The sequence below is a fragment of the Amblyomma americanum genome, chromosome 4 (assembly GCF_052857255.1).
Source record: "Amblyomma americanum isolate KBUSLIRL-KWMA chromosome 4, ASM5285725v1, whole genome shotgun sequence".
In the NCBI taxonomy this organism is placed as follows: domain Eukaryota; kingdom Metazoa; phylum Arthropoda; class Arachnida; order Ixodida; family Ixodidae; genus Amblyomma; species Amblyomma americanum.
Genome location: NC_135500.1, coordinates 210470750 through 210759107, shown reverse-complemented (window position 1 = coordinate 210759107; position 288358 = coordinate 210470750). Strand labels below are relative to the sequence as shown.

Sequence of the window (288358 nt, the reverse complement as noted above, 5' to 3'; positions counted from 1 at the left end):
GACAAACACCTGGTGAAGGAGGGGGAGAGTTCAGTGGAGAAGTGTCCCCCTTTTCATTTCGATGCCACGCTCACTGATTGGCGTCCACAAAGCTGACAGCGGTCTCGGAAATAACGAGGACAGATGGCGTTTGTTAAAGGAGTCGCAGCGTAGCGGTGCGACGATCAGTTACCCGGAATGCTTTGTGATTGGAAAAGCAGCTTAGTTAATTTTTGAGAAAGCGTAAATAAGAAAAACGAGGTTAAAGATTGTCGGGCCAGCGTATTACGAGTATGTGCATATCGATAACTATAATTGCGTTTGCCTACTGGTAACCAACTAATTATATACAGAAAATTCCAGAACTTGTAAGGGACAGGAACGCAGGGCGGCACCAAAGTGGCAGTGTTCTCAGCGCCAGTGGAATTATTTGCCGTCTCCGTTGAAATTATTGCGACTGAAGGAAACTGCAAAGTCGCGAAAAAAAATTGAAAATGCCAACCCAATTAAATAAATTGCTTTCCAGCTATGACAGCGGCGTCGAATAAGACCCGCTTGTTAAATAAGCGGCGACACGCTTCTGAATTAAGCTCCTGCTGTGTCTGTCACACACGTGGAAAAATGAAGCAGAGTAATGCTCTGCGGAGGATGGTGCTGTTAACTTCTGAATGCTGGAACCTAGAAATATATTACCGGTTCCATTCAGAATGCAGCCTACAGCTACCCAAAAAATAACAGCAAGCATACTAAACTGTGAGCCAGATTATGGCCCGGTGGTGCAGACGCAACACAACTTGTTATAAAGACGTGGTGCGAAGTGCGTGCTCAGAAGGTGCCGGTCATGCACGTTGACAAGCCCGCATAATGCCTGCGTACAGATGCGCCATGCGTTTTTTTTTTCTTTGGTGCAATTATCGCATCTTGTTGACAAAACAGATACTCGCTGTGGTGGAGCCAGCGTTCACTAATGAGTGATCCGACGATTTTAACTTTGCTTAGCTGACGCACTAAGTCTAATCTGTGCTTTGACAGCAGTCAGTCGCCTGATCGGTTTCCCCGGATTACTTTCTTTTACCTGCATGAACGCAATTAATTATACGACACGGCTTACAGAAATCACAAACGTCTATTCGGTTAACAAGGATGACCTCGACAAATGCTGCTTCCGCAGGCCCTGACCCTAGGGCACTAAACTGTCGTCGAGCTCGGTGTCTAAAGTGTTCGGCTTTGACTTCTACCCGGCCTACTTAGAGAAAGCAATATCGGGGGAAAAAAGCAAGTATTGTATGTCGGAAACAACTTTTATTTCCGTTGCTCGGCAAGGTGTTCGCTATTTTTTCTAAATCAAATGACCACGCGCAGTCGGCGAAGGAAAGAATAAAAGAAAGGGAAAAGATGCAAGAAACCAATCGCGAACGAATTATGAAAACTGAAATAACGGCACTCACCAACCGCAGATGACGCCTAAGGGCCGATGCTCTCCCAGAAGACCGGTAGTTTCACCGGCCCGCCACACAGTCTGTCTCCCGGCGTCCACACCGAAAATCCAGTGCAGAAAGGTTGTTCCGATTACCACACACACTCACTCAACGCATAGTCGCCGCTGTCGGTGGTCCCAGCAAGCCCGAGGAGGAGAAATACGGGCTGGAGTGTCAGCACTCGAGCTACTCGGCGCAGCGCCGGCGGCCTCAGTCCGGCCCGTCAGCGGGCTACAGGAGCGGCGAGCTTCAAAGGAGCCGACTGCGACGCACGCTCCACGTCCGCGTACCCGGCAAGTGCCAGCCGACTTCGGCAATGACCGCTCCGCACAACGCGTACGAGCGCTTCGGGAAAGCCGCCACTCCTCCTAGCGGCCTGGCGATGATGTCACACACGCCAAGTCAGCCGCGTCGGTACTTCTAGGGACACCTGGCGGCGGTCCGCTCAACTGTGCGCGCGGCGCTCGGCGCCGCGCAGTGAGCTCGCGCCGAAAAAAGATTCTAATTAATAATAAACATTCATTCATTCATTCGTCTGAGGCGTCTATATCGAACGACTTCAATTTCTCTTTATGCGCCCGATTTAAGGTGACTCTTCGCGAGCAAATAAAAATTGCGTAAAAAACTTCATAATCTTACCAAATTATAGTTTCGCAGAATGCCTATCACGAGACACGACCTAGAGGGAAAGCCTCAATTGATCCAATATCCCAATTTCACGATAACCTCGCGCTTGTTCGTCGAGAGTGGCAATCACTTGTGATCAATGCTTTTCCTTGAGGGTGCAAAGAAATAAACGAGAGACAAAGAGGAAATCGCTGTCTCGCGTTCGAAAACAGCCCGCGCCAGCTACAGAGGAGCGATAGACGGTGGAAAGAATTTAAAATTAATGACTTCGGTGATGAAGACCTTTTTGGACAACGGGTGAACGACAAATGTAGAAGCGTAATTTTTCACGTTCCGCAACAGAGGTTAGCATGACCCAGGTACTGACAAATTGTCATGCTTCTTCGCAGAAGACAAGCTAGAAATGTTCGCTCTGTTCTATTTGGTTTTTCATGCTCGCAAATTTCATTAGCCATCTGATAGCTTAAAAGCCAATAATATGCACAGGCGGAGAGCGAGAACAGTTAGGTCGCCTGTTTTCACGCATTGTCTCCTCTGAGGAGTTAACTGCGTCTGATGCTCTCAGTTTGTTCGTATCAACTCTAAACAGTTTTTCATCCTAAAGATATTCAAATTCGCCAGATTAAATTGATCTGGGTTCCTGCACACTCCTTTCATACAGGAAATGAAATGGCTCATGAAAAAGCTCGAGGTCTCATTAACCGGACCATGAGCTCTCATCCCTGGGAGATAGCTGAGGAGCGCATGACTACATACCAGGAGATTACAAACTATTACAAAGAACAGAGATTAATATACGCGGCCCCGCATAAATCACTACATAAACAGAAACAGGTTGTTTGGAGGCAACTTCCAACAGGCACATTCCCTAGTCCACACAACTTTAAACCACAGTGCCCCATGTGTAAGGATCCAAAAGGGAACCTTGCACATATGATGTACGGATGCCTCAGGCTTAGGCCTAGGTCATAATGGCATATTAGCACCAAAGAACAGTGGGAGACTGCGGTAACCAGCTCGGAACCCGAAGTTCAGAGGCTGGTTGTGGATTGAGCACTGGAGGTCGCCTGCAGGCACGAAGCCGCGGCCATCGCCTGAAGCCTGAACCCAACACCGCATCCACGGCGGTGACAACGCAACCTTTTTGGTTCAATAAAGTTTTCAATGAAAAAAAATTCATCCTTGCAGGAGTAACGATGAGCGTTAGCATCCGGAGACGACGTTTGTTCCGCGAAAAGTGCAATTGAGGGACGAGGCAGCCCGGTACAGATTTCACGGACTACGATGTTAAGCCCCCGGCAGGTAGTTAAGTAACGTTCTGGGTTTTTTGCGCAAAAGACACGACACAAAAGAAACGAGGTAGACAGGACAAGCGCTTACTAACAACTCAGGTGTTTATTGATGGAACATTTGCTTAAATACAGCAGCTGCTCTTATCAAACAAGAAGAGGGAAAGAAGAGCCTTCGCATACATATATATCAGATCAGCACAGATCTAACTCGTTTCTTTTGTGTCGTGTCTTTTGCGCAAAAAACCCAGAATGCTTAGGCACCAACTAGCCTGCAAAAACATACTCGCAAGTTAAGTAACGAATGGAGGGACGAACATCACCCTTTTTAGTCCTCGCCCTCTTGCTCTGTTGCGCTGTAAGTCAACAATTTTTCCAGCACGTTGGCGGCTTAAGAAATTGCGCGCTTTTGTAATCGAAGTCCACGAGAGTACTGAACAGGTAAAAAACAAATGTATTGTGATTGCTGATGAACAAGAGCACTCTCATCCGCCTCGCATGCGGGAGGTGCGGGGTTCGATTCCCACAGCCGCCCGGTACCCACCGGCGGTGCGGTGGGTACACGCTTTCCCCTGGCCTGGTGCTCGGCTTCTTTAAGGTGAAATGCTTGGAAAATGGGTTTTCATCCCACCTTGAAAAGAAGAACAATACCTTGCGTCATGGCGCTCTTTGGCCCCAGGTGCCCTTGTGCCATAAACATTCAAAATCATGATCAAGAGCATCGTCGCTTTCCGTACTGCCGCGAAGACTGTGCTGCTTCAAGCAAGGCTTGTGACGTCGGAGCGATCAGTGACTGAGAATGTGGTGATACGTATACGACGGTTTTCGAAAAGTTTATGGGGATGAGTTGCGTGGTACGCGTAAATGAGTTATGAAATTTCATTTCGCTGATGTAACCATATGGTAAAAGCCGTCAATAGATACGGATGATTTCCATTTTACCTCCGCCGATTAAGCATTACTTGACAGAGCAAATGTAAATTCGGTGCCGAAGCAGAAGGCTCCGACTATTACATTAAAGACTTGTGTCTTAACGAAAACCGAAAGACCAGGAATAACAGCAAATCTTGCAAAGTCCATAGAAAGGAGAAAACCAGAATAATAAAAGAACAAAAGGTAATTTAAATGTTGAAGGACATGGTGAAAAGTATTCCGGACAGACCATACGACTAAAAGCATACCTGCTTTGACCCTCGAAGTCCCTCAAGTGGCCGAAAGGCAGGGGGCTAGCATTCTTCCAGGGGGACAACACAGCCAACCAGCATCATCCATGTAGCACAGCTCACTTGGCAGACATCTATCAGACAGCACATATAAGATTAGCATTCTACAAGTCAAGAGAACATCGAGAGATACCACATACTGGTACATATTGGTTGCGGAAAACCAGCAAATGAGCACAACCGAGGAAGAACCGACGACACGTGTTGTGAACTGAGTCAATGTCTCTGTATAGCATTCCTCAACCACTCTGTCCTTACATCAACCAAGATGTTCTACGACAGGGGCCACTTTCTTCACCTGTCCAGATTGCTCACCTTCCAGAGAGACAGGCAGCTGGCTCAGTTGCCCAGCTTTTCTCAGGGTCGCTGGCTACCAGAGAAGGAAGCCTGTTTCCTGTAAATCTCCCTAAAAGTCATCTTCATCCCTTCCCATCAGCGTGCGCTTCGCCCCTCTACCCCGTCATATGGCCCCTGGTATGATTAATGGGCGCAGGGAAGCGCATGCGCTTCCCTGCGCATTTCTCTGCAGGACCCACCATAACGCTCCCTTATGCGCACGGGCCACACACACCGATGCGACCATCTCGGACACTTGCTCGGCGGCATATGTGATTTTCACACCTTGGCAGCCAGAACCTTCCTTGCCCATTATTCCTGCCAAGATCTCCTTCCCTGAGCTTATTCGGACTTACTATACCTGGTAGAAATGCTGAAAATTTCATATCGACACGTACCACGCCTCCTGCACATCTCAACAGTGCCCAAGCTCATATGCTTCGTACAGATTTCAAACATGCATTCTCATTCCATTTTCGTCTTCGTCCTGACGCCTCCTGTCCCAACGCCAATCTAGAGCACTGCCTTTGTCCTTGTTCTGTTACCCCGTCTGATCAATTACTACAGCCCCTTCTCTTCATCCGCGTCTTGGAGTGATTGACTATCGTCGGCGCAGCTGGAAAAATATCTTGCATTGGTCATCCAGACGCAAGATACGATGAACGCTTAATCTACGTTTTTAATAAAGTGTCTCTCTCTCTCTCTGAAGCAAGACTCGATTATAATCAGCAAAACGACATCTAAGCAGGACCAAGCTGTATCTAGCCAGTCAACTCACAATCAAGACAACCAAGTTTGACGAATTTGTGGAGCAGCAGAGAAGACAGTCGAGCAAGAGCCCGCACTTACAGTAAACAGGGCTAAAGAAATATGATTTTAGAGTATAAACAGCACTCTGAGACTGTTAACTAGGGCCTATACCTTCCGTCTAGTAAATTTAGCACCGGCAGAAGACATCCTTCTCATCAACGAGCACTTCGAGGGATCGCAGCGGTTGCCTAACGGCCCGAGCATCCGCTTTGCATGCTGTAGGAGCGGGGTTCGATCCCCAGTGCTGTCAGGTATCCACCGATGATACAGTGAGTACTTCCCCTGACGTGGTGTTCAGCTTATTGGGCTTATTAGAGTGAAATGCTTGGAAATAGGTCTCAGCTCCTTGAGTAAACGAATATACTGTTGCCGTGGCGCTGTTTGGTAAAAGCTGTCCTTGACCCGTCTAAACCCATCATCATCATCATCATCATAACCAAAGAGGAGGAACAAGAAGGAAGGAAAAAAAATTGGTGGGGTCTTAACATCATTAAACCGACGAGCGAAGGCATGTGTTTAGTCTGGTTGGCTCATGGTTTTACTTTACTGGGTCGTCAGCATATCTGGCGGCGACATTATACGTAGGTTAGGCTCTGATCGAGGTTAAGCTGATCTGATCTGTTCGCACCACTCCAACAGAGGCTAACAGCAACAACATCAACGCGAGGCGTGATCTGTTGCGGCGATAGCGTATTGCTCTCGTGCAGTGGCCAGCGAAGCTGACCTGTTCGCGCCGACGAGGGCTCGATGTCCAGTCGCGGGCAATATTTTTTTCATTTGTGCACCCTCAAGTTCATGCAAGCCACAAGACTCTTGGTAGGGTTCGACCCCGTTAAGTAGTGCTTTCGTGCTAAAGAAAAAAAATCATTAGACGCCACCGGGCTGGCCCCCACCATATTCTGGGCCATTATGATGGTAGCCTAACTCTACCTCCCTTTCCTACATTTCCTTTACCAATCTCTCTATCCTTTTCATCTCTACCAACATTTATTCAGTTCTCTTTTTCGGATACTATGTCCATTTCTTTTCTTTTTAATTACATTTTATACATCACCCGCGGCGCATTAGCGGGTGCGGACGAGGTCTACGTCTACTGAGCTCACCCTCATGCATATGGTTTTATACTGCCTGGCATCGAAGCGGTGCCCTGAAAAGGCAAACGGCCGGTCGTTGTCGAGGCAGCGTGCACTAGACACTGCCCGGCGCAGTATGGCCGTGCTCGGCGAGAGAATGTGGTTTGGTAAGGAAAGGAAATTCGACTGGTGAACGTAACTGTTCACCGAGTTAATGCTCGGCGAAAAAGACATGACCATAGTATACCCCCGGCGGTGGCAAGGTAAGAAGACCACGCCGAAGCGGCGCTTGGAGGCATCGAGTGAACGTTGCCACAGTCACGGCAGCGCTGGCTGCGAAGCACTGTGCGTCAATACACACGTGGCTCGACCACATCTTTTTGCGCCAAGAACGCCGTCACAAGCGCGTCTTCTTAGTTTTAAAGCTTATCAAAGCCTGCTACGGAAACCTACAACAGAACAGCCACATCTTGCACGAATGATAGCAGTACGTTCGATAAATCACGACTGGGCTACACTTACCGCTGCCGTGCTTCATATATAACCCGCGTATTCGGTAGTTTGAATCGGATTTAGAGGTGCTTGTCTAATCGCGCCTTTCACTTATCTCAACCAAACGGTCTCCTTTTATTCCTTCCGTCTCATTCTCCTTTCCTTCGCTCCATTTACATCTTTATATTATTTGTTCGTTGAGGTAATACAGAGCTCTTGCCATTGAAACACGACAAAAGGAAAGAACATGTCCTCTTGAGTAAGGCCTGGCCTCAGAGGGTGCCCATGGGTGCAGGTTGGTCAACAGTGGCGCGTCAGCCCTTGCTCCCCACAAGAACAAAACAAAAACTACAGCTACATTGCTCTCAACGTTGCACTATAACTAGATGTATTATCGGCGTAAAAGTGCACATGCAGGACACGCGAGCGGCCAGCAACGCGTATATAGCTTTGTTATCGGCCGGTGGTTGCAATTAAGCCGCACTGCGGAGGTGAAAGTTGCTCTTGGTATCTCTAATGTGTGCTAGTGAAATCAGCTTAACATTGACACAGTTTGCACCTATGCGCCAAGATCGGCGGTAGCGAGTCCTGGGGATTTTTGTCCCCGATAGTAGATAAGAAAACATAATGACATTCCTACAGAGAGTATGTTTTTCCGGTCATAATCTTGTCTTATCTCGGGATTTCCTTGATTGCAACAATCCACTTTTCCCACTAATTTTCCTATATTTACCTCCGTTCCATTTTCACGGCCACCATGCCCTCGCTCTCTGTGAGATGCAACCCCCGCTTCCATTCTAGCCGCCGCGGTGGCTGAGTGGTTATGGCGCTCGGCTGCCGGCCCGAAATGCGCGGGTGCGATCCCGGCTGCGGCGGTCGAATTTCGATGAAGGCGAAATTCTAGAGGCCCGTGTACTCTGCGATGTCTGTGCACACTAAAGAACCCCAGGTGGTCGAAATTCCCGGAGCCCTTCACTACGGCGTCTCTCATAGCCTGAGTCGCTTTGGGACGTTAAACCCCCATAAACCATAAACCATAAAACCGCTTCCATTGTACGCCACCTCCCTTTCGCTTACGCCATTTCGCCCAAAAAGTCGGCCTTTTCGGATCATTTCTGGTTTCCCACAGCTACATGTATAATGTCTCCTTCTTTCTGGGTCACTTTAATGCTCGTGTTTCTGTGTACGAACACCTATGTTAACATTTCAAGATCATCTTCAGTCTTTTTTTTTTTGTTGGCCCGTGCATTACATATATAATGTAAATAAACACGTTTTTGTTTTGACAAAAAAAAAACGAACATATAATGGTGGTGAAGTAGGCAGCCCGCCCTGCTGCCAATGAAAAATCGCTTTGGGTGTAGAAGTGAATGCAAGCATGCAACTATGAGAGAATTCTTTATGACCGAATTTATTCTATTCTTGCAATCCGCTATCCGTCTGACTGGTTCCAACGACCGCGAGGACCTGTGACAGTAGGAGTTCTAAAAGACTCAGAATGAACTGGAATTCGAATGAAATTATGACGTGATTCGCTCTTTCACGTTTTTAATGTGCCCGTTCGTCATGTGCGCGCAGTAACTTTTCTTAACACCACCACGTATTTAGATTTCGATCACCTCCATATTGCATAAATGGAGGGTGGGTACAGCTAAGAACTGCGCTGACATGGCCCTGCAAGCGTTGGGACACAGTGTGGAAGTGTCCTTTTCTCATGCTGTCCGAATTCTTAGTACCAGAGAGGTTCGGCAATGACTCTTAGCGGCTCTTCATCTCGTCAACGTGCTAATGTCGGCGTAGAAGCGACGTAGAAGCGAAGTCTTTTTTGCGAAAGATGTTGAAGGCGCTGGGGAGCGCACAGGTACTGATAGCCAGAAGCGTTGCAGCTTGCCACTCACTGTTCGGCCGCCTTGCGATGAAAGTTTCAGGCCAAATGAGGCGAATATTCGTCGTGTCGCGAGGAAGATAGCGCTGCTTTGAAGCGATGCGGTTGCACGTACATGCTACCGGATTACGCAGTTCTATAGCACGCTGGAAACATGCATATACACGAAGGAACTTAATTCGGAGCACCGGATGTGGATTACGGTGGACCCTACGTGACACAAGGCCCAAGTTGCATAGCCGCTTACTGATTTCATTGAACTTGGATTCGTTAAACCAGAAGCTGGAAGTGAGTGGTCGAAAATGCTTTATTACGAGATTAAATCACTTGGCCTATCGTGGCCAATTATTCGGAGTGCTGGCTACGATTTTCAGGAAGCATTATAGCGCATACAACAAATGCTGGAGAGAGGATGGACAGGGGACAGCGCCTATCCAGTGTCCATCCTCGCTACCATGTTTGTTTGTTGTACGTGCTATAATGCTTCCTGATAACGTATACACAATCCAGCCCGTCTACAGGTTTTTTTTTTAAATCAGCTGGCTACGAAACTGTCAAATCAGGTTGTTCCTTGTCCTTATCTCACTCTTCTTCTCATCCCGATTTAAATGAACTATCATCAATAACTGAATACGAAATTTATTTGCACCTATTTACAAGAGCTCCTCCGGGGTGCGGCCTCTCTGCGGCATCCGTTTTATCTCTTGTCTACTCGCACCACGTGCGTTACTAAGTCTTCTGCCCCAGAGCTCTCCTCGACTAATGGGCCCTTAGTCGCTGTGCGTTGTTCTTAGTTCCTTTGCCCATTGCTTCCCTTGGGAATTAGGCTACAGGGAGGCTTCGGCGTTTAGAAAGTGCCACCCGCTGCTCTAGCATCCGCTGCTCTCCGAATAGCGGCCGGATCGGGTGTCGCATCGTTTAAGGGCCGGCGGGGTTTGTTGTCGCCAGGGTTGGCACTGGTGTTTCCTTTCAGCCTGCGCCAGCATGCCGACCATCCACCATGCAGTGCATGGACTTCTGCGGCACGTCGCGTCTTGCACAGCACGGGCCGAGAGCACACTCACGGTTCGGTGACGCGGAGTTGACCCACTGAGCACCCATGGCAGGTATGTTGCGATGAAAAACGACCCGGGAGCCTCCTATAAGTGCGCATTTTAAGCACCTCGGCGTGCCCTTAAAAGTGTTCGCTATAACACTGCAGGAACACACATACATGAATGAAATTGCATTGTAAGGCAGTTTCCTGCGCTGCGGGCGCGGACCGCTACCTCTGGGGATAAATATATGATAGCAGGAATGTATTTCAGTCGTTGGGAACCTTAATAAGTAAGTAGATTTAATACTCGTTGGCTGCGCGAGGCAGAGTTTCTCTTGCGACGCCTTCACATGCGGAGGAAGGGAGAGCGTGAAAGGGTTTGCTCTTTCTCACTCACACTCCAACAAGGAAGCAAAAAACATACAAAATTCGGCCAAAGTGTCCTGGCCTGTTATCCCGAAGCGGAAAGAAGTGCCGGCGTTCGTTAGCCACACGCCGCTGGCGCGGAAAGAAAGGGTGAAGAGAAACACCTTTCTTTCTTCCCTCTTGCAAGTGCAGTCAAATTGGACAGGAGACTGCTACCTTCTCCCAACAGAGACACAAAATGGGCGGTAGACCTGGTCTGGTCTTGTACAGTCTTCTTCCACGCAGCGCCACATTGTTCGTGCAGCGAGTGGAACATTGTACACAGGATTGCAGGAGTTTGTTCGGAGGATACGGCAAAGACTACCTTCCTCAGCGCAGGAAGCTCTGTGACTTCGTGCGGCGTCGGTTCTCTTGTACCGGAGGCCGACAAGACTGGAACCTCAATAGGCGCATTCTTTTCGCGGGGCTGCAGTTGTGAAGATCACAGTCGACTTGTTTTGTGTCTTGAGCCGTCAACTTGTTTGGCGATGCCATGTTGTTTAGGCCGCAGACTTGGTCACTGCATCTCAGGGAACATGCACACAAGAAGAAGTTGTTTAAAATGTTTTGCACAAACACACGGGAAACGTGCATGCTCTTGTTGCAAGTTAGCAGAGGCTATATCTAAGCTCAAAGCGCCCATAGGCGGAGTCCTCTAAGCTTTTGTAGGCTTTCACACACCCTAATGTATTTGTCCCCAAAAATAAATGCTCCATAGCTAGTCAGGAGGCAAGAAAACAAACGTACGAACTCTGCTGGTCACAAAAATTAAATAATTAATAATTAATTAGTTCATTCAAACAATTGAATTCTTGCCATAAAGACTTCCGCATTGCAGAACAAGTCCAGCTTTGTTGGAAAATAATTTTGGTTAATGGTGTACTGCGAGGTACTGCTGTGGAAATATTGAAGGCAGTGGTCCGTCTTACTGATGCGTAGCAAAATCGTTCTTTGGAAGATTTTTTTTTCATTACTCGCATTGTGTAGTTAAGACTGATACAGAAAACGAAGGGGGGACGTTTCTGAAGATAGCAGTAACGTTTATAGCAAGAAAAAGCAAGCCTCATGAGGATAGATTTACTGATATATTGATTGTTGCAGTGAAATCTTACAATATAGTTAAAGAAACGTGTTCATAAACTTTTTCGTGTAAAAAAAATGCTTTTGTCCAGAATTGCTGGGTATGTGAGTGCTGCGTCCTTCTTTTTGCAGCATGCCGTTTCTTACAGCGAAAATGTCCTTATCTCCTCACCTATTTAAAAGATAACCAGCAACCATAAGCAATGGTGTGTTGTATTTCGTACTTCGATTGTTTGAATGGAAGGACTTCAAGGACGCATTCTTTTGTAAACCGCCTTATAACTGACAAAGCTGCAAGCTTTACAGTAACAACCCCTCATATTGCGGCACTGCGGATATAACGAAGTCTTTTCCTACTGGTAACTACTGTTTTGTGTAAATAAAATGGGCAGCTGATTCCTTGAAATGAAGCTGTGAGAGGGGAAACGCCACTTATGAAGTGTGCTTACGAGATCAGCCCGCTGGCCATCTGGCGCATGCAGCAAGCACGCTCTCTCCAGGGCACCAAAATGCACTTATGGGGATGGGCTGCGGAAACGTGCAATATAAGAAATCCAGGAAATTTAAAAAAGCTGAAAATTTGGCGGTTTATTTTCTCACGAAGTTGTAGCGCACTGAACATGGAGGATCATCGCGAGGATCGTCCAAGCCTCCATACCCCCCCCCCCCCCCCCCCCCCAATCATTCGATGCGAGAGTAGATTCCGTCATGAAACTCTACGCTCACTCACACGCACCTGAAATGTAAGGTTCTGGTTGGTGTGCACATTTTTTTACTCTTTTCGAATTATACGCATGGATGAGAATGCGGAGCTCATTTATTATGTTGTATGGATTGTAGTACCTGATCCTCAGTGTAAAATGATTTAAAACGATGATTGTTATTCTCTTCGCAGCGCACTGTACTGTATCTGTGAAGTCGCTGTAGCCGAAATGGCTCCGTGGGCTAGTCCAGCTGTGCTGACAGCTATTTGCCACTGGTCAGCAGGTTCACTCATGAACACACTCATTTCATCTTACTCGGATTAACGATGTGAGCGTGAGTGACTCCCTGAAAGTGGGAGTGGACATGAGAACAAGCGTAATAACTGAGCCTTTGGACATGTGAGTGAATATGAGTGAACGCGAGCCTCTGCGAGTGGAAGTGGTTGTCAATGTGAGTCCAACTTTCTCGAGAAAAATTTGCGAAAATTTAAAAATTGTGAGATACTCTTATTGAAGGTAAAGGTCCATTCTTCTGATAGGTACCAAAAAAAAAAATCTTTCTTTCAAAGTGTTTCCATCGATCGCATCAAACTTAAAGTTAAGACTGCCATAGAAAACTAAAGGGGAACGCTTTTGCACGATAGCAAAACTGTTAATAGAAAAAAAATGAAAGACAGCCGTCGAGTGATCTGCGGATATCTTGATTGTTATAGTGAAATCTTGCATTATATGAAAAAATTGCGACCATAAATGGTTTCCTGCTCAAAAACACTTTTGTCCAGAATTGCTGGCTATGAGTTGGCGGTTGAGAAAAATAACCGCGAGTGATCGTTCGAGAATGTGCTCTGACGACGCCTGTAAGCTTCCTGCGAGCACACATTTCTCGGCAACGGAAAACAATTCACGCGAGTCGCGCCATAAACTCAGAAGTTGCGCGAACGCGGCCGATCCAGTCGCGCGTGCAGACCGTTTCCCGCCGTCACCAAAGCGACAGTGACAATTCGCCCGTAACGTAACGCGTTATGAAGCGAAACAAACCAAACCGCGAGCACAAGGCGTGGTCAGCAGCCCACCACGGCCGCGTCGCTGGGCGTCGCTCGCTCTATGTACGTGGAGGGGGGTCATGCAGTGCGAAGAAGCTATCCGGCAGGCGCGAACGACTCGGAAGGCGTCGACGCGGGAGCGCAGAGAATCATCACAGAGCGAGCGGCTCCGTCCCGCGGCGGCGGCCGCTCCCCCGTAATTGAAACCCTCAAGCCTCGTGGCGTTTAATTTCGGGAGCTGAATATACCGCAGCGCCGTTTCATTACAATTGCCTAATACATCGAGCATTCCATTATAATTCCATCTTCTCCGTCGGCCCGCCACCCTCCGTATCCTCCTCTCCCCGCACCTCCTCTTTCCGCATCGCCCGCCGCTTCTTCGCGGCGCAAAATGACTTCTTGAGCCTCTCCGAAGCCGCTCGGAAGACGAGGCCGCTGCTCTTGCTCCCGCTGCCCGGCGGCTGCGGCGCGGAAGCGATGAGAAATTTTTTTAAAAGAAAAGAGGAAACAACGAAGGGGAGAGAGGGAAAGAAACAGTGAAGGAATGAAAGGAAAAAAGAAAGCGGAGCGAATTACACTGCGAGGAACATCGCGTCATTTGTGGCGCCGGATCTTTTAAACGCCGAGAACAACAGGGGAATATGAGGAAGGGATACACGAAAGCAGGGGTGGCGCGAAGGAGAAGGGCGAGGCCGGTTTGAGAAGAGGTTTGCAAGAGTTTAACACTGTGGCGCTGGTGTAGAAAGGCGGTGCACATAGAAAAATGAAAGGGGGGGAGGGGGAGAGAAGAAAAGAGGCCAAAAGAATGTAAAACAAGTGCAAAAAAGAACGTCTTCCATGGGGAGGGGGAGGTGCGAGAGAGGAGGTGTATACGGGAGGAGGGACAGAGATATGAAAACCGACGGTGAGAGCCCGAAACACACAGCACGCTCGAAGAAGGAGCGCGGATAAGCGAAAGGCAGAACCGAGGAGGCACTCGCGCCAGTTCGCATAATGGAAACTGGTCGAGCGTGTACGTGTGTGGGTGCTCACCGCTATACTGTTGCTGCCTCTGCGGAGGCGGCCCGCAGCTATTGCTTTGCTGCGTCTGTGCTCGCGCGCCAGGGAGGACCGAAAATTACACCCAGGCGTTATCCGACCACGGTGCCGCTATATTTCTCTTTCATGCTCCAGGCTCGTAATTCCTTTTCTTGTTACGGCCATCTCAACGAACACGCACGCGCGCGCGCGCGCTCCTGTGTCCGCTCCGAAGGCGTCAAAAGGAATAATCAACCAAGAATGTTAGAGAGAAAGGGGGGGGTTCTTTTTTTTTTGTTCCTTTTATGGGGAATGGATGAGAAGCGAGATGAGCACGTTGCGAACAGATCCCCTCCTCCCGATCCCTGCTATACGGTGGCTGCCGCGGCGACCGCATCTGAAAATTACTCTGGATTCCCGTGGGACAGTAATTGCATAAAGCCGAATTTGCGCTTTTATTTGCGCCCCACTGCCTGGAGTCGCCGCCAGGCGTCTCTAGCAGCGAGCTCGCGCAATCAGCCTCCCAGGTCGGCAGCGAGCGCGCCCTCTAGCGGTATATACACGCACTGCTTTTTATACACGAGAGTGAGCCACGGTACCGAAAATTGGTCGCGGCGCTAGGCCTAGCCGCAGCATAGAACGGGAGCCTTCGCTTTGTGTGTTCTCGAGCTTCTTTTAGAGACCCGGTTATCAGCTGAGTGCGCTTCTTCTAGCCTTCTAGTGCGCACACGTCGTAATGGGCGGAACTTTAATACAGACAGTCGCTGGTGTTTGCTACACGTATGACGCTGTACATTTAATCCAGAAAGGCATTCTAAGGCTTGCACCCAGGCATTTCATGCGCTTACGTGCAGTGATGCATGCGTACGGAGTGTACAAGTCGAGGTATAGCGTACGCTGCACACACTGCCGCGGCACAAATAGGACTAGGTTGTCGATGTTATCCAGATGATACGTTAAGTATAGGAAGATGAAGAAGAGAACGGAGATATTCGGACAGAAAGGTTGAAACATCCTTGATATAAAAGGCCTGGTCTTTATGGGCAATGCGGACGTGTATTTCTGCATCAGTTGCCCCCAGTGTGTTGCATATGTATATCCCAGTGCGTTTTTTCTCCTAGTAATTTTTTCTAGTATTACTTCACTGTTGTTCTACACACTCCTACACATGTTCTGAGCAGCGTTTTTGCTGCTATTTCTCAGCCTTAGCATTACTTGAAATATTTTGTACGTCAACCACACAGCGCTCAGGGATGAACAGTTACATTTAGATTGGTTTTCATACCATGCTAATATTTGTTCCATCCATGTCATTTCTTGCCTGGGGCATTTCGTGTACCTTACAGCTTAAACGTCGATCTGGCTTCTTTAAATGCTACCCCAGCAGATGTCGATACCGGTAGCGCGAGCGGACGCGGATTGGTCTTCAAGAAGTGGCATCAGTTTTACATCGGAGATGATGACGCGGCGAGTCAATAATCTATTCCGTCCCAATATCTATCCTGTACCGGAGGTGCCGCACCCATTCCATGCAGCGCGCATCCATTGCGTCTCGGCTTTCCAGCGCTCCCATTGGTTTCCATCTGCTGTTCCACTCATGACTTGTCTTAGCACTAATGAGGTTTCGATTTCTCGTATTGCAATCTCTCGAAAGAAAAGGAATGGGGGCCTCGCGAACTGACGAGAGAACGAAGTCTTCAGCATGTGTCTGCAGTTCCGTGCAGTGTTTGATGGCAACGGATCCCATTCACGCGCCCTGCGGGGCCGCAAGCGTACAGATTTCCTGTAGATACATGTTATCTATACCAACGTGACGTAACTGATAGTTCGCAGAGCCTGTGATATCGCGGCCCAGTTTAGCTTTTGCGCTGGTGAGCTCATTATTTTAGCTTAATTGGCAGCACGTCCGTGTAAATTTCACTGGCGGATTGTACACAGTGTTTGGAGCTTAACGGGATAATTATTTTTCTTAATGCTTTGAGTGACTTAATACAAGAAAGCATGCCTGATCTCTGCCTACACAGTTCCTTCATGTAATTCAGCCTTCACCTGTCAAAGCGAACGCGTTTTAATTTTTAGCCGGCGCTGTACACGAAGGTTCCCAATGCCAGTGCGGACGAGAAACAAAAATGAATAAGAAGTAATACTTGTGCGCGCCCCCGACAGTGACTCCAACAGATTCCTAAGCCCTCAGTGCGGGCTTGGATACGTAGAGTTTCTACGGATCCACCACCAAGCCCTTTCCATCGCACCATAAGGAATCGTGATGCTGGACAGCAAGGTCGTACAGGGTAATACAATGTTCGAATGATCACTCCTGTCTAGGATGAGCCGCAGCCACCGTGTGCTAAGCTCCCGCCTCCACTGCACGGCACTACGTAAGCAGGGCACGAGCCCGAAGCAAGCAAGAACCAGGCGAACGCCAAGTGCGAAGGGGAAATTGCCGAGCTCTGGCGGGCGTTCGGATGTCAAGCAACGCCGCGCAAGCCCCCCTCCCCCCCCTTCGGTCCTCTAGCGGCAACGAAACGAGCTCGGCGGGCGAGTGATTTCGGGCCCTTTCACGTCCTCCTCCTCTTACACTCTGTCTTTCCTCTCTCCACCTCCGGCACTTCTGCTTTCTCGTTAATTTCCTCGCGACTTTGAAGCAATTTCCGGGCGAGTAATTAAAACCGCGATCTCTTCTTTTATCCATTCTTCCTTCGCTCCCCGATCCGTCTCTGCCTCATTTTTCTCCCTTCTTTCTCTTCCCCTTTTAGTCTCATTCTTCTGTTGCTACTCTGCTGCCTGCATATGGCGCAGCTTCCAGATTCCGATTTTTTGTTCTTGCCTCGTTGTTTCAGACCTATTGTCTAGGTCAATTTAGTTCTCGGTTCTTCACTGCCCCCTCCGACTTCTTCCGTACGAGTATGTAACTTCATTTCACGCCATCTAAATCGCGTCCGTGAGACCTAAAGCCGTCTCAAGCCGAAAATTGAGAAGCAAAGTGGCCGGCGGAGCTCATTTGAAACAGACCCGTGGGATCAGGCGAGGTGGGCAGGAGGGCTGAACGGCAATGTGTGCATGGAGGGGCGATTCTGGATATGAAAGACCATTTACAAGAAATTGCCTGGATTTGGGGATACAAGCCCTCCCTGCCTTAGTTTTTCTCAATGACATTCCCGTTCGTTTTGCAAGAAGGCTATTTTAGGACTGTTCTGGTATTGTGTCGTCTGATAAGAAAAGCTTGTAGCCTGATCTATGAAGAGTCACCGCATCAGTATCAACATTATAAGAAAAGAATAAACTGTCAAAATTGTTTAGCCCTGCTTGCCATCGCATTACAATACCGAGGGCCGTAAGACACAGATCCTTTGATGTCTGCATTGCTGCCTCAGAGCAGATGTAAGTGTGACATTCCTTGTGTGCTACGAGGTACATTCCTTGTGTGTGCTACGAGGTCCACGTTCGACGGCGCGGCGTAGACGGAGACCCAGATGACAGGCATCATCAATTACCCAGCCATGCTCGTTGAGAGTGACAACCAGAACGAAGGGGTTTAAGCCCAACCGGACCCAACCGGACCCGCCGCCGCCGCCGCGGGGAAACAGGCTTTATCCTCCCCAATTTGCGTGGCCGTTCCAGGTGCGGCCCTCCCGGGCACATTCCAGGACAAGGGAAGACGGAGACCCAGATGACAGGCATCATCAATTACCCAGCCATGCTCGTTGAGAGTGACGACCAGAACGAAGGGGTTTAAGCCCAACCGGACCCAACCGGACCCGCCGCCGCCGCCGCGGGGAAACAGGCTTTATCCTCCCCAATTTGCGTGCCGTTCCAGGTGCGGCCCCTCCCGGGCACATTCCAGGACAAGGGAACTGTCAGCGGGCCAGAGCGCGCCGTACCACAGCCGACGCTATGCGCTACCGCGAAGACAACATTCTTTCCCTCGGACTCAACACGTGAGGGGGGCGAGACAATAAGTGCGGTGGTATGTTTGTGCGCCCAAGTGAAAGCCCTAGCCCCCCCTCCTTCCCCTCCGGCGTGGGCGTCCTCACCCTAGGGAGTGTGGTGAAGAGGATATAAAAATCGAGAAGCAGTACGGAAGAGACGCTCAGGACGACATCGTTCGCCAAGAGGGCCTTCAGCGCCGAATAGGGTGCCTCGATGTGCGCCCGCTCTCCGTTTAGGGTGAGGACAACCGCGTCGTCTGCTAGCGCGGCAGCCATTTTCTTGCATCCGAGGGTCGCGAGGCGCGCGTTTGCTGCGTGACGCGCCTAGATAGAGATGGCCCCACTTGCAGTGGGAGCTTGAATTGGACATTACCTTTGGTAATCAATCCTTTTCTAGTTTGGATGAAGAGTAAGAGTGAAGATTCGTTGATGCTTTCGCTACTTCGAGACGATTAGCGAAATTATGGCGGGTATCTGTGCTTTGGTTGGGCAACTGCTCGCCGTCGTTGTCATACCTGCGCCGTGAACTTGCTGTCATTGCGCTTGTGCGTGGATATAGCGGAAAGAAAGTGAAGTACGCCAAATGAACAGCTGCATATTCAAGTACGAACGCATGGCATGCTTACGTCCATTTGCAGTATTATCCAATGGTGGCAAACTGTGTCATGCATACACTATGCAATTAAAACATAAAGACAGGCCCACGCAAGAACGATTATTTAATACCTTAAAGCACAGATACAATATCTACAAAATAATTACGAACGACGATTCACTGCAAGTATAACGCAGCTTATGATTCTTGCGCTTAAGTTTCTCTCACGCTTATGTGCATGCGCGCGAAAAGTTCACACTCATTGCAGCGTCTTTAAGGAAGCCTGACACCAGCACAAGTTTTGCTTCCGTGACCACCAGCACGTGTGGCTGGGTAGTGACGTAAATGGATGCGTAGCCGCAGTCGTGTGTAGGTGGCTATCAGCATTTTGCTTATTGCTTCCTTGTGATTTGCGCATGTGTTCAGGCACGGGCGGTCTACCTTCGTAAAGTATTTTGTGAGAGATTTCAGCGGGGACTTCATCGTGTGTTTTTTGTTCTTACACCATGCGACAGCGCCTGTGAAGTATTCCTCATAGTTCTTGAGAGTGCGGATCACTTCACTGCTCAGATAAATCAAGTTCCGTCCATCACTCACATACTCCTTGAGAACTGTGAAAGCGACATATTCATTGCTTACAGTTCCGATGAGGGCATCCTTGCACTGCGAGCAAGATACGGACATTAAGATGCTTTTCAGTATGAAGCCTCCAAGGTAATATAAAATGGAACATTCCGTTGACGTCAGCTCTTCAATGAACAAAATCTCAGAGTCGTCTATTTCTTCAGGCAAATTTTCTGAGCACTGCTTCTTTGCTTGAGAAAGGAGGTCGACGAGGTACTCTGGATGATCAAGCTCATAGCTTGTTGTTCGCGGTGTATGCAGAAACTGGCTCACACTCAAAAGCCTCATATCGCAATTTAAATCATACGCCGTCGGCACCGGCTTCATTAGGCGTACAACCGAAAAAAAGACTTTCGAGGCAGTCTTGAAGCAGCCTGCTTGTTAAGAAAAACTCGTAGCGTTCACTGCCCAGGAAAACTTCTTGGAGGCGAAGAACAACTGTCGTGGAAATAAGCAGGCCAGCTTGGGATGGTTTCCATTGAGAGGTGGCGCCCATGTTCATCCCTTGTATTGTTTCTGCTGCCAGGCGCAAGGTTTTCAGAGCAGAGTAATATTTCTCCATGTTTCGGTGGCTTAAAGCTAAAGTGGGATGGCGTGATGACATGAGGGCATACCACTTTGATAACAGATCCAAGAACAACGCTGTTGTTTCGGCAGATGGGTCAAGCAGGCCTTCTTTCACCAAATAGCCGGTGCAGCTTCTCTGAACAATTGAAGAGCTACTCCAACCTTCATTTTTGTAAAGTGGCCGGAGCTGAAATGACTCTCCGATAGGACAGGGGCTACTTTAAGTTCCCTCTCTGCGTCATAGTCCACCACTGCCTGGACATGCTCCAGTTTCACGTTAGGTGATGAAAGGTTGTTTTCGAGCACGATGGCATCGCTCAGTGCAAAGACTTTGGAGCTTAAAAGTTGCCCTCGTAGGTTTTTAAACACATGTGCTGCATCAGCAGTGAAAAAAAGCTCTTTACCGTCCAAACGTGTATGCGGTATTGAGCACACTGTGGTAGAATTTCTGTGGCTCGAAAATCCTAATTCTCGCCACATTGCTCGATTCGCTGATCCCATGTCACATGTGACAGCACGGACTCTGAGGGAGATCTGGCCACAGCGGTGGACGATGTCGAGTACATAGTCTTTGAGCAGGGCACCTTCCACGTGATTGCCAGTGAATTCATAGCCGATGACCTGCTTCCACTGCTGATTGATTCCTCCCAACACGAATACCAAAGCGTGATTGGCGGGCTCATCAGGCTTCGAAGGAAGTGTTATACTTCCAAGGAGGGCATCTTCACCTCGGTACAGTTCAAACGCTGTAGCAATTTCCATCTCGTCTAGAAACAGCACGCAGTCTTTTTCCACGTTTTCTATAGTTTCAGCCTTACACTTCATGACGTCAAAAACTTTTTGAAGAATTCCTGGAAGGAACTTCAGTCCCTAGATCCTCTGTGCTAACGTTTTGCTGGACGAAAGAGGGCAACCCAACTTCCTCAATGTCTCATATCCGGTCGTTCCGCAAGCAAACTTAATTTGCAACCCTTGCTTAACCATCTCCGCAGACCACATGTGACCCTGGGTGCTATTTTTAGAAATAGCGTAAATTTGGCCTGCATTCAAGAACCGTGTATTTTTTGCGAAATTATCACCCTTGCTTTCATGCTTTTGAACTTGCTTTTTGAGCTTTTGGATTGTGTTCTTAGCAATTGTGTGATGTTCTTGAAGCGTGGCGTATTTTCTTTCCATGTCTAACAACTGCTTTTTCAACTCAGCAGAATCCGTTTGTGTCTCACTAGCTGTGGGTGTTTCGTCTGTCGAGCTTGGACTTCCGACGTTCAAAGATTCTACATCTGAGCTGTTGACTTGGAGGTTGACCGATGACGTATCCTGTGATACCATGTGAGTTGACTCGGCGAGGAAATCTGCCTCTGATGCGGTGTAGAATCCTTCAGCGGGGTTGTTCACCTCCTTATTGACGGATGTGGGCACAGGCTGCGTTCTGTCTCTAGGTGATTTTCGCTTCCTTGGAGCAACTGGAAGCAGAAAGATGTACAAACCAATGATCAAACTGAGCGTTAAGCAACGGGAAAATGCAGTATTCACGGAATATGGAAAATCAAGACAAAGAGCAAAGCGAAAACAAGGCGTGACCAGCGTCTCGGCATTTTTTTTAGTTTTTAGTTTTCCACACGACAAAATATAAGGGTTGGGGCCAAAAGGTGCACATAGGTACTTTACTTGTTCTCCTCTCCCTGAATTATTTTGTGTCGCCTTGATTAATTACATTTGTATTAAATAAAGAAGGCGACCGAGTCTGTCTTTTCAAGTGGAAATGGGTTAAGTGGGTGTTTGAGATGAAGGTTGTTGCGTGAGCCGATCGACAGTAGAATTGAATAAGTGGAAGGTTTCTTCTCCATAAGAACTTGAGAAGCAGAATGGATACATACATACATGAGCACATAACGTGTTAAAGGCGAAATAAGTCACCCATGCCGGGCCAGCGGCTCAAATGCCATTCAAATGTTTCCGAGCGACCACCACTTTGTTAGCAACGAATGTATGCACTTATACAGAATCAGGCAGTGAATCGAATGGGAAACACCTACCCTTGAATGGGAAAACCGTTTGTACTGCATTCGGCTTCAGCTTCTTCCATCCATCTACCCGGTTTTGTTCAAAACAGGATTCTTCAAAGTGAGCCTGGACCAAAAAAAAATGTGTTGCTAATTTAAATGCTTTATTCCCCGGCAAATAAGATTAAATTACGATAAATAAAGAAAATCAAACAAACGCACATCATCACTCATATAGGCTCATATCCGCACACATGCACAAAATAGAGATTACTTCACACTCATTTTTTTTTGTTTTCATTTCCATGAGCTCCTTCCGTGACATATGATAAACTAGAATAAATGTCTTGAATAACATAGTGCGAACAAAAGTATAAAAGATCTGAATTTGATGCAACGCGGAGAAACACAAGCTTAACCCGTCGTATGCTTTTTTGCACTCCGGGATTCACTTTTCGCACTGCTATATGCGCCTGTCAAATTAAGCGGGCAGCGATGGCTTTTTGTGAAGGAAGCGTGATGCACTGCTGTTCAAGCTTCGTGGCCGAGAAAGATCGTAATACTTTTGCAAGGCTGGGCCTTATTTCGTGATGCGAAGTGAAATGAACGGAGGCGTAAATGCGCCGGAGGTTCCATATCGCCCCAAGCTCTAATTAAGAGACTACGTCCGTTTGCAGCGATCAAATATCAAAAGGCTGAAAAAGCATGATATGGAGCCTCCGACAGGAACACAGAATCGCACGTCTGGTTATCAGAAAGAGTCACACAGACAAGCTGACATAAGCCCCAAAATAAATTCAGCCCTGCAGAGAAGTCCGGTACTTACGCTGCATATGCAGGAGTAGTTCGTCGGCTGCCACTTGTCCCGCTTCACTTTCACAGTTCATAGAAGAAGTCGTTTTTGGTCTCCAGGAAACGAAAACATCCTCCAGCCATTTTTAGCGCTGTTAGTGCCCTGGGGAACGCAGCACCCAGGCATTCTGCAAAGAGACTGTATGAAGAATGCCGCTTTCCGTGTCTAGCGTGGGAGTCAGCGGGACGGCGGGAGCGGAATGCAAGAAAATGGCGGCGGCGCCTCCCGAGAACCGGTTTTGGCGGCGACGACCCCTTCAAAGAGTGGCACCACCCTCAGCGGAGAGCGGGCAAGCATCGAGGCACCCTAGCGCCGAAGCCCGACGGCGTGCCGCTTCTGCCAGCAACCGCTCGAGCCCAACTCCGGAGCCACTCCATCGCCCCCATGAAGTCGTCGGCACGTAAGCTCGGACGCCCCAGCCTCTGATGTATAATCTTAATCATGTGTAATTATTGAATATACCTGTTTGTTTAAACTGAGCCATACGGTGTCTCTTTGCCTCTCCGTCCCGTGTGGACCTGCGCATTATGGGGGTCATCACATAAGCATTGTGCCCTAAAATGTCAGTCATACTCCTGTGTGAACGAAATTGGGTTTAAACGGTAAGCACTCTTCGCAAGCGCTGATTGTGAAGACTAGCGCATATGGGGCTCAACAAATGAGCGCAACTCGCCGTGTTTTACAGCACTACGCAGCAGCTAATGCTAAGGTTCCTGGGCAAAGCGTCTCTGTCATCGTCGTCGTAATAGTGCCAAAAAGCGTTCACTACTCGTGCCTTGCGCCTCGCGCTATCTTTGGAAAAACGAAATAGAACAAAGGTTCTCGGGAAAGGCATGCTGATGTCCGTAGTCATTTCGCGTCTGTGCGCCGAGCATCACCGTGGAGTGAGGGGCAGAGATCCCGCCCCTTAAGGGCATCCAGAACGGGCTGCATATTTCTGCTCAAAATCATTCTCACATGCCAGCTAGTGCTAACTTTTTTCATTGCCAGTTGTGTAAGCGCCATTCAGTTTTTGTTACATTCAGAAGAAGTAAGAAGAAACACTTCAGCGCCTGTGTTGTCTGTATTCCCCGTGGTCTCCACGGTGGTGTCTTTCAGCGCTCAGAACATGTACGGCCAGTACGAACGAGCCCAAATTTGAGTTTTACTGAAACACTTCGATGCCTGCGATCATCAGGTGGCAAGGCGAAAACTAAGTTTGAGATATTAAGATACGAAGTCAGGGCCGCTGACTTTGTATCGTTAGTAGATGACCTCGAGCTCTTGCATAATTGGAAATCGAGCTTGTCTTTTAGGGCTCTCTGCCAGGGAGTCCAGAAAGACAAGCTCAATTCCGAAAACAAAATAATAAACAAATGATAAGAGCCCCTGCTTTCTGGGCCCGTTTTAATAAAGAAAAAAAGGCCGCCACCGTCTGAAAGGCGTTGAAGTAACGAGCGTTTGCTTTATTGCGTAAAACGAAAGTCTTTCCGCATCCAGGGATTTGATGGCCAATTTTCAAGGCCATCATCGTGGATTCGAGAAACCGAAACTATGCCGCCATTTCCTCCCCTGACGTCATACTCACATAGTTCTACCTCTATCCACCATATTGGACCGTGACGTCATCGCTGGCACACGGAATGTGGTTGTTTCTACAATGCTATTGTAGATGGCGCTATAAGTCTCAATGCGAGATGTGCTGTTTTCTAGTTGCGGCCACAGATGGCGCTGTGATCTCAAGGTGGTAGCAGACCCCACGAAATCTCGAAACGTGATGAGTAAGAGCTGACGCTCTTAAAATGAGTACCCTCTATAATACAACAGGATCTACCCGGAAATATATAACACGAACGCGTGCATGGTCTGCAAGACAGACGTAGCCACATTTAAACACATACTCTGGGAGTGCAAGGCACAACCAACCGGTTTTAATCCCGAGAAACCCTCTCGTCGAGATGATCCGCCGCTCTGCGCAGCTGCAGCCTGAACGAACAACTCTCGGCCGTCCACCAGGCCCTCGTGGCGGTGAAGAGACAAGATCTCGACGTCCTCACGTGGGAGACCTAGGCCTGGTTGCGCTAAACCCTGCCGAGCACTCAATAAAGTTATTACTCGCTCTATCGCTAATTACTGCACCGCGTGCCGCGTAATATCTTTCACCTTGCTCATTTCAGAGGGGTTTTTGCTTTGATTTTCAGGAGATTTTACGGAGCGAATGTCACCGCCGGCATAGCGAGAGTCTACTCTCGAAACTTGAACTCAAATGGCACCGAGAATTTGGTCGCAATGTAAGCGCAGTTCAAATTAGCGGCAGATTTCTTGATGCACTTTAGTTTTACGGGACGAAAAAAGTCATCTCGAAATAACCGGAAGTACGAATTAAGCGAGTTCGAAATATAAGGATGATGAATTTTTATGGCGCAAGGGCATCTGAGGCCTAAGCGCGCCATGAAATAAGGTTTTTTTTTCTTCTAATTATGGTAGGGTAAAAAACCCATTTCACAAGCATTTCACCCTAAAGAAGCCGAGCACCAGGCAGGGTAAAGTTTGTGCCCATTGTATGCCTGGTGGGTACCCGGCGGTACTGGGGATCGAACCCCGCACCTCCCGCATGCGAGGTATATAGATGTTCAAACGGCTGGGCCACCGCTGCGGTGGCCTTGTCGTAACGAAGACCTGAATGGCGTCACAAGTTCCTGATCACGCGATGACTTTCTTTGGGGTGAAAGTCTTTGTTTTGTGGTTCAGAGCGGAGGTTCTTGGTGGTTTTCGATAGCGTAGCTAACCTCACGGCAATATTTATGCGCAACACGAGCAATAAAGTGCAGACAGCTACAGTGATGTTGAAACCAATTATCAACCCGTACGCCTACTTTATGGAACGAACGTCGCAAAACACAAACCTTCACGTACGGATATCGGTGTGAAAGAAATGACACTCCATCAGTGTATCGGATTTGTGACTGCTGGTAGCGATCACAATACATGAAGAGCACATTTATTGGCGTGTGCATATCGAACCACTGCTACTTTCTATAGAACCCAAGAAAACCATTGTATGATTTGCAGCAACAACGACTCAAGAGGCTATGCGCAATTAGTTGCACAGCACCACGGCTACAAATATATACATCACAATACGACTGGCACACTATTAGAGGTAGTTTGTCGCGTTTTCCTGACGACGGGTGACCTTGTAGCCAACTAGATTAGCGATACAGCAGCTCCAAAACGAAAGGGAAATATGCGGTTTCTATTGAGTACATTAATTAGATTTAGTGAGCAGCGTACGGTGTAGATGAGAGCTGGAACTCTTAATTGCGATTTGCAATACTCCATATTTGGTGAGCCTCATCCTGCCTCCCACTGCTGGTTTCCATCAAGTTGGTTTCGTGGCCTTACCTTAGCGCAACAGACCACCTCATAACGTGCAGCGCTTAAAATAAAGTGACTCTTTGATATTTCATAGAAGAGACACGTTAATGAAATTAGAATACCAACATTCTTTCAGCTAACTATTTCGTGCCGTTTACGAGTCATTGAAATGCGCGAAGTAGTTATTTACGTTTCATCTTTTTCAAACACCACAAAAAGCCATCGTGCGGGTGTTTTATGAGATGAACGTGGTCCCGGATAACTGCCACCTTTCTAGTTCTAATGCGTCTATGTTCAAATAAGGCATTTGTCAGGTTTGTATGCAAGGTTTGCATGGGGACTATCCCACCATGTTTTTCCGACGATTAGTCAGTTCACAGTAGATTTCTAAGAAGTTTTGGGGACTTTTCTGTCCCCCAGCTTTCCGCATCCTTGGCAGTGGCGGCGTGAAGAAAAATATAAGGGCATGAAAGAAGACAGGGGCTTCGCTTCCGGTATGAATACGCATTATGTCATGCCTCCCCATTACCTGACCAACGACGAGACGAGACCCTGAATTTAGTTTGGTTGAATTCAATAAACTGTAATGCAGTCAATTTTCACGCAGGAAAAGGAAAGAAAACTGGGAAGCTTCTTGCACTCTAGGAGAGTTAACTGCTGAGATAGTTGGCTTTCAGAGATATTACCGGGATTTTCAGCACAACAAAGACACACAAAAAACAGGACAACACGGGCGCCTACTATACAACTGTTCAATCAGGTGAAAACCGCTGACATATAGCCCTCCTTGCTGAAGCAAACGTGTACAAGGCAACAAGAAAACCAGCACCAATCTTATCAAATAAGGCGTTTAGACATTTTGCAGAGTACATCACCATGGATAAGTAAACCTACTAAAGGCAAGTCGAACTTCAATAAATTTTGAACCAAATTGTCGTGGCATGCGTCGATTTTTTTTTACGCAACTGTTCTAGCAGCTGAATCTATACTGCAATAATATTGACTTCTAAAAGCCCCGCAAGCCGTTTTGTTCACAGCAAATTCTTGACACCAGGAAAGTTACTGTACAAGCCTTCTTAAGTTCTGCTTGTGCCAGAACAGGCGCTTCGACTTAATCTGCCAGTGCAGAGGATTCTGCAATTGAGTTTGCTGGACTGTTGTCACCGAACAGCCATACTTCGCGTTCGCGGAAACCACACACAAAAACCCCTGATAATCAATTCAATGAAAAGTGAACATTTTGCCTTGAAAGAGACGCAGTTTGCAAACATTACACTGAAATTTGGTGGCTTCATTTTTAAAATGAGAATTGCGAGTAGATCCTTGGAAGTAAGGCTAAACAGTGCAATGTATATTCTCTCATAGTAAGTGAGAATTTCGTAAAGCAGTCGTTTATTCTGAACGCATTGACCACCTTTCTCGTCAGCGAGATATCTCGACCTAGGGCGCATACGTTGAGAGGCGATGGAGATTACCAAGAAATAAAGGCGCGGCAAATGTCTCTCTCGGGGTTTAAGTCATGGACAGCTCAAGCAGGCAGGCAAAACGAATCGCGGCTGCTGCCACACATCTGCTCGTTTTAAGATTTATATTTGAAGTGTCTTCATATCATGCGCACTCAGATTTTACGTGGTCATATATCCGTATCAGCTCGCGGAGCACGTTCATACATATGCCGCGACTTATGTGCAACGCGATTTACAGCAAGTTTCCGTTTCCGTAGTAGTCCTAAAGTGATGTCAGAAGTTGTGGGAGGCTACATTACAATGCATTAGACGACACGACCACAGGAGCGTGGCGATTGGGTTTGGGTCACCGATACGCTTCGCCTAAAAAGGCGAGTAACTTCGGCGGCTCTTGTGTGCCGAAGCGAGCTCGGCCCCAGCCTCCGCGCAACGTCAGGGTGACGGAGGCTGTGCGCGCAAGAGCCGACCCGCGTCCTGGAGCCACTGGGCCACGGCGTCGCCGCAACTGGCGAAGACGACAACAACCAGGAAGAAAGCGCGCGGGCAATTTCGGCACCGTTATTATGGGCCCGTATACGACGACGATGAGAAGGAGAAGGGGGGGGGGGGGGGGGGCTCTTCGCATTCTCCCATCTCCGCATTACGCGTTCTCGCACCTCTAGTGGAGAGGAGGACGCGGGGCCATCGATATCAGCGGCCCGCGCACTCTTGATACTCCGCCAGCCACGGGCCCTTACAGCGCCGTCGACCCCGAGCCCTCGTATAAGCGAGCGTGTAGATACTGCCGCGATGGCAAGGGGGCGGAGAGGGGAGGGGGGGCGAAGTGTAGCAGCGGGGATATTAATTTAACATCTCGACCCTAAGTGACAGAACAATGCGGGCCTGTTTCGGGAGGATGGCGGGGGGGGAGGTGCGCGAGCCTTTCCCTTTTCTCGTGGCAATCACCGCGGGCTGTCAGGCGCAGATGGCGGAACTGTCCATCAGCCCGGACAACAAAGTGCGATCCCCACGCTACACGGGGCGGCACACAGAGTCTGCTACGTCCGCTGCTGGACCGATACGAGATACGAGAGTGTGAAATTGAGGTGGGGGGATAGGGAGTGGTGGACTCTGAGAAAAGTAGCGGGAGGGATTACTTGCTTAGGTTGAATTTCTGTTTTTGCTGTTTTTTTTTTCATGCAGAGAGAGAGAGAGTCGGAGGGCTGCTGTAATCGAGCATGTGAGCATGTACAAGGGTTAAATGCTGAATAGGAATCAAATTTAGGCAATTATTTACGAAAAATTGGTATTTAGGGAAAGGAAACGGCGCAGTATCTGTCTCACATATCGGCGGACACTTGAACCGCGCGTAAGGGCAGGGATAAAGGAGGGAGTGAAAGAAGAAAGGAAGAAAAAGGTACCGTAGTGGAGGGCCCCGGGGATAATTTCGACCACCTCCACCTGGGGATCTTTAACGTGCACTGACATCGCACAGCACAGGGCGCCTTGGCGTTTCGCCTCCATCGGAGCGCAGCCGCCGCGGTCGGGTTCGAACCCGGGAACACCGGATCAGGCTCCGGATACCCTGCAGCGTGAGTATACGCCAGGTGCTCAAAAATTCTAGAGCTCTTCACTGCGGCGTCCTTCATAGACTGAGTCGCTTCGGGACGTTAAACCCCCATAAACTAAACCAAACTTGAATCGATTGCGTTTTTGTGATGTATTGACTGATACAGACACAAACTCTTTTATTTAGCAGAGGTTTTTATATAGCTGTTCTTATGCCAAGGCCTCTCCTGGCGTTGCCTTTGAAGAAACATGGTTGCCCTTTGTCTTATATAGTAGTCAACAGATCTGTCTGGGATACGTGATTTCCTACGAACCAGCAAAATTAGTTTTGACTCCGTTTACAGTCCCTGCAATAGCAAAGTGGCGATCAGCGTTTGTTGCTTTCATTCTTTGTTTCTACACCACAGCTTATCTTTAGCTTATTCTTGTTTTCTTGTTTCTAACATCTGCAGCGGGTGCATGGCGACTTACAATGGCACAGCATCGCGCACAAGTTTTTTTAACCTACCGACGAATAACTTATAAGCTACGCATGGTATGTTTTACCTGCACTTATAACCCTCACTGTTTGCACTATTTTTCCGTCCCTCGAACCCTACCCATCAGTCCATATAGACTGTTCCTTTCCTTTCTTCATGACCTAACCTCCATGTTACTAACACTCCCCTTCCTGTCCGTAGGACTTCATTTTTTTTTGTTTCTACAGCTCCCATCACTCATTAGCATCTAATTTTCACGAATATGTATTTTTCTCTCCACTTGGCGAAAATTCAGCCATTTTATAATCTGTTGCCTTCAACTGAGCTCTCATTAACTAATTGCCTTCGACGCTAGAGGTTCGCAAGTCCGCGGAAGTTATGGGGTGAGACACTCCTGTGCTTATCTTATACCCTACAAGCCAATTACTAAACGTTTAAATGAATTCTTGTCTTTCTGCCAATAACTATACTGACTCGAAATAGGGAACCACCATTCTTAAGGTGGACACTAGACAACTATTATACCTACTTTATGGGCGACTTTCTTCAAGAAACTCGACTGCATTCCTTCTATTTACTTTATATCCTGCATCATCAATGGCACACGCACTGAATAAAAGAGAAGTAAGTCATATTATAATCGGTCTTAAATGAAAGGGAACGTTTTTTTTTTTCTTCATAAGGTTCGGGATGAGTTATATCGCAAGAAGGGCAACAATGTTATTGACTGAAATTACGACTTTACACTTTGTGACGCTCTGGGCACCAGTACTTTTATGCCGTCCACTCTCATTGATGTTTTTGTGTATGAAACTGAAAAATTGGCAATATGAGTCAACGAGGGCCGTTCCCGATTATAACGGCGATGTTTAATTCTGTGAAGATTAAAGAGCCTGTCATGACGGAAGTAGTTTTCAGAGAGCCTTCTTTAATGACTTCGAAAACGCAGGAGCGGAGAAATGAAAAAAAAAAGAAAAGCGCTTTTAGTTTCACCGTGATACGAAGAAATTGCTTCTTGGAATCATTTCCGAAATTGAAGTAGCCCTTAAAGGACGATGGAAGCGTTTTTATTGGTGCTCCCGTGATCAAAAACGAATTACTTGGCCTCTTGCGCCCCGCAGTGGAGCGCTTTTGAATGGCCCCGTGTGTGCATTTCGTTCTGACCCGCTAAGCGTTTGCTTTCTTTTATTTTGCCCAATTTTTCGTAAGGCGTCATAAAGCTTTTGTCGTAAATCTCCAATCTCTGGCATTTCGTTATCTTTTAAATTGGTTTGTAATCACTTTTTCCCGCCTTGCCTCTCCCCCTTTCTGCAGGCCCATACGTCCTCCATCTACAGATATGTACGCGCTTTTGCAATCCTAGTACTTGATGCCATATATATATATATATATATATATATATATATATATATATGTTGAAAGAATCGCTCTCGAAGTGCCCGTTCTTCGCTTATCTTCCTTACAATTTCTCACTCCGAGCGAGCACCAAGAATCTCTGCTCATCGGAACTGAAACGACTGAGTCCCGGATGAGGACAGAGGCAGACGTATTGAGATGGAGAAGAGAGAAGCGGAGAGAAAGGGAAACTTGGAGGAATATTGAAAGCGCCGAAAATGGGGAACACACTAAGAGCGAAGCAATGTTTTTCTATCATCCGATATATTCACACGTGTACTGGCAAGATCTCGCTTCGTATCTCTCCTCTTTGCCTTCTCCCTCGCTCTACCTTATTTCATTTCCTCGGGCTGGTATCTACACTTCTTTATCTATTTCTCTCGCTCCTTCTCGTTCCTCTATGTTCCTGTCATCAATCTTTTTTTTTATTGTTTAATTTTTCTCATTTCCGTCCCTCCTACGCTTCTCGCTTTGTTTTCGCACGGGTCCATTCTCGGAGACGTATTCGTCGAACAGGGGAGCAGCAGCAGCCGAGAGGAGCCGTTTTTCATTCGGCTCCGTACTGCACGAGCTCGCTCGCTCGCAGGCGTAGCGCAGTGCGGGCGGAGGGGGAAGCGCGCGTATTGTCGTCTGGCCGTGGACGTAATCAGGGCCTCGAAATTGGAATGCGAGAATCGGGGGACCAAAATCGGCATCGATCCACGACATTCATTAAAGACGAGTCGAAAAGGGAACAGCTGCTGCCGCTACGACGACGATTTCAAGCTCGCTCCGTTCGTGGGCGCTGCCGGAGAAGAACTGAGACGGAGAAGCAGAAAGAAGGGAATTGAAGTGTTGAAGATGAAGTGATTGGTAAAAGGCAGTCGAGGAAGCCTCCCCTCTGTCCGCTAAGAGTGGCTGCAGAAAGAAATTATACTCCGAAATTATACTCCGGACATTCGCGTTTCGTTCTATTTTTCTTTGTATGTTCGCTTCTGTTTTCATTGCCTTCGCAGTTGGCTACAGGGATAAAGCGGACGATTCTTGTCGGCAACGAAGCGAGCGGAGATCGAGGAATGGGCTTACCATTCGTTTTGATTTTCGGAGCGCTCGAAGCAGTTGCGCTCAGGCGAGTAATGAACCAAATTCACGCTTTGTTAGGCGCCGTCCGTTAACGACCGAGTTTGTTTGGAAGATTACAAAGTGAGGCGCGATGGCGCGCTGTTTTCTTTGTCTTTGTCTCCTCAATGTTTCGATCGAGTTAAAGCTTTTGCTTCGCAGGAAACTTAACTGGCTGCTCCTCGGTTCCCGACTGAACTCTTGTTTCGCACTGCAGTTTAAACACTGCAAGCACACGAGAATCTTTCAGCCGCAAATAAAGTAAATCATCATAATCATCATCATCAGCCTGACTACGCCCACTGCAGGGCGAATGCCTCTACCATGTCTCTCCACTTAACTATGTCCTGCGCCATCTGCGGCCACCGTATACCAGTCAACTTCTTAATCTCATGCGCGCCCACCTAACCTTCTACCGCACCCCGCTACGCTTGCCCTCTCTTGAAATTTACTCCGTTACCCTTAAGGACCTGCGGTTATCTTGCCTTCGCATTACCTGCCCTGCACCAGTCCATTTCTTCCCCTTGATTTCGACTAGGATGAAATAAAGTAAATGTTATAAAATAAATGGTGCGCGCATAAATATGAGGGAAACCGGTTATCCACTAAAGATATACAACGAGGCACCCTGTGAACAAAAAAAAAACTTCAATTAAGACGACGTCGATGCGATCAAATAACAACGACTCCCTATTCTGACTCAGCACGTTTCTTCCATTTTTCTGCGTTGCCTGCCGCGGACTTTCATAATCCAAGCCGCTGCGCGCATTAATGACGACAGGTATAGTTGACCAAATTTTTGCATTCCGTCACGCATTACCGGCTCACTCAACAGAGCACGCCTCCGCTGGCGCAGCAAGAACGAATTCCCGGAGAAGCCCTACGCGCGCACGCTCTGAAGACCGCGAAGATTGCGCTCTAAGCATGCGAGCACGCCCAGATGCCGAACAGCCTTGCACGCTAGTGGGGCACTGCCCGGCGACGCTGCCTGTGGCGAAAAACTAGTTGATACGCAAACGCACTGGTGCGCTGCATGCATCGTGATTTTGTTTTGATGACACGAGCCGCTGGCTCGAGCACGCATTTTCAGCGATGCGTCTGCACGCCGTGCCTTATAACGGCCAATAAGGTACACGTGTTCCGAAGAATGCAAGCAAATGCAAAGCAATTAACGGATAGTGTGCGCGCATCGAAGGCGGAACCAACTAACGAATGTTTAGCAGGTTCGGTTTCCGCCGATTCAAGCGAGCGAGTGATGACAACAAGGAAGGGAATTCGAAGGAGACGACACTGTGCACAAGAACTCTTCTCTCTCGTGTTTATTTTTTCTTTTATCTGTGTGGAATGGTTGACGGTATGCTAAACGAACCATGTGGAGGTCCTATTGCAGAATTTCGGAGAACCTGCTGTCCTTCAGCATTGTGTGTAGTTTCCTGATTTCTTAAGCTGGCCAGTCTATCGCACGCCGAAACGCGTTATATTACTTTTTAGGCACAGCAGCCTTAAATGGCGAGGAGGATGCCTAAAGTCAGAGAGTGAGGTCGTCGATTAAGGTTCAGGTTAAGGGAGGCACAGAGTATTGATCAGACTCACCCAGAAGCGAAGACGAAGGCTTGTGAAGTGAGCGCGTCTGTTCACAAGCTTGTGGCACCCGGCTGAACCATTTCGCACATATTGTTGAACACAGCGACAAGATAGCATTGTAGACGTTTTTAGAATGTTGACAGCCTTCACTGAATCGTGCGCGCCGTAGACCCATAGTAGTACTTATGTCCTACAGGTGTGAGTGCCTTAAACTACAGAATGCGCTGAACTCGCGGAAGCGATTTGTCCTGTCGAGGAAAAAATGTTGCGCTTCTGTCTGAACAACGCAGTGACCTTGAGGGATTCACTGCCTCAGTCGTTGGAGCTGGATGATCCCTATGCCATCTTGATTGCGGTGACGGATGAATAACGTCCCGGAGGCTGTGGTTGGGGCAAATTTTTCATAGAAGTAAACAGAAACAACTTCGATTGAAGCAATATGCTTCATTCGCACCTATAGTGTGGCCCAGCTCATTCCGTAGTTCTCCGTTCTTTCTTCACAGACCTGCTCCTTACCAGTTCGCCCCTATGGCAGCCTGTACATTGTCAACTTGAAATAAATCTTGGCATCCCCGTTGTGAAGATTTATTAATGTTAGATTTGGACAACGATCTCCTTGGTTACATGTGTGTGCCGAGGCACCACAAGAAACAAAAGTTCTGGTATGGTAGGTGTCGCAGTAAAAAATATCAGTGGCACATTAAGTGCATTGTGTGTGTGAGAACCGCTGAGCAGTAGCAACTCAGAGAGCTATAATCCTATCACGATACGGTGTCACACACTGAAATCGTCTAAGAAACGCCTCTTACGCAAGTTTAATACCCTTCTAGCCACAACCACATAACCGACTGCGTTATCAGGGAAATCAAGTCCATGGTGTCAGAAAGCTTAGTTCGTGTCCAGTCGGTAAATGCCCACGGCGACTTATTATCACTGCTGCTAATTAAAAGAGCACCACGTATTGAAAAGCAATGGCTGCTGCCAGGTTTTCAAAGGTATCTTTAGGGCACTTTGCGGTCAAGCTTAGAAGAAGGCAAAGGAAATCACTGGTGGCTAGCTAATGTTGCCCGGGCTTCCACACAAGCGAACACACCGGTCGGCGTGTTCGCTACACGAATGCTCGGCAGCACAGCCACATTTCTTCGCTAGAACTTCGTTGTCGGGGTCGGGAACTGGATCCATTTCAAGGCTGATGAAAACAAAGCGAAGGTTGATAAAATATGCCAGAAATGGCCGGCCGGTGGTATGCCTTTCATTTCGGCTGTTGCTAGCTAGACCGCACCCGCTACCGGCATTCACGGAGTCCTCGTTTACGTCAGTTTTCAGTGATTACGTCACCAGAGTACAGAGTTTGAATTAGAGTGGCGGGAAAAACTTTTAACGCGACCGCTTTAAAAGTCCCGCTACCCAGAAAATCCGGCGTCGACGCTGTCGGCGTTATGGGCGAAAAATAGTGTGGTGTATAGGGTCGCCTAGCTTGCCTGCCACCCGTCGGAGAAGCAACCTGGGTGGGCCACCTAGATCACGTGACCTTGTGGCTTCATCACAAATCGCCCACCGGATTGTGAGAAAGCTGACCACCGTGGCAGGTGGCTGTTAAATTATTAATGGATCGCGAGAGGCTGCTCGGGAAGAGAAACTCAAGCCCCACCGGTGGCAGCACCTGTTATCGCAGGGCAGTAGCGCAACCCTTAACCGCTGAAGCATTGAGGAAGGAGTGTAGCGAGCACTCCCAGGGTCCTATGAATATAAAGTTGAGAATGACCATTTCCGCATATATGGTCACTAACTCATTAACGCTATCGCACCATATGCTTAAGGCGGAGCTAAGTGTCCCCACCAAATTTTCAACTTCGAATCCAAATCTCTCTCAGTAATAACGGTGTCTTTTGCTTCTGTAAAGCGAGAACAAAGCCCCGAAATGCCTAACTATAGAATTTTGCTGACAATAACAATTAGAGTCGCCCGCAGTGTCCCTTTAAGTCATATTATATGCGACCTCAGAATGAATCTTCGGTCAGTGACCATACCAAAAACGTTTGTTGACGTTCCGGGTTCCGAAGCGTCAACTATAGAGTTTTTGACATGGCAACAGACTGTACATTCATTCTACCCGACCAGACGGCATTCCGTCGCACCCTGGACTAACTGCTATCGTGTACTATTATTTGCTTGTCTACTACTATATATTCTATGTTTAAATATTCTGTGTATACTCTTCGCCACAACTGTTTTTATGTTCGGATCAGATCTGTTCCCACTTCTCGAATATCTCATTTTCCATGCATGCTTACTACGGTACGACTACACTTTTATACTGAATTTTAAATTATTATTATTATGCGGCTATGTCTGTATTTTCATGTCTGCTGTATATAACCGCCATTTATGCTTTGGCCATGTTTAATTTGGCTGCTTTGTTATTGATGCGCTGCCACCAAGACCGATAGGTTCTTGCATAGCGCTCGAATAAAGATTGATTGATTGATTGGTTGATTGATTGATTGAGTATCGTTTTCTGGAATTTGACGATTATGTTCTTCTCTGCTGTTGCACATATTTGCATTGGTTATATGACGCTACTGTTACCTGCGCGATAGATGCCTCCTCTAAGTAGAACTCTACAGACGGGGAAATGGAACGTCGGAGAGCACAAAAAATCAACAAAATCCTGTTCATAAAGGAGAATATCGGAAAAGTCTTAGTGAAATTATAACATTTCATAAAAATAGCAATTCCCTACTTCTGAAGAAAAGAAGAAAGAGCTTCGCGAGGTAATGCATTATTTGTTGCACTAATTTCGCCCAAAAAAACTTACTTGAGATAGTTATAGCGTAGCCCCAACTTTTCCCTTGAGCCCCTTTATTTCTTCATACAGAGATGGATAAAAAAAAAGTGGTAAAGGGTGCGATATTGGCACAGTCCGAGCGGTAACTGTTTATAAGTTTCTGCGATATGATAAAAGAAAATTTGTCCCACCATTCTTTAAATATTCTCAGTGATGAACGAATCTTAAATATGCTGAACGGTGCGCTTAGAGACAACGCTAGCAACCACCTCTTTTCAACACAGCCTGCTCCTAGAAGGCAAAGATAGGGTTTCAAGAAGGACGAAGAAAAGGAGAAGGCAGTCATCTCTCATCCCGCAGCGCCTGGCCGCCATTCTTCACATATACACGGGCTTTAAGAGAGGCTCGCCTTATTACACTCGCTCCAACCAAGCTCGCCGAGGCGGCAAAAATTTTCTGGCAGCCCTCAGCTCCGCCCCATGGGCTGCACGTGCGCATTAATATGACGCCGCAGCCACCTCTGTGCATGGATTCTACGTCCCCTGGTAGTGAAGGGCTGCGTTTTGCCTCTTCCAATTTTCGAGCCCCTCACCGGTTTATTCCTCTCAACTCTTTGCTGTCTTTCCGCCGGCGTTCTTTGGAGACCTCTTCAGTGGCTCCTATATAGCATCGCTCTCTGCCAACCCTTATATACATACATGTACCGCGCGCGAAAAGCCAGCGAGCGAAAGCAGAGAAGGGGGTCTCGGCGCACTGCTTGTTGGGCCGTTCTTCCTCACGCAGCGTTATCTCCCTGGCGCGCGTAATTTTCCGCCGCCACTGCCGGCGGCGGCTACGGACGCGTGGCGTGCTGGAGCCACACACGCACACCACTACTCTCTCGCGCGCGCTGGCGCCGCAGCGCTGCTATTAAGGGAATTGCTTTGCGCGTCGCCGACCCATCGGGGTGAGAGCCCAGAGACCCCCCCTCCGCAGGTTTTAATGAGGCCGCCTCATTGCGTACCCGATGCTGCTCTTTCGGCTTTGGGGCGCTATTGCATCCGTCCTTCTTTTACCTCTTCGACTTTTTTCCCCCCTTTTCTGTCTCTCTTGGTGTGGGTTCGCAGCGCCACCGTGTATATACGCTCGCGAGGTAGCCTGCGAAGCTGCCTCTTGGAGCGAGCCGCGTATATGGCGACGCGTGCTGCAGCCGCTGCTGTTAGACGCCGCTCTGTTGGGTAATGCGAGATGAGTTTTGCGCGCATTTGGCGTCACCGGGAGAACGGTGCTGGAGTGTGGCACAGATTATACGGGCTCCCACCGTCGTCGATGGAAGCATGCTAGGGTTTTGGTCCGCGCTCCGTGACTAGCGTTTTCTGGGCCTTTTTTAGGTTGCAATTTTGCTTCTGCTGAAAAGCACTGTCTATAGCCCATTTGTGTGTGTGTGTGTGAGAGAGAGAGAGTGAGAGAGAGGGGGGGAGAGAAAGGTGCACAGGTGTGTTAAAGCACAGGAATGCGCAATGCTCTTTGGTCTGGAGATTGGGACGTGTGCATTTTATTGGCATCCCCTTTATTCGGTTGGTGGCTGTAGCGACCTTGGATTTTTTTTTCGTGTGAAATTAGTTCCATCCTGTTTTTATGTGGCATAGTAAACATGACAAAATTCTTTTGAATAACTATTGTCCTTCCCGACTAGTCATGGCGTCTAGAAGAGTGAAGTGCTCAATTTTTTGTCGCGTGTTTTCTGTTTTGTAATAATGCGTAACATATTAGTATGTTTAGTATGTATGGATCACCACCTGATATTCACCCTACGACAATAATAATAATAATAATAATAATAATAATAATAATAATAATAATAATAATAATAATAATAATAATAATAATAATAATAATAATAATTTACAAGGGAATTTCTTCTCTCGCCTGTTTCGCTTTCGGCTTCAATAGCCGAGTTTTGGGTACGAGGTCAATGAGGAGTGCACATCATAAGCGAAATGAAAAAAAACTGCGATATAATTGCTGCTTAATCGTTTTAATTCCCTGCAACCCTTAAGCAACCCTGCCTGAAAAGCCAGAATTACAAGGAACGAAGAAGCAGCGATTATTTTGCAGACTGCTGATGCATCACGTCACCTCTTCCCACCTTTGACGCCATAGCTGTCGTTCTGCTGTTGAAACGTAAACCGAAACAGTTGACAGAATAAATTCGACTTTACACGACGTGCGAATGCCAAGTATGGTCACTACCAGGAATGCGGGTCGAGCACTTCTTGTTCCTTTTGCTGCCACCACGTGGCGCATGGCTTTAACGTTAAAAATAACGCACTGATGTCATCAGTGACGTAAGAAAGAGAATGACTGAGTGCCTCCCATTGAAGCACTATAGGCCGCTAGGCTCATCTGCTTTGCCTGGGCGCTGTCCCCATTTCTTGGCAACGGACCTCGTATATATCACTGTGAAGAAGAAAAGATGGAGCCAAAATATGGGTGGCTAAACTCCTTTATCTTATGCTAGGCTATTTCTGTGACAGTTCTACCGTTCTGGGCTAATTCTGATCTTAGTTATTGCGTGCTTTGTCTAACTTTCATTCCTATTCTGTTTTTTGTCATTCTAAACCATTTCTTCCTTACTAAGCTGTGTATGTGATTTAGATTTCGATCATCGTTTATACAAATTTTCCCATTCTGCTTTTGCGCCACCAGTGCTCTAGTCTTACAACATTACAGCAGTGGCTTCATTCCTTATTTCCAATGGCGCCGTAGATAACCAGATAACAGAGACATCGGGGTGGGGGGGCTTCACCTTAGGCCTAGCGCGCGCGCCTAAAGCTGCAGACAAAGGTGATGCTTTCCATAACCAACAAGCTGGAAATGCGGACAATCGATGAAAGCAGAAAAGTGCGTAGAAGATAACGGCTTTATAAGCAATGAGGTAGTGGGGTCCCGTACTTACGTTATTATTGGGCAAAGCACATCGCTTTAAAGTTTGTAAACACTGGTCGATTTGGTCTTCGTTTTTATCATAAGAGAAGCACAATGTTTACATTTCCCCTGTTTTCTTCTTTTCTCATTTTAGTTGGTTTTATTTTGATCGATATATGGACACTGCTTCAAGTAGCATTGGTCTTGTGTGTGCTGGCGTGGCTTCAATACAAATGTACACATTTCTTCATTAAGATCACATTAAATAATTATTGGGTATCATCATCAAGTGAAGCATATGAGCCGGGTAGAACTTACGAATGCCGGAAACGTTTCTTACGATTCAAAAAATCAAAATTTCTATTAGTGCGCCTGTGATTAAATGCACACCGTGTCCCTCCCGAATCCCAGGTCTAAATAGAATGACACCACGCGCTATGGAACCAGGCGCAGAAAAATCAATCTTTTGGGTATATGCTTGTTCAGGTTTCTATTTCTTATTTTGTCGATCACCGCTGCAGACATTCAATTAGCCGCATGAAGATAAAGGTCTTTCTCTACATTACATGCTGTGGGGTTTTAATAGGGGAAATAGCTAGTTTCTCCCCGCTTAATCGCGGCTGGCACTGTTCAAATCACCCGGACTCCACCCCGTGATCGCGTACGCTACCGAGCGCACGCCGACCACGGCTGGCCTTGCTCTGCGCGAACAAAAGAACGACACACTGGCTGACACAAACAAGGCATTTATTGCTACAACAACAATAACGCCAGCTAGCAACAAAATACGCTAATGAATCGAGGTCGTCCGACTCACCAGCAATGTTAAGAGCGAATCTTTGTCTACGCTAGGGCAGGGGATACCGCAAGGCCGGACGGGACGAGATACAGGAGCATGCCTCCCCGCCACTTCCTCGCCCCGCTGGCGAGAGCGGAGCTGCGCGAAACGTCCCTGGCGCCGACGATCCCAGCCGAAGAGAGTGATGCTGTAAGCTACGTCCCGCGCGCGCGCGCGTAAGCAGTCTCTGTTGCGCCCTCCCTTGTTACGGTAACTAACCAGGGAATGCGCCCCTCCCTCGAGGCGATGCTGTGCTGCAGGGCGCATTGCGGAAACGCCTATAAAGGAAACTGCAGGGCAGGCCCCCACATTCCCCCAACCTTAAATACACCTACGCGCCTGAAAGTACATGCTATGGAGGAGTCTCCTGGTCTTCATGCACTTGAGGCAGGTCTTTCAGCGGAGGTCACGCCGAAAGCGTCCACGCAGACTCCCGCGGTGTTCCGAAGGCGGCGTGTATGGGTCCGCTGGGACGACTCGCATGGCACGTGGATTACTGTGTCCTCAGGCCCGCGAAGAGAAGGCTGGTTGCCAGGGAAACAGCAGCCGGAGGTGACTGCTGACTGGCCTCGCTACAGCTGCCCCGAATGGATGCGGCGAACAGGATACAGGCCGCTTCATCGCAGCAGGCGGCAGCGAGACGATGTGCCCAGGACAGCAAGCCTGGGTGGCTCCACCGGATCTGCAAAATTGCCGAAACGCTGTCGGCGTGCATTTAACGTAGGTCATGGGAGGGGAAACGGCATTCGCAAGGGCCTCGTGGCACAAGGCCTAACTCGCTAGCTGGACGGCTGTGCAAACGCAGTTCGAGTGAACAAAACCCTTCCTTGAGTTGAACGATACTGCTCAGTTCGTGCGAGTTTAAAAATTAAAAAGAAAACCAAGTGGGCAGCACGGTGTGCCCCTCCCAACACCACGGTCCGGTGGTCGTGCCTCTTCTGGCGTGGTGCCGGCAGCTCCCAAAAGCATTAGGCCTGACTACCACTGATAACGACCATGAACGAAACACACACCCGAGACGGGTTACGTACGCGCAGCCGCGAGGAGACATCAGCTCTGGTGACTGGTGTTATCATAACCGCCCATCCGCAGGAGCGCAATAGCCGGATCTTTATCAAAAAATCGTCTACCATTTTTCGAAAGTCTGTCAGACGTGGCGTGAAAGCGGCAGCTCCACACCTATAAATGGCTCGCTCTGAACTCATAGCAGCCCCCCATGTCGGTGGAGCAGGAGCATCGGGAAAGCACGTGCATTTACTTGATCCGCTCATCGTCACGTGCTCCGACGTGCACTGTGATACCGTAAGTTCTCCTCCATCATGACGCCCGTGACGTCATTGTATGTCTCCTCTTTCTCAATTACAGCCCAAATGAACCACGCTCCTATATTTCTTTTTGTTTTCGCCGCTCATCTTCACTCTTCTCTCACTACGACTCCCCAATTGCCGCCGATACCAGCAAGGAGCAAAGAGAACACGCACTCCGAGGCAGCGCGCACTTGGCCGCGGCACCACCGCGGGCACAGCGTGGCTAACGAACGGAAGTCGGCCGCGACACACCGCCAGGGGAAGCAAAGAAAGAGCTCTCGATTGCGGCGCCTCGTTTTCTCCGTTTCAATATTTCTGCCCGTTTTTCTTTCCTTCGTTAGCCCTCGTCCCCGACGCTGCTCCCCCTCCCCCCCCCCTCTCTCTCGTTCCGCCGCTTGAATCACGGTCCCAACGACGGCGACGAAGAGAATGAGGAGGTCTGCCCGAGTGGCACAAGTGCGACGGGCAGCCGCCGCTGTCTTGTTTGCTCCACCCCGCCTCGCCCTCCAGCTCGGGGGCCACGTGTTATCTTGCTCATTAAGGGAGCCCTGACAGAGCGCCCAATTAAGCGACCGCGCACTCGCGCCCTAACTGGACCCCCTGCGGCGTCGCCGGGGCTCTACTGGCGGGACGACCCAGCGACGGCGGGATAAGCACGGGAGCCGCTGGGAGACTCCTCGACGGCGGCAACGAACGAGGAGAGAGAGCTTCAACGTGCTTCTTAGCCCTGCCGTATGGGCGAGTGAGGCTCGCTGCTTTGAATGCGAGTTAGAGTACGCAGCGACGCCACTGTTCCTTGCGAGTGGTTGAATGTGCACGTGTACGTAAAGGCAGCGTTGAGCGATGGATCTGCGAGCGTCAGTACCGGCACCGGGGAAGGAAAAACGTAATCCATGCATGCCGAGAGTAACATGAAGAAGGTTTGGTTTATGGTTTGGTTTATGGGGGTTTAACGTCCCAAAGCGACTCATGCTATGAGGGACGCCGTAGTGGAGGGCTCCGGAAATTTCGACCACCCGGGATTCTTTAACGAGCGCTGACATCGCAAAGTACACAGGCCTCTAGAATTTCGCCTCCATCGATTTAAATAACGCCGCAGCGGCCGGAATTGAACCCGTGTCTTTCGGGTCAGCAGCCGAGCGCCATAACCGCTGAGCCATCGCGGTGGCTGTTAACATGAGGATGGGACGAGCTGCAATAATCGCCCCCATAAAAAGAAAATACGAAGGGTTTCGACTAAGGTTGAACCGTGTTAGACGTGCGAAAACACGGTTTGGCTTGGTTGTGCAAATTGCGAGGCAGAGCCTTCAGAATCTCGCCAGTGTCCACCAGAAAGCTGACGATCGGTCCTTTTATCCCGAATTGTCCGTGGCTCAAGTGCAGCAATAAACGTGTCTGCATGAAGGGTATACGGAGGGAGAGCGTGCGTTCTGCCTCGTCAATTAGCGGAGGCAGATCGGGAGGCATCGGCGGATACTTGCAGCCCTTGCTCACGCTATACGGCGGTATCTTCTGTTTACGTAGCGGAGCTTCACACGCTTTACACGCCTTCAAGTTGGGTATACGTCTATCTCGAGGAAAGTAAGCAGCATTGTCGGATGCATGGCTTCACTTACCGTCTCTGCAGGCCTTTGATATGCCACAATCGGTTGCATACGTGGCTCGTCTGGCCGAACGGATTTTGCATAAACCCTCAATAAAACTTGGCGGTCGTGGAAATGGCTGGCCAAACGCATTTCAGAGTTTACCTGGCGCTCATTCAGTTCGTGCATTCAAGCGTGCACCATTGGATTCGTTCAGCGAATCGAATAGGATCACGCTCCATTCGTTATTCGAAAATTTCATACAGTGGCACACCCCTAGTAAAATATGTAAAAAATGCAATTCACTCCTTACCACATAGCATAATTTTCTCGACATAAGTATTCACCAACGACAGGAAAGAAAGTATTGCTGATTAGAATTACAACGTGCACTATCTGGAATCCATAGTCGCAGCAAATCAATCTACAAGGCAATTTGTCGAGTGGTTTTCTTTTGCAGTGTACATGGACGTATCGTTTTGAGTTTGTCGGGGAAAATCGATCTGTAGGTGGCATCTAACTGGAGGTGACATAAGAGAAAAATTATTAGGTAATAAAAGATGGCTTGTGGTTAAGGAGCGTTTAACGTCCCAAAGCGACTCAGGCTATGAGGGACGACGTAGTGGAGGTCTCTGGATAATTTCGACCACCTGGGGTTCTTTAACGTGCACTCACGTCGCACTGTACACGGGCCTTTAGAATCTCGCCTCCATCGAAATTCGACCACCGCGGCCGGGATCGAACCCACGTCTTTCGGATCAGTAGCCGAGCGCCACCTGAGCCACCGCGGCGGAGTTAGTAAAATGTATTTATGTAATTCTGCTGCAGCATCTGTGGCCGAATAATCGTTAAGCTGCGTCGTGAGAAAGGTATTTACTTTCGCATCAGAAATGATACAGCATGCAGTTATGGGCAATTTCGCCACTATATATATACTTTCGTAATTTCAGCAGCAGTACATGAATTCTGCCTAGTGGAACGATTTCGCCTACTTTATCGTGGTCAGAAGATTAGGCTACCTTACTCATTAGTCACTCCTCCTAATTTAAGCGGTGATGGGGTTCTAGCGCGCTTTATGGAGGAAGCGGGAGTAAGAGATTCGCTCCTATACTACTCAGTAAGAAGGACGAATACTATGATATCCTGTGGGTAGGAAGAATAAAAAGGAAAAAAGGCAAGATATGCGAAGGTAGAAAGTAACTCTAAAGGAAGAAAGAAAGAGAGAAAGGAAAAAATTAAGGAAGGAAGGAAGGAAGGAAGGAAGGAAGGAAGGAAGGAAGGAAGGAAGGAAGGAAGGAAGGAAGGAAGGAAGGAAGGAAGGAAGGAAGGAAAGAAATAAAGAAAGAAAGGAAGAAAGAAAGAAAGAAAGAAATAATGAAACTGTTCCTGAAGTAGCAACTACTAAAGACCAAAAAGAACTGTATAAAATAATAATAATAATAATTGGTTTTTGGGGGAGAAAGGAAATGGCGCAGTATCTGTCTCATATATCGTTGGACACCTGAACCGCGCCGTAAGGGAAGGGATAAAAGAGGGAGTGAAAGAAGAAAGGAAGAGAGAGGTGCCGTAGTGGAGGGCTCCGGAATAATTTCGACCACCTGGGGATCTTTAACGTGCACTGACATCGCACAGCACACAGGCGCCTTAGCGTTTTTCCTCCATAAAAACGCAGCCGCCGCGGTCGGGTTCGAACCCGGGAACTCCGGATCAGTAGTCGAGCGCCCTAACCACTGAGCCACCGCGGCGAGAAAGACGTATTCAAAGGAATCCAAAAGAAATTGGACTGCTCAAAAAATCAAATGCAGGTACATGGTCATTTAATAAAAACAACGAAGGCGATCAACGACAATGAAAAACTTCCACCGGAACAACAGGGTGCATTTGAGTTTGTGTGTATTCTTGCTGGAAAGTCCGCAGTGTCATTTTATCGTTTCATGAGAGAATCAGACGACGCGCCGGAGAGAGTGTTATGTATAAAACCTGATGACCTGAAAAAAAAAGTCGCGCCAACATAGCCATGCGTGCAATTTAACTCACGAGGAACGGCTTCTTCCTTCCCGGTAAGCATAAACTTGTCTTGTAATCACTTATATAATGTCCCGTGATCGTGCTGTGCTCGCGCTTTTATTTCATAGGCACGGCGCCTTTGACAACTTAACTTGCACTCGAGCTTCCGATATTATCTAAAGCTCTGTTGCGTTGCTTTAAATGACACTCACCCTCAACGAGTAATCCATGAGGCTAATATTTCAGAGCACTCGAGCGGCTGACGGCGTCAGAACGGTGGTATATGCAAAACAGGGCCGACGTAACTCTGGACAAGAAGCCAATGAGGCGATTATAGCGGCACCCGTAAACAGTCCATCACAAGGTGATGATGCCGGGCTTTATCTTTGTACTGTTCTCTCGACTTCGACCTCCCGCTCCCCGCTTACTTCGCTTTGAATCCACTCTTGTTTGGAACCTGCTAGCGAGGTTTCAGTCTGCCCAGTCATCATGTTCCGATAACCCCTGCCCTTTTCGAGCTCACCGGGCACACAAGACGCCACATACACAGCAATCCTGGACAAAAACCTATTTGAGCGGGAAACCGTTTATGAACGCAGTTTTTTCATATAACGTAAGATTTCACGATAACAATCAATATATCCGCTGATCACCCGACGGCAGTCTTGTATTTTTTTTTTCTGTTCACGTTTTTGCTATCGTCAGAAGCGTCCCCCATTGGCTTTCTATGGCAGTCTTAACTGTTCGATGCGATCGCTGTAAACGCTATAAAAGAAAAATTTTGCTGCATATTAGAATAATTGACCATTACTTTCAATGTTTTCATAACAATGTCTTACAATTTTCTAATTTTCAAAATTTTTGCCCGAGAAAGCTTGACTTGTGTCGGCAATCGGACCCAGGCGGCGATTCGGTCTGCGAAGGCAGACGTGTAAAACACTGCGAGTGCAAAACGACTCTTGCATACGTTCCCCTCGATAAAAAGTCGTTTTTCTTCTTTCGCTGTGTCGTGCGTGGAACTGACATTTTGAAGAAACTATATGACAACCGCTTGTGCCGCAGAATATCGTGTGATTCAATGCCGACGCTGCTTGGCAGCCACAGAAGGCGTCAAAGCGTGGTTTCGGAATTGGATTGCGGAAATGTGGCTTTACGGCAGGCGCAGCCAGTTTACCCTTGCTCTTACCGCCGTTTAATGCTGTTCTAAGTCAACCGTAGCCGGCTGCAGAGAAACGGCCCGTTTCATCAACCAAGTGGTTGAGAAATATCGATCATTTATCGATGTGGAGTCAGTTTGGTGAAAACCGCAAAGCGACTTGCCTGTCGCACCAACTAGCCTGCAAAAACGTTCTAGCAGTAAATAAATCCTACACGCAGGCGTCTTCACCTTTCAGAACGGCCACTAGCGCATGCGCACAGGCATTCTGCCCCGTCGGCCTCTCTCAAAAGGGTTATTTCATCTTGACAGAGTTCAGGTGCGACCCACGCTGCAATCCGAACGTTTCCGCGTACAGGCCGACAATTTTGACCTGGTGACAGGTGTGGTTCTTCTGTTCGAGTGAGAGGGGGTGACTGGCCGCCATGGTCCGCTTGTCTTCGACAATGCACAACTATTCCGTACCACAACCGAAGCACGGCACCAAGTTAAAGTGCCTCCGCGGACCTGGAATATCACCTTTGTGTTATGCAGTGTTACCGGACGCGTAACGTTTTCCGTAGTCGCGAATGGGCTGGTGTGAGCTGCGTACTGCTTTTGATAGAGCCTGTCTTTATTTGTGAGCTTCTCACGCATTTCTGTGCGGCCTCTTTTATCTATAAGGCTTCAAATATTTCCATGCCTTCTTTCCTGTTTATCCTTGCTATATACTACCGTTTCTTTCTATTCTGGTATGCATCCTGGTTTGTAAGGGCACCGCTTACAATATTCAGCCAGGTAGCCTTCTATCAGGCGCGTCAAACTTTTTAGGAGGAGGGGCACAAAGTAATTTTTTTTATCGGGTGCGGTGCTGCGGAGGGAAAAGAACACCCAACAAGAGCACGTCAAAATAAGAGAGAGAGAGAGAGAGAGAGAGAGAGAGAGAGAGAGAGAGAGAGAGAGGGAGGGTTGAATTGGGGTGCCCTTGCCCCTCTCCCCATTTCAATACGTGCTTGCTCTGAGCCACTGGGAGAAGTCGTGTGTGTGAGAGAGAAATAGGTATATCGTGCGTGCGTGCGTGCGGGAATGGCGTTTATTAAGGAACCAAATGAACCACTTTGACGATGTTCAGCCTTAGGGTTCCAGGAGATTCATATTTTCAACCTGATGTTCGAAGAGAGTGCACCTATCGGCGCAGACCTTTGACCTTCAAACTTATGCGTTGAAAAACGAAGTTGCTGGGCTAGCGGAGGTGATTGCTTTGAACATATCACGATCAACTTAGTTGCACAGAAGGCTAAGCTATAGTGTTCAAACTAGGCATAAGTCTTTTGCCGAGTTCCTTCTAGTTCATCTGCTGTTCGCCGCAGAGCTGTGTGGTGCGGTGATTACGCTTGTGCGTACTGAGGTAAACGAAGTGATGGTTCCTAACTTGGATCTTTTTCGACAAGCCTGTCTTCAAAGCTTTCATTACAGACTAAAATTTTTGTTCAAGTAAACCAAGCTTAGTTTGAAGCTAGGTACCCGAAACACTACGCTTAGTCCCAAGCTGCACTAGAACACGTTTCACGCGGGCTACTGCTGTGGACCTTTTGAATCGAGGTTCTTAACCCCGGCTGTTTTTAGCCTCGCTACTTTTGTCCTGCTTGTGCTTGGTGGTCCCGATTACTCCCAACTCGAGAATTGTTCTAACGAGTTACGGATTATCAGACCTGGGAATTACGATTCGTACTAACTTCTCTGCCAGTCTTTGTGAATAAACGTTCGCATCAACTTCACCCGCGGTAACAGCAACACCAAATATCTTCTTTTCAGTTGCAGTGCATATCAAAGCGCAAAACGCGGCCTTTTTGCTAGGAGGGATGCCATCCGATACCCTGTCGGCTCATGTTGCGTTCTCGTGGGCCGCAGAACGGGAGCCCCAGAAAAGGCAACAGAAACACAGCGGACAGCGCCGAAGCCAATCAACGAAGGCGCTCGACTGAGGCGGCAGCACCGCTTGACGAGCTTCAGGCCGGAAATGTGGCCGCACGCACACACGCGCGCGAGCACCAGCTCTCGCCCTGCTGCAAAGGTATATTCGTTTCGCAGGACGATTCCAGCGCCGACAACCACCGCGCGTATCACGGTCCCACGCGCGCGTGGGGCGGCGGCGTTCTCCCTGTTCTTAATTACTCAGCCGGGGCTGCAGCACGTGCCGGCGTAACGACGAATTGTGCCAACAATCAGCAAGCAAGCCGGGGAATGCGAACCAGCCGGGCGGCACAATCAGGGCAAATACGGGCAAATGAAGCCAGCCGCCCTCAGACCCCCCCTCCCTCCCTCTTCGTCGTCCAACGCGGCGCCGGCCGCCGCTGCGGTGCGCGCATTCCCGGGAGTACTACCGCGAACGGTCCAACGAGGAGGGGAGAGCGCGAGGTGCCGGAGGAGGAGGGCGGGCGCGGTCCAACGCCGAGGCTGTCACTCAATCAGATGCCGGCGAACAACGCAAGGACGGCGAGAGGACCGCGTCGACTCCCTTCGTTAAGCGCGCCGCTTTGCGTGGACACGTCGGTGGCGACGCTAAGCGGCCCGGCCGTTGCCACTAGGCGGACTCGCCGGGTGGTTGCGCGCCGGAGCCGGGGGGCCGCGCTCGCCCCTCTAACGAACTCATTGAGCGTGTCAATCCGCGCGTAAGGAATCCGCTTCGCTCCTTCCTCCTGGGCGGCGGCGGTTCCGTTCTTGCCACCGCGCGGGCGCGCACTCGGGGAGGCCTTGATTTTGCACTCCGGCGGAACACGGTTCGGGACCATTCTCTCCCTAGCTGGAGCTGATCGCCGTCACTGCTGCTCTTGCTGAGGCGCCGTTCTCTCCTCCTCGGCTGTGTGCCCCCGCAGCGGGTGTCGCCTCTGCCCCTCCTCTACGCCCTTTCCGTTCCCAAATCACCCTCACTCATTTCCTCTCCCCAGGCGAGAAGGTGCGGCGGCCCCTCTAGTTCGTTTGCTCATCCCCCCTTGCTAACGAACGTGAATGGTCGTTCGCAGTATTTCCGGCCAAATGTTGGACTCACTCAACGTGGCGGCGCCGCCGGTTTTCCCACATGGAAGGGGAGGGCCGTAAAAGCGTTGTGCGCGGCGCTGTAATATACTTGACGAGCCACCACGGCTTGTCAGTCAGCGGGGCTACGCGGGTCGGCCGCCCGAGAGGAAACGGACCGTGCGCACGGGGAGGGGTTTTGTCGGAGCGAAATGGGCCCTCTTACCTAGCGGAGCCCACTGCATCGGCACAGATGTAGTCGTATATTATGTTTCCCATCAATCTTTATGGGAGAGACGCTAACTACAGATGGTGTAGCATGTGGGGTTTAATGTCCCGGAGATGGATGTAGCCTATGGGCAACGCCGTAGTGGCTGGTTCAGGATTAATTTCCATCACTTTGGGTTCCATAATGTACGCTGACATTGCACAGCAAAGGGCGTTTTTCCATTTTACCTCTATCGAAATGCGGTCGCTGCGGTCGAGATTCGATCGCACGACCTTGTTCGCATCAGCCGAACGCTAAAGCCCCTGCGTTACTACGCTGGGTCACAACAGATGGAGTATCCAGAGCAAGCAAAAGTGCTACACGCGCTAAGTTGCGTTCTCAGAACGATGGACGACACAGGCTACAGAACAACCATACTTCAGGCAGCACAGTGTGTCGCAGGCCTAGCTGGACTGATTGTAGTTGCCGAGGAGCCATTAAACACTTCCTTTAAATTATTTGACAGCAAGCAGTTAAAAAAAAAACGTATTGCAAGTCCGACTCGGCAGATTTCGGTGTTGAATTTTGAGTTACCGTAACTATACACGCGCTTCCTGCGCTGCAGCTTTTTGTGTTGTCGTCGATCCAGAGGTAACCTTCCGGAACAATTTCCCTGCCACAGAGGCGTAGATGCGTGTGTCCTCGCCGAGAGAACAACTTCAAATTTCGAAGAACTTTTACGCGCAAGCCGCATTCGACATACTGGGAACCCTGACGGCATCCCCACTGGGAACCAGAGAGCGCCGAAACTCCGCTGCATTTTTCGAGATAGGAGCTAAGAAGGCACCGGAACGCAGCATTCGGGAGAAAATGTCATTTCTTTTCCCAAGGCCGGATTCATATCGAGATTGCCTCTTCACTCGGATGAAAGCAGAGCGAATTTCCCACAAAAATACAAATGAAAGAAACACCACCCCCTCGACGTCGACAGCCGGCGCTCTTAATGGGATTCAAATGAAAGCAAAATGCTGTTCTGCTGCCAACTACACCGGCGGCATTAACAGGAGAGGCTGGTTCCGTCTTGCCCCCCTAATGTCCTGCCGCATCGCTCTTAGGCAGCAGCAGCAGCATCACGCCGTCGTCCCAAATGAGCGGCCCACTTTCTTTTGCGCTGCTCGGCGGCTGTCTCCCGCTGTGTGTGTGATTCGACTCGGGCGGACGCCGCTCTGTGTCTGGGCGCGCGACTTTCAGCCGCTTCGGTCGAGTGCGAATGCATGTTAGCAAGACACAGGTTGACGCGAGACGCGGGCTGGAGAGAAAGACTAGAAAAAGAGAGGGGGTAAAATACCGAAGAACGTCGCGCTCTCTTCGCCAAATGCAGCATTCATGTTCGCGCATTTCCAGCACTTAAGAGCTACTTTTAATGTCAGCCCACTCTCCGTTCTTCACGTTTTTACCACGCAGCTTGGCTATTTCGTGTCTGTTTTTATCTTCTCTTCGAATACATCTGTGCGTGCTTGCGTGTGTGTGAGTGTGGACATGCTCCTGCTTGCGTGCGTATGTGCGCTAGTGTGTGCTTTGACTGCAGGCACTTTTTCCTCCTGATGACAGCTTCTCCTTATCAGCTTCAGTGTGCGTGTGTGTGAGGGAATCGAGAGGTACGTAATGCTATCATGTTATGTCCATCTCCTTTCACGATGTCATTTCATCTATGGACGTTTTTGTTGCACACTTCACTGCAGCTTTTCTACACTTCAGAACATTTCAGTTCATAACCTTTCACCCCCTCGTCAAACAGGATTACGTGTAGGGGTAGGATGCACAGAAACTTGAGAAATAATAAAGAAAGATTATTTTTAAGAGCGCTGTAGATTATAAAATAAATTTAATAGTGAAAAACACGATATGCGATCGAGAAACGATGAGGGCATGTATTATAACACCAGCGATTTTTCAGAGTAGGTTGTCCGAGTCCCTCCGAAACAAGAATAAAGCGGAAAAATTAGTTGTGCGGTCACCTACCTGGTCGCGATGCTGCCAATGGTTTGTGATGAAGAGAGACGCGGAGCCGGGGGGGGGGGGGTGATGGGGGGGGGTGATGGGGGGGGGGGGTCGCGAACACAAGGTTCCACTCGCAGCTCGCAGGGGAAAGACTGCTTAATTACTATTTTTCCAAACCTGATGGGTCATCTGCAAACGAATGAAACACACCTTTCTGGCGGGATGCGGGCAGAATACAGGAAAATGATGAGAAACATTTACGTAGATTGTTCCATTGTTAACGTAGTAACCTCGTTGGAAACGATTTGGGTGTGCTGCCATGCTTCATCCCCTCGCGTACTCATCGGTATATGCTATCGACCGCCTGATACGGACAGTTCCTTCATAACGCTCTTTCATGACACGCTCGATTCGCTAATCTCATCTTACCCACGCACTCCCATTTTGCTTTTCGGCGATTTCAACTTTCCGTCCATAGATTGGAATGATATGTCCCGCACCCTAACAAGAAGTCAGGCATCTAGTGAATTCTTAAACTCATGCCTAACTATCGGCCTGTCTCAAATTGTTTCTGAGCCCACCCGCACGACTGACCATACATCAAACATTCTTGACCTTATTTTAACTACTCACCCTGACGAATTCAGTGCTCCTTCGTACATTACGGGCCTTAGTGACCACGTTTTACTTCGCACTACCTTTTCTACCACTGTTAACAAAAGTCTTAAATCCAAAAAAGTACTAACGCTATACGACAGTGGAGACTACAATAGCATGAATCGTGACCTTCTTGTTTTCCATAATCATTTTGCTTCTACCTACCACTTACGTTCTGCTGAGTCGAACTGGTCTCTCTTCAAGTCAGAAATACTGCGTTTGATTTGACTTTACATCCCCACCATCAGCATAACAGAGCGAAAACGTTCTCCATGGTTTAACGTTACACTAAAGCGTTTAAATAATAAGAAAAAGCGCCTTTTCCGTTCTGCCAAGTTATCTAACACCAAATGTGCCTGGAACAAATACCACGCCACTGCCCAAGCAATATTCCGATCTCGCTACCCAAACTAGACTCCGGTTTTTTTTCCACTACCCTCCCTGATATGTTACAAAGCAACCCTAGGCGCTTCTGGAAAACAATCATCCCCGACGTTGATAATACTATTTCTCTCATTGACAGCACTGGTTCACCAGTCGGCGTATCCGACGTACCCCATGTCTTGAACCATGCATTCTCTTCAGTTTTTACTAATGAAACAACTCGTGATGTCCCTGATCCCGCGCCTTTGCCGCATCCACCAATGGATGGCATCACCTTCAACGCACATGGTATTGTTAATATTATCGACTCGCTAAAATTTTTCAGCTTCCTGCGGTATCGATGGAATTAATTCCAAAGTCTTAAAGAATACTAAACATGTTTGCAGTCTTATTCTTTCCCTCATTTTTCAACAGTCGCTTGGTACAGGCTCCGTTCCACATGACTGGCGAATTGGGAAGGTGATTCCAGTTTTTAAGAAAGGTGACAGATCATCCCCAGGTAATTATCGACCCATTTCGCTTACCAGTGTATGCTCTAAGATCATGGAACACGTCATTTACTCTAATGTTGCCACATTTATAACATCGGTCACCTTTTTTCATCCAAACCAACACGGATTCCGGAAAGACCACTCATGTGAAACCCAATTAGCTTTGTTCCTGCATGACATTCATTCCTGCCTTGACCGCAATATCTCAACTGATGCGCTATTTCTAGATTTCGAGAAAGCTTTAGATAATGTGCCCTATTCCCGCCTTTTACTTAAAGTGTCCTTGTTAAACATTCATCCTAGTGTCTTGAACTGGATTCGAAGCTTTTTAGCTCACCGCATGCAATTTGTTTCCGCTAATGGCTTCTCATCATCTTACTCACACGTTCTTTCAGAAGTACCCCAAGGCACAGTTCTTGGCCCCTTGCTATTTCTGATATACATTAACGATTTGCCTTCCACAGTAACATCTAGCATCCGCATTTTCGCGGATGATTGCGTACTCTGCCGCCCCATAACTAACGCCGAGGATGCTTACATCCTCCAAAATGACCTGTATAACATACAGCAGTGGTGCACTACGTGGCTAATGTCCCTAAATACTACAAAGACTGTGAAAATTTATTTTCACCGCCGCCGAAATTATACTCCGCCTACTTATAAAATTAACAGTACTGCCATTATTTCCGCTAACTCTTTTAAGTATCTTGGTATTAACCTCGCTAGTGACTTATCATGGTCTTGCCACATTAACCACATAATAAACTCATCTAATCGAGCAATTGGGTATCTCCGGCGTAAACTGCGCATGACACTTTCTCCCTTAAAATTACTAGCTTATAAAACATTTGTGCGACCGAAACTTGAATACGCTTGCGCAATATTTGACCCCCATCAGTCTAACCTTACCTCAGCCCTTGAATCTGTTCAGAATCGGGCCACTCGCTTTATCCTTTCAAACTACTCGCGATACTCTAGCATATCCGCCTTGAAGTTCAAACTAAAACTTCCTTCTCTCGCTTCCCGTCGCCGAATTTCACGTCTCTGCCTTTATCACAGGTTTTTCCATTGTCCACCCTGTGACAGCAAGCTCATTCTACCAGTACGTCGAACACCCCGCACAGGCCATTCAAACCGCGTCATCCCGCATCGTGCCCGCACTACTACTTTTCAGAAATCAATTTTTGTCCACACAGCTCGCGACTGGAATGACCTTCCCTCCGACTTAGCACTAATCCCTGATCCAGCCCATTTCAAGACTGCCATCTAGGAAGCCATGTCATCGTCTTGATTCCCATGTAACATTCATTGTTAACCGCTGTTCTTGCGCCCACTCCTCATGTAATATCCCGTCAGGGGCCCTTGAGGTTCAAATAAATAAAAAAAAACAAATAAACGTAGGATCAAGGCTTGCATGATTGTCAATCCTTGGAAGCAAACAGTCCCCTTTTTGATTCTGCTTTTCTATGCCGAAGATTCTTGTGCTCTTTTTTTCTTCTTATTTGGCGGGCAGGACAGCGTTGCTGCAATTCGCTCGTCGAAGTATATAACGCCAGCGGTGTCCTGCAGATAACCGTCAGGAATTCAGAATTTGGTGTAGTCGCTGCGCGGAAACGCTGGCTAAGTGTATGGGGTCGGAGTCGCTGTTTGTATGCTTTTGGGTGATACTATATGTTTGGATGATTTGTTATGCTTAGTAAAAAAAAAAAAAACTCTTTCACCAATCGATGCTGAGCTGTATACCTCCGTATTTATTGCCGCGTCTTGTTCGTCAGTACAGTGACAGCTTCTAGCAGTTTTTCACTATTTATTTATTGTATAAAATTATAACAGCAAGAGCGAAGTGTCATGCTGATTGACAAGGGAGGACAGCTGGGCAAGTCGCTAATCTATGACTCAAGGGTGGTATTGTTATCTAGGAAATAAATTAGTCGGAATTTAGTGCGTGTGTTTCGGTTCTCCGTACTACCTGTTTTTTTTTTTTGCGCTACACTCTTATGTCATGCTAATCACCTGAATTATGAAGCTCCTGAGCTTAGTGCATTTAGGCCTAAAGCAGAAGCTAGTTATAAACAGTAGGGAGCGCCTGAGCAGACACTGCTTATTTCTTTTTAGTGCACCAGCGCTAAGGCTTCCAGTCTCGAAAGAAAAAAAAAACAGTCGCCTGTTTGTCTGAAGCTAGCAAGACCTGCAGAAATCAAATAAACAAACATGGTCGCGACTGCCCCGCGACTGGGATTCGAACCCTCTGCGGAGCGCACAGGTCATCTTCGCTGGCCACTGCACGAGAGCACTATGCTATCGCCTTCTTTTCTTTTTTTTCAACGTGATATTTATTAGTGATGCAATGTGTTATGTACATGAACTATGTAGGAACATTAAGAAAGCAGCGACAAATCGTCACGATGCATTACACGACACACCTGAACCAATAAAAAAAACTGCAGTGAAGAGCACGGCACTAAGGATGAGGGCCACTCTGGTTCGAAGTCGGTCTGGGCATAAAATTCCTTTCGATGAACTAAGTGGTCTTTTATCACGCGTGTTTTCTAGAGGCTTGCGTGTAATCCAGTTAAAAGAACATGTTTAAGGGTTTATCAACAAATGGCAGTGCACTGGGATATCGTATAGATTGCGGTGTCAAATTAAGCCTTTTTTGTAGCGATAGCTGCATTACGCTAGCATTTCGAGCCTTCAGCGTGGCCACCCCGTGGCCACCGCGGCATCGCCGTGGCTGGTCACGTAGTTGGTCACCTGGGGCGGAGCAGCTGCCGGCGGCGCGGCGCGCTGGCGAAACCGAGAAGGGAGGGGGGGGGGGGGGGGTTGGAGAGGGGGGGGGGAGAGTGAATCCACGTCCAGAGACGAAGGTGAAGGAACGCCCAGTAAACGGAGCGGCGAAAGACTGACTGCAATTCGACTCAGCGAGTTCCACTCGGCCAGCTGTAGCTATCGCGTCACTCCAGGTTTAACCAGAGCTAAACCACAGCCATTTTTTTTTTCAATCTCCGTTCCATAATACCCCAGAAGAGTGTATCATCTATGCAATTTATGAAACAATGCTCCATCGCTTTGGGAGCGTCACAAAGGCGGCAATTTGTGATAGATACAAAAATACCCTTCTTCTCTAACCGGTTTTAACAGGTAATGTCTCGGTGTGTAGCTTAAAGAAAAATGTCTTTGTAGACAACGAGAGGGGAATTTTGCGCACTCTTCTGAGTACGTCATGTCCAGGTAAGCGAAAATAGAAAGAGCGGCGCATGACCCGATGAAAGAGCATACAAACTAAATTAAGTCCTTGTACATCCGTTTCATCGACACTGAAAACAGGAACTCAGGGGAAAAACTAACAAGTAGGAAAAGAACAGCAAAATACACGTCGTGCATTAATCCCAACAAACATGGACGATCAGAAATATTAAAAGACACACTGAGGCTCGGTAAAACATGAACTAAATTGACGCAAGAATGCACGCGCTACTGGGTGTGTAGTGTTCTGGAAAAACATAAAACGTGAAACTATTTTCCGGACATAGAGGTGCACTAAACCAAGGCCGCCAGCGCTTACAGCCCGAAAAAGGCTCTTCATTGATTCAAAAGACGATTCCCACATAAAAGTAGCGAAAACTCTGTAAAAACGTTTCGTATAAATTTTTATGCAATGAATAATTTAGAGCACGTAATACATTTTAGTGGCGAGAAACAGATTACATGCGGGCGCCCTGCCAAAAGTCGAGAGACCATGGGAGACAAAAGTCTGAGCATAGCGCTGAAGAGTTGGTACACCCTTTTTCCAGTGATGTGCACTGTGTTTAGAGGCACTCAAGGCGACGCCAAGGTACCTGGGTGGCCTGTGTGTCCACTGCATACCAGCATATTCAGCAGGTGTCGATTCTCCCATCACAGACCAGAGACCGCAACTCTTAGAACGATTAATCCGAGCTTCTGAAGCTGAACCGAGTCGATTAGTCGAAGAACTAAGTCGACTTGCAACAGTGTTAACTGTTCATGAGCGTCACTGGAATGCTGCAACACCGTGCGCGCTACATATAGATTAGACTGTATTCAACCGTCCCCTCAAGCCACATGTCTGATGAAGTAGACATTGCAAGCTGCAGCCGATCTGAGAGGAATTTAGGGAAAATCTTATAATCAACATTAGAAAGCGTAATAGGTCTGCAGCCATCTATGAATCGTAGTTTTTCGTTATCGTCAGTTTTTGGGATTAATATGACATTTAGTAAATGACTGTGTCAAAAATCCTACATCAGTACTGGTCTCAAAAATTTCGAGTAGGACAGAGGATGAAACAGATTTAAATGTATTGCAAAATTCCTCTGAGAGGCCACTGTGCCACTGCTCCGGTTGCGGTATCATTGACTCACCACGATGTAGCAGTGTGGCACATTTTGCGTAGTTGTGTACGAGGAATTGGAATAGAATCGTGATTGGAGTAGATTAGGGAGGAAACGGCAACAGACTCAAAATCGGAATAGAACCGTGTGCCGGTAAGCTAAAATACAAAGAGCGGCACATGGGCCGATGAAAGAACATGTAAATTAAAATAAGTCATGTGTTTTTTTCTTCTTCTTCTTGAACACATATTTTGTGATTGTGCTATTGGTTTTTTGCATGTTTACTCACCTCCCTGTAATATGAAAAAGTGTCCATGTGTGGCTGTGCTATGTTTTGTTGGTGTTTTCTTTTATTTCTTGTGATCGTGTAGTTTTTCACCTTGAAGTGCTTTTTCGTGATTGCTTGTGTTGCCCTGATTTCGGCCTTCATTGCTGCTGCCAGAATGTCCGTGAGCAGCTGTCAATGAGCAGCTTTTACTCCGGGCTCCCTGTCATCATGTACAGCATGATGGTCGAATAAATATATTATTAACAGGAAAAGAATCAGAAGTGGACAGACTGACGAGTGAAAGACGAGTGCTATCGCATTTCGCGTCAATCCAATTGGTCGTTCCTTATGTTTTTTTTTTCGTGTTTAATGCGCAAGTCCAGTGGTTTCAATAGTTCAGACGTACAATGTTAACTTCTTTTTTTCCAACGCTAACTACTCTTTTCTGCATCCCGCCAGCTCTGTCGTTGCCTCCCGCAAGGCAGTAGCCCGAACTTATTGCGTCTCCCCCCGCCCTGACACAACGCGACACTGACCGTGGCTGTTACATTTCCTCCGAGTCACCTTCCCTCTCAGCAAGGCTTCCGCGTGAGTCGGAAGCGGTGACATCTTAATTACTCGGTGACACCGTGAAGGGGCTCTCGGATGATGCTCGTCCCGGCCAGTGCGTGTAAACAGGCGCTGACTGCTAATAACGACGCTCCAAGATGAAGGGAACGGAGGAGGGGTGGTCGAGGAGGGTACAAACAAGAACTGTCCTGTGCTCTCCCTGCCACTCAAGGCCTCTTCAGTAGCGAGAGAGGAAAACTGGGTCGGAAGAGGCGCCCGCGTGTCCCGGCAGCGTGTCGCAAGAAGAGAAAACGGTATACGACCGTAATATCGGGACACAGCGCGTTCACGTGACACGCGACAGCAAAGAGAGGAGCGTGTGAGGAGGTATGGAGGTCTGTCACACATTGCACGCGGCTACCGATATTTCTTCCCAGAAAAGCAACAGCAGAGCGACCAATGCCGCGAAAGCGAAATACCACCTTTCCCAAAGCCAGCGACGTGCCCAGTATTAACACCCGCGGAGAAGGGGAGGTTGCAACCCCTGCTAGCGCCACGAGGCGCGGGCCTTGGGAGCCCACTAAACTCGGTTTTTAATATCGTCCGTCGTCGCTGGTAGCGCCAGCAGGAGAGGCAGCACGAGGCGATGCGCGCCAGACGGGCGAAAAACCAACTCGGGTCGAGAAGAGGCGCGAGAAAGGCTTCAGTGCCGCTCGCCGCTACGGCGGCGTCCGCGTCGCGCGCTCAGCCGCCAAAGCCAGCTAAATTGGGGGCGGGGGGGCTGCCTTTTGTTGGAGCCGGTGGCTCACTCGCACCGACGAGGGAGAACGGAGGCAGGGATTGCGGACGAGATTGAGCGAGAAAAAAAAAGGAAGTGGGCTGGAAGGGCGCGACACGCGCAAATAAAAAGGGCCGCCCTCCGAACGCGTGGAGGGATGCGGAAGAGTACTGGCCCTCTCTCGCGGCGTCAGGCGGCTTGGGCCACGAAGGGTGAGGCGGCGAGGCGGAGAGCTGCTCGTTAAAAGCAACTCGAAGAGGTGGCTCCGCAATTCTGCTTGTTAGTGCCAATCTCCTGGTCGGTCGCCCTCGTCGCTCCTGGTCCAATTAGAGGCGGCTGCTGCTCCCCATGCATCCCGGCTACTCTTTCCACACAGCTCGAAGGCGAGACCGACGGCTGCGTCTTGTTAGTGCGGAGAAGACTAGGGACATCTGGCGGGGTCTTCTTGCGCAAGAGCGTTTTGCAGAGCGCTCTTTCCTCTCGCGCAGCGCTGTGACCGCTTTAAACCCCCTCCAGGTGGCTTGCTGCTGGCCTCGGCGATGGCTGGCCGCAGTGGCCGCCGCATTCAGTTCCCCCAATGGCGGCACTGCTGGTTGCTGGCGTACGCAGAAATAACTCGTGGCCGCGGCTTCTTCCTCCTGGCCTTCGATCCGCAGCGTCGCTTTTAGAGTTCGTTAGTGGCACGCATTGCCGCCAGACATATGCGAGTCCGCCGCAAGAATCACTAGAGCGGCATGGAAGCCTCTGTAGTTATGTTTCTAACCGTCATCTCTTAGTTTTTGACAATTTGTGAGATTGCTGTGGATTTTGATCTCATCTGTTGGTCTGGTTGTCGTTTTTTTTTCCTCTGAGGCTATAACGGTTCGCGTTGGTTTCAGCTTCGTAAGCTCAATATACGAGCAGCACTGGGGATATATTAGAGACATATATGGCCATTTCTATAAGGAGCGCAGCCAACAAAATCGGCTTTGAAGGCAGCGCAGCAAAATACTTCACATGCTGATGGCCATTACTATCAGTAAATGGCAAACCGAAGTATAGTTGCGAACATGCTGCTCTCTATAAGGCAAACACTAGGGTAAGGCACGTATCCAAGGGCCCTCTCTCTCTCTCTCTCTCTCTCTCTCACACACACACACACACACACACACACACACACACACACACACACACACACACACACACACACACACACACACACACACACACACACACACACACACACACACACACACGCACACGCACGCGCACGCACGCACGCACGCACACACAGCAAGAGGAAATTACCATGGGCCCCTGACTAAAAAAGTTCCTGGCAGTGCGTGCCTGACTTGGGTTGATGGCGTCTGTTCACTTTAGCTCTGTCACGCTAGGACAATATTCTGCTGTGCGAGTATCCTCAGCCTGTATAATGCATCATTTTTTTCACCCATTTTTTCTGCATATGATGGAGTTGAGCACATTCTGTCACAGTTGTCCGTTTGGTATATCATATCGAATTTCGAAAGCGGAGGAAAGCGCAAAAAAAAAAAATGCTTGTTCTCTTCACGTCTCTGCTCTCTTTTCTTCACCTGCGCTTTTAACATTTGGTGTGATGACATCTGTTCATCGTTCCATGTAAGACTGGGGCAGTAGAATAATAATTCTATATTTTACATCAAAATTTATCTGCATATTTTGTTCCAGTCATATTGCAGGTAACATTAAATGGTCTAGGCTGTCGGCAGCAGCATTGCAACGCCACTTCAGCCCAGGACCAAAAGCGAGAAGGTATAGTACTGGAAGCCTGTGTGGTAATGGTTCTTAGCGGCATCTCTACTTTTTGCTTGCCCTTTCTGGTCGCTCTAGTTTTCGTCCTCCTCTCTTGCCTTGGTTTCTGATGCCAGTGCCACACAGTCCATTATTCTCGGGCTTCCTGCCGTACTGCCTGTCTGTACACGGAAGCATAAGAAATGTCACTATCTGAACTCTCCAAAGTGTTCTAGCCCAAGCACTCTGGACGTGCTTGGGCTTGTCTTAATGTGTTTCTATGGCGGCAGCCGTTATCAACACCCGATAACATACCAACCACTATACCTACATTACAGTTGGAACCCTGGGAGCACGCCTCATTCGGATTCCTCGTAATCATCTTGCCAACCTTCCTGCTACTTGGCGACGTAAAGCGTTTTCTGCAGTCAGCGAGGCTCATCGCCGACATCTGTCATAAGTTTCCACCCGCCGCAATACCCTTACGATGCCTGCACCAACTCTGCGTGCTTCTTTCTGTACCCGGAATCAAGAAGGAAGGAGATTTGTCGTCGTCACCATTAAAACCGGTCAAGCGTAGAAGAGGGGTCTCGAACACGCCGTCGCAACGCCTTACTGTGAGGCCCGCTGGCCTTTATTGCGAAGGCCCAGTGCCAGTGCCATCGAATGTTTCTCTTCCACCGGTACAGTGCTTCTTTATTGCTGACAATATAGCTTCAAACCAGCCGATTGCTCACCGCGGTTATACATTCGTTGTGTGGAAATCGAAGGGTAGTAAACCATGATATTCGCAATACCGTGAGCTCTAGGTCACAGTTTCACACTCGCGCTATGTCCGAGGCGGCAGAAGAACTGGCGCGGTCATAGGCGGCACGATGAAATGCGTTGTCCCGTAACGCCTGTGTGAGGGTGCCAGGCATCCTTTGATTCGCTACCTGTTTTTCATTGCTTCTGCAGGTAGGCTGCCATTGTGTTCATTCGGCGCACCGAGAGCCGGACACAGAAGAGGCAACTAACGACGGAATGGGATCTGCTGTGGGTAAGGGCAAATTGCATCCGGCGCCATGCCCCAGCGCTTCAACATGGCAGTCGGGAAAGTCTATGAGGGTCGACTGTTATTCTCTATTCGGTGAATAACTAAACTTGTGACCATCTAAGCATGCCAGAGCGCATTCGTAGTGCTCGGAGGAGCCTTTTCTTTTGTTTTTTGCCAAGAAATATGTTTACTTTTATTTTTTCCTCCTTTCCGGCCACTAGCCCGTCGAACACAAAAGCATGTGGATGTGTCCTGCAAGGAAGGGTGAGATTGAAACCCTCCACTCTAGAATATCCGCATGACAGCCACGGACATTAACTGTACGTCCGCACAAAGGGCTCGGTGAGCTTCAATTCATTGGTCTATGTGGTTATCCCCATAAGGTGGACTGCAATCAAGTTAAAAAATCTCAGCATACTTCTTCAATGGGAGCTCAACTTCCTGCTCCTCGTTCCGCCGTTGAGCAAATTAATCAAGAATGCCCTCGGCAGTAAAATATTTTCTCTGAATCAACAGCGGCCCATCAAACATGGAAGCTACTCTTTCGCGAACTACTGGTCACAGAAATGCGAAAGCTGCATCATTGTGCCATTAGCAAAGGACGGGATGTATATAATCCACCAATTAAACCAAGACTGCGCCATCGTAGGGAATCAGCTTGCGGACTACTTCATCTGATCTGCCCCCGACACACCATGAACGCTTAGGCGGGATATCACACTCGCCTCACGTAATTCAGGCCAATTTTCGAATTCATGTCTGCATTTTCTTGACTCTGACCTGCACCTTCGACTTTCACCCTCCCTACCCCGACGAGACGCTATTTTTGCTGCGTGTCTTGTGGATTGGCTGGAATCACAAACCAATCCTACCGGTATGGCGGAGAGTTATGTAGGATGCCCTAACTGCAAGTGTGAGGGGACGATAGAGCACGTTATTTGCGCGTGCCCTGACGTAATAAAATCGCTGTGTCGCGGTTTTGGTTGTCTTGACCGTAGCCCTCTGACGAAGATGAAGATTTTCGGACGGTGTCCATGGTGATCCTCGGCTCTGACGGCCTGCCACTCACGGTTTCGTTTCCTGAAGACGTCGCATCTACGCAGTGGTCTATGACTGCGCCATAAGCAAGGTGCTTACTTCATCGCTCCACTTCACATACAACTCACCTCTTTTTTCTCCCTGTCCTTTATACTTGTATCCTCCTTCGTTTATCTCAGTGTACGGTATCTGTATACCTTATCCTGGTTAACCTGATATCCCTTCCTTCTCGCCATCTTCCACTTCCTCTTTGCAGGATTGGAGTAGAGAGAGAGAGAGAGAGAGAGATAAAGACAAACGGAACGGCAGGGAAGTTAACTATAGACAGCGCCCGGTGTGCTACCCCATACGGGGTAAGGAGAACGGAGAGAGAGATAGAAAGGGGAGAGAACAAAGCGAGATGTTCACTTTTTCACATGTCTGTTGGCCATTACTTGCAGGGTACACAGGGCACACACTGATAGTCCACAACCTTGCACTCAGTCCTGAGTCCTTCAAGAACTTGAAGGACTCAGTCCTGAGTCCTTCAAGAACTTGAAAAGTGCCTTCAAAGCTGTCCTTTGCGATGAAGGCTTACTCCAATCACCCAGAATCTTGGCTTCACTAAGGGGCCGAGTATCTAAGCGGCGGAGTGTTGCAGCCAGGAGTGCACGCTCACGCTGAAACCGAGGGCAGTTACAAATAAGGTGTTCTATAGTTTCGTCGCACCCACAGATCTCACACGCAGCAGAGTCTGCCATTGAGATTGCGATTAAGTGGGAGTAGGCATTTGTGAACGCCACTCCCAGCCACAGGCAACACAACAGCGTAGCATCGCAGCGGGAGAAGCAGGACGGAGGACTGAGTTGGAGGAAGGGGTCTAGGGGTTCAGACGGCATGTGGAGTTGCAGGAGAAGGCCATTACGCTAAATTCTCTCTTCGGCCAAGTATTCGCAGATGTCTTGCTGCGTCGGCTCTTGCCAACGGTATCTGGATAATGTTGTCGCTGCCGTGAGCCGCTCGAGCTGCAGCCTCAGCTGCGTTGTTTCCAACAATGCCAGAGTGTCCCGGTATCCACTGGAAGACGATGTCATGACCCTCTTCCTGCGCTTGGTGTTGGAGATGTCTTAATTCAGCTACGAGTTGATCGTGATGGCCATTTCGTAAAGCAGAATTAGGACACTGTAGGGCTGCTTTTGAGACGCAGAACACAGCCTAATGTGGGGTGTTTGTGCACCGATGTACTGCACAGCCGCACGAAGAGCGGCCAATTCTGACCCAGTGGAGGTTGTCCGATGCGAAGTTTGCTGTGTAATACTGGTCTGTCTCGCAGGAATGACCACGGCGTAGGTTGAACTTGTACCTGAGACCGAACCATCTGTATACACATGATTGCGGTCACTATATGCGGCGTGGAGTAGGTAGAGTGTGAACTGTGTAATGGCCGGTGTCGATAGGTTCGATTTTTTTCGTTATTCCCGGAATTGTAATGCGCACGCATGGCTCCCGCAGACACCACAGTGCAGAGGAAGGCCGTGCTGCCGCGATGAACTGTGATGGGATGGACGACTGGTGGGCTGCTATAAATTTTGAAAACGCTGCGTGTGGTCTTTGATCCGCCACTGACACAAGGTGGGGCTGGGGAATCCTTGTTAGATGCCGTATGTGGACCCGCCCGGTGTCAAGGGTTATACACGTCGAGAGTGGGTAGTCCTGGGCGATTGCAGTGGTAGCAACTGTTGATGCGCTGCGAGGGAGACCCAGGCATGTGCGAAGTGCCTGACCTTGTATAGTTTGGAGGGCACGCAAATTCGTCTTGCATGTGCTTGAAAGCACTGGTGCACTATACCGCAAAAATCCCAAGAAGAGTGCTCTGTAGAGTTGCAGCATTGATAGAATCGACAAGCTCCATGATTTGCCGCCAAGAAATCTGAGCAAGTGTGTGATAGAGAGTAGCTTTCTCTTTACAAAGCTGCAATGTGGGCTCCATGATAATTCCGATCTATAACAATTCCTAAAAAACAATGAGATGCACGATAGACAATGGCATGGCTGTCAATAGTTAGCGGATAACGAGTCATACTTTTGCACGTAAATGCCACTATAGCGCACTTTTCGGCTGACACGCTCAGACCTTGCTCTCGGAGGAAGTTATGGTGGCCGCCCTCTGAAGTCTTGCTCGCACCTGGAGACGCGTCACAGAGGAGGCCCAGATGCAGATGTCATCGGCATACATAAAGATATGGGCGGTATTAGGTAGGTACTCCGGGAATCTTATAAATGTTAGATTAAACAAAGTAGGACTGAGCACTCCGCCCTGGGGCACGCCCCGGTAAGTGTAATGCACGGGTGCGGAGCCATCTTCACACATAATAAAAAATGTTTTTTGAGTCTCTAAAATTACAAGTGCACTGGTCACGGTTCCAGATTAGTATTCATGTACAATATTCATTCGAACCTCATTATAACGAAACGGTTTATAACGAAATGAGGAATGATCATTTCCCTTGGAATCTCGGCCAACACGCGCTATAACGAAGTTATGGCTATAACGAAGTAATCGCCGGCCCGCTTCAACTTCTTTATAACCAGGTTAAACCGTAAATGAGTATAAGCTAACAAACATATTATGCTCCAAGCCATCTGAGCCGGCGGATCACCCGTATTCAATGAAATTTGTCGTTATTGACTTGAACTAATAAAGTCTTGAATGGCGGCCTCATTTTTGAGACTCGGCGCGCGGAGGGATTGTAATTCAGCGTAGATGCATTTTTCTACGGCTGCCAACCAACTTTTCTTTGACGCTGCAGAGAAGAGCAGAAGAGTGCTAGCACCTGTTAAGTACCGTACATTCATCTCTATCTTTCCCACATAAAGGCAAAAGGAAAGCGAAAGAACATTGCTGTAACGACAGCCCTCTACAACGTCAGTTCGTCTCAGGAGCGCAAAATTCAGTATGTTCTTCCCATCATACTGAGATGTACCGGGGCGAAATACTAGTGTCGAGGATAAGGGAGACAAACGGCTTTCTCGAAAGCACTCTCACAGGGACGTACATCGTAATGCGCAAGCTTGTCTGGACGGAACGCATAGGAATTTATCCTTACATTTATTGTACGCACATCTATTTTTTTTTTTTGCTCCCGTTACCTGCAATTTTGTTTTCTTCCCCTTTTTAAGCTAGGAGAGAGACACTGAAAAAAAAAAGAAAACAGAAAAAGGTCATTTCCCCACCATCAAACTCTCCCTGCTATAACACCGCATCGCTGCCTCTGAGTCGAAAGGATCAATGCATCTCTGCCAGTGAGAAGAAACTATTTGAAGGACGCAATATTGCACCTGCGGAGATGGCAATCATTTTTGCGACGCAGGTGATTGAAATTTTTTTCCCGTCTTCATTTTTTTTTTTTGACAGAGGCAAACATCGAATGCTGTCGGGTGTTAACGTCAAGGTCGTTGTAGAAAACTACTACAAGACACTGTCCGCTCTGAGGCGTAGATTTCTGCATGCGGCGTAAGAAAATATGCTTTAGTGTATTTTTGTTTATTGTTTTAGTTGGGACAATACGCGTTCGCAGAAATTATTTTTGTCGAGTACGAAACACTTTGCAGTTCCGTCCCAGTTATTGGCTCCGTGTGGAATGTTTGATAATGTAGCTTTATTTTGCAGAAGAGGAGCTGTTCTAAATTTCAAGCGACGTGAGTGATTATATGTATGGCATAACGAGAGTTCCCGGGTTCGAACCCGACCGCGGCGGCTGCGTTTTTATGGAGGAAAAACGCTAAGGTGCCCGTGTGCTGTGCGATGTCAGTGCACGTTAAAGATCCCCAGGTGGTCGAAATTATTCCGGAGCCCTCCACTACGGCACCTATTTCTTCCTTTCATGTTTCACTCCCTCCCTTATCTCTTCCCATACGGCGCGGTTCAGGTGTCCAACGATATATGAGACAGATACTGCGCCATTTCTTTTCCCCCCAAAACAATTATTATTATTATTAACGAGCACTTCATTTATTTAAGTTTCCCGATACTGTGCACTAGTATCCTCTCCCTAGCAGGAGTGGTTTATATGAATATAGCGCACAAGCATATTTTCCTGCACTTGTTTGCTCAACAGCTAAACGAGGACCTAGTTTCTGGCAGTCTTTATGCTATAGGTAGCTGCCGCCCACACCACCCTATCGCCTACCACGTGACACATGGTAATACTGAACGCTTTATGTCGGCCGCTATGGACGAGAGTGACGTTGGTGAATACCCTCAAGTGTAAGCATGTCTAACATTCTGGGACAAAAATTTGAAAATTAGAAAATGGTAAGATACTGTTATGTATATATAGAAAGTAATGGTCCATTCTTCTGATATATAGCAAAATCTTTCTTTTAAAGTGTTTCCGTCAATCGCATCGAGCAGTTAAGACTGCCGTAGAAAACCAATGCGGAACGCTTTTAACGATAGCAAAAACGATAGAAAAAAATGCAGTTATGTTGTCGGGTGATCTTCGGATATATTTATTGTTATAGCGAAATCTTACACTATATGAAAAAATTGCGTTCATAAATGGTTTCCCGCTCAAAAATGCTTTTGTCCAGAAGTGTTGGGTATGACACACAACAATACCTCCAAAGTAAAACAATTGGACAGCCGCGGCCGCGGAGGCCGTGGGTTTGGATCCCACTGTTGGCACATGGTTAATATTTCTTGTACTTTCTGATCAGTTATCTTTTATAGCCATAAATAATTACATTGCTAATTTCCTATTGATCGACACCGCTAACTAAAAAATGGTTTCCTTGGTTTCATGGCTGTTGGCTTCCTTAATACGTGTTGCAATAACGGCACTAATCGTAATGTCAGGTCTGAGTACAGATAGATTTACCCACATATAGGTGGTGGTAAGTGGTACCTGAGGTCTAACATCGTGCAGCGGCACATGGGTTCTGACGGAAACCCGGCTGGGGAGCTCCCGATTATTTATAACCACTAGGCCACCACTGCGGTCCCCTAATTAAAAGTTAGTGGACCACGGTATTGAGGAAAAAAAAACTTGCAAACGTTAAGCTAATTACCGTTAGCTGTAACAATGCTATAGCATAAAGACCTCGTTGTGAGCTGCCACACACCGCCACACATATGCAGAAAGGAACTTTCCTTCCTCAATTTGCCACCTGCCAGGTCGCAGGTCGCAGCTGGCTCTTCATTCTACGAACTTTGGCAGGTGACAGGGTTCTTCCAATGGCAGCCAACTTTCGGTCACTCCTTCATCTCGCCTTCAAGAAGAGAAAGGTATTTCACTCTCTCTACTTTCCCACCTGCCAACCCTGGCCATATCTGCCTGGTCGAAAATCGCTCTCTCGTGTACCAACTTTGGCAGGTGACAAAGTGTGACACAGGCGGTGGGTGCGGGCACATGAGGCTCTTAAGCAGTCGCATAAAAATTGATATTCATCAACATGTTCCCTTGCACCTTGGAATAAATGAAGTGCGCATATTTTTGAATTTCATTAGAGACACTGAGGGCCCCTTCAATGATGTTTTCCTTGCAATCAGAACCTATTCTATGGTTCCTTATCGTTGTGTTTATCTTCGTATGGCAGCAAAAGAAACACTGATTGCAAATAAAATTGCATTCTGGTTACCCCCCCCCCCCCCCCCCCCCCCCCCCAGCTTTCTATTTCTCGATTAAACACATCATGCGAAGAGCAGTTAAGACTCCGTGATCGCATTTTTGAAGTGAACGGTGACGTTTGCCTGCCTCAGGAGAGCAAAAAGAGAGACCAACACGTGGTAAGAAGATATAGAAAGATATGACTATAAAGAATAGGTTGATTTGAACGGCACCCAACATGTACTATTTAGTTTCACACACCACAAAGTTTATTGTGGCCTTGCTTTTGCTGCGACATTTACGTTGTCATGAGCTTCGCAAGAGCAGTAAGGTCATCCCTTGCTATCTCTAGAAATAAAAAACAGGAACCATTGCGAGATAGAAAAAAAAAGAAGAACGAGAGGCTAAGCCGGGCTGCAGCGGTGAACCGAAGAGTCGGAGGGGCAGCGGGACAAAAATAGAAGTAAAATAATTCGCCGGTAACGATGACGTATACGTGTATAGGCACGGGGAAAAAGAAAGAAGGAAAGAAAGAAACAACAAACAAAACGGGGAGACAGGACTTGGAGGCTCGTCTCGTTAGGGGCAACCATAGGTGGCACCAATAGCGCCTTGTTAGTGCCAATCTTCCGCAGCCATCCAATTATAGTCCACAAGGCCTGCCGCAAGGGCCGAGAGAGGGGCAGCTCGGGAGGGTTGGGAAGACGCGAAAAATAGGGGAGGAATATACAAAAAGAGAGGAAAAAGTGATATGTCCGGAGGAAAGAACGGGTTTGAGGACAGAAAGTGCAAGAATAAAAAATGCATCGAAAAACCGGTGCTGCGGCCAGAGGCAGCAAAAGAGCAGCAAAAGGACGCCGGCGCGGCGTGGGAGCCAGAGGCGGCTTATGGTCCCCGCTGTGGAAGTCGGGGGGAGAAGGGGGTTGCGCCGTTGGCGGCGGCGGCCGGGCGGGAAGTATCGAAGCGCTAACGAACAGAGGAGCTGGGTCCATCTGGCGCCGAGGCGTCGGAAACCGAGCCCGTGGACCTCCAAACGAGGCCCTTATGGAACTTTCTCGAGAGCATTATAATTGGGACGCGAATTCCAGTTGTTCGCTTCGTTTGCCGCAACAGCTCCTTTCTCACGTTCCTTCCCCCTTTAACCGATGTCTTGTTCTTTTTTTTTTTCTGCGCCACTTTTTGACTCCTTTTACGTGTTGGTATCTTCTATCGCTATCCCAACGGCAGTTCAGCTGGAGCCGTTTCTTTCTTGAAAACGCCGGTTTCTTGGGCGTGCTCTCCTCAGCCTCCTACGTTTGCGTTCGTGCGTGTGACGCAGTGGAACGCTCTGAAGAGTAAAGCGGCTTCAAGTCGACGCTGACAACAGCGCCCCTTTCTAAGGTTTGGTTTGTGTGTCTCTGTATTTCTCTTTTTGTATGCTTACCTCCGGTTCGATAATAGGCATCGTGATCACTTCTGCCTGAGCAAACGACTGTACTATGTGAAAGAGAGTGTAGTGAAATCCGACCAATTGGAGAACGCGCCGCTAAGCAGCGTTAAGCGTGAAACGTTTTAACGTATTTCAGTTGTAAATTTATGAACACGGGCTTTAAGACTTTAATTTGAGCTAGTTGATTGTAGCATGGCATGGTTTACGCAAAAAGCGTACTGGCGCTAAAAGACTGAGACAACACACAAACAAGACAGGACTGGTGCCAACTCCCAACTAAGTTTATTCATGAAAAAAACTACTTCTCGAAACCAGGTTTCGAAAACACTAAATTCATTACAAGGTCTAAAGACAGATTAGAGCGTGAAATCATCGAAGCTTATTACATCAAGCAGAGGGGTCATATCTCCATAAGCAAGCCATCTGTCTCGCTGTCGGAAGAAGAGATTAGTTTTCTCGGTGGTTCATTATCAGCGTTATAATCATTGCTTGGTCCTTTTGGCATGCGTGCCTTTGTTATGTCACCGCTTGTATATGTTTTGCTTTTATTTTTGCCTGCTCGTGTGGTTATAAAGTGGTTTTTTCCATGAATAAACTTAGTTGGAAGTTGGCGCCAGTCCTGTCTTGTGTGTGTGTTGTCTCCATCTTTTAGCGCCAGTACGCTTTTTGCGTAAACCATGACGTGCTTCAAACCATGCTTTTCACTATTTTTTAAAGTTTTCTTTTCCAGCTAAAGCATATGACCTTTCAAAACATGCGCTTCCGATAATGTCGGCATGGCGCAGCTTCCTAGTTGTTTGTGCTATAGCTACTTCTAAAACGTCAAAACATTGCGCAGCGCCAAGCCAGAAGTTGTCTCCTAAGGACACGTGAAAGCCTTGCAATTATCCGTACATTATTTTCTTTCATTGAAGAAAAACATTCGCTAGGATAGCACACTTTTCCATAGGAACGCCGATGTGATATTTCGATGTGTTCTTCAGCAGGCAGAGGGAATGCTAGGTATATTGTTTCTATGTTCTTTTAATTTGTGCTGTTGATCATGCGAAATTAGCAGTGTAATAATTTTATGGCTGAAATATAAATAGAAACTAGAAGAAAAAAACTACCACATGATGTCAGTAAGAAGTAAACGCGCGACATTATCTTTCAGCCATAAAATGATTACATTGCGAATTTCCATTTATCAGTGCCACCAGTTTAAAAAGAATACAATATGAAAACGTTCTCCGTTGTTTTCCTTAGCTTCGGTGACTGTTGGCTTTTTTAGCACTTTGAAGACCTTGTCATCTTAAGGTAAGCCGTACGGGCTCAGCTATACCGAGGGAAAAGCAAACCAAGCTGCCGAGATACTTTTGGCAAAAATGGCACGTGAGCCTTCCGTATAGTGCACTTTGCATAATATTCTTACACTAATCACCACAGCGCTGCTTGCACGCAGATAAATATATTAACGTGTGAAGGCAAACGTAACTCTTATACAAGCCTAGGTTTCTTTCACCAATGCATTATCGCAGCATTAACCTTTGCATTCCAAGAAAAAGCAAAACAAAATGTGCACGAGCGGTTCATCTGATCGACACCCCTCAGGCTATACAAGCAGTTCCTTCGATGCACATACCTGTAACGCATGGCAGTAAAAAAAGCTTGAATTTTGCCAAATACGTGGCGTGTATATCCGCGTCCATTACAGACACCAATTACTTTAAAGGCACAGACAACGCCGTTTATCCATTGGCTCTCCTCCATCTGCTGTCGAAGGGGAAGCAAGGAACGGCTGTACACTTCCGTGATGCACGCGCTGTGTGGCAGTGCCTCCGCCTGCGGCTTGAACCATACCCCTGTGGACATTTGCTGCTGTTTTGTGGAATGTACAAGGCACTTTGCCACGCCCATCAATACCGGTTCTATTCTGGCGTACCATATCTCATTCCTTCGACTTTACCTGGTACTCCGCGTGCGAGACACTCAGTGCCTCACCACACATCACAGCTTGTGGCCTAGAATGAACACAGATTTTCAGTAGTGGACCTGCTCATGCGTGCCATGCCAAAATATCAAAGTGGTTCGCCATACCAAGGCTTTCTTTCACACCCTTCTTCCGCCTATCTGTCGCTTTCGTCACTTGGACTCGGTCAGACCGCTCCCTTTTTTCACGACTACATAGATCTCCTTGCGATGTCCAGAGCTTAACAGGTCGGCCCGATGCAACCATCCCGGACATCAATGCAAAGGCAGCTCAAGAGCATTTGTTTTCAGCTTAGATTACAGTTTCGGTCTCCCTGACATCACGGCAATGCAGTGCAGACGGCAAGTGCAATACATCTAATTTAATTCCCTAAAGCCTGCTGTACCAAGGCTTACCACCCATGTCCCAGTGGCATGGGAAAGAGGACACATCGCTACCTTGAAGCTTCCCTCAGTACACTTGGAATGTACGGTAGTAGAGCTTGTTTCGGTGCCCCATTTGCGTCTGCCTGGAGAGCGTTTGCCGCACGGCTTCACCACCTGAGCTATAGACACCATTGCCTGCAGCGGCTCCAGGACTGAATCCGCGATCACCTTTCAGCCTCGCCTCGGCCGTCTTCGTGCAGCCTTCACATGCATATGCGACGGACGTTCCTCTCTGCGAGACAATGTAAAGACACCTCTGATGCCAGCCTGCAACGAATCTTTCCTCGTCCAGACTCAAAACGGGAAAGTGAGCGACCATCCTACTGAACTGCAGCAAGGAGATCGAAAGCCTGCACCACATCAAACCATCCAACCCTGAGACGCCGCCGTGGGATTTGCCTGAGAAATGAGCATCGCTTTGGACAACTTTCCTCCCGCCAGAACATCTACACTACCTTGTCACTCCGTTTTGTCACATCGACGTGCTGTCTAAGCAAGACACTCAATGATGCGGTCAGCGACGCGATCAGATAAGTCGGAGCAGCTTTCATGACCGTTGCCATAGCGCCGACGGTGAAGACGAGACAAATTACATACATTTGGCAGATGGCCTCTCTTGCTTCGGTGAGTTGGCACGAAAAAAATGGACACAGAGTTGTCAATAAAAAACATACAGAAATGTCTCCGTTCTTTAAATACACTTCAAAACACTCGTACTAGTCGTGCTTTTGTCGTTTTTATCCCTCGCTGTTCTTTCCTATAGTGCACTTATGCCTTTCGTCGAGGCCGAGAGAATGGCAACAGATGCACCAGACCGCTTATCCCCTAGGCTACTTTCCGGCCATCATAGCCGTGGTGCGTTGCTCGGGACCAGTGGTGAGCTCAAGAACGGTGCGCTGTCATTGATGAGAAGATCATCACGTGATCTCGGAGTGGTGACTCCAATTTTCCATTACAACGAACATATTACAACTACTTCTACCACTGGAACTACCACTTCTATTAGCACTTTTTCTACTACTTCTTCTACCAATACTGATATATTACTACTACTACAACCACTGAGAACCTTGCAAACCATACCTTGTACAGCCATTCACCGCAAATTCGGATAATTCGGATACTCATAACGGTATCTGGTGTGGTGAAGCGAAGGTGACCTGCGGGTCGTCCGGTATTACTGCACATGCCGCGCATGCTGCAGGTAGCGATGGGATGCCTGTCGATGCTGTCATCCAGTTGTCGCTAACAGTATTACGCCGGAAAAAGAATAAAGGCACCAGTGACACACTAAGCTTTATGTACAGGTTTAATAAGAAACACTCGTATACCTAGTATACAACCTTCGGTGCAATGTCTCATGTTTTTTTTTTTACCTCGAGCAACAACACATATGAGAAGACAGCATTTTGTTTCGGCTAAACATGCTCGCAAAAAGAAAAAAAAAGTCATCGACAAAGAGTGAACGAGCATACGTTACAGCTGCAGTTGGCGGACTACATCTACATTTCCTTAAGGCTTCTAGCAAAAGAAGGAAGAGTCAAACACGAGAGAACACAGCCGCGGAATGATGTCTTCCATTCGTCAGCGAGCGGTCGCCGCCGAGCTTCCAGTCCTCCATTGGGCTTCTGTGTGTACCAAGGCCAAAGGCAAAGCAAACAAGGCAACACGTTGCCTTCGCTCTCAAGGAACACTCCGGCAGTATTTGTATCCAACGCAGTTGCTTGAAAGAACGTGCCCGTAGAAGAATGCACATTTGAACTCCGAATAACGAAAGCATTTGGACACAAGAAGCTGTTTTGTGAAACATTACCGCTACTAAATTGGGCCACTTTTTTTTTGCCATTCTGGCTGAGGTTTCACATATGCTTGCCAACAGTACTCTGATGTCAAATTGAATCAAAACTTCAAGGCCACCATGAAAAGCACACCAAACCCGTCAGTAAAAGTAGAGACCGTAATAGCTGACGCCTTCGTCCTGGATCAAGCATTCTGTTACGGAAACCGTATATGTTTCATTACTTTTATGTCTCGCGTCCCAGAATGTAGATAAACTCATTATAAAATAATTTTGTGAGATCATAACACCTAGGTGACCAGCGTAAATTTTATTTTTACACTTCTCTTCATTAAACATACTTTATTTTGGTATTGAAGCTTTTTCATGTCTCATCTTGCTGTTGATTACAAATAACACATTCACCTCGCCAGTCTTCTTATCAACGCCTACTAAGTTCTCCGAACATGTGTGTAAATGTGAGCGTTCTTGGCGTTATATAGTGCAATAAGCAATAATTTTATTGCTTCTTAAAAGAAGCAATAAAATTATTTTAGCTGGTGACACCGGATACTTTCATTAAATCGTCATTTTTTTTTCATTTCAGTTCGCCAGTAATCACAAACATTAGAGAACTGAATGCTTCAACATGGCGACCTTTCCTTTGTGACAAGAGTAGACAAAAAAGCTGCGTAGGCTTTAAACATGAGCGTAAATCATCCAAGAACTCAAACCTAATGAACACCATACGCAGATACCTTGTATTCATTAATTTTTTTTAGAACCACTGTTTTTGAATAACGTTGACATATTTTAATCCCTAAAAATTTCCTTGTGAATCCAACCTTGGTAGTACAATCCTTAAAGGTTGGCTCGTTGAAGTGCAAATCTGGTTAATAGAATACCTTGGTTGTTAAATGACAGTTTTGAATTTTTACATGCTTAAATAAAGAATAGTAACCTACATTATCCTGCATTAAGTTTGATCTCCTTTCTGCATAAAAGCTGACTGGGAGAGCTGACACTCTGAAAGATTGTAGAGGATTCCAGGGATTTATGTTTCTCCAGTATAACACAGGGTTATTGTATTGATAAAGAGTAAGTTTTTACTCGAGTAGCTGCGAAATTATTGGCCAGGTAACAGCCAGGTTACTAATGCCGCTAAATTCGGTTTTCAAAATCAAGTTTAGCTATGAAAGCTAATTGGGGAATTCCGGGCAACTGCGTCGCCGACCGTCGTTAGTATTGAACAAACTTTTATACAGGGTGAGCTATTCATGCTGAAGATATTGCACACACTGACTCACACTATTGTATGAAATGGCAAAACATAACACTGTTCACCAAACTGCACTTTCGCAAAGATCAAAAATGCGTCCAGAAAACCTAACTTTCATACTTGCAGGATTTTTCCCACCATCGGTTAAGCAGGAACAAAACAACGACAACAAATGCAAAACTTCTCTGCCTTTCCTCAGAAGGCCCCTTTGCATCACAATAATCAAACCCAGCTTTCTAAGCTTTGTACACAAGTATGTACACAGGCGTATGTATGTATATACACAGAAACAATTCAAATGAGTGTTCTTTCAAGTATACGTTAGCAGCAGCGGTTGATGTTCAGTGTGGGTGCTACTCCTTTTTTCCTTCCACGTGTTTACAAGCGGCTTTTAAGCTATCCGAAACGTCTGTACTACTCAGTCGGCCTCCTTCTGTATTCATGCCTCTTTCACATGCATGGGAAGAAGAGCTGTTTAAAATAAACGTTGGCCCGAACTCACTTCAGGCTGTGTTGTTTCACTCGACGCATCCACTTCACAATTATTACACCACTCAACGACCACACAGATTCAAGCATAAACCTTAAGACAGAACTCTTAAGAGAAAAAAGCGCTTGACTCAATTCTAAGCACGCGAATGTACAAGGCCAGAATTTTTTGTTTCTTATTTGAGACAATGTTTCTCATTAAGGTCAAACGTAAGCGACAAACGAAACCCTGCGCTTAATCCTCCGAATGTTCCGAGTCTGATTCTCTAGGATATGTGTTTCATGTGTTTGGTTCTGAAACCTCTGCTGAAGGCTCAGTGCGCCGCCATAGTGGAGATTTAGAGACGATCACTCAACACAGTTGCACTTGAGGTGATCGTTTTTAGTGGACATCCGAGATGCCAACGGTAGGAATCGCAGAGGCCAAAATAATCAAGAGTTGCGCAGAGATCACCACTGGCATGTCTTGACCGTCTGAGTTCAGTGTTCGTTATATTTTCGTGTTTCTAACCTTATCTGTTTCAAGTCAACTGCTGCCTTAATGAACTCAGCAAGCGAACCTTACAACTTTCCAAAATTGTTGGTATTATTCTGCGGCAAATAAATATTGACAGAACGGCGCAGACGACAGAAAGGCGGGAGCGTTTCCGACGTCTGTGCTATCCCGTTCTTATCTATATACCGCGAAAAATTCCTCCAATTCTAGCTTTCAGCTGCCATTGCGCCGAACGCAAATCCGTTCTAGGTTGTAGGATTCCTTAAAAGCATATTTTCGATTACAGGGAACGCATGGGCTCCTGAAGAACTATAGACCGCACAACTGCAGCAAAATAAAAGCAGCAAGCGCACGTCTGATGTAGTGCCGTCGTACATCACTCTGGACATTTTTCTTTCCGACGTCAATATCGCGAATACAGCTGAGAGGCTTTAAAAAGCACGGAGAAGCATTCCAAGCCACAGAGATAGTATTTATGCTGCATGGTTCAACCGCGTGAAGGACACACTTTGAACTCACGCTACCATGAGGGCGAACGTTAAAGATGTTTGAAACGCTCACGACGTCTAAGGGGAAGAGGGGCATTCATTTTTGTAGTGACGAAGTTTCAACCACAAGTTCACAATATACTTTTTTGTTTCGTAACACTTACTGAGCGCAGACACATGAAATACTTTTGCTTCCCGTACTGTTGCAAAGCGCCGTTCCAGACGTCTGGTACATCGCATCAGACATAAGCAGCCAACAGCCAACGCAATTTTGCAGATATTTAGCGAAGCATAGCTTTTATATGCAATACGAAACAAGCGGGATTGGCGGCATGCAAATAAAACGACCTTAAACAAGCTCCGAAGAAACTTGTATCTGGTGCTTCCATTAAGATGCTGCAGCGCTTCCAAAGTTATGCATAGCTTGCAAGCATTCAGGAAGTTCTGGCAGCTCCTAGTATTATCGCGCCTATGACGAAGAGAAAGAAAACAAGTTTCAGCACTGGCCTAAGCATCTCCATCTTTTCTTTCAAGTGCTAAGGGCATTTCTTTTGAGTAAATGGGACATTACCTGCATTTATTTCAACGAAAGACGCTAGCAATATTTCTACGCGGTCAAGGACACATGTATACTGTACGGCATCCAGGCGTCCCATTCACACTTCTATAACATGTTCCACTCAGTCGATTACAGTCCGCGTTCTGTTAAAAAAGAAGTGTTAGACGCATTCGGCACATTATATTCGATGACCTCGTTAAGTACAACTAGAGCGTTGCTTACAGCCTCGTCGACATCACGTGTCCCTTGAAGGAGCCCAAGGTTTACACCAGATTTTTAGTTCGGTCACTAAAGACGGCTAGTCCAAAATATATACTTTTCGGTATGTGAATGTCCTAAGCGGGAGACAATGTTTGAACACTGACATAGGGTCAGCGCTTGGTTGGAGCTGTCGTCTCGGAAAACTGTTTTCAGCCACGCATGCAAGGAGAAACAACCATTGCTTCCTTCTCTTTGTCTGCAGCAGTGAACACGTGTCGTTTTCCAGCCACCTCTGGCCCATAGGGGTAACAAAAATAAACGCCTGTGTGGTGGCACCGAGCTTTCCTCAAACCGAGTAACGCCGTGTCATTCGTGACCCTTGCAACAGAACGACAAAACATCGACAGCAGCAGTACTGCTTGCCATTCGGCTAACTCATTAGGCTGAGCCATTTGATTTGAAACCTTTCACGGGCCGATTACAAACTCTCGCTAATCAGCACAAGAAAAAGTAATCGGTCAAAAGCGAATAAAAAGCGAGTCCACGGTTGGTTGGGGACACGTACGGTATACAGACCAGACGCACGACCGACACCACGAAGCGGCGGCGTTTCATCGTCGCGTCGACGACCTCTGTGAGGAGGCGTCGTTGTTGAAAGCTCGCACTTGTTAGCCGCCTCTACGACGGCGGCGTCGGTCAGTCTGCCAGCAACGACTTTGTTTGTGCGGACAACGCGGCGAGCGACGTCGTCGGGCCCCTCCTCAGCAAGCGACTGTCCGAGCGTGCGGACAGGGTCAGACTTTGTCCCTGGAGCCCTTGAGGTCGTAGCTGAGCCGGCGGCCGTTGGCGATGGATGTGCCGTCCATGACCGCGCGGCGGTGGCACGCCGCGGCGGCCACCGCGGCCGCCGCCTTGGCTTCCCGCTCGAAGATGTCGCACGCGGCGTCCTGGTCGGACTTGCAGCGGGCCATGGGCTGTCCGCTGGTGCTGAGCACGTGCGCCAGGTCGTCGGCCACCTGGGTGGGCGACAGCGACTCGGAGCCGCACGAGGAACTGTCGCTCAGCTCAGAGGTGGGCGGCCGGCGGCTGAAGCGGGGCGAGTGGCTGCCCGGCCGCCGGCCCAGGATCTGCGCCTGGATGTGCTCGCAGATGCGCTTGAACCTCCGGATTGGACCTGCACGGCGCGAGGCTCGTATAAAAAAAAGTGGTGTTTTGCCGCTGACCAATCCCCTAGGCTTGCCTTTGAAAAAGAAAAGCAGCCAGCGCACTCGGACACTACACCTGTGTTCAACTACTACGTCAAGATTTACTTTGAGAAGCCGCTGCTGTAAACTGAGGTAGCTCCCCTTATACCGCATTGGTTTTTACGGTGATCGGTACATTTCGTTTAACTGCTTAGCTCTTTCCTTGATCCATATGTGTAAAGACAGATACGTTGGTGATAAGTGTTCTATAGGTACCTTCGTCGTAGTTGTTAGGTGACAAAAATAAAACTAAACTGTACAGTCATCTAAATGAAGCAAAGAGGGTGTAAAGATTTTTACATACTTAAAATAACGATTTGAGATAAAAGCCACTTCAGCAAACTAATAAAAAAAGGCGTGCCACTCACTGAAGAGGCATTAAACGATAGAATGAATTTCAGCAAACAGAAGACACAAACAAGCATATATTATATTACAGTGTCTATTCAGTTGGGCGCTATAACCTCCGTCTTCCTGTAATAAGAGAGTAATCACTCGTCCGGATCCACCCAAGTTCAGTTATATGGCTACAAAGAAGAACTAAGGCTTTCATACAAGGACTGTAGTTAAAAAAAATTCCATCTGGCCCGGGGATCGAACGCAGGACCACTGCCTATTCAGGGCGGTCGATTTGCAAACTAAGAAAACCAGGATGATCAGCAATTAGGTTGTAGGGCGAGACCGAATTGATCAACAACTTGAAGTGGGAATGGTGTTAGTCCAATTTTCGGAGGATGTTCAATATGGAGTGGGCTTTGCAGAAGGGAGTAGAATTACTCATTATCATCCACCCAAGTGTAGCACAATGGCAACAAAGGAAAACAATACAGCTTTCACAGAAGTTTCGTAGTTGAAGAAAAATTCATCCTAATCCGGGGATTGCTCCGCTATTACAATCTGCCCCGACTCCTAAGCCACGTACCCTCAGTATCAGCAAAGCATTATCAGACCAAACGCCCGACGCATTCTCACATCAGGATACACGTTTACCCAATAGATAATCTTTACTTGGGTTCCTTGGCATCTCTCGATCCCCTGTAATCAGCGCGTTCATGCCTTGGCCCCAGTACATACTATCCCTACGAGCCCCGAAAGATCGGACACCCAAATCAAGGCTGGCAAACTTGGTGGCTCTACTAATATAAACCACCAAATCACCATACATTACAAAAACAGCCGCTTCACCCTCCCACCATCTCACCGTACGCTGGATGGATGGAAGATAGGAGCGTCTCCTTTGAAACGGTGTGGTGGCAGTTGCCACCCTGATCGTTTTTTTCTCCACATTTCTTTGCAGTGTAATAAATGGGTCTATAAAATCGCCATTTTCGTTAAATACAATTTTTACTATCACACTTCTAACCTTATGTCACCGCTCTGATTTTGAGCCATCACTCTTCTAATCACTTTTTGCTAACTACCACCGCAGATTCATTTACAAGACCATTGTTATCTCTAAACCCTAGGGCCTCAGGGAGAGTGACTATGCCTGCATAGACATCTGGATGAATACCAATACATTCAAGCATGAGATGTTCAATTGTTTCTACAGATTTCCCACACACTGCACGTGTGTCATCATCATGGTAAAATTTCTTTTGTGGCTTTGCGTTTTAAGTCACCCTGATCTAGCTTCAAAGAGTAGGTCACTGCCTCTGGAGTCATCATAGAACGATTCTTTACTGATCTTCTTTTTCTAATTTCAACATAGTTCTACAGTCTGCTTCTTTTCCATTGAATTAATCCAGTTTTTACCTTCTGCGTTTTTTACCTGCCCTTTAAAGCTCTTTATTTCTCCGTCCTTGAGTCCTGCATACTTACTGATTAGTTTCCTAGGCCTTTTTCACTACTTTGAGTCAACGCTCTAAGTATTTAAACACCTCACATGCCCACCTGTAATCTCCCTATTTCCTCAGGCGTTCTGCCCAGCCCTTGTATCCAGCCCATATACATAGCAGTTCTTCGTTTGTGGTTTTGCCGTGGGCGCCTAGTGCTAATCCTCCAATAACCCTGAATTCAGAATACAGTGCGGTTCGGCAGCAATTGCAGACAAACTGTTACATATCACCCTGCCTCGTTCATCGCTACCACCTTATCTTAATCCTCCCACTCTGCTCAACATGTGGGGGGCCTCCTGCCCATGACAGTATCCCCGATGCCCAGCTGATCCCCCTCCTCATGGGAGGCCGCTCTGCGAGTTTCTCAACTAGCTGGCCAAACATGGCTAGTGGACAAAGCTCTCCGTGAAGCCCGTGCCCGAAGTCTCTTGGACAAGTAGGAGCCCAACCATCTTGAAAATAAAGTTGATACCACCGCCACCGCCGACGCTATACAATTATACTCCACCTTGGGGGAATCCCCCTAAACTGTGGATCCCTTGGACTGTCCGTTTTCTGGCGCTAAAATAATTCGAAATATATTTCTTATACAACCGAAGAAGCGCTAAAGTTGCATTATGATGCTGACACTGGCGCCACTGTGGTGTTACTGACATAATGATCGATCCCATGACTATTAGCCAATCCAGTGCTGGACGCATTAATAACCTTATTCCCTTTTTTGTGCCGCCGCCGCGGTAGCTGAGTGGTTATGGCGCTCGGCTGCTGGCCCGAAGGACGCGGGTTCAATCCTGGCCGCGGCGGTTGAATTTCGATGACGGCGAAATTCTAGAGGCCCGTGTACTGTGCGATGTTAGTGCCCGTTTAAGAATCCCAGGTGGTCGAAATTTCCGGAGCCCTTCACTACGGCGTCTTTCATAGCCTGAGTCACTTTGGGACGTTAAACTCTCATAAACCAAACCAAACCCTTTTTTGCGCCACCCTCTGTACCGCTATTTCTGCAAACTTCCTCATTACACATCACCGTGGCTCCAGATGTTATGTGAGTCAGTGTTACTGATACCATACTTTTGATATTTCTTGCATGTGGCAAGGAAGAACCGGCATCTTCATTGCATGTACACAGAAGTATTTAGAGAAAATAAATATTCAGCAGCATTTCGGCAGAAAATTTCACATTTGATGCGGACGTGTAGGAGAAAACGATCATTAGTAAAAACACTAGCGTACTATTAGCGTGGTTAGGCCAAATGCGAATTAGGTGCGCTAGCAATTCGGTTTTCACTTCGGTTTCGATTCGAGGCTCGGGTTTCAAGGTCAAGCAGGCTTCAGACAAAGATCGTTGAAATCGGACTTGTACCTCTGCCGCACGGCATTCCTCGAAGGCCTTTCCAGCAAAGGCACCTTTTTTCATCAAAGGAGCGAAAGCTTAAAGGAGCGAAAGCTTAAAGGAGCAGCGACGCTGCTACTCGGTGCACCCCAAAGGTGGAACAGCCGTTGAGGCTTAACACCCTCTGCTGTGCTCGAGCCGGCTGAAGCGAGTGTTTTAAAATTAAAGTGGGAAATTTTGTTCATTCGTTGACCTCCGACAATTTTTTAATTCTTTTGCTTTCTTAAAATAACTGCAGCATCTACCCTCATAAGCAGTAGCAGACTTTGTGTATTGCCTTGGCCACCAAGGGCACTCGGTGTCGCTGCAACACTTTCACTGCCATGAAATCTGGGCATAAAATATAAACACCCGTACAAAAAGTAAAGCCAGACACACCTTTCGTATTTTAAAGATATTTTAGAGCATTGTTGGCTACATCCATTTGTTTCATTGCTTTTGCTTTCTGACGTTGGATGGCACTGCCATCGCATGTTCTCGAAGTCCGCGCCTTTGGGCTCTAAAGGTATCGGACGGGCGCCCTCGCCTCCAAGGCCCTTAGCGACAAAGGCGCAACATTTGTGCCGTGTAGCTGCACTCCTTACGCCTTTGGAACTGATTCTCAAAGGCCTTTGCGGTGCTCATGTGACGGGGGTATTAATCTCCGCCTTAAGGGTATGACGCAATAGTATTAATGGGTAGATGCCCATATATGCTGAATTGGTCATTCTCTACTTTTCATTTAGAGATCTGTGGGAGTCCTCATATCACTCCTGGCGCAGTGGTGCAGCAGCTAAGCGATACGCCACTCCCCTGAGATGGTAGGTGCTGCCACCGGTGAGGCTTGTGAGTCCCGGGCATCTCTTCTCGAATAACCTCTCGCGAATATTATTAACTGAGCCGATACCTGCTACAGTGGGCGGCTGTTCATCTTGAATGGGCCAGACAAACCGACAACACTGAAATCGGCAAGTGAACGCCGTAGTGCTAGCGCACTCTAACTGACTCGAGGTATGAGGTGACGAGGTGTAAGGGTATGTGTCTTCTGGGAAGGCGCCAGGATCATACCGGTGAGGATTGTATCGTACCCGATATGAGAGTGAAGCTGATGCAGTACACAGATGGCTTGCTGTCGTGCGAAGCTCCGCCGTTGGGGCTTCCGTCTCCCACGATGCTGATGTCGACGTGGAATCGGACGTTCCTCTGGAACATGGTGGTGCTCCCCGGCCTCTTGTACTCCACCCGGAAGGACATCGGCGACACCACGCTGTGGCTTAGGTCAGCAATCTGCCGTCATGGGCGGAAATACGCAAGCAGACCGTAAGCGATATTGACCACCCACAGATGCCGGGATGTTCCCATTATGTGAATATTCCCTCTTAAAAGAAATTTCACAGGTAAAATGGGGCGAAAAGGGAAAATTTAGAGAGTTTGAGGGAATTTTTAAGGACCGAAACACTCTCTCGTTTTCCGAATTGACGGAGTTTTGGGGAATTTGTGGTCTAATTGAGGGAATTTTCGATTACTCCATGAAACACCACGGTACACATTGCACTTGTTCACAGATTAGAAAGGTGTGTACACCTAGTTTGCAATGCTCTATTTTTACAAACAACAAAGAGGAAACAGAAAGACAAGGATAGGGCAAAGTTGTCTTTGTTGATGCTCTTTATTTTTTGTGATCATTTTTTGTAGCGGAAAATGCGCACTGAAGACTAATTCCGCTGTGTGTTGTGGCTGCACCAGCATCCCTTGCTCAGAATAATACGAGTTTTTAACTGAGCTCTGGGTTTATGAAGCCAGAGCTCTATGCAAGCCTCCGCCTCGCCTTAAGACATGAGAGGTATACGAGTTCACTTCAATTGTAGCCAAAGTGCAAATTATTTACTCGCTGTCGCTTTCAGAGACGGTAGCAAACTCAATTAAATATTGGTGACGAGAATGAGAAATTCAATGCTGCAATAGCCATGCGGTTGACATTGCACGCCTGTGCAAGAGGCATTCGTCTTTGGTTTGTCTCACGATGATAGTTTGTGCGGCTCCTTGTATTTGTTAGCAGTTACTGCGTCTACAGTACTTCCAATCTTTGAAACTGCATTCTCAGATGATGAAATTGAGAGCTGCCACTCCGAATAATCCAGACTGTAATCATCTGAAAGCAATGGTATATTGGAAGATATTGTGCTTTAAAAAGCGGATTCCAACTGCAACCTGTTGCACGAGGTGTCGCTATTGAATTAAGCAGGAAGGAAAATCTATCACTTCTCTCCAATTAGGCGAAAGGTCTAGGAGATTTTTGAGTAATTACAAGTATCCTATGGCGTGGTGATGAGCTTTCAACTCGCATGAAATTCTTGGGCTTTTTAACTCAATATTACATGCACTCGAGGAGAGTTCTGTGCCACAAGGCCTTTGCTTCGGAATGTTTAGTCACCGGCTTTATATTTTAAATGACTTGATGCACCCATTAAAACGTTTATGTGACATATTACTCTTATTGGAGAATGTAGGTACGACCTCGCTTCAACGACTGTCAGTTGAATTCGTGTGGCGGTAAAAATGCCTTCAGAAATTCTTCATCGAAGTGACAACACAAGACACAATGAACAGGGGTCGGAGATGGGGAGGTGAGGGAGGGGGGGGGGGCTGGGGTCTCAGCCCTCTATCCACCAACGTTTCGTAAAGCCCTCTTGTCGAAAGGTTGGCTGGCAGACTAAGGCTCCCTTTGTTCATTTTGCTTGGTGTTGTCAAGAATCCAATCTTCCTGCCTTCATTCTGCCGTTGATGAAAACGAAGTAAGCGTAATGCCTGCGCGCTTACTTTTGGCTCTGACAGCGAACAACAATATCTTGGCGATGTTGATAAAAACAGAACATACACCTGTGCCGACAAGATTTTTTCCGCCAATTTGACAGTGAGTTAACTGCTTCTTTACGTGAATCTCTTTTGAAGTTGTACCTCGCTGAAGAGCACATTACAATTTTTTCTCATTTTCAGCACAGCAAAACATCTCGCATGAAACGGTCATCACAATAATGTCGTTTAAGAGAAGTAGTAATCTGTTTTTATGTGAGATTTAAGCACAAAACAACGCTCTCATGCACGCTTTGCTAGAGCAGGCTTTATGCCAATTGGTTTTGTTTATTGTCGCTGTGTAGTGTACTGCAGTTAATATGTCGTTGCGATTGTTCCTTTCCTCATCGCCTCGACTGCCGCGTTGAATTTCAAGATGTCTACGAGCAAAAATACGATATTTTACTTTTTACCGGAATGAAAGTGGCAACGTTCTCGGAATGTTTCAGGCGTTAAAATGTGAATAGAATGGAGCACCCATTTATTCGCTCTGCATTTCAATTGAGTCGGACTAACCTTAAACGTTAAATATTTACTTTGCATTTTCTACCTTTAGAGCATTTAAAACCTGAGTGGCGTTCAGAAGAAAGCAAATCCATGTTCAAAAGATGACATAAAGTTCATTCATATTTTGTTTAGTTTTATTTTACCTCTGTGAGACGGCTAACGGAGTCACTTTATTTTTGGATTTGTAACTCTGCTTTCTTTCTTTGTCGCAGAAGACACCAGTGAAAACACGAAAGTAAGCAACGACGGTGATTACGATGATTATTGCTTTCAAAATAGTTATTATGATACTTTCAATAGGATTAGTTTTTTTTTTTCACTTAATTTAGCTTGTCTCCGATCCTAACCTGAATCCAGTTAATGCGCTAAAGGAAAAGGAAGCAGTATACATACATATTCCCATTTCAACAGAAAAAATGCAACGCAGACTAATTGTTTCATTAAAAAAAAACGGAAGTTTCGGCATCTATACGGAGCCTTGTTCACGTATGTAAGCCGAAAAGTCCGTCTTCTTTTGACCTAAACTATGGTCGGCGTCGCCTTTATTCTGTAAAATTAACTTACTACTCGATAATTCAAGATTTCGTCAAATCTTAGATTTCATTTATCTTTTTAATGTTATAACCGGTGCTAACATTAAGATAATCGAATTTAGCTTACTTGGAAGATCAAAACGTAAGCAGATTTGGGAGAAAATTGCACATTGCCCTGCTGCAGTTATTTACCACCACTTATTCACTACCACAAAAACCCGTTAACACCTTAACAGAAGCTTGCAAGCTAAGTCCGTCTTAGTCAGATCTTAAGGGGAATCCCCTAATGTGGAGTAGATTTGTAATAAGGAAGTAATTACCCAATACTCATTGTAGCCGTGTGGCTGCGCTTGGGTGGATGCCAATGAGTAGCCTAACTACGCCCTTATTATAAGCCTGTTTTGTGTGCAGCTTGTTGAAGCAGCCTGCCACTTAATGGTGCCTAGTATTTACGACTACGAAACGTATTACGCATGATTCGCTAATATTCGACCAGAATAACATGCGTTTCGAGCTCTTGACTTGAGCAGTTATTTCAGTAACTCAGTAAGAGGTGGCCCAGCTCGGGGGTATAAGTGAGCATTCACAAACAGGTAGCCTTCAAATCCCCAAAAGAGGTACGAGTACACTTTTCTCAATTGTAATTGATAAGTATCTATTGTTGTGATAAATCTTGCAGCAGGTCTGTGTTTTCTGATGCCTTCTACTACTCAGTGTTTGTAATTAATGTTAGTGCACTCTGCCACCAATGTCTGCTGCCGCTTTGTAAATGGCTCCAGGCCCCAGTCAAGTTGTAGGCAGCAGCTTTTAGCCCTGGAGACCGTCCAGTTTCCTGGTGAATAAAGAATTAAATTGAATTGAATTTCTAGCAAATATCCTGCTGCATTAAAAACTGGTGCATGATTTGCCAGTTATGCTATGATCCATGTCTAAAGCCACGCTTACTTGAGCGGGTGCGTAACTATTTGCGGAAGAGTGTCCCTGGATAACCTACTTTGTATGCTTGGAAAGAATCAAGGACGCGATTTGTGCCGCGTGCCTTACCGACAGGAAGGCGTGGATGAGGTCAGCCTTGACAGAACTCAAAGGACGGTCCTTGACGAGTATCACGTGGCTCTCTTCCCTCTCGTTGGCCATCAGTCCTCCGAACCAGGACCGCTTCGATAGGCTAGAAGAGGAATCAGTATCAATACCATGTGAAGAGAGAAAGAAATGCGACGAGGAATTCAATGCAACGTTACTGTCATAAATTAAAAGACACAGTATCAATGAACACTCTTCGTTTAACCCTGCCTACTTCTTCTCGGCATCGGTTCGGGTTGAGCACTGTCATTTTTCTGAGGGTCATCTTTTAAAGGCTACACTACGAGTTTGCATAAAAAATAAAATCTTAGCACCATATTACGCAATGTACACCATAGTAGCGGTAACAGAAAAGACAGCAACCCTTACGATGCTATTACATGTATTTCAGCGGATTACATTTTTGGAAAACTGCTATTTATTCTGCGCAAGACACAAAAACCAGACCCCCCCCCCCCCCAATTGGGGATTATATTTTGCTAATAAACTGTTTTCTCCGCGTCTTTTTTCTTGATGAACATATTTTGCTGTTCAATACCTTTTCTCGTATGCCGTGCTAGTGAGTAAAGCACGTTGCGGTCTCGCTAACCGCTTTAAAATAACAAATTCCTGCAGTACTCCGATACAAGACCCTGACAATTATCTGACGAAACAATCCATGGCAAAAACATCGGACAAATACTCTCCCGTTTTTAAAAAGTCCCCTTAATGGAGTGACAATATTTTTGGAACATAGACCAGTAAAGCATGGGGAATCCGAGCTCAGCGTCTGCGCTTTACTTTCTACCTTACCATTGAGTCCAGATCTAGTTAAGTTAAGCAGTATTGCTTAAAAGGAGAGGGCGGTGGAAGTGCGTGACTTATGTCTTAAGGAATGCTTAGCCATTCTTTCTGAAGAACTGTATATAACTGGGGCTATTACACACCCTTTGTTGGTACAAAGAAATAGTGTGTACTATTGATAAAGAGTTAGTATGTACTAACAGAGTGTTTACAGATTCGAAGGCCATTAATTTAGCTTGTGCATGCACACACTACATAGCCTTCTTCACCTTCTCTTGTGCTGTTTCGAGTCTACTGCCATTTACTGCGCCTCCTTTGTGTCAGTGGTATATATGTGTTACTGGATGCCAGATATTACATTGGCTGGCCTTCTTGCACAGAAAGACAGTAGGTTTAAACGTATGTAAATAAAAACTGAGGTAAAAGCACACCACTACGCTGACACATGGATAGCGGAAAACCGCGTGCATCACACGTAATATGCCTGGTCTGTCCATGTTCTTTATTGCTGTACGTTGGTATATCGGGCTTAACGGGCTTAACCACTTGGGCTTCTTTAACATGCGCTGACGTGTTCTTCTCACCACGCTACATGAGCCGAGCAGAGAGAGAAACACGCAGTGCCTAACGGCACGAGGGAAGACGTTCGAGGCAGCGCCCATTGAAAATGAACTGCCTTGAACGGTATATTCACAAATTTTTGGTCACAGTACACTGCGGCCCCTTGTCTGACATGAAAGACACACTGAGGACAGCCTCAATTTTTGTTCTCAGTAAAATTTTATTGTATGGCACTTTCGCCTAATGTTGATGTTCGTTCGGTTAAAAACCTTCCTATTGCTCCATTGAAACTCGTGACAGCAGGACCGAAAAGGACTCCGTGGTAACCATTTGGAATTGAATGGGGGTGTAACCTAGCCTCTGAGATTCGCGTTGAAAATGACCGACTATTACGGTACTCCCTAATGCGAAATTGGAACTCAGATTGATTTTGCGATAAACTGAGACAGAAAACTTGGACGAGGCTTAAGCTACCCTTAAGAATAGAATGGGAAGCATTGCCGCTTTGCGGCACAAGGCGTCCTAACTACCGCAATAAACGAACGTCCCCTCGGGCTGTTGTAGAACGGCGCGCTGCAACCCTTGCCCGGTTGCGGCGTCCTCTCCAGCGTACAGTTCTCCCAGCGTGAACGTGTTGCTGCGTGCTTGTCTCATCGTTTCGAGGAAAGCTGAAGCCACAAAGGACGCGTATTCGTTTGGAGCGGGCCACTGGACAAATGGCCTGTGCATTCAGAGTAGCGCGTGCCCGTTTCCATGGTAAACGGCGTGGACCCCACAAACGGCCGCCATAGATGCCCATGTAAGTGGTGGCTAACCGTTCGATTGCAGAATAATGGCTGGCTCAACTTGCGAGTAGCAGCTTTGTAACAGATCTCACGCCACGCATCTGCGCAACAACTAAGGAACCGACAATCTTTGCATAAGCAATCGCCTCCCTTGGTCAAGACAGTGCATAGTTTTTCACAAGGTCTCGATTGTGTGCCGCCTGAAATGAAGGGGTTGCCGGGGTATCTGCGCGCTAACAAATCCACCGTTGCTGTTTTTGCACAGGTGGTTGCGGTGAATATTCCAAACACGAAGGCTATCTGTAAACGCGTCTATAGGAAGTCATTACGCAACGGCCGGTGCAAATTGAGAGCGACCCCTCTCGCCTCTCCTTGCCGTATTCTCCTTCTCCAGTTTCCTCCTTACGCTTCCGCCCTTCTCTCTTCCACCACTACCCCGTCCTCCACCTATTAATTCTCACCTTCCTTTCGTTTTCACCCTGCTTTCATCCTTCGCCGTGCTCTTTGCTTTGCTTTAACTCTGCCGCTTACGCCGGCAACGACGACGACACGCAAGCCAGGGACAGGTGACTAAGAACTGCGCTCTGAAACTCTTGACGCGCCGCAGTTCTTTGCCTGCGAAAACGACCGATGGTGGCGACACCTGTATTTAATTTCTTATACCGTTATACAGCTTATAAAAGCTCCTCTTTCATGAATGCAGTGTCTTTGTCAATATAACACTGTCATCTAGTAATGCAGGCAAATTTCAGTTTCTCCTCAGTGTCCCTTTAAGCGTACTGTAAGCACTTATTATCCGCAGGTGTCGTCTTTGCCATAAGTAGCCATGCAAGGGGGTTAGTTTCTTGGCTGTGTAGTGAAGCACCCACTGTGGCACCCCAAAGGATAAAAATATGTGTGTGGTAAGGAGAACCATTGTCCTCACCTTTAGAGACCTGTTGGTTTTTAAACATGCCCTATTGCTCCACTCCACGGTTGAGAAGCAAACTCCGCTGCCTGGCGACTTTTCGCAAAGACGGTACGTGTCACCTGCCCGCAGGTAATGGTAAGAGTGAAACTTACTCTGGTGAGGAATCCGGGGTCAGGCTGACTTCGTCTGAAGCTGAAGGAACTGCAAACGAGAAACGAGTGCCAGAGTCAATAACTTGCGCTCAGTCTAAATAACGTGTTGCCACCTTAAATCATTACTACATTGCAAGTAAAGAAACGAAGAAACGCGGGTAGTTCGCATATATGAATAAGTTGCTGGCGTGGTCCAGTGATTACAGCGAGAACCAAAATCAGTGTGTATGCTGAATTTACTATGTTAATGCAACCTTAGACAAGGTGGCCACCATCTTACGGTGAAAAGGACAAATGTAATTCGTATTTAGCGGTGGGTTGGTATTCGTAGAATATCGTTGTCTTGAGTGCACAGTGTAAGCAGCAACGAAAATTGAGTGCTTTCGGCGCTTACGGTATAGCAGACGGACCTCTCTTAGCTTCTGTGGCAAATTACTGCGTTGTCTTACACTTTTTAAGCGTGCTTTCGGTTGGTGTCGCACAATAAGATCAGAGTATATTTACCAAATGAAACTTTAAGAAACGCATCTGTACCAAAAGTAAGAGCCAGTAATTTCGGCGACCACAACGAGAAATGTATTGTTGCTTTTTCTGAGACTTTGGAGAAATTTGTCGGTATCTATTTCGCCTGAATACCTCGTGAGTACATTCTGATTTATATATCGCTCTTTACGAATTTTGCTATGTATTTCCAAAATTATCGTTGCCTCTTTACACTTGCCTCCTTATCACGTCTTGGACGCAATCACTTAATGACTAAATAGAATAACTTACTTGTGAAAATAGCACATTTATCATTATAGGCGGCGATAACAACCCAATTTTGCATTTGTTACAAATGTCACAACAACCATGTAAGAGCCGTAAGATACCGAAGTAACAATAAGATAAAAAACCTAAAACAAGATGCCAGACATATTAACGAGAAGCCGATAACATGTGATTGAAGTGAAAAAAGCAAAAATATAATTTACAAGAATAAAAATAAAAGAACCCAGATAACTGTACACAATATTACAAACAGAACGTTGCAATTCAGTTTGCGCCAATTCTGCTCCAGAAAGTTCACCAAACTGACCGATAATGCGGCGAGCTTCTCTTATCACCATTGGGTGCCACCGTATCATTTTTGTTCAGTCGCTCTGCTGAGTTCTCCGTAGTCGCATACAACTCAAGAACGAAACTGCACATGCCCTTCAAAGGATGCCCTCCAGCCTATGGCGTCGAGCGATTCTCATGACGTCGTGGTAACTGCTATAGTGCAACATCGCAGGGAGTGGCAGATAAAAGGGGATATTAGCCAAGGCCTAATCATATTAACCACGGCGTCATGAAAACCGACGCCATCGGCTGGGGGGCCTCGTTTGAGGGATATCTGCCGCTTCGTTCTTAAATTGTATCCGCCTAGATCGTTCGCTGATGATCATGCTCGAACACACCTGGTTCTGCATTGTTCAGGAATTTTCGCGCCGATGAGTGCAGGTGACCTGGAAAGATTTTTATCGTGTTTGAATAAAACGCGGCGTAGCGGTACGGCGAATCTGATCTCGGCGACTGTCCTGTACATCCAGATTTGTCACTGCCGCCGAGCTCTTTTTATTCACTGTGGGCACAGATCCGCCTAATGAGCAGTTTCCTACAAAAGCCTACATCTTCCCTCCTGCCTGTCTGTTTGCCGACAGCGCTACGACAGGTCCTGGTGGTGCTGGACAACTGGCCATTGCTACGGAAGCCCACCACTCCTGTTGTTCGTGGAGATGCCAGTATCTAAGAGCCTGAGACGCAAGGGTCTCCTTTGAGATTTTGGTCTGCTATCAGAAGAGACACGCAAACAATTGAAGCTTCCAAACTGACCATGGCCCTGCCTAATGGAACAGCGTCGGTGACCCTATAGTGCCTCTAGCCACTTACACTGCTTCCTGTTTACAACGGCACCCCGTACGGTCAGTCCCGAGAATTGCATAAAAAATTTGGCTCAGTGGAAGTGTTCAAAACCTGAGACGACGTTACGTTGCTGCACATGTTCCTCACGCAAAAGGGCCATGCATGTACGAGGTGCAAGAGTCACGAAGCTTCTGTTGCGACATGGCGCTCCGGCGAAGCATCCGGCGAAGTGCAGAAAGCTCTTGCTGCCATAGAAATTCCGTTGTCCTATCAACTTCGAGGGAAAGTTTCCGCCAACGGATGCTTCCGCCAAGGAAACCGCATCACGGAAACACTGTCCACATCGTCGGTGATGTCCAACTACCGTATTATGTGCGACAGGTGCTCAGCTGCGGACCCAAGTTCGCCGTGGAGCCAAAGAAGACAGCCGCGGAACGTTTGGCCATGGTGAGGAAAGTGTCAAGTCTTGCTCCTGGCTCGGAGAGTGGGAGATGCCTTTCGGAGGGTGTAGACGTTGTCTCTCGTTGTAAAGTCCAGTGTCATAGATTGCCCATCCAGATAACTGTCTCTTATTTGCGGGATAATTCTGTAGCGCTTCTAACCAGCGACAATGAAGGAGGCTTTGTGGTGCTGTCGGAGGTCACGTATAAAGCGAAAGCAGAGGAAGCGGTGTTCTCGGTGTTCGATAGAAGAAATGAGGTACGTCTGGAGCGTATAAAAAGTGCGGCAAAAGGTTATGCAGCTCCATGAATTTGGATAAGCTTGTTAAGTCCATAGACAAGGCAGAAAAGGTCGGCTTGGAACTTTTCTTCGCTGCAAAAACTCATAAAGTGGACTGCGCTCTGAGGGTAATTATTTCTGAGAGAAGTCGCTTGCAAGGTTTCTGTGACGACCCTTTCAAAGGTGAAGAACTCTGACGAGGTGATCCGATTTCTTAAGGAAAGGCCCAAGGCGAAACTGTCGGCTTTCTCAGTCGATATTGAAGACCTTTATTATTGTATTCCACAGGACAATCTATTGATAAGTGTCAGGAACTGCATTGACAGACACGGAGTGATTTCGTTTCAAAACAGTTGTGGTTTGTCCATAGATAACTTTCTGGAATTCCTTTCAACTTACCTCAAGCCTACATTCGCAGTTTGGGAAGGGAACATCGTCACTCAAAAAAAAAAACAAACGGAATATGCATAAGCTCCTGCGTTGCTCCTGTTTTGAGCGACATTTTTCTATCGGAGTGGGACCGAGAGTTGGAACGCAGAAGTGAAGGTTCCAGTGCTGCAGGCATTTTCAGATATGTTGATGATTTTCTAATTTTTCCAAAGCACAAGACATGTCAGATCAGGCTAACATGTTCAGTATCATGCCTATGTTTCCGAATGACTTCATCCACTAATCCTGACGTATGAAGTGGCTGTAAACAAATTCATCAAATTTCTTGATCTAGGCATTTATTTTTCTCCTGACGATGTGTGTTGTTGGGCTTATGAACCGCGATGAAACAAGCCTGTCCTTCCTTTTGGTTCAACCCACTAAAAGCTAGTGAAACGGGCAATTGTAAAGTCTTGCTTTTGCAGTGCTCTCACGAAATCATGTGAGCATCGACTGGATTCTGCGTTCTTTAGCCAGGTGACCCGGTTGAGCGGCTCTGGCTACCCATGTGCACTCTTGTTATCGGTTGCCGAGAATATGCTCAAAGAAAGCAGGGAAGTAGTACTAGACATCGGCGGGGCTGACACTAATTGGAGGAAAAATGTGGCGGTACTACCTTACATGCACACCATCGCGCATCAGCTCAAGAAAATAGGGCAAAGAGCAGGCGTGCATGTGGTGTTTTCCGCACCAGAGAAGCTGCCGAAACTGTGCAAGAAGGTAAATTCCACCGTTAGTGGGAGCGATTCCTGCACTGTTAGGCACAGGCAACCATTTGCAGAGTGCGCGAAAGACGTAGTCTACTCTATACCTTTGCCCTGTGGCCGAGCCTACATTGGCCAAACTGGCAGATGTCTCAACGAGAGGCTCATGGAACACAGCAATAGTGTCATCGGGGCATCCCGTCATCTAGGCATACACTGCCGTGATTGCCAACAGTGTAAGGAACATGGTCCCTTTTTGGGAAGAACAACAGTCCTTCATAAGTATGTCAGCAAAACTGGTGAGATTGCAGAAAAAGATTACTGTGTCAGCACCCCTTCGGTGTTGTTAAGTGATAAGGAACGTCGTGTGTTAGGAATTTCCAACTAGGGTATTATGTTTTTTTGTTCTTGTTTGCATCCTGACTTTTAGGTTTTAGCTTTATGTTTTCTTTCTTGTACCTATGATGATGCGTTTCCCTTGCGGTTTGGCGCTGCTGCCAGTCTAACATGACTTTCCTTTTCGTTGCGGAGCATGCCCGCCGTACTCTATATGTATTCGCTGCGCGCAGAAATAAACGTTGTTGAAGTGGGCGCATTGTTGTGTCTCCCCTCGTGTCCGTGTCCATCTTTGCGCTGTGAATGTAAGCATGAAGTACCAACTCGTCCACCAACTGATTTTAAGCAAGATTGGAATATAGAGTCAATACGATATGGAAAAATATGTGAAAATCTATATCCTGCCTGTACGCAGCCCATAAGTATTCAACATAATTTCTATACGATTTCCATAGTGTACATGATGTCATATGGAGTCCGAAAGTTTTTATACGTGCTTCCATATAGCCCACACCGACTCCATATGCTCCATACTGACTCCATAAAATTTCTTATGGAAACAAATGGAATTTTGGAAACTTTCTTATGAAATTATGGAACTCGTCATATGGAAACTTTCAGTAGGAATTGTAATGCTACGCAGCTTAAATGTACACTGCCTTCTATAAGTTACTGTTTAGCTTTCACTTGCCTATTTTTCGAACAAGCTCGTGTGCGTCTCACTCTCTTTCACAGCAATGAGCCCTAATGCGAATGACGCTACAGTTGGCGCCAGCACTAAAACGATCAGTTCTGTCAGAGGCACTGTGTCCAAAAATTGTGTCTATCTGAGACAACGGCATATATTCGACAGCTTTCAGTAGTTGTCGTTCGTTCTCGTAGACGCGCTTTTCTGAGTGAATTTAGCAAGATGCTTAGAAGTCGTTGAGGCTAAAGTATTCTCCTTCATCCAGCCATTCCTAAAACATTCACTTGATTCTTTATTCTCTACTTGGTTGTAGTACATTTGCAAATACAACAACGGGACGGATAACGAAAAGATGGTTTCTCATTCGCTAAGTTCGAAGCCACAGTGATTTAGCTTTAGGCGCTCTAATCTTTTCACGATTTCAGGATTTTGATAAAAGATTTGCTTAAATCATAATTCCACGCGACTTCCAACTGACCCTAAAAGTGTCTTCATCCTCAATTCTTATGTCAGTACGTTTTTATAAGCAGTTTGATTTCAGACATCAACTATTCTGCGAGACCGTCACTCACTCGACGAACAACGCAATTTTCTCACACAGTTCTTTACCACGGCTTCCGCAAGAAGAAGCATTAAAAAGCTCATACAAACAGACTACAGCTTACAACAAGCCATATAACGGCGATTAACAGGCTCTGAAATTCAAGCTCTTTCTTCAATGACTACAGTGGGCAGTTCTCCTTTACTCCGTTAAAAACTAAAAAAAAGTTTCCGGGCACTTCCCTCATACGTCAAGAGACTATAACAGTTGTACCGTTCCGCTCCCCGCACGAGCGCACATACTCCCTGGCACGCTAGGACTCCGTGTCTGAACAGCATTACGCTTAGGAAACAGGCAGACTCGAGGGTTTACAGTTGCGATGAACGACGGTCGCAATGTTCGCCCTGAAGAAGGTGCCTTTATGTGCAATCATTGCGATAAAGGCAAGTAACATATACTGATGCCTCCTTTTAGAGCCGGTTGTTCTCTGGGGACACCAAAGTTAAATTCAAAAGCGTTAAAGCAATCTTCCCTTAAATGCTTGTTGTTCCTGCTGTTCTTGAGATTTTAGGGCAAAAATAATGTGCTGCATCTGGCGACGCGATAGGCTTCTGCACCTTACCGTCGCCATCACCTGTTGATCGAACGTTGCGGGTAGTAATACCAGATGCCTTGCACTGCGAACACTTCTGAAAATTGTCCTAGTATTCGTAACTATGCACATTATTGTAATGTTTATCCGCGTTGGGACCATAATCAGGGGCCCAACTACGTCTGGGATGTAGTTCTCCCGTGTCCCTGAAATTAACCCTGGCCTGTGCCGGCTGCGGCCACCTTAACTGCACAAACTTCCTAATTTCATCCGCCCAACTGACTCGCTTCCACCCGTATGTTATCGCGCAAAAATGGTCTGCGCGAAAACAAGTGATTTGACATGAGACATTGTGACAATGTGTGTTTTGATGTATTGTGTTGTGTTTTGTTGCGATGTGATGCGATGCAATGCGGTGCGATGCGATGCGATGAGCTGTGCTGTGCTGGGCTCCGCTGCGATGCGATGTGATGTGTGCGTCGTGATGAGATGCGGTACGATACGATACAATGCGATGCAATGTGATGTAAAGTGACGTGATATGATGTGCTTCGCTTTGCTTTTCTTTTCCTTGCTTTGCTTTGCTGTGCTGTGATGTGATGATTATGTGTCGTGATGTGATGCGATGCAATGTGTGCTGCTTCTGGCGATGCGATGGGCTTCTGCCCCTTACCGTCGCCATCACCTGTTGATCGAACGTTGCGGGTAGTAATACCAGGTGGCTTGCACTGCGAACACATCTGAAAATTGTCCTAGTATTCGCAACTCCGCACATTATTGTAGTCATTATCCGCGTTGCGACCATCGTCAGGGGCCCAACTACGTGATGTGATGTGGTGTGATAAGACATAATTTGATGCGATGTGATGTGACAATCTGACTGCTGAGAAGATCCAAGGGCAACAACGTGTGTTTTCAGCCCTTTGTCATTTTGTCAGTATACTGCGTGGATACCCACCTTGCAGTTTTCTCCTGTGGAAGCGCGGACTGCCGAGGAAGCTGTTCTTGATGGTGTGCAGGCGGGACCGCCAGTACGGCTGCCCGAGGGACGGCGAGCCGGGCGGCGTGTTGAGCGGGCTCTCGTCCGGTGTGGTGGCGCCTCGCGGTGAGGGTCGCGGGGAGCTGAGCGGCGACACGGCCGGACTCGGAATGCCGCTGCCCGGGTGCAGGCAGCCCGACCCGCTGCCTCGACGCATGCTGTGAGGTGAGGAGACATCATGCGAGGACAGCCACGGGACAGACGTCGTTCATCGCCATAGGTCGAAAACAGATGGCGAAAAAATGAAAGGTCTCGCGGTTGCCCTATAGCTGAAGATGTTTCAACTCCGTGAGCACTTTTCACTTATCCAGAAGAATCAATATACTACTTCATCTAGAACGACATCAGCGAAACTTCCATGCACACTCTCGCCACTCTTCCTAACCGTAGTGCAATTCACTACGGCAAGCACTTTTGGTAGCCGGCTGTTGCACTGCGGGTTAAAAGCATGGCGAACCAATCTGGAAAAAAAACAATCTTAAGGGATCCCGTGCTTCTAACCGATGTCATGATGGTAGTTATCGGTAGTATTACTGCAACGTTTGTTTAGATCAGGGTGTTACGGAAATACCGAAATGTTCTCTTTAAGCAGCTTTCAACGCTTTAAGGCACTAAGTCGTTGATTTTTTCTCTCCTTTTGTGCAAGCACTCTTGGGCGTGCACGATAGTGCTGTAGAGGGCTAGCACAACCGACTGTTGGTGCTTTACACCCTCCACCCCTACTTTCACTAGAGAGTTATAGCAGATCGAAAACCCTTTTCTGCCATGGTACACGATAAGCGCCTGAAGCCATCAGGGAGCGAAAATTGGCACTTTTGTATTTGCGGACTGAGTATATGCTCTTAGAGCGTGTAACGCGTCGTAACCTTTGCAGGGAAGATGTAATTATGATACACGGAAAGCGAATGCGCGTCGATGGGATCTGCTGAAATGAAAATAAGAAAGCGTACCACGTAGCCCTAACGTTCCTTGCTATTAGGAGCTAACTTGAGATGAATGGAAGGCAGGAGGTCTGCCCACGCGCAAGAAAATCGGCGGAGAGTGCACAGACAACCCTTGTGTGGCCTCGCTAGTCCACGCATCAAGTCAAGAGCAAATTTTGTGATAACAGAGTAATATGACGTTTTTTTTTCTCCTCAAGAATAAGTCAATTGAATGAGGAAAATTGTAATCGTACGTATTTCAGTAATCAGTGGCGCTGCTGACCTTGTCGTGTTTAGTAAGTCCTATATGCATGATGCAAAGCAGGCACATATGCTGAGGGGTGTTATACAAAGGAAGCGGCAAGGAAAACTCAGGGATAAATAAAGCAACAGAACACTGTAGAAGTGTTGGAGCGCGCTTTATAGATTTGGAATGTAGCCTGCGTGCGTCAGTTCCAACCTTTCAAAGCAGTTGCTGGAATAAAAACCAACGGTCTTCGATTTCATCAGTTCTTCCTAAGCGTATACATTACGTATTGAACTATTATGAAATTTAGCAACTATAGCTAAAGAGCTGGACTTAATAGTGAATTGCGGACAGTGTTCCAAGAAATTACTTGTTCCCAATAGCGGAAGATGAAGCCTTTTTTTCTTGTATGTGTATGATGTAGGGAAAGTTTTCAAATCGACGAAATTAATATGCTTAGAAGAATCAGTAAGAATGGAAGGAAATACTAATTTAGTCATTTATGTTTTTCTCACTGATGTAAAAGCAATACAGAGGATGACGATAGCATATTTCGAGCTTTACAACCCCTAGTGATCCCTGCCGCTAAACAGAAAGGAACAACGTCGCCTTGAAAAATTACGTAGGAGTTTACAGCTGTCACAAGTTGTATTAAATGCAGTACCGGAGCAGGAGTGTGAGTGATGCAAGTCACTAAATCTGACTCCCGGGCTGTTTCGCATGAATGCATGTAAAAATGGCGTAGAAAGACGGGGAAAGACCTCTTCGTGTATGTGCATGTTCATCTTGGCTCTACATTTATGCAGTCACTATGGCGTTAAAACAACAAGCAGCTATTATTTAAAGTGCGCGTTCTCTTCGCAATCGCAAAAAAAAATGGCACTTTTTTTTCTGAAAAATAAACGGAGAAGCTGGAGACGACTCTACAGTTTTCATTTTAGAAAAAAATAAATATTGTATTGCGTGTATAAAAAGATATCCCGGCAACCGACGACGCTACGGACGCTCGGCGGCACAATGAAGCTTCATTAGTAAACGCCACCACGGCAGGTGTCGAACACAAATTGGCTTCTCGGGGCTCAGCGTCCTGCTTGTCAGCCGTTAGAGTTTGTCAACAGTGCGGTGCGTGCAGCCGAAGACACCTGGCTGCCAATTTCGTCGTGACGAGGTTCTTCACCCGTCACCGGCCATGCGCCGCTGTGGGGTCGTGTCGCCAACCGGTTTCTCGATGTCGCTCGCGCTGATTCGCGTTGCTCCTGTACGTAACGCACTGACAGGGCGATGATGTATGGGAGTCATTGTGTGTGTCGTATGCTTATACAGTGTCCTACTCTCAGAGATCGATGTTCCTACCGCGTCGCTTATCTGCTACACGTAAATGTAGTGTGGATACATCCTGCCATACCCGGGGATCCAGATCGCCTCGTATTTGTGCTTTGTGGAACCGCAGGAACCTCGTCGAGTTCATCTGGCAGTGTCAAGGTCATGGATATGCTTATTCGCCAAAGTCGTACTGGCAATGAATAGAACTCTTCGGTTGACACGAGTGTTCACGCCGAGTTTCTTGTAACTGACGCGATGCCATACGCGTCTCCTTGCGCTGGGCTCAATATCTGGGATAAACAAAAACTACTGTGGCACTTTTGAAGACTAGATAAGACGATTAATTTGAGGATGCTTTGCCGCCAAGAGGGGTCTTCATTGCCTCATAAAACAATAGAGTCAGCGTTACGCGAGTTATTAACTATTGTTTCACATTACACCACGTCAACTAAGGTAACGCATAGAACCAATTAGCTGAGAGTAACGCTATCTACAAGAAAAAAAAAATAAAACGCAGAGATTCAAGAACCGATGTCAACTTGGTGCTAAATGGGATGTGTGTTCTCTCTTCTGTTTCAACACGCTCCAGTTATGTTCTCTAATGTTAAAGATGCTTACCCGTACGGATACCGCCGTGGCGTAATCGGTGATCCATCGCTCAGCATGTCGAAGGAATACCTACACGTAAAAACGAAGCAAATGTGTATCAGACATTCGTCCTAAATTTTCTGCCTCAATTCATGATAGGTACATTTTCATTTTTATCCCAAGAAAGTGGAAATGTGCAGCCGATACCCGTTACATATTTAACCTTACCTAGTGAGTCCCATTGTCACTGTGTTGTTTGCTTTGCGAGTTCCATTGAAAACGTGTATGTAGTGCACGCAGCTGTTAGTCATCGTGGTATAGGGTGTGGAAAGGGGGAGGAGGTTAATTCAGGCATCTGCAACCCCAAAGATGAAGCTCGCTGGCAGGCGCTGTTTGCAAAACACGCATCAACATGACGTCTTTATCATGGATATGCTGAGCACAAGAGAAACCTCTCTGTTCTCCTTCGCGAGAGAATGCAGTGAGGGAAACGCAAAGGCTCGAAAACATAAACCTTTGGGGTTTGCAAGGCACAACAAGTGCGATCGGGGTGACACCTATGAGTTAATAAAGCAGTAGTAAATGTTGATATACACCGAAAGGAACACCACTCTGCGAACATGACAAAACGCCTTACGTACTAGGCATGTAAATTTACTAAGTGTATGATCGGTGACTACGCTCCTCGGTGAAAGTTGAATTGGTGAATGCTGATTGCGGTAGGAATATGAAAGTGGGAAACCCGGAATGCATGACGACACACTCAACAGCGCGTCGCAGTCAAGCACGCTGTGTTTCCCTAATGGAAGCTTTCCTTAAGTGTACACGCTGGATATCAATGTAAACCTAATGTCATTCAGCAGAAACATTTTGCAGGGTCATCCTTCATAAATAATGCAATAGCACTCACCGCGGTCCCGACCTTCCGTTCACTTGGCACGTGTCCACTCTCTTGCGGGGAGGATCAGCTGTCGCAGACAAAGTGTTAGAGCAAGTGTTGGTACGTACACAAGAACTAATTTTTCTCAGTGTTCTTAAATAACAAATCTTTCTAACGCTCAAGCTCCCATGTCAAAGAACTTTGGTTCATAAAGTGGTTCATCACATAGTCTGTATCAGAAAGAAGTGCTAGGAATATTTTGGTACAATAACACCTGGATCTACATCTGCGCTTTCCCTGCCCTTTAAATTTCAATAGGGCATGATATATACTCGAAAGATAAATAAGCGGGAAAGGTCAGAAAAACAAGGCTGAAACAGTGCATGCACTCCGACAGGGTGACATGACTGGAACATTTTGAATTATCATTAAAACTTAGTCTCGAGACAAACATGCCGATATCACGGCATTGTAATGTTAGATAACGTTTATATAATATGAAAGCGACAACTTCTTGTTCGTTCATTTCGCTAGTCTCCAATAGGACGTGATCTACTATCGCATGTCACTCTTGGCGGCAAGCATCTGGTGACAATGTCAATTGTTCGTGAGGCTTAGTTGAGGAAAAGGTGAAATGCACTGGCCAAAACCGCAATTTCACACGAAAGCAACACACCAGCCTCGGCTTTTACAAACCAGCTTCAGGTATAAAAGGACATTGTAACTGGCAGCAAAATATGTCTGCATAAAAATGATGGACGACTTATTATAAAAATGCTGGAACTAATTATTTAGTGAAATATTATTTACTGCATTCGTTGTTAGGCACACAAACCAACTCATTTGTGACAATAAGGATGCTAAATTCGACTGAAACAATGAAAGTACTTCTAGATGCAGCACATTCTCAGAAAAAGGTGTGATTTCGCTGTGTACACAGTTGTGTACAAAGCGTCTGAAATTGTCAAGACACGAAGTTGCTTCGTGCAGCTGTGCAAGCCGCTTAGCTTTCCAGATCTCGCCCATAGTCACATGTTATTTCTTTCACTCTGGCACCAGAACCTCTTATCAAGAGGGGAAGCGCAAAGACTGATGCCATCAAGTACAGCGTGACGAGATAACTCACTGCCAGTCAATAAGAGATTTCAAGCCCGCTCAAAAACAGCGACTAACATGTAGGAAGCGAACAAAGTGTGAAACGCGGAATGTTCTGAATAAGCTGCACACTATCACTCTCCACCACAATTAGTATTTTTCTCCTGGAGACCTCTTTTTGTGCAACTAAATGTTGGTGTGCTTCCTCAAACTCTATAAGCAAGAGCTTCTATTAAAGAGGCAAGTTTATTATTTATCTGCCATTGCTGACAAGCTTAGTGATCAACATTCATCATTTTTTAGCTGAGAAGCAAACAGGCCCTGATAACGACTTAAAACCACGATGCCATATTCCTGTGAGATTCAGCAGCAGCTCTGTAACCATGCGGGAAAACATGCTTAACTCGCCATGCGAAAGAAGAAACAACAAAGGAACGATGGAAGGAAGTATAAGGACAGAAGTAAGAAGTAAATGAAAGAGAATGAAAAAAGGATTAATGAAATGAAATAAGCAATAAAGAAATCCAGTAAAGAAAGAAAAATCATCGAAACAAGGACACGCAGCTGCTGTAACCCTGTTTCAGGAACAGTTGATCTTATGTATTTTTCTAACACTGGCCCAATTACTTTACCATATGCTCTGCGCTAAGCAAGAAATGGTCAGTAACAATTGATTAATTATTTTCTCCTACGAGAGCTGGTTGAGTTTAGCGCTAGCAAAGTAAAAAATTGGCCGACGACTTACGTCGATTCTCCTTACCCGATTCAGACCGGTTGCGTATGATAATCTCGGTCTCGTCTTCGTATGACGGTTTTCTCCGTTTGCGATCAAGGAGTAAAAAGTAGATTACTTTCTCCGTGTTATGCCTGAAAAAGAAGAAGATAGGAAAGAAAATTATGGACATTTGTTGCCAAGCCTCTGGCAGGAAAAATAAACGGCGTTGCCTTAAAGTAACCCTCTGGCGCGACCACTTTATTCACCTAAACAATGTAATTGCGTATTTATTTTAAGCACGACCATGTCGGCCGTAGACGTCCTCCGTCTGTGCCAAGCAGGTTGCAGTCATAGCCGACGGCAGAAGTTCGCTAATAAGAGAAGGACTAACGTTATACTGCTATCAGATGGGCACTTTCGATAGTGATCGAGACGATCGGGATTGAACTCAATGCAGTTCCAGCGTTGCTACACGGCCAATTCAATCGCGATCGAGGCCGATCCCACTCGTCTCCAATCCGGTTCCTGAAGCGCGGTCAAGGGCTGCTACCCTTGCCCTCAAGAAACATTCAAATGCAAAACAAAAGTAAAACGGGCAGAAAGATGTTTTGTAACCGTTATGGCCTTATAAAATAATTTTTTGTTATTTATGCAGTGCGGCTTGATGTCCAAAATCGTGTTCGCACTTTGAACGCCACCGACCTGTCTGGGCGGTAAACAAATGTAGCACCCACATGCTCGGGGCATGGTATGGTATTTGGCGTGAGTTTGTGTGGCAACCTCCTGTAAAGCTGCGTCATAGGCACGGGATTTATTACCAGAAACGTTTTTGTTTGCTTTTCATTTATATAAATCTATTTGTTTGCCACCATTTATGCAACCACGTGTCGTTTAGCTGGCCAACTCGCCTATCGGCATCGAGCAGGAAAGTGTTGCAGCGTTGCATGTGGTGTGCGCGCGGAACTACAATCGGGATCGTGCTCGATCGGGATCGGAAGTGACCGTGTGACGACAGTTTTAAATACGCTTTCGAAGCCTTTGTGCAAGTTTGTACCACTGACAAACTGGTTTTCTAACGTTATTAAAATCTTTTAACCTCTCTGCAGAGTTTTAAGCGGCCGGGTTGTTCATAATATATCAAAAACAAATACGAAATGTAACCGGCAAGAATATAGGCCGGGGTCCAGAAGTAGCACACTAGGTGTACTAAAGCCTCCAACTTTCAAGGCTACTTAGCTCACGTCACCAGCGCCCACTCCGGCGACCAGAGAAAGTTCCACATACAGTATCGCAGTAAAGGCGCACATGGTGGCCCGTAGAAGATTAGGAGATAAGCTGGAAGAAGATCCTTGTGACCAACCCTCACGTGTATGATGCATATCGGCTGACGTTAAATCAGAAGACTCGTGGTGAGAATCGCGGCAGCCGAAACGATTCAGGGCTCCGCGACTGCCGTCAGTTCCGGATGCATTCGTCCCATCAGAAAATGTTCTCGTTTTAAGCCTCTCGTTTGAGGTAGGCTTCTGTGGAAGCCGTGGCGATTAACCTTGACGTGCTTACACTTTCGAATTAACGGACAAGGCTCGACCAATCCGAGTACCGTTAGAAGTCATAGTTACGGTCATTTTCCGGGGGCATAGCCTTTCCTCAGCTGCAAGAATCTCTGAGAGGTTACTCAGAGAACGTCGCGTTAATTCGCAATATGACCAGAAGAATTCCCTTCTGGCGAATAAGATAGCTAATCGATTCTTTGCGTTTTATGTATTCAGCAGAAGTAGTATTGCATATTCCCTAGCATTAGGTGGACTGGTACAGGATGCTACGAAAAGCCAGTGAGAGAGGGGACTGTTCGGCATAAGCTCCTCGTGAAGAAAAAGCAACACATAGTTGGCACTCGTTACTGCAGTACGAATAGTACAGTGAGCCACTCTTCGTGTATTGTGAATTCCAGCGGGGTGCAACGCAAGCACTTACTTCCCTGAACGCAAGGAAAGTTATGTTCATTTGTAATATGACCAGACGAATTCATTTCTGAAGAATGAGATGGCTAACCTGTTCTTCGCGCTTTGTGTTTGAGCAGAAGCGCTATTAATATTCTCTGGCACTACGGAGACTGATGCTCTCAAACCTTAGTATGCATGGCATACACATGACCGCTCTTGTAAAGCAGCTGACTGAGGAATTTTTCTGATGCTTCGCCTTGCCGGAAAGCACCGCAGTTGTCTTGGAAATGGGAATCGTAAGTGGTTACTCACGTTGTGCAAAGAAGTTCTTTGACTAGCTTTTCCTTATCCTTGAAACAACCTAAAGAAGTCATGTTGGTCAGGACGTCCGGGTCGATGTCGTCCACGCAAGGAATGATGTGGGTCTGCACAAAAGTGGCAGAAAAGAATATGCGTTAGTTCTCTGTGGTTCAGTATGTGCAGACTCCTTGTAATAAAACCCGTACAAATTAGTGGGTACAGTAAAAATAAACTAAACAAAATGCATGTCTTACATAAATTCATCCTCGTTTCACTTATCCTCGAGACCATGCTTTCAGTTCATGGTGCGACTAGGAGCTTGAGGCATTTCCGAATGATTTTCGCCATGTTGTTGCAATAGTTAAACGAAAGAAAAGTTTCTAGCTGTATACCTGAGGTTCAGAACACATTACACTGTGACAGTGCGCTTGTGCATTGCTGAGCAGTGTTCCTCACGAACTTGCCCAAGCACTATGAGAAAGAAGGCAACATACATTTGGGCACAAATTGAGCATTTACACAATTCTGGCACCAAAACGTAACACAGCAGTGCATATAAGCATATTTCTTTTCGCGAATGTATAACAGTTATAACACAAGTAAAGAAGGCAACGAAAACTCTGTATGACCCGCTGTGCCATGATGAGGCAGCTAGATATAAGGGCGCATTATAATAAGAGCCTTATCAGGAGATAGATATCTGCAGATGTTTTCGCTGTTGCTTGCTCTACGAAACTTAACAGCTATATAAATACATAAATTTGCATTTTCTTGTAATTTTGCAGGCTGGATGAGGAACAGTTTAACGTGAACAGTTAGCATGGTACAGTGAGCATAAAGCTCTTGTGTGATTTTCTTTGCTTTGCATTCCGCTTTCTGGCTACTTGGGGTAGAAGTTACATTGACTGAAAGTGCACGTGTATAGTACAGGAGTAGTTCTTTCACTTACTTGTACAACTTCCTTCATGGGCAGCTCCAACTCCAATTCTGTCTTGCTTCCGCTGAAAGAAAGAAAGCCAAAAATTAAACTTAGTGCTGTTCTGCACATTATGGTTTTCTAGTACCAGGCATCTACATTTCTAAGTTCATTATATATAATGTCATTCCGGAGCTGCAGTGTTAAAGCATTGAACAACGATTTTGCACGTTAACTTTCGTAATCACTGTCCTAATTTTATTTTCAGAGCTCTTTGGCGTGTTTGGAATTTCTGATGCAGTTTGGAATGAAGTTATGGCTTTCCCTTGGCACATTAAGCTACCTAGACGTTCAGCGCTGAGTTGCAGGAAGAGTTGACATCAATATAATCCCACATCACATCAATAATGTACTGCTTACTTCTGCTCTGATATACTTGAAATCAATTGAATCCAAGAATTATAATTATACACAAAAATTGATTAAGGCAGGTCTAGATCGGCTGAAGCATGATACCTATTTTTGGAGAAGATACTTACGCAGTAACCCAAGGATGCTTTGTGACATCCGCCAGCTGCGTCCAAGGGTTAGCAGTTTAGAAAGAAAATGAACAGAAACCCATGCACTTTTCAGTTTTTCTTTCCTGGGTCAGCTGCATACGACACTTAAGAACCGTCGTCATTGCTGCAGTGGAGCAGTTGATTTTTTTTTTTTTGGCAGTTGGGATTCGTAAAGTAATGGCACTTGTTGCTTGTTTCGTATAAGCGGTGAACCTCAATTTCAAAAATGAAAAATTACGTCTTTGGTGCTGCGTCCTGTTCTCTATTACGTTGATAATGATTTGCACGTCTGCAGTTGGGAGTACATGCAAAAACAGTCGCCATCATTTGAGCGCACATGTGCATGCTTTTTGCATGCTTCAACCATCACAAAAACCGGCCACCGCTTGGATGTCGCATGACACGCCTGCTGCGCCTGGAGTTAGCAGCAAAACCACCTCTCTTGTTAGAGCCTATCATGGCTTACGTCATGTGGTGTCAGAACAAGAGGCCGTTTTTGAAATGCTTGTGTAAAAAAAAAGAAAAACGTATTCTTTGCGAAATTTTCAGTATTTGAGAACTATCTGAAAATATTGGAGATATTTATGAAAGCTACCCAAAATTTCAGGCAACCTTCATTACGCACTGCACTTTCCTCCAAATAGTTCAAATGCCTGCTGTTCAGTTCTTTCAAAGAATTAAGATTACTTCCAGCTATTGATTCAAACACTTCGGACGTGCGTCCCACGGACGCTCACAGCATCTGTGGTGGGTGCCGAGTATATCCTATATTATTAAGTCATACAGAAAATTGCTGTTTCAGATGACGCGCCACAGTCTTATAACGCACGGTTACTGTTCATCCGTCCTTGACCTGAGGCACACGGAGTCCAGTACTCTAGGCACAGAGGACTGCGTAATGGAAGATAATAAATGGTAATTTTGACGTTAGGTATTAGTTATCACCGGAGCGAAAATGCGCACGGCAGACGTTCACAGCACTGCACACAGGCATTTTATAGCAGACCTTGATTATCCTGAAAACTTAAGGGTGCATGAAAAAACGAGGACGACAAAAGAACACTGCAACGAAGTGACAGCTGATTATTCCTCGTTCTTTTTTTTTCGCCCTTCTTTAAATTTTCTTGATAAATGACCGAATAGCACACCACACAAACTGCCTATTGGCAGTCAGAGCAGGAGTCTGTGCAGACATCAAGAACATTGGTGAGTTGCATTTTACAATGAAAAAGAAGCGCAAAACAAGTGATTGACAGGCCGCAATTAGAGAATGTGCTCAATTAACAAAAAGAAAAGAAACCAAACTTCAAAAGGTGGACGGTGGAGCAATATAAGCGCATAAGTCTATTTTTCGAGCTTTCTTGAGCTTAGAATGTAGAATGCAGAGCTTAGAATGTATGTTTTCGATGTAGGCGAAACGCATAGGCGCCCGTGTGCTGTGCGATGTCAGTGAACGTTAATGATCCCCAGGTGGTAGAAATTATTCCGGAGCCCTCCACTACGGCACCTCTTTCTTCCTTCCTTCTTTCAGTCCCTCATTTATCCCTTCCCTTACGGCGCGGTCCAGGTGTCCGCTGGGTGTGTGACAGATACTGCGCATTTCCTTTCCCCAACAACCAATTTTCAATTCCCCCCCCCCCCTCCCCCCAGCTCCGAGCTGCTCACCCATGTCCAACGTGTGAGGAATTTCATAACAGTTGCGGTCGAACTGCGGAACATATCTAGGTAGCCTAATAAGAGATCGCAGCAAGCTGGGCCAGCTAACTCTTGTTACAAAAGTAAAATAACAAAATGAATAAGAATCAGGCTATAGCAAGCGGGCATGGAGCGAAATTAGGGTGAGGCAGAGTTGGAGATGGGAGCCGAGCGCGTGTCACAACCAGGCGCCTTTTCTCTTGCGTCACTGGAAATACGTCGTTCGTCGTAATTTTTGGCAGTGCAGGAAAACTGGTTCACATGACCACGCGCTCCGACTCCGCCTGAAGCCTTTCTCGTTGCCATATTGCGACACGTTATCTTGGCTGACTCCGTCATTTCCTTACTCTTAACTACGCTGCGCTCCTTCGCCCGGAGCAGCCTCCCTATTCCCCCCATTTCCTCCTTCAACTTGCCCTCCCGCCGCCGTTGCTGCGAGCTTCCCCCACTGCCTCATTCGCTCAACCGCGCTGTTTTCGGGGAAGTGGCGAAAGATGGCGCCACCATACCGGCGTCTCGTTGGCGCCGTCGTCGGATCGATACCGACGCAGCTTCGCTCGCGCTGCCTGGCTGGGGCGCGGAGCGGAAGTTGGGGTGCTTTCACATCGCGTATCAGGGTAGCGGTCGGGGCTTCCCTCTCCCATATCTATCCGCAGGGCGGGACCGCTTCGCTTCCATAAAACGACTCCGGATCGGACCGGCCGAGACAAGTTTCGGGGAATCCTTCTGGCGCCTCTCACTTTCTGCTGTCCAGTAGGCAGGTGAAGCGTAGTACGAGGAGTAAGGGAAACCAGATGTATACTAATCAACAATGCCAGTTGCCTATATAGTGGTTGAGCTTTTTTAAAAAAAATCGCTGCTTGCGTATGAGCCTATAAGAAAGCGCGGCAGCCAGATAGAGGTGACTCGCCCTCTGCACATCCCGGTTGCGTTTTGCTACATAGCGAACTCCGCGTCCTAACGCACTCGATGCCACTTGTAACATGTTTGCGCAGCACTTTGATCCAGTCACATATCCAAGGGGAGGAGGGGGAGGGGGCGAGAGAGCCCGGCCCCCTCCCCCCAGAAATAGCGCTCAACTCCCCTCCTCAGCAGTGTTCTTATTAGGCATGAGCCCTGCCCCCCCCCCCCCCCCCCTCTTGGGGCTTGGCCCTATACAACTGCCTCAAGCCCCTCCCCCCCCCCCCCCCCAAAAAAAAAAAAAAATTCTGGCTACGTGCCTGCTTTGAGCCCTCTAAATACATGCGGTATGGAAAACGAGCTACTCTGTGCTGTTTGCACAAACCGCTAAAATTGACTATCTGTTAATTGCTCAGTATAAGCCGGCTTAAAAGAATTAGTAAATGAAGATATTTTCGAATACAATGTCCGCCTATGCCTGGTTTAATGGAGAGCAGTAAATATGTGATATTAGAAGCTTTTTGAGAGCCCAGCCATACCTGAATTTTTGTTGTACTATATGTAAGCGCTTGCGGGATCATACTCGCAACCTGAAACATTCGCTTCGTAGCCTGCACTCAGTGGCGCTGACATCGTCTCAGTACATTTGAATGATCATTATTAATACTGTTTTTGACATTTGCGTCACCCTGTGTACCCCGATTCTCTCTGATTTCCACAACGCCTTTTTAAAAATAGGGGTGAAGGGAGTCAATACTCGGGCTACTTTAAGCTGCTTTCTCTCCGACAGGTGCTTCCAGCGAATGAATGACGGACTTCTGATAAAGTATAAGCTCTTGTTCACCGACCAAGCCAGTACTTTGATGCTGAACTCAAAGCAATTTGATCGTCTGTCGCATTCCGCTCAGACTGTCATCCATAAGCGAAAAAAAAAAAGCGAGAATCCGACTGCGTTATTACATCTTTTCCCCGCGTACAGCGCAGGGTCTCCACGCGAATCGGAAGCTTGCCGCTCCATTCGGGAAAATATTTGCCAAAGTCCACGTACCGCGCGCAGTGCACACAGCGCGACCCACAACGAAAACGGAGTCCCTCGCTGGCTGGGGGCCAGGTTTCATCCAAACCTCGTATGGAGATCATGGCGCGGAGTCAGAACAAACGGGACAGCGCATTCAGAGGAGCAGTGGCCGGCGACGTGCGCGACATGCTGTTATTTGTGTTATTCCAGACGCGAATTTGATACGGCGGGGAGTCGCGTTTTTTCGTATTGGTCTCGTCCGATATTACGGACGTGGGGAAACGAAATAGCGAGTGCCACGCGTATACAGTAAAGGGTTCGCATGTGTCGGTACGAGTAGGGTCCTTTTTTTCTCGTTATTCCTTTTATGGGGTGTTTCTTTAAACGGGCAGCTTTCTTTCCATTTCTGCGAGTTGATTTTCTCTTATACTTAGTTTCAAAACTCGGTGCCGCCACACGAGTCGGTGCTCGTTGAAAGCGATGAGGGGGCGTCCCAGGGGCTCGCCAGGGCTGCGCTTTTGAGAGTCAGAAAGCTGATGCGTGCCGCATCCGGACTGGCCGGAAATGTTTTTGTATAGATGAGAATGCTGCGTCTGCCCCGCCATGGCCCTCAGGTTCTCCGGGTAATTTGCAGTAAACACTCGGCCATATTCTTACTTTCTTTCTCTCTTTCTTTTTTCCTTCTTTCTTTCTTTCTTTCTTTCTTTCTCAATCCGCGTTTTCATTCTTTTCACAAAGTTGTTTCCTTTGTTGACTCGTGCTCGCTGGCCCTCCCTCCTTTTTCGGGTCGTTATTATCAGTAAGGCTATATTCATATTTAACCAGCGGCTAATAGCATCTTCTCTGCCCCGTACAAAATGGACAGCGTTTCCTAGAAGCCTGCACTGAAAAAGGCCAGAATTTCTGGTCATCGCTCTCTCGCTCTTTTTTCTCCGTGTTACCAGTATTTTTACTGAGCATGAAATACTTTAAGTTCCCGTTCTGGGAATACTAAGACGGACAAGGCGCCGAACCGGACGGTGTGCATGAAGAGAGCTTTCCGACACTCTCCTTCCGAACGATGCACAGCCTCGCACTCTTTGTGGCGTCGCTAGGGATGATCTGGACGAGACACATTTCAAGGATGCGGCTATCACAAACTGAAAACCGATCCTAAACAGTGCTACTCCCGTACTGCAACAAATTTCGAGTTCACATCTATTCTCGACGACGAGAGAGACTGCATTCTTTTTCTTTCAATCTGCGAGTGATCGTATGTCGCAACTTCAACACCGCTTGCTAACGTACTCAGAAACGTACCGTTCGAAAGTGCTACCGGCTTTTTCATTCGCAAGTGGAGAGGAGTCATGACCAACCCCGTTAGCACAGCCTCAAAATAAGGGAAAGAAAGGGAGGGCAGGATATCCATGGCTAGCGATTGTAAGGTAAGAATGTGCGCTTTACAGCCATCTAGGTTTGCTAAGTGTGGGTCCCTGTGAAACAAAATGGTAGCCTGTATCGCACTGTGCGAGCGTCCATCGAGGTATGCAGTTGCCCAAAAAACGTCACGGCTAATTATCGTCGAGAATTACAAGGTCTATCGCGGTGGTCACATTTCGCCCTACTCCACTCATGTAAGAGATATTCATTTATTCGTATATATTCTCGAAGTATTTCGCACAGGTGCATTGTGACGAAGCAAGGAAATGTTATTTTTATTTTCACTTTATGTGTTTAATACTTTTTTCCCACCGCTAGCTGCACGTAAAATTAAACTTCGCTTAGTCCATGCCTGCAATCTGAATCTTATACCCCTGTCACACGGGCACTCTAAAGGCACTTTGAACTAATGCTCCTTTAGGCTCCCAAAAGAGCACTACTTCAAGGGAGTTCGTCCGTGCTACACGGTCGCGGAACGACCTTCGCAAGAACTTTTTAGCGCCCTCATCGGCGAAAAGAGTTATTTAAATTGCAAACCTCACTGCACATGTAAATGCATAAATGTCACATGTTTTTTAGTAAATTAGCTTTATAACCGTATTATGTTAAAGCAACGAAATTTTAACTGCAATAATGACACGATTTTCCAAGTACAGAGCATAACATCACAGTGCTGGCCACACTGAGCCCAACACGCTCGTATATCTGGAACGAGAGTATGGCGTGGTGAGACTGCCACAAAACAAATGGTCTTATATTTTAAAACACCGCTAATCTTATGAAGTGAATTTATAAAACGAAAATTGAATGTTTCTTTTCTCAATTTATTTATGCTGTTAACTCGCTGGGAGAGAGAGTACTCCCTTGAAGCCTCAAAGGACGAACTCGAGCTGCCTTGTTTCGAAGCTCCTTTGAGCTAGGTGTCCTTTGGCGCGTCCGTGTGGCAGCGCGCGTTCGTCCTTAGAGTAATGGAGCATTAGTTCAAAGTACCTTTACAGTGTCCGTGTGACAGGGGTATTAGACCTCACTCACTGCTGCTAGTGAAATGAACTGAAGATAGGGGCTTATCCGGAATATATCTGTGGATATTAATTATAGGTCGACCATAGAAGTGAGAAAAGATGACGCCGACAGTGGCCGTTTCATGGCTTAATAAAGTAGACTAGAATAACGTAATAAAGTAGACTTGCAGCATCGGAACTAACGAGAGCAACCACTTGGTGGATTGCATCAAAAAAATTAAAGCCAATAATCAAAAGTCCCTGGATTGTTGACTGAAGTGCAGAGTTTTCAGGACTGCTCATCTACGATGCGGGGCGAAAGGCGATAAACGCAGAATAGCGTGTTCATTAGAGGTCTGCGTTTATTGCAGCCATCGCCAGCTGATCGAATAATTTATGGGAGCTTCATGTTCAACGAGTTAGGAGGAAAACAACTGTGCAGTGTGTTCCCCGTTGGAAGGAGTTCGCGTTCAGTATTTCTACACAGCCACCCACCGTGAGCCTCTTCTCCGGGTTCACCTCGATCATGCCCCGCAGCAGGTCTTGGCACTCGGGCGGAACGAAGTGCGGAATGTGGAACACGCCCCGCTTCACCTTCTCGAGCAGCTGGCGCAAATTGTCGTCGTCAAATGGTAAGGCACCCTGCGAGGGCGACAGCGCAACAGTGGTCATGACAACATTCCTCCGCGCACAGTGTGATAATGTCCCTTCTTAAAGAGCGTTAGCTCTTACTCATCACGTTTTTCGATTACTTGGGGTCTGCTACCACCTCCCTTCGGCGTGAAATTTTCCAAGTTCTAGGAATTCAAGATGACGGCCCTCACAGTAAATCGATATAGCAACGCAGGTGGCGATTAACTGATGACGCCATTAGTACATAGGTGTGGTGATTGATTGGTTGCGTCACTGATATATTCAATTGGTGATTGATTGGTAACGTCATTATAAATCCAACATGTCAAATTCACATGTCAAATCCAACATGTCACAGTGCTGCTTTTTGACCTTTTCTTATCGCAACCATATTATAACCCAATGAGACTAACTTTTATCAGCTCGTTACATGCACACTGAACATGCGAAACTCCGTCTGTGACTCTGTAGTGAATATTTTTCATTGATTTTCAGTATTATGAAAAAAATTTAAAAAAGAAAGTAAATGAAGTCGACGGAATCGCTAAAGACTATCCCATACTTTATGAACATGTGAATTTAGGGATAATAAAGATCACATAACACCACAAGTAATAAACGTCTGTGGCACAGACTTATAAATTCAATAGCCTCATACCAAAGTTCGAAGTATGCGCCACAAAAATTGAGTGGCTTACGCTTCGACAATGTAGAAACACAAGCCTGTAGTGACGAGAAGAACTGGAACAGGTATTAAACCTGCTCATATCCAGATCAGATTCACACTAAACAGCTACCAAATATCTAGTCGGCAGCAATGCATATCTAGAAATAGAGCAGTCAACCTTGGCTGTAGCCCGAAACCTTTTTTCCATTGCTGCTTGTCGCACAGACTATTTTGCTGCAGCACGAAGTTGTATTCGGGTTGCTTTGAATAAAGGCTAAGGACAGTTTGCTGCGTTAAGCAGGTTATCCACAGGCGAACGAAAAAGGCTAGCCTCACAAATGATACAGGGTAGCCTACGTAATGGACAATAAGGAGGTTTAAGTTGGGCATGCCATCTAGCCTAATACAAAATCGTAACACTGAATCTGAGAGCAAATTTAGAAGCTTTCTGGCCTCACTGCTTAACAAAAATTAAAGCAGGTGCCTTGAATAGCCCATACCGGAACTTCCATAGGGGCTCCGGACAGCTTAACCGTATTGAACACTGTTTCTTGAAAACTTGCACATGGCAGAGGTAAAAGCTTTGGTAGTGGAAAGCTCTTTTGATAAGCATGGAGACGACAGCAAGTTTTCATGAGCCACAACGCATCGCATTTAACTTTCTACGCCGAGATGTCGGCATGTCAGTAAACGGCCGTCATGCGCTGCAGATGTGCTACAGTCGAAAACACGTTACAGGATATTTTGCACAGCGAAATAATCAAATATGACCCATGCTTTTGACTTTACAGAGCGACAGCTTCACTCGCGCTATAAGCTTGTCTCACGACTGCGCACAGCGCTCGGACTTACCACTAGTAAAGCATAAAGAATAACCCCGCAACTCCACACGTCCGCTCTTCGGCCGTCGTACTTTTCACCCTGCAGATGGAAAATACACGATAAAAAATTAGAAATAATTGATTTTAAAACATCTGCAATAAGCTGGGAGGCTTCCTTATAAACATTTGTCTTATGTGCGCTGCAGATAGTAGCCAAGAAGTTAAAAAAGAGAGAAAAAATGAAGCAGGAAAACAAAAACAATAAGCGATGAAAGCGGGTTGGTCAAGCGCAAAACAACTACTAACTTTGTCACTTCCGTTGAATATTTAAGGATACCATGTTATAAGCCGCTATTCTTATGACAGGGCGACAAAAGAGGCTAGTTGGTATTGCATTGCTTTGTAGCTTGAATGCACTGAATGGTTACAAGGACCAAAAGCGACGTACAGCCGTCTCGTTCCGTCCTTGTAACCACTCAGGGCATTCAGGCTATACAAAACAATTATTATGGAGCTCTACGTCAAACAAGAGGCTCTTGGGTTTGACGCCTGAATGAGTGGTGTTAATTAAGCGTCATGCACCTTAAGTATCGCTTGAATAGACTGTGAATTGCCTTATTTGTTATGTTTGCATCGTTACTGCACGGATTTAGTTTAATTTCTTTACTAACAGTTGCGTTCGGACGTAACTCAGTCGGTTGAGCAAACACGATTGCATGAAGAGTTAAAACACGCCTCACGTGAGACAGTGAGCAAGCTACTCGATGCAGCCATAGGCGCCGTTTCACTAGCCACAGAACTACAAGATTAAGTGTTCTCGCTAAGTGTGATCCACAGTGCACATCAAGAATATGTCCTTTGTAGTAATGAATGTAGTTCTTGTTCCAGGTGAACCTGAATGTGGGCGATGGGATCAAGGATGGTGGTGGGCACATTGCAGACATCGCTAAAATCTCCATCTGCTCCGGGGGAGTTTTTTTTTTTACTTCTTGCGCGTGCATATATTCGTGAATCATGCCTTCGCGACGTCGTTCGCAAGTACCTACCCGTATGACCTCTGGACAGGCATAGTGTGGTGACCCGCAGGAAGTTTCCAGCATCGACCCTTCCATTTGTAGCGATGCCATGCCGAAATCCGCTATCCTAATGTTGTTTTTCTCGTCCAATAGCAAGTTTTCTGGTTTGAGGTCTCTGTGACTGGAATGGGGAAAAATAAGCGAGCGCAATAAACTTCAAGGTTGATTCGCAGCAACAAACGTTAACACAGCAAGAGTCACTTAGCCCTCTACCTTAAAGATTCAAAGATCGAACGAGCAGCCTCAAATGAGCGGCACACGATTTCGTACACGGATGAAAATGAGCGTTACTATGCAGATGTAGTAGTCGGGAAGAAGCATTTAAAATTACAACGAAGTTGCTCGTTATTTACCGTATTTCCTTGTATAATGAACGCGTCAGCTACTTTGCCGCTCAAAAAGGACGATTTTTTTCCCTCGTGTAATAGACGCAAACATTTTTTTTTTGGCGCGCATTCTGCTGATCATGATGATGAATGTTTTAATGCGCCCTTTTTGAACGCCGGGACAACTACGCACTAATATAAAACGTCATTTTCCGAAAGTCAAGGCTATACTCACACTACGGGACGGACGAACAAGTAGTAAGAATGTTCTGTGAGGAATCCTAGAACTAACAAAATAGGTGTTGTTTTATGATATTTAACGTCCCAAAGAAAATCAGGCTATGATAGACACCGCAGCGGAGGGCTCTGTATAATTTCGACCACCTGGGTTTTTTTTTAACGTGGACTGACATAGCAGTACGCCAGCCTCTAGCAATTTTCATCAAAATGCTAGAGCTCCATCGAAATTCGACGGCCGTGGTAGGGATCGAACCCGCGTTTTTCGGGTTAGCAGCCGAGCACCAAAACCACTGAGCTGCCGTGGTGGTAGAACCAATAGAAACCACGTGTGCTCACAAAGTATTCTCTGATCTGGCATACTAATGATTGTAGCAACTTGTTGTCTGACCTCCGCGGTGAATGATGTGCGTTGTGCTAGAATGCACTCTAGTTGTTCTCACTTTGGGCAGAATGAGTTAAACGTGTGGCTATAAGATATATGTACTTGACTATGTCATCAAGCATGAAAACAGTGATGAGCAGTACGTATTATTACTTTAGAAGGTGAGTCGATCCAGTTTAAGTATTTATTCAACCAGCCTAGTTGTATTTTTTTTTCTTTTTTACCGCTTTAAATATTTTCTGAGTATATTCTCTAAATGCGTCCTTTGCTCGAGCAAATACTGTGTGTGCATCGAGTACTCCGTGACACAAAGCTTTAAAGTATACCGTGCGTGTTTTTTTAATCGATTAACTTGCGAAATAATAGAATTGTTAGACGCGAGGTGGAATCATTGTGAGTAGCCAGAACAGCCTTCAGTTTATTAATGAGCAATGGCTTATCTAAGCATGAAGTTTAGAACTTATGTTGCTGCATTAGAAAGAGGCATGATAGTTAACCAATTATGCAGCAACACAAATCATACTACTGGAAAAATATGCAAGGTGTTAACGTGACAACTAGAATCGCTAACTCTAATACAGTTTGAACCTTAAGAGAACTTCTTGTTGGGCTAGTTGGTAATTGGTCATTGCAGTTTAAAAGCGCCAAAACACCACACACATACGCGCTCTGTCCCGCTCTCTTCTCTCGTGCGTGTGGCTTTGGCACATTTAAAGTAGAATGAACAGTTCGAACCCTTTAAAAGCCATCTCAGCCTTAGTAAAATATTTAAACCGTGGCTTACGCGTGTAATTTTCTCAAGATGCTGCGTCTTCACGCTCGAAGAGAGTTTCCAGACGGATTTTTTATCCGTCTCTCTGGTCAAATGAGCGGTTGTCAGTAACAAAGGCTACGAAATAAATTTTTCAAACAAAATCACAGGTATTTTGCACTGAAGTCAGTGTGTCCCATCAAATACGTACCATATCGAATGGCTGTGGCAGAAATCGAGTGCAGAGATTATTTGCCGGAAAAACCTCCGAGCTTCTTTTGGCGTCAGGCGACCCTTCTTGACCAGGTAGTCAAAAAGCTCCCCACCGGATACGTGTTCCAATATGAGGTACCTGAACGGACCAGGAAAAAAAACAACGCACCTTACATGACTCTTCATGACTTATTGGCTAAATGAGTTAGGCTAGGTTATTAGATGACTGTCATAAAGAGTTGATTCTGAAACATCTATTCATATCACGGAACGAAATGGTGTGTTGTATAGCTTAAGCGGTGGCAACAGGTCCGTGGTCAACTTGGGCAGGAACGGTAAAGAAAGAACTGAATGATGTATTTCACTAACACGGTGACCTTTTTTGCATATTCGACAGACAGAGCCTCTCTCTAAATAAAGTTTGCTGCCGAGGTAACGGCTTATAACTGTGGGCGGAAATGTTTACAAAGCCTTTCAACTAAACCCAGGGAACACACTTCCGGCTAACTTCGATAAAGCGGAAAATTCTTGTACTTTCCGAACGGGTCAAAACCCGGGTTTATCATCAAATAGCGGAACAGCTTCGTGATTATTCTTGAACACGCAAGTACCACAGTACAACTCGAAAACTACGTGATATCACGCAATTCTCCCACGAAAACTCAAGCGTGTAACCTGGCCTACTTTATTTAATACGCTTAGCGTTTGGAAGCTCAGTGCACCACAATGGCTAACGACAATGCGCAGACATACTTCCTGTCTGCGTCTCTCCTGCGCCAATATATTGCGTTTCTTTTCCCCTGTCGACGGTTCTCGACTGCGCGGCTCAACAGACCACAGGAGAAAAGGAGCGCTACAAAAGGAGTTTTTTTTTCTTTCGCTGAATTCGTCCCTGCCGTGACAATAAGCCGACGGGCGCTATTTCATAACCAGTCCGCTCGTCGCAGTCCTATTTTATCTTCCTTTCTTTTTTTTTTTTTGTCGTGGCGGCGCAAGCTGTTGCCGCGTCACTCAATTTCTGTCGCCTGCCGCGACTCGCGTACGGGGCCGTGCCTGGCGTCAGAGAGCCGAGAATAGTTTCACGCCACACAAGACACGGTCCGCCATCGACGGTGCAGATAACGAAGCGAACCTGGACTGTCTCCTCCTCGCCACTGCTGGCGCGGTCCACTGGCCCGTGAAGCAATCATCGTTTTAGATCTGGTGATCCGGTGTCGAAGCTTGCCTGTGCGGCAAGCTCGAGAGATATTGCTGTTGCACTCTGGCGTGATCTTTAAAGCTCGCCCATGAGTAAAGTCATCCCCTGTTTTGCGAGAATGGTTTGTTCCGGGTCTCCGGCTGGCTCCGTGCCTACTCCCACTCTGCCCTCCTCCTCTCTCCGTGCTTTTTAAGCTCTCCCACCGAGGCTGCGAACCTTTGGTAACTGCCTTACGGAAGGCGCATTCGCAGTTACGTCCCCATTGAATGTTTCTATCATAGCGGCACATAGTTTCCGGTTTCTGATAAAGCGAGTGATTTGACCTTTCTGGCAACGAGCAGGCGCCTCAATGCGGCCATGCGAATGAAAAAAGTGCATTTTTTTGCGCATTACGGTGCGCAGTTTTATTTTTAAGTGGTGGTTTGGGCTTGTTGACATAACATATAAAAAGAAATAGTGCAGCACAACAGGACAGACAAAAATGAGCACCCAGGACGAGCGCATACCAACAAACTGTACCAACAATAGCTATACCAACAATATGCTATACCAACAAGCCCAAACCAGCACTTTATTAAGATTCATTTCTCTTACAGTGGGCTCTATAGCGCTCGTCCTGTCTGCTTCTTTTTTCTCTGTCCCGTTGTACAGCGCAACGTCTCCTTCTAAGGTGTGCAGTTTGCTGCGAATTCATTTATTTTGCACTTTTGTTCTGGTCCGCTCAATGCGAACAAGATAACTGACTAAACATAGATAAATTATTGCGGCCGCTGCGTTTGCTGTTTCGTTTCTTTGTCTACGGTGATGCGCGATCCTTTACAGGCGATGCGAATCGCTCCGGTAGGAACTTACTCTTGCGCAAACGGTTAGAAAATCGTTTTTTTTTTTACTGGGGCAAGAATGTGCGCACTGTAATCAATATGCACCTGTGCTCTGTGTCCTGGTGTGCATGTGAGTAGCTATGCTCTTATGGGGAGGAGGCATAAGTCCAGATACAGCCGTCGCTGGAAGTTCATCACAAACATGCGAGGACGAAATCTCGGCGGATTTCGACCCAACAGAACATTTCAAACGAACATCATCATGATTGCTAGCGTCTAGAGTGGCGTTAACACTGCTGCTAGACGCACGTGTGAGTGACTCTTCCCGCGCACTCATGTTCTAACGTACTCAACAGCAACGGGCTGTAGCAACAGGCACTGAGCCAATAAGAAAAATAGCTTAAGCGGAGAGAATCCGATAAATGCTATGAAGTTAATGCTATCCCGTCTCGAGTAAACAAAGGCTTCAGAATAATAGCGTCCCACTTGGCAAATAATTCCGGTTGCGTAAGTTTTGTTTTCCTCAGTCGGCTTTTATCTTCAATTCCGTTTTTTTTTCCAAAACGACACTCCGAGCTCTGCCGCACTGTTTCGCAGTAATAGGATCGCTTCAGTGAAATACGTTTGTAATAATAATGGAGTTACGAAAGTAATTCTAGCTTTATGTTTACGCTCAAAAGGTGATTGCGCACAAGTCGCCCTACGCTCTAATCCCATTGAAAGAAAATAGTTAATAGCTTAGACATTTTTTTTTCTACGGGGCATCAGTGCAGTTCAGTAATGGCTTTAAGGACCTTTCATTGAATTTTACGCTAGCGTGATGACTTTTGTTAGATATGTAGGATAGCCGAAATGTAATGCGCCGTAGATAAAGAAAACCAAAGCAAGACATACGAAGCACACTCAGAGCATTCAAGAAAATCTGCAACGTTTGCGGAACGAAGTATACTTACAAGTATTTTTTATTTTCGTACACATCGTAGAGGCCAAGCACGTGCGGGTGTTCAATCAGTTTCATAATAGCTATTTCTCTTTCAACCTGGGTGAAAAAAAGAAAGAAAAAAGACCAGATTCACAAGGGGAGGAACTTGACGTTTGAGTCGCATGAGAACAATTCGAAAAGGGAGACTCTCTTACAAAAATTGTTTTAGACAGTCTATAGACTGTCCATAGACTTCTGTCTATGAAGTTCCTTGACTTTCTATAGACAAACCCTACAGAACAGTCTATAGGCAACAAAAATCCTGTAGACAGTCTATAGACAATCTATAGATTAATGGTCATACACTTTCAGTAGACTTCTCTATAGACAGTCTATAGACTATGAATAAACAAAAATAAATATCTATAGAAGGCAATAGCGTTTATAAGAAGTCTATAGACTATTTTTGTAAGGGGCTGCCAGAAGCAAACGTACCTTTTGAAGAACAGACTCGCTTAGCTTCTCCCGATTGATAATCTTGACAGCAACTTTTCTGCCTGCCACGCAATGGATTCCCATTTTTACGAGCCCTGTAAAGAAAGAGGCAACCAAAGTTATTTCAATGTCATTCATTACAAATGCGAAAGCAGCCTGCGCCATCAGATGCTGTGGCCTATATAAATCTTCACTGCAAAGCGCGCAACTTCCGACATATCTGTGTACAAAACACAAGTTTATGGACACTGCTGAATGTAATACCACTTGGTCCATTTGATAATTTGTCAAGTGCATGGGAAAAATTTGATATAGACGTGTCGACGCAGACTTTTGTTTGTTCTGCAGCTATTCCCACGTTGTAGGTCTCTGCTGTATCGAACGTTTCACCTAAGATGCTCTGCAATTTTTGAAGATAAGCTTTTTGAGTTAGAAGAGTGCTTTTTTTGGCTTAACGTCAGCAGTGTACAGCAACACGGTACAGCTAAGATGTGCTAATTAGTAGGGTGGTTAACTAGTATTGAATATTTAACTCTTTGACTATTGCTGTTAGTATTATTGTTTACTGAGAGGCATGTAGCCCATCGCAAGTAACATTCATATCAGTTTTTAGAATTTCAAGAGCGCAGTCAGCCCCGGCGCTTTGGCCCAACAAAATTTGGCTATTTCGTCGAGTTACGTGCAATGAAAGGGTTGCTTTTCTTGAAAGCTTTTCGAAAGCGCATGCACTTTGGCACGAGCTCAGCAAAATTGGATGGGTACAGCGGCGAGGGTAACTGCGTTTTCGAAATTCTGAAAACTGATATGGCTATTACTTATGATGGACTACACGTTTCTCAGTAAGCAAGGAGACCAGCAGCAATAGTTGAAGAGTTAACTATTCAGTATTATTTAACCAGCCCACTAGTTAGCACGTGTGAGCTGTATTCTTATGCACTACGCCGCTGACAATGCTGTGTTGAAACAAAAAAAAAAACGTTTTTTAAAATAAAAAGACTATTATAAAAAAATTTCGGAACATCTTAGACGAAACATACGGTATAGCATGTACATGTTTAACTGCAACGACAGTATCAGACGAGCTTATGAAGACTTCAGAGGAAAGAGGGTTGAAGGGGCCTAGAATATATGCCATTTGATTCACTGTGTTCCTTTTCTGGTTTGCGTAAACTCTACAGTTTGAGCGATTTCTTTACACATTCCCTTAAAACATAATAATACTTTGCACAAGACTCACTATGCTTGTCAAAACACCGACGAATATATTACTAATGCTTAAAGTAACTAGCCTGACATTGTTTGGTGAGCTAGGGAATAAGCACCCATACTGCACTCAAACTGAAACTGCGCACTGAATGTCACGCGCACACGATATTCAGGTGACAATAAAAATAAAGGGACAAAAAGTAATAGCCTTTCGCCATTTTTCTTTCTTTCAGGAGCTCCGATTGCCAATTACCGATAAAAGAGCACCTGATTCTTTTTGCAGGAATGTCTTTAAACAGATGACACGCAGGCACAACACGTGGGCTGCACAAGTTTGCATAGACCTGTGCTCTCTGCTACGTCTTCCGAAAAGGCCACGCAAGGGCGAAACCGAAGAATTCCATTGAAGAGGTAACATTATATACACCGTAAAAAGTTTCCTATCATAAAGGCGAGTGCAACGGGTGTTTAGGTAATACCATCTCATCAGAAGGCTGCGTTTGAAAATTTATGAATATCGGGCATCCTACTAGCCGCCGCGTGCTTACCATACCAGCCAGACGGTATTTCTGTCAGTTATGACATAACGCTCTTGGTTTAATGTCGTCTTTGATTACGCTATATAGACGAATAAGTAGCATGACCGGTCACTTAGAATATAAACTGTACATTTATCTTTTTTCCACCGAAATAAATCTCAAATGTGACGTTTTGATTTCTAATACGCGCAGGTTGATGCTATTATCGTTCCTTTCTGGTACACATGCTGTGTTTCGTGCATAACATATTTAGTAGCATCGCTTAGATATAGGGTGGGAAATTCAACAATCGTATAACACTGCAGATACGATGCAGGCGTGTCATACCGGTGATGCATAATACGTGGAATGGCGTGGCATCGCTGCAGGCAGAGATAGAAGACACTGCTGATATCAGCTACTTATGCTAATTTTTGACGTTTGACTTTTTTTTTAGAAATGTTATGCTTATACAGAAGGTTACAAAAAGAGGTGCCAAAGTTTGGAAGGCTAGGGACAGTGACTTTTGAAGTGAATTACTATATAATGGTAGGACTACCAGTGAGAAGTAGTAGTACCTGGTTTTGTAACGATTGGTTACCTCAAAGTTAAGCCCCGCCGGGTTGACAGAGAAGCTGTTTGTTAGTGTTGATTTCGGCGAGATTTTCACGACCTAGAGGGGGGGGGGGCGCTGCAATTGATCTAATATAGAGGTGTTACGAAGGACGGTTCCCGGAGTCAGCCTAGGTAAAACGACGTTTGTTTTAAACGTTCACGAAAAACTCACACTTATTTGTTAATTTTGGCAACCTTGTGCGGTCATCCACATAGTCTTTTTCATTGAACGTGGAAAATGGCCGCCGTGAAATTTGAGCATTAGGCAATCGACGCGCGTTTGAAACAAAAAAAATTAGAATCCGTGACATCGACAATGCAGGCTCTTGTAGAAGGATGAGTGACAAGACCTGACGGTCAGGTAAGAAGGACTCGACGATTGTAAATTTGTGATGCTGTTGTGCAAGAAGCAGGAAGCGAGCTAGAAAAATTTGCCACTCGCTGTCGCTTGAGCTTTAACTTAACAAGCTGCGTGGTTTGGCACTTTGCCATGCTCATAAATATTATTGTAATGAGCCACTTTAAATATCAGTATAGACTTTTAACCAAGTGCGCAAGTGGAAAAGAAGTACATTGAGGTCGCCTTCTTTCCGCACTGTGTTCTCATAGCAGTTAACAGCGCCGTTTGCTGTCAGGTTGTTTGTCGAGTGCATGGGCAGTATGTAACGAATGCAATACAACTCTTTTCGTTTGATTCTATTCGATTCCTATGATCCGCCTTTTTGACTGATTCCAGTGACACCGGCGGCATCAAACAATAACGAACTGCAAACAGAATCAGGAAAAAAACGAAAATGATACGAAATTACTATAGCGTCGTCCCCCCATCTTCTCTTGTTTTATATCAAAGCACTATATCACCATACACACACGCCGTATTAAGGTGCGCAATTACGGAGACTGTCTTACACGAAGCTATCACGCTTGAAATGTGCCCGTTAGTCATGTTGACTTAGCGATGTTTCATAGTAAACAGTGCCGTGTATATACATGGGGCACTCTACTCCAGATAAATAATCTTTTAATGCGATGTCATTAGAAGCTTCATCACGGAAAAAACGCGGCATTGACTGCCATAAAGTTTAATTCACACACCGCCTCGATGATTAGTCGAGGAGGTGTGACGTCAAAGGAATAGAAAAAGCTTGAAAAATCTGACAGCCGCGAGCGGGATTTGTACCTACGGCTGCGCAGACAGATCAGTTTCGCTGGCCGCTGCATTAGACAGGGTGTTCTCCAGGGGACAATCAAGAAAGATTTTCTGTTACATCCATATGGTATTCGCTACTTGGCGATGGAAAGTGAAGGCAGGCTTAAATGTGAACTTATTATGTTGATCGGCCTTCACTGCTTATGGCTGCCTCATACGGCCGGTTTTCATTGTGATCTATTTCCGAGAGAGTATATACACTCTAAACAGAAAGGAGTAAAAAAGGGAGTAAACTCTCATCTTTCCCTTTTATGAAAGGGAATGCACCAGAGTGCACAATTACTCCCTTTTTACTACTCCCATGTCGGCACATTCGTGTTTAGAGTGTATATTGCGTTCTGTTGAAGAACAGAAATAATTAGTGTATGTGCCGCTGTAGCAGTCTAGGGTGGAGTCCGTGACAGACCTTAACGTGTTCCAAAACTTTTATTGCCCCATTAGAGCTGCTTGTCGAAGGCCCGGAATTAAAAAAAGAACTACGCCAACGCTGCACCCTAATATCCCGCGTGTTAAAAGGGCCAACCTCTCGCGCCGTGCTTTGTATGTCATCGCTTTCATCAACTTCCATCCATGCGCGAGTCGGTCCAGAAGCAAGAGAACGCAGGCGCTTGCCATTGCGAGCCCAAGTTTGAATAATAATAATAATAATAATAATAATAATAATAATAATAATAATAATAATAATAATAATAATAATAATAATAATAATAATAATAATAATAATAATAATAATAATTGGTTTTGGGGGAAAGGAAATGGCGCAGTATCGTCTCATATATCGTTGGACACCTGAACCGCGCTGTAAGGGAAGGGATAAAGGAGGGAGTGAAAGAAGAAAAGAAGAGGTGCCGTAGTGGAGGGCTCCGGAGTAATTTCGACCACCTGGGGATCTTTAACGTGCACTGACATCGCACAGCACACGGGCGCCTTAGCGTTTTTCCTCCACAAAAACGCAGCCGCAGCGGTTAGAAAGCGTGGCCAGCTTTGTGGCAGAAAATAAGGCGCATGGACGCGCCATCTGACGAGCATGATGCGTATCACAGGGAACCATTAGGGAGATTTTAACTATGGACTTCAATTATCATTGCTGAGAATTAAATCAATAAAAAGATCTAATGATGTTGCATTGCCAACTGGTGATGACAATTAAGCGACCTTCAATATTTTTAGAAATATAGGCTGGGTACCTGATAACAAACGAGATATAATCGTCCTGGAAGCATTCCACTGCAGCGTTGAAACACTCGAGTGTTCCCATGCTCTGTTCCCATGTTCCCAGATTCCCAGATCTGTTCCCATGCTCTCTTCGTATTGCTGACACCAGAAAACTAGCGCAATGGCGCATCGCTGCTCTTCTATCTCATAAGCATGCGAACATCGTCGTAACAGCGCTCCTGAGATATATTTTTAGACCGAACATTGACAGCAGCATCTGAATATGCCAGCGGACCAGTCGGGCGAACGGAACAAACGACTTGGTACCGCGCACGCTGATTTTTCTTGGACTAGTTCGCGGCGCCGCCGCAGCGTGGCGTCGATTTCGTGAAAAACCCCAATAATGGACTGGGTGTTCACTCGGCAGATCATAAAGGAAATGAGCCGTACTTGCATTTGACATTCCCAACATGCCTTACTTTGCAAAGCGATTGCCGGATTTATGTTTGTGGCTATCGACGTTTCTAGTCATTCATAAAGCCTTAACAACGCAGTTTAAATTCCGGTTTGCAAAATATCGGGCGCACCAGTTCAGGACCTATCTTGCGTAGTTTCAAGCGTACGATCGGATTATAGGTGTCATGGAGAAAAAATTCAGGTCAAGCGGAATTATTTAACACAAAAACAAAGTACACATAAGATAGAGATAAGATACAGATATGCACACATTGTTACACATTGTACACATTACGGAAAGAGGGAAATCCTCTCAAACACAACCTGTCACTGTTGGCAGGGTTTGCAGGTGGAGTCTTCAACAGGACAGAACAGCTTTTTCGCTAGTGACCCATATAGTGTTAGCCCACTGAAACCCCTGTCATGCCCGGTACGCTAAGAACACGAAGGAGTAAACGGAATGTAAGTTGTCTTCTAACGTACTCGTTTTTATGAAAGGGAGTGAACTGGAGGACAGCTTACTCCTTTTTTTACTCCCATATAGGCGTATTCGTGTGTAGAGTGTAGATCTAGCTGCGAAGCACGCATATACATCAGGCGTAACTGTACGCATCATGGTCAGCTGCAAGTTAGAAAAAGAATCGAGGTGAGTCGATCGTTACTGTACAACGCCCCAAGTTAGGTTCAGTAGAGCTTAGCGCCGCAAGGACATTTGAAAACCGCTTACTATAACTGCGTGAACACAGCAAAAATGACGCTTGCCTAACATTGCTACGCTAAATGACGCCACAGTCCGAGGGAGAGGCCGTGAATAATGAGAAATACTAAACATATTTAACAGAACTTCTGTAAGCATGTCGACTCAAACGTTTCAATACAGTTTTAAAAATTATCCGAATAATCCTCTTACGTTGTCCCCACCGACTCATCAGCTCAACGCCTAGATGTTACCACGAAAGTTGCTCCGCCTTCATGAAAGCAAAACACACATTCTTCTTGTATTATTTGCTTTGAAATCCATGTAAGATCTAATTTTATGGACACCTGGCACGACTTTCGTGCATGTTCAGGAGTATTATCAAGGCGCCAGCAAACTTAATAACTACTGTGCTTTTCCAGCTGTCAGCGCATTCGTACATCTTTTTTTTCAATGCAGGCATGATAATAAGTGTCCCGTGTGATACAGCTCCGAAAAGGACTCAACCTCTCCTGACAGGTAAGCTTACGGCAAAGCACAATGAAACGTGACGTTCAAGCTAAAGGCGGACTGCAAAGACTCGCTGAGCACCGTCAGGTTTAGTTCTAATTTCGTTCCCGCTTGCCCTTTCTTTCCGACGCCAAAGGCGACTTCACCCCAGAATAGAAGGAAGAAAAAAGAATTCCAGAAAACATTTGCAGTTCCCTTGCAAGCGTGCTAATCTTACGAAACTGTAAGACTGTGCCCAGTAATCTAGTCTTTCTAGTCAAGCTGCTTCTATAGAACCACGTTCTGAGCAGGCAGATATGACAAACTTGAAGGCGTGTGCTTAGAACTGCGCCTACAGCCGTTCTCCGTGACGATGCACCTTTCATAAACGCCCATGCCTTTGAAATTTCAGCTCCTTGTTATCTTAATACTAAAGCAGTGCTAACTGATGAACTTCACGTAAAACAACAAAACTTAGTGCTGCGCAAGGTTCTGCTGTGAGGACACTCCTGCTTCAATTTTATCGTCGTATTTCAACTAGGCCACCTAGTCATCTACAAAAAAAAAATGAAACAGAGCCGCTTTCTTCCCAAAGCGTGGCTCCTTCGGCGACGTTTTGCATCTTAGCTTAGGAAGTTTACTCTTGGATGTGTTTGAGCGGCAGATTTTTCTCTCTCTCTTAACCAAATAATATGGCGAAATTGCTGGCACCTTATGAAGGACAGGATGATACACCTAGCTGCTTCGCATTTTTTTCGCCATACAGGAAAGTGCGCAAAACTATAACTGGATGTAATTTCTTTGCATTCCATATAGGTTGCACACGAACATGTGGGTACCTAAGAGTGCGAGAAAACGCCTAAAAGAATATCCCTTTTATAGTTTTTCGCAATTAAAGCAGTCGAAAGAAAATAATACGTACTCTCGCAAAGATACTTTCTTCCCAAGTCCTAAACTAGAGGGAAAACAGGTTATTCTTGTTCAGCTGTTCAGATAGATTCCCTGCATCAGTTCGACCACAGATCATAAGTAATACCTTGAGAGTGGAAGACCTCTGACATATTCTGCATCTTCAAGCAGGTTGATGCGCGAACACGTGCCAGCGTGAAAGTGCAGAAAACAGCCAAATGTGAATCTGCATTCAGCAGGTGGTTGGCCAGGTCGGCGGACTACGACTCTGACGTACGCAAAGCCCTAGCTTACATCTTCATGTCACACATTTAATATTAAACTAATTTCTATTTTCTCCTCTCCTGTTATTTCTCTTCTTCAATTTACCGCAGTGTGAAGTATCAAACCTGTACCTTCTTTCGTATAACTTCCCCGCCTTTTCTTCTTTGTCCTGTTTCTCTTCCAGGGCACATAAGTGTGCAGTTGAAGATAAAAACAGCCGTTCCTTCAGTCTATAATTCTAAGGCGATCGAAAACTTACAAAAAAAAAGTGCAACTACCTAGCCCGTTGCCGTGCCTCTTACCACGCAGGTAGTCGGGGTAACAGGTTTCAGCGAGCGTAGCACAGTATTCGCGAGAAACGTTGTGTTTGCACCGACGGTTGCCCACAATCCAATAAACAAAAATTTCACTCGCAAAGCGAAATCCGCGGTGATGGATCGGCGTTTTCAAATATGCATCGACATTTCATATACCTAACTTCGCTACTGACAAAATATGATAACATCCTTCGAAAAAAAAAGAAGAAAACATTGCGAGCAGTCATTTAATTTCCCGAGTTTTGCAGGCGACAGCGATAAGAGGCGCTGCGAATCGAAGGCGCTTTCAGCTGTTTTTTTTTTTCTCCACAACAAAAGCTGATCGCGCCTCAAACTCCTCACATCTTGCAGCGCTTGAAAAGCGTGATTTATTCTTTCCTTTATTTTTATTTTTTTTCCCTTCCAGTCGATAGCATAGACCCGGCACTGATCAAAGAACCAAAAGCTTGCGCGCCGCCCGCAGTTCACGTTCACCTATATATAGGCTTCGAGGAAAACTCGCACCTGCGTCCGCCGCTTTCAAGTTCTCGCAAACGCCTGCCCGGCTATGTTCATTCTTCTGCGCACGGTAACGGGCGCCACTCGATCGTTCAGGGCAGCGGGAGAGAGTCCGCGGTCTGGCGAGAATGCACCGAGGAGAAGGAGACGACGGAACGAACGCCATCGAGGACGAAGGACGGGTCGCACATTACTTCCTTTCCTCCTTCACTTCATCCTCCTTTCCCTCTTCCTGGCGGTGTCTGTTCACGGCTTTCCGCTGACGTCACAAGGACGTCACGACGACGTCACCCGTTTCACCGCATTTCAGTCGATCAACTGAGAACGAATGACCGCCGCCGCCGCGTGACCAAGGAAGAGAGGGGGGGAGAGAGAGGGAGAAAGAGAGACAGAGAGTGGGAAACCCCTGTAACGTTTCGAGCTAACAAGATTTTTGGCCGCACGTCTCTGCCACAAGCCAGCGACGCGTCGTCTGTGGGAGAGGCAAGAAGGCCAGCTCTGAAGATTCAGCTTGGTACTACTATCCTCCGCTCCTGTTTTTCCTTTTCCTTTCCCCTCTTTCCTTTCTCTCTATCTCTCTTTCTTTCAGTTCCTTTCTGTTTTCCCTCGTTTTCCTCCTCATCTCTCCGCCGCCGTCCATTTGCCCCCCGCGGACATAATCTTGGATGCCCGAAGATTTGCCCCGCGGGAGGAGCCGTTGTGTTTTGCTTCAGAAGGCACGGAAATGGCCACGAGCTTCGAATAACGACAAACCACCGCCATTGCAAGCAATCTCAGAAAGACAGTGAGCGACATCTGTTGGTGCTTGGTTGCCGTTTGCGCTCTAGATTATCAATAAACGACCCTGCGTCACCGTAAAGACAGTTCCGACAGTTCCTGTGCATCAGATACGCTTACGTAACAGGTATATATATATATATATATATATATATCAAAAGTGATTTCTGGCAGCTAATTTGGTCAATATAATATAAAATCACCAAAAATTGAAGAAACATAACAGGATTCAATTCACGACGTTTCGGCTTGAGGACCAGCCTCGAAAAAACAACACACACACACACACACACACACACACACACACACACACACACACACACACACACACACACACACACACACACACACACACACACACACACACACACACACACACACACACACACACACACACACACACACACACACACACACACACACACACACACACACACACACACACATATATATATATATATATATATATATATATATATATATATATATATATATATATATATATATATATATATATATATATATATATATATATATATATATATATATATATCGGGATTTTTGCGTATACGCTTCTTTTCAAGGAGACCCGTAATTTTTACTTCGTCGGTGAACAAAAGTAAGACCTCCAAATTTTTTCTGAAAGACTTTTCGTTTTGGTTACAGTCGGGATTCAAATCTCTTTTTCGTCCGCAGCAGAAAGAGAACTTGGTATCTAAACCGGCGTTAGTGTGCGCGGAAAAGGAATCCTGGGGTTGACATGACGCTCCCTCTACAGTCGTTTACCTAAGAAATGTGCTCGTATCGACCAACGTGCAAAATATTCCTTTTTACTGACAGCTCTGCAACGCGGCGTGCGCGTGATGAAACCGGATTAATGTACGAACGGTAGATATATTTATTGCGATAACGCAAAGTTATGCACAGGCTTTCAGTGTTGAGTCCTATATGCGCTCTCAAAACCAGGCTGCCCGACAAGGAATCCCATTTGGTTGGCTAAATCCTCCGAAAGACTAAAACCAATTTGCGCAACACATCCTTCTGCCATACCGCCGTACGTTTCAGAAAAAAAAAAATCGTGTGAGCGCTAAAAATAGACAAGGAGAAGAAGGGAAGCGAAAATACGGCTGACAAACTCGCAGCGCCCCCTTTCATTCCGCCACGACTTCGGTGAACGTCTTTCCCAAATTGCTCATCCGCCGAGGAGTGGAAGGAAGAAGAAAAGTTCACCGACATTACGGCGCGGGTGGTCGCGGGAATGTCATCAGGAGGCGCAGCGGCACTCGTTAAAAAGAGACTGCTCGGGGCTGTCGAGATCTACGTCTCGACTTCTAATTACTTTTAATGAACGCCGCCGTATTCCTGCCGTCGGGAAAGCGTCTCTCCCTTTTCTTCCCCCCCCCCCCCACTTTTCTTCCACCAGGCGGGGCCTCCGTCTCCCTGTTCCCCACTGCTCTTCGCCTCCACGCGCCAAGGACCCCGGCACTCAACCGGCAGGTGCCTCAATTATAACGTCGCGCGCGCTTCACGCGCACGAGGTTTCCCCTTTCCCTCTCACCTCGCTAGTCTCTCTATCTCCAGGCCCGGCTGCGCGCTCGCACCTTCCCTGCATATTAGATGCTTCGTTCCCGATGCATTGGATCCCGAGCGAGGAAGGTAGCGGCCCTCGTCCCCTCCAGCAGATGAACCACTAATTGATTCCGAGCAAGACCGGGAGAAGGGCGGACAAATACGCGGGTTACGCCAAGCGAGCGACGCGGCTGCGCACCGGGCACGCTCAGGGGTCACCGACGACGGTGTCCCGCGTTCCCTTCCTTCCCCGTCTTCTTCATTTCCCCTCCCCTATTCCCCATTTTTCGCTCATTAGGCTTAAGACTCGTCAGCACCTCGTCGCGCAGCCGCCGCTGCCGGGGTCCGGGGCACGAAACATTGCCGGCAGCCGCGACCGAATCCCAACGTCGTCGCGTTTGCCGAACGCCCCTGTTTCCCCTCCGACTCCTGCACCTACGCGAACGCAGCCATACACAGACGACGCACTACCGGCGAGGAGAAAGATCTCGGCCTAACCTCGTTACGTATGGCCGGGCCCCGTGGGCAACGAACGGAGCGAGGGAGATTTCTGCCCTACCGCTAATTGCGAACCCTAGTCGGGATCATGCGAGCGCCCCTACGTGGACATACACAGGGAGCGCTGCCTTCGGACCCCACCGGACGAGGAGTTTAATGCTGGTCGCGTGCTTTCCGGCTCAGCGCGGCGAGGGCAGGGCTCCCCCTCCCCCTCTCCCTCTGTGGCCGGCGTTGGCGCGCTGAAGACGAACGCTGACGGCGTCGCTGGAGAGATAGCTTTTGTCTTTTCGCTCCTTCCGCTCGGGCACACTGACGCTGGGCGCCCGAGACTACCAGACTTTCCGATGTACTACTGGCGGCCGCCTAGCAGCGATGCTCTGGCGTCACAGGAATGCAAATTTTCCGCGAACTCTAGGACAATGTGGATGGGCGGAAATAGTGTGCTCGAACTAGCAGCGAACGACACGCTGAGATTGTTTAGGCCTGGCTGGTTTTCGAGCGATTGGTCATTTCTGGAAGAGCCTGCTGTTGTTTATCCGGCGTCATCGCGTGCCTATGTATTTGTTCTGTATATGTAAGCTAACAAATTCCGCACGTCTGTATTACGCCATCAGTCGTTGCTGGTTTCTCATCACCCTTATAGAGCACATGAAGCGCTACATGGTGGTTCATTTCTCATAGCGTCTATCAAGCGGCAGAGATATAGATACTATTATAACACTACATAATTTAAATTTTCAACTTAGGGCTTGAGGTCGATACGAGCAAAGATTCGGGTAGATTACTATTGCCCGGCTTGATTTTTATTTTATGTTTTCATGCCTGCATTTTCACAGTTACCGAAACGTGCGCTCCTGTGTCACAGGACTTCACGTTTAGCCTCAAGTTCTTGACTTGAAGGTGAGAACTCTTCCCCTAAATCAATGGTTAGAGGAATGAACATTGCTCCTGCGACCAAGACATCACCCAACGGAGCTATCGGAAGAGATTCGCTGATATTATATGAATTGTACCAATTGCCTAATATCTTGTTTTTTTTTCCTTGCACCCTGCACTGCAAATAGGTGTGCAGGTGATGGGCAGTCTGAAAGCTATCAGGGGAACAAGATAATGAGGTTAGAGAAAGGGAAAAAAGAAACAAGTAACTAAAGTATTTGTGGAAACTTAACGTCTTTGAACATGATTCCACAGGCATATAACTCGATGATACTGTCTCCCTAAATCTACAAACTAAGCATAACCGCCATGTTGCGTTTAAATGACGGAGACCTGCTTTGCAAAAGTGAATTAAACTTATGTTGAATTTGAAATATGATGCGCACTACTAAGGGACATTTATTCTGTATGACGAAAATTATAGTCATATCAATCTGTCGTACCATATAAGAAATTATTTCGTTTATTGCTGGCAACTAGAGAAAAAAAAAAGAGCCCAGAGTGCTCACGCAAACTCCGCAGGCCATAAAATTCATTTACTGAGATCAGTTCACTGAGTTTAAGTTTTTCCGCACGGTCATAGAAACGTCTGCATGCAAAGCGCGTTATGAAGACCAATCATAACGCAAAAAAAGATCACAAAACACGGCGCCTGTCTGTTTTGTTTTGTCCTTAACGCACTTTCGACTGTGAAAAGAACCGTAACACTGCGGTAAATCAACATCGGTCGCTGTCTTGAAGCCCCAGAACACAGCGATAATACGGCGACGTACAATTCAATTACTCCTCGCTTTCAGCACACCGGTCAGTACAACACACAGCTCGTGCAGGCTCAAACATGCCACTGCCTTGTCCCAGGGCTCCCTAATGACCACTGGCCCGAACACGTGGCCGGCTTTGCATTGGCCGTCCTCGCGGCTAATTACATTTGCGCCAGCGGCATAGTCCAGTAGAAGACGCGCAGCTCGCGCGAATAAATCTGATATGCGCCTGATTAATGTTGCCATGTCTGCCGCCGGGATGATCGTCCTTCTCTTTCGCTTTGCCGTGCGGCCTCCGCGCCGTGCCGCGTAGCCGAGCTGCCTTTTTCAGCACCGGAATGCAGTCAGGCGTCTTGTGCAAGCACGGGAGGAGACGTTAGCGAAAGAGGATTACTTCCGTTCATCCAATTTGCCACGCGCGACTGTTGCCGCGTACTCCCGAAGCGCACCTCAGTTCCTCTCTGCTCACATTTCTAATCCGTGATTACAGCAGCCTAGCCTTTCTCTTTCCGAGGTTTCGAGATGGAAGAAAGAACAGAGAGGAAGAAAAATGGTCCCGTGTGATGTGGCAGTAATATTAATTGTGGGAACGTTCTTGGTTTCTGTGCTTCTTTCGTGAGAGCACGGAGTTGAAAGGTGAGATGCTGCACTCTTTGGGCAGCTTTCCCGTCTTTTCTTTTTATTCTGTTCAAATAACTCCTTCAATACCAGTGCTGTTTGTTTGCTTTTTCCCCCCTCCGAAACTTGCGCCTGGTGCCGCCTTCACTGATCGATATCACTTACGCCGGGCCTGTGTCAGACAAGACCCCTTTCCCAGCGCAAGGGAATCCCGGTTGTCAGGAGCATCAGCGCTGTTCCGCGGAAAAGCACACAGCACTCACGCACGTGTTTCATGTTTTATTATTTAGATGTTTTCCTTAACAATGCATTTAAAAAAACTTCGTGTTTTGCCCGTGACGGTAATGCCGTATTCGTTGGCTGGCATGCATGAAAGCGTTTTTTTTTTTCACAATACCGCGCACGAGGCACAGTATGAGTACGGTTTCGTGCAAATCTATCATTTCCGCAAAAGAAAAAAAGAAGAGGTTGTTGAAGAAACGCCTAGCAAGTGCAGCTTATTTTATTAAAATGGCAGCATACTTCTTTATGATTGGGTAGACTATATAAATCAATACAATAAAATGATATAAAATGATACGTGCTGGAAGCGAACGAAAATGACAAGTTTCAAATGGGATTAAACCGCATTGCTCGTGATGATACGTTAGCGTCCCATCATTAAATTTCAGCGCAAGCGTCTATAGACTCTCCAGTACATCGTAATTAGAGAGGTCAATGTTTGCAATCACAATAAGAATTTAAATATTTGCGAGAAATTTGAAATTTACGCTGAGAAGAAAGGTTAAAAATGATCCATATCACTCGTGACTTCTTTGAAAACACAGGAGGACTTCTCAGGTTGCATCATCGTAATCTAGCCGGGTGGCCGTAATCGAACCCTATAAATTGCGCTTACCAGCAGAACGCCAATTTCATCGTACCACAGCTGCGATTGGTTGCTGATTTTAAACCTTTAGTGTACCTCATTTACGATTTGGATTAAATTCATCGCCTCTCAAAACACCTATAGAATTCGTCGCGCGATTGAAATTAAAAGTTTCTATGACAGGAGAGATGAGTACGATCACGTGCACAATGTCGGAAACGACATTAAAAAACAGCAGTATGGATTCTCATGACTGATCGTGGAACAAATTTTTTGGACGTGGTGCATTGACTCTACCCTGCAGCTTGCAGAAAATTAAAGGTAGAAAAAAGAAAGACTGATACTGCCAAGGAAGGGTGTTTCAGGACCCTTCAGATCGCCAATCATACCTGTCAGTTCGCAAATAATGTCTGGTACGCTGCTATCATCTCAACTGCAAAAAAAAGACACAAAGTCAACCACATCCGAGGAGCTTGCGTAAATGCTCGCTTTCGTCGTCGACTAGCTTGGAATTAGCAGTTCAATAACGCAGAACACCATGACAGCTTACTGAACTATTTCACATGCCAAAGGCTGGTGCAAGCGATGCTTTATTTACTAAACAGCGTTACTTGCATTTTTTTCTTTTGTGAATTATTCTGCATTCAGTTTTAGAATTACAGAAAACGAAGAAGATTTCAGTCTTAGTCACTACGTCTTCTGACGGTCATGTTTTTCTTTGAAATTAGAAACTGGGAAAAGCGGTCGAGCGAAGCGTCGTAACCTTACGTAAGCAAAAAAGCCAACCTACAATCCTACAACCCTGACATCAGGCTGCGAGCATCAACGACGAATAGCGTCTTTCAACGATGTAGTCGTGAAAGCACTCTTATGCGTTTCACCGACGCGGGATCTCTTTCTCGAGATGAGACTGGTGGCTACTCGCTCGCTTCACTTGGCTCGATGAGTAGTGCTGGAAAAAGACCTGCTCGCGCGAGACTGCTGTCATCCCCTGTTTATGTCCCTCGATGCGAAGAGGGGTGGCGCTCACATAACAAGCGGTCCTCGTTAGGACGCCATACCCCGAGCTTTCTCCCCTCGCACCCATATCTCTGACTTTTCCTCTCGGCAACGAAACACGCTCGAGCCCGATCAATACTGCCAAGCTACGAGATTCTCAGGGAGAGAGAAAGCGCTCCCAACGTCGGCGCAAGAAGCCCACAGTAGTAGCAACTTGGCTGCCAGTTGGGGCTCCACACGTGGGCTTCCCCGCACAAAGTCGATGCTTGGTGGTTTGCCCGTTACTGCGTGGCTGCTCCTGCTAGCCGACGGCGCTTCCTGTTTTACCGGGTTATCTTATTTTGCCCTTGTTGCGTTCGGTCGCCTCGACGCTAGTTGGCAGAGGAACAGCCAAGCTTCAGTCAAGAAGCCCGACCAAGAGAGGACGCAGCCATAAGCAAGCGCCACTGACCGGAAGTGATTCCGGTGTGCTACTGCAAGCGCCACATCCCCCCCCCCCCCCCCCCCCCGTCCGCTACTGTCCAGTCTCTCAGCTTAGTGCGCCCGATGATTTCGTCAACGCCCTCCTTATCTGACTTCCACAGGGCTGCAACAAAGGTTGAACCACTAATGACCCTACTAATGCTTCTTTACATAACGTGCACCACGCTTTCAAAGCTGAGCTCAAGATTCACAGATTTTTTTCAATCTAGTTTTGTTTCGTCATTGAACGCTATCCCGGCCAAAACAGTGCAGAGAAATGCACGAATGTGAAATGCGTAAAAAAAAATCTAAGAAGCAGTGCCTTTGACTGGATCCAGTATGTGGACAAGTCCTTTCCCTAAGACTTTTCTTTGATCGGTCTGCGAAGCTTATTATGTGTCTCAGTGGACTAACCGCGCCGACAAAGCCGAAGTCCTTAACAGCGCAGCTGCATATCAATGCATAGTTTTGCTTTTGTGATAGAAAGTCGAACAGCAAAGACGTAATTAGCATAATTAGCTGCATTATGCCAGAACACGTTCTTCATATTATTTTCGGCTTTTTTATAGGGCTCAGTTTTGAGATAAATATTTTATTTGCTGCGTTTTTCTTTCTAATTAATGCCGCGAAGCAAGTTGGGCTGCCACTTAATTGGTGCATCTAATCAAAAGACATTAAAAAGAGAGAACGATAGAAACTTTGGCGGTAGCGTTGTCTCTGTGGTAATTTTAAGCCCAGAGATCCATTGCGTTTACACTGAAAGCCACACAAGAGCTCTTTACGGGTAATTAGTGGCTTATCAATGTTCCGCTTATGGCACTGCTGCTGGTTTTATTATACACTTTTACTTACTTTCTAATTCTTCTTGTTTTCTTTGAGCAAGCTTGAAATAAACGAACTGATACAAAGGCACACTACATGGCTTGGTACTTTGTTGCGATTTGTAATCGCGTGCGACTGGAGAGAAAATGACGCACAAATGACCCGAAAGAGACACGTGCCATCGGCGACTTCGGTGATGCCACGTTTTCCGGCTCCACAAAACTGGCTTAGTTTTTTTTTTTTTTTGAGGATCACGAAATATTGAGGAAGAGAAGTACAGCTCCCTTTTGAGTGGCTGCCCATTAAGAAGTCAGCTATTTTCGCCTGCCGCCATTGGCTATTAAGGACCGTGTGTGCATCTTATAGCCGGCAAAGAATAATAATGAATTCAAACATAAATGGTGTACACAGTGGGCTAGCCCTTGAAATGTCGACTAACCGAGTCCGCATTAAGGCTGCGAGGAACGTCGTGAGTTTAATGACCTCGCGTTCCGCGCAAAAATTACTTCCATCAAATTTCCTCTTTGTTAAGTTGTATTTTCTTTCTACCTGTATTTCCTGCCACCGTAAGGTAAGTTGTCTCAGAGCGTACAATGCACACGCGCCATTCGTCACTAGCGTCTGGAGTAATTTTCAGCCACACGGAAGTTAGGCGCGTAGGTGAGAGATATGCGCATTATGTTAACCTGCGCAAAATGAGAATCAGAAAGTGTTGAAACCAGTGATTTTTTCCTCCCTAGTTCGGAAGCGTAGAGGGAGTAAATTGAGGAGTAGAGAAGCAGAGATCTTTAAGCAAATGATTTGCCATAATGTTGCTCCCCTGTTAGCACAACCCTGAGATATAACGTCCACAAGAAGCATTAAATTTTTTTTCTCAATGTACCCTGAAGATGTAAACGATGCTTCAAGACCACTCTACTCAGAAAGAGTTTATAGCCTGATCTGGCGCTTGTAAGGAGCACTTGACAAAAAAAAAAAAATCTCTTCGTGCATTAGATTTGTTTGCTTTATTATTTTACTTTGCAGGTTAAGGCTAATGAAGCCTGTGGTTATATGGTAATGTTTTCTGCGGAACTGTTATTTCACTGGCAACGCCTGTTTAACACAGGAAGAAAAGATCCCGAAAGGTGCAGTTTTCATGCGAGGCCTGTGCATGTGATATGTTAGTCCCAATAATCAAAAAAGCGTTTTCTCCTGCAGTCCTGGACGGCAAACACATGAAGTGAAGCACGCCCACTGCAATAAAACAAACAAACGCAGGTCTGAAATAGCAAAAAAAGGGGCATTTGAACAAGTATTGCTTTTTAATTACGCTTATTTAGAAAGCAACGATGCTTTAATAACCTGAAAAAAAAACTGCTCTCACCAAAAAACACAAACGTTTCACTGCCCGCAGCGATATCATCGCCAAGCGCTTCGTGTTTGGAGAGGCACAAAGTTTCTAATTACTATTCCATGAGGAGACGCTGTACCCTTCCGTTCAGCGCGGTTGCGCTGGCGCATTAATTTTGTACGCGACCAAAAATCTGGCATTGCAAAAACATGCACTCGCTGTGGCAGACCCTCCAATCAACCCAGTTGCGTGTTACCACGTGCACTAACCGATTAAAAAAAAACTAACAGGATTCAGCTTCATGCTGTGAAAAATTTCGGGCCGTTGTATCACCCACAGCTGTGTGAGCGTTTTTTTAAAATGTTTCTTTCTAGAATTTTCAAAACACAAATGGCTCCATTCCGGCCGAACTCATTATTAGGAAGAAATCACAGTTTTGCTTTTAGCAGAAAAAGACCTCATTCGCTCATGTTTTCTTCGTACATATTTGCCGTTAACGCAAAGTAAAATGGTTTATGTTTTATGAGCGTTTAACGTCCCAAATTGACTAAGGCTATGAGGGTCGCTGTAGTAAAGGGCTCCGGAAATTTCGATCACCTGGGGTTCTTTAACGTGCATTGGCTATCGCACAGTACACGAACCTCTAGAATTTCGCCTTCATCGAAATGCGACCGCCGCGGCGGGGATCGAACCCGCGTCTTTCGGGTCAGTAGCCAAGCGCCCGTACCTCGCCAATCAAAATAGAACGGTGAAAAGATTTACGTTATTCATTATCAATACCAGGACTCGTTGTGGGAAAGCTTCATCAGCACAAACATATTAAATCAAAGCATGACTACTGATTATATGCCAGGAAAGTAGTCAGGGCACGCCTACCCCAGTGACAGTTGTTCGGCCTGTGACAGTTGTTCGGCCTCGACAATATTACAGCAGCACGTTCGGGACGCAAAGAACGAAAACATTCGCAACAACGCCTTAGCGGAGCACGCCGTCGTGAATGGCCACAAAATTTACTGTGACAAGGCAAGGATCATCGCAACGGAGAAAGTAGCAGCATCACGACTTCATTTGGAATCCCTAATCATACAAACTACGTCAAACGCGTTAAACCGGAACGACGGCAATCTAAACACGATATATGCACGCTCCTTGCGCCGATTATTCAACCATATTTAAACGACCCATGTCTGGTGATGAATTCATTGTGAACAAGGCTTTCGTGCGGAAGCCGAAACGTCAAGAATGAACCTTTTTTCTCTGGTCTTATTTTTCAAATGTACGTTCCCGATCAGACGAGATTCCGTCACACGCTCAACTTCATCGGCCTTGACAATAGTGCTGGCTTTTCCCCTTGTCACACATCCTCACAATAGAATCATCAAACACCTCAAAAACTAATTTTCGCTAGGGCATTTTTTTTTCTCTCGCTGTCACTTGTTTCACACATTTTGACCAAAGTACAAAACTCACTACCCAATTGGCACTAATGGTGTAACTGTATTTCTCGCGCCACTAAAACATGTCGCTTTTCTACGAAGAATTGGCACTACTGTACTGCATATGCCTCGATTCTGCCTCTGCAAGCAAAGCTAAGCTCTGTTTTTGACAGTTTTTTTCCCCCACCGGTGTCAACCGCTCGAGAGAACGGAGTGGTTCCAGTCGAACGATTTTTCCTCCCGACCGCAACGAGGGCGGCTTCGCTTCCGCAGCCGTTAATTTCTGATAATAAGCAGATTGCCCACCGACCACTTCCGAGTACGCGCGTTAGGCAGATTCGCCTCGACACGCTCGAGGGGCCGCTTAGCTGGCTTCAGGAGCGTTGCCCCGACAGCCCCGGTCCAGCCACGTCGGGACGAACAGTACACGAAAAGCAGAATATATATAAAAAAAGAAAGAGCAAAAACAGTTCATCCGAAGCCCGCCGAGATTGGTCTCCCGTGCTCATTGTTCATTAATGATGAGGGTTCTGCCTTGGCAGCGAGTGTTTTGTTTCGAGTTTTCATGGAGTGGCTGGAAAGCGTCCCTAGATTAGCACAATAGTAATATTGTGTGATCTGGTCTACGTCTGCAACATTTCACTCTCTTGTCGTGCAGGCCTTCTTGAACACAGTTCAGGCAACCGAGTTGCATGTGACAAATGTCAACGCTGTTGTGCGAGGCACGCAGAGTGGTTGCTATACCCGCGGAATCGCGGTTACACTACATGTCTACACTGTACGCTGTACATGTCTGCAAGGACGTGCTGTTTGCCGACTCCATCAATGCATGCAGCACTCGAAATGACAGCCGTTAAACAAAATTTTACTCCATCATTCACACATTTGATGAAAATTATTAGAGCTCCTTTTATGTATTTAGCAGTTCCCCTTGCATATCCTGCATCCCGCAACTGTGCATTGTTGATAAATAAATGACCTTGCGAATGGCGATCTCCCATTAAATGCCTGCTTTCCTTTGTTGTGTCACTGTTGTGCGACTGGTGTCAAGTTCCTGTCTCGACACGTAGCGTCACTTTCATTTAGTTTTCATTGCGTCGAAAAACTTAGGCGTGCGTGCGCACGTGCGCGCGCGCGCGCGCGCACACACACACACACACACACACACACACACACACACACACACACACACACACACACACACACACACACACACACACACACACACACACACACACACACACACACACACACACACACACACACACACACACACACACACACACACACACACACACACACACACACACACACACACACACACACACACACACACACACACACACACACACACACACACACACACACACACACACACACACACACACACACACACACACACACACACACACACACACACACACACACACACACACACACACACACACACACACACACACACACACACACACACACACACACACACACACACACACACACACACACACACACACACACACACACACACACACACACACACACACACACACACACACACACACACACACACACACACACACACACACACACACACACACACACACACACACACACACACACACACACACACACACACGCGCGCGCGCGCGCGCTATCGTCGTTTTATTTACTTTCGTAGTCATCGCAGACAGTCATTTGAAAGTCCTCTCCACTGACAGGCGACATTTAACGCTGAGAGGCCCAGCACTCGCGCCCTCCTTTCCATGGCCTAGGCTTTCTTCGCGATCACTTCTAAGCGACGGTTGCGCAGTGGAACCAACAGAGCCCTTTTCTCGCACACATTAGGCAATACTATAACTTCCCCGAATTTCTTTCTTGCACACAAGGAAGACTCGTATTGAGCAATGGGAAGCATCGTGCATTTTTTGTTTTTGTTTTATGTGGCATGATATAACACGCCTTAACAAGGAATTCACAAACGCCAGAAAAAAAATAAAAATAATCAGAAATTGTGTAATCCAGATGAGGAAACTTGCCTGTAAAGCGTGCATTGCTGCATTACGTATTATCGTGCGGAGGTGCCGAACCATGCCTAGTGGCAGGCGCTAAAGCTGTTTTTTCATGGTCAGAAACCATGCACGTGTCGAAAACCGTAGTTTGGCGTACCCTTCCGAGTTCCGCGTTATTGTAGCATATGTGTGTGCGTTTGTCTTTGGTTCTACTTTCCTCTCAACGTATAAAACCGGCACTCACAAAAACCTGCGCAGTGCTCTATGAAGTTTTCTGGGAAAACATATGCTTTTTGTTCTTTTTTTTAAATGCCGAACTCTATTAAAGCCGTCAAGTAAGTCTTCATTCTGGTTTATCAATAAAAACTTCTTGCGTAGGCGCAGTACAAAACACACTCTCTTTCTCTCTCACTTACGCGTAAACACACACGCACACACTAATATTGTTTTCAAATACTTGCATATTACCAAGACTAATTACTAATAAAATCTCATTCTACTGCACAGGTTTACAATTAAAGCCATGCCAGAGTGCAGGGTGTCCTGCTTTAATCATGAGACTTTCTTTTTGTGAATAATAATGCGCTACTTTGCTAGCAGAGAAAAAAAAAGAATTGAGGTCATAAATGATGTGAAATATCACATATATGATCAGAGCTTCTCTTGAATCATTTTTTCCGATCATTTCTAGGAAGCACTGTGTCACATTGCATCGTAGACCACAACCCTCAACCCGGTATTCCCACCTTTTCCCGTACTGATTCATAGCGTGATCTTTTTATTCCGATGCCAGTACTCAAGGAAAGGTCCTGTGTCCATCCTCTGTTAGCAGTCATCGCTATTAAGAATCATCTAGAGCCTCTCCGCTGTGCCGATATAGAAGTAGCGACACCATCAAAAGTAAGTCTTCTTTAAAGTAACATCGTTTGTTCGTTACAAAGGACACATGGCCTATCTTCGCTTTGGCGAGATTGACTCGTGTGCTTTGTTATTCTAGCATGCGACCAAGTATTTGGTGCTGTCTCAAGAAATGTGAAGTGAAATGAAATAAGGACCCTTTTTTATTATAACGCGATAGCTATGGTTTAATCTGTCCTAAGCGTTCATTAGTGGATACTGCGCATTGAGGGCTGAAGCCATGAACGCTTCAAAGCGTAGGAAGGAATGACTAACATGGCTATCCATATTTCTTACAAAGGTTATGAGCATAAATAGCTTTATTATTCTCCTTGTTTCTATGACAACAGCAGTGTGCGTATGAGGCAGGAATGAAGATACACAAAAAGTTATAGACACTGTCGCCTTTTTTGCCGTTATTTATCGACAACTACATCATCCATCTCGCATGTTCTGAATTCAGCCATTGGAAAGCTCAAGCGGTTTGCAGTGGTGCGTGCATTACGCATTTCTGTCCACGTCGACAAAGCGAGCACCGGCCAGGAGTTTTCGCACCTTCCATTTCTTCAATGCGCTTTCTTCGCGACATTTCCCCAAAAGCCATTTGTCATGCGGCCTGCATGGGCTTAGAAAGGACTGCCTCGCATGCAAGCGCCGTCAAAGCGCGTACGCTAAGTGGGGGCACGCTGGTGAGCGGAATCCCACCAGCAGGGTGACCGTTGAAGATGTGGGTGTCAACCACGCCTCAGCTCACCCCCAGGACCCCGCCTCTCCAGCTTCTCAACGCCCCTCTCCCCCCTTCCCCTATCGCGAGCGGGTCTGTGGAACGCATGGATCTGACAAATGGCCAGGTTCATACGTGTAATTCCACTCATAAATAAAACACAGGCTGAAGGGAATGTTCGGGGAAATCCCCGCCGTCTGCGGCGAATGGCTTGCTGGCTGGGCGGCGGACCGTTCTGTGGCGTTTCCAGCGTTCGCTCGCATTGGCGCTATCAAAACTCCTCTTTTACGTACCTCTGCTTCGATGGGCCTTCGCAATTGCCCAGGCCTTCTCTCTATTTGCTCGACCGAGTAGCAGCGTGCCCCGGGATGAATAGCTCTCCGCTGGGATGCGAGATCGCAGCCGAAAGCTGTGCCCTCGCTCCGAGATATCCTTGCATTCTTCCAGTCTACTGGTTCAGAATATCGTGGCCGTATACCATGGCTGGATATTCTATTTTTCTGCATAAGTCTTTATAAATTTCTTCGCTTTACAAAAATAAAAGCAGAAAAAAGCATACACTGCTCTATTTTAAGATTTAATTCTTCATTATTTCTAAAAAATGAACACAATTTTCAAGAATTTTTAACTAACCTATCAGCAGAACATACGATTGACGGAAATGCATCCGCGGTAAAGCGCTGTTGAGTTATCATCGTTATTACAGCTGTTAAGCTCATACGCGCGAAGAGAATTTGTGAACTTCTGCGTCAAACCTGAACAAAGAAGTCATTACCTGTATATAGTATGAGTCCTTCGAGCTGAAGACATCCGAGACAGCACCGGTAGACGGCACACTAATAACATTGTGAAGACGGCTAATCAGCATAGCTAATGGAGATTTTTGTTTTGTTTTTTCACTGTGAAGAGTACCAAAAGGCGATACAGGCCGATTGAAAGTGATTAGCTATGTTCGCCACACTTTGAGACACTAAAAAGTTGTCTAAATGGAGGCGAAGATGTTGGCCTTAGGTGTTGAATGCGCACAGCCAATAGAACCACGCCGACAGTATTTGCACTCATGGTATCTCTGGCTAAGTTAATTTCGTTATGTACTGAAAACAATATAAGGTTTCGTGGTAAGCAGCATATCCGAGGCTTGTCAATTTCAATCTCCCCAAGCCCTTTGAAGGTACTCTATGCATAATCATGGTGGTTCAAATAGCATGGTGTTTCGCACGGCGGGGAAAATTGGAGAAAACTGTATTGTAGTGGTTATTATAGACCCTGAAAGCTTGGATAAACAGACTGAACTGAGAACTTCCTTCTTCATATTTTAACATTGCAATATCCTGACAACATCACAAGCCAGACATTCTTACAAAAAAACATTTCTCCCATGTAACCGCGCGTGCTCTTATTGCCTTCCCAGCTGAGTAATATGTTTCGAACTTCCGGTGTCTTGTTGGCAGTACGACGCAAGAGACGCTAAGTGACATGACAGCGTACTCAACAACTAACTTTTAAACAAATCATTAGAAATGGAAGAGGCACATTGGTGATTAAAGACAAATCAATAAAAAAGACTAAATGAAACGACATGTGCGGTATGACATCAGAAAGGGGAAAAAAGAAACAAACCATTTCTCTCAAGGCGCCTTGAGCTCCGTCTAGTTATAGCTGCCATTTGGCGCAAGCTCTCAGGGCACATCTCCGCAGATTGGCTGCCCATCGACGACCTCCCGACTCGGCTCACCTATCTCCCGCTTCTGGCGCCTCGGCAACGCTTCGCGATTGCCTTCATCTTTTCCTCTTCAAGAGGAAAAATGGATCGGACAGCAAAGAGGGGCCAGCTGTTGTCTCCCACCGACGTCTGTCAAAACGACGCGTCCGCGCGCGCTGTTGGCCTTCCTCCAGGCCGCTGCCCCTGGACGAGGCAAGGAGCAGAGAAAAGCCGGGGAGCTACAGGAGATTCCAGCGACCCGAGCCCCGGCGTTATTTTGCCGTTTGTGCGGGTACTATTTCTTGTTGCCGCTTCGCGCAGCCTGCAGCTGTATCCTAAAAGCGAGGGAAGAGAGGAAGACTGCGCAGCGGAAAGCAAAGTGATACAACTGGACTGCTGGCGGTGATAAAAGGAGCGTGGCCCGGGATGAGGAGACGTGTCGCGACGCTCACGAACACCCTGCCACAGCCTCTCGCACCGTCGGGTCACGTAGCTTGTACTTTGTTATGGGGACAGGGTGGGGCATATGGCATGTAGCGAGGTTAGAATGGCCTTTAGTGCTGCTCTACCTTGTTCCTGTTTTTTCTTTCTTTTTTTTTCTTTATCTGCCGGTGGGGGAGCGGGGCAGACGAACGGAGCGGAGTGTGCTAGCACTGGCTGTTCACATGGCCGGGCGGCTCCCTCGTCTCGCCTTCGGTGGCGCGCAATATGTAATAAAGACGCCTGTACCAGCACCGATTCTCCTCTTACGGCGCCTGGGATCGCATTCCCTTTCTGGTCACCTGAAACCTGCCCCCTCTTCGCCACCTTTTTCCTTCCCTGCTCGCTTGTTATTTTTGTTAGAATTATTTCTTTGCTATCTATAGTTTATTTTTTCCGGGCCCTCTTAGAAATTGTTTTCTGCTTAGGTGACTCGCGAGGCACCAGGGCTCAGCAGACCGCGAACCGTGCCAAAAAACACGAACTCCTCTCTTTCCACCTGTCGAACGATCGCGGCCTCAAAATTTATCACCGTTAAAAGGACCCTTCGGCGCAGAGACCTTTGGCTTGCAGATGAAACGTCTTTATTCTGGGGTACTGACAGAATGACAAATTCTCGGCGTGAAAACCTCGCACACTCAGATTAGTTAAAAGACAGATTTTTTAATTCCTGTTTCTTAAATACATAATTAGTTATCATTCTTGAGGCTAAAACCTATAGACAGCCTGACGCTAGTTTTCAGCTAATATGTTCATTATATCGAAAAAAAATTGTGCGTCCTATCTACACCACTCATCAGCATTTTTGTACAAGCACGGTTCGCCAGAGCTTCAAAACCGCTCCTGCCTTCATTAAACAGCTTTCTTTTGCCTCTATTTCCCGCATAACATTTTGCCCGGATGTTAAACACTAATTATTGTTTTGTAGTGTTTGCGTAATACGCACTCCTTGCGGGAAAAAGAAAAGAAAAAGATTTTTTTTTAGGGTCAATGCTTGCAGGCAGTGTTCGTCTCAAATGTGTTGAGAAAATTCGGCAGCATACAGACTTTCTTAATCAGTATAGTCCTCTCCTTTCCCTCGTTTTTCATGAGGCCGCTGTTTACGTTTGAAATCAGAAGTCTCTGAAGCTTTCATAAATTATTAAATATGTTAGTTTCATTCCACCCTTTTCTGTTTACACAAGAAGCGAGGGCGCTACCGCTTCTTTCTGTTTGATTTCAGAATGTTTAACAATGTGCTCTCACCGGAGGTCGTCGCTCTTCAGTTCTCGCATTTAGACACGTTTGAGATTTAAATTTTTGTGATGCCGCCACCGACGCGTGCACATTTGCTTTCAGGTCACGACCCGTGGAGAACAATATAAAGCGTGACTTCAACTACGGCTTGTTTACTCAGTCGGGAGTTGTTTACTTTACGAGAACAAAAAAGTGGTGAAACCTTTCAGCAAGTGCTTCAACACTCTGCACTGCTCAGTCACCTAAAGAAAAGAAAAAATAGAAGATGTGGACGTTCCTGCATCGCTACCAGCAGTGTTTCTTGTCTCCCATATTTATTTTTGTTAAGTGTACTGTTTACTGCTGTAGAGCAACCCAAGAAGGCCAGACTGCTTCTGTCACATTTTCAGACCTTTCGCCCATATTTCCATGAAAGGCCAATGCACGAGACATCCCCTCTCATGAGCACTTTTTAAGCTGTTTATTTGTTCTTGGTTCTGCCTTTACACAAGTTCTACCCAGTCTTAGCGTGGTCTCGCTTTATTACGTGCCTCCCTCACTTCCATCGTCCTCTAAGTTTTGACAGCAGGAAAAAAAAAACCAAAATGACTAGGAGAGCGCAAGGCGCGTAATAACGTGGCCGCGGGCGCAGCTACGAGACAGCAAGCGCGTAAGATGTGCGCAACATTTGCATGCGGCGCTAGGGACGACCGCCCTACAGCGTCATAAAGCGGGCATCCCCCGACTCCCTGGCACCGTCGTCAAGAAGCGCCATTCATTCCAGGAGAAGGCAGACCCTCCTTCCGTTATGCGAGCCCCATCCCGCGCTGACGAGTGTGCGTTTATTTTTATCCCCTCATCTCGTCGCGTCTTTTCTGCCCGGAGCGGCCTCGGCCCGAGCGAGTAACAAATCATGCCGTAAACCACGCGCAGGAAATAAGAGGCGCGCTACTAACGCCGAAAACAAAGCCGCCAGACGTGAGCGTTCTCTTTTATGATTTTTTTAATGCGCTCTGTGCGTAAAAGGGGGGCGGCCATCGTGTGTTCTGTAAGATAAACGTGTGGTACCAGCGTCCAGCTTTTTTCTATTGCGAACGTTGTAGCTATAACACTGCACTTCCATCTGCACTGAAGAGCCTTAGATTACTAGTGTTGTGCGAATAATATTGCAAAAGAACGTTCTTTAAGTTTACAACGGTCTAGTTTTGCTTGGCAACTTAACATATCAACTGATTTACTGCAACCAAACGTACAGATACAACAGATCCTCCGGTATGACGTGTTCTTCAGGACGGACCAAGGCAAAGGTACGTTCCTTTCTCATCTAGGTAGTAAAATGGAAACAAGGAAGCCTTGATAAATAAATTTGGCATTGTAATCTCCTAAATTTGTCACCATTCGCAGTAAATATATGCCTGAGGCACTGAGCTGCTCCTGCGCCGTAACTGATTTCTTGCCTCAGCGGCTGCGTTTCGCTGTGCGCGAGAAGAATAAGCGCTCTGTGTACATTTTTGAGCATAAAGAAAGGAAAGCGCAAGTCGAAAAGCGTCCATGGTTCTCAATAACGGCGTGCGTTACAGTTCGGGCGTTGCTTGGGTACACATGTACCCATTAACAACTTCCACTGCTGCCCTGTCTCGGCTACATTCCCGATTGCGCTCTAAAGAAACTGTGTCCACATAAGTCCCAGGCACGAATACCTTTCAACAAGATGTAAGTTGAATCATCATAATCACCGTGGTCATCGCCCTCCTCCTCTGCATCTTCATCTGCATGCTTATTATGTTCAGTTCGGATATTGAATTTAATGAGATTTTTTTTTCACTCTTCTTATTTTGAACTCTTCTCTATCCAAGTCTGCCTCTTCTATGCCGTGTCTGATATATTCCGGTCGCATCCCTCTAGCATGACATCTACATGCCTCCTGCTCTCGTTGCTCTATTCCCACTCCGCCGGTACGCTGCGCTTTGATAATGTTTTTGTTAGCCCGAAGAACCATTTCGCCTTGCTTCGCTTCATTTGGAATGCGCCGCGTAACGTTTCCTTCCCTTTTAAGGAATCCAGCTTTCAACAAGCACGCAGACGGAGAACACCGACGAACACGTGACCGTAGCTGGGACGCCACTGAGGCGCCCGGAAAGAGCAGTGAAAGCAGTCGGCCACAGACGCCGGTCGTCAGTCTTGGAGCGAGCCAAGGGCGGTTCCTGGCCCCCGAGCTCGTAAACAGCAGAAGTGGAATCGACCCACTCTCAGTCTGCGAGGCTAGAGGGAGAAGCGACGAGCGCTCGCGTACGCGCGCCTTTTTTGATCGTTGCTTTTCTCCTTCGTTTACAGGCGCCGTCCCTGCTCGTCTGTTTCTACGTCTTCCTTCTCTCCACCGGCTGCGGTGAAGGGTAGTTACGATGCGGGTGCAAGAGTGAGATTCAGCGTGTTCGACAGCGACTTGCTATGCGACCGAGAGCAGAAAGTTGGCTAGTTGGTGGCGGTCTAAGAACGGGAGGCATTTATCACTCGTCGGTTTTTATCACCCATCGAAAAAATACATCGATTTTGTGCTACAACACGCAGTTTTCAATGTTAAATCTACTATATACTTTCACGAAAAATAAGAACTATACTACTATACTTGCGCACTATCCTGTAGTTACGTCTCTTTACTTGCTCATTTTTCGCGCAAGTACAGTCGATTTAATGCAGAATGAACCAACTCGCCTCAATGAAAGTACTTATTGAGTTTTCAATGCCACATTCCTTTTCAGTACAGAAAATTTTAGCGCAGTAGGTGAGTCCAAGAAGCTAAAAAACACTGTTAACACGAAAAATTCTGCACATAGTAGCAGTTACTTGACAAGTTTAAGGAAACAAGAAATCTGCAGGACGCTGTGCTACTCTCACATTGGCAACAACACTGCGCCACAGACGGCATAGGGCCAAATTAACCGCCTAACATAGCTCAACTCATTGGCACGCAAACTAAGGTTGTCTATGGGAGTACATTTAGATCTACGACGAAGTCAAAGTCGCTGCAAATTTTTTCAATGTATGAGTTATTAAAACTAAACCGATTGTAGTATATATGCATGCATTCGCAGGCTCTCAAGCCCTCGAAAAACAATGGGTTGCACAAAATAGCTCAATTTTGTCGTAATGCTTTCCTACTATAGCCTCTTCAGAACCACATCAGCAATTTTGCTTTTGTCACATGAAATTTTTGTTGCAAAATATTTTTTATCAGACGTCATAAACGCTCTTTTTTCTCCTGAATTGATTCATTTTTGCTCTTTCTTAAAACAACAAGAAATGCATCACGTTGACCCGTGGGATAATTTACAGAGCCTGTTTTAGTGCTTGTATAGGAGGAACCGGGCTTCATTGAATTTTGTTAAGCTTGGCATAACGGTACTTGGTGGCAAACTCGTCTGACATGAAATCGTCAAATGAGCTGAACATTATTTCATGAACACTGCAAAAAAAAATTTCTTCCTTTATACTGACGACCATTAATCGAGCAGCACTTTATGACGGCTCACGAAAGAAACTCGCGAATATGATGTCTTGAATTAAATAAACTACTGTACCACAAGCCTGCAATGTAAATTAGATCAATGCTACGTCAGCGCTTAAATGCTCGTCCGTGTCAAAATGACACTGCGCCATCTGTCGTTCACGGCGCAGGTTCTTCGCAAATACAAGCCTTCTCCTCTCCTCTTAATGCTGCTAGCATGTTGGAAGCTACAAGGACAGACCAGCCGCAGTACGGCCAACAAACGTAATTATCATCTAACCGTGCGTTCAGGCGGCACTTCATTCGCTATCATCTCTCTTTAATGTACGCTCCTAAACCTTGTCTTATCTCCCCTTGTGTATTAAAACGGCCGTTGAGAGCGTTCATTCTTTCCGATGCAGAAAAATCAAAGAAGAATAGCATGCGTGTGGAAGAATGGCATAACTGGTCCAGAACGGCTGCCTGAAAAACTGAGTGTCTAATTTCGCGATACAACCTGCCGTACTTCTCTCAGTTACCGTTCGTTTGTGAATTAGTTTTGCCGTTACATCTTTACAGATAACAGGACGCTTCCAGGGTTCAGTGAGCATTGCTACCACTGTGGACAAGAAAGGTGCAATTTGTTGGCAAAAAATAAGCAAAGATAAAGCATTGGTCTAGGCGCGTACCTGGATACAGAAGATGAGTTGCAGCAACGGCACTGTAGAATCCTTGAAGATTTAGCTGCAAGTTTTAAAGCTGTCTTCTGGACAGAAATGGCTAAACTTCTTTTATGTCTTCTTGTTCTCATTCTTCGAGGAAACGGAAAAATAGTCGGATCACATTTCGTATGTCAGAGGTACACAGCACAGCAGTTGATTAAGCACGCCCATAGCTGTAGCTGTTTTTTTTTTAACATTGCAAAAGACGCATCATATACAATAGGCGATCGGCCCAGAGGTCGTTCATAGCGTTCGCAGTATATATCTTTGTCTTCTTTTTTTCCAAGAGTGGTGGTAAGCAGATCCCCAATCTCACGACGATGTGCTCACAGTAGAGGACTCTTATCGTTTTCTTAAGCCAGTGACTTTGTCACTGCCTGTTCACTGAATTGAAGGGCCCTAAGTGCGATTGTGATGTAAAAACTAGAATAACTTTAAAACGAATCGCAACTCGTTTTCTTAGAACCGCTTCGTCGCACGACGCGATATCTGGTGAAGGCAATCCCGTAACATGCACTTGACCACAGCTTAAGTTTTAATGTGAAACAAAAACTATCTTCATTAAAATTTTGGAGCAACGCTAAAGCTAAGCTCCTCTGTGATTACCGGCTACTACCATGATGATGCTGGAGGCGGCTAATCGTCTTCTTCATCGTCTTCTGCCTCGCGTGTTTGTAAGAACAGGACTGCGCTTGTAGGGCGCTCACGAATTCCACCTAGGTAGTGGTAGGAATTCCACCTAAAGATGGAACAACCACTACCTTAACAAACACTGAGTATCATTGTCATCATCCTGACTACGCCCACTGCAGGGAAAAGGCCTCTACCACGTCTCCCCAATCAACCTTCTCAAGTGCCATCTCGGCCACCTTTTCCCCATCCCCGCAAACCTCTTAATCTCGTCCGCCCACCTAATTTTCTGCCGCCCCTTGATACACTGAGGATAACTCTATGCAGTTTTGTTCTTTGTAAAAACAAAACAATTCTGTGGCTCTTTCGGGGCATGTTCTTGTTTAACCGACCGCCAAAAATCACACTTAAAAATTTTCCCGCCATTCAATTCAAAGTCGTGACATTTACAATATAAGGACTCCGTGATTCATGTTTGATTTGAATAGGCTGTAGCCTAGCCTTTGTGATAGTGAAAAATACCTGTATCGATCGATGCATCGCAAGTGACTTGCTAAATCAGAGCGCTGATGGCGACACACTGTATTTCATTTTTTTCCGTTTTCTATTTCATAAAAACTTCCTTTTCACTTAAAGTAACGACCTTTTGTTGCAATGTGATAATCAATTAATACAGGCCAACTTCAGTTCCTCCTCAGTGTTCCTTTAAGAAGCCTGGAACGTTGATGCAGACAGTTCGATTCTTCGCAGCCTAAAGTGCATTGCACGCAGCGCGCCCCAAAACCGTGTGAAAGCTTTACAGACTATGGTCGTGTTCTCAGAAACTTATAGTTGCTTCACACCGCTCAGTGTTGCAATGGTGAGGATTGTGCATCAGTATTCGTTGTTTAGTATTAGAGCAGCGACCAGGCGCTGTTGAAACTCTATAAGCATGAACACATACCTAGGCTTGAAACGGAGTTCTGTTCATCGAAAGTCGGAAGCTTTGTTACAGAACCACCCTGGTTATTTTGTCACAGTTGCTTCAAGCGCTCTCTACGGAAAGTTGCGCAAAATTAACATTTGCAAGTTACGTTTGAACTGGGTAGCTTGGGATTGAAAGCATTTCGTTATGATTGTGCATCAATTATAATAGGCACAAGGTTTGCCTGCATATGCAATACTATCATCCGATGATAGTGTGATGAAAGGAATGAATGCGGCACGCGTTGTGCAAGCTAAGCCTTATTCTTTTTGGAAAGACAGCCGTTAATTTCTCTTGGTTGATCTTTCACTCACGCACGCACGCTCATTTTCTCACTTGTTGCAACTTACAGAGACTTACACAAGCACGAACATGGCCCTCCTTTTCCTCTTCGCGAAAAGCACGTTAAATCTTTCCTTGCCGAATAGAACACTATAATAAAGTGTATGTAATTAATGTCTGAAGAAGTACGGTACTCGAAAACACAACCAAACACCCCGTGATTCACAGAACTGGCAGCGTAGCGCCTTGAATCTTGGGCCACCAAAACTCAGCAATCGTGACTCACTAACGCGACACTAGAGTGACTTCCTGACAGCTCGAGGCCCATTCAGAGTGCTCTGCAGCCCGGCGCGTCAAGCAAACAGAAGGATTAAGCAGAGAAAAGGCATCAGCAATATAGCAGTGAAAACGGGAACGAGATAATGGAAAACTGTCCACGGTATCCAGCGAAAATCTCGAGATGAGCCACCTCACCCTGCACCATTCCTGCCTCGCGCGAGGGCGTACCCTGACGGGCAGGTCCATCGAGAGAGACACGTCTAGCGGGGAAGCCCACGTGCGAGTCCTCTTTGCCGCGACCGCAGCCAGCCCTCCCTCTTTTGTTCCCCACCTTAGGGCGCGGCGGCTTAATCCCAGCGCACCGGGAGGCATTGGCTGCCGGGAGAGTCAACACGGTGACAGGCAACACGCGGTCGGGGACCGCCGACGGCTCTCTAATGAATTTTATCATGGCCTAAAACGAGTCAGACCCAGAGACTCCGGGAAAAAGCCTCGCAAATAGAGAAGGAATCCCCGGCTGTCCTCCTTCCTACCTCTTCAACTTTCCCACCCGTGCGTTTACACGCGAGCGCGCTTTGTAGACGCTGAAACACGGCGAGTTTAGGCGGAGCTTACATAAAAAAGCCCGATAAGCATCGTCTGTAACGAACCCAACTTCCGGTCTCCCACTTCCGGTCGATGGCACGCCGCAGCCACCGGCCGATCGAAGAGCCAGCCACCTACCGCCTCTACTGCTACTACTACCCGTCCTGAAGCACACAGGCATGCGAGAGCGCAGGGTTCGGGAACCGGCCTCGACGAATTCGCCCGAGCGGCACACACGTAGACGCACATACTCAGCTCGCGTGGGTGTCGTGCGTCCGGCCGACTCGGCGTGCGTGCCTCGGGGCCATAGGGTGCCGGGAGGCGCGCTTTCGCCACGCCAACCAGAGAGTCTCAACAAAGGCGTAGAAGCTAGCTCGGCAGTGCTGCCGCGCGGCGCGCTGGAATGCGTCCGACGTTGCACTGGTGGCGATGGCCGTTAGAAATTTCCCCAATCAGCAGTCTCCCAACCGGCCTCCCGTTCTTCCAGCTTTCTCTCTCCCACTCGCCTCTCTCCTGCAGGGCAGCGAGAAAGCCGTGCTCCTAATGGCTCCCTGTTGCCATTTCGATCAGGAAAAGCGAAAGGCGATTTCCTTAACGCCCGTTCCCTTCCGCCGTCTTCGTCGGTGCTGCACATGTTATTATTGTTGTCGGTTGTTGTCGACGCCTTTAGCCTTTCAGCATTTCAATGTTGCGCTCGTTCTTTTTTTCCGTTACTTCTTTAGGCGCGGGGTCCTAAAGAAAGCACACTCCCGCTGACTGCGTAGCGGCTTATCGCTCGTTTCGCGAAAAAAGGCTTTCAGTGCTAAGCCTGTTAAGGGAAACGGATTGCTTCGGGATGCGTGGTTCGGCTTCTTGAAGTTCAAAACAAGGCGCTAGTCGAGCTTATAACGTGGCGTAATACTCTGACGCTTCTGGCGGCAGGAGAGAGACGCGGATTTTATTCGAAACTGGCTACGTATGAACTTGTGTTCAACACTCAATCAACTGTTATTCATCCCCAGGCCACATAAAAACACATGGCCAGTTAGAAAGATGCGACTGAAAAATGAATCACGAACGCTGTCTACATCCCCCATCTCTGTCGCTGTGTTACTTCAAATTACATTTTCTCCTGCTTGTATTCTTAACTACTTCAGGCGCACTACATGTTCACACTGTCCACATGGACTACTTATCGATAAGAAATTAACTGTGGCATTTCCACATTTTCACAACACTAAGATCAAAGAAGTCGTATCTAGTATTCACTGCTTCTGTAACACAGATAAGATTAAACAACTGTTTTGAAAACACAGATATCAAAAAGAGAGAAGATACGAGAAAAACAACGCATTAGTTGTAGCCCAATCTACTTTTCATCGCCAGAACGGTAGCAAAACTTAAATAAAGTTATATAAAGTGTTTATTTCTCCTGACAGAAGCTGTTGAACCTGGGTTTGAAAGAGTTAGCCAAGCCCAGACTCAATTATGCGGAGCGGCACGCTAGACAAAAGACCCCCTGATGGAACAGAACTGCATACGCAAAGGGCCGCTATCTTACTCGCACACAAAGGTTTCAGCGTTTCCCCTCGGGCTAGGGGCAAACGGTGAGGTGCGAAGTCAGCGGCAGGTGGCAAAGCCTGGAAAAACATCACAGCGCTGGGACTTCCATTGTTCTTCCAGCGAGGCTCACACTCAAGCTGTGAAATCACTCAGGCTTCATTTCGGGTTCATTTTATTATTTGCACACCATTATCGCAAGAGACCACAACGTCATAACTTGGAGGGCTAAAAAAGGTGCTAAAATTACACAACGACCCGTCTCCAACCTCTGCTTTGAAGAGAACGGTTATTTTGTTTCCTATCTTTCATAACATTTAAGAGCTCTTTGCAGCAAAGCTGTTTCGTTCAATTCATTTCTGATACAGTACGCAAAGGACAAGCATGTAGTTCAACATAATGCTAGTTTGTAACGTTTATCATTTTCTGTTCATGGAAGAGGTGATATTTGCCGCTATCAATTCTCTGTCGCGAAGAAAACCAATAAGCGTTGTTTTTTACAGCGCGCTGCAGCACAAACGTCAAAACAATCCCCAATTTTGCCGCGTACGCGTATCACGCATTCACTTCGTTCCTCATTCCCTTTTCCCTATTCCGTCCCTTTCCCGCGGGACCGTAAAAGCGTGCTACCGAAAGACCTCCGTGCGCCTTCGCGCCATTTCAGACCCTATTGGCGGCCGAATTGGGTCGTAGTTTCTTTTCTGGGACCGTTTAAGCGCGACCGACGTCAGTGACCACGCCAACCGGAATGACCTATTGGAGTAAGAGCGCACGAATTGCCTGAAAGACACAGAGAGAGAGGGGGGGGACAAGGAAACATTGGGACCAAGCGGCAAGCGTAGGCGCTACGAGCTGAGTCCATCCAAGCACGATGGTGCGCTTCATTCAAGCAAAAACCAGCGTGTGGCGAAGGCAAAGATTCAGAGAGTGAGGGAAGGAAGGGAAACGGGTTGGCAAGGGGGGCACCAGGACCGAAATGCGCGCCAGTGTGCTCTCCACAATCGAAGCCACCGCGCAAAAGTTCGCAGTAGACAGGGTCGCCGGCTTGCACGAGAGAGCGGGGCAGGCCGTGCCTGCGTACAACGCTCATGCCGCGGCGGTCGATCGATATTTCGACGTGGGTATTCCTTCGACATAAAAGGAAGCCCGCTTGCGAGAGTGAGAGAAAAGATACCCTCTCGCTCTCTTTCTGGCTAGCTTCTGTCTCTTTTTTCCTCTTTGTAGTCTTTGTCTGGCTGGGTCTCTCTGCGAAGATTCTTGTTTTCCGCCTTCACTTAGTTTTCCCTCTCCTCCCTTTCCATTTTATCAAAGCGACAGCCTCGTGCCCGTATCCCCCTCGAGGGCTGTTGCTCTTTTCACGACGGAAGAAGATAGCTTTATGGTTTACACGCCATATGCTTTCTGGGCACCCCCTCCCTCTCCCCTTCCATGCAAGCTCGCGTTATGTCCTTTTCCTTTTTTTCGTTATTCTGTTCTTCCGCCCCGCGAGGGGAGAGTTCCCTCGTCGTCGAGTAAAGAGCGGAAACGGTTTTGCTTGCGAGGGAAAGCGGTGTTTTTGGCGTGAAGCTTGAACAACGCTCCCGCTTCCCCATGCCGCGTGCGCCGTCCGTTCAACTTCTAAGGTTCTAGGTCGAAGACGTATGGCGCCGGGTTAGTGGTGTTTACTCGGCGCCTACACGGGCCCCCTAGAGAACGCGCTCTATTCAGTTTCAGGATCGCACTTTCCATTGCTTCGGCTTTCGCTCGAGACACGAACACACGCCAGTGACAGGAAAGGAAAGGAAGAAAAGGAAAGGAAGGAAATGTGAAAGGGGCGTTGCCAAAAATGTCGAAGGAATGTGTTGTAGGGTTTGGCGGCCATCGATCCCGAGATTTCGTTGAAGAGAATGCGGGCAAGCTTCAATAACAAGTTATAACGTGCTGCGACACGCTATTGTTGTGCTGTGATTTCACTCAGAGGTGTATTTTCTTTCCTGGAAGCTATAAATGTTCTCCTAAAAACAGGAACGCCCATTCTGCTGAAAATAAATGAACAAAAGTGATGTTACATTCGCGGCCATCCGCAGTGCATCGGCTACCAAGACGAATGGCGTTTTGATAGAGAAACCATATTTTCATGGATGACAACACAAAAGTTGTGCATCTGTGATGCGTAATATTCTCATCGTAAGAACTAATCAGCATGGCAGCAGACAGAAATGAAAAGGGCCCACTAATTGCATGAGTTCATAGTATAGCGGCCGACGGCTGCCTTTCACCAGTTTTTTGAATGTGTGATAGCGTTTGAGCACCTATTAAACATCGATATGGCTATATGGCTTTCGATGACCTTTGTTGCAAATTCAAAATTTACTTTTTCTTACTTTCTACGTTACACGAGATGTTGGTTCGCGCAGGCAGTACCGGCAACTCCTCCTTGCGTTGCCTAAATAAAAAAAAATGCGATACTAGCTCCATCACCAACTTCAGTCAATCTCTACGCTATTTGTGTTTAAGTCAAGTAAGTTAACACAGTCATAACATAATTCACAAAGCCTGTAATTTCACTCTGCGATTCGAGCGCAGAAGCACACTTCACAGGCTCCTGCACTTAGCTTGCGCCACATTCACGGCACTCAAGCATCAAGCAGCGCTAAAAACACACAGAACGCACACAGACACTGAAAATTAGACAGAAATCCAAACAGGCCATGCATAGAACAAACTAATTTGAAAGCAAACGGGGAGACCATACTGGAAACGAGCACTGTGTTTTCAACGCTTATGAGCATTATGTGAAGTATCAACTTCCTCAACAAACGCTTTTAATGCGTGTTCAGCACGCACCAAAGGTTCTCTCTAAACACAGTAGTGATATGTCTAGTCTACAAACCTCTTTGACACCCCCTAGGGGTGAGGCGCACCTCTCTCTCTCTCTCTCTCTCTCTACATATATATATATATATATATATATATATATATATATATATATATATATATATATATATATATATATATATATATATATATATGACCATAGGTCATGAATTGGTGTTTCAGTTAATCTGTTCACCTAGACCGGTCAAAACGCACTAAAGTTCCAGGTCAACCTGAAATAACTGAACAAATTAATCGTCTCCGCAGCACTTCTAGTAACAGTGGCAACCAAGTAATAGCATTGTTAGACCTTGGGTCCTACTTGAGCAAAGAAGTAACAGATACGTTGCAGAATTTTTTTTTCCTTTTCCACCAATCATCAAAAAGCCGCAGAACAATTGCAAGCACCCAGTGCCACTTTCTGATCTTCTTGCACGAACTGCTACTTCTCAAAACTGGGCGTAGACAACATTTCACTTAATTTAAAATTAAATGAGCTAAATATGCATGCCTGGGCACTAACTCTTCGGAAAACATTTCAAGCGTTTAATAAGCAGCTTTTCACGAGCGAAGGTATCACGAACAAGTTTACCACTGCTTGTCTACCTGTCAGTAACAAAACCTGATGAGCGTTACTGTGCTCCGTGCGAACGAATGTAACGCGAGAAAATCTTTCACTACAAAGGCATTTTACTCCCTTTCCCAAGTCTACTTTACTGCTGTTGATACCATCTTATTACAATGCGGAAGAGACCAGTATCTTCATTATCTTTTTTTTTCTTATCATTGAAAAATGATTATTAGGATCCTAAATTCACCTCAACTACCGCATTCACTGTTCTCCGAAGCTGGCTTTTCCGCATGCAGAGTCTTTCTCAGGAGAAGCCAACTTAATAACCGAATTGCTAAGCTTGCAAAAGTATCAGCTTCGAAATGCTGCACAGACAGTAAATATACATCTTAATTTGACTGCCAGAATCTATTGGGGCCACAACAGACACAAGTCATCTTAAAACATTTACGGTAAAGCATCGAAGGTTTGAATGAGGCCGCAAACGAGCAGAATAATCGCAAGGTCAACTCCCCCAGTTGCTTACAACAAACTTAATATGAAACTTATTTCAAAATAACCTGCACGAGTCTGTAATGAAAAGTAGTAGTTACTAACTAGGTATTAAATTCTGTGAGCACCGCTCCAACGCTTGTTGTTATTATGCAATAAAAAGTAAAGTCCTGTGAAGGTAAAAAGGAAAAGAACAGTGTGCATAACACCGCACCCAACGAACGCTTTGTCATTAATTCGCACCTTTTGTAAGGAAACGTCGCAGTGGCTTCGTTCTAATGGGCGCGTACCTACTGCACAGAGCCACCGTGTTTAGCTGTGAGCGGCGTCAGCTAGTACATATCCTGATTACCGCCCCGCGCGATCCGGTCCGCCCCCGTTTCCGCCACGCGGGTGTTTTCCTGACTCAGGTTGTTAGCGCTGTAGCATCCCCACGGGCAGGAGAGCAAGCGAAACCATCCATGAATGCGGACGTGACGGAGCGCGTCATAAGTGTTAATGTGTCCTACCAGCGGCAACTACTCAGTCACTCTGGGGACTACGATGCCATGCCTGTGTAGTGCCGGCTGCCGGCGGTGCGAAGTACATGTTATGCAAGTGAATGCTAGAGAACACTTTTCGGCGCCTACACTCTAGACTATTAATTTCGTTAGTTTTTTTTAATTGGGTCAAATATTTTAATGAATGTTCTAGTACTCTGTAAGAATTTGTATCGTGCCCATGCAAATTTAGAAGCAGTCTATTAGCGCTAACTTCGTAGCCCCACAGTTAGTCGCATGCTTTAACAATGTAAAATCGCTTTTTTTCTGCCTCGATGTCGTTTTATATTGGTGCATTGAAGGCATTGTTTCTATGTTTATACTTCAATGCCGTCCTATAGTGCGTTCCATCTAGTTGCTAGATAAAGACGTAATACGAGAAAAACTAATCCACTTAGTTTTCCTCCTCTCACGTTTTTCCGTCCTCTCTTTTTTAATCTTAACCCGCACTACTGCAGCCTGGCACAGGTTTCAACGAGGTAGTTGCTCCCTTGCGATTCCTGCATATTCTCACAAAGTTTACCGAAGTTCTTGTCGCAGTTCTCGCAGTGCCTGGCCCCATTCACGTCCGCTGCTGCTGGTGTTTTCAGCAGAGCATGAAACTTCTGGCAGAATCTCAACGAACATAATTCATCGCCAATCATTTTGTACTATAGCAATGAGAACTATTAAAATTAAAGTTCTAGCCTAGAATATAACCATCAACCCCTGAACGCCAATTCCATCATATTGTTGGCGCAATTGTTTTTTAACACACTGCCGAAAAAGGAAAAAAAAACTGAACATACTCTAGCCTGAAATCACCTATGCGTAATCCAAGCCCGCTATACCCTTTGCTTCACCACCCTCACAAACATTAAAATTCTTGGAGGCATGCACATTCATCGCGATAGGGAATCTAGTTAGGAGGTACTTCCAGAAAATCATCCGCCACCCCAATAAAGTGAACTTCTTTCGGAGGAGCATTGGGCCCACCTGTATAGGGTTAGATAATGTTACTGTAGTGCAGAGGTGCATGTCGTGGAGGAACAAAAATTTTTAGATATCACATGGAAGAAGCTCTGTGTGAGGGCAAATCACAAGGGATGAAATTCAATGCACTTCATGTCCTCCTACACCGCTCCCACCTTGTTCCACCTTAGCCTTAAATAATTTCTGCAATTTTTCATTCCTCTCTCATTTTCTTCAAAGCTATTAATTTACCAACGTGATGAAAGGCCGAAGATCCTACTGATCATGCACTGCGCAACACTTAACGCAAGGCGGCCTGTACTCCGTCCGGTTAGTTCAAACAAAGCATTGGTGCTCCGTGACGTGTAGTACTTCTTCCCGGTCTTGTCTTTTGTTACCACGCCGAAAATCATTTTTAGAATGAACTTAGCACAAGCTTCTAACACTCGCAATGAAGTCAGGTTTTTGGCAGACGAATCTAAAAACCACAACCATTTGCGTATTGCCTTTTCCCTAATGGTCGACGCTGGAAGCGGCTTTCCTCAGCCAGCCGTAGATTTCGAAGGATGGAAAGGCAAGGAACAACGCAGACCCCAGAAGGGGGCGCGGGTGGCGGGGATTTGGCGGGCCCCGGGTCGCAGGAGGAGGGGCTCTGCCCAACCCGCAGTCGGGGTGGGACTGGGGATAAGCGGAATGGACGAGCCCATCACGGCTACTTTGGCTGTGACGGGCACAGAGGCTGCTCGGCCGAGCCCGCGCAACGTGTCAGGAAAACAGGATACCAGGAACGCGAGCGGCGCGCCAGTCGGGGGCGCAGAGCGGCCGCTACGTTTCCCTGGAGACGGATTTCAACCAGCCCGAAACGGTGCGCAGCGGTGCGGTGGAGGAAAAGATCGCGCAAGCCGCTTTTCATTCTCAAAACGGCTTGCCGCAGAGCCGTCCCACACATCTGCTTGATTTTTCGCTTTTCAACTCTCTCTCCCCTCTGAGAGGTGCAAGTTTACGGAGCTTCCTCCATACGTCTTTGTCGTTGCTGGAGCTCTTGAATGTTGTTGCGCTCTTTTCTTGCGAGCATATAAGGAAGAGCTTAGAGCGAAGTGCGTTCAGTTTCTCATTTTTTATTTTATCTATTCGCCACCACCCTATCCACGTTGGACAGGATTAGGAAGCCTGTCTCGCCTGCTAGATATCAAGCGCGGCGAGTTGAAAGTGAAAAGAAAGAAGAAAAGACACGTGAAGAAAAAGGTGAGATACCTTGAAGGCGAGGAATACTGGTGGGCGTGGAAAGATGAAGAAGGTGGCTGGCTTCTCTGCACTTCGCTCAGAATGTGCTCTCTGCTCGGAGAGCCAGAGATGCGGCCTGAGTTTTGTAAAAGCTTTAGTGAGAAAAAAAAACGCGCATTACTTTCTCTCGCTTTGTTCATGGCTGTTATTTTTTTTCAGCAGGACTCAAGCTAGACGATTTCTTTCGCACCTTTCACGTTCACGCTTAAAAATAAAGAAAAAATAGAACGAAAAGAACGCCGCAGAGCGAAAGATGTACACAAAAAGAGAAGCAGTAACAGGCTGTCACGGTATTAGGCTGGATTCGCAAGAACAGCTCCCTGCCTCGCCTTCCCGCCGCCTTTGTCTTAATGCGTTTTCCTCCTCCGCCGCCACTTCCTGCATTCCCGAGTTATATACGGGCACCTCCCGATCGATTAAGAGAACCGTGGTTGCGACCGTGGCGCGTTTCCCAGTGGTTGATTGACCTCGGGATCGCGGAAGAAGGGTGGGATGGTGGAATTAAATGAGCAACCTGGGCGGGAGGGCTGCGCGCGCTTTCAGTGAGTGCCGCTATGGCGGCGCAGATTGGTGGACCCGACGAATGAATCTCTGCTCTGACGGCAGGGGTCGTGCATAACAACTTTCACCACTATGCTTAAAGATTGAGGAATGTTTCCATGAGTTCAATAAGGAACCGTGTTGCAGTGTAATGGCAAAAATCGCTGTCGCTACCGATAGGCATGACGCTCTTTTGTTGAAAAAATCTGGAGGATGCTAAACGTTAGCTAAAATGGGTTACTAAGCGCCGGAAACGGGCACTGCATTTAGGAACGTCTTGTCTTACTAAGGCTTGTGAGGTGATCAGAAATTTTTGCACTCAAGCGTTGCCGAGGCTCAGGAGGTACCCCACAAAAACAAGCGTAAAATGTCAGGCGGGCTCGTTCTGAGCTTTCAGGGGAAATGATGCTTCCATGTTGAGCATTAAAAAAAAACTGATAGAAAGCAGGCGCCATTCTCCTGCCTGTTATTAGACGAGAAACTTACGCCACTCACGACCATTCGCGACAACGCCTACAGTGCCCCGCCTGCTACACAACAATGCACAACTTGCACAGCGTGCATTTCTTCCTCTTTCTACTTTGCCTTCGCCGGGCGCCCAAGCCATTAGAAATAACAAGGTCACTAAAGAACAAAATACGGACAAGAAAATGAAGAAGATAAGCAATCTTCCTCGCAGCTATGGGGCTTTTCTATTTCTTTTTGCAAGAACAACAACAACAACAACAGCAAGCGCCACAGCCTTCGCCACTAAAGAGCCTCCGCGATCGCGCTCACGCGGTCGAGACACACCGGACGACACGACAACGACGCTCACAATGGAGGAAGGCAGCCCCCTCTTTACACGCCCCGAGCTCATGCACGCAGCGTCGGCGCAAAGGTGCATTTCTCAGAGAGTGAGCGAGAACGCCTCCTACAACAAAAGCTGATAGGCGTGGAGGTTCGGGAGCAGCGAGCAAGCTGCCTGGGTGTGGCTGTTTTTCCCCCCGAGATCGAACGCCCGTTTTCTTGCGTGCAGGGCGGTGGTGCACCCGCTGCACCAGCGCCGACCAAGTAGAAACCACCGCACGGAGTATTACGTGTTTCTTCTTCTTCCTTTCTTTGAGGGCCAGGAAAAGAAAGGGAAGTAGTTCGTCGGGCGTCCCCTCTTTTCGATCAGTCGCTGGCGCTGCGAGGGCGGCTGCCGCGTTCGGGCGCAGCGAGGAGCAGCTGAGCGGTTCGCTTTTCTCTCTGGCTCCCCACATCTGCAACGACGACTACCACTACCGCTGCTCCTTCTGCTGATAAATTAGACATTGTTCCCTTCGCGCTCATCGACAGGGGAGCGAACAAAAAGGGCAAGAAAGCACAAGCAGTCGATGCGATGCGTTTCTCCAAGAAGGTGGGTAGGCAGCAGCCCGGGGCATTGCCTAGTGTGGCGAGTACGTTGTGCGCGGGTAAGCGTGCCCAATAGGAGGAGAGGTACAGAGAAAAAGAGAGAGTGAAAGAAGACACCCCCTGGAAGCTCGCAGTCAGTCCCCCTTCCAGTCGCTCAATCTGCACCCGTCCCCTCCTACGCCGTACATGGCACGATCGCTTTGTTTCTTCGTCTCCTCTGGGGGCGCCGAATCTGACGGGGAAGTGGAGAGAGCAATTCGTCACTTCGATAGCAGACGCGGCCGCTTGAACGGTACACTCTAACACAGTGTGCATCTTAGGGGAGAATATGGCGCTGCCTCTCAGATGAAGTCGTTGTCTATGAGGTATGAGTTCCAAAGGAACAGGTCTGGAGCAGGTGAAACGCAGGCTGGCGCTTTGCAGATTGGCTCGGCGTAGCATACTCGGGAACAGGTGATCAGGTTTTATCTTTTCAGAGATAAGAACACGTTCTATCTCTCTGCCATACAAGCACACTAGCCCACACTAACACTCACGCGAAACGCACACAAAGACATGCAGTCATCCACAGTTCTAAATTATCTTTTTTTTTTTGCAGTCGAAGCATCCAGCCTGCCGCGTTGCTAGAGCTTCGGAGTAATTTGTTACCTTGAAATTACTTTATTTTGTGACATCACGCGAAGAGCAGGTTTACTTTGTATGACCCGAATAAAAACTAAGCATTCGGCGGACGCAAATTCTCGTACACACGACTTACCTCTTCGTTTACAACACATGTCATTTTATCACCTTGTTTAACATTTTCGACACTGTTACCACCGGCCGACCTCTCCGCCTTTCTTTCATTAAAATTCCCTTTCTTCTTCTGCCCATTGTTTCGCCCCTTTTTCCTTAGGGTTTTTCTTCCTGCAACACGTTTTTTAGAGACCAATCATACTTAAAGTGGAAGGACATCAAACGTAAAATTAAAGTTTTAAAGGGATTCCAAGCAGAATAAAAGATAATTAAATACAAAAGTAAACGTCATAAACTGGCGATGTATATAGGACATGCATGTTGTTCTCGAGGCTGCCTGGAAAGCACTGGAGTTACGCGAAGGAAATGCGCTAGGTTCAAGTAACTCAAATGAAGAATGTGTCGCTGACATTTTTTTATACGCTATCAGTTTTATGCGACTATTAGCACAACACAGTTAAGGAACCAGGCGGGGCGACAGCTTGAGAGTTTTTTAATGACTACTTTCTAAAAACGTTTCTTTTACGCAAAAGGAGTTCAGTTTTGCGCTTTTAATTTGCTTTCCGAGCCCGTACATTAAACTGTTTTATTTCTTGTTGGACATTTCACACACTCCACAGGACTCCTCCGTATTCTCCAAGATACGGTACGCAAATGGAGCGAAATAAGTGTTCCACAAAATAACTTCTTTTTCATTCAAGAGGAACTTCGGGCTTCCTTCTAACGTGTTCAGTTAGCAGTGGAATTTTGTTTTTCAGTACTTCCTCTGTTCGTAGCAAAAATGTGTTTTTAAATACTGCTTGAAACACAATTTCAAGAGGGTAAATGGCAGCCAGTGCTGACGTGCATCACCGAAGGCTATGGTCTGTATAACGTAACAATGCGACCACATGTGTCATCAACAGAATTACCATGAACACACTGAATGACTGCTAGCGACTGCAAGTAATAACCTGTCATGTAGAGTAATATAATTGAGAACAAAATGTTTATTCGTTAAGCAAGCAGGGAGTGATCATCTACGGGTGCCGCATGCGACTGCAGAGTTGGCCGCAAAATCTTAGGTGCGCAACCTCCTAAATCTCTTAAGTCGTTTAAGTTGCTGCTGCACTAACAACGCACTAAAAGGTCTAATTCTTTTGCGATATCAACATTCAAGTCTTCCCTGGGCACAACCAGAGAAGACTAACTTCGCGTTGGCGGGACGCTGGACTTTCTGCTGAGACGTCTGCGCAAGTAATTGCAGGGCTTAGAACAAATCCATTGACCTTCTCTGCGTACATGCTCGGCCGAAGGACCACGGCCTATTAAACGGAGCTTGAAGGCGAGGAACGCGTTACTGAACTCTTTATTGGACAAAATAACAAAAGAGATGATTTGGGCTCATCTGACTAGCGTACAAGATCTTCGCCAAAATGGCATGAATGTCCGCAGCAAGACTTTTGGATCATTTCTCTTTCGCAGTATTTTTGGTTCTTTGAAATTTTTTCTTGTAGCAAGACCAGAGATAAATGTGCGAGATCAGTCCCAGTAGAATGCATAAAAAAAACACTGCATTGATGCACAATGCCAATTCAGAGAAAAGTGGAAAAGAGAAAGTCCACCACTGACAAGTGACTGAAGAAAAAGAAAAAAAATGACAGTTGGTAGCAGCGGAAATTGGACCTTCATGTTCTCTCCTTCAATCTTCCTTCCTGCCTTTGTGAGACTCCGCGTTGAAGCAAGCAGCCATGTTCATTCTTCAGCCTCGCCTGGGTCCCTCGGCAGTTCAATAACTGGCAGCTCGTCATGCATTCCAGTCTTGGTAATGTCGTGGTCCAGAGTAGCCGTATTCTTGATGTCCTGTTCCCGCAGTGGCTCTGGCTGAGCTTCTGCCTTCGCCTGGAGCTGTGGCTGAGGATGCTCAGGAGTTTGGTCAGGAGGCAGGTCCGAAGGCTTGTCAGGACGCTGGTACAAAGTCAGGTCGGGAGACTGGTCTGAAGGCTGCTCCACAGTTTTGTCCGGAGTCTGGTATTTCGGCGTGGGCGGTGATGGTGGTGGTGACGGCGGTGGCGACGGCGACTGGGTTGGGGTTGGCTCTTCTTCTTCATCGATGGTAGGCTCGTACTTGTACGCGCTTTGCACGCTCTCCAAAGAGTCACCACCGCCGCTGCTAGTCTCAGTGTCATGCCCTCCTTCAGCGACGTTCCTGAACCGCGTCGTCGAGCGACGTCGTGACCTCGATCGGTACGAGCCGGACCGTCGCCACGATCCAGAGCTCGCCCTTTCCCGCGAGCCATTCTCACCTCCCGATCCTCCTCCTCCTCTGCTGCTGTTGCCGTCCGCAATCGCCACGTCGCTCCGTGAACGCCCACGTCGCCTGCGGAAGTAGCGGCCGGGGAACCGCCGCGGAGGCCGCCTCTGCACTCGAGCGTCTTCGTAGCCCTCTTCTTCGTCCTCGTACTCCTGCCTCGGATCCTCGGCGGGCGTCTGCATTAGTCCCCGGGGCAAACCCCTGAAGCGCCGGTTGTTGTAGCGCCATGAGTAGGGCATGCCGGCTCCGGTCGCCATCCATCGCTGTGCCTGCGGCGGCGGCTGCTGCTGGCGCAGCCCGTCAGGATCGGCTTCGTGCAGGTCGTCGCGAAGACTCGAGTTGGGACCGCGCCTGCGCTGGGCGCGTCGCGGGTACCAGCGGGGCCGGAAGCGGCGCTTGTCGGCCGCGTACGGGCTCCCCTGCACGTGCTCCCCGTCGGGCCCGGTGACGTTGGCCGCCTCGCGGCCCTTGTCCCCGACCACCACGTCAAACTCGACCGTCTCTCCTTCGCCGACGCTACGCAGCAGCTTCTGCGGGTTGTTGCGAGTGATGGCGCTCTGGTGGACGAAGATGTCCTCGTGGGTGTCGTTGCGGTTGATGAACCCGTAGCCGTTCTTGACGTTGAACCACTTGACAGTACCAAGCACCCGCTCGGCGAGCACGGGCTTCTTCCTGGCGCCGCTACCGTTGTCGCCCATGACGGGGGGTCCGCGCTGATGTTTCGGTGAGGGGTAGGAGGGTCCTGCGGGTCTTCTCTCGCTTCTGGTAGGTCCTTCGTCCGACATGCCCGCCTAGAACACTGGGACGCGCTTCATGCGCCCACGAGACAGCGCAGCTTCCTCTTTCTCCGCTGGCGAGAAGAGCGCAACGTGCCGCTTTGTCGGATAGCGCACCAATTCCTCCGGGGACATTATCGGGAAGGGAACGTCTCCTTATCGTAGTTTTGTTTGTATTTGAGGCTAGATGGCTCTTTGGGTCGTCGCAACCATATCAAGTGCTCATTACTTCCTGGCCTTGCTTATGACGACTGTGCCAGTGCAAAAATTCAATGTACCCAAAGGATGAGAAAGAAGAGGGCACTTTCTGTTGGTGTCTCATTCGGAAATTTATTACTTCGTTGCAGTAGGCGCAGAAATAAACATCGAGACTGGAAAAAATTAAAGCGGCACTTAAGTTCAGCTTATACTGACTAATCCTACTTGAACCGCAAAGTACTTACTGCCGGTGTAATGCAAGGCCATATAACGATGCAGCGAAGTGCCAATCTCTCCGCCCGGTGCTTGCCATACCTTGGAATGGCAAATATCCTTTAGAATTTCTGCTCGAGGTGAAGCCTTCTCTTTATCATGTTAATAAGCTTCCTGGTCCCTCAAATCCCCACCGAGAGGCCCTTGAACATGACTTCGCCATATAGAGGCCGTCCAAAGCGGACAGGAGTGGCGATGCTCTGAAGAGCAATCCATCGCGACCGTGTTGGTCGGATGGCCGCTGCTTTGGGGTTCTCTATTTCGTTACCACCGCCGTAGGTTCCTCGCAGCGGAAGGCTTATTTTTCAACCAGGAAAGAGTGGTTAAGTGAGCGATGGCAGCAGGAAAGGGGTGAGAGAGCCCGCAGACAGGAAGGTATTGGCGCCAGGGGCACCGGGAGTGGTGCGGGTCGGGGACTCACAGAGCTAACGAGATTCCTTCCGCACAGCAGAGGCACACGTTTTCCTTTCAGCGAAGTAGAATGCTTTCGCTTCGCTGCCGCACGCACACACACTCACGGAGACATGCACACTGTTCGTGCTGCTTCGAGCGGAATGGCCCGGTTTCGACACACATCTCGGGCTTACCCACGCTTCCGCTGAAAGCCGAGTGAGGTCAAGATAGGGGCTGATTGGAGGCGGCTCTCCCCTAGGAAATAGAAGGCAGCGCTTTCCATTCCGGCTTAACCCGAGCAGCAGGCGATTGATAACCGATGCCCCCTCTCTCCATTCCATCCCCTAAACCCCTCCTCTCCTTCCTTCCGCCCGCCCTCCGCTCCGAGCCGGAGCTGATCCGCAAACTCTGTTGGGCGCCGCTTGTCTGACCGCCAAGCGCTGCGCGCCCTCGCGTCTCCGCTGACGGCATCCACTACGCCCTGTTGCCCAGAGAACGATGCTGAGTATCGATCGGGTTCTATCGTTAGCTCGGCTTAACGGCCGCATTGCACTGATCCCGGCTGACTTGATTGGCGCGAATTTGTGGCCTCTTGAGCCCTTCGGGCAGGCATGAAAGAAAGATGGCCAAGTTTAGAGCGTTAAAACGAAGGGAGGCCCAACGCTGATTCTGCATTCGGTGGCTAGGGAGCATGCATACATTAGAGGCGCGCTGAGATTATGTTGGCGCCACTGCACAGCCCCGCGACGCATAGAAAATCACGTAACAAGGTTTTTATGTAGCTGTAATATGGAAAAAAGCATTTAGCAACATTCTGTAAAAATATGAAGAAAATTAACACTAACAGCTTTATTCAGAAATCGATAATTTAGGCGAATTTCTCCGGTTTTGCCGAAACTTAGCAACGGTTGGTACAACCCCACCCAAACGAAAGCTGAAATTTGGAGAGGAACTTAATAACATGTTACTGATGAAACTTTTCCTAAATATTAATTATTTTACCCTGTAACCTGAACCAAGAAGTGACATAAAAATGAATTATACCGACTAGAGAGGGTTCAAAAATTATGGGATGCGCAAAAAAAGCTTAAGATGTAAGAATACCTAAACTACAATATATTTTGAAATTATGACCTGCAATCACACAACTAGTGTAACGCATACAGCCGATCATATTACCTTTCAAACTACAGACATATTGACAGGAGGCTGTGAGCAACATCTGAAGAAGAAGGAATGCACATAATAAATTTTTACATACCAGTAATCTTACACAAACAGATTTACGTTAGCCCACCGTGACGAAAAAAATATACACGTCTTTTACATATTCAACCTACAATTGCATCCTAAGGAAATATGCAGCACAGCGTGGTGTTGTTTATTAAGTTAAAATTGCATTTTTATCGCAAATATGGCCTGTTTTTCCAACGGTGAGTTAGAAACCTGAATAATCTTATTCTAACACTTAATCTTGTTTCAGCAAATCAAGTAACACAATTGCGGTATTTGAGAACCAAGCAAAAGTGCAACGATGGCACGCGGTAATCCGAAAAACGCGAGCAATAAAATAAGCCTGCTTCAAACAATGGGTTCCCCTATGTAGGTGGGGGATATGTTTGCACGCTAGCAATGGGTTTCTTCTTCCCCCTACTTAATTGCTTATCACCGCCACTGCGGTGTGTGTTTAGTGTTAAGTCAGAGCTTTCGTGATTTCTTAACATCTCAGGGTTTGTCGGCTTTTCTTCAGTTTCGTTCAGCTGTTGAAATGCACCGAAAATTTTAAATATTCTGCATGATTAAGTGGACAGCTGTGACAGTGCTGTGACAGTGCCTGGATTTGTATATATAACTTTTTTTCCTGATTTTTTTATTTCGATTCCTTATCTAGGTAGCTGTCTAAAAAATAGGTTGCTTACAACCGGGTATAGGGGATGCAATAACGCCACGAGGTCACGTGACGCAACTCGACTAATCATTAATTTGTCACCTGCTATGGTTAGCATGTCGTGCCGACGTCAAAAGGTCACGTCACCTCTCTCGACCAATCGGAGCGGTCCATAAAGACAGGTCGCGATGACAGTACGTCACATGGCCTCTCTAGACCAATCAGCGATTTTCGTATTGGACAACGGCGGGATTTTGGTGCAACAACTTCAATGCTATTGCACTGAAATAGGCAACGGTCTCTCTGTGCAATGGAGCTTGGTTGGCGATGCACTTCTCTCACGTGTCACCTCCCATTAAAACTACCTGCTGATAGAAGCCACTCTAGTCACTGAAGCTATTGGTTTTGCAGTTTGTATGGCAAGCATATGCAGCTGGATAAGGGTAAAACGAAAAGCTGTAGATTGGGGAAAATACGAAATCGATAAATGCCAAAAGGCATTCACACAAAAGAGGAGTGCGCTTGCCTCGCGTAGCTCGGCTCACCGTGGCAGCATCGGCAAGCTTCCAACGAATGCCAGCCACGTTCGCGTTTGAAAAAACATCGGCTCGCATTGAACTGGCCCCCACCGCATGCCTGCGCTCAGTGCCTTCTCGTGTCCCTGTCGCTTAATGGCGCAACCGAACAGTGGGCGGACGAGCAAAGAGTCGCGCGTCGAGCCCTGAAACGGGTGCAGCAAATACAAAGCACGTTCTCTCTCTGGTACGAACCCGTATAAACGCGAAAGAAAAGAACAGAGTAAAAACGTCTAGACGACGTCGCCAAGCGACAGAGGGCGACCCATGCCGGCGTTAGTTCGCGCGCCGTCTCCCCATGCTCACGGCGTCCCCCTGCTTCACCCCCCCCCCCCCCCCCCATCCTCTCTCTGTTCCAGGCATAGGCCGGAGGCGGTGGCGCCGTATTTTCCCATTGTCTGGTGATCAGGGCGACGGCGTGATGGTTGTTGGGAAGCCTCGGAGCTCCTTCTTCATCCGCGCCTGCCCCTATACCAGGCTGGTCCTCCCTTTTGTTTTGATTCCTACTTTCCTTCTTTTCCCCGAAAGGCGTCTTCCCCCGAGAATAGCACCGCCCGCAAGACGAGGAGGGAGACGCTGGTCGCCCGAATCGCGGGATGTCCTGAACTCGAGCCCGACTGAGAGAGAGAGAGAGATGGCGCCTGGCTTCTGGGTTTTGGAACAGAGGAAAGAGGCGTATCCTGTTCCTCAGTAATTCCATACACCAGATTGAAAGGTCTCCGCGTGGCCAGTGCCGCGAAGGCAGTTAGACCCAAAGCATTCGCACGCCCTCACTAGTCAGCTACTTCCCGCAACCGCTCTTGAGCGTCGCTCTCGACCAACAGGATCTATGCTGGTTCCCAGAGCATGTTCCGACATGCCGTAGCTTAGTCTGAACTCCGGCTACTGATGCCACTAAACCCTTACTGTAACCGCATAAAATGATGCAACATGCGCAAACGGAGTTGATGCCTGGTAGCGGCAGTAATGGGAGTTGCAACGGCCTCAATATGGCTGTAAATCGTTTTGTTATTCATGTGTCTGAACAAACTGCAATAGTTACCCTCTCTTCAAAGGTATCCTAGTCGGGAAAACTGCTTGATCTGAAAACTGCCAGAAAAGGAAGGGAGAGGGTCGGCGAAGTACTTTCTTCACTCCTGCTGAGCTTCTGCAGTGTTGCACACAATTAGTTGAGTGGAGCACAGGGCTGCTCTCCTCCTTTCTCCAACGTTTCCGAGTCTCCCCAAACTCTGTTTTCCCCCGAGAAAAGAAAGTGCGCGAGGCCTCCGCCAATGCTCGGCGGGCGCAGGACGCTTCCTGCGACTACTGTGTGTCTTTGAGCGCGTGCAAACGCCAGCGGGGCTGCCACGAACGCGGTGGCGCATCGCCTTGACGTGACGTCGCAACGCCCCCGGAGCGAGGGACGTGTAGGAGAGGAGAGTTACAGGGGAAAGGGAAATGGAAAGAGGCGGCGCAGCGGGGTTCGATGTCCCTGCCAAACGAACTCGAAACCCCCATCGAGCCCGCGCGTTTCCTAGCCTGCGGCGATGCGTGGGAGATCGGCCAGAATTGCCCAGCGTACACAAGGCGAGGTGGTGGGACGTTCCCCGCTCTCCCCTCGTTGTACAGCCACCGCTGGACAAACAATGCGAGCCGAAGGCGCGCTCTGCATGCCGATAGCATGTTTTTATGGCTTGGATTGGTCCGAATTCACGCCCAGTGCCTTGAGGCTTATGCGGAGACGTCGCGATCTTCGATCGGTTATGTGAGAGGCGCACGTTGAAGTTGGAAGCGTTTCGCAGCCGTACAGTTACGCGTGGTCATGGGGACTCCGGGCTAGGGAGGACTGCAGAGAGGGTGTCACTTGCGCAGCGATAACGCTTAAAGAGGAAATTCGAGTAACCGATAATTCACAAAACAATAATGTTTCTATATAAACGACAAACCCTACCCAGCTATCACTATATGTAGTCTCCTTGACAACGACCACTACCTTTCAAGTTACGCTTGAGAGCTGTTCATACTGGCAATTTTTAAGCTTTCCTTAACCCCTGTAGATGAAATTAAATTCGCTGTATGACAAGAGAAATGATTTTGATTTAAATTATCTAAAATTAACACTCTCCGCAGTATATAAGAAGACCATATGAAGTCTTCTTCTCTGGACGCTCATACGTGCAAGTTGCACGTCAACTACCGAATTAGCACCAGTTTTTCAGCTGCTGTGATGAAGACGATGAAAGCCTCCAAAACATGAGGCATTTACGCTTTCTGGTAAATCGTGTGACTACGACAGTTTTTCTTGTCGCGCAGCTATTATTGTGAACCAAGCAGTACTTCCTCTTGATAATAATGACACAATGCACCTAGGATGCCCCTCCTGGTCCGACAAAAATCCTGGACTAGGGGTATCGACAATAAAAGCTTTTCACCACCACCTTCGCCTCTCAATGGAAAGCGGTCATACTGGAGGGAGGGTTTTGCTCCACAGACCTGCACAGCAGGTATCAATATATACAAGCAATTTTTGCATTTAATGAACGAAACTATATAGGGATGGTCAAAATAAATCGCAGCTTCGATATCAACCGATTTCGAGAAATACGGACTCTCTATGCGAGCACTAGAAGAAAATGCAGTGACAAAAGTCGGAAGTCAACGTGAAAGATAATAGCTGGGAGTGTGCGAACAATAGATTTGTCCAATACAATTAGTAAGCTTTGAATATCGAACTTAATAATGGACAATAAATTGAAGTTGCATTTATTTAGAACAGCAGTTTCAATTTCACATGCTTGAACACTTACTTCTGTTCACAAATTAACCAGTAAGCCTTAGTGCCTTAAAGAAATGGCTTGGATATGAAATGCATCACAGGATGAAACACAATCCATCTTTACAAGAAAAGCATACAACACCAGGTACTCAGGACATGAACTTCTAGTTCCCTTGGCTGCCGCCACGTGTTCATGGCTGTGAACATAAAAAAAATAGCGCGTTCACATCATCCGTGACTAAAGAAAGAAAGAAAATCACAGAGTGGCTGCCATTTAAGCGCTATAGGCCGCTAGGCTTTGCTGCACATGATGGGTGCTGTCCAGAATGACACTTCACGGAGCTGCCTTGTCGTTTTAGGGGAAGCTCGCTTATTGTTACCCGTGGACAAAAACAAAGAAGCGCTCATGATTGCTTTTGAGTTCGCAATTAAACTAGAATATTCTAAATGTAGCATGCAGCTGGTGGTACTAATACCAATATTCAATGCGTGATACTCGATTCCTATTGGAAATTTTCGAATATTTGCACACCGCTATGTATGGCATAACAAAACAGAAGAATGTGCTTTTATCTTTATTAATTTTATTCAGTTGAATTTAACTGAACTTACTTTACAACGTAAAACAAAGAAGCATCGGTTAGCGAATAAGCAGTAGCTCTCATTATTTCTGCGCATCTGAAATATTTTCCAGGAATTTTATCGGTCGGTTACACCAACGAATCTAAGCGTGCTACTTCGTAGAACCTCCGTGGTATACCGCTAAGAGGCGCACCGGGACTAGTTTATATCTCATCTAAACGCTTGAGACTTGCGCGGAAAATGTCTCCACGCAAGGCGACGTCGCGAAAGCACTTGCCAAGCCGAAAGACACCGGTTGCTAGGACTCCGCTTCATCACGTTTTTTGGGTCATATATTTCAGCAATCTTTATCATCCGGAGAACTGCCTACTGATTGGAAAATTGCCAAGGTCATCCCTGTCTTCAAAACCTGTATCAAAAGCTCACCTGATAACTATCGCCCTATCTCGTCAACATGCACATGCTGTAAATTACTTGAACATATGATCGATTCCCACATTTACAACTATCTATAGCGTAATCACTTTTTCATTTCTAATCAGCATGATTTTAGGAAAGGCTACTTGTGCGATACCCAGTTATTTGAATTTACTACTGACTTGCATTTTAACACGGACAATAACCGGAAAACAGATTGCATTTTTTTAGATTTTTCAAAAGCATTTGAGAGAGTTGCCCACGGCCGGCTGTTTACTAAATTATCTTCCCTTTCTCTTGATTCTCTCACATTGTCTTGGCTTCGTAACTTTCTCTCATTTCGTCAACAGTTCACTGTTGTCAACGTATCTTCCTCACCACTATGTGATGTAGCCTTTGGCGTACCACAGGGAAGCGTACTCGGACCCTTGCTTTTCCTAATTTGCATTAACGACCTTCCTATTAACATTTTATCCCGTTTACGACTTTTCGCAGATGACTGTGTTGTTTACCACATGATCACTTCAGAGATTGACCACCTGACCCTTCAAAATGATCTTAGCATTATTGTTGATTGGTGTAAAACTGGCGCATGATCCTAAACCCTACTAAATGTAAATCTATGACATTTAGCAGAAAACATCGTATGTCTAGCTTCAACCACTCTATCATCATCATCATCATCATCATCATCATCATCATCATCATCATCATCATCATCATCATCATCACCACCACCACCACTTATTTACCCTTATAGGCCCTTGGCTTAGGGCAGTACGTAAGGGGGAGGAGCAGTCGTTACATAATACACGGGTCGGTAACATCAACAAGAAATGCAAGGTGCAGGGTTCATGCTCAACATTAACATTAACAACATTATCAAAAGTATCAACACTAAGAAAGACACAGTGGCTCAAAAACAACTTGGAGAAAGGTAAGAAAACACACATGAACACACTCAAAAACACGGGAAAATAACTCAGCCCTTGAAATTTGCTGTTAAGAACTGTCTGAATTTATTAACAACACCTTCCTATCCCTAGTTATGTCTTACAAATATCTCGGAATTCAGCTCACTCCAGATCTTTCATGGTCTTGCCACAATTCAGCAGTCCGCAACAAAGCTTCGAGAACACTGGGTTTCATACGCCGTAACCTGTGCAACTCTCCTAGCTCCGTTCGTAAGCTCGCATACCTAACTTTTGTGCGACCCTAGTTGGAATTTGTCTCATCTATATGGTCACCCTATCAAAAATATATCATTAAAATGCTTTCGACTATTCAAAACAGAGCTGTCCGGTACATTGTTAGTAATTATAGTCCCCTCGCCAGTGTCTCTCAGCTTAAAACCCTTAATGATTTACAGATACTCGAAATTCGTCGTTCACTTTCTCCTCTGTGTCTATTTCATAAATATGTTTACACCCGCCCCTCGTTTCTGCCTCCAGAATTCCATTTCCGCTCCTCAGCGCGCTTGAATAATCATCTCAGTTTCGATCGTATATATGGCAAAACTCAATCATTTAATTAGTCTGCATTACCTAAAGCAATCAGGCTCTGGAATGATCTTCCCGACAACATAATCTCCTGCCCTGATCCTATAGAGTTTAAAACGGCCCTATGTACGCATTTATCCCTTAAGTATTGTTTCAAATGCCTGTCTAAAGTTTCATTTGCTTTTATATTGTTCTCTGATGTACCACTGTTTTTGTTTGCACCTGACTACTACCTCTCCGCATATTTGCGCTTTGCAGTTTTTTCGTATTTGCTATTGTTTTGTTCAGAAGTTATTTTTGCTTCGTTTTAAATAATCTGTGTTCATGTTTTTTGCCTTGTACCGCGTGCATTGTGCCTTTATTGTTGTTTATTATTTGTGTATATTCCGTATCCTTATGCCCCCGTCACTCAATGCTCTTCGGGGCCTGTAAGGTATCAATAAATAATAATAATAATAATAATAATAATAATAATAATAATAATAATAATAATAATAATAATAATAATAATAATAATAATAATAATAATAATAATAATAATAATAATAATAAAGCGGTGCGAAACATAGGCGGCGAACGACAGCCTATCATGAGATCCTTTACGAGTAGCACATTTGCCATTTTGCGCGCAATCTGATCTGTCAACGCACACACTCACGCACACGAAGCCAATGGTCTCGTAACGTGTGAAGATACGTGGAATGAATTTCGGTAAAAAGAAGCCATCTTTGAGGCGTCTTTTCGTTCGGTATTAGGTTCTACTGAGCCTCACGCAACACAAAAAAAATGAAATACGCCTTCCACTAAGATGTGGACGAAAGTTCAGCCGGAATAAGAAATGATGGGGAAGTTTACGGCCCCTAACTTCCAAGTAATGAGTTCCTTAACATTCCGGAGGGCGAGATATGTGCCCGACCTGCTGGTTTGAACAGGGACGAAAAGTGCTTTACGGTCGTCCTTTGGCATTCCCTTTCATCGCGTTCTCTATATCCGAGGCGTTTCGTTAGCGCGGCCATTTGGGACACGTAGGCCATCTGAGTGGTTCCTGTTGGATGAAATACGAAAAAAAATGAGTCCAGGGCGGCTCTTAAAAAAAAGAAGTTGAGGACATCAAAGGTTGGGCAGGCAAACTACTTTGCCCTTTTCTGTATATTGGTCACCGTCAATTCCATGGTCTAGAATGTCAGCAAACGTATGTGTGGGCTTTGCGAAGGCGTAATTTTTTTGGAACTCAATATTTCGACATTCGTTTATCATTTCTTGCTTTCATTCAAGTTGAAAAACAAAAACAATAAAAGATGGTCTACAGATTGGTTTACCGCGATTGTTTTTTTTTTTTTATGGCACAGTGACGTATCACAAAAAATACAGCTGCGAGTACCAAAACAAGTTTATAAAACGTCATAAAACAAAGAAAAAAGTGAAAAGAAAATAGGCGCCTTAGGCCAAGCGCATCGAAAACCTTAAGCGGAAAAGCGAGCGTGAAGAAGGCTGCGAAGACAAAATCGGGTATTGTGTTCAGACATGAATGAATTTCAAGAAATTGAGCACGTCGAACTTTTCATAATCTGTATTTTGCCGCCCGCGCTCTCTGCTTTTTTTTAATCGTTTTCTCCAATGGACAACCTCCCCCTCAGCCTCCACGCCTACTCATCCGCCCAACACCGCTATTATACAAGTAGTGTTGAACCCATGGCTGTGAAACTGCGGTTCTAGGACTTTGCTGACATCAAGACATTCTGCCTTGCTTTTGCACTGCGGATACGTTTAGAGTAATGTTGCCTCCTCTTTCCAGCACCTGCCATATTCCAGGTGAAAGTTCCCGGCATGGCAGCATGCTCTCATATTTTGCCAAGGCTTTAGCAACAATCGAATAGGCATCCTCGAAGGACTGTACAAAAAATTTAAGTTAGCAACTCGTGCATTCGTAAATGAGACCAAAATATTTTATGAGTCTTGCCTGCAATTTACATGTGTGGGGCAAGATCATGCTAACAAGATTAAAACTCCGGAATAAGTCGCAAAATATAGCAAAAAACATGATATACTGTCCAGTATAGCAGCCGCTCTTACATTAAATATTTGCCATAACTCATCGACTAATATGAATAAAAAATGCGTACTTGTGTGCTGCTCGTTAAGTACCAGCGAGTTGGACCCTAAGTTGAAACCACGGCACCCCGCTTAGGGTTCGGGGTGAGTGTAGCAGTCATGATGCCATCAAATGTATAATTGCTGTCGTTTTCGTTCTTACTAGTGACTTCAATTGATTATTATCAATGGCGCATGTAAACTTTCCGTCCTGTACACTGCACGAACATAAGCTGACACATAAAAAAGTAAACAGTGCAGCTGCTGCGTTAAAATATATTGACGCGCTTCCACAGATTAACCAAGTACGTAGGTATGTAACGGGTGCGCAACACTTAGAAGACAAAGCTGATAAATTAATGAATGCTGACACGTACCTTCGTGCAAGCTCACCCGATGCTCCTCTCGCAAGCATTGCCGTAGTGAATCCTACTCAATAAATTCCGAGCATAGCGACGGATTTCACATGCGTACCAGTGAACGCCCGTGTGAGCTGCTCATACCCAGTGAAACTCGGGGCTTCGGCTTCCGAGGATTTAGCTTATTCTACAATACATTTATTTTAAGAGCGCTAGCTCTTACTCATCACGTTGCTCGATTTCGTGGGGTCTGCTACCACCTCCCTTCGGCCTGAAATTTTTAAAGTCAGGGAAATTCAAGATGGCAGCCCCCATAGTAAATCAATATAGCAACTCAATTGGTGATTGATTGGTGACGTCACTTATATACCCAATTAGTGATTGATTGGTGACGTCACTTATAGATACAATACGTCGGCCAATAATGGTAAATAATTTATGACATCATTAATTAATCCAACATGGCGGCAGCTAACGCTCGTTACTTGAACGTCTTCCAGACGGTGGTGGCATCTTTTTGTTCAGTAACTGCACTGCAGACAGGGAGTTTAAGAACAGAAGAAATTATTAAGCTGCTTTCTTTTTTTGGAACCTTTCCTCATCAGCTCTCCTCTGCAGAGTTTAGAGCTAGTTGCCTCCAAAGCATAGTGCATGCTCGAAATTCAGGCTAAAACTGTACCCGCACAGCCCAGCGACCCGGGCCTGGGACGCATATTAAAGTTTTCTCCCTTTCACTCTTTATCTGGAGCTATTAAAAGGATATTTCTATTCGATGGTTCATCCTGGTGTTCAGTCGTGAATCGCCGGGAGGATGATAGAAATAAGCACCTTGTAGTGTATTATTAGAATCCGCTCACATTGTTCGCGAAAGGACAACCCGTCATAAGCCCAGTGGTGCTTCACACGGCGCAACAGGCCTTGCCGCCCCGCCGTCATGAATTATACACAGACGAGCGCGACACTATGTCCTATTGCGTGATACTTTCAGTCTCGCTGACGCGAGATGTAACAGAGGTAACAGGCAGCAGAGGTAAAGTGTGCCTCGTGTTGTTGGTTCTGTTATTCCTTGTTATCCGCACGCCAAATGACGCACACCTGCTCTGGAAGGTCGGTCAAGAATGGGGAGAAGTACGGTGATACAGCGTTGGATGTAATTCTTCATCCTTATAACGAGCGGGTACGGCAGCTTATTTCAGGAACCGATTAGGCACAATAAGACGCTGCTCATAACTGCAGTGTATCCTGAAGGTTCCTCCTAGTTCCCACACTCATTCCCAGCCAGAAAAAAGCTCTTGTAGTAACGTATACCGACAGTGCACCGCTGGTCGGCGTTCGCCAAAGCGGTTCGAAACCTGTCCAGGACGTAGCTCTTCCCCTGGGCAGCCAAAGGAAATGAGGGACTTGTTATGACCCACACATTAAGGAAGCGAACAGTCAACGACACCAAGAGAATCATCCGGGGTGTTTCTATTTTTTTTCTTTGATTCCTATTTCTATCGCTTTTAATTTATTATTTTATTTCACGTATTTTTTTTCTAAACCTGTAGACCTCAACTAAGCTGTGCGAATTTTCAGTACCTGCCCGTTTGTCTCCCCCTCTTCATCGTTTTTTATTATGGATTCGTATACGAAACTTATCGACGTTGATACATTCTATTCAACAGAAGTATAACTAAAAAGAAAAACGACTAAAAACTAAGTATGTTAGAATTTCTTAATCCTTTGGATGGTGCTTCCTTTTAAATTAAACTGAGAACTTCTCTAAATTCGCTTATAAAGTTAGAAGTCCAGACACAAAGGAGTCTTTATTTTTATCTCAGGCTTTGTGCCAAGTAGCGAAATTAATCTGCATAATGTAAGATTACTTCGAGTGTTGAACTTTCTTGCTTTCATGTCTCTCTTTTTTAACTGATGAAGACATTCGCACATCTCAATTAATAAGACTGGTGCTCGCGAGAATTGTCCAATTCATTCTGCTTTCAGGTCTCTTCCGTAGCCTCCCGCGAAAATATCGAATTCTTATGCTTTGAATCTAATCAGAATAATAGGCTGACTCTTGAATTTGTTAACTCGACACCTTTAAAGACTACAATGGCCGTACGTTTTTTTTTTTTAACTCCGGGAAAATTCTAAACGATAGAAAACGTAAATTAAAAAGTTTGTTTCTTTAATCCGATGCAGAGCTCTTGTCTTTTTCCGGGGCATGGAACGCGAGAACAGCATAGATTGTTTGCAACTTTTCTATTCCTGAATATTTTTGCAGATTTTAAGTTCGCCATATTATTCAAGACGCCTCTCTTCAATTCACTTTCTCACACATAACATAGGTTGTTTTTACATTATTAATATTATTACAGGTATTTAGACGTTAGAGTATACTGGGTACTTAACCTGCAAAGCTTGATCACGTTGCAATTGCACTCCTGTAAGCTCAGCGTTTTTACTGTGTTTCTGTAGCATCCAATTTACGCAGCATGAAGAAATGGAGCTCGGAGTTTCGCCATACGCGAGACATAAGAAATCTACAATACTTGCATATTGTACCACAGACACACCCACATAAACTTGAAGGCAAGAATAATTATCATAATCTCATTTTCTTTTAGTAGCTTCTTGATATAGCTATTTTTTTGGGTTCAGTGGTTTCTTTAAGTAAATTTGGGTGTATGCTTCTTTTTATTTTACAAGAGTATGCTGTAGAAAACTACACTTGTGATGCACGAAACAGAGTAAAGAGGGCCACGGAAATCTTCAGAATAAAAAAACCAAGACAGTGCTCGGTTATCTACACAAAACTCAGGCAGCGATCCAAAGGTTTGTCAAACGGGCCTTCTCGGCTGTTCAAGCTGTAACATCATCTGGCATCAGAAAGCTCCTACCTCCACTCTACATGCGTCAAACAGCCATGTTAGGAAACAAATGCTGGGTACTCCGTAGAAATAGAGCAAGTAAAAACTTTATGTACGTTAATAAAAAACACAATTGTGGCAGAAAAAAGAGAGAGGAAGCGCAATATATCTGCTGTGCATTCAACTTAAAAGTATACCTGGATTTCTTGGCTGTCATGTTTTAGCTCTTTTCTCTCCCAAGATTCTATCAAATGACGCAACAGTGAGAAAAAAATAAAATAAAAATCGCTAGCATTTACTTTATACACCTGCGAACAACGCGTTCCCCGGTTGTTTCTGTGAATATTTTATGCTGCAAGGTGCGCTGCGGTGGGCAGGGGTGATGCGCCTTCTCTGAACAAACAAAAAGTTTAGAGCATCCAACGGAATGTAAAACGAGAGCGGAACATTGACCGTAGGGCGAGCGGGAAACCAATCTGCATAAAAGAAAAGCCGCTACCGCTCGGCGGTACAGAGCGCCTCTGCGGGGAGCAGCCGTGAGCAACGCTAGGCTTGCTTTACCAAGCAAGCAAGCAAGCAAGCGTGGGTGGCATATGTGGAGAATCCTGGTTACGCGTCTAGAAATATCGCGGCTGCGTGGAGGGGACAGTTTTCGATAACCAGCAAAGCTCAACGCGGCTTTAATTTTCAAATCAAGCTATTGCGGAGGGATTGTTCCCGCTTCCGCGAGGTGCGTTTCCCGGAGAATGGTTTCTCAGAAAGCGGAAGAATAAAGACAAGAAAGAGAGAGAGAGAGAAAGAAAGGAAGAAAGGAAAAGGAAGAAAGAAAGAAAGAAAGAAAGAAAGAAAGGAAGAAAGAAAGGAAGAAAGAAAGAAAGAAAGAGAGAAAGAAAGAAAGAAAGAAAGAAAGAAAGAAAGAAAGAAAGAAAGAAAGAAAGAAAGAAAGAAAGAAAGAAAGAAAGAAAGAAAGAAAGAAAGAAAGAAAGAAAGAAAGAAGGAAAGAAAGAAAGAAAAAGATTTCTGCTTATTTTACACGATAAAAATTCCATATATCGGCGTTAAGGGTGGTGTCTGCGTTTTCTTATATACTAGTTTCGGTTTTTATTTTGAATGCCATCTACATCGATATTTACATGACGTGTTAGGGGCATAAAATTTCACCTCGAACTTATTTAAATGAAATTTTTTGATGAGGAACTTGGCTCTTGTAGTAATTCTTTTCTGCAATTCAAAACGTGGAATAGACTGAAAAAGTAAGTTATCAGCGAGGCTCTTTAATTATTCTAAACGGCAGTATTGAGGCCATTGAATCGTTTCGGATCATTGTTAGAATTATGCCCGAATAAAATGACATGTCCAGAAGTGAAGGGCAATGAATCACGATGAAAAATTGAAGCCTTCGTGCAAAAAAATGGAATCAACGATATAAAGCCATTTAACAATCCACGGCTCGCTTTGTGCATTCGCCTAATGACGCAAAGCCCCAGTTTTTTGTTGAGATTGAGAAATCCACGGATATTATGTAGTGATGTCTATATCTACGATTTCATTGTCGCCTAGTAGAAAGAAGTTCGGAAAACAACGCCCCTTTTCTGTTTCATGTTGTAAAGTAAAGTTGCACCGAAGCTCTCCATCTGTTGAATTTTGAAGCGTATGCGACGCAACCGACCGCGACGCATTTAAGCCTCCTTCCGGAAACCTTCTTATCCACCACAAGAACCCGATCTCACGCACGCGCCTGCAGTGGACAGCCAGCGAGGGGAACCAGCCTTTCGCAGCTCCCGGTTTGCCACACAGCTATTACGCTTCGAGCCTTGCCCTCCCCGCCTACCACTGCCGCTATCAATCGAAGGATGAGCCGATCCAGGTAGTTGCCAGGAAACGCGTGCCGCGCCACACTGGCATGTACAAACACACGCACACCCGCACACAAACATGAAAAAAATACCTGGAAAGAGAAGAAGATAAAAACAAAAACAGGACCAAACAGTGGAAACGCACGCAGCGCCACTACTCGTCGAACGTCGCCAGCGCACGCCGCAGGCGACGTCAGTAGCGTCGACGGAGGCTAACAGAGCACGGCAAGCTACCGGCTCGGCGTAACGATCAGCAGTGGCGGCAGCGACGCGGAGGTTGGAGCAAAGAGAAGCCCTCTCATATAGAAACTGCCGCCAGGCCCTTTTCTCGACGTGCATGCGCGAGGGCGAAATTGCGGCTCGTGAAATTAAATTGGCGTCGTTGGCGTCACAGCGAGTGTTCTGTTACCCGTTCGTTTCCTCCCCCGCCGACCTCACTCGCATTTCGTTATTCTGCTCTGCCGCTGCGCCATCAAATGGCTGCGTGCTCGTGTCGCGAGCGCTTGGCTTGGAGGCGCCTTTGCGGAAACAAGTAACTGCTCTTTTATCTATTTATCGTCCCTTCCCGAAAGCTCTCTTACGGCTTTTTTTCTTCACCGCTCGGAATGAAGGACTCGAGCTTTGGCGTCTCGGGAGCGGTGGACGAATAAAGCGGAATAAAGTGACATTTCTTTTTGTTCTTCGTCTTGTGACGTTCTCGCGCACTCGTTTTCACATGCATGGATGGTTTCGCAAGCCGTTAAAATGCGCTGGTGCTGAAAGCACGCTCCACGCAAGAACACTTGGAGAGGCTGCTACGCGGGCATCGAAAGACAGCATAAAACGTGCTCGGTTTTGCCTGCTTTTTGGTCGGCTCATTACGAAACTATTACTGCATGCAGTATATCATTCAAAGATGCCACTTCATATGCTTGGGACTACAAGGAGGAGCTGCAGTCAAAAGCAGCTGCTGATGGTGGTCAATGATAGAATGGCGAATGATGCAAAATGCATTTTTTAGTGCAAATAAACGCAATTCCAGCAATAGCAACAACGAACAATGAAGTTGTGACAGATTCTAAGAAACGTGATCTGAATATATAAACGCTTAACTTCTTGCTTAGTGCCGTTTTTCTTCGTGCGAAAGTGCTGCAACGTTCAAGACATTTTCCCTTTTCCTTATTTGTTTTCTTATTAGAGCGCGTGCATTCCAAAATAGCACTCCAGTAACATTTTGTAGCGTCCAGCTTAGTGAAAAACTTGTGTCCGGCATCGAAAGAAGCGTTCGCATGTCAATAGCGCGGCGGCCTCGAGACTCGCTGTCAAGACCGTTCGTTCTCCTAGTAATCCCCTAAATTTACGTTTATTTTTTTTTTAGTGGCAAGCAGGACCAAAATAAAACCACAAAAGAGATGCTAGTGCCCTGCTTATTGTTGTGCTCCTTCGGTATCTTTTGTGGCCATTTTTTTGTTCTGCTGACATCTGAAAAAAAAATATCAACAACAAGCCAAACCTAAAGGGAAAAAAATGAAACGCGAGAAATAATTTTAATGCACTTTTCTTCTGACGCCGCACAAGAACTTTAAGTTAGGATTGCTGCTTCAATTGAGGCCTACATACGCTATTGCTTGAACCATCAGGTGAACACATCTCAACTCTTCCAGTGCAGGAGAAATGCATTCAGTTGTATTCTTAAATCAAACTTACGTGAAGAATTAGTATATCAAATCTCCCTGACAAACACTCTTATACTCCATGGCGCAGCATTAAAGGAATTTTCCGCGAATAACATAAGCATATACTTTGGACCGGTATGAACGTCATCGTAACTTGTACATGTTTTCGTGCTTGTATGTGTTCTCTTCATTACTCTGTGTGTGTGACTAATGTAGATGTTGCCAAGTCCTCGTACGTTGCGCCGACTACTGTCAAATATTTTCCCTGGCTTTATGTCGCGTCGTGAATATTTTCATATGTTGAGAGTGATTATCTGCCTGATTGATCGAAATATATAATGGACATGGTGCCTTTATAGCTTAACGTGACAAATTTATGACACTCAGAGGAGGCACTAGGTGCCCCATCAAACACGTGTTCGGGACGGTGCATTAAAAAATATTGGTTCAATTTATTTGGCGTGGACAAACACCACACAAACGTTAAGATATGGTGCGCCTTATTCTCTCAAGCTGCCCTGACATACAATATCAGAGGTGCCGATCTGAACACACACACGATGCTTCCGTCCGCTCATTGCTTCATTTTTATTGTGTGCGCGCGCTCGCTAAAGATGGCTTTCTTACACAAAGGGCGTTTTAGTGGCGAAGCACGTTCTTCAGGCACATATATTTTATTCGGAGAAAAAAATAAGCCGCAAAAATCACGGAAGCTAAAGCAGCAGCGGAAAACAAAACAATGAAGGCATATTTACTGCGAAATAATTAACAATAAGCATCACCTGGTTACTGTTGCAAGGAGTGTACAGGCAAGTCCCGGAACTCCCGGAACCGACTAGTCAACCGAGCTGTCTGCGTCTAAATGTCATGATCCTCATGAAATGTTTTACTCAGTTCCTCAGCGCACTATTCAACATGAGAGACTATTTACTATAACCTCTTGCTAAAGGCACATACATTTTGCTATGGCGTGTCCTGAGCGTGCCGCATCTATTGTCTCGCCACGAAGCTGCTTAAGACTTTCATCGTTTCCAATTTATCAGTGCATCAGTCTTGTTTAGTCTTCTGCCTTAGTGAAGTACATATGGCAAATATATAAGTGCTTCAGCTTCTCTTTTCTGTTTTCTTGAAATATCTATTTTGCAAGAGTATTCTTTGGGGGAGCAGTTCGCGTACTGTTGCCTCCTAAATGGGGAAGAAAATGACTGCACCATTGAAAGCAGTCAACGTTTCTCTAGGGATCTCCTCCCTCAGTAGTCGTACTTCTTATCTGATTCTTTAATGAGTCTGAAGGGTGCTCGAATGGTACGTGAAAAATCTAAGTGCTTTTAAACGCACGCATTTGTCACGATAATTGCACACTATAACCTTCTGTTACAGCTGAAAAAACGAAGATTCTGTGTACCGTTCAAACCACCATGTGTGACTTTGTTAGCATTTTACCTGTATACACTGTTAGTATCGGCCACCAGTTTAGTACCACTGCAACAGAAAGGAGGTAGTCAAAGTAACAGAGATATACCCGAAGATTCCAACAGAACGCATAATTATGTCATATTCATTCATACTGAAAGCTTCGGCCTCGCGTCTGTCTTTGCAAAAAGCGAACACAAAACTTTTCTTCAAGAGCACTGCAGCTGAACTGATAATGTCATCCGCTGCGCTCGTTCACCAAAGTAAGAATAAAGTTTAATATTTTACAAATTAAATACCTGCTGGCCATAATCCTTGCACCCTGTCTGCTTCGCGTTTCCTTCGAGAAGCTAAAAAATAACCGAGATCATGGGGCAGCGTTGACAGTGTCTCTCTATTCCTTAACCTACCGAAAGTGAACTGATGGAGCTCGCTTGTCCACCATAATTAAACACCAACCGAAGTTTAATCATGCCGTGGACCGAATAAAGACAGTTCAGTGCCACAGATTTTTCTTCTCTTTTATGCTTCAAAAAGTGTGCCAGTGTGTATCTGAATTGCGTGTGTTTTTCTAGCGCTTCAGATCAGTATTAAAACAACATGATAACATATAAAGCCAACAAGATGACAAAATCTTTCGAAATGTTCGGCACACGTGTCTATTGCAATGGCACCTTGCTTTGTTACCTACCACGAAACGTGACAAGAGCTCTTAAAAGCCGTTATATCTCGCGCTTTAACACGCCATAGGGTAAGCGCAGTCCGCTGAGATCAATCGCCGCAGGAAGGGCAAGTTATCTGCGATAAATGCTGCTAGATCAATCGACGTGCCGCTACTTTCCATACGTGCACAATTTCGCATCTGCGCTCGAGCGACAACTGTCGGACGAAACGTGCCGCACCGAAATCTAGCACTGTTCTCCAAGTAGAAACCGAAACGTGTCTAACACTACGGAATAATTCTCAGAGCGGGTGGCCACAGCCGCAGCCCCGAAGGACGGCGCCGTGAAAGCGCGAGTGTGCAACCGGCCTGCGTGTCGGCTGCCACCGCGTGGAGCCTTCTGGGTACGAGCCGTTGGAAACCCATCTGCCCCTCTGCTAAACGTGAACCTCGACTGATTCACAAAAGGCCTCGGTGTAAATCGCCGCGATAGAGCCCGTGTTGCGTAGCAAGGGGAAATGCTCACCGGTCTGTCCCTTGCCGAGCGTCTTCTCCAGCCGGTAGGGCCCTACGTACTGGAAGTGGTGCGAGTCTACCGCGGCCGAGCCTGACTGCTGCGGCGGCTGCGGCGGCGCGGCTCCGGGCTCTCGGTTGGAACTCGTCGACATGGCACATGCCCCGGAGTATCCAGCCGCCGGCTCGGAGCACGCGGGCAGCACCACGGAGCGGGGCCGCGCGTAGCCGGCCGCTCGCCGGGGCCTGCACGCTATAGGCTCGACCGTATCCCCCGGCGCGCAAGGGAGCCTCCTTGGGCCGCCATGTTGGCCTGCCGTTTTGCCTTGCTGCCGCCGGCCACTGCGGCGCGCGGGGAGAGAGAGGGGCCTCTATTGATCCGCAACGCCCCGATGCGAGGGAAGAGGGAAGTGGGGACGACGGGACTCTGCCCGGCCCCCAGCGCACGCGCACTGCGCAGCGCCAGTCGCCAGAGGCGGCGCGTAGCGGCCGCTAGGCGAAACGCGGTCGGTGCTGGCTCCTATCGGTATGTGGCAACGGCTGGCTACCGCAGCGAGGCGCTGGGTTCAAGGGCGTGTGTGCCTCAACCCCATCCCGCTTTCCTTTCCTTTCCCTTCTCTGGTCGTCGCCTCCTTTTGCCCTCTGTGCATTTTCTCGACCTCGGCGCCGACGCTGCATGGAGAACGGCAAGAAGGGAGCACGTGTTATGCACAGCATTCAATTGCGCACGATGCAGACAGGGTGAAGCCGTTTACAACATTGGATGGCATAATTCGGAGTTGACAGTTAAATATTTCGCCCTGAACGCGATCCTGCAAAGGTCCTGGTAGAGTCGACACCATTGCATTTTGTCACTTTCTAACTTCTTTTTAATATTTTATTCGTTTACTATTCCAACTTTAGCTACCTCATTGGGATTTAGTGATGAACTATCGCCAAAATATAAATAACTAAACTGATTTTCGTTGTATTACGCAAGCATCTTTCAGCTCAGTTTGAAATTATTTTTGTCAACGCTAGAGACAGTTTCTGTGTGATCGATTTGATTACTCGCTAAAGAAACGTCAGTATTTAAAATCGCTTGAAATGCGCTTAAATATGGCGAAACCGCATAGAGGTTTCAATAATAGTCTTCTGACTTGGCACGTTAAAAAAAATTAGAGTACAAAATTATTGCCACGAACTTTTATGGCTTGGTTAATAATAATCGTTTTGCAGGTTTACTGCCACATTATGAGTCAGCAGGAACGGTGGCCAACTTCACACCACCAGAAAGTAAGGATGGAGGAATGGCGAGTTTTCCTTCACACACCAGGATGCGCAAGTGTTACCAACACCGGCGACTTCACTGCGGCTTTCTTTTCCATTCTCTGTAGACTTTAACCCCTACTGAACTTCTATGCCCCCTTTTGTGCATTAAAAAAATTACTGAAAAACATCCAGCATCGCGGCATTAATATTTGCTTCTGTAAAATTCTTTATTCCTTTCATATTTTGAGAAAACAAACATTCGGCATGCATTTAAATTGTGCCACTGACCCATAAGCAGGGTTATGTCTTGATGTAGTATGAGTTTATCAATGCGAAAATGAACCGAGCGATATTTACTATGCTTATGACTAGTTGAAAGAGTGAATGCTTGAGGCAATTAAGGAAACGGTTGAAAAAAGAAAACGTTTAACTTCGTCAGTCAAATCTGAATAAATAATGAGATTGACCTCGACTTGGACGTTGCACGCGTCCTTGTCCGATAGCGACTCGTGAATATTAAAAGAAACTGCCGCATAAACCGCAGCCACAACGCATTTGGCACAAATTAAAAATTCCGTTCTAAACCTACACTCTCACGTTTACGAGGCCTTCGCAGTCATTATCTCTTCTCTGACAAATGTTTCCTGTTTAGTAATTTGTCGCTTCACCATGGGCCTGCGAAAATAGAAAAAAATTAAGTAAGCAGAGCAATGCGCACGCCTCCAGCATTCCCTTGTACGCTTTCCCAAAGCTTTTTTATTTATACTATTGCTCCCCCGGCGAAAAGTCAATATCAGGGAATGCAGTTGCCTTTTTAATTGTTTGTTCGGTCGCGGATCTTCCCTCTCTGAAAATATTCGCGGCTCATTGTCCTCTAATTATCCACCGCGGAAGCCGGAGGTTGTTGCAGGCATTGCGAAAGTAGTGAGAGTTTTTGCATGTGCGTTTTGCGCAACAGCCCCTATTTCTGCGTCTACGCGCTTGTTTTTATTTTTCAAAATTTAAATTACCAGCCGCTCTCTCTCACAGCCTCATGAACTCCCAAAAGCACTGTTCATTGCATTTTGTTTTCTTGGTTACTTCTATGATGGCCTTGGCCGGGAAAGCCTTTCCACACTATCTCGCACAGAAAGAGAAAAAGAGAAATTTTCAGCGACTCTGTTTCTTCGGTAACTTTTTCCTGCAAATTTTTTTTGCGCTGAGCTTCTTTCTGTTCAACACGACACTCGTTGCACTTCGAGCGCTGAGCTCGTTCTCGCTCGATGCTATCTTCCATCACGGGACATCCGTCTCATGCATCCTGATCTGAGCTCAAGGTGCCATAAACATTTGCTTAATTATTTCATCACTGCTAATAAATATTAATTAGTGTATTAAGGCTGTTTGAGCCAAGTTTATGGCCACAATTTTGCATTCTCATTTTTAATCAAAATTCTGCGGGTCCTCAATCATCGCTGTGACGACAGCTCTTCCTAACAGCCGAACGTTCCAAAGAGATTTTGAGCAACATGCCCGGCTTTCTTGGATATCAGAAAGAAGCACCAGTGTTGGCGCCAGTAGGAAAGGTCGGGTAACTTAGTCCAGCTATCTGAAATTTATAATTTCGAGAAAAACAGAGAGTGCGCGAACGTAGTTATTTTCACGCTCTATTCTTCCTCCTCGCTGCCAAATATGACCTGCAAAAATGCTTCCTGCGTTCACACCACCTATTTACGACGGCCATAGAAAATCAATCGAATCCGGCTAACATTCGAAATTCCCGCAATGGATGGATGGACGGATAGAAGGTAGGAGCGTCCCCTTTGAAACGGCGTGATGGCAGTTTCCACCATACTCAGCTTTTTTTCCCTCTTTATTTTTGTTTAACGGTGTTGTAAGTTATTAAAATTCCCCATTTTCGTTAAGTACGTCTTCCTGCACTTTTAACCTTATGTCACCTCTATGCTTTTGAACCACCAATCTTCCAACCGCTTTTTGCTCATTTCCACCGCAGTTTTATTTACATGACTATTGTTATCTCTAGATCCTAGAGCCTCATGAAAAGCGACTGTGCCTCCATTGACATCGGGATGGATACCATCACATTTTAGTATGAGGTGTTCTATTGCTTCCACAGATTTACCACACAGAACACATGTGTGAACGTCTTCGTTAAATATCTTTTTATAGCTGCGCGTTCTAGGACACCCTGACCTAGCTCCGAAGAGTAGGGCACTGCCTTTTGAGTTATCATAAAACGCTTCCTTCCTGATCTGCTGTTTCCAGTATCCATATAGTTCTGCACTATAATTCTCTTCCATTGAATTAGTGTGCGGCCGGCATACAAACTAGAAGCGTTTCCCGGGCTTGTTTCATGGACTTGTTCGCTATTTCGAAGAATAGAATGGGAAGAAAGCGGTTTTCCTTGTAAGTACTGCGTTTCCATCGAGTGTTACGCTAGCCTTGGCATGCAGACGCGTGATCTTCCGTCACATTTTTGGCTGTATCCGGTACAAATCACCGAATGGCTTCTAAAACTGAATCACATAATTTTAAAAGTGGCAGTTTGGAATCGATATGACTGCGGAATTATTCTCTAAACTATATCTGGTACTGCGTTTATTGTACTGGGATTAGTGGCTAGTGCAGAAGCATTGGAAGAAGTCGGTCAAAGAGCGGTTTCTTTCCTCTGTATGGCCTCGAGAAAAGCAGGTTCGTGATGGTACTTGAAGCTGGATAGGCTACATGGTGCATTGATTTTCTCGCAAAACGACTCACTTCGACACCTAACTTCAGTCCTGACTATTCCAGATGGCTTGCCCGGTTACTGTATAACGTTAAGGTTTCTGGGCCGTTGGCATTCAGGTTCAGATTGTAAGCTAATAAACTTACTCAGTTTGTCTAATGTGAGTGTTTATAATTTGTGCGCTCAAAAACGCACGCACTAATTCTTACATAATTTCACTCCACTGCACTCCCAACTCCAGCTAGCGAATGTGGCGATAACGACCATCAAGATCAGCGAAACAGAAGTAATGTTCTCTTGGTTATATAGGGCACCACATTATGAAGTCCAGCAAGTTGAGTGCCAGAAACAAATGACATTTACGTGCCTTTCCTAAATTATTCAGCGTGGTTAACTTATACCCGTCAAACTACATCCTTTCTGTTATTTGAGTTTGCATAACACGCAGCCGCTCTCACGCATGATCTAGCCTCATTGATTAAGTCACGAAATGCCTCCCTTTTTCTTATTCCATCTGCTCAGCCTTACGTCTCGGTCTCCACTATCAAAGCTGCTCGTACAACTTCACGTCATAGTTGTTCGTCGCACTTCAGATGAAGCGAGCCATTCTAGCCGCTACTCTTGCACGTAGTTTTCCCTCCGATGGGTGGCGGTTTCGGGAGAGGCAAAAACATGCGACGATGCGAACAGCAAGGGCGGGCGCGCCCGGTCATGGGGAAAACGCACGCCATCGCCATTTACTCCCATCCTCGTTTCCGCCAGGAGCCGCTGCCCAGCAGACCAGAAAGATAACGTTCAAGCTGTCACGCGCACCGCAATATCACGTCCAGAACAGCCGGAACAGCATTAATCGGGCTACGGCTCTTCAGCGAGCCAGCCCGCCGCGGCAAGCTGCAAACAAGCGGAAGGGGGGAGGGGGAGATAACCTTTATGCGCAGGTGCTCCCTGCTTTGTTGTCTTCGGTGCTTTGGCGCAAAACAACGCGGAAGGTAATAGCCGCGAGCGCGCGTACAACACACAGGCTGTTTCGCCTGCTCAGAAGCCATCTGCCGCGTGCAATCATGCAGGTAAATTGGAGCCCAGCAGTGCTAGGAAGCTAAGCAGGGGAATGTTACGCAGGGGGACTCTTTCGTAGGTTCCGTGAAACAGAACGATGAAAAGAACGGAAGCTATTAAGCTTAAAACGTATTTAGCTTTCATTGCATCTCTGTACTTACCGACTCGAGCGAAGAGTACTTAGTAGCCACTGTAAAGTTCACCGACTTATCGTTTACTGCCAACGTCCCATACATACTTCTCCTGTATCTATCGACGGGGACCGCTTGCGGGAGATCGCTAGCAATGCCACTGCACTGCACGTGCAGTGTGGTTCATACTTGCAGAGAATACCTTATTAGTAGACGAACTGCGATTACGGCTCGGCTTGGATTTGACGTACTACTGTGAAGATAACATATTTTTATTCGTATAGCACGTCATAACGGCCACTCTTTCTCGATAACTTAGAAAAAGGCCTTGTTGAAGTCATGTTGGATGAATTTAAAATTCGGCGTTCTTTCTTATTGTGGAGCTTACTGCCCGAGTGTACACATGGATAACCCAGCTCGGGAATGTGTGAAAACAATGCGGTTAGGGAGGCATGCACTTCTCTAAATTTCCTTATCAGCATCGCTTGGCTCTTCTCAACAAAGTGCAGTGAGTGAGTGAGTGAGTGAGTGAGTGAGTGAGTGAGTGAGTGAGTGAGTGAGTGAGTGAGTGAGTGAGTGAGTGAGTGAGTGAGTGAGTGAGTGAGTGAGTGAGTGAGTGAGTGAGTGAGTGAGTGAGTGAGTGAGTGAGTGAGTGAGTGAGTGAGTGAGTGAGTGAGTGAGTGAGTGAGTGAGTGAGAGAGAGTGAAGTGCGTCATTTGGCCTGGCGCGTAGCCTAGCATTGCCATTAGCAGAGAATCGTCTCTTTTTCTCTCATTTCAAAGGAGCAATACCTTTCTCTCACTTCATCACTATACCTGTTTTAGCATTCAGCGAAGTAATAGCAGTGTCGTCTAAAGAAAAATATATATAACACATTCATCCGCGAGCCTGGTAGGATGTCTGCTCCGTAAGTTTACCCCGCGCAGTAAGGAGTGTTGCACCGCCAACAACACCATGTTTCGTAACCACTAATCTCTTACGAAACATATGTTCTGAATTCCCACTATAATTCCAACCAGCGATCCAGTTTACAGAAAGTTAGCACACGATTATGTTCGAGGTCTGCGGCGGCACATGCAGTGCAAGTGTGTAATAAGTAGGCCTAGGGAATATTTCACCGAGCCCGCCATGTCAGTAATGATGCAGCGCGCAAATAAATTGGCTCACCGATGGCCGGAGAGGAAACCATATGTCGCTCGGTTGTCGTCGATGACGGTCTAATTACAGCAAGCATGACTTTGATTGCCGCTCGACGCAAAGTATTCATTCCCCAACAAAATTGGGTATAGTTCTGTGCAGCCTTGAAAGGAACCCTCAGTACTGCTCAAACCTGGTCCATCCTCCGCAGTCTCATTGAACCTGACAAAGCCAAATCAGCCACAAATCGTCCACTCCAAACAATAGCTCAACAATTCCATGGGACCGACAAGGAAATCACGGGAGCTTTGTGGACGCGTTACATTGGCGACACTCCAATACCGCCTTATCCAACCGCCTACAACGGCTTTCCAAACCCCACACTTGATGCGCCAATAACAATAGCCGAGGTGCAAGCCGCAGCCCATGCGTCGCGGTGCAACACCGCTCCTGGAGTGGGTAAAATCACAAACGCTATTCTTCGTAACTTCAGTCATGCGCATATCAAAGCCATCACTGACTACTTCAATTATGAACTCTGGGAGAAGGGCATTGTACCTCAGGATTGGCGTCATGCCGAAATTATCACCATTCCCAAGCCCGGCAAGCGGCCGTCACTTGATTCCCTCCTGCCCACCTCCCTAACATCATGTTTAGGAAAACTCTATGAACGGGTCATCCACACCCGCCTCCAAAATTATATTGAAGACAATGATCTCTTCCCCTCTACTATGGTTGGGTTCAGACCAGGGCTTTCGTCCCAAGACGCCTTTCTGCTCCTGCGAGAAGAAGTGCTTACCAACATCCCCAGAGGTCAAGAACATCTCACCTTGGCCTTAGATTTAAAGGGCGCCTTCGACAACATATCCCGCGAGGCGATCATTCAAGCCATAAATGACCTTAGCGGCGGAGAAAAGGTCTTACGTGCGTGCGTTCCTCACGGGCTGCACGGCAACGATAGGCATCGGACAGACCCGCTCCGACGTCAAAGATATGCCACACAAAGGCACACCTCAGGGAGATATTATTTCTCCCCTGCTTTTCAACATTGCTATTCTCAGGCTATCGCGTGCACTACAAGCACCTCCAAATGTAGGCTTTACCATATACGCGGATGATATAACTATATGGGTCACAAATGGTTCTATGGCCAAAAAGAAACCACCCCACAATCAGCAGCCCGGATCGTCGAGGACTTCGCCTCGCAAAGCGTCCTCCACTGCGCCCCGGAGAAATCGGAGGCCATACAAGTACATGACCTGAGATACGTCTCTCCAGGGCCCATCAACCTCACGATTGAGAGTCAAGCCATCAGGGAAGTTAACCTGATCCGTATTATTGGTATTTGGATACAGAGAAACCTCCGTGTTGCCCACACCATCCAGACTCTCGAAACCCCCGCAAGCCAGATAGCTCGCATGATTAGCCGCTTTACCAAGCATCGTCAAGGAATGCGAGAAGAAAACACTCTTCAGTTGGTGACTGCAATGGTACTTAGCCGAATCACATATGAACTACCCTTTCACACGCTAATAAAGGGTGAGGAGCAGCAAGTTGACTCCATCATAAGGGGGGTATACAAGCCGGCCCTTAGCTTTCCTTTAAACACCTCGACGGATAGTCTGACCGTCCTAGGAATCTTCAACACCTTTACGTAAAAGAAGCCATCCGTGCATCTCAACCACTTAAGACTTCTGACCACCTAAGCTGGAGGAGCTATCCTACGCCGAGTAGGCACAGTTACGGAAATCCGCGCACTAGATGCTCAATTCTCTCTAGAAAAACAGCACAGGAAATACATCAACGTGGCCCCGATACCGAAACATATGCTCAAAGACGTTCGTACAGGCAGACGACGAGCGCGAGTATCCTACCTACGCTGACGCCTAGCCAATTACCCGAACGTGGTTTATGTTGACGCCGCAGCTTACCCGGACCATGACAAGTACGCAGTGGCGGCAGTGGACGACCGATTCTCTACTTCATTCACTGCTTCTGTAAGAGCCGAATCACCAGTGGCTGCGGAGACCACCGCTGTGTCCATTGCCATTAGGCATTACGAGTCCCAAGGTCAAAGCACTCATGTGATCACAGACTCGCAACACGCGTGTCGGAACTTCCTGGGAGGCCGAGTGCCCAAGCTCGTCAGTCGGCTCATTGGCGCTACACCCGTTACCAAGCACCACCAAATCACCTGGACCCCAGGCAACGAGGAACTAGGGGGAAATGAGAGGGTACATGCTCTACTTGCTCGAGGCATCATCAACCGAGCGGGGCCACAAACCGTGCCCGCTTTTACCCCTCTACTTTCTAGGTATAACGAACGCCTCGAGTTTCAGCGTCTTCAAAGGAAACACTTCCCTCCACCTCATAGGAAACTAGAACCCCAGATGTTGTCTCTTGGTGGCAGATACAGACGAACACATTTCCAAACCTCCATACACTACATCTCATACACCCAACATTATACTCCGACACCTTTCCCTGGTGCTAGGCCCGCCCTACACTCTTACACATTTCGTGGAGATGTGGGGCCAAACCAAACACTCTACAGACGGAAAACACGTCTGTTGTACGGCGAGAGGCGCTGCTGACCAGCGATAACGTGGAGGACCAACGGGTCCTCATACAAGAGGTCCGCAGGGCAGCTCAAGCCAGTGGAACCCTGGAATGAGGGCCCCACCCATAAGCTCGCCTAACTCATTTTGATTTTAATAATGTTTTCCTCCTCCTCCACCTCCTCCCCGCTTCTCCACGCACACTACGAAGCTGAAGCACGCTGGAGACGCCTCGGATTCCTTACACAGAATTTTTGTTGAACTAAAGACGCTTTCACTCTCTCACACATGTCCTCAATGTCAGTGCGCAAGCTTGTTGGAGTCGAGTGTTCAAAGGAGCTTGCATGGCCTTGCAATGCCTTCAGTAATTCGCCGCCTTCATTCTTTGGCCAGAGGCATGTGGGAATATTTGTACAATAAAAATAAAAGATCAAGGTAGCCAGTATTAAATAAAAAAAAATTCATGCCATGTGCCAGCGCATCAGCCTGGCAAAGCTCATGTCTTTCCTGGCTTGCATTTTAAGCAGGTTACGAAAGCTACAATTCAGTCACAAAGAAAGAAACCTTTCCTAAATTTTCACTTTTTACCTACTCTTCCCAACTTTTCTGTTTCAAAAAATTGCCGCGCGAAAGCATTGTCTAAATTCTGATTTTTTTTTCTCTGCCTCATTCCAGACATCTCAAGCTTCGCCACTAGTTGTAGTTCACTCTCCTGGCAACTTTGTTCACCGATGTACTGCGGAGTCGAGGGACGCAGAGCCCTATTGGTCTCTCGGTAGATGAAAATGAATGATCACGCTCGTCCTTAGAGGCACAACTGAAGACAGCCGATCTCCGTGAATAGCTGTGTGTACTAATTCCAAAGCGTTGCGCTAGCAATTTTAGGAGAAAATCGGGTTTAGGCGAAAAACAAAATCACCTATGTGCGATGTCAGTGCGCGTAAAAAGAATCCCAGGTGGTCGCATTTAATCGCCAGCCTTGCACAACAGTGAATATCATAGTCACATGTGCAGAATCGGGGCGTTAAACCTCAAGTAAGACGTCACTGCACCAAAACACACGTGGTACTAGCGGTTGTGCCATTAACTAACTTCAGGTAATTTTACCAGCGACGCGACGTCGACGAGGACAACGCGCCCACGTTCACATCGCTGTGCCGCCCCAGTGTTTGGAAACAGTGTCCGCTCTCGTTCCCTGTAAATGCGACCAGCTTCATCGTGTCGATTTGTATTCCACGCGACGGACCAAGCCGCTTCTCTTAAGTTTATTGCTACGGGGCGTGCTCTTCTGGATTAAGCTCAGTCACATGGGCATCACAAAATGCACGCCGCCTTCGCAAAAGTGCGCATCGAAATTTGGTTTCAAAAATAATATGGAGTCCTGAGATGAAGAACTAAGTTTTAGCAGTCACAGAATCACTTGTAGGTTTCGACAGATTCACTCGCTGATTCGCTTTCACAGGAGCCGAAAAGTGCAATGACGATATAGGAGAGCAACGTACCGAAAAGAACAATAATACTCGAGGCCGAGCCACTAAATTTGGTGGGGTTTCCTCCACGTTAACATTTTTCGTGCAAGTACGCTTCCCACTTGTCCATGGGTGACTCGCTGTCACCGTTGGCTTATGTTCAATACGCCTCAGTCGCTCCACAGATGCGGCCAGCGTGAACGCGGCCCTGCGTACCATGGCGCGCTCGCGCGGTAGTCGCCGGTCCGGCTGAGCCGCCATATCAAACAATGCGCACGCTATAACTTGCAGGAAGTACTTCTATCAGCAGTTTCCTATTGCGTGCCGTTATTGTCGTACGAGAGAGGCATACAAGGGAGGGTGAGGAAGGGGGGGGTGAAATAGCGGATTGATAGAGATGCATGGGCGGAGAGAGAGAGAGTTAAAACAGCTACCAAGGAAACGTTGCCATACTGAACTGCTTGCAGAACGACTTCTATATCTGCGATGGCAATCTCGCCTCTTCCGGAATCCGAACGGCACCACGCTCTTAAGACAGAGCAAGGGGCGAGGTTCCCGGAGGCACAACCGAGCTGGAGAGAGGCAGGCCGAGGGAAAGGGCGGTAGGGACGCGAAGCTGTTTCAGAACGCTGTACGCGAGGAGGAACGGGGAGGGGCGCATTTGTCGGACGACAGTGCGTTCGCTCGACTAGCCAGCTGCGCCCATTCATAGCGGGAACGTGTGCAGCCCCGGTGAACGTGACTCGGGTCTCGAGGGAGCAACCGCCGCAGCCCGCAGGAGCAGTCCTCACGCCATCCATCTATCTGCTCTGCAAAACGGCTTCCTCTCTTCAAAAAGAACTTTCCAGCGTGCAAATCTATTTCGTGGCAGGAGGGAAAGAAGTTAGAAGAAGAAAAATGAAGGCGGGGAAGGGGGGGGGGGGGGGAGGAAGTCTGTTGCAGCTACCCTGTCTCTCTTTTTTTTTTTCTTCTTCAAAGCGATGCGCCAGCCGAGGCCTTCAGCAAACAAATGAGGAACGCGGCAGATCGGAACGTGCCCCCTCGTACGCCTTCCATACACGGGGCGAATATTCGTAGACATAACAGCGGACAACGACGGCACGCACGCTAGCGTCGATTTCGTCGGGCAAAGCAATTTCGTGACCGTGTTGTGTTACATAACACAAATTCAATTTCCTTCTCGCTCTTCAACAGCTCAGAGCTCCTTGCGAGGCTCTTCTTCTAAGCGGTGCCTGTTTTCAGGGCTTCCTTTATACCTGCTGTCACTACTGCGTGCGTGCGTGCGTGCATGCCTGCGTGCATGCGGGCGTGAGTGCGTGAGTGCGTGCGTGTGTGTGTGCGTGCAGAGCGAAAACCTCGAGCTGTCTTGAGAGATAAACAGTATCGAACTAACACTCCGCTATACTTCTGTAACCTGCATGCTAGATTCCATTTCATATTTGAAGTCCCCCTGCGACCCACATAGCGGTCCCTCTCGCTCAGCTCGCGATCAGTCCTGAATTCGCCGAGCACCGCCTATCTTGACGCGTTGCGTTTCTGTGTGACGCCTTACCGCGGCGAAAATTATTAGGTCGCCGGCTCTCGCCAACCATGCCACCTGGCTGCTATCCCCCCACTTTCGACGTAACATCCCGGTAAGGAATCCATTAATGAAATGCATCCCATTACAGCCTTGACTTGGCAATCCACCCGCCCCTACCCCGTCGCTGCCAATAAGCGCGACCAAGCACCTGTCGCTTCTGCCCATAGCCCGGCGTGAACACTGTCACAGTTCAGACATAACGACCGCACATCCTTCATCTGAAGCGCAGTCAGGCTGAGAAAGTCGAGCATCTTGGCGGAAAGGCTTGCACCGGCTAGAAAAACGGCTTGTTTCAAGGATGCGCTAAAAGGATTCGAACCTGGTAGTTCTTGAAGGATCTGTAACTATAGCCTAACTTGCGACAGGTATGAGGCATTTCCACGGGAAAAAAACAAAAGAGGAAAGGAAGCTGTAAATGATGTCGATGTTCATTCTTAAGATGAAAAAAGAGGGTTAGCTGTATCGCCTTCGCTGCACATGACGACCCGCGATGAAATTGCACACACATACTGAACGCTTCAGCTAACATTGTTCCACGAATCGGCTGTCACGCTAATCGACTGTCTACCGTTACTTCGAGAATTTGGTCTCTGGGGGACCGCGTTACGATGAGGATTGGTGATCTCCACTGCATCACACGACGTCTTGGCAACATAAAACTAAAAGCTCATATTCTGGTACAGTTAACTCTGGCGGCTATAGTCAGCCATGTAAAACCCCCTCGATGCATTTATCGGTGTAAAATAGGACTTCCTCATTAAGCTTTTGTTTCACATTTGCGCAGTTGAAATGTTAGTACACGTTTACTTCTTCCCTTTAATAAACTGTTTCCCTATGTTCAGTGGCGGGTAATACGCTGAGCCCCATCCTTCTCCTTTCTTACCTTTGTGCCTCTGTCGCTGCGAGGTGTCAAAACCATTCGCGTTCTCTTCTCGAGCTCTGTGAACTCTCAGTCCGTTACTCGCTGTCATTTGACTAGCAACTTGACCGCTCCTAAGCGAACTGATTTGCATCTTATGTTAATGGTTTCTCTCCTTCTTTCCACATACTGATCGTTCTTAACAGTGGATCCTTAGTTCCCGTTCGCTCGGCGGTACAATACGCCAAACAAGAACCCCCCTTCGCGATGGCTCAGTGGCTTTGCTGCTCAGCTGCTGATCCCAAGGTCGCGGCCGCTGTATTTCGATGAAGGCGAAATACACGAGCTTCCTGGGGCTGTGCGATGTCAGCGCACGTTCGAGAACCCCGGGTAGTCTAAATTAATCCGGAGCCCTTCTCTACGGCATCACTCACAACCTATGTTTCGCTTCCGGACGTTAAACCCCGCCATCCACGATTCGCCAGTCAACAACTCGACCCCTTCAGCCACGTGGCCGTTTACCTTTACGCTCTCTGCAGTGCTCACTGACAGTGCAACAACCTTTTCCACATTAATGAAACGCGACCTTCTTGGAGCGCGCGGTGCAAGAAGGGATTCCACCTTCAGCCAAACACCCAGCAGCGAGTGGAGATGAAAAGAGAAATCGCGGACTCAATGCAGAAACAAACGGAAGCCCCACGAGACGTGCTGAAACACCAAAGCCGGCCGGTCGTGAGACGCCGGCCGACATCTATACAGCCCGGATATTTATAGCGCAGCTGAGCAGAGCGACACAACGTGCCGCAAATAACGAGAAAAGAGCGCCGCCGGATAGCCATCCTTCCGTCGCAAAAAGCAGCGGCTGTCTACGCGCGCCAAGTTGGCCACGCGTCTCCGTGGGCTTCGTCGCCGCATAGCGCGGAACGAACGGTAGCTCAGCGGGGAAAGAGAGAGAGAGAGAGAGAAAATTCGTCTGATGAGAAGGGCGGGGAGCCCCTCATGAGTTTTCTATCGTGTGCGCCCGGCGCCGAGATGGATTCGTTTTTAATGACCTGCTCCGCAGCCTCACTAGTGTACGTATCAGACGGACGGTCCGGAAGCCTGATGCGGTAGGGAACAAAGAGATACATTGGAAAGAGTGCTTGAAAGATTGAAGACAGAAGGAGAAAACGGGGGAAGGTGGATGGGGAGCAATGATTGAATAGACACTGATCATCCGTTTGTTTCTCAGTACGTTCGATTTAAAAAAAAATAAAACTATTATTCTCTCTAAAGGCTCTTTATTTGGGAAAATAGGAATAAAATACCTGGCCCAGCGAAATTGTTTGGGTCTGCTCGGAATTTCACGGCTTTGATTAGTTCTTGTTTTCGAACAGGGCGCTCATTTCTCTCGTCAAAAAGAGGCAGTTTGGATAAAACTACGAAGGGTAATAAAAAATTTGAAACGTCAGAAAATTGCGCTTCAGCTGCCGTGGTACACGGACAACACGAAACACATTTCTCCATCAGATAGTTTCTTGTTGCAAGCAGCCTTATGGAATTTTTATTGTGTTCCTGGCATTTTTTCGCACATTTTATGAAAACTTGAAGCAAGTGTCTCAACTAGGTACTTTGGCAACACTAGTGCGATTCCATGAGGCTAGAAAAACATAAGATGACAAAACAAAAGGAAATATATTCATCATCATAATCCGCACAACACCCACTGAAAGTCAAAGGCTTCACATATCTCTCCAATTAACCCTATCCTGCTCCCGCTGCGGCCACCTTATCCCCGCAAACTTCTTAATGCCATTCGCCCACCTAACTTTCGGCCGCCCACTGCTACGCTTGCCTTCTCTTGGTATTAAGAAAATGTAAAAAAAAGCGCGGGTTTATCAGTTTATAAAGGTACCAACTAGAGCGTAGCCACATTGCTGCGAACTTAAAGGGACACTGAGGAGAACTCTATCAAATCTTTTTTTTGTTAGCAAAGTCTAATAGTTAGGCATTTCGTGGTTTTGTTGCCTCTTGTCCAGGAGCGCAAGATGAATTTATTTCAAAGAAATTTGGATTCGAAGTTGAAAAAGTTTTTCCCGCCGCTCCGATTCAAACTCGAGAACTCTTATGACGTCACGGAGAACCCTTATGACGTCAAAGGACAGAGTGACGTGAAACGTGACGTAAACGGAGACTCCGTGAATTCTGGCGGCTAGCGGTGCGGTCTAGCAACTGCCGAAATGAAAGCTACCGCCGCCGCACGTTGAAAGCTTCTATCGGCGGTCGCTACCGTCGCTTCGTTTACGTTTGCACCGGCGTCTTGCCAGCGTTACGATGGATCCCGTTCCCGAACCCGACGACGTAGTTCTCCTAAAAACTCTGGCCTGCATTTCAGCGACCTCAGCCCCACAGAGCGTGCGATGCTTTTGAGGGAGCACGGTTCGGTTAGGCGCCGGCGGGTCGTTTCCCCCTTCCTCAGTCAGCAGCCGTTGCAAACTAAATATCATAACCCCAGTGCGGGGAGTCGCGAGGGGCCAGGACAAGATCGGCGCCTCGCGCCCATCGGAGGCTGGCCGGGGCTTTGGGGCCAACGGATTGTGATTCCTTGAACGGCGCGGTTATACGGCGCAGCAGGCGGCGTCGAAGTCTCCCACGGTTGCAAGGACCAAGTTGCTTTTTTTTTTGCCACAAAAAACGGATGGGTGCTCAAGGGCAGTCGCGTATAAAGTCGGCGGCTCGAAACTAAAGCCGGCGCACGACGCTTCAGCGGCTTTCGCTAGATCCAACGGGTCCACTGGATCGGGCTCTCTCACCCACTTGCATGTACCTTCAGATGTGTACTGTGAATGGATTAAATTAGCCAAGCTCTAAAAGAAACAGCTCCGCCTAACTGCCGAAGCTGTTGAATTACGACACAACGCGCACCTCACCGCGGAGCCGAATCAGTCTGGCCGGGCCGGCGGCGGCTGGCGCACTCGGAGCGAAATAGAGACATGCTCCAAGTCTGCCCGCCAGTGCTGTCAGAGTGAGCCGAAGCCGCCGAACGCGTCGACGGTCAAGCGCAGTTGGAGTAGAGGGTCTCGCTTTGGCCGACGTGACGTCGCCGTGCAGCGCGCGCGCGCGCGTTACGCCGGAGCATAAACGCGCCTTAACAGAACCTGCGCTTAACCACTAACCAACGTATTCGGTGGCGGCATCTATGGGAGCCACTGAAACCCCCGCCCACTTACTGAATAAAAGAGAAGAAATCCTGTTCCGAGGTTCGGAATCGAGCCATGGCCTTTGGCGTTTCAGGCAGAGACGCAACCACTCCGCCACGACGGCTCAAGTTAGAACCAGCAATAAAGGCGCATCTAGTGAATGCACCCTTCTGATGCAGAAATCTCCGCGCTTTCGTTAGGTATATTCTTGCCTAACAGAACTAGGCCATCCGCAATTTTTTTCTGAACTGCTTTGTACCTTGTCTCACGTCCCTAATAAACGATTTCCGTTAAGTAGTTTGAAGTTGACTGGCACAGCCGGGAATGTTTCGCCGGGCGAGCGTGCGAATACACAAGTGCTGCCTTGTACGATTACCGACCATCGTGTCATCATAGGTTTTCATCGACCGTGGCGATCATCTGACAAGCCTTAACAGGCTCCTTCAAATGTTAACTAGCACTTGAAGCGGCACTTGGAGTTCCTCTGCTTTTCAGCGCTTGCAAATCGAGGCGCGTCGAAAACAAAACCACGGTGCACGCAAAGCTCATAGACGCGAAGCGCCATAACAAATCGAAACTTTCCTGGCCGCATGTGGCGCCGCCAAGCATCGGTTTTCTTTGCTTCCAACATTCAGGTTGTCTTTTGTCTGCCTTCCTTGTGTGATAAAACTGCACTATTGGTTTCAAAACAAAACTTACTTGAATATTGAACCGCGCAACCTACCTTTGTCAGCCTCAGAGATTCGCGCACAATGTAGAAATGGAAATTCCTCCAAGGTGGCGTCTCTTGTCCTATGGCGTCACCACGCTTATACTTGCGAGATTGGCCCGTGGCGGCGATACCTGTATTTTGGTTCTTGCTGTTTGCTACCTTACAAGAGCTTTGTTTTCAGTGATAGCAGCGTTTCTGTGATCTGGATCTGGTATTCTATCGATACAAGCCAACTTCAATTTAAAGATAAAGATAAAGATAAACTTTATTTTCCATCAAAAAAAAAGATGGAGGGAGACGGGGCTAAAAGCTGCAACCGCAGCTTGACTGGTCCCCGCCCCCCTATATGAAAACGACAGGTGGCACTTGACAAACATTTAACAACAAAAAGCATGACAGAAGAACAGTCGTTTTGACACGACTAAATGAAGAAATGCCTATTGTAACAATACATGGCAACAAAACATGAAAAAAAAATAATAATAAAAAATAATAAAAAATCTCAGGAAGGTACATTGAACATGGTTAATTGAACATGGAATTTGAACATGGTTACCGAAAAAGTGATACATCAGATTTCACGACTAACAACAGAACATCTCTATGAATTATACAATATTAATAGCGGTTACATACAGTTTGCGTTTTATTGAAGAAAAATATTCTTAAGCTGCGTAGAATTCAGCGCTAAAATGTCTACATCTTCAGACAAATAGGAGTTTAAGACCGAAGGAATGCGGTGTTTTAGGGTTTGTGCAGCGTAATTTGTTCTGCAGGAGCCAACTTTCCAGTATTCTGGATTTCTTGTGAAGTGACCTGACGAACATTTAACGGCTAGTTGTGCTAATTTTGTTAGGATTGTGCTATTTTGCCTCCTTTCTCGAATTAATGCGAGACATAGGTTGTACTTGTACATCTCTTTAATGTGTAATAGGCCCAGCTTGTGGAATAATGGCTGTACAGTAGAATCATGGGCAGAGTGTGTAATGACTCTAACTGCCTTACTCTGTAGTCTGCTAAGTTTCTGGATACCGGTCATTGTGGTCGTTCCCCACACGAGTATGCAGTAATTTAAGTAAGACAGAAAAAGAGAGTTGTATAGAAGCATCATGACATTTTTCGGTAGAAAATATTTGTTTCTGTGGAGAATCCCAACTACACTCGCGATTTTTGAGGCTATATATTCTGTGTGCTTGTTCCAGGACATCGTTTCTGTAAAAATAACCCCTAGTGTTTTAAATTCGTCGACAACATCTATCTCCGAACCATTCAAATTAAGTCTTAACTCAGACGGAACTAGTCTTGATTTCGCGCGGAAAACGATCGCTTTTGATTTCAGGCTATTAATTATTAGTCCATTGTGTTTTGCCCAATCATTTACTTTAGCTAACACGGAATTTGCAGTGCTAAACAATTCTGTACATTTATCGGAAGCACAAAAAATGCTAGTGTCATCGGCATAGATGACGAACTTAGTCTGCATATCCACGTTCACAATGTCATTTAAGTATATATTAAATAAAAATGGCCCCAAGATACTTCCTTGCGGGACTCCTGATTTAGTACAAGTCACGCTTGAAGAATAACCATTTAGCTCAACATATTGTACGCGATTTGAGAGGTATGATTTAATTAGCTCAAATGGTAGCCCGCGAACACCGTAATTTTTTAATTTTTCGAGGAGGAGATTTCGGTTGAGGTAGTCAAATGCCTTGGTAAAATCCAGAAATATGCCTACTACATACCTTTTACTATCTATATTGGTTAAAATGTATTCTTTCTGGTCAAGCAAGGCAAGTTGGGTAGATCGAAATTTCCGAAAACCGTACTGGGAATCAGTTATGCTATTCATTTTTTCAAAAAACGTTTCAAAGCGTATTAGAATAAGTTTTTCTAACCCTTTAGAAAACACGGGAAGAATAGAAACTGGGCGATAGTTATTAAGATTGTTATGATCACCTTTCTTGTGTATAGCTCGTACTTTTGCTATTTGCATGTCATTAGGAAAGACTCCAGAGCTTATGCACAAATTAAAAATGTATGACAGGATAGGTGATATAACATCGAGGACATACTTTACGGGCTTGATTTTCACGTCATGGACATCACAACTGGTTGAATTTTTTAGTTGCATCATTGTTAAGTACACTTCATTGGGGGTAACAGGATTCAGGAAAATACTACTAGGATATTCTTTATTGAGGGACTTTGCATGGTCATGATTAGGTAATGCTGGTACAGGTAAATTGGCATAGTGGTCGTTGAATGCATCCGCTAAGGCATGGCCAGATACCGTCGCGCCATTTATCTTTAGCTCGCTAACCGAGCCCGAAATTGATGAACGGCCAAGAACATCATTGAGTTTTCGCCAAGTAGACTTGCAGTCATGCTTGATTGCATTAAAATAGTTTTCAAAATAGGCACTTTTAGCTTTCTTTATTTCTTTATTAAGACAATTTCTATATTGTTTAAATTCTTTCAGCTTAGCCATATCTCGGGTCTGTATAAACCTATAGAACAAGTCATTCTTAACTCTAATTTTACACCATAGGTGATCGTTTATCCAAGGTTTCCTGATCTTCCTAGACACTCTAATAGTTCGGAAAGGAAAATGTTTTCTGTAAAGCTCATTGAACCTATCTGTGAATAAGCAGAAGGAAACATTAGGATCATCTGATTCTAGAACGTGTGACCAGTCCTCCTTATTTAGTTCATCCCGAAATTGGTCTAATTGCGCTGGTAAAATTTGCTGGTAGGTAACTACGCGATTTACTTTTTTTCCCTTTTCTAGAGGCTTCACACATATAAAAATAGGAAGATGATCACTGAGATCGCATACAAGGACACCTGATTTAGTTTTATTGGCTGAGTAATTAGTTAAGAATAAGTCAAGCAGTGTTGATGTGCTGGATGTAATTCGTGTTGCAAGGTAAATGGTGTTTCTTATATTTTGTGCTTCAAGCAACAGCTTAAATTCTTTGATACGACCTGAAGTTGTTTCAAGCATGTTTAGGTTGAAATCTCCCCCGCAAACAAGGCCAAGTTCGCAGTCATTAACGTAAGAGAAAAGGGACTCAAGAAAATCGAAGAAAACTGGCAAGTTTCCTTCGGGGGGTCTATATACCACAACAAGAACCATCTTGTTGCAACGTAAAGACAATACCTCAAAATCTGTTGTTGATTCCGTGAAAGCTGTCAGCAATTCGTATTTTATGTCCTTCCTTATCAGCATGGAAACACCGCCTCCTCTGCCGTAACTTCGGTTGAGATTACATGCCTGATATTCCGCCGTACAAAGTGCCTCATCTTCGTGCCGATACCATGTTTCTGTCAACATGAGTATATTAAACTGGGTCTTAATTTGACTGAGAAGAACCTCAAGTGGCGTGCTTTTATTTCGAGCAGATTGCATGTTAGCATGAAATATTTTAAAGGACGAGTGAAAGTCTTTGCCTACAGAAGTGTCAAAGTTATTCAGAGAAACATATTGTGTATCCATGGCAGAATCTGAGGGAAACAAAATAAAAGCACTAACGTGGAACTATCGAGGGCCACTTCTTGCAACTTTGTTCAGTTCGTTCAAAGCCTGGATGCGCCATGCACGCTCTCCGTCTCTGCGCCGTAGAAAAATCCTAGCATTTCTGTGCCACACATACTGTAAGTCGTGCTCTTTGGCCCATTTCTTCGCTTCAAAAAGTAGTTCCCGTGAGTGCTTTGTCAAGTTCTCTTGTATGTAAACCTGCGATGAGTGGGTGCTTAAGGCACGCCTCTTCTCAAACCATTCTTCTCGTGTGTCTTGTCTGGCGAAGCGGAGTATAATGCCAGGAACCCTACCGGGCTTTGCCGGAAGGCGGTGAATGGCTACAACTTCATGCTTGGCTAACTCTGGAACATCAATTGTCTCAGCGAGAGCGTTGATTTTGTCAAGCAGATTTTCCTGTTCACTCTCTGCGACTCCGTGAATCTCTAGGTTTTGCTTACGGTTCCTCCATTCAAGGTCATTTAGCTGTTCTTGCATAGTTTGCACTCCCACTGTGTCCTGCTGTTCAAGTTTTTCAACCCTAGCCTTAATTTCCTTGATTTCTGTTTCATGACGTGCTGAGTCCACGAGAATCTGGTCGTACTTGTCAGACATTAATTGCACAGCTTGTTCGATGTTTTCGACGGTGCTTTTCAGGCTCAGAAGGGTTGCAAGTTTTTCCTGTATGTCCACAAGAGCTAGACTAATGTGGGACATTTCGTTAGTCTCATCTGCAGCCTCTGAGGAACTAGCTTTCTTCGATGCACCTCGTGATCGCCCTACTCGGCACGTCTGGCATCGCCATGCCTTTTTTGTCGTTTCCCTCATGCTGTTAAACTGAGCTTCGGCGATACCAGTGCATTTCCCCAAGTGATAGACATAATTGCACTCATTACACTTCAGGTAGGATTCATCCTTGTCTATTTCTGTTGAACATGTCAAACATATCAAATCATCACCCATGTTTACAGCACAAGTTTCTGGCAGCAACAGAGAACACAGTGTCCCTCAGTGTCCCTTTAAATGCAATTCAATTGAAGATGTGCAGCGTATCTAATACAAAAGATTTCTGTTTGGTGTACGGACGTAAGGTTTGCTAGTCAGGCAGGCAGTGCGAGAAACATCAAAAAACATTGTACAATACAGAAACTTTCGATATATAATGTTCCTGAACATCAGTTTCGAAACCTTAGAAATATCTTCCACAAAGCAGAGAAAAAAATTTAAAGTCAGAAAAAAAGAAAGTGCAATTAACTACTTTAAGAAATTTGAACATCATACGTCCCAGTTAAATAGATCGAAGAAAGGAGTTTAACGTAAACTGGGTACTTTTCCTTACTTGCAGTTTGCTCCAGTTTTCTGCCCAGGTTACGTGGCTGACAGTTCTCTCGAGCATAAGATTTCTTGACTTTTTTTTCCATTGAAACTCATGCCGGATTAACTAATCATTTATGCCATAACCAATTCCACTAATGTTTATCATATACTTGTTCGTAAATGGGGGGGGGGGGGGGTTCTTCCTCGCAAATTATGCGCTCATACAGACTAAGGGGGTATATGCACAAACTTTTTGCTTGTTCTTTTATTTCCTTGAAAGAGTCCTACGGGCCTAGTGATTAGGAAACTGAGCTAATTAAATTAAAAACGAGTAATCAGTAATTAATTAAAAACAAATTTTCGCCGGCAGTTCTGGTCTCGGTCCACGCTAGCGCTGAACTTCACCTTGACGTCATGATCGACCAGTCAACCTCGACCAGTCAACGTCGGCGACACCGGTAAGCGCCAGTTGCTCCGTTGAACAACCACTGAGTTTGGTGACGTCACAATTATTGCGGCAAGTGCATCTTGACGTTACCGATGCGAGTGGAAATGTCGAGTGGCTCCTCGGACAACTAACTTTCACCGACAGAAAAACTGCCCATAATTCACGTCATCACATTACACTGTGGATATTAGCGGGGCATGGCTGCATACAGCAGAGTGTGGTAATTTTTTAATTCTGATAATGTCACAAGCACTAAATCATTGCACCATTTCTATGACTAGCATGGGTACCTAATCGTGAAAAACACTATATACTCTCACACAGCTAAATTTTTGTGGCCCATTAAATTGCTCCTTCCAAATCGCTACGCTTTTTGAAAAGCATTCCTTCGGTAGCCAACTTTTTTTTTTCATGACACACACTTGCACCTTAGCCTCTTTGAGAAAGCATACGATAAAATCCTTTATAGCATAATGCCTTTCATCGTATAATGAGCGGGATTTGAGTGATCCCAGCCAGCAAACAGCAGTTGGCCCATGCTAACTCTTACTCTTCCCGCATTTCATTTTTTGGAATCTCAGGCAACCCCAAAAGTATTGTATTTGCCCTTCCCTATCTCTTACATTCATTAATGACCTTCCTTTCACTCTTTTATTTAACTAGTCTTCATTGCCGCAGCGATGGCCTAGTGGTTTGGGCATCCGCCTCACATTTGGGAGGTGTGGGGTTCGATCCCCAGTGCCGCCGGGTACCCACCGGTGATACATTGGGTACAAGCTTTCGCCTGGTCTGGTGCTCGGCGTAATTAGGGTGAAATGCTTGGGAAATGGGTTTTTGGCCCCACCTTGTGAAATGAAAACGAACTTGGGCCATAGTGCTTTTTGGCCACAGATGCCCTTGCGCTATAAAAATCCGCTATCATCATCACCTACTAGTCTTCATCGATTGCTATATGGTCTGCCATCCCACTATCAATACCGACATTCCAACCCTCCAGAAAAACCGTCTGCGTTCTCGAGAATGGCCTATTTGACAGTGTTAACAGGACTGCGCTAATAGTTTTTACTGTCGGCCATACCCGTCTCCATTACGAGCTGATATGTGCCAGTGTTTCATTTGTGCTTGTAACCTACCCTGTGTCAAGCGAAACTACAGATAGACTTCCATTACGTGATGTGGTTAAAATGCTAGGTGCGTATGTTTACGCATGTGACTTTTATGTGCGTGCGTCATTTGATCCTTATCCTCATCTGAAATAGCCAGCGAGGTATGTTATGGGGCCAGCATTTACAGTGTTTATAAAAGGATGCCTCCTTCTCCTTTATAATTAAGCTAAATTTCACATATAATGCTGTAGTCATGAATGTAGTCAGATTACAGCTGCAATGATTTGCAGTGCATGTGCAATGATGCAGTGGAAATGCACAACCCTGTACTCAATATTATTTATTTATAGATTTGCTGTTTCCCTTATATAAGAAACACGAGTTTTCACACAAGGCCCCAAGGAGGATTATCATTTTGGTGCATTATTTTGAAAAAGGAGGCCACAAAACAAGAGATTTGTTTGCCTAATAAATGCAGCCCTTCTAGGACCGTTTAAATTCACACACACTCCCTGTATGAAGCCGAAAAGTAGGCATAGCCTAGGCAAATATCTTCAAGCAGCTTAGGTCAACAACAAAGTCATTATAACGTATGGTATGCGTAAAGGAAACTTCTGCAGTTAGGAAACCAAACTGGCAATGAAATACGTTTTACCTTGCAGAAGATGTGGCTAATAAGCAACAGCTAGCATGTTCTAAAATTTTATACATGACAAGAGGTGCAGACAATGTTCGCTTTTATCTGCTGTTTTGGAAACGACAACCACTGTTACGATTCCTCATTTTTTCCTGTTCATAAAAAAGACAAACATTACTGTAAGCTATTATCATTATCATCAGCCTGAATATACCCATTGCCGGGCAAACGCCTCTCCCATGTCTCTTCAATTAACCCTGTCCTTTTTAGCACTTTCCGCTACGTCGCAGCTCTGACCGCCGCCTTGGTCAGTTGCTCCGCAGCCGCTGGGGACTGAGGGGCGAGGGTTAATTGATCTGTTCATAGAAGATTGTGGCCAAGTTCTACACCAAGGTGGCCCAATCCTGTTTTGGTGAGGTAGTGCGTTGTCGGTTCTGATCACCGAGATCAGGCCGCATCTCAGGCCTGCTTATGCAATTCTATCCACACACACTTAAATGCTTATTTTCTGATTGATTGTATTTTGCAAATTTTAAAGCTTTCACTCTGTAAATATATTTCTACAAATTCTGCTTGAGATAACGACCATGCATGGTCAGTGTATCCTGTTTCCCTGAATATAAGAAGTATTCTTTCCCAGCCTCAACCAGGAGCCGGCCAGATGTAAGCCAGTTTACGAACTCCCATATCATGTTATGTTTACATTGTATCGGCTGCTGCAGCCGATAAAACAAGACAGCACGGGTGCAGGGGAAAGAACGTAGTGCTTTATTACGCGCTAGTTTCATAGCCGCTACTGGAAAGAAGGGCGACCTCCTCTCCCAGAGAAGCCGACTGTGTGCGCATGTCCCGTGGCTTCCGGGACGATGATTTAGCTACCGATACATCCTCCTTCGTTTGGAAAGAAGAAAAAAAGAAAGAAAGCTCGGTTACAAACAAATAAGAATATAGTATGCCACTCGCACAGATGCATTGTTGACTTCACTTGCACTGGAAATTTAAGGCACTTGTACAAAGTCCTTGTTGTACGTGAGGCGCAGAGATGGTGCTCTTTGTCGTGTTGACCTCCTTAGTGCTGCTGCTGGCGAGGCAGTGTGCGAGGGATCCTGGTTGGGGGCGCTGTGCCGAGCTGTGGCTCAGTAGTACGTGGCTTGCCGAATTGTTCGAGCTGTTTGCGTCGTCGACGAAGTCCGGCAGTTCCCTACTAAAGGGTTCGCTGGTCGGCAGCAGATGCCGCCGGTTGCGTCGCAGAACTCTTCCATATTCGGCGAGGACGTCGTACGACCTGGGAAACATGGGCTGACGCAAGACTTGAGCTTTCGGTGACCACGTGCTCTTCCTCAACCTAACGACGTCACCTTTCTCCAGTGGAGTCAACGGCCGCTTGAGGCTTTCGGTCTGGCGATGCTTGTACACCTGGTAGTTGGCACTGAAGCGCAAGTCGGGCAATGTGGTGCGAAGCTCGCGGCCCTGGAGGATCCCTGCAGGGGTTCGGCCGCACTCTAGAGGTGTGCTCCTGTAAGCAAGAAGTCCCAACCAGAAATCTTGTTTAAGTTCAGTGGCTTTCTTTAGGATGCGCTTTACAATTTGCGCACCCTATTCCGCTAGACCATTTGATTGAGGGAATTGTGGACTCGAGGTGGTGTGTTTGAAATCATATCGCTTTGCAAAAGCACCGAAGTCATTACTTGCGAACTGCGGACCGTTGTCTGTGCATACCTCCACTGGTATGCTGTATCGCGCAAAAATGGAGCTAGGTGACTCAATGACACTCCTCGCTAACAAGTCGTTGAGCAGTTCTACTTCGGGGAAGTTTGACAACGCATCGTATAAACACAAGTAGGATTTCCCACCGTACTGGAAGATGTCGATGCCCACTCGGTACCAGGGCTTTTTAGGCACAGGACGCATTTTCAATGGCTCTCTTGGTTGGCTGTATGCGTACTGCATACATACGCTGCACTTCTTGACAAACGCCTCAATGAGTTCATTCCAGGCCAGAAAACTAGACCTCGTGCCCTGATTTTGTTCTGATTAATGCCCATATGGCCGGGATGGGTTTTTTTCTAACATTTCCCGTCGCAAGCTAGTTGGTATTATAACCTTGCAGCCTTTTAGCAGGACGCCTCTAACTTCGCACAGTTCGCCCTCTCATGACTTCAGCCGCCCTTCGATGGGAATACCATCACTTAGGCATTTTAGAACAGAGCTCAGATAAGGATCGTTCCTCGTCTCTACGGCCAGTCGCTTCCATGTGTCGTCGCTGAGAAGCGAGCAAACCACACTTATAGCATGAACTTCCACGTCATCACTCTGGATGGTCGTATCGTCCTCGGCGGGGGCCCTTGATAGCATGTCGGCGAGAAGTTTTTTCCTGGAAGGAAGCATAATGTGATGTCGTTGCGCATCAGCCTCAGAAAGAACCGCTGCAGCCTCGGTGGCATATCGCCAACTGCTTTTTTGTAGATGGTAACTAATGAGCGGTGGTCTCGTTTCACAATAACCTGCCGGCTGTAGACGAAGTGTTGAAACTTTTCGCATCCGTATGCGATATCCATTGCTTCCTTCTCTATTTGAGAATACCACTGCTGCGCGTCAGTGAGCACTTTGGAAGCGTAAGCCAAGGGTTTCCAGGAATTGCCATGACACTGCAACAAAGCTACGGCAATCCCATTCTGTGATGCATCACAGGACACTTGTCGGCTTTTTTGGGTCAAACATTGACAGGAGCGGTTGTTTGCTCATGCTCATGCTATGGCATAGAAGTTTCCATTCACTCGCATGGTTATCTGTTCATTCGAAAACTGCGTCTTGTCTGATTAGGCTCCTGAGAAGTTGTTCTTTGCGCCAGCGTGGGCAAAAATTTTCCAAAGTAGTTTACGACCCCGAGCATTCACAGAACTCCCGACTTGTCAGGGGGGGGGGGGGGGGGGGGGTATTTCCAACATACTTTTCACTAGTGAAGGGCTTGCTTTTATACCTTCTGCACTGATAACGTCGCTTAAGAACTCAGTTTCTTAAACGCCAACTGTGCACTTCTCACGATTAAACGCGAGACCGGCGTTCTCAGCTGCTTGCAGCGCTGACCGCAGGCGCTCGTCGTGCTCCTGCCAGGAGGTGCCCCAGACTAGTACGTCATCGACGTACACTTTCACGCCGGGAAGCAATTCAAAAATTTCGTTCAATGTTTTCTGGAACACTTCAGATGCCGACGAAATACCGAAAGGCATCCGTAAAAAACGATATAGACCGAACGGTGTTCCAAAGGTACAAATCCTGGAGGTTTCTTCGTGCAAAGGAATCTGATGAAACCCTGAGTTTGCGTCAAGTCTGGAGAACACTGCTGCGCCCGCTAGCTCGGATTCTATATCTTTTCGCCTTGGCATTTCGCAGTGTTCTGGCTTAATGCATTCGTTTATCTTTCTAGGGTCCATATACACTCGTACATTGCCGTCTTTTTTGCGAACGATAACGAGAGGACTCACCCAGTCTGTGGCTACTGTGACCTTGGTGATTATCTCAGCCTTTTCTATGCGTTCAAGTTCTAGCCGAAGCGGTTCTCGCAGAGCCAGAGGTACCCGTCTCGCTGTTTGGACAACAGGTGCGGCGCCTTCACGCAGGGCCATGCGATAGTGGCGTCGAACACAGCCTGTGCCGCTGAACAGGTGTTTGTAATCCCGAATGACTATCAGAACTGTTCACTGTTACGTTGTGAACTTCCAGCGGCAGAAGCCCCAGTTCTTCGCATGCTTCAAGACCAAGGATTGCTTTATTTCCTTTGCGTACTACGAAAAAGTTGCAAACGCTCTTTCGGTTACTCTGCTCCACTTGAGTTCTGAGGGCACCCTATGTTTGATAACGCCTCCGCCATACGACCTCAGGATCACACTGCTCGGCCTTAATGATGGCTTGGGGTTCATCTTTCTGTAGAGACCGAATGGCAAAAGGTTCGCTTGGGATCCCGTGTCCACTTTCAACTCCGCCAGCATACTGTTCATGCGTACTTCGACGGTCCAATCACGTTGACTGCTGATGCGGCTGACCGACACGTCGAGTACGTTAGTCTTCTTCGGATTCTTGCAGTGCGTCCACCTGGTTATTTGCCTTGCAGCCAACCGCGAAATGGTTCCTTGCTTGACACTTTCTGCACGTCCGTCCGAACGCTGGGCAGCTTCGCGGCGCATGAGTTCGGCCGCACTTTCTGCACTTGAATTGCTTTGACTACGCTTTACCCAAAACAGGGCTTTCCTTTCGTACCAAGTCCACCGTTTGCTGCTGGCGCTCATTCCACATCTCCTGGTGTTCAGGCGCGCTTTCAGTGGCCTTGCAGATTTCTTCTGCTTTTTTCAAGGTGAGCTGGTTGTCTGCGAGCAACTTCTCTTGCACTTTGCTATCACTGATGCCAAAAACTATTTGGCCTCTAGTCACTGACTCCGTCAATGTGCCGAAATTGCATGACTGGGCTTGCGCATTCAAATCACGCAAAAAATGCTCAAAGGACTCACCAGAATATTGCACTCGTTTCCTGAAGAGGTACCGCTCGTGGACTTAGTTCCGTTGGGCAGCACAGTATTCTTCAAACTTTTTGACCACCGTCGCATAGTCAAGCTTGCTCTCGCCATCCGCAAAGGGAAATGTGTTGTAAATTACGATTACTTCCTCACCTGCGATGCTGAAAAGCAACGCAGCCTTCTCAGACTCCGGTCGAAGTTTTTCGGTTGGCTCCCGATGCAGTCAATAAAAGCTCAAACTTCTGTTTCAAGAGCTGCCAGTGCTTGCTGATGTCCCCTGTCACACGCAGTGGCTCCGGTGGCTTCAGGAATTCCATCTTGCTGGTCGCTCACGCCCCACTGCTAGGTCGGCGACGCCCCACGTCTGACACCATGTACCGACTGCTGCAACCGATAAAACAAGACAGCTCGGGTGCAGGGGAAAGAACGTAGTGCTTTATTGCGCCCTAGTTTTATAGCCACTACTGGAAGGAAGGGCGACCTCCTCTCACAGAGGCCGACTGTGTGCGCATCTCCCGTGGCTTCCGGGACGATGATTTAGCTACCGATACATACACTGAAGGTAAAAGGCATGTGTGGTCTTTACTAGGTACATCGAAACCACCTCGTTTTCAATCACGTGGGCACTTTCAGAATTTTTTGGAGTTGTACGGACAACATGTCAGCTTGTATCTGCACGCGTCTCCATTGACTGGCTCTGAGCACAACTCTCCAGGCTTGTTTGCACTGCTGCATTCTAGCTTGTGCGATTCTCATAGCAATATGAGCTAAGAGATGGCTGCTAAAATAAAATTGGTCGCCCGCTGTCAATGTGCAAAAAACAAAGCTCTGCATTTCAGCGCAGTGATAGATGGCTTGGCCCCTTTAATTCTCACCACACTGTGCTATTTCAATTTTGGCTTTTCTAACGGACCGAATAACATTACAGAGAGAAATCAGACTGTTGCATGGTTACTCTTCTGTGAAATTCAGAGCTGCTGCAGTTACAACTGATTTTACATATTAGAAATTACTGGGAATGACATAATTTTCTAGTGTATTTGGGTTCGCATCGACGGCAGTGTGCGGAAATATGGAATTTTTAATGCGTGCTCAATTCAGACACACACTTCTTATGTCGATGAATATAAGTAAGCGTCTTTTACAATAACAGTTAAGTGGGGAGACAGCAAGGAGTCCTGATTACTTGACAGCTACAACCAGCGTTTATAGATGACAACTATAGTATGCATGGGTTAATGAAGAAGCTACAAAATAAAGGCAATTATAATACATGGAAAAAGACTGCGGTGTGCTAATTTGAACAACTGATAATTTGTCCTGTCCCTGATCTCAGCTATGAGAATTTCCCTGCTATAATTACAAACGATCGAATATGTACTGCTAACCTAGCTTGTTCTAGTCATGTGTCCTTAGCGCCGAGAATTCGCGATACGAATCGCGTCGTCGTTCTGAAATCGTTATTGCACGTTTGGGTACAGCGCAACTTTCAATGGGGACACTCTTTAAATATTAGTAGGCAGAAATCTGAGATCGTAGTGAGAACGGTTGCATATATTGGCGGTCTTCAGCGCTCGAAGGACTTGTGTGACGATCACGGCGCGATGCCTTTTTTCACTTTGTGAAGTAGAAATAGCGCAAACGTTAATCGTTTTCCGCTACGCTGTTTCAGAACTTCGCTGCGGTGTTGCAGTGTTTGTTGTGAGTTCGTTCGCGGACGTCAGCTAGGACCGGCCGCGCCGAGATCCATGGCTACAATTACAGCCGACCGTGGTTTTACCTGCTACGAAAAATCTCACAGCTAAGCATGTATCGGGTGAGCCACAATATCAATGTGTGGGTTTTTTGCTACGGCACATGCCTGTGCTGCCGCACGGGCGGCACTCACGAGCGCGCCAATCAGAACGCCGGAATCGTCCGCTCGGTCGCATGCAGCAAACTTGAACGTACAGCACCTGATCAGCCTCGCGCCCTCAATCGGCCGTGCGCATGGTGACAAGGACGCGTACGCATGCGGAAAAAAACGATCGTACAGCAGACTTTAATCTTTGCATCGCCGCGGGAGGGCTATCGAGGAAGCCTGGCGCGGCAGCAGTGGAGAGGTTAGGGGAGAGGGAAAGTCTGGCGAAACCCGCGCGCCATTGCGATAGCGGAGCTCGCGCCGATGTGTAAAAGGGGAAAGCCTGGCGCGGCGACAGCAGGGAGTCCTAGTCTTGTCTTATTCGCAGACTATACACTCCGTTCATTTTGAGAAAAGGAAAGGCGCATAACCGCCTTACGTTGTAGGTGGTGGAAACTTTTATTGCCAATGATAAAAATGGAGGGGGCGAATCCCCCACAAGGCACTTGGATGCTCCCTCATTATGAGGAGGCACCGTTACAAAGCGAAGGATAGCCCTTGGAGCGCAATCCTTCTTATAGGGCGCTGGAGATGATCCGGCGCTGGTCTTGAGGAAAAGTTCCGGTCAGAAGAGTCTCCCAGTAAAGGTACGCACACACTGGCGGCAAGACGCGCGCGGCACGCCGCCGGTGGCAAGAACGCCGCGCGGCAGAGAGGCCACATTGGTTGTGCGCGCGGCGGCCGCCGCGGAGTCACGTGACAGCGCTGATCTCGCCTTGTCTCGAACTGCGCGAGCATAGGCGCGATTTCGCGGTTCTCGCGCGCTTATTCCTTGCTCGGTAAACAGACCACATACCAGCTCCTCGTCCCTCATCAACCGCGCTGATCGCGTTGACTTCTGCAATGGCAGGTGCAGACGACGATGTTCTGACGACGATGAGCGTTTTGGTCATTGTGTGTTCCCTGCTGTTGCGACGGCGGCGCGCGCAAAAGGCACGCAGACGAAGGTTTTGGGTGCACCCCTGCTGGCGCTACCGAGACGTTGAAGGGCAAGCGAATGCTTTGCTTCCCCGGCTGCGCGCCCGAGATGAAGGCTTCTTCCGAGAGTGAGTGATTACAACCTTTTCAAACGCGTAGTGTGCCGTGTGTGTGACGTGATAGTGATGTCTTTGATTCTTGATTATAGCTTCCTTCGGATGCCGCCGAGCTCGTTCGACACTTTGCTCCACCTAGTTCGGCCTGTGATTGAGCGGCAGGACACTCCGTTCAGGCGGTCGATATCCGCACACGATCGACTTGCCATGACAGTAAGGTAAGTCCGAAAGTCCGTGACCCGGTACTGTCCCGTCACAGTGCCTGATCAGCGGTCCCTCGGAAAATATTGTGTAAAACATACCGCATGAGCACTGTGATGCAACTCATCCCCCCCCCCCTCCTCATTTATCCTTTGAGACGTATGTGATGAGAATACGCTTTTCAGATTTCTCGCAAACGGCGACACAATGAGAAGTTTGTCGTTCAACTTCCTGACAGGACGATCAACGGCTGGAATGATCGTAAGGGAAACTTGTGCTGCATTATGGGAAATACTTCAGCCAACCTATGTAAGATTTCCACAAACAGCAGAAGAATGGAAAAAAGTAAGTGCACTGCAGTCCGTTTTGTTACTGCGGAGAGGGTTTATAGTGTTGACAAGCGTCCAGCTTGCCTTTCTTTACCTCATTTGTTATGCTACTGACTTTCCCAATGCCGCCTGCGTACCGACTTTTCAAATGTGTTGAACTCCTGCATCTCATAATGCATAAGACAACTAAAGGTTGCCTTATGCATTACTACGCTATTGTTTTGTCACAGTCTCATATTATATTGCCTCCCGATCACTCTTTCAGATTGCCACAGACATGCTTGTCGAGTGGAATTTTCCCAACTGCATTGGATGTATTGATGGCAAGCATGTGAGCATTGAATGTCCTGCAAATTCAGGGTCACGAAACTTTAATTACAAAAAGTCATTCAGCACAGTCCTCATGGCAACATGCGATGCACATTATAGGTATGGTGCATTTTTCTTTTGAATCATGCAAACAGTGTATTATATTCATTGAAAGAGAGTGCTATTGTATGCACTGAAAGAAAAGAGGACAGTTCAGTGGTGTAAGTTACATGACGAATTAAGGAGCATAGCGTAGACAGGTGTATGATTGCAATGGTTTGCTCATGCAGGTTGACAGTAAACATATTTGATTCTGCACAAATAGCAGCAGATGTTAAAATGGCAATCTCTGAATTGTGATTGTGTGTGGCATGTATATTTAGTCAAACTATAATGCAGCACAGAAATGGCTTTACAAGACTTGAAAGCAGTAGTGACTTCAGAAGGAGCAAGGAGAAAGTCATGTTCTACATCAGATGCTAAATGGGCTACACTGAAACTTCTTGCTTTATTTCAGATTTGTGTATGTGGTCGTTGGCCACAACGGGGGAGAAAGCGATGGAGGAGTTTTGTTAAGAACGAAGCTGATGCATATATTGGGCGAGCGCAGATTTGGGATCCCCCCAGCAGCAACAGTGGGCTCAGCGGGACTGATACCATACTTGATGGTGGGCGACGAGGCCTTTCCATTGAAGCCTTACCTCATGCGGCCTTATCCTCGACGTGGCAAGTTGCTTCAATTACTTTTAATGCTGACATCTTCCTCTGTTTGCCGAGATGAAATATCAATGCAGCTGTACTGTGTTACTGCTGCCGCTGTTTGCCATAGCAGATACAGTTTCGTGCAATGCATACACACGGCAAAAATGGTCAAACAATTTCTACAAAAAATTTACAAATCCAGTCTAGCCTGCATGCATGTATATAGCAAGTCTTACAAGGAAAGGTTTAGTTTCTGCATGGAAAAAAAATGGTTCAGAGGACTAAATTTCGTGTATGCAGTGCAATATGAGTGTATTAAAATAGTTTTATTACTGATAATTTACATGTTATGTTGCATTTTGTGTGAAAGCAATAACATGATGCAGTAATAAAATGTAATGTTGACATATATGGTTTAGTTGAATGATTGCAAGCAAATGCATGAGCACTATTTAACCTGTTTTACTGACTGGATAATATACGAAAATCTCAAGTTGTGCAATGCAGCCAAAGGGGGCCCTATGTAGCATTTCTTTAGCACAACTTAAGCATGCAAAAAATGAATAAAAACCCTTATAATATCAGTTATGTAGCATTTCAAATTGTCCGCACCAGAAACAGGCACCCAGAGGACATAAGATGTAGGAACAGTTTTTTTCTTTTCAAGTTGTATTCAGTGGGTGCGCAGAGCTGCCAATTATTTCAATGATTTGAAATTAGTGCCATTGCCTTCTTCATCTAAGCATGTACATGTTTGCTGCAATTTTAATGCCCTGACCTTTTGTTTTTTCTAGCTCTTCATGCCTACAGGGTCAGCCAGTACAGCGAGTACTTGAAGAGGGCAGTGTTTAATTACCGGCTGAGTCGTGCAAGGAGGCTCATAGAAAACAGTTTTGGTATCCTAGCTAGTAGGTGGCGAATACTGAAGAGACCCTTTCGAGCGTCAGAAGAAACCACCGAGAACATTGTAAGGGCATGTGTGGCGCTCCACAATTTTCTAATGAAAGATTCGGTGTTTTCCAGGACAACGTACAACCCTCCTGGATTTGTTGACCATGAAGACTGGGAGGGAAATGTCACAAATGGGGCATGGAGGAACGACAGTAGTGCCCTTCCTGGATGGAAAGACCAGGGGTACCACTCTGCTCGGTAACTATTATTTCCATGACGGCATGAAATCAATAATAGTTTGCATTTCCTGCTTTATTTACATTAAAACAATTGAAGCTCATCGATAACAAACAGCGAAACATTCAAAACATTTGATTTAACTTGATCATTTAAAACGACTTAAGATCTTGTTCATTAGAGTTTGCGTTAAGAATTGTAGCAGTGCAAAAATACATGCGTATTTCATGTTTTCAACAAAGTCAGTGGGTACAGCTAACGACGAGGAGTAAAACACGCCCATTAGAACTGTGACCTCAGACAGACAGGCAGAATAAGCTGAAGGAAAAGGTTGAACATCTCGTGCATTTCTGTGTTACAGGGCTGCATTGGAGATAAGGGATAGGCTGGCATCCTACTTCATGAGCGACGGCCAGGTGCCATGGCAGGAAAGTGTCGTGACCCGTGCAGGACGGCAGGTAATTTCCAATAACAGGCAACTACTTGTCAGCATGCACAAACACTATCATGTCAAAAGAAAGCCGAAATTGCTTGCTTTCATAGAAAAATATTATCGATTGCTTGCACTTTACATTTCATTTATTCATACTGCTCCATTTCGGCTTCATACAGCAGCTTGTGGATTTGGAATGTTACCTCACATCTTTTTTTGTGTGGTAGCATCCTCAGTTTAGCAGCTATCCAGTGTGCTGCCTCTTGACTGTCATCTTTCGGTGCAGGCATTTCATTTTTCTTTTTTAGTTCTAACAGCGTAGCTGAGCAGCTCCCCAAGACATCTTTCACCGCATCGTCGAAGCTGTCAGACTGCCTTCTTTTGGTCCTGCATATAAATATATCCGCACAATGTTTTTCTTGCAATCACTGATTATCATTCAAATACCGCAGGAAATGTGAACCATGCCAGTACCGAGAGGAAGGTACACCGGATGCTCGCCTTTTGGCAGACCTGCAGGACAGGCCACATCGTTAGACTCAAGAGAAATGCACTGGAAAAGTATGTCTGCTTCCAATAAAAGAAAGTGCACACAGCTTTCTTACCCTGGATCTGGGGCAGCGGCTCCTGCTTGTGAAGTTGACAACCTGCCTCAAAAATATGTTTGTTATGGTGTCATATTCCGACACAAGAAAGTGAACACCAACTTACCCTGAAGAGCCAGCAGCAGATGCCGCACCTTCTGATGTGCTGGGGAGCCTATAGAAAAAATAAAAATGCTGCCATTTATGTCGTGCAAAAAACATGTTGTCTACTTGCAATGCTATGAAAAGGAGCAAGACATATCACACTCATCTAGTACCCGAAAGCTTGGTTTCACACCTTGTTGCAGTTTTTAGACGTGCAGTCATTAAATAGAACACAAGTTTTTCCCCTTGCATTGCAGTGTTGAGTGTGTGATTCACTTGAAACTGCAGACCAGCGACGATTCATGACAGCAACTAAGCCAAGATCTGTATGCACATAAAACTAATCCATTTCTATGGGAGTGCAGCATAACAGCGCATAATAGAGTGGACACACTCTTAAACGTGAAAGGCTGGTGAAAAGGGTGTATTGACATGGAACCTGGGGTGCACCACAGCTAGGAAAACTGAAAATCACCACTCACCTCAAATCGTCCTCATCGGTAAAGTCATTGGGGCTGTCACAGTACCTGCATTATATAAAGACATAGGATGTTGTTACTATTGGTGGATAATGACACCACAATTAGTACAGCTTACATTTCTTGAAAAAGCGCAGCAGCCGGGCTTGATATACAGCTGCACAGGTGAATGAAATGACAATGTTGTACATAAACTGTTTCGCTGCAGTAACCGTTATGGTAAGCAAACTACGAGGTGCACACCTGGCCACCAGTCTAGGACTGGAAGGGCTGTTGGATGACAGTGGAGATATCAGAATGGAGCTGCACAAAAGCACAGATGCATAACAAGTTAAATCACTTGAAGCTTTATAAACTGAAGTTATACTTATGAAAACAAGACTTAACGTACATGTCCTCTTCTGGGGGCACATTTGATGAAGACCTGAAATGTAAAATTTGAGGTGTTTTGATGCAAAGCCTGCAGATTTCTTGCCAGGAAAAAGGTAATGTGAAAATACCAATAGCGAAGCTATCAGCGCAGCTGAAGAGAAGATAAATTGTTAAAAACACAGACGCTTGGGCAGTCAAATTACGTAAAAAGATATTAAACACGAAGAAAGCAGCTTAAAAAGAATGGTAGGACAGGTGACAGTAGTGAAGTTATCAATGCCAGGCTTGAGTTGGCGCAGATGGCTACGCAACTAAGTTGCCTTTTTTTTTACCTTTCGGCATAATGTGGTGTGCTCCTCAGCATGCCATCCACGATGTCAAAAAGTGTCCACTTCGTGTGGACCTTTCCGGCCTCTCCTCCGGCGCCACTTTTCCGGCTCCCCTCCGACGCCGACACAATTTTCAGCCAACGATCCTTCACGTTTTTAAATTTTGCGGCTGCTTGCGGTCCTACAGAAATGCCACTGTTTATCACCAAGAAAGGTCGAAAAATGAAAACATGAGCAACTTGTTTGAGTGCTCAAGCGGCGCTGTACGAAGCGCGCAGCCTGATACGACATGCGAACCGCTCAGGCAAAATCACCATGCCCGTAGGAAACCGAGATTCCACATCATTTGCTCTGCAGCACACCGCTAGAGCACTCTAAACAAGTGTGCTCACCCCCGCACATTCCTGCCGACGTGAACATTCAGCGGAAACTCAGATAAAGAATGAAAACAACTCACCAGTCAGATCGAATGTTCTGCCGATGATCGCCCACCGGTTCATTTTGGCGTCCTTATCTTTGTACTCCGGGTGAGTTTTGTCGTACAAAAAAGGGAACACGCGAACAGTCTCCAGAAATTGTTCCATCATGTTCTCCCGGCTGAAATTCATTTTGCCACGTGGATGTACACGAGAAGAAATAATAATAATAATAATTGGTTTTTTGAGGAAAGGAAATGGCGCAGTATCTGTCTCTTATATCGTTGGACACCTGAACCGCGCCGTAAGGGAAGGGATAAGGGAGGGAGTGAAAGAGGAAAGGAAGAATGAGGTGCCGTAGTGGAGGGCTCCGCAATAATTTCGACCACCTGGGGATCTTTAACGTGCACTGACATCGCACAGCACACGGGCGCCTTAGCGTTTTTCCTCCATAAAAACGCAGCCGCCGCGGTCGGGTTCGAACCCGGGACGAGAAGAAAGCACTAGCGCTGTTTGTCGCGGCTGGCTCGGAGCGCTTGGTCGTCGATCGTGGTTCTGCCGCCGCCGCTGGAAGTTAACTTTGGCAGTAGCCAAGAGGTGGCGCTAGGAGAAAGCCTGGACGTTTCTCATTGGTTCGCGGCACGCGGCAAGCCGCCGAAAATGGCTCCTCGACCCATCCTCTGCGCGGCAGACCAAACCGCCTCCGCGGCAGGTTTCGCGGCACGCGGCGCGCCGCCGGCGGCGTGCCGCGCGCGTCTTGCCGCCAGTGTGTCCGTACCTTAAGACTCCGCCATGGTCGGTGATGGGGGATGAGGGAAGATGGGGCATGTGAGCAAGGTGTGTAGAAAGTCTCCTGGTTTGCCGCAATGTTTGCATGAGGAGGGGAATTGATCTGAGTACGGTGCATCTAGTAGTATGGGGTATGGAGCTGTCCGAGTTAGTAGTAGTCGCAGGAGATGGACACCACCTCTACTTCACAGCGCTACTGAGGTGTCTACTTACCCAGTGAGCTAGTTATGCGCTTTTCCTTTCCTCAAAACCAAAGTAGTGTTTAGACTGCAAATTAGACAACATTGGGAGTAAGACTGCCTAATATTTTTTGTGTAGGTGGGTCCTGGAGTTGCTATGTGGGCCGGGAATGCGATCGAACCGAAGACCGCAGGCTGAAGAAGGCCGACTATGCACGTGAATGTAGAGACGCCGAAACAGGCCTGTCTGATGCCCAACCGAGCAGTCGCCTGCGAAACGTCAAAATGGGCCTGCCACTGCAGACCTGTCGGCCGATAATGCCAATCAGCTTATGCTAATTAATGGGCTAAGCCGGTAAGCTTACATCTGTTTTGATTATTTAGGAACGTTTAATTTTGTTAAAGGCGAGGTACAACCCTTAGATATATCACCTTGAAAAAATTTGCACTCCGTGTTATCGTCACGCAGAAAAACTTTCAATTCGAGAAGCAAGTGGCGAAGGTCGGAAAAAAAATGTCTTAAGGTATCGGGCCATTGCGTGCTTCACAGAGATGTAAAATTTTATTAAGACCTTTAAAGTTATCAATTCTAACTCTCCATAGTAAGTGGGAAGATCAATTTAAAAATTGATGGAACTAAGAGCACGGAGACAGATTGCTCGACGTTTTTAACAACATATTATGCTCTGCTGTAGGCAACGTATTATACATCTATAAACAAAGTTACGACGAAACTGAACAGGTGCAGTTTTCGCAAACTCAAGTTGCTAAACGTTTTATATCGCGCACTTTTCTCAAGGCAATAGCATCACAGGCGCCAACTTCTGTCCATTACGAAACGCTTAAACTGTGGCACTTCTCACTGCATGCCAGTCCTTGCCTGCTTCGTAAGGTATTTCACCGTTTTCTCAATCATTCCCCTTACATATCTCCACCATGAAGCATATCTCATCCCACTGGTCATCCTTTTCATAGTATTTCTCGACCGCTTACCATGGTCACTAAGTCTGCTGCCTCATTTTTTCCCCCCGCATAGCTATCGACTAGGATTGTCTTCATTAGGAGGTTGCTGCCTTCACCTGCCCATCGTAATTTGCGACGGCTGTGACTTGTCATACTCAAAGCCTTAACTATCATTTTTATGTCATCCCGTCTCGTATATGATTCCCTGAAAGCTTCCTTTATAGTAAAACGAAACTAATAACCTGTGCTATTATGTAAAATAGTGAGGTGCGGGTCACTAATTTTCCTCTCCTTTTATTTACGTTTTTTTCGATCTTTAAATACACCTAACAGTTGAAATTGACATTGCTTGGTGTCTGTATTATTATACTATTAAAAGTACGCCTTTCATCTCATCAAAGTTATAGTGCAGATCACGTAGGCAAATATCAAATCCGGATGGCTTAATCAGTTTCCTTCTGCGTAGTATGTTCCATAAATCTCTTCAAACATGTCTTTCCAAACATTGTTCGTGGGTCTGCCCTGTGTCTCCTCTGTATAGGCGATTAATGTTTCTTGGTATTTATCGCACATTCGTGCTTTTTCTTGCGGAAAGCTTTTTACCGCCCCATAAACGCTGCCACCGTTGTATCTCCCGATGAATTCGTGTTCCGTATCCCAAGTTTTTATCCAACAGTTCTTGTTTGGTGCAAGTAGGTGCATTCAATAATTTATTTTCTGTAAAGTATTTTAGCTGTTTCTGCATTTCGCAACGCACGGATTCCTTTTTTCTGCTTAACAATGTCAGTTTCCGTGCTGCACTTCTGCCACATTTTTTCCCTTATATGGCATAACCCAATGTCGTAACAATGGTCCGGTCTATTGGGGGTATTTTTTTTTTACTACAACAGTTTTATTTGATTGCTCATGTACCGTCCAAAACAGAACTAGAATCGACATTCGAGCTAGTTGGTATAGCATAATGGAAAAAATAGCTTACTCAGGGCAACGGACAACGAAGAACAAACAGCACAAGCGCTTGCGTTGTTTGCACTTCCTTGTCCGTTGTCCTGAGTGCTCTAATTTTTCCATGAGACCGCGCAAAACATCTGTATAACATTTCAGTATAGCTCCCGCCGTCTAGCGCAGAAGTGGTTTGAATGAACCAATTAAATTTTGTGACGTCCGATTTCATTTTTGTTAGTCATCCGCTTTAAGCTATGTTCCTTGCCTCTATTAGACATCACAAATAGCAATGCGAACAAATAATGTGCTAGTATGAGCTTAATTACGCTACCTGTCTAACATTCCTTCGCCATTACGAATGATCATAAGGTTAGTGAAGTTTCTTTGTGATTCTTGAGCACAAACATTACCTTTGTGGGCATGCATTAATTTCGCTTGAAAGTAAGTACTAAGAATTTTTGTTCGATAGGAACGTCAAGGTTGGCGATAAAAAAATAAAAATTTGCAGACAGCGGCTTCGCATAGAGTGCTACTCCCAAGAGCTCTGCCATTAAAATCCCGAAGGAACAGGTTTCGTGGAAAGGCACTCCAGGTTTCTAGCCTAGCAGTTTTCGTTGCATTCAAGTAGCCTGAAAATAGCCGATGGTCTTCGGCAGCGCATGTTTTAAGCAATGCATGGTCGTTTCCAAAGGAACACTAAATAAAAAACAGTAAAAAACAAGGAAGTGCCAAGTCTGACCAACAGGTACATACATGTCTGCGATAGACCGAAAAAAAGAGTGAAAAGCCGAGACTAATAGCATAGCTGTTTGCCTCTTTGATCGGCCCTTGTTCGCTCTGATTTCACGCATTTTATGCCCAACAAAAATAAAAACGAAGCCCCTTAAGACTTTATTGCGTTTTGTTCTCGATTTCCCAGTCTTCTGAATTTCACATGATCGGTGTACTTACGTTATCCTCCGAAAGGCTACGTGTCGGAAGTCGCCATTGCCTTGAAAGCGATCGGCGTCAGCTCCAAGTCGAATGCTTTGAGGTTAGAAATTTAGAAATCGAATGAACTAAACGAAGTACACGCCTATAGGTTATTTCTACTTTATAAATCAAGAATGAAAGGCTCATCGGCGATTACCACCATTCGGCTTCGCTGCGACGTGAAGAATTTTTGAAAAAATCTTGTTGAGGGAGTGTTTGAATTCTGAGCAGACTTAACATGCATGTCATGCTGAATTTGTGTTGCGACTAAGAAGGGCTTATGCTGATCGAATGTTGATCCAGTGTTCAATTTAACAGAAATATGGCCACTGTGCTTGAGTTGACCATTCTGAACACCAATTCTTAATTATCTTTATGTCAAATTCATGTTGAAATTATTTGGCTCACTCAACTAATCAAGTTGAACATCGGCTATGGTAAAAAAAAAAAAAATGTGTGCAAGCATTCCTTTCACGGCGGAACAACCGACTGTCGATGCAATTTTCAGGGGCGTAAACACTTCATTGCTGGAACCTCTCGTAAATGTGATGCTGTCAGCACCCACAAAAGAGCCAGAGTTAATAGACAGTTTTAGCGTAGCCGGACAGCCATCCGATAAATACGGCAACGCGTTGCCATTGCTGCCGTTGCCAGGCTCGCCTAGCTGCATTTGCCGTACGGTAGTTGTTGCCATCTTTTTCGTACGGTGGGGCTAAAACCCTCTACTGTTTTAAACCGGCAGGGGGTGCTGCTCGGTGCAAACCCAACGAGACTACTTCCAGGGGGTTTGACGGACGGAGTAGGCTTGCTTTCGAGAATACGGGAGGGGGAAGATGTGTGGGCACCCTTGGATACGTGCGTCATATAAACAACACACGCGCGTACAACCTTCGCATTACAGAACATGGAACAGTTTTTCCCACGAGACTATAACAGAATGGCTGACAGCCGAATGCTTTCTCTTCAAGCTTTTGTTGCTGTTGTGACGGAAGGAACAACGACAGTGAAAGTGCATGGGCCGGTCGACTGGTTTCTCTAACGTACAAGAAAAAGTATAAAACAGGTTTACTGCGCCCCGCGCGTAAATTGCGGGCAAGTCCACTTTAGTGTTGACATTGTGCACCGGAACGAAGCTTGCTTCTTGTGCTTCTTATTTACCGGCGCGCATGCTTTTGCCGTGCAAAATGCTTCCGCCGTTCTCAGGCAACCCGAAAAAAAATCAGAAAAAGAACACTAAATAGAAAAGTTACGCGTCGAAACATTGCAGCATCAACACCTGCATGATTGCCGCAGTGATGTGAGAGCACTTGCTTGGCTTGGCATCTTGGCTTTTTTTTCAGCCTGCGCATTCGATTTACCTTTAAATAAATGACAAATGGCCGCTACTTGCCGCTCATGTCGGTACTTGCTGAAGGAACTGCTATCGCCAATAATAAAAAAGTAACGGTAATTATATGATGGAACCGTTAGAGAAAAACGCAATTGGACGTTGATTTCTAGAATGTGGATAGCCATGTTATCGATGGGTTACTGTGCTAGGTTGAGCGAGAGGGCGCAACATTACGCGGCTTGCACGTTGACAACAGCGCTGGAACTTCCGCTAACCATCCAGGTGGCCAGAGCATGCCACCTTTGCGTTACGTTAATGCACGGTTTCGAGTGCACTTACAAGCAGTGCAGAAACCTGCTTAACTAAACAACTGCCCTAAGTGCCTGGTGACGATGAACGAAGTTTGGCGACAATTTGGAGCCTCCCAGCCTGCATTGGTATCTAAGATAGCCCAGCAATATCTCCAATTGGGCAACCACGCTATTTCCTACGGAGCGCCGCCTGACTACGCGCAGGGCAAAATTACATCTGCATGAAACAGATTTTCCGTCTATTGGAGAGACCTGCTGACTTTAAACAGTCAAAAGGAATAAGGTGCTACTACAGGACATTGTAATGTTGCACTAAGTACATATAGCCATCACATCCTGAGCCATTTTCGCGTAACTTATGGTTTATATGGTAAATTATCCTCAATATTTCGAAATCTGCAATGCATTAGAGCGTTTGCCTTTTCAAATACTTTCTAAAAGGAGCCCATTTCTACTTCCCAACTAATGCGCCTATAAGCTTATATTTACTATTTGTATGCTCTGTAACACCACAAATGAAAACCAAAAGAAATTGTCCACCGTACTGTGTTTGGTGAAGCGCAACCGATTTTTTTCTTTTGCGGCTGTTGAGTGAATCCATATACATTGGTTTTATCTTGGCTTCCTGTTGGTTCCACACGAACTCCCTCAAAATTCACATTTGAAAAGGAAAAACCAGGCCTGAGCGCAGTCAGGAGGAAAACACGCATCAGTGACGCAACGAAAGAAGCAAACAACGCTTCAAATCAGTACAAGCTGCAAGCCCGCCGATGGTGAGCCACAGTGTGCCCATTAAGGGCGAGTGTGCTGCAACGACGCTGATCACATGGCCGTGACAGACACTCCTCCGTCGAACCAGGAAGCATTCCTTCTCTAAATAGGTTGTTCGAACATCCCAAAAACAGGTCCCTTATGTTTATTTACCAGGCTGAACGGAAGTATGAAGCAGAAAATGGCATCAGAGTGATCACGTGTGCGGTACTCGTGCTCATTTTAGCCGCCTCATTCATTTCCCCCCATCGCTGCTTACAGGTGTGAACAGAGGTACGCAGAGAAAGAGAGAGAGAGAAAGAGGGGCCTCAGAGTGGGCATGTGGCGTGTTCCTTCCCTTTAAACGCTTACTTCATTTACTTCTCTATTTTTTTTTTGCTGTCTGCAGCAGCCATTGATTGCAGATGGTTACCCTTAGTAAAGAATGAGCGCTTGAGAGCTTTAACCAGTACGGACACTTCACGTGCGCGAATTACGGGCGCACAGTGCTTTCAAGAGTGAGGCGAGTGCTAGACTACCACAACAGCACGAAGACTGTCACTGCCAAGTGTGGTCGGCGTCTGAACAACGAAGTGTTTTTAACTGGTGCGGTGCTTAAGGATTTTGTTGTTCTGGGCCCACCTGCGTGTTCACGCTTTAAGAATTGTCATCCTACAAAAAGTTCTAGGATGACCAACAATAGATCAGTTCAGTAACCATGAAGAACTGGTACGATACGGGGTGCCTACACTACTTGATTCGACAATTCCCTTTGAAGTTTTAGTATCTCACTTTCATCCAAGAAAGGCTGCGGTCTCGAGACATAGAATTGGCCTTGAAGTGTCTCAGCTACTTCTCTTCCCGCACCGAGAAATTCCACCGATTCTTTCCAAGTTGTCCTCGATTGCTGTCGATAACAAACGCCACTACACCTTTATCAGCCCGATTTGGTCACTCCCCGCAATAAGCTCGGTCGCAGCAACAGCAACCGATAACTTTTGTTTGTATACGCCGCGCTTTCTGCTCGCCCCCCCCCCCCCCCCTCATCCATAAACACTCCTTCACTACCTAATAACCATCATTTGGCTTCCCTCATGCATTTGTACCAAAACTAGCCATATACGTCTTGCTTATTTCATTAGCAGCTCTCTGGCCTGGGCCTGACTTGCTGCTTTTTCTTTCCTTCGCCAAAAACACTGGCTCCCCTATTTTTCTGTAAGAAAACACACAAGATGACTGGTGTGGGCTAGTTGGTTCATACTTTCTACGAAACAGATGAACACAGCGCATCTGAACGAGGACAAGGTAGAAAAAACACGAAACACAGGGTGGGAGCTGATACATCGCTCGGGTCCACGAATTCCACGCCGTCGTCTAGGCGGTTGGGCTCAAGCCCGTCCTATCCAAGCGGCCGTCCTGCCTTTCGTGTTTCTTCTCGTTTTCGTTCCATTGCACTGTGTTAATAAGTGTCGCGGAGACACACAAGGAAAAGAAAACTGGATACGGTGTTCGCAACCATGCCATTATAAGTACATTATTGCAGTTTTGCCCATGGGGGGTTCTCGTTTGGTAAAAAAGAGGCGGTATTAGCATTTCTTGTCATAGATAAAACATTGCGGACCGGTTTTGTAGGAAATACGTAAGAAATTCAGCACCATATGTATTACAGGCGACTCTAAAGACTTCAAGGCTGAGGCAGTGCTTCGGCGCGCAAGTATCGCGCAGCCAACCGCAAATGTTTTCCTGCAACGAGCTGCGCCCGAATCGGCGCTGAAATCGTCTTCGTGCTAGGCCCTCCGGCGCTCCCTCCACTTTCACCTTGCGTGCCCGACAAGGTTCTGATAACTTGCGCTTTTGTGGCTTTTTGCTGCGCGTCACGGGCTACCCACAGTTCCGCGTTGTCTCCCAGCGCAGCTGTTGCGGAAGCCCCGTACGCGGTACCCTTTCCTAAACCCCTCACCCTACTCTGCAATAAGCAAGCAAGAAAGAAGACAGGGGGAACAAATCGCAATAAACAAAAGCAGTAGCTGCCGCGCTATGGCTCGTTTTGACGACGTCACACGAGTGCCCTCGCCACCCCTCCTTTTATATTTCAACGCCGCAATACCGGGGCTGCGTCAACGCGTGCGCTTGCACTTATCGTTCCGTCTCGGTATCAATTCGGTCGCGAGGCCATGATGCAAGCGAGAAAGAAGCTGCTGTGAGGGAGGAGGATCATTTTCACGTGCCAGACACTACTAGAAAAGCTCGGTGCGCAGTGCCTTGTGTGCTTTTTGACATCGTCTGCTGCTGCTGTGAACATGGCATCGATAACGAGTCCCTTCACGTACAATGCGTCCCTCTCCTGGCTGCCCTATCGGGACCCAAGGACCGAGGGCTGGACGCTCACCGGCAGCCCACTGGCCGTGGCGCTCATCACGGTTAGCTACGTGTACTTCGTGAAGATAGGCGGTCCCCGCTACATGGCCCACCGCAAGCCTTTCAACCTGAGGTCCTGCATCCTGGTCTACAACCTCGTGGCCGCGCTCTGCAGCGCCTTCTTCGTCTGCCGTTTCACCAAGCTCGGCTACTGGGACCTCGGCTACACTTTCCTCCAGGACCTCGACCTGCGTGACACGCCCGCCAACCTCGAGATCGTGCGCCTCTCGTGGTGGCTTTACGTGCTCAAGATCTTCGAGCTTGCCGACACCGTGTTCTTCGTGCTTCGCAAAAAGAACGACCAGGTCAGTGCGCTGCACGTCGTGCACCACGTCATTGTGGCGTGGAACATGTGGCTGGAGGTGACCTACGGCTCCCAGTCTCACTCGATGTTGATCAAGTGTATGAACTCCTTCGTGCACGTCTTCATGTACACGTACTACTTCCTGGCTGCACTGGGACCGGCCTTCGCGCGCTACCTGTGGTGGAAGAAGTACCTGACCAAGTTGCAGATATCGCAGTTTGTCGTCCTCTTCGTGCATGCCATGGGCATGGCGCTCGCCAAGGGCAACTACGTGCGCCTGTTCGTCTGGCTGGAAGCTGCCGAGGCTGTTCTCTTCTTGGTGTGGTTTCTCGCCTTCTACTTCCGCGCCTACAAGAAGCCTAAACCATAAGCCGCGGAAAGCAGTTCTCCGCCGCAACTGAAGTGACGATGCGTTTCAGTGCACGGACATGTTTTAGACAATCATCTGGTCACGGGGGGTGACAGGGGAGCGTAATTTTACCAGTAGCTAATGTTTTTTTTTTTGTTTTCACTTTCGCACATCTCGGACACGTTGAACCCTTCTACGAGTGGCAATTCGCCGCTGCTTGTGGCCTTCGCAATTCCGCCCATTCAGTACGACTGAAACGCAAGGCTGCGTAAGATAATATTGATTATTCTTGCGTCGCTTGACCTGTTATGCGTACGCTCTGCCTCTTCCTGGTTGTCGGCGCGTTGTCACGCTGTGGCCACACTGCAGGCGGTCACCCGCAGATACTGTTTGCTGCCGTAAATGGAGTGTCCCGTGGTTACCACGCCGGTTTGCGGAAGAAAGGGCCACTTGTAAAGGCAGCACGCCTCCATCGTCACATTAATGTGTGCTTTGCGGCGGACACGCCTTTGTTTAATCTCATGTGACGCGATAGTATACCAAAAATGTCTTTTCCTCTGGGATTTTCCTGCTGCGGGGCGCAGTGTCCTATATTTCTGTACTCCAGCAACACCACCATCCATCACATCATTTCCTTTTATCGCCCTGTCCGAAAAATGCCTTAAATCCACCCCTGCGTGTCGCTACTCGTGATCTCAACTTTTCGAGAAGTGCAGTTCACTTTCATCCCATTTTAGTCTTTGAAGCTTGTATGCGTTTTTTGCACATTCTTGTGTATGATGTTGTGGCTGGAATCTGGAGCCACCAATGACCCACTGTCACCACCATGTCTCGTTTCATTGTCATTTCATGTCTCGTCCGACCTTCTGTGGTACTTAAATAAAAGAACCAGAAGGCGCTCAAAATGTCGCTTTATTTACTCTCATCTCCCGGAATTGTGTACTAGTCTTTCTGTATTGGAATTGTATTGGACAAAGCTGGTCCTACAAAGGACCAGTGCGAAACCATCTTTTTCGAATATTGGGCCAATTACCTGTTCTTGAGTAGCGACTTCGTTTTCGCTGGCAAATAATGGCGAAGGCAAATAATGGTAACCCAACCGCATTTGGGTTAGTTCCGTGCACCTCGACGTCCCGTGTAGGCGCTGCGGACAGGATTTCATGCGAGAGCTAAGATAGACTTGAGGGCTATTTGGTTGGTTCGATAAGTCCGCAGGCAGCGCATAGGTTATTGCATGTGCTGCTACCTCTTGAGCCTGGCCCCGTTTTGCTTCGGACTACATTTATAGCGAGCGCTCTTTGGGGCACCGAAGACGAGAGCAAAAATAACACGTTGTTTGTTTTCAGTGAAGCATGCATTTTTCTTTTTCGTGCACTTGTGTTAATAAGCAGCTGTGCGTAAACAGTTCCGGACATATGCTCGCTCCGTCACTTGCTGCAGTGAATTCGTGGCTGAATGTATCCGTGACTAAGCCTGATGCTCTTTGCTTCTTGAATACATTGATATTGTAACGTAGCCTTTCGAACAGATATTCCCGAATTCTGAATTGCTTAACTGATCGCTCACGAGGTGCGAAAGAGCTAGCTCTAGGGCCAGTTAAAATATCGGAAGCCTTTAATATTAGCACTCGGAGAGATAACTGTGACACGTCGCCGTGCCCAACGAACAAGAAACGTGCCTACCTAGAGGGCAGATAAGGGTGACAAAAGCTTGCATCAATCCGCGTGTCATGGGAGTAGTTGAAGATGCGCATGCGTCGGATGTTCTGTGCGGCAAATGTATGTTTCGATAAAGCACGGTTGTAAGTTCAGCTCTTTTTAATGCACGAGCCTTTTGATCCCGCGGGTATACTCCCTTTTGTTACGATTTCGTGATAGTTCATCGTGCAGGCCACAGCGGTTGTGGAAGCCGTTCAATAGTTGGGTCCGACTACTTCGTTATAATTAAGTGCGATGCGCGTGTCGTCCGATTCAGCTGCTGCGCATTGCAAGTGGAAAAGAAAGACGCAAAAAGCAAAAAGCACTGTTTTATTGCAGCTATCTGTGTGTGACAAGTTTGAATTTTCGAAACCACAAACAGGAATTGGGGAATAAAAGCATTACTTGACGAAAATTATTAGAAATCGTGCGTACATATTCAAAAGCCTCGTCCATGGCGCCGCGGTGGCTCAGTGGTTATGGCGCTCGGCTGCTGACCCGGAAGACGCGGGTTCGATCCCGGCCGCACGGGCGCATTTTAATGGAGGCGAAATGCCAAAGGACCATGTACTAAACGTTTTTAATGCACGTTAAAGAACCCCAGGTTTTCAAAATTTCCGGAGCCCTTCACTATTGCGCCCTCATAGCCTGAGTCGCTTTAGGACGTTAAACTTTCATAAACTAAACCAAACCGAAGTAGCTTCGTGCAGCACGTCTTTCAAACTTCAATTCCCAGAGCATCGTATATGATGCAGACTGTACAAATATCAAATTTTCGTTCTGGTTCGCAATACAAAATCACTTCCTGCCAGAAGTACACCCGCAAAATGCATTTTGCCACTTTTATTTCTAATGAAAAATTACGTTGTCAGCTACGAAGATTAAGAAGCTTGGCTAGAAAAGATGATCATGCGAAGCAACGAAATTTTAATAGGCTCTGCTGCATTTGCGGGGGAAAAGATTTTCAATTTTGTTTTGATTTCTTTTACGCTTGTTAATTTATGTGCCCATTTTGACCGTTTCAGGCGTTCACATAATCTCCAACTTCCTATTTTTATTGCTAAACCAATAACTTTCTAAATATACGTACCAGCCTTTTTGCCTTTCTTCAGTGTAGTAACCGCTAACTAAAAAAATTCTTGAAGTTAAAATATTCGCCTCGCATATTTATTACGGAGTAATTGTAGTGCTGAAGAGAATCACGCAACGTTTGGTTTTGGTTTGGTTCGGTTTTATGGGGGTTTAACGTCCCAAAGCGCCTCAGGCATGAGGGACGCCGTAGTGAAGGCCTCCAGATAATTTCGACCACCTGGGGTTCTTTAACGTGCACTGACATCGCACAGTACACGGGCCTCTAGAATTTCGCCTCCATCGAAATTCGACCGCCGCGGCCGGGATCGAACCCGCGTCTTTCCGGCCAGAAGCCGAGCGCCATAACCACTCAGCCACCGCGGCTTTTTTTTTTCTTTATTGCCGATTCTTACATGCTAAAACAAAAGTAGAAATGATAAAAACAGCAGCAGCCTACTTGGCTGACACGGGAGAGGTTAAAATCTTCTCAAGACAACTAAGTCGTCCAGAACAAAGGTCCATTCGGGCGGTTCAGCTTGCGCACGATACACTTCTCTCAGGCTCACAGCACTTTCAATAAAGTTTTCTCGCACCGAACGGACATTAACATCGGCATGTCGCACTTGCATTCGTGTCCTCCAAAGGCTGTGGAGGCCCAAGAGCATGATTAAATCATATGGCACTCCTCCTTCGTTTGTGATCGGCAAAAACCTGAAGCCGTATGGATGCAGGGGAAAATCTTTTTTCAGGGTTCGTTGGAGGACATCCCAATGAAAAATCGGCCACCGCGGCGGCTGAATCACACAACGTGAGCGCTAACGTAAGTACGAACTCATTAATCGCAAACCTCGCCCCAATTCCTCTTAAGCACGTGGTTTAAAATGCTGTTTTCTTATTTCTGTGAGAAAATTTTTGATTATTTTTTTTGTGTCGCTGAATCTTTTAAATATGTGTCATTAAAAAGCGCTAGCGAAAAAAAATCTTGCAATAAACCCCAATTCAATGGTCCTGTCTGCTTACGTCATGTCTCAAGCATTTCGTTGCACACAACAGCACCATGAGAAAGATCACTGCACTTTTCTCTAGCGAATGCCGTTCAGTTATGTAAACTTTTTTTTTTTTCTGCGTGTTGACGCCGACAAACCTCACGCGACAATCTGCAAGCGGGCTTTCCCACATATACCCGCCGCGGTGGCTCAGTGGTTAAGGCGCTCGGCTACTGATCCGGAGTACCCAGGTTCGAACCCGACCGCGGCGGCAGAGTTTCGATGGAGGCAAAACGCAAAGGCGCCCGTGTGCTGTGCGATGTCGGTGCAAGTTAAAGATCCCCAGGTGGTCGAGATTATTCCGGAGCCCTCCGCTACGGCACCTCTTGCTTCCTTTCTTCTTTCACTCCCTCATTTATCCCTTCCCTCACGGCGCGGTTCGGGTGTCCGCCGGGATATGTGTGACAGTTACTGCGCCATTTCCTATCCGCAAAAACCAATTTGCAATTTTTCTCTACATATCACAATTTACTAAGCTAAGATGACGCAGTTCTCGACAGGAAAGTTGGGAAGGCTAAAAAAGCACGAAGGAACACTTTAGCTCCACCTTGATGGTATGACTAGCTACGCCTTGAGTGCATGACACGATAGCACCTTTCGGTGGCCTGGGGTCCTCTTTGCGTGTCACTTCGCCCAGGTTATACCTTCATGTCCATATATGCAGAATTGGTCATTCTATTCTTTGCATTCATAGACCGGTGGTAGCCCTCATACCTCTCTTGGCACAGTGGTGCAGCGGTTAAGCGATGGTTAAAGTAAGGCTTGGGTGTATGAAGAGTTGCGGGACAACCCGCCAGCGTAATTTCGTGTAAAGCGATACCTTGTTAGGTCTAATGTAGCGACACAGGACATGTCACTTGACGTTCACCAAAGCGTCAGGAAGTGTGTACCAAATGTCCGTTTGTAGACGCAAATTCGCCTTTTGACCAGCAGTTAACGTTTATGGATTAGTTATTTCTTTTCTCCTGTACGCAGTGGTATTTGAAAAGAACTCTATGTTGTGTATGCTTTTGACATAAAGCTCTAAAACCGGCTACAGACATGAATGTTCTTTCCGGATTACCTATTTCTTCAAGCTGCGCAAGTCTCGCTTCAGGAGAGAACTTCAAGCATAAAAAATTCGGAAAAGACCTTTAAAACTGATTACGTGTGGGAATGCGATATTGTTACTGTTCCTGGATGCGCTGACATCCACCCCCACACAGAAACTACTCATACGCGCACGCGCGTATGACACCACCCAAAACGCTGTACGGCAGACGGCTGCATCACAGTTCTGATAAGAAAGTCTGAGAAGGCATACAGATGAAGGTGCATATGGCGTCGGTTTGAATCCCTGTCGTAAGCTAACCTCCAACATGACTGGCACATGTAGTGCTCGAAAGGACCCTAAGGGTCCTTTCGAGCACTACATAGGTGGTGGAGTCAGTTCAAGAATGTTGATTACAAAATTCACGTAAGTAAAAATCGCACTGCACAAAGTATACAGAGTGGTTCACCAGCAAAAATGCAAGAACTAAGTAAAAGAATTTTCAGAAAGCTATATTATTTGCACAACAGTTATATGGCATTCGAAAATGTTACACACTCTAAACAATTGAACTATGTGCAGTATAATGCCGAGAAGGGGACGCTATACAACAGGGAATACGGCCCTCTACATCATGCGAGAAACTCCGTAAAGTATTAACAACCAACCAACCAAGTCAGCTTAACATTCTTTTCCGTCCAATGCTTTGAGGAAGGACCTGTGGTTAAGTATGGCGGCGGCATCTGCAGGCAAACTGTTTTATTGAGTGATGACAAGTATCTGAGGGGAATATTTAAACAAATCTGTGCGCGCAAATATGGGGCTAATTTTATATTTATGATCTAAAAAAAGATATATGGGAAGCAGGGCGAAGACACGTTTCTCGTAAGTCTGATGAACCATGATATAGTTTATGCATGAAAGATAAGCGGGCATTTTGTCTTCTAGTTTGTAGGGGCAATAAGCTAAACCGTTGCTTGAAGCTACTTACGCTAGTAAGGTGGGAATAATCGTTGGCAATAAACCTGGCTGCTTTACTCCGAAATGATTCAATAGAGTATGCTAAGTAAGCTTGATGAGGGTGCCAGATGATGGATGCATATTCGAATTGAGATGTATAGACTACAAGTTATGTTTGTTGACTGGCTTGACACAGGGTGTGCTTCAAGAATCCTAATGTTTCAGCGGCCTTGTTAATCATGTGCTCAATGTGAATATTCCAAGTAAGGTCGGAAGATAAATGTACACCTAGATATTTATTTGATGATACATTTTCAATGACATTGTCTCTAATGAAGCTGTATGAAGCTCTATAATGAAGCTATAGCACCAATAATATTGTAATACAAACGTTTGCGTCACAAATTTGGCGCGAATGTCGGGAATACCGACGCCACATGGAGGTCGGCCAGTGGCCAGACATGTGTAGACAAGTGGCGGTGCTAGGCTTGCTGTGTGCGTCATACGGCCGCTTGATAAGATCAACCGTTTTTCTTGCCATGGCTGGGATTATCTGTACTACCTGCGAGCACACAGACGCCGCCGGCTTTTCTCGTGATGGAACTAGCAATGCTTTCGCATTAAAACGGAGGGATGTATATGGCTAGTTGTTCTGCTAGATAAAGTTATAGGCTTTACGACCGACGTCAAACAATAAAGAGGAAACAAAGACCGATGAGCACGTGTGTTTAACACGACCGGAGGAATTGACCAACTTGGACGTCTTTCAGCGCAGCAATCGGTCGAAAAGACGAAATAGTGATCACCGCAGAGCTCGCTCAGCACAGCCGGAAACTTGTTTGCAGATTTCTTAGAGCTGCGCTCATTGAACTCCAGCGAAACCGTCTCCTGAATCCAGACTTTCCCTGTATAGACTTCCTGGGTTATATGCGCAACAGTTCTTGTGTCCTTCGGTCCTTTCTTCGAGCGTGAATGTCTAGAGCTTATTTTAGCGCATGGACGATGTAAACATGGCGTATATATAACGGGTGAGTTTTTTATTTTTTCCATATTTTTATTTTAATGACAGTCAGACATACTTTTACAAATGTGCAACACGGGAAAGCCAACTCAGCTTTCAAGAATGCACTTTTCGCGTTCGTAATTTCGAACCATAATGCCGATTCAGCAATGATAAAAACTGTGCTTGCCATCGATGTTGACGGCCTTCAATTTCACAATATAATCTTGCGCCCTAAAATCCACAAATTCACAAGTAGATTAGTTAATTTTAGCTAACAAATCGTGTTTTAATTGAGCTCTGTCATGTAACTAATGTCTGCCCAGCTGTACAGTCCACCTGAACAGACCAGACCGGCCTGTCTGCTATGGTTTTGTAAATAAATGTCCGCAAATTAAAAAAAATAATGTGGTTTGGGGCATCTTCATAATCACGTTATCTTATACTTGCGTGTAAATATATAGGAAAGCTGCAGCACAACCAAGCATTTAGAGCATGTTCCGTGCGCATGCGCTTTTAGCGGAACGCTTAAGCTTGCCGTTAGAATATTTTAGCATAGCGTTACCGCATGCTGCTATTGTAGGCTACTGTCAGAAGCCAGCAGTGCACATGCAGATCGCCCCACCCTTGGTGGCCATCTGTTCCTGTGCTTAGCCAGCTAGTATTCCGGGTGCGCGATACACGCGCGGCTGCCAGCGGCCTGCGGTACGTGTAACGGCAACAGTATAGGTAGCGGGAAGCTGAAACTCTTTAAGGGGACAGCTACTGTTCTGACTCGCTCATGCTGCTGTACAAGCGCTCCTTGCCAGCATGTGCCCAGCCTATGACTGCTGCACTTCCAGCCGCCAACCGTAATGGGCCAGCCATAAACATCATCACTTAAGGGACATCTCACAACAGATGCAGGTGTTCCGATAGGATGCTTCGTTCACGCTGGAAACCACTACGCAGAGCATCTTCCTTGTATGTCTGAAGTGCGGCCGTCGAATGCATACGATGATATAAAAAGTTATCGGTCCCACTTACCCACAAGGAACTTCTGAATGTTCCGCTTGTCGCGCATGCATGATGCTGGCCTTGAGATACTAATACATTCTGGGCGGAGTTTCGAAATAAACTGTTGTAATACGGCGCTCATGCGTCTCGTCGTTCCTTGTGTCCTCGTCCATTGTGCGCTGCTGAATCCTGTCATCGAAGAATCTCTTATGTAATCCTGGTTCCGTGAAATTTTCGGATGATTCGTCACGAGTACTGTCGAACCTTGCTATAACTAAACGGTCCTTAACGAAATAACGGGTACAATGAAGGAGTAGCGATCCAAAGAAGGAATAGAGAAGCCCGTGTATTTCATATCTCGTTTTAATGCGGTGGTATTTTCCTACATCGGGGTATAACGAACCTCCAACGAACCGTAGTGACCATATCGCGCTGAGTATGTCCATCTGCAACAGTGTTCAACACTTCTGTATTCATTCCATACGGAAAATCAGTGTGTTCCTCCGTTCTCCAACCTCCTCGTGGCAAACGACCCACTGTGAGCTCGCTTATAGATCCTTGTTTTAATGTGCACGCACATTCCCATGGTTCAAAGCGCCTGGCAGTGCGCTTGGTGTGCTTGACAGCACAGACGTCGCGCTGGTTTCAAATAGCCAAACGGCAGGAAAAGAATGCGTAAAACAATTTGCGTTTACCAGAAGAGAGCCATGATCAAAACCTTCGGTTTGGCGGAAGCATTCTCCGCAAAACATTTGTGTTATGCAAAGAAGTGGTATAAATCGAGTGCTTGTGAGCTGTGCGGCGAAGCCAATCAAAACATATTCGCCCGACAAAATCGCCAATGCGTGCTCTCTTTTAGAGCGGCCAGCGTCGACTTTAGCTGCTGAAACTCGGCACCAAGAGTACGGAGCTAAACATTCTGAATAGGGTTCTTTCTTTGCTCTGCGACATCATTACTCCAAGACCCTGAAACTGCTGCTGAAACTCAGCACCAAGAATACGGAGCTAAACATTCTGAATAGGCTTCTTTCTTTGCTCTGCGACATCATTACTCCAAGACCCGCTTTCTAGACTCAGAAGTCCATGCGGGCTGTGGAAGAGAAGGGCGCGCGCTGGCAAAGCTGACTTATTCATTTGGTTCCCAACCTTCAACAAAAGTAAAGCGCCCAAGGGGTGTGTTTCGAATCCCGGACTAGAGCTCGTGCAGCCCGTGGCCGTCTTATGTTTTTCTGAGAATTCCTCTCAGCTTCAAATCATGTGGAACAGTGGCTAGGCATAACGAGCCCACACTATGGCCCAGAAGTGGACCGCTTGGGCTCTGTACTTTTGAACAAAGATGTACGTAATACCACGTTCATGGTCGCGCACAGCTCCTGACATTGAAGAATTACGCCCGAAAACTAGTCTTAAATTAGCTGCGCAAACTACTTGCGAACAGGCTAGTTGCACTGTGCGACATAAATCGCATAATTGGCCTTGAGTGACATCATAGAATATGTTAAGGTCAGACGCCGGGGAGTATAAATACAGAAATTCAAATACCACAACAGCGAAGGATTAACAAATCGGAACTTAGCAGCGATATCCTCACACAACATTGTCTGCAAGCATGAATAACTCGGCTCCATCATCGTTCCGTTTTTGGCATATAGTACACTCAGGTGCGCGGAGCTCTCCTCGTCCATGACGCTGTCAGAACAAGCTCTCAACAACAGATTATGACTGAATCGAGGCTGGCCAATAGCATAAAGTGTCTGTTCATATTGCTGCTTACGGCTTGCTCAGTAACTGCGCGGAGGACGCTTGAAATACCGCGCGGCTGTGCTGTTTGACTGTTTTCAGTTCTCGACGCTAGATGGGTCTACGGGCCCCGTGAGCGTAAAGATCCAACACACGCAGCTCACAAAAGGGTCAAATCCCGTCTTTCTTTTCGTTTTTTTTTTCTCTCATCATGCCTACCTGGCACTTCTTGTTACGAAATAACCAAGTTTGGAGCCTTCCTCATATGTGGTTTAGTCATAAGTTTCTCCACCACTGCGTGTCGAGTGCGCGAAGGCTGTACTCCAGTGGAAAAGGTAGTGCCGGCCCATGTTCACGCGAGTGACAATATATGTGTTCGAAGGCGAGATATGCAACGTCTGAATTTATTTCAACCAAATGCTCATAAGCACAAAAGCACAAAGCAAAAATAAAGAAGAAATGTGAGCCGTTATAGAGAAGCATCAAACAACGCAGTGCGACTCTTTTGATAGCCGAGAGATGGCAGCACCACCTACAAAGTTGCGCTCCTGCAATGTGCGTGTGCAGTTGGCGGCACGCGGAGGGCAACTCGACCGCCAGATGCGTTCGACACGCGCCCGTCCTTGAGGCTTGTTGTCTTTTTTGCGTGTTCTGAATGAGACCTGCGGCTGTTATCGGCTCGAGTGGCGAAATAGCCGTGTGATGGCTGTGTTTTTCCTGCGCAGAAAGCCTCAAGCTATCTGGTGACTTCAGTATCGACAGCTTTCAAACTCGCTCACCACGCCTGAAACGAGGTACCGATTGCGCACGAAAAGCCCTTGCAACGGTGCTTCAAAAGCACCAATTACACAATCGAAGCAGAATTTAACTTTTTAATCAAGGTGCTGCTACCAAAACATGTTTCTTGCAAGGAAACTGTAACTGATCGCGTTGCATCAGATAGTTATCGAGCGGTCACCTGCCGGATGCGCGACCTAAGAGCATTATTAACGTGAAGATTTGGTCACTGACCAAGTCAAAAACGAAATGACGTTTCGGGCCGCATACGAAGCAATTTTCACAATAAGACTGTCTAGGAAAATGGGAAGGCTTATATTGGCTTCAGGATCCTTCGTAATATTTTACCGTAGATATGATGAAGCGTGGTCTGGTTCTTCGGCGTTTTTGTCGTCGTCTGTATGATTGGGACCCCAAATGTAGTCTTTCCGAAGTGTTACTTTCGGTTGGGAAGAAGCTGCCTCATCCCAGCCTATATCGTGGCCGGTGGACTGCACGTGTTCCGACCAGGCCTGACCAGACGGTGTTACGTCAAACGTTAGACAACTAATATCATGTCTTTCTATCGTCGAGCAAAAGCGGGTGCGGAATAAAATAGGTCTCCTGCACGCCCCACAAGCTGGGGCAAGTAAGTAAGACATCATTTTATTCAGTTAGCAGTTCATTTAAAGTTTTTCTGTGTTACGTTTAGCTTGGCAGGTCTGAAAGCGCCTGTTCAAGGTGTCCACAAGTTTGATTAAAAAAGACACCAAAGGAAGAAAACAAAAACAAAAGTCACGCTGATGAAAAGTTTGCCCTGCTTGAATTCATATCCAAAGCCGTCACCTTTATTCAGACTGAGTACAACTACTCCATTTCCGCGTCCAGACACTGTTCCAAGCCGCCGCCATATCGTTTTTCATGCCACCATTTTCGGGTCTCCGGGACCCAAGGCGCTGTACAACACCGGGGTCGGAGCCCACCGGGGTCGGAGCCTAAAGAAGGAGAACACACAAACAGCAGGACTGGCGCTGTGACAAGGTTCTTGACTTACAGGTTGTGATGGCGATGAAATTGACACAAATGATGTCCGCGTCTTGCGCGACCGCTTGAGAAAGGCCGCTTGTTTTTTGTGCTGCGCTACTCTTACTAAAGATGAATCATCGACTGGGGCCATACCAAGATTTTGATAGGCTGCATTTCTCCTACATTGGGTTCTTTCATTTCTCAAGCGGCCGTGTAGACGCGTGAATCATATGTGTCAATTTCGTCGCCATCACAACCTTAAGTCAAGAACCTTGTCACAGCACCAGTCCCGTTGTTTGTGTCTTCTCCTTATGTCTCTGTTTTTTTTTTCGCTGCACTACTCTTACTTAAGTTTAACTTCAAGTCATAGCCTTGCGCCGGTATCTCCATACAGGAGGGAGCAATCTTGAAGGTAATGCATGTTCATGTCTTCTGGGTAGCCGGGAAAAACTTGACGGGACAAAATAAGCGCCTCCCCCCCCCCCACACACACACACAGACACGCACACACACCCCGATCACGCCGATGCCTACTGGGCGGCCCAGCGCACACCATCTGCCCTATATGCACGCTTATGGTTTAGGTAGAACTTTAGAAGCTTCGTCTTCCCCACACCTGCGTGGAACCTTAGATCGTGCCTCCTGACTGAACAACGAATGAATTCCACCCTAAACGACGGCTACAAATAGGGAAGGGTAGCATAGAGTCCCCCTCGTTTGCCTTTCGGTTACCTCTTCTGGTAGTCTGCGTGATTCTGTGAGTGCAGCGCATTAGTAGTGTCGCCACTCTGTCGATAGTGAGCTCGTGGTCGACATTGTGGTTCGGACAGTGTCGTTTATACAAGCTGCATGAATTTTGAGCACGTGAAAGGGAAAAGAGCATGTGTACGGGGGCTTTCGTGCGCAATAAGGGACTTGGTCCAAATAATGAAAAGCAGCCACCCTGTGCCCCAAACCTCATGGCCTTCACAATGCATGTGTGAAATGAGAAGTAGTCCGTCGGAAATCACCTGGCCTGATTGGTGTTGTATTCGCGCGCGGTTTAAGAGCTCGGTGATTTATAAGCTTACCGAATCGTTCTGTTCACTTCTTTTTAGGCACGTAGAAATGACCTATATAAAGACACAACATGCGCGCAAATGCCAAGTGTCATCCATTATAGAACACGCAGAAAATTTTCATGACAGCTACATTTGTTAAATGCCTGCATTAGGCGAAAAAACAGGCGTGAAAACACAGACATGTGTGCTGCGCCTGGTGTGGCTCAAAAATAGCTGTTGTATTTTCGCACCTACTTTTTCCCCCTCGCGTGCGCACATTGTTTCAAGCTTTGTATTTTCGTTGTCTCTGTACTGTCATTTCTCGTTTGGAATGATAATGTAAACACAGAAGGAGACTAGATGTCGCCAGATAACTGTTCCTTTAACGTGTACGTTGTTGCTTCCATTTCCTACGAATTAATCTCTGCCAAACGGTAAACGCAGGCATCTACGGTTAATCCTCATAAATTTTCCAGAGTTGGGAGGCTTATCTCCATATATATATTTTTTTTTACTTTCGTTTTGCCACGTCGAGCACCATCAGAATCTGCTTTACCACGTTCCCGGTATTGCATGTGATTTACTTTTTAAGACTGCCCGAGAATATAAAACGCTATTTAACTATTTAGCGATAAAAATGGTGCTCGTCATCCTAATATAGTTATGAAATATGGGTTATGGGGGCTTAACGTCCCAAAGCGACTCGGGCTTTGAGGGACGCCGCAGTGAAAGGCTCCGGAAATTTCGACCACCTGGAGTCCTTTAACGTGCACTGACATCGCACAGTACACGGGCCTCTAGAATTTCGCCTCCCTCGAAATTCGACCTCCGCGGCCGGGATCGAACCCGCGTTTTTCGGGTCAGCAGCCGAGCGCCATAACCACTGAGCCACCGCGGCGGGTTAGTTATGAAATATGATCGCAAGGCTTAGGGCGGATAATGTAAATGGTTTAGCCTTCTATTCTTTTCTGTCGTGTTTTGGGCTTCCACCGCATGAAGATGACACAAGATCACCATGTTTTCGCGAACCCAATTAATATGAGATAGTGCGCTCCGTATTGCGATTCGAGAGCAATGTGGGGCTGATGTGTAGATTTGGTGAGTTGGGGCCCCATTTTATGAACAATAGAGCAAGATCAAATAGAAACTGACACACTAAGGATGTCGCTGGCACCTCAAGGCGCTGTTTGTGTGAGCGTTTGCTTTTGTGCCCCTCCCATTCGCGCTGTCTTCTGCATAAACTGGCTCGGGTATTCATCAAAGCACGGTCAAGACACTGTGCAAGATAGTTTACCAAAGAGTGTTTGAAATCCTTGCATTGGACCTCGAACATTTTTTGAGACCCTATGAGACCCCTATCCCCCAACCCTCTCATTATGACGCAATTGCCGGCAAGGTTTCACCACGCAGTGCTAAGATCGCGGCTTTGGCCTAAGGGTTTCGATCAAAGCTCTGTCACTCTGAATAGTTTTTTTTCCCTCAAGTCACTCTTCTAGCGCGTTCAGCTTTCAGGTACACAGACGCACAGAGAGAAGCAAGAAAAAAAAAAAGAAACACCAGTCTGAAAATGAAGAAGCATGCACAAAGTGCTACAACCATCGTAGCACTTAGTGCACGCTTTCTGATCGATCGTCGCGCTCTTATTATTCACTGCGACGAAATCGCATGTGACGCGCTTCAGTGCTATCCTGCCCTGTCGAGTGCTCTTTCGCTGTTATCTGACCACATGCGAAGGGAACCGAGCGCAGCATAAGAGACGAAGGAGAGGGCCGCACGCCCCAGCTCGGTGGACCGGTTCTCTCCGGCCGCCACCGTGCAACGCCAGCGCGGGCAAACGCTGCTCCTCCGTTCGGCCTCCTGATTCACGACAGCGCACCTCGGGGCTGCTGCTGTTCCGCCGCCGCCATCGTATTTCGCGCTAAAGCCCACAGCGCCCTGGGAAGTTTGCAACTTACGGCGACCGAGAGAGCTGCCGTCGTCGGCTGGGTCATGACAGTGATCTACACTGGAGGAAGTCCTTCGTGCCGCCATTTGCAACAAGAGGGCAGGCCCTCCTTCTTACCCTCCACGCAGCCTCTGCCTAAACCATTCGGTAAAGAAGGCTCGCTCTGCTGCCTCGACTAAAGCCTGTCGTCTTGGTGACGCTGCGTGCGTCGCTGTCACGGCGCTACTAGATGGCGCGCGTGACTCCCTAGACAGCCGGCAGGGGGCGCGGCGTGTCTTCGAATTTTAACGAGCCCGGGCCAGCATCGAGGCAACCCGAGTGCGGCGTTTGGTTTTGATTTTATTTTTTTTTTCTGGTCTTCTATTCTTTAAGTGGAACCCCGCAACGGGTAGCGAATGGAGGGCCGACCGGTCGGTGTCACGAAGCGTTCCTAGTAATTTGTTCTTTATGGCTGCTTTTTAGGGAGTCATGCAGATTTCACTTGAGCTGCGAGGCGAGCTCTTCCATTAGTTCTTGCTTGTTTAGCAATTCAGCCAACCCGGTTGGTTAGGTTACTTTGTTTCGTTTCCAGCGGAACCACGCTGGTGATTGTGGCGCGAGAAAATTAACTAAAATTGTGCAAGCAAGTGTTCTGGTGGTTTTTTGTTTCTGGTTGAGCAAAATGCCGCCGCTCCAGTAACATAAATCGTGTTGTGCGTTCGGCTACGTTAGGCATATAAAGGCGACAGGAATATCCTCGTCCTCACCGAGCGAAAGTTCGGCTTGTCAGCATTAATCCAAACATTCCCTTCTAGTCTCGGTGTTCCCACAAATGCTCAGAATGATTTTTTTTATTTTTTTGCGGCCGTAGATCCAACAGTTCTTCCTCTATGAGCTTTCGTCATGCTCTCGGCTATAGGCTCCTGTGCCTAAATAAACATGCCACAACGCCTTATGGCGCATATCTAGTTAAATACATGTACGACGAAATGCACATTTAAATTAAACTTAAAAATAATATCGTGGTACAGCAGGAAAAACTCGGAAGCTGTTTGGATACTGCGAGCAGAAATCGTACGTAGACAAAGCAAAAAACTTGGAAGGCTGCTCATAGCGTTCCTATGTTACACAGTTCTTGAAAAGCTGACTACGTGAGAGCACAGTGGGTACCCTCTGACTTCCAGTAACACTTAGGCTGCAGAAATGAGGTGTTTATTTTTTTAATTCCTTAGAAGACAAATGTACATTACAACGCAAGTGGGCTCTGCGAGGATATAGACAAGGCTTGGCTCTTTTCAGGACTCCAATTTTTTTCGCTGTTCGGTCGGGCGAAGAACTTATACGGGTACCAGAAGCACCCTCCGCAAGCAGACCTGCATTTCTTGACCACACCTCATGCCATATTGTCGAAAATGTCCACTCCAAGGTTCCTGTCGGCCTGCAGGCGCAGGTCCATCTGAATAGGGTCTATTGAACCGACGCAATGTTTCCCAATGGTGACCTCGGTGCGAACCAAATATCTGAACCTCACGAGGGCGTTGTGCGGTCTGTTTGGGTCGACGACATAACTGAAAGGAACAGCCCAAAGACGGAGCCAAGGAAGGAGACGAGAAATCAGTATTACCATCTCCTTCCTGTCTCCGTCGTTAGCTCAGCGACAAATGGTCTGCAAATATAGGCACCCGCCTGCACGGTTGGTCGCGTTTCTCTTGTGCATATATTTTACGTAAAGCTGGCTTCGGCTTCTCTGCTTGCAGCGTTTGCAGTTTTGTCGTTAAACCTTCTTCTTGGTTGCAAGCAAAAGAATGGTGATGTCCTGGGAAATCAAAAGGGCTCTTGGACCCAGCAGCCCTCCCGGGTAGGGTTTCAACTTTCCTTTCAAATCAAGTTTAACATCTCTTTTTTTTCTCCTGCTAGCAAAAGCCGTCGAGTCTCCATTTAAGCTGTAGTGGTCTAGTTCCCTATACTTTAAGCGGTGCACGTGTTGCTCGTTTGACATTTCCCTCGTGCTGACTGCGCCTTCTCTGCCGTGGAAAGCAGCGTGTGAGCCTGCACACATCCCTGCAGGTGAGCGTGCATGTTCCTAGCAGGAATGCTCGTAGGTCAATTAGCAGACATGCTGGTAGGCACGTCACCGGCGTTAGTGTCGCTCTATTTTCGTCGCACCACGGGAAGCCGAAAGAGAAGAGACGCAGTCATCACAAGCGAGAGCCTGCTTCTCATTCGTGCGAAAACATCGTTATCAGAACCCTGGCGTTTTCACAGGAATTGAGCTGTTCTCTCCTCTCTTCTCATTCTTCTCACTTACTACAGCGCAGCCACCAGTCGAAACTAGGGGCGACTACCATTCTCGTCACACGGTACCTGGCCACCACGTGGTCGCTCCTGTGAACGTGAACAGTGCAGGTACAGGCCGCTATCTTCTATAGCGGCTGCTATACGGGAGCGGAGGGCTTTGCCGCCCTTGATGAACACGTGTTTTTCGCGACATCAATATCTGGCCACGGCGACGACGTATTTTTGACGCGGAGAGGAAATAGCTTGAAGGCTGCCCTGCAACGCAAAACGCGCAGGGCGGATGCGTGCGGGATAGAAAAAGAAATACATTGACACGCGCTTGGTCCGTTTTCGAACAAAGACAAGCTCGACACGTGTATTTGGCCGCTGCCATTCTGACAGCGTGCAGCGGATGTCCCCGTGTCGTTGTCTGCGATCATGTTCCCGTGAGCATGCTAGAAATCTCACTAAGAATAGAAGAAGGTTTAAATAGAAAAAAAAATGTCAGAGCTAACAATGTTAATATCAAAAAGGTTAACTCGCAATTAACTTTCTTAAACTAAATGGGACGTACAGCCGCTCTAGCACAATATGTATAGACCCTTCGCAATATGTTACTTATGATGGTTTTACAGGCAATGTAAGCCGCAGCTAGCGCGATGTAGTTTCTGCCTTTCCACTTGACTGAAGTTCACGCGTAACCGGTTTGCCTCGTTGAAGTAGGCTGCAGCAGGCGCGCTACCCTCCTTTCCACTTGGCTGCAGCTGGCGTGCACGGGTTTCTTCCTTTCCACGTGGCTACGGCTGCCGTGAAACTGGTTTTCCTCTTTCAGCAGGACACCACCGGGATTGACTAGGGCACATAACGGCTTTTCGCTAGTGACCATGGTTATTCTTACACCGTGCTAGTGACCCATCATAGTGCAATAGAAGGAAAGGGGGATTTATTTCTGTCCACTTTGCCACCCTCAACCCGTCGCCTGTCACCCACTCTTCGTCTTCCCTCTCCCATTTCTCTTTTGCGTTTCTCTCTCTCCACTTTTCCACCTACCAGCCATGGCAGCTGGCAGGTGGAGGCTTCACCGGGACACATAACGGCCTTTTAGCTAGTGACCCACCGATGATGATAGCGCACTCCCCCAGCTGCCGATTATGCCTTCCGTCCGTCCGTCCGTCCGTCCGTCCGTCCGTCCGTCCGTCCGTCCGTCCATCCGTCCGTCCATCCGTCCGTCCATTGCTATTTTGTTCAGCAGCGGTTAAATTAAAGCTATTCACCATTAATTTTGCACTGAATGGCTGGAAACAGTTTCTCACCTCGTAAGACGAAACAAACAATCGTTTCTCCCCTGGCTATCACGGCGCCTAAGAAGACAGACATCGCCCTCACAGCCGCAGAGTCCCTGGTTTGATTCCATCTGTAGCTACCGAGTCAGTCATGCTTCGTTTTACTCTGCGCACGGCGGAATTATGGGAGAAGTGGGGCGGATGTAAAGTTGGCACTCCCCCAAGCGAGAAATTTCACATAGGAAAACCATGCTGAGCCCTGTTTTCTCGGCGCAAAAGTCCAAGGAATATATGATTCAAATGGGACCGCCCCCCACAACCGCCCCCTCAATAAGTATTCCATAAATCTGCTCCCAGTTTTGTTCACTTATTGTTGCCACTTATTCGCACCCTAAACAGGGGGCTATAGGGTTGAACATTAAGGCTTGCTTCACTTGAGCTGTAAAGTAATAGTCATGTACTGTACCATCACGCTGCAAGGCGTTCCTCCAATATGACCTTCTCCACAGCAACAACCGCTTCAGGGCGCTAGAAACAGTTGAATCCGTTGGGTTCGCAGTACAAGCGGCCACGGTGCCAGGCTTCCTGGCCAGATTGGCGCCAATGGAATGCTGTGCCCGGACGTGGAGTTTCCACAAGCATGGAATGTCCTATATTTCGGTACACCAGTCGTCGTCAGACAAAGTAGAAAAATAAAAAAAAACAACGGGTTTCACGTATATCCCTCAAATTGCGCTTCAATAAGTGGGCACGGCTAGACAAGTTCTCTATTAATTTCCCTGGCGACGGCGCCAACCCTGCTAACCTCTCCCTTTACTATGTGGAATTGGTGAAGTTACGTGACTGTCCCTATATGAGCTAAATTATTTAGCGCGAAACTGATGAGCTGCATCGAACTAATTCGTGCCTTTCTCATAACACCAGATTTTTCATCTGGCAACTTTTGCTAGGAATATTTTCCTAGTCCGCCATCTCTGGCGCCCAGCACTAACCAGGAAAAGGAGAAGGCGTTTCTTCATTCGTTATTTCCTAACCCGCGCCTGGTTCCAAGGAAGGCGGTGCCGCTGCGAACACGTGCGATTGCATCGCTTGCAAATGATCCCAGCTCCGCATACGCGTACGGACTAAAGACGCAATTCAACTGCGAATAAGGTGTAGCAGGGAGCGGGACCAAAGAGCGGGCGAGTGGAGGCGGTGTCACAAGGAATGTCTGTGACAAACAACTCCGGAGTGTCGCCTAATAACGGCGGCAACGCCACGGCGGCCCACCGCTGCCAGCATCCAAGGAGGCGACCGGGCGCATACACTCAGGCATGCCGCGCTGAGAGGCTGAGTGCGCGTATTTACAGCCGACAGGGCGGGAAAGAACGAGCGCACTGCGGAGGAGGCCGCGGGAGGGCAAGGCAGGAGAAGGAAGGATAAGGATGGGGAGGTATACGGCAATGGAACTGGCACATTCTTTGCACGCGTCGCTTACAAGTCGTGCTTTCCTGAGTTACTCAACACCCCGCTCTTCTGGCTGCGGCGGCGGGAACGTTGACGACGGGGAAAGGCAGGCCCCTGTGGCCCCGACGTCTTCCAGGGACCGCTTTCGCGACCAAAGCAAGCTCGGAGACTGCATCACCGCCGCCGCCACCTGTTCTTCGAGTTGCCCGCGGTCCGACGATGGAAGAAGCAGAGGCGAAGGGCGAGGGGAGGGGGCTGTTGCAGATGATCTGCATGCCGGCGGAGTAAAAGCGGGCGACCTCCGGCTGCGTTATGCGGGCGAGGCGAAAGAATAGGGGACACTATTTCACCCGCGCTGCCAGACAAGAAGAGGCTGAGTACGCCCCGGCTTTTCTTTTTATTCGCGGCGGCGGGCCCTCCACCACAATGGCCCCGAGACTGACGCTGTGCGCGTATGTACAGACAGACACGCCCTGCGCCGAGAGCAGCGGGAGAGCGGGGTGGGCTCAGGAGGAGGAGGAGGAGGCTTGGCGACCGAGGGGGGTCGAGATCCATATTTACATTCCTTCCACGTGTAAAAGAGACGACGCCTGAAGAGCGAGGCTTCTTCTTCCACGCGGTGCGGAGCACAAAGAGAGAGAAACCGCCTTGGAGGAGGCGGTGGCAGCAGCGCCGGCAGCCGGCGGGCGCGCTCCACCTCGATGGCATGCACGTCTCGCCGTTTCTGAGGCCCGCCGCCGGTCCTTTTCTTCCGTCTTTTGTTTTTCGGGATGTTGTACATTTATGCCTCTTCCTACTAGGCCCAAGACGTTTCCAGTCGAGCGCGAGCTCGCGTTGCTTTCCTGGCCGGCCAGCTCGTCACCGTCAGCGCGGTGCACCAGTCTGCGCGAGCCGTCATCCTCGGTGTACCCAGCTGGCGTGCTAACAACAGTACGGGTGAAGCATGTTGTTCTTCAACACTGACTTGCGGCAGACGATGGGCGTTTGGCCCTGTGACCGCACCGCGGTGGTCCGATGAGCGGGGAATTTCGTTTTTGTAATAAAGGGCACCTCGTGTCCGACAGAAGTGAAGTTTTATGCTCGAGGATGAGGCCGCTGGTAATTTGTTTCTGGATGCACGCCAAGTACGTGTGCTATCGGCAGTAAAAGGTACGGGGTGCGGGTGTGCTGAAAACGCATTGTATCTCGGCGCAGTCACGCAAGCCAATCGCCTAACGTGTCTGAAGGTGGGAGCGGAGTTGCATGATTAATCTTCTGGAATAGCAACAACAGGCGACTTGGTCACCAGGCAGCGCTGCAGTTAGTATTTTTCTGAGAACACGCATCTAGTAAACATTTGCTACCGATAGGACGTTGTACCTTTCAAGAATACATAGTCACTTATCGTGTAGCCAGAGCTGCAGTGCAGAGGGCGGTGTGCGTTGGGCCACCTATGTTGTCCGTCGTACCTAGGACTACGACAGCATCAGCTGAGCTCCTTTACTCACTCCCTGGATCTAGGAAACACGGAGATCACTAAGATAGCCCTACCTTAAGCGCCTGTGACAACTTTTCCTGAGTTCAAAGTGGCCTGGAAAGGGAAGCTTTTCGCGTGTTTCAGCTGTTTTGCGCAAATTCTCCATTCATCAGCCCCAAGTGTGGCAGAGCAATCACGCCACTTACGATAGCCTTCTCTCTGTAGTAGTTGCGTACCTCCGGGAGATCCAGGGACATCTGTTGAAGCCCCCACGATGACTGTGACGATCTACCGGTTTAAAGAATAGCGCCTGCAATTAACCCATTTTACCCGTACCGAGCAGGAGCCTGCTCTCCTGGCGCAGTCAACAGGATTTGATCACGTGATGGAGAACTCCAAGGTCGATTCACCCCATTTGAAGACTACATTCGAGCGCTCTGTGCCTGCCCCTCAAGCAGATCAGAATCTGCAGGTTCTTATTAAGCGGGCGTGTTTATACCTATCCTCCCTAAACATGCTAGATATTAGAAAGCTAGTAGGTCTACTCCTTCCGTTGAAAACACTTACCGCCACCTAATGCGAGCTAAAACTGAACGGAATTTAGTTTCTTAGCTCTTATCACCTAGATGTAGCTCCAGTGTAAAACGGAAGAAAGTTTTGAGCATTCAGTTATTATCACTTCGTAATTATGTGTGACGCGCACTTTAGTCTGTTTTACAAGTAATTTCCTTATTGGCGTATAATATCAAAAAGCCATTTCAAGCTTTAGTGTTGAAATAACCACAGAATTCGTCATATCGTGCATGCTCGCAGTTCCTTTCATATTTTAGCTAAATATGTTTATTATGAAGCAGTGGCAGCAGAGTAAGCGAGGTACTCTGCATCCGGACTGGAAGCCTTAATTTCCAAGCCTAGCGGATTCCGCACCACGGAGGTAATGAGTGAGAAACTCCGGAGTACCGAAGTTGTGATGCCCGCCACAAAGTGGACGTTATTGAAAATGATCCAGAGACACATATGACGGTGTACATCAGTACTTCTGGAGCGGAGCGTCCAGGTTCCAGCTTGCATTTTATGAAATTGCGCCGTTAACATAGAGCAGTGTAAACAAACAGAAATAAGTTACAACGAGCCCTACGGAGCTGTTATAGGATCCGCTGTTACCGACGAGGAGGCTTCGAAACCTTGAAGATGCCTTTGAACCATCATGCAAGCCCTGATGATTCGTTCTGTGTCCTATATAACTTCTGTAGAGCTATTTTGTGTGCATCTGCGTATGTGTGACCAGGAAGAGTATAGTGTGAGAGAGGAGGGTGCACTCTGATCCACGTTTATTGTTGCACTTATTATCTTCGGTGCTTCTTTCCTTTCCTCTAGACAGTAAATTGCACAAGACCGATCGGCGGCCACACTACAGTGGCCGGTGCGGTAGCACTCTCCGACTTACCACAGGGTACCTGCGACAAAAATCGGCCATGTAGTTCTTATTTACGTAGGTCGGGACATGGTGGTGTTTCACTGTCCAGCCACAACACATAAATTGGAATATTTATTGTTTTTGTAAGACACCAGCACACGCTCTCGTCTCCGTTCGTACAGGAAAATTGGTCTAAAGTAGCGTTTTATTTTCGTCCACCCCTCTTGCAAGAAGCTGATTTCTTCCTTGGTAATAATTTTTGAAGAAAGAAATTGCATTTCTGAAGGGATGACGTTGATGGCTGTTGGCGATGTGTTCTGACTGAATGTATGCGTGAGGCTCTTCGATTGTCATTTTCATTTTAGTATCTTTCATGGGCACGTTTATGTATTTTGATTCCGTCTATTGTATTTAAACACCTTCACAATAAAAAAATGGCTGGGATGCTTAAGAAAGAGAGAGAAATGAACGGAAAGGCAGGGAGGTTAACTAGGTGATGACCAGTATGCCACCCTACACGTGGGAAGGGGAACGGAAGGAGAGATAAAAAGAGGGCGGAAAGGAAGACGTTTTCACGCTTATGTTCCGCACTAAGGGGATGACACGATAGCGTTAATAGGTTAATGCCCATTTAGGCGGAATTCGTCATTCTGCACTTTACATTCATAGATACCTGGGAGTCCTCATACCACTCCTGGTGCAGTGGTGCAGCGGTCAAGCGATGCGCCACTGCCCTGCGATGGCAGGTGCTGCCACTGGTGGGACTCGTGAGATCCATATCGCTAGCAAACTCTTGCGGCCAGTCATTAACTTAACCGGCTCCTGCCACGGTGGGCAGGCTCTGATGATGTCGCAAGGTCACGTGACATAGGTGGCCCACCTACCCCTTCCCTACCACCTATATTGCTCCTCTGGGGATTTCTCTTGGATTTTCATCTCACAGCCAACGACGCTAACGCCGACGACGAGGCCGGCTTGTCTGCGACAGGGGACCTTAACGGTATCGTGTTAGTACATTCAACTCGAAGGTGCTCTGCGTTTCCTTTGCATTGAGCACGGTAAGAAATGGAATGCCACGCGGTCGTATTCCACAGTATTGGTGGCGGTATTAAATTAAATAATAATGATATGGTAGGATAACAAGACATATGCTAGAGCCCTTTGTTCTACAGTAGCTGCATATAGGCTGGTGATGATGATCATGATGATTATACCAGAGCTATGGTCAACAACACGGCCAGGCACCCCGAACGAATTTGATAAAAAGCAAACAGGCCTCAAGACAATGCGGTGAAGACGCTCCCTGGCGATTTTATTCAAGGCAAAACAGCACCACGAACGGAAGACTTCTATGTGACTACACCTGATTTGGCTCCCAACCTTGATGCGATATTTCAAGGCAGGAGCAGTAACAGGCTCCATTCCTGCATGCTCCGAGCGTGTTGCGCAATGATCTCGCAAGCTAGTTCCATGTGGAAGCAGCCGCCAAGTGCAAAAAGACGATGTGAGCTAAATGCAGTGCGCGTAAGTACATGCGTATGACACTGCAGAATCTATTTCTGCCGGCTCCAGGAGCGTCCAGAGCACTCAAGGTCGCGCCGCGCTTCTATTCATTCCGGGATTCTCGGAACAGAACGTTTGGCGGCTACGCCCCAGCAAACGCAGTGGTGAAGCAAAATAGCAGATAACCCGTGCAGTGCTCTCAATTCGTGCAGTCTAATTCCTTCCCTGCCGCCAAGAGCAAAATGAAGGCGCCAGCACAACCTTCGTCGCCCGTTCAGCCAATCGCTCTTCGAGTCTGGTCGCGTGCTCCCTGAATGATGCACTCGGCCCTGGCCGTACACCTTATTACGCGACGCGCAAACGGCCTTGCCGCTGCGGCGGCACTGTGGCGTCATGCGGAAACTATACCGAACAATTCGCTCTCGGCCTACTACGGGCAGCAACTCGTAATAAAAAAAAAAACAAGAGTAAGGTTCTACGTGCGAGGGAACTGCATTAAGCAGGAGCGGCGTTGGCGGCTACGGTCGGTGGAAGAGCGCTCGGGGCGTCGTCGCTTAGGCTTCCCAGAAACGGACCGTCCCTCCGCGGCCTTCAGGCGGAGAGTGAGGCTGGCGAAAGAGAGAAGCTGCTGCGCTGGCTTTGGCGACACCTCCAGGCCGGCCGCCGCCGTCCCGGCGCACGCAAAGACACGAACGGAGAAGGAAAGGTATCAAGGTTACTGTAACGCGGCCTTGACCTCAATAAGGGCAAAAATATTTGCTCTTATCAACGAGGCAGAAGCAAGTGCGTAGAGCAGTTGGCGCCGCCGCTGCTGCTGCTATGCTGCCTCCTAGTTTTCAGGGGCTGCCTTCTGCCGAACGAGTTCTCGTGCAGACGCGGCCAGTTCCAGCGCTGTGTCCTCCCCTGTCGCGCGTGCGCCTGCTCGCGCTGTGCGAGTGTCGATGTGACTCTGGGGATTGGGGTGGTCCCGGTGTGCGACCTAGCTAAACCTCTCGCTTCGCATTCCTCCTCAGGCGCTGCTCCCAATGCGCGTGGCGCAGGCGTCGTAAATAACGGAATGAGCAGAAGGGAGCTGCACTGTGGAAGAAAAGTACGCAACGATGTAGAAGCAAAAAAGAAAAGCTGGCGCCTATAGCGTGCCGTGTTTTGTGACGGGATAACTGATATCGCTGATTGATGCAGACATGTGATATGACCAAATTCTTCCCTGGGTATTTATTGAGTATCGCCATCATCACGACTGCGCCCACTGTAGGACAAAGACTTGTCCCATTCGTCGCTAGTTAGCTTTGTTCTGCAGCAGCAATGCTGCATGTCCTTATCTCGCCTGGCCGCATGCCTCTGCCGCCCCCGCGGTTTCATTTGCGTTCTCTTGGATCCCGCTCCATTGCCTTAATGGGCCATGGTTATCTTCTCGCTACATTACATGTCCTGACCATATCCACATCTTATTGAGTTTAGTTAACATTTCATTCACTCCTATTTGTTCCCTAAACCACTATTTGTTCTCTTCCCCACTCTTAAATTAACTCCATATTTTTTTTTTCACTTCCATGGCTCACTGCGTTTCCTTCAGTGTAATTTCACGCCCTATCATCAGTCTCCAAGTTCACGCCTCATAGGCGAGTACTGACAAGATGCAGCTGTTAAAAATTCTCCTGTTCAAAGATTTTGGTAAACTGTTATTCATGATTCTGCCGTACCAGCCAGGTGCAGTTCACCGCGTTATTATTATTCTAGCTTTTGCAAGAAATGCATGTCTCTCGACTAAGACAGCGAACTTGTTTGTAAAAATAACAATTTCAGGCCCCAAAATTAATTGTCACTTTTCCACATAGCATAGCCCCTTTATCGTTCCCCTTATCAGTATGTTCCGTCGCTGTGATCAGCTGCATGGTTTTATTTAAAGCACTTCATTTATGATTCTGTGTCTTTTGGCATTATATTTTGCTGCGCTTGAGTAGTGCCTATCCATAAAGAGAGCGACTGTGGGCATTTAATGGCGCTCATTTTCCCCCTTTCATGCGTTCAATGTCGTTCTTAAACATTAGCAACATGCATTCAAATAGTTATTAGACCCAGTTACTCAATGAATCCTACTAATTGTAAGAGCACCGTTGTTTGAGAGGCACATGCTTTCATGTGCCTCTGGACAGGCACATGCACGCAGTAAGTCATTTCACAGAATAAGGAAGTTTATGCCATGTTCAAGTCAACGAAGCTATGGTGCTAAGCTTTGTGCTAATAAGTTGCGACCGAGGCAGGAGGCTATATTGTGGCGCTCACTGTATAGTATACATCGCGAGGCGAATGCAACACCCTGTGTTCATCGCGTTGTCATTCCGACAGCATGACTGCGGCGTCAGTATAATGGGCGTGTGTCCAGCTGTGGTCTACGGGGCTATTTTCAGACAGAAAACCATACAAGGAAGCAGCGGCGCGTGCAGCCATCTTTAGCTCCTCATTTTTTGCTTCTAGTGTTGTTCGCGTAAACTTTGACCCGAGACGTTTGTCAGCACTATCTCTCTTTGGCTGTGCGAACGACAGCAATACAACGCGGGCCATTGATAAGTGCTAAGCACCCTTCAATATCTTATCGGCACAATCCCGACCAGGCTGGTTCGATCTGGTCACGGTTTCCTTTCTAGAGTTGGGTTATCTTGCCGTGGCCTTTGAAGCCTTTTTGCTTGCTTTGGCAAGGTAGACACCTACGGAGGGGAAAAAAATAATGAAGTAAAAGATTTGTACTCACCGCTTGGCTCCTAAGTGGACCAGTTGACGGAAATACCCTTGCCGCTACTCATACGCACTTTTATGTACACGTTTTCTACAAGTTTTTGAGAGCTGATTATACCACTCGAGCCGATAACAGAAGCTGTGACCTTTTCTTTTGTCACTTTTTCCATAAAGCCTGGTTTTCACCAAGCTGTTTATTCCTTCATTTTTTTATTTAACAAAATGAGCAACCACGCATAGCGACTAGAAACAAATATAGAGAACGTAAAAATACTGCGAAAACGTTAGAAATATGATTGACTTTAAGGAGTATGAGCAAGAACTTTTTTTTTGCCCTAGTATGACGCGCAACAACAAAACAAGCTTATAAATGGGGCATTATTAGCCATTACACACCGTTTCGGTGGTAAATAGGCTACACCGTATGGAACAGCAGGCTTATGTCTGGAGTAGCGTGCCAGGCCGGCAACCAGGCAGACCTCTCCTGTTCCATTAAAGTTCTACTCCTCCTCCCCCCCCCCCCCCCCCCCCCCCAGGCTTATGTGTACAACAACGTACCGTCATTAATTTTTCTCACACACGGTCCCCAACTGCACGCTTGTTATTGTTCACGTGAACTTAATATGTTTGCTTGTGTCCCGTTCTTCTATATTCTGGGCCTGGTACGCAACGGCGCTTTTTTCAAAACACTTCGTTTAATAAATCTCAACACGACGCTTTTTTCAAAACACTTCATTTAATAAATCTCAACACCCTTTCTTGCTTTGTTACACATTTGTTGATCAAACTTTCACTTCCTCTCTTTTTCTGCGATGTTCGCGGAGCATTCCACATGCTCTGTATATTCTTGCGTGCTTTGCACTCGTTACGTAAGGGCAAACAAAAGCCACCCGCACCGAACGGTAATAGCATCCGAAGGTCCACTTATGGCAGTTGTAGGTCCTTCCGTCTATCGGCAAAGGTCGCGCGGGTGCACTACGCAACCCTAGGCGACGAGTGCCCTTGTTATCGAGCTGCACGAAGAGCAAAACACGGAGGGACATCTTAGGGCAAGCGGCGTACTCTGCAGTACGTTTCACGCGTCCGAAAGTGCACTGGACTCTGCCGAGCGCCACGGCCGTTACCATCTGAGGACTATTTTTTCCGCACCGCAGTTTGAAACTCTTGCTCCTCCGGCATTGGTCGCTGCCAGTTGTGACGTAAGGGGCAATAGTTAGGAAGCAATCTTATTCGATCACCCCCCCCCCCCCCCCATCTCCACACTCCTATCAAAACGGCTTGCGTTGCCTTCGGGGTATCCAGTCCCGACTCCCCGGTATGTTAAGCATGCCATGCTTTTAGTTCCTAGCGACCTGAATTCGTTATTTCGGCTGTGAATTTCTTTTGTAATATTTTTCTCTCTGTTCTTGTTCAGTGTTGCTGTAACGTACTTCAAATCTGCCTTTTTCACACGGCCACTCTGCGCATGCGCGCTTCTTCTCCTCCAGCTCCAATGGTTAAAATGAAACCGCCGGCTCCTACTGCGCGTGCGCAGATCACGTTAATTAGTGACAGGAGCATGCGACAGATGGCGGCAGGTGTCAGGCACACTCTTGTCACTCCGCAGGCGCAGCTGACTCCTCGTAGAACCAAACTGCGCCTGCGTCTCCCACGTGCATTTGTTTTCAGCCAGTAGCAGACGAATTTTCGTCGCCCCTCCGAAAGCGCCGGAGCTAGTGAAAAAAACCGGTTTAAGCGCTTTCCATTTTCACAAGTCCTGTGCACAATAACAGTCCTGTACGCATTAACAGCTCGGTTCGGGCCGGCTCATGAATATCTCTACGAGTCTGGATACCAAGTTCACTACGATGAAAAGCAAGCCGCAATTCAGGAGAATCAAAAGGAAACGAAAAGAATCTCTTGCCCTTCGCGACTCTGAATCGTCGTCATACCACCAGAGGGCAGCACGAGCTATCGGTGACAACCGGCGACATCGCCAGTATAACGCTGCGCCCTCGAGAGCCGCGAGCTTGACATTGAAATGAAGATAGGGACTTGCCCGCATACAAGCGACAGCTTTCTAAATTTACGCTCCCCCCCCCCCCCCCTCACTCTCTCTTAGCTCGCGCGCGCGCGCCTGTACAATACGTGCGCGTACAACAGCTCGCATCGTCATTCTCGGAACCACAAGAGGAAGAGAGACAAACAAAAAGCGAAAATTCTCAAACGAGACGCGGCGAGCGAGAACGGAAGGCTGCGGCACACCTGCCCGCCTCGGTGGCAGCCGCCGTCGAGCGTCGCGGCGATTACGTTACGGCGGTCATATTTTAACGGAGTCAACCATGCATTCACGGTGGACGACGGTCTCGCTTCCGCCGTGCGCGATGGCCTCCTCCTCTCCCCGACAGCACGCACGCATCCCGCCAGGGCCGGACGAGGACCACCGGAGCACGCGCCCCGTATTCGACAATGGAGAACGGACCTCGCACGATCCGAGGCAGCGTACGCCACACGAATATAGCCACCCGCTCCCGGCGTGGCCACAGCGCGGGAAAGCCACGGGGGAGGGAGAGAGAATGGGACACGGGCGACCGCAAATTCTCACAATTAAAGCCAGATGTTGCCGAGCGCGAGAGAAAGTGCTCACGAGGCGATGCCTCCCCACCTCCCCCTTGGGCTGAAGCGTATCTCGCTCGGCTGTGCATAGCAGTACGTAGCACGCTGCTCCCTAGCGTCCGGCGTTGACTTCGCGTTACTTGGCTTCGCTTTGTATGCTTGCGGTCTTGTACATGTGTGTGCGTGTGTGTGTGTGCTTGTGCTGTAGATAAACTGTTGCAGCCTTTATTGGCGTTTTTGGTCCTCCAGGAGCGACACGATTGAGGGAGCGGCCCTGTCACCACTGCACGCCCGCGGCTCGGTGCGGCTGCTGCGTGCATGGTGGCATTGTGGTGCGTTGGTTCGCCTGCTCGTCTCGGCGTGACGTCGGTGATGGCAGGGGCGTGGGCCGCGGCTGCAGATGCCGCCGGGACATGGGCGCGACAGCGTTCTCTGGCGGCCGCTTCCTCCTCAGTCATCACCTCGAAGCGCGCCTTGTGTACCGCGCAAGTGTTTACCACGGCCGTTCTGTTCTGTTTGTTTGTACTACGTGTCGTTTAGTAGCTTGGAAACGAGCAGCCGGTAAGCCGAGACGTGTCATAAGGAGGAGCAAGCTTAGTTGTGCTATACACTGCTTGCTGGGAGGTGCGTGGTGGTTTAATGAACCCGGCTCCCGGCTCGAAACCAATTTTTCATTCTCAAATAACCTGCCAGATCCGGCTTCGCAAGTCACTCACTTTGGGAGCAGTGTGAGTCGCAGTGAGGGAATAATGGGGAACTGTCGCCTTCGCCCCAGTGGTACCGACCGTATTATGTGGGAACACTTGCGTTTCTGCGAGTTCCGAAACTGATTAATTGTTGTAAAAAGCCAGTCTTACTTCCAGAGTGGCTATTTCGCGTAGTAACTAGCGTTATAACGAACAAAAATTGTGCTGCATTCTAATCTCATCATAGCAAAATGGTTTATAGCGATAGAATAGCTATTCCCATCGAGAGCTCCCATAGTAGCGCATGTATCTGATAGCTCGTTTTTATGCAGTAAAATTCCTGGAAAGGAATATAAAGAAACTCAAGCGGACCTCACTTACCATTTCCTAAATATCCATACCCATTTGACGCGGGGCCCGCATATTGTGTTTTTCGGCATGATTCGTAGGCTTCAGCGCTACGAAGTTTTGGCCCCTGTGCGCACATTTAAGCCGAAACTACGCCACCCACTAAACGATGTAGCGCGGAGCAACGCGCGGCCAAGGTCCCCCCATTCTCCGTACATTCTTTTTACACACGGCCCGCTGCGATCTGCTACAACTCTCGGTAGCAAAGAAGCAAGCACTAACGCCATCGACAGCGGTGTGGTGGCCGTCGGTCTGGCGTGCCCATTCTTCACAAAAGTCGTGCACAAATGTCGTGCAGTGAAGCGTAGGGGCCAGCCTGCTGGCATGTGCGTCATGCAGGGAAGCCAACCAAAATGGATACTGGCGTTGAAATTACCTCCACGTGCCCTCTTTCACACTTCACCGTCGTCACTGTCTAGAAAACGGGGCTAAATATTCTGAATTGGTGTCTCGATTTAATCTGCGACAATATGCAGACCGCAGAAAAAAAGGCTGACATACATAGGCGAGGTCTGTACCCATATTCGGCCGCGTCTTGAGCGCTCCGCGCCTGTTGAAGGCTCCCTCACCTATCTCAACTATCGCTCATCTATCGCATACTGGACGCTAGCTAGGTTTTCCTCAGTCTACCAGTTAGCATGTAAGCCTCCTCGCATGCGCTAGTTACGAAGCAGTTAACGGCTATAACGAAGAGACCTCGGGGCTCCGTTCGTTGTTACAAGGTTCAATTGTATTTGGAATTTTTTTTTTGTTGTTGCCAGCTCTGTACTTCTCGCGACTGCATCGGAAGGACACCCGAGCTAAAATCTGTGGCATGCAGCTGACTGAAGGCCGGGCGGCTTTTAATTAGCAATTTTAAGAAATAATTCATGGCCTGTTATATACATGCATTTATTACAATGACAATGTTCCTTGTTTCGTCGAATGTGTCAGATCAGTTTTGTTAAAAACGATTTTATTGCTAACCTCTTTATCGTAAAATGCAGCGAAACCCCTACAGCTGCTGCGTCTGCTCCAGCGCTAGCAGCATATGAGACACTCAATTCACGTACCGCTTGGTCACAGAGAGAGGAAGCTAGACAAGTACAAGATCCTTGCTTGCACTAGGAGTCGATTTGTATTGAGCTAATATCATTGCTGAAAGTCATCCATAAGCATGACAGGAAATAAGGCATTGGTTGTCATGATCTTGTTTGTGAGGTTATGAAAAGGAAAAGAATGCATCGCCGTGATTTCGGTGCTTACGACTAAGATGGCACCTCTTTGGAAGACATTGTCGGAAGAAACGCTCGCCCTCCACAATGTTCTCTTCTGCTTCCAAGGCAGTCCCAGATTCCTCACCAGCTTTCGGTACCGAACAATCTCGCAATTATTCGGCTGTTCAGGCGATAAAGGACTCCGCTTTGGTTCCTTTGATGGCCAAACATTGGCGAACGCCTCGCGACGCATTTTCTCAAATGTTCGCGTACAAGTTACGCTTAATCTTCAACTCATGATTACTTATTGCGTTTATTTGTTCCCCATGCCTAGAAATTTAATTTTTAAAAACGAGTATCAGTGTCGCCATTTTACTGAATTTGCGCCACCCGAACCATACGTTCATATACATACACCATATGCAATGCATACACCATACAGGTACCATGCGTTGCATGCACTTCTTGACTTGCGCCACCATCTGTGATCTCTGCTTACAAGTTGGGTGCTCTCGATCGAGCAGTGCGCACGAAAGGCAGGCTGGTAAAATGGTCAGGCATCCTGCCGACAGACACAGCTGAAGCCCTGTGAAGCATATGTGGAAGCCTTCCACTATACGGCGTTTAAAGCGACACCACTTCCACTTTAACAGGAGAGAATAAGGCACTGAAATTCCTTAGAACACTTGCCACATTTCCAGGTGAAGTGATATAGAAGGCAGTCAAGTGGTGAACACCGGATGCGAATGCAGTTACGGCCAACACCTTTTGGGGACGACCAAATGCGCGGACATTCCAGCATATACATTTCATTTCCACGCTCTAGATCTCGTGAGTCTACTTGAAATTTTCCATAACATTGGTGCTTTTCTATTGTTGAAATCGGAACGCCGTTTTTTTTCTTCATCATTTCTTTTTTTTTACGGCAGGGACGGAATGTTTCTGCTCGATCAGCAAAATCCTTCGCTGAGTTGATCATTGCGCAGCTTTGGAACGTCATTTGCCTACTCTGTCTCGCCTGTGATGAGGGGTGATTCCACAAGATCACTTCGGCAACCGAAGTTCGAGTATTTCTCTCGCGATTCATTAATTCGCTTTTCCTATCAAAATAAGTGGACGCGCAACATTGGCAATTAACACTGCTCGTCTTGACCTTTTTCATCATGAACGCAGCAGTGAGGTAATTCGATTAGGGGTACCACAATAGCGCACTTCATTTCCACGTAATCTCGGGAGACACTGCGGCGACATGACCGATGACTCACGAAGAAAGGCAGCCGCGTTGCGAGCATCCAGCGGAACCTCAGAACCCGCCCGACCGGAAGTGGCCACATCGTTTCACTTCCGCCGGGATGCCCAGGCCAGCCCCAAGTGGGCACTGGAGCGCAGTCGCCTGGACTGAGTACGTAATGATGATGCGCCATCCGGTCACACAGGCAGCTCGCCGAGCGTGGAAAATAGAAAAAAAAAGTTTTCCTCACCTTTCCCTTTCAAACGCCGCGTTGTCGTTGTTCTCTCAAAACCACGACCATAGTCTCCGGAAGAAGAAAGAAGAAAAAGCAAAGGGAGAGAGTGACATCACTTTATTCGTGTTTTTTTTTTTTCATTTTCCATCTCCACCACTCACACCTTCTCCCTCAACCCCCTCAGCTCCGCACGAAGAGCTCGAAACTGCACTGCAAGAAAACGCAAAAACTCAAATAATAACAAAAAAGAGCGACACCCACCAGCGAAAGACACCCAGCGAAAGACTGGAAAGTGCGCGGAGGCGTAAATGTGGGGGCTCGCCTCTTTCGCTCCCGTGCTACTTGCCTCTCTTTCTACTTCTTTTTTTTTGTCTCTTTCTTTCTTTCTTTTTGTTTTCGCCTTTGTTTGCGGCAGTAGTGTGACGGTCCCCAACGATCGCGGACCCCCTTTTGTGCCGAGTGCCCCGTGAAGCACGCATTGTCAACGACCGTGAAAAGTGAATCTGAACGCTAGAAAATTTCCGACTTTCCCGGATTTGACCGAAATTGCTACGCTCTCGCGTAGCTGCTTTCCCCGCGCTGTCGCGCACTCATTCGGATGAAGTCACCCGGTCTCTCACGGTCGGGGGTCCCTTTGTCGGGTTCCTGCATGCGAGTGCGCGCACGAGTACCGTTGTGTGTCAAAAGAGCGCTCTCTCTTGTGGACTGTAATAGGATCTACATTGTGACGGAATATGCAAGCGTACTATTCCTATTTACTTTCCTGAAATGGTGCGTGTGAACTAGGCGAAAACGATAACGCACTCTTTATGGACTTTCACGCACCCTTTAGCGAATCTATGTAAAATCTGAGGGGCGCATTCTCATAGTGGTGGCTGTAGTTTGGGGTACTACATGTGTGTGCATAACATCTCGTAATCTTTCGTCGATGTTTCTCAACTTGCACGGACTGCAATTGACAAGGTCGTTCTCTTCTTTTAAATAAAAACCCTTGACAGCCGTGTCTTATGACTGTGGTTATGAAACTTTCGATCAAATGCGAATCAAAGAAAATACCAGCACTGGCTTCTCTTCACTGTCAAGACACCTCGAGAGGTGGCTGTGGTTCTTTTCAAGCCTCTCTGTGTACACATCTGATTGGTTAATCTTCTGCGCGAATTATGCTATAGGGAGTTTCTTTCATATATATGAGACATACTGCGCCATTTCCTTTCCCCAAAAAACCAATTATTATTCTTATTATTTTTCTTTCATAGATGGAGTACTGGACGCATCAGTGCTCCTTCCTGCCATCGCTGATAACGTTCCTTAACTGCGATTAGGTTTATTTAGCGTATCGGTTTGTTCCATTGGTTCCCAAGGTCCTCTTTTCTTATTTGCACTAGTTTTCCGATTAAAGCCTGTCTTTTGATGGCCACAGCCAGATGACCAATGTTCATGTCTCCATTACTCCGTCAGCTGATTTCTTCTTTGCTGCACAGTTCTTCACTGCGATAGAAAGTGAAAAGTACCACATTCTGGAGAATCGATTGGAACAAACAAAAACGAATGCCTTTAAGTCTGGTCGTCTTCCCATAGCACGAAGAAGCGATCATGACAGCACGGTCACTTTTCGCCTGATGAATTGAATGTTGCCGCGTATTATGTTCTCTCTCTGTACCCGTTGTGTCGCTCCTCCTTACAAGTCCGCTTCTTCAAAATAGAACCGAACTTGCACTGAAGCGAGTACCAGGTGAAGTCAGTGCGCAGCTAATCGCGTCACTTCGATCAGACCCAAGTGAGCACTCAGCCCCTCCTCACCACTTCCAAAAATTCAAGGGCCTGGTGTTTTCCACTCAGCAGAAACCTTGGATAGGTCTCGTCACGTGGAGAGTATTAACCGGGACCGCAGTCTCGCTACTCTGGCAAGTATGCATCTCATTAGCATTTCTTATTCCAGACGTGATACCGAGCTAATGCATTCGATCGTGCATACGATAGCGAATTCATTTAGAATGCCCTAACCATTTCAGTCACCCTTATGATCTCCACTAAAATATAGTATCACGAATATCTTTTAAATGAACAAAGAAACATTAAAGTAGCCTAACTTCTGGGGTTAAAAGCCGTAACGCGGCACATGAGCTATGAGGGACGCCATTGTTGAGGGCCTTGGATTTACTGTCGATCCCTTGGGGTTCTTTAGCAGGCGCTGACATCACACATCACGCGGGCGTTTTTCGCCTCCGTCGAAATAAGGCTGCTCGGCCGGGATCGAACCCGTGACCTTGGAATCAACAGCCGAGCGGGAAAGCCACTGAGCCAACCCAGCGGGTAGGTGAACAGTAAAGAAAACTGGAATGACTGATAAGTACTCATACCGCGCAAGTAACATTCTTCTCTAATTTATATTATTTCTTAGCTCTGAATGTAGTATTAAACAAAGCTCTGGAGATCCGTTTTTCTTATTGGAACCAGAAGACACGTGGTGCGATGAACCATTAAATTTCTGCAGTAAAAATACAGACAGCTAGCGCAAAATAGGAAAGAGGAAACAACTCCCAACCACGCGTTAGCGAGCAGGAATCGCCTCAACTCGACCTCCAGGTCATTATTGGCGAATTCTTCGTCACGAGAATAACACCGCGGCGAGAATAAAAAAAATTGGGGTGCTGAGCTGGCCCCAAAATGAAGTCGTCTTCTCGGCCCAGCGGCACCTTCTTCTCATTTATACGTCTCTGCCGGCGGAACGTTTTTCTTTTCTTTCCAAGGACAAATTTTTCCCCGAGCCTGCCCACGTTTTCACGATCTCATCACTGCCCCGTGTATACGGCAGCGGCGTCCCCAGCCATCTCGTTGAACCAGTCTCTTTCGCATGCGCCGCCAGGGGCATCGTTAGAGTCTTCGTCGGGGGCTCCCTAATGGCGTGTCGGATTAATGGAAAGTCGCCTCGGAGGGATGCTACCCGGAGGGATGCTACCGCCGCCCTCTTATTCCATCCCTCCCCTTCTACCCCTCTTGCCGCTTCCACCCCCTTGTTCCTACGGTCCGCACAGTTCCTCGCGTGTGTATGCCCGTTTCTCTGGCCATCGCGGCACGCCAAACAGGGTCGCATAAATAAACACAGGGACCGACGCGACCCGATCGGCCGGGGCGTGGCAGGTGTTCGGCGCCCTGCCTGCTGCAGCGATTCCTGTACCCCGTGACTACTTCTCCCGAGTGCCCTGTCGGTTGGTCCTTTTTTTGCTTGAGCCGAGGTATCCCCGCTAATTACGGCTATTATGCGGCGGCCGTGTCACCCGCCTCATGTCGGCCGGGGGGGGGGGGGTTGCTGCCCGTCATTAGACGCAATCCGCGGGCGCCGACCGAGAAGTCGCTCCCGGCGGCGGCGGTGTATGCGAGCTTTCCGCATGCGCTGTGAGCCCCGCCGCCAGGAAGGAGGGGTCCACGGCCGTCGTCGGTACTGAAGCCGACTCCGGCGTCCTTCCGTCGCGTCTTCTCCCGCTTTCTTTGTTTTTCCCGTGACTGACGCCGAGCGGGCTTTGTAGTCTCTGTTTTGAGTGGCCGATGAATGCCAACCAAATGCCGTAGAATAGGTGCCAAGTGTTGTCAAACTTTTTGGCTCTGTTGCGACTGTCTTTTTTCTGTTTTTTTTTGCGCTCTTGCTTGTGCTGGTTGGGTTGTCACTGTGCGCTCGTCCGTTGATTTTACGGCGAATCGGGCGCCAAAACGTTTATTCATTGTTGGCGTAAAAGGAGCGACACACCCTGTATTCTTGTGCGTGCGTGCGTGCGTGCGTGTGTGTGTGTGTGTGTGTGTGTGCGTGCGTGCGTGCGCGTGTGCGTGTGTGCGTGTGTGTGCGTGTGTGCGTGTGTGTGTGTGTGTGTGTGTGTGTGTGTGTGTGTGTGTGTGTGTGTGTGTGTGTGTGTGTGTGTGTGTGTGTGTGTGTGTGTGTGTGTGTGTGTGTGTGTGTGTGTGTGTGTGTGTGTGTGTGTGTGTGTGTGTGTGTGTGTGTGTGTGTGTGTGTGTGTGTGTGTGTGTGTGTGTGTGTGTGTGTGTGTGTGTGTGTGTGTGTGTGCACTTCTTCCGCAGTTATAGTCCGCCCACCGGCTCAGCAAAAAGTTAGAACAAAAAAGTGGAGGTGATACCGTAGTGCTCTGTAGCAATGAACGTCCACTATTTCATCAGCCTCAAAAGCGTCCTCGAATACAGCCTTTGTCAGAAAAAAAAAGACCTCCCAGGCTTTTTCCTTCCCCACTGTCAAAGAGTGACAACGATAATTGTATGGCATCCCTTCTCCCCCTCACCTATGAGTGCGCAAGCAAAGACTGTGCCTGGAAGCTGATCAGACCCTCTGTGAAGTGGACTGCATATTAAACTATGAAAAATGGCTCTTTGCACGACGTCACAGTGTGGCGTAGTTCAGCGGGAATTTGTCGTATGTAGCGCTCGAGTTTAGAAGCTTGAGGGGAAAGGAATAAAGGAGATGAAAAGAAGATTGCTGAGCAGCTCTCCCACAAACTCGTAGAGAAGTTCAAGAGAGGCTTAAGGAGCTTCTTTACGAATAAGTGCACTCAACGATTGAGAGAGAGAGCTATCCAGTGAACGTTCTTTATGTTCTAGTACCATTAACATAGTCACACCTTAGGTATTCGAGAGTAGTTTCCATTTCTTGTCTGATCTATTAAAGCGCTTCGCGCTATGAGCATCACATAAGGCCGGTGGTCTAAGGGAAAAACCGCGTCTGGAAAGCTTGGAGGAAACTCTGCTTCGGCATGGCGTTGATGAAATGTGTTGAACCAAAAAACAGGTTAAAGTCACGACATCCCTTCCTTCTGAGATAGGCTGCTTCTACGCAGCAGATTTGTCACACTTTTTTCAAGTAACCTGGCAAAAGGCAATGGCCAACAACTGTAATAATCTCACAAGATAAAAACAGAAACGGATTAATGAGAAAAAAGGCGACGATACAGTGTTTCATTGTTTCAAGCCACGCTTTTCCAGCTTTTGTTTCGCGCCACATGCAGCACTCGGCTTGCCACAATGAGACCTAGCGAAATCAGATAGTGCTCAAAGCTTTCCTAGAACGCATCGATCGCCTCTGAATTGTGCGAGATATCAAAAAAATTTCGGCGGATAATTTCGTAACGTATTCAGCTTACAGGGAGTGCTATGACTTCCCACTTACAGTCCTTTTGTGTGAGGGTGGTGTCTTGAGTCCCGCTTCAAGACAGCTCCTTTCGGTCACAGGCATTTCTGCCTTCAGCCATGATTATATGTCGCATTCGATCTACTTTGCTAAATGATGGTGAACCCTTGAATTTCAGAATTTGGTGAATTTCGGTGCAGACATGATTTACAATTTTGTCGTCGCAGTGATGTTCAATTCCGTAACCAAAGGTTTCCTCAATTACACCAAAAATTCTCTATTCGGGGTCCTTTTTTCCTGAAGCAGCTTGAAAACTACGTCAATTGAAAAAAAAAGTGAGATTATTTCTCTTCTTAAAATTCACTCAGCCTCCGTAGGAAATCCGATTTCGCCAAAATTGTACCTTTAAAAATTCCCTGAAAAAGGGGCAGATTCCTCGAATGCAACATCACTGCGTCTGCGCATGCTCATATACCACTGCATTGATGTAAAGCCCGGGAGTGGCGAGGAACGTTACGCGGTAGCACAGCCAGCTGGGCCGAGATAGCTCTGAGCAATACGAGGAGCAAATTATACCGCCCGCACGGCCACGCGAGCCTAGTAGGAAGTTGTTTCGAGCCTTGAGCCACCAGTCGATGTGGCAACCGCTCTTCCAAGCAAGCTTCTCCAACCGCAAATGATGGGAGGAGAGCACTGTACAGATGCGTTGGGTAACTCTGCCGTAAGCCACATTAGATGTGATTTCTGGAGGGAATTCTTCCTGCTCACGACTAATTGCTCAGGACTGTCGAAGATAGCGCATTAAAAAGATGGGCGAAACGCCGACAAAAGAAAGTAAGAATAGATAGATGCGAGTAGACGGACGGACGGACGGACGGACGGACGGACGGACAGACAGACAGACAGACAGACAGACAGACAGACAGACAGACAGACAGACAGACAGACACACAGACAGACAGACAGACAGACAGACAGACAGACAGACAGACAGACAGACAGATAGATAGATAGATAGATAGATAGATAGATAGATAGATAGATAGATAGATAGATAGATAGATAGATAGAAGGAAAGAAAGAAAGAAAAGATAGATAGATAGATAGATAGATAGATAGATAGATAGATAGATAGATAGATAGATAGATAGATAGATAGATAGATAGATAGATAGATAGATAGATAGATAGATAGATAGATAGATAGATAGATAGATAGATAGATAGATAGATAGATAGATAGATAGATAGATAGATAGATAGATAGATAGATAGATAGATAGATAGATAGATAGATAGATAGATAGATAGATAGATAGATAGATAGATAGATAGATAGATAGATAGATAGATAGATAGATAGATAGATAGATAGATAGATAGATAGATAGATAGATAGATAGATAGATAGATAGATAGATAGATAGATAGATAGATAGATAGATAGATAGATAGATAGATAGATAGATAGATAGATAGATAGATAGATAGATAGATAGATAGATAGATAGATAGATAGATAGATAGATAGATAGATAGATAGATAGATAGATAGATAGATAGATAGATAGATAGATAGATAGATAGATAGATAGATAGATAGATAGATAGATAGATAGATAGATAGATAGATAGATAGATAGATAGATAGATAGATAGATAGATAGATAGATAGATAGATAGATAGATAGATAGATAGATAGATAGATAGATAGATAGATAGATAGATAGATAGATAGATAGATAGATAGATAGATAGATAGATAGATAGATAGATAGATAGATAGATAGATAGATAGATAGATAGATAGATAGATAGATAGATAGATAGATAGATAGATAGATAGATAGATAGATAGATAGATAGATAGATAGATAGATAGAATGAATGAATGAATGAATGAATGAATGAATGAATGAATGAATGGGAAGGCCAACAAGAGAGACGAAATAAAGTGAGAAAGGAAGCAGAAAGAAAAAATAAGAAATGAAGGAAGGAAGAAAGCACGAAAGAAGGCAAGATAGGGGGAGAGAAATGAAAGCAGAGAAGAAAGAAAGGAAAAAGAAAGAAAGAAGGAAAGAGAGAAAGGAAGAAAAAGAAAGAAAGCGAGAAAGCAAGAAAGAAAGAAAGAAAGAAAGAAAGAAAGAAAGAAAGAAAGCTACACCGTACCCTGCAGCTCGTGCGTATGAGCTCATGTGCACCCAGACCTGCCTGAAATACATGGGCACAAGTGACACCTCCCATGTCAGGGCCCACGTGTCCGTGGTGGAACAGACACACATGCACAACACCGCTTATAGGCAGCAGGTGAACGCGGAAGTTGTCAGCTGCGCCATACTACGCAAGCGACGGCGAAACCATATGTCTGCGAAAAGTGGCTGCGAATGACATACTCTTTCACCTTGACTAGTATGAGCCATGTGGGTATGGTGGTTAGAATTGAAGGACTAAAACTGCTGATGTATATGAAAATTAGCGGCACTTAAAGTTTTGCATAACCACGCAGCATGGTGGCTTTCGCAAACTCTCGAGTTCCCTCTCTGTTCCCTGCATAAGAAGCTAGCTGACAACGGCTCTCATTAAATGGATTGCACATCGACGATCTCGTCGAAGGTCCAACGTTACGACCAACGTTGCGACACTCCGGCTTCGATGCACCGATCTTTTGGCCGAATGGTTAAGCGCAACTGACAGTCAGCAGCTATCTTTGTACGTGTCCCTGTACGGCGTCTAGCGCAATTCTGTCGTTCGGCATGTCTGTCCTGAAGGGTCGCAAGATCTTGTGATCGCTACCCTCCTACCCCGCCTTCACTTCGTTCCTCGCTCGTCTCCATCGCCGAGGGCGATTCACCTGCGACGCTTCTGTACATGAGGAGCCAGTGGCATCGGAAACATGCCCCGGCTGAAGTCAGCCTGCCCTGTATAGCCCGCTGTGCTATATACTCAGGAAGCCCACACACGCGCACACACTTGGGAAAGAGGGTGACGAGAGCAACGCTATTTCATTCCTTGGGGAGGCGGGGCTGCGAGTTATACACAGCGGCTGCTTAGGACCGTTGTCACGCAGCCTAGTGGGAGGATCGCAAGAATCGCGTGATGCCGTCTCGACGACGGAGACAGACCAACGCACACACACGCAGCACACACACACACACACACACACACACACACACACACACACACACACACACACACACACACACACACACACGCACGCACACACGCACGCGCGCACACACACATACACACGCGCACACACACACACACACACACACACACACGCACGCACACACACGCACACACACACACACACACACACACACACACACACACACACACACACACACACACACACACACACACACACACACACACACACACACACATGCACACAGAGAGAGAGAGAGAGAGAGACCTGATCGTTACGCACGTCACGAGTCAGCACCGAGGGCAGCAAGCAGTATGCGGGAGGCGGTGGCACTAGAGACAAGCGATAGAGGTAGGGGAAGAGAGTGAGTGCAGAAACAAAAGCGCGGCAGAAGCAGCAAAAGAGCTCGTGGCCGCCGCCGCCGGCGTTGGTCCACTCGTCCTTGGTGGCGGCCGGCGCTGCGACTCCGCGGCGGGTTTTCCCACCACGCGCGCGCATGGGTCTGACATCAGCCGCCCAGAATAAATGCGACTCGACTCGAAGACAGCCTCGTTACGAGACTCGCCCTTCTCGAAGACCTGCCGCCGAGGGAAAGCGGGTTTTGCGCTCGCTCGCCCGCTCTCGAGAGAACGCCGGATTCCTGCCGCACATATTCACTCGGCACGCTGCTGCTGCTCCTCCGGCGAGTGTCGTCACATCGCATTAATTCCGCTCGTGTGCGCTCTCTCTGGTCTGTATGAAGAGTACGCGACGGCGAACAACGGTGGTCGAGAGCTGGGTTCGACGCTGCCAGCATGGGTTGAATGTGTTCCTTTAGACATGGCCTTGCGGCAGAGACAATGCTTGTAAGGGCTCCTACGGCTGAGGACTCGAACAGACTTTGCATGTACAAGGCAGGGGAAAGAAATTCCACCGCTCGACAGTCGGGACATCGGAACACGATACTGGAGAGAGCACAAGGAAAGTTGGAAGTTAGCAGCAACTAGTTGTGACGAACGTACCACGCTTTTCACTTTGTGGACTCATTGGCGCACCTAAAGATGTCGACCTACTCCTTAAAAAAAAAATACTTCATGAGTTTATATTGACGTTTATTTTAATCTACTCAATAGAACCTTCTGATAATAAACTGACTAGGTATTGAGGATTTATGATGAGTTACCATAACAAATTGGCAATATAGAGTGGCAATATAATCTGACTTGGGCGCACTGAATGTGTTTTGAGTCCCTACACTCACTATGATGAGTGGCAACAATCTACATCATGGTAGGAAAACAGAACATAATAACATTATTTCTTTGGGTAAAGGCATTATATCCAGTCGGCCATGCATTTTAACCATTCTGACGTATCACGCACGCACTCCAACGATGGAGTGCGTGCGTATAACGAACAACGTATGCACATCTTCGCTGAAGCACTCATCCGTAACCGTAATTACCAAAATTTGACGTAAATACCCTCTGTAAGCACTCTGGAAGCATAAAGTAACAAGTCTCTGGAAACGGCATTGCAACAAAGCCTAAAAATGCAACACCCATATATTTACCTGCCCGAAACCTACTTTATCATGCTTACATACCATCTGTGAAGGGTGTTTCATGTCATATTAGTATTGAGTTGTTGATAACTGCAGTTTGCAGAAATAATTCCAGCGCCATTGATACAAACTGTGGGCAGCACAAACCAAGAGGTTCACCTGCAATGTTATGCTATTCGAAGAGAGTTCTTAGCGCATGAACGAAAAGAAGTATAATTCAGTACTTGAAATCGATGCTTGATGTAGACTTCTATGTGTCTGGTACTTTTTTCCTCCCTCTGCACCATAGTTTTAATGATTCAAGTGAATGTTTCACGAATATTGCTGAAACGTTCTGTTTCAAACAATATTTATCAGCTTTTTATTGAGCGTTTAAGGAAAAATCAAGCTTTATGAAAATAAAAGCTGAACAAAATTAACTAAGATGCATTTGACTTGCAGGTAATTCACTTCTTGCTAGCTGAATAAGACCCAGTTGACCAGTAAGCAATTGGCTGACTGGTTGCTTTTGATACCTTGCGTGCGTTTTGACATCTTAACAAATGAGGTCATTAAAGGTTGAGATTTTTATTGAAATTTTATAGCCTCTACAGAGACTCAATAAGCGGTCAATTAAAACTTAATGTGCATTTTTGTAAGATGTAGTAGCAGAATGGTGCTGTACGCTGGGACTTAGTCTCCTTTCTTAGAGTAGCAAAAAAAAATTTGGTAATTATACGGGGATGGCACGCCCACAGTAATTGTTCTTGTATAAGTTAAATGAAAAATTGTGAATTACACGCACTGGATGAAGGCCTCAGTATATTCTAACATCGCTCTGACCCTGTTTGCTTACTTCAAACAAAACATTTAGCTGAATTCACTCTTTCTTTTTTGGTTTATTTCTTGCTTCGAAAGGAGTTAAGAAAATGCCCACCCACCGCGGTAACTTAATGGAAATGACGTTATATTGTCGAGCCCAAAGACGTGGTATCGAATCCTACCCGCAGCGGCCGCATTTCTATGGACGCGAAATGCAAAAACGCTCGTGTGCTGTGCAACGCCAATCCACGTTAAAGGGCAGCTCTAGGGTTTTTTAGAGGTTATCATATTCGAATGAAGCTTATAATCTAGGTTTTCCTCACGTTGTTGACATCCGCTAACTCTAGTAGCCATGCGACATTTCATTTTGGCACAAAGTTTGCCGTTTCTGTGGCACCAGTTGAGATTATCTTTACGGGCAACGCTGGATTTGTGACGTCACATACATTGTTCAATTTTTAATACCCGCTCCCCGTTTCACTAACAAACGTTTCACGCTTACATTAGGTCGTCTCAGGAAGTTGCGAAAGGATTCATCGTTTTCTGTCGCTACTTCAGCCATTCAGCACGTGTACGAATACGTTTCTAATAATATTTTTTAACGTCATCAATGCGTCACGCGAAACATCGTCCCCGGCCATTGGCGGAGTTTCCGTTTCGGTTTGCTGTTTTCGCTGTTTTAAGTTAATTCCACTGGGTATTTTGAAAATAAAATAAATTGTGGCGGTGAGATAGGACTCTGGGGAATGAGATGAGATTATTAACTAAAAAAGTCGAAAAACCCACGGAGTTGTTCTTTAAAGAACCACAGGTGGTCGAAGTTAATTCGTAGCGCTCCACTTTATCATGGCCTATGGGGCTCCTTGTGACGTTAAACTTCATCATACGATAGCATGTTAGTTCATAATACACAAATATTCATTCATCACTGGTTTTAACGGACTTTTTCCAACTACCTAAAACAGGATATTCTGGCGATAAAGATACATTTCTTTCCCTATTTTCTTTCAGATACGGCATAAAGTTAGAGACGTTAAACCTTTCTTCATTTTTGCTTTGACTTATGCATACAGGAAACTCTATCCTCATTATAGAGTGGACTCCATGCTTAATTTGTATTGAATCTACGGTATGATATATTACCGCAGATTAAGATCCAAATAAGAGCGCACAGTAAGAAGTTCTGGCTACATGGAAGCGCAGGGCTGGGGGAACGTGGACAAGTAAAGCTCGCAACTATGCGACCCGTCGCATACCCCGTCCGCTTTCATTTTGATGGAAGGGCAGCGCAAAAAGGTGACGAGAGAGTTGAAGGCACACATACTTTTGAAAACATTGCCAAATCTGAACAGCAACACATCTTCACGCTCAATGAGGCACACAGAACTCTGGCATGTTTCTAGATCTCGCACAAATTATGGATTTTAGACGGTTCAGTCTAGCATTCCACAGGTTTTAAGCAAATACCACTTCACAATAGAAGAATTGCGTGCACTTTCTAAACTTGACTTGTATTCGATTTTTGTATAATGCTTGCTAGTATTTCGCACTTTATTCCAATTTGCGATGTAACAGGGTTGCTTGCATTTTAAGTCTGTTGTTTACAAACTAGCATCGCAGTTGTGATATTTGTTGTATGAATCTGTGCTACTCACCTCTGTCAAAGCGTCCGCTGTCAGTTATTGGAAGGTGGGGCTAGTCAACCTACTTATATGAGGCTTTTTTCCCACCTTCCCTACCACATTTCATGTAGCATTTTGAGCTGTGGTAAAATTAACTTCAAACTATAAACACGACGAGCGCTTACTATCATTCAAGTCTCTTGTCCTTCCCTCCCCCCCCCCCTTTTTTTTTTTCGCGCTTTCCTTCCACCAGAATGAACCAATACCAACATGCCCAACTTTTCGCTCTGCCCTTCCTCTTTGCTTGAGCGGCATTCGTTTTTGTAGCGCCATTTGGTGTCGCAGAATGCTTCGAAGAACAGAGAGCAACCCACAAAAGGTTCCGATCTTGTTTTCCCAATACGATGTTTCAGTTCCAAAACAACCAATAGCGACGTAATAAAGGTACTGAATTCGTCAGCGATGTATATCAGTGACTGCAAATAAAGCCTCCGACCGTTCAATACGCAGCCCTGAGCCACTCAAGAAATACAAAAAAAAAATCTTCCTAAATAAACTAAGTAGCTCGCCGACGTTCTGCGAAAACTTGATTTCACTGAACGACTTTGACTTCTGAATGCAATCCTCGAAGAAATGATCGGGGAGCATCCTCAGCACGCGTGTACAGAAAAAAGCACCCTTTGTACGAAATCCGTGCGATTAGCAAAGCGATGGCTGGCGCCTTTTTTATTTATTTTAGTTTTATTCATTTCATTTTGTATTTATTTTGTGTGATGAAGTTGCGAATTTCTCCAGCTTGACTGGCGGTCAGAAAAGCGGTCGCAGGGTGTTTATTTCAGTACACACTTGTCTGCGCTTGGTTCGTTGTCTTGTTCCGGAAGACTTTTCACCTCGTGCAGAAGCCTACTGGTCAGCGTCTATGTTGTTAGCTTGATCTGGTGACAGATGCTAGTTTGTGCGAGGCTATCGGGGAGGTTCTTTATGTAAATCATTGGTAATATTTATGGCAGCTGAGCGTTATAGTAAGATAACCAGGTTACGAAATTTGACCTCTTTAGGTAAAGCGCCTTCGTTAACGCAAATCACCCACTACTGAGGGGCCATCGTTAAGAAAAACGTTCTGAAGTCAGTTCGCCTTGAGGACCATATCATATATGCCGCCGGAGACGCCCGTAAACTGCAGTATTTCTAAAAATGTGATTCGCATAGATTTTTTTGTTTTACTTCTGGTCCTTTCTTGTAGTTGTCTGCATAAAAAACTTTGCCTGCGATTTTACAGTCGCTGTTGCTAATTGTTTGATCAGGTTAGGTACATAGAAATGATCTTGTAGCTGGCCTGCACCACATGGTCAACCAGTTCACCCGAGGGCGCTGTGGTTGCCACAGCTTTTAGAACGCTCTTCGCCGTCGTCGCCCGATTGGTTGTCGATTTTCAAACTGCCTGCCTGGCACTATGTGGCACAATGTGGCACACGTTTGCATGTCCGGTCAGATTCCGGCCAGCGCGACATGCCTTGCTTGCTAAGGCACGCCGGCTGCGCGTCCTGAGCAGGGGAAAAATTCATCGCCTCAAACTAGAAAGCCCCCAGGTGCAGGCAGAAAGACCGTTTCACGTTACGAGCGTGGGCGTCCTCTGCCGGAAGGTACAGCGAGTTATTTCATGAAGCTGGTTGTGTAAGCATGTGCATGTGGTGGCGTATGGCTTTCAATTTACAGTGGGAGAGTCGCAATAGCGTGAAAGCACGTGAACAGGAAAACCTGAAGGTTTCACATGGCTTACGGTATCTGTTTTTTATACGCAGGTTTTTAGGTAAAAAAAAACCGAGTATATATCAGAAATAAAGCTCTGCTTTCAAGAACTACACCGTTGGCGCGGCGATTACAGCAATTTATTGTCTTCTTTTTTTGCCGTATACCAGCGACACAGAGAGAGAATAAGTTTAAGCAAAGATTGCAGTTTGCCGTTCCAGTACGTTAAGCTTTCGGTATAGAGCCATGGTACACACATTATAATGGAACTAACAAGATCTTCCTCAGTTTTGTCACTGCTTGATGAGAAATGAAGAAGAAAAGATTTTCGAGGAAAAGCACTGTTCTTTTTATACCCAGTAGACCAAAAACGTTTTTCGATCGCGAAAGTGAGAAATAAGCGTATATGCCACATTTACTGATAACTTTCAATGTATCAAGGTGCGCACCACATCATGTAGACAGGTAATCAGTTTATTGAAGTTCGTAGCAAATCTAAATCTAACGCCTGCTTGACCAAGGTGGACTGGCTTTTCAGTGGCGCCGACAACAGCCACGCATTTCAGCCACGCATTCCTGATTCACGTCTACGTTATGCGTGAGAGCAGTCTTATACTGAAGTGGTCGTCACAGAGCGAAAGATTTATTACATGAGAAGGTTCTCTGTGAGCGGAGATAACGCCCTTCAAGGTTGAAGGAAAGCACTTAGCACATAGATCAACAAACGACATGGTCCTGTATACGTCAGTCACCTTGTTCTAACCAAGCCGGTTGTGGAAGTTGGTGGTTGCAACGCAATCACTCACAAATTCAGAAAGCAGCCATCAGCCGGCGTCGGCAGCGATTCACGTTTATCGAGTAATACACAAAGCCCCACTCAAGTCCGTCTTTAGGAAGGGTATGTTCAGGCACCCGTTGTTCATTTATCTTTAGCCTTTTCCAATTAGGTGACGTTGTTTGCAAATTCTCTCCTCGTAAAACTGCCTCAAGGTTGTGATGGCTGCCTTTTATTTCTCGAAATTTACAGTGTTAGCTGCAGTACGTACCGTGGTAGGAAATTCGTAGATTACAGCAATTCTTTTGGAAACTTATTGTTTGGCCTTTCTGTCATTGGTCAGCATTTTTGGCGATGCTTGCGCTTAAAACGTACTGGCCCTATGTCAGAGGTGGCAGTGTCCAATATGAAACAGAAAAAGGTAACAAGAAAAAAATCTTTATAATATACGGCCTCAGAAGAACGCTTCTTTTTTTGTTTATTTCAATCGATTCTTATTATTTATAGCACCTAAGTGTCGATCACAACGACATGGGTGGACGTGAGACACTGCAAATAAAAAAAATTCACACGGACACCTAATTCATATATATGTTGATAATGCGATAGTCTAAGAAGCTGTTGATGCCCTTATCGGGAGTGACGTCACTTCTCTTGTGGTGACGTCACGTCCCTTCAGCCAGTGGGAATTATCCCCGTCTGCTGAGGTCACTTCCTTCCAGCCAATGGGAATGCTCCTGTCTGGTGGCATCACTTCTCTCCAGCCAATGAGCGAATTTTAAGAGCGACAACGCATTTTGACCCCATGGGGCTTCTATGGCTATCACATTATTAGGATTAGAAAAGAATGTTTGTTTTATACTGCCTAGCTTGACAGCGTTTGATCGAGGCGCACATTTAAACCCGAAAACAGGCGTCAAACTTATACCTTATGTCAGCTCATTCACGCAAAATAGATGCTTTAATATGCAAAGAGCTCACAGTGACCACTAAACTGAAAAATGCTCAGAAAAACGTCTCCATGCGACCTGGCGATGCTGTAGCAAACGCGTTGGGCTTGAGTACACTCGGCAGTCGATACGGGGAGCTACGTTTTTTGGCGCGTAATGACAGCTTTGTAACTGGTCTGTCTTGGCTGTTCACCATGTGGTGTTCCACGGACATAGTATGAACTCAGTAGTGAGCGCCGCTTCGGTGAACTAACTGGCATAATTTTAGGGAACTGGGAGCTTTCCTAACCCTAATAATAATAATTGGTTTTTGGGGAAAGGAAATGCGCAGTATCTGTCTCATATATCGTTGGACACCTGAACCGCGCCGCAAGGGAAGGGATAAGGGAGGGAGTGAAAGAAGAAAGGAAGAAGGAGGTGCCGTAGTGGAGGGCTCCGGAATAATTTCGACCACCTGGGGATCTTTAACGTGCACTGACATCGCACAGCACACGGGCGCCTTAGCGTTTTTCCTCCATAAAAACGCAGCCGCCGCGGTCGGGTTCGAACCCGGGAACTCCGGATCAGTAGTCGAGCGCCCTAACCACTGAGCTACCGCGGCGGGTTTTCCTAACCCTAAATACCTTATTAAGGACGCAGTAGCAATCATGACTTCGACGAGAATAGCGGGCTATTTTTAGCACACGTGGTAATGTTTGATGTAACCTATGGTAACCTATGGATGTAACCTATGATGTAACCTCAGGTTGACTGCAAGCTTAAAAACCACTGCTCTGCGTCGCTTGGGCCGCTACGAACGCGAGACCACATTCTGGCTCGCATTTGGCCGGCAAAGTTCCTTGCCAAGATGCTCTCGACGCAGCACAGTTAACAATTGATTGAGCTGCCCACAGAGCCCGGGAGCCCATGCCTGTAAGCTCATATCAGGTGGCGCGAATAAGCATCGAGGGTGCGCCTAAAAAATGCTTGCTCCTCTCGGGAGGCGCTGTGTAACGGCGCCGCGGTGGGCAAGGAGACGTCATCGAAGGTTGCCTATATAATAGGCGTGTGGTAACACAAGGCCACTGGCTACAATAACTTGCTTAAAAGCTGTGGTGATAGGTATACTGTCATTACCGGCATAAGAGTGGACCAACGCAAAGCGTCTAACAGTGTTTTACCAATCTCTCGGTGTCATCGCGAAAAGAAGCCCTCGATCACTTGAGGACAGAACTTCAATCCTCCATCTGGCTCATGGCAGTGCTCCATAATGAATTGCTCTATTTACTGAGGTATACGCAATAATAATAATAATAATAATAATAATAATAATAATAATAATAATAATAATAATAATAATAATAATAATAATAATAATAATAATAATAATATTAATAATAATAATAATAATAATAATAATAATAATAATAGGTTTTGGGGGAAAGGAAATGGCGCAGTATCTGTCTCATGTATCGTTGGACACCTGAACCGCGCCGTAAGGGAAGGGATAAAGGAGGGAGTGAAAGAAGAAAGGAAGAGAGAGGTGCCGCAGTGGAGGGCTCCGGAATAATTTAGACCACCTGGGGATCTTTAACGTGCGCTGACATCGCACAGCACACGGGCGCCTTAGCGTTTTTCCTCCATAAAAACGCAGCCGCCGCGGTCGGGTTCGAACCCGGGAACTCTGGATCAGTAGTCGAGCGCCCGTATACGGAACTACAAAGTCTGTTTTCAGCGCAAATGATAGTGAGGCTTCCGCGCGACTTTTCCAGTTTTTGCTGAAGAGGGAAGACGAAGTTTACCAGGTTAAACAAATCAATCATTTTAACAAACAAATCAGCATTCGTAACTCTCCGTGCCTGCCCCGATCGATAATCATACACTGAATCTTCAGGCGAATTCTCGCCCGCAGCGGCTGTATTACGCGGCAGGTGGAACAGTAGCGATGAATACCAACCGTCAGAACTGAACGGAAACATAAAATGTCCGGAATAAGCGGAAGCGTAGAGCCCTGCCAAGTTCGCGTAATATACACCGCCCACCACAACAGACGGCAGCGCTGTGCCTGCCCCATAAAGTGCGCAGAGAGAAAGCCACGCAGCCCGTCAGCATGGGCTTCAGTGCGGCGTAAAGTACGAGTCCAGCGTCGAACGTTTCACTCGCGCAAGCCCAGCGAGAGGAGCTGCTGTACATACGCGCACCTTACCATCTCTCTCTATGATATACCGTCTGAACGGGACGTGTTTCCATGTAGCGCCACTACAACAGTAATTTGCAGCAAGGCTCGTCAACTATACGGCTGAGGCAGTGACTTATTTTCATGTTTTTTTTTCTATTCTTTTATGTTTTTTTTATTCTATCCTCGGCTGTGCCGCGTATGTGTGGGCATGCTGATACGTGACGCTATGCGTTGTGCGGCACACGGCGTAGCGAATGCATGGATGGAAGACGCGCGCGAGGACAAACACACAGACGTACATACATACACGCACAGACACACACGCGCACACACAAACAAAAAAGCAGAAAGAAAGAATAGCGGTAGTCGCGACAAACCTGTTCTGGGTGATCTCACGCACGTGCCCTGCCTGAACAGCGTCGGTGCTATATTTGGGATGTTTGGAGCTCCTAATGACAATTCGGTACTTGCGCGTTTTTTTTTTTTCTCTCTCTCATGTGTAATTCCGATGGTGGCTCGCGCCCTTGTGAACTAAGCCCTGCACTCGGTGCGCTCACGCTGCTCTGTTTCCACGCTATAAACATCGTTTGTCATATCGGTGTTTTAGGGTGTTTTCGGCACACGGGAACGCTAAGTGGCTCAGCAGGTAGACACGTGTTAGTGTCGTTGTTGAATCAGTGTCGTTCTTGCGTGTGTACAGCAGACAGGAACGAGGTCGCATAATGTGCACACACACACACACACACACACACACACACACACACACACACACACACACACACACACACACACACACACACACACACACACACACACACACACACACGCACGCACACACACACACACACACGCACGCACGCACGCACGCACGCACACACACACACACACACACACACACACACACACACACACACACACACGCACGCACGCACGCACGCACGCACGCACGCACGCACGCACGCACGCACACACACACACACACACACACACACACACACACACACGCACACACACACACACATATATTCGCATCTATTACAGGTGCACTGACAAGCGTGAAAACAACATTGTCGGGAATAGCCATGTGCCAGCAAATCAGCCGCTTTGGAGGCAAATCACGAAAATAAATAATAACGGATAGGCGCAGCACTGGGAGTTAAGTGTGCCGACCAACAATACCAGATGAACAAAATGTTGTCATGGATAAAAATCCGCGGGATGCGGAGTCATGAAAAAATAATAATCTCTGCTTAGCTGATTAGGTGATTGCCAATCACCATGGGTCAGTCTTCCAAGGACGTTCCAAGTTCAGCGGCGGTTCAGGCAAACAAGATGCAACAGTGGTGCGAGAGAGACCACCTTTTTCTATCAAGTTCAATCTACCCTCTCCCACCCCTCTCTCTCCTTCTTTTTCCTAGTGTCAGTAAATTGGATAGACCACTGTGCAGACGTTTTATGTGCCGATGAAACGGAGACAGCGGCCAGGCCCTTGAGTACAACGAACAATTTAAGTTCTTATTTTAGTACCACTATTAGCACTTACAAATATTGTTTAATACATTTCCAAGTCCATTCACTTCAACAGATCTTGCGCACAGGCAGTCGAAGCCAGGCGTCGTCTAATATTGTATAATGTTGTTTCTTTTCGTCGTTCATTTTTTTTCGGTATTGTGTGCTGAGTTGCGTGTACCTCAGGGAGGTTTTCTAATAAATTTGAAATAAATTTGAAAAAATAATTAACCTGGAAAGATGACCTCATGCTCCCCTTATTCCGATTTCGCCCGAGTTCTGTTCGGCAACATCGACTGACTGATTGTTGCGAGAAATATTCCGGTTTACACGGTTCGCATACCTGAACCACGTGCGAGGACGAACGAATAGCGCTTTTCTCACAGCCTGCCGCATCAGCTCGACCGAACTATGCGACACTGTTCACGGTCATGTGCACTGTAATGTGTGCTTCCAGACTGACATTTAGACTTTTTATATGAAAATAAATACAGATTATCAAACATGTTTTGCACCTGCGATGGTCCATTGGGAAAAATATTCCTTTTTCAGAGAATTTGGGGGTAAAATTTAGGGGAAAACGAATTTTCACGGAGTTTCAGGGATATTAAGAACCGATATCGTCCAACTTTTTTATACATTAACGGAGTTTTCAAACTTCTGCAGGGAAAATGGGCCTGGAATAGGAAATTTTTGGCATAATCTGGGGAATTTTTGACTTCAGAATCGGACATCACTGCCTTACATCTCCGTTGACTTTGGCTTTTTTTTTTTCATTTTGATGCATACGGAACAGTGACTTCAATGTGAGCTTATGAGTAGCAACTTCAGTGCGAGTGTTGGCTACTTTTGGGCACTGAGACAGACAGCAATGGACTTGGAAATGATAATGCGTCTGGATCAGCCTAGCTTTCATCGAAGCAGCCATTGACTGCTATGTGAAGGTTCGCTATATTTTAGAACATTACGTCAGAAGTACTGGCCTTCATTGTACAACATGCAACTCTGCTGCAGGCACGAAAGGCTTAGGAAAGACGAGTTGGGTCTCAGGAGTTTCCATCGTTGCCTTACTCTTTCTCACAGCTAATATGCGATTGCACGAACGACTCGTCAACCAGGGCGCTTGGAGTGACTCGCTGGTGCAAAGTACACGAAAGACTCAACCGCTTATCTTGGCCTTCAGTTTGGCCGGATAAGATACCTGTGTATTAGCTTCGGTCTTTGATCGTCTGGACAAAGTCCGAACCCGCGTACGATTCCGATGCGTATATTGGTTCACCAGCAGCAGACTGCGGGAGCTCTCCAAAGCGGATTCTTATCGTGCTTCTTAATTACTCTTTGCTCTCAGCAGCAACCTTTCTTAGCGAAAAACCGAGCAGAAACTGCAGGTCCAAGGGCACATGGTCCGATAGCAATTTTCCCCTGACACTCGCGCACAGTGGTCTGTTTGCATATTAGTATTCTCACTTTGATAGCGCCTGAGGTGAGGCATTGCGTGTCACCACGAGTAACATAACATGAAGGCTGATGGGCAGCAAATTTTCCGTAGTCCTCTGCTGGCAATGGAAACTTGTAGAATAAGGTGACCCTGTAGGTTATGGGTATCTATGGGAATAGCGGGGTCCCAGTGCGCAGGCGCAGGACAATAACGCCACTGCGATTATTGTCCTGCGCATGCGCACTGGCGCC

General features: G+C 46.8%; 5 protein-coding genes and 1 pseudogene across 7 annotated transcripts in view; 1 reads left to right on the top strand and 5 right to left on the bottom strand.

Moving 5' to 3' along the window:
* LOC144129247 (uncharacterized) overlaps positions 1-1793 on the bottom strand; it is a 122572-nt gene extending 120779 nt beyond the window's left edge. Inside the window, exon 1 of one of the 2 annotated variants that reach the window (XM_077663258.1) lies at positions 1428-1793. The gene's annotated coding sequence lies outside the window, so the exon portion shown is untranslated. The remainder of the gene's footprint in view (positions 1-1427) is intronic. The other variant, XM_077663260.1, reaches the window with a different exon arrangement.
* Positions 1794-73773: 71980 nt separating this feature from the next.
* Positions 73774-189090, bottom strand: LOC144129246 (serine/threonine-protein kinase BRSK2-like). 2 transcript variants are annotated; one of them, XM_077663255.1, is made up of 18 exons: positions 188715-189090; positions 121386-121480; positions 120922-121007; positions 117948-118088; positions 116008-116158; positions 114993-115061; positions 113336-113482; positions 106787-106821; positions 106281-106332; positions 105344-105456; positions 103119-103240; positions 101309-101366; positions 100429-100488; positions 97237-97475; positions 90385-90433; positions 87155-87278; positions 83306-83504; positions 73774-78940 (listed from the first exon to the last, which is right to left on the bottom strand). In XM_077663255.1, exons 1-18 carry the CDS (start codon positions 188854-188856, stop codon positions 78561-78563), a joined length of 2262 nt encoding a protein of 753 aa, XP_077519381.1. In that variant the 5' UTR covers positions 188857-189090; the 3' UTR covers positions 73774-78560. The 2 variants fall into 2 exon arrangements, with proteins under 2 accessions (XP_077519381.1, XP_077519382.1); XM_077663256.1 differs by having other exon boundaries at positions 103134-103240.
* LOC144127554 (uncharacterized) lies at positions 166986-168792 on the bottom strand. The gene has a single exon (XM_077660547.1). It carries the CDS (start codon positions 168731-168733, stop codon positions 167390-167392), a length of 1344 nt encoding a protein of 447 aa, XP_077516673.1. The 5' UTR covers positions 168734-168792; the 3' UTR covers positions 166986-167389.
* A 33876-nt stretch (positions 189091-222966) lies between the features above and the next one.
* LOC144129245 (uncharacterized) lies at positions 222967-223830 on the bottom strand. The gene is made up of 4 exons (XM_077663254.1): positions 223647-223830; positions 223541-223582; positions 223410-223448; positions 222967-223322 (listed from the first exon to the last, which is right to left on the bottom strand). Exons 1-4 carry the CDS (start codon positions 223739-223741, stop codon positions 223082-223084), a joined length of 417 nt encoding a protein of 138 aa, XP_077519380.1. The 5' UTR covers positions 223742-223830; the 3' UTR covers positions 222967-223081.
* Positions 223831-224395: 565 nt separating this feature from the next.
* LOC144127553 (uncharacterized) lies at positions 224396-225431 on the bottom strand. Its single transcript, XM_077660546.1, has 3 exons — positions 225262-225431; positions 224808-224985; positions 224396-224527 (listed from the first exon to the last, which is right to left on the bottom strand). Exons 1-3 carry the CDS (start codon positions 225410-225412, stop codon positions 224452-224454), a joined length of 405 nt encoding a protein of 134 aa, XP_077516672.1. The 5' UTR covers positions 225413-225431; the 3' UTR covers positions 224396-224451.
* An 8176-nt stretch (positions 225432-233607) lies between these two features.
* Positions 233608-236318, top strand: LOC144129244 (very long chain fatty acid elongase AAEL008004 pseudogene; annotated as a pseudogene).
* Positions 236319-288358: the final 52040 nt, after the last annotated feature.

Excerpts from the sequence above, each read along its gene's own strand:
- LOC144127553 (XM_077660546.1), bottom strand. The coding sequence starts at position 225,412 with ATGAATTTCAGCCGGGAGAACATGATGGAACAATTTCTGGAGACTGTT. Across the intron at positions 224,986-225,261 it reads CAGAACATTCGATCTGACTG|GACCGCAAGCAGCCGCAAAA; the intron begins GTGAGTTGTTTT and ends GCATTTCTGTAG. Across the intron at positions 224,528-224,807 it reads ACACCACATTATGCCGAAAG|GTCTTCATCAAATGTGCCCC; the intron begins GTAAAAAAAAAG and ends TTTACATTTCAG.
- LOC144129245 (XM_077663254.1), bottom strand. The coding sequence starts at position 223,741 with ATGTTTTTTGCACGACATAAATGGCAGCATTTTTATTTTTTCTATAGG. Across the intron at positions 223,449-223,540 it reads GCCGCTGCCCCAGATCCAGG|GTCTGCCAAAAGGCGAGCAT; the intron begins GTAAGAAAGCTG and ends CCTGTCCTGCAG. Across the intron at positions 223,323-223,409 it reads TCCGGTGTACCTTCCTCTCG|GACCAAAAGAAGGCAGTCTG; the intron begins GTACTGGCATGG and ends ATTTATATGCAG.
- LOC144127554 (XM_077660547.1), bottom strand. The coding sequence starts at position 168,733 with ATGTCGGACGAAGGACCTACCAGAAGCGAGAGAAGACCCGCAGGACCC.
- LOC144129246 (XM_077663255.1), bottom strand. The coding sequence starts at position 188,856 with ATGTCGACGAGTTCCAACCGAGAGCCCGGAGCCGCGCCGCCGCAGCCG. Across the intron at positions 121,481-188,714 it reads GCTCGGCAAGGGACAGACCG|GGCTCGTAAAAATGGGAATC; the intron begins GTGAGCATTTCC and ends CTTTCTTTACAG. Across the intron at positions 100,489-101,308 it reads AACGGAAGGTCGGGACCGCG|GTATTCCTTCGACATGCTGA; the intron begins GTGAGTGCTATT and ends TTTTACGTGTAG.